The sequence below is a fragment of the Apodemus sylvaticus genome, chromosome 5 (assembly GCF_947179515.1).
Source record: "Apodemus sylvaticus chromosome 5, mApoSyl1.1, whole genome shotgun sequence".
Lineage (NCBI taxonomy): Eukaryota > Metazoa > Chordata > Mammalia > Rodentia > Muridae > Apodemus > Apodemus sylvaticus.
In genome coordinates this window covers 159,324,769-159,569,893 of record NC_067476.1, presented here as the reverse complement: position 1 = coordinate 159,569,893, position 245,125 = coordinate 159,324,769, and the positions used below count along the sequence as shown (strand labels likewise).

The window sequence follows — 245,125 nt, the reverse complement described above, 5'->3', positions numbered from 1 at the left end:
CACTCTTAACATCTGGAATTCCTGTTGGCATTTTTATTCATGATGTTTTTGAAACTGCGTTGTTTTCCCCATAGCAGCTTATAAAAGGAATCCAGACGTCGTTGCCAGAACCTGGAAAGAAAGGGTGGGATGGGCTGAGGTGCCCTCTGTTACTCAGGAAACTTCTATTTGACCATACTGACGTGACTGCACTCATATCTAGGTCTGGCATCACGAGTGTTAGCATAAGATGTTTGTTATTGGAACTTGATAGACAGAGAGTAGGTGAGCTACTGAGAAATAGAGGAAGAAGGAAAGGAAACTGGTCAAAAATAAAAAGTCCCTATTTTTCAAGCCGGTGTTAGTGTCTCTTAAGATAACACATTGTCATCACTGTCATTATTACTTATTGGACTAGGTCTTACTGTGTACCTCAGTTGTCCCAGAACCCATTTCATAACCTGGGTTAGCTTCAAATTCACGATCCACCTGCCTCAGCCTCATGAGGGCAGACCTCATGGTCTTAGGCCACTACCCTCAGGTGCATACACTTGCTCTGCCTGTCTTTCCTCTTGTTTATTTATTTTTATTTATTTAGGCACAGGCAGCTCTTGCACGCTAGTAAGTGTCATACAGCATACAGCCCAGGCGTCTGGATCCCACCCTGACCTCTCTCATAGCTCAGATTGCAGACAATTCTAGACCTTTCTGTGGGTAGCTTGCTGTCGCTTCGGCTGCCGGTAACCCCCTCAGATGCTTTTCATTTGTCTTTAGTGTGTCCACAGGCTCCGTTTTGCCCCTTTTTCTGTCTGCATGGCAACATGGGATTGTAACAGAACTCCTACTCTCCTCCCACTCCCCCAAGGCATGACAGCATGGTTTTAGTGCTGGCTTTCTAGGTACTCAGCAATAACAGCAATAACGGTGCCCAGGTCAGACTGGGGAAGGGAAGTTCATACAGAAGGTGAGCAACCTGCCACCATGGCTGCTTTGTAAATGGGCCCATTGAGCAGGCAGGCGCGCGAGGGGAGGATATTGTCCCAGATGCCTGCTTCATTATTGGAACCGCTGTTGTAGACAGCACCTTCTCATGGGAATGTCCCTAGGCCTGATGGCCAGACTTCTACATCTCTACTCTCTGCCCATAGTCACATGTCTGTGCTCCTGGCCGTGAGGCTGTGTCGTTGCTCATGCACCCGTGTTCCCATTCTGAGCACCAGGGCTCACGGCTATGCGCCTCTGCTCCTGCCAGGCGTCAGGCTGTACTGCTGATTTATGCTCCTGTATTCCTAACTGTGGTCTTGCCTGCGCACCTGTAGTCTTTCTTGACTATGCACCTAGTTTCCTTTCCATACACTGTGTTCCTGACCATGCGCCCCCTGGCCATGCACCTGTGCTCCTGACCATGCACCTGAGTTCCTGGCCATGAACTTGTCTTCCTGCCCATACACCTGTATCCCAGATTAGCTCTGCTCCTGTCTCTAAATCCATGCTGCTGGCTTTGAGCTCCTGATCACCTCTCAGCCACACCAGTAGGAAGCCACAGCCACTTCTACTCTTGCAATTCTGACAGATGATGATGTCCAATTGACCTGTTACTATGCAAGCCTGTTAAATCGTGGGTGTGATTTTCATCTAGGTTGAAAGGGTTGATTTCCTATGGGATCCCTGTTTCTCTGACTGTGATTTACACTGAAAGTACAAAAGCTGAAGCAAGCTCTTGGCTTCCCATAGTTGCCCTGTGGCCTCGGAATGGCTGTCCTTCCCCAGGTCCTCCAATCCTCACTGCTCCGTCCCTACAGTAGCTGCAGGGCTCTCCACATCTGTGGCAGATGACTATGTCACACAATCGGCAGTGACACCAGTGTTTCGTAGGAAACTGGCTCCGCACTCTCCTGTGTAGTGTTAAGATCTCCGCAGCACTCACTCCTACCACATCAATGGATATCAGTCAAGACAGGTAGACAGTAGATGTGTTTGGCCGGCTCTCGTTAGCTGTGTGGACCCCTGTTGGCGTCCAGCTCAGCCAGGCCCTGTTCCTATAGCCACACAGAAATCTGGAGGTATCAAAACGTGGACCTCCAGAAGATACTGCCATCCCAAGGTCAAGGAAGCCCATGAAAGAGACCCTAAATGAGGTTGAGACCGTAAGTGAGAGCTCAGAGGAACCTCATGGAGGTGGACAGAGTCCCAAGAAAGAAGTGTTGTCCGGCCAGGGCCATGCTCCTTGCTACGGGAATGCTTGGAGGCTGTAATGCACTACTCTTTCTAGGAAGATAAGAACTGACACCCCATTCATCCCCGATAGCACACAAAAGACAACCTAAAGAAATGACTCCATTCTCTTACTACAAGTTCATCCAGTTTAGAGGGTCTTCTCCCAGAAGCATAGATGAGGGGTTACTCACCAGGGACATGCATGACACAAGACTCCTGCAGCATGAGTAATAACTCAAGAAAGCTGTATCCCTGGAGCTACTTGTCCAAATTTTAGGCAGCCACGTTGAAGAGACTCCTCTCCCTCAGCAGGTGCTCGATGTTTGTATAACCTTAGGGCCTTGTGAATTTTATAACTTTCTAACCTTCCTGAGGGTTGTAAGTTTTATGGACATTCTGAACCTTGTATGTTTCCTAAATTTGACCCGGCTTCCTCCTCCTCCCCCTCCTCAGGTGGGGCTGCTTCAGTGTAGAGAGGGAAAGCCACACAATAGGTTATTTCTGGGATTATAAGAAACACCAGGAGACTGGGACATTATGCTGTTGGATAAAGGGCCATTGCTAAATTGACAGTGACAAACATGGGCAGCAAGTATTTCTCGTGCCCTCATTCCTCATTCCTCATGGCTGTGATGTCTTTCTTAAGTACCTGTCCTGGTGGAACATGTCAGGAGCCTTACCTGACAAGAAATGACACTTGCAAACCCACAGAGAGATACCAGTTCCCTGTCTTCCACCCACTTTCCTTTCTTTAAACATGATAAACATCTTTTTTAAAAAAAATTTGAGAGCATGTCTTGCTATATAACTTGGTTTGTGTTCTCCATTCCTCTGCCTCGGCCTCCTGAGTCCTGGAATTACAGGGGTGGAGCTGACACTGCAATTACCCTGTAGCTAAGCAGCAGAGAGCCTCACAGCCTCAGCAGCAGTTGTGTTCTTTCTCTCACACTGGCAGTAGCCTGATGGCGACTCTCATTTGTGGGCTCTATTGCTGCCTGCCATCCATCACGCTGAGCAGGAATGTGAGAGGCTGGTCTCCTCGTATCCATGGTGAGGAGCCAGGGCTGATTGCTGGTTCTCAGCTTGTGTGAGCGAAAGCTCCTGAATAGAAGCTGTGTCTGCAGAGACGCTAATTAGCATCTCGGAAACGGGAATGTTGCAGGTCCAAAGGCTACTTACCTTATCTCGGGCTAGCTGTAAGCCATTCCTGCTCTAACTCTGTGTCAGAAATAACATCCCGTGACTAACAGGTAAAGACTGGCTGGAATCTAGTAACTTAGCTGATTGCTAGTTTTCCCCAATCCAAGAATGTTTCAAGATGGCATCATGGGCCTATAGAAAAATCTTCCCTCATCTCACAGTGCCTGCCTCTCTGATGGACCCACCAATGCATTCTAACATTGTTCTGATCTATCCCTTTCTTTGTTCTGTAAAACTATAAAAACCACTGATGAAACCGATTCCACACTGGGAGATGGAATTTGCTGTAACCTACATCCATGTTCCTAGGCCACAGCCACTCAGAGGTTTGTTTCCTAGGTGACTCCAGAGCCTGTCAAGTTGATAATATTAAGCACTGTAGACAACAACTGCAAGTTTGGTGGTTGTTTTGTTATTGTTGTAGATTTTCAAATTTTTAGATGTGTATGTGTGTGTGTGTGTGTGTATGTCTCTCATGTGTGTGTATGTGTGTGTGTGCGCATGTCTCTCATGTGTGTATGTGTGTGTGTGTGTGTGTGTGTGTGTGTGTGTGTGTGTGTGTGTTTGTGCACTCGAGTGCAGGTATCCGCAGAGGTCAGAGGCATCAGATACCTTTGAGGCTGGAGTCTCAGGTGGTGGTGAGCCCCTTGACATGAGTGCTGGGAACTGAACTTGGGTTCTCTGCAGGAAATGCATGGGCTCTCAGCAGCTGGACTATCTCTCCAGCTCCTGGTGTTTGTCTAAAGACACTGACAGGCTTAAGAATTCTGTGTTTTGTTATTAGTCATCATCGGTCTTAGGCAGGTCTCCAGTGAAAAGGAAAAAGTGGGAGGAAAGGAAATACAAAAAGTACAGCTGAGAAAAAAATAAGAGCAAGAGGAAGTTTGATTCTGAAGCCAGAGCTTGTGTCGAAACACATAAGGGCAGGGGTGGGAGGGCCGGGGTGGAGGGTGCTGATCTGAGATGGAGGGAAGAGAGAGAGCCCTCCAGAGCCCACCCATCCATGTTCGGAAAAGACTTTGGATTTTTAAATTGTGTTGAGACTGTGGAAGACTATCAGGACTTTTGAAGTTGGACCAGGTACATTTTGCATTTACTGGTACATTTACTAGGAGCTTTTGGCGTCCAGGCAGTGGGATGCGGTAGTTTGAATGACGATGCCCCTCATAGACTCCGAGGGTTGAATACTTGGTCCATAGTTGGTAGAACTGTTTGGGGAGGATTAGGGAGCGTGGTCTTAGGAGGTGTGGTCTTATTAAAAGATGTGGCACTGGGGGCACAAGGTTTCAAAGGACTCAGACCATCCTCTCTCTCTCTCTCTCCCCGCCTCATGGTTCTGGATCAAGATATAAACTCTCAACTGTTCCTTCACTTCACCGTCATGGACTCTAACCCTCTGAAACTGTAAGCCAAACTAAACATTAAACAAATTAAGCCAAACTAGCAGAAATAAGTTTCCCCCTCCACCCCAACATGCTGTTTTATCACTGCAGTAGAAAAGTAACTCAGATGGTATTCACAGCAGACGTGGGTTCTTGCTCTGAGATTTCCGGCTTACGTTCATTATACCATTACCTCCCTAAGGCCACTGGGTTCTTGGGAGAGAAAGAATGATTCATGGTCCAGGGAAGGAATACCGGAGACAAACTTGAGATAACAGATGGGACCAGGGAGCAAGGCGGTCTTCAAAAGCTGAAACAGAGGGGACAAGGGCCAGCTGAAGCGAACCTAATGGCCAAAGTTCAGAGGATCTGAATAACAAAAGCACATGACATAGCAAAGAGCTTAGCAGGAGCTGCAAAAAGAGATAGCCTTTTGTGCGAGCTTTAAGCTAACCTGGGCTACATAGTAGACTTTGTGTCAGAAATTATATATTTGTATATATTGTTCATGTATATGTATATACATATGGAAATACCAGTCAATGCCAAGCCTGAGGGACTGAGTCTGACCCTTAACCCCTGACCTCTGACCCTGGGACCCACTCAATGGAAGGAAACAACTGAGTCGAGTAAGCTGTCTTCAACCTCTACCCCACCCACCTCCACCCTTGCCCATCCATCCATCCATCAATCGATCAATAAACAAATCATGATTCATAAACAAAACAAAAGTAAAAAACAAAATAAATAGACTTGTATCTGCAACTATACAAATAAATAAATGGCCAGACAGAGCCTGGTTTCTACACCTTGAGTTGTGACTTCATGTCGGGCTGTGTAGCTGAAAGTGGTCTTAGGAAACTGTCGGCAACAGTACAGGATTCCTGAATTCAGGATCAAATGCGACATGAATGCAAGGTGTTTGTGGCTGTGACAGCTCTGTTCTGACACAGGGCCTCAATGCAGCCTTGGCTCTGAGCTCGGGACAGCCACAGCTTGTTCAGCTCTTCACAAGCTAAGGCATTGCTCAAGGCTGCTAACATTCGCTGAGACACAGCGCCTCAGAGTTGAGACCATGAAATGCTACACGTTTCAGTGCTTTTACTGCATGCATACAAAAAAATTCCTGCTCTTGTAGAAGAAGAATGGCTTGATTAGGAAAAACAATACTTAATATATTCTAATGTCACTCCTCAGCCTGTAAGTGTCAAATTAGCATATATTTGGATTGTATCATGCTAGAATGTTTGATTTTAAAAATTGCTATCACACACATGCATATGTATGTATGGATGGGTGGAAGTATGTATGTATGTATGTATGGAAGTATGTATGTATATATGTATGGAAGTATGTATGTATGGAAGTATGTATGTATGTATGTATGTATGGAAGTATGTATGTATATATGTATGGAAGTATGTATATATGTATGGATGGATGGAAGTATGTATGGATGGATGGATGGAAGTATGTATGTATATATGTATGGAAGTATGTATGTATGTATGTATGTATGTATGGTTTTTTGAGACAGTCTTGTATAGCCCGGGCTAGCTTCAGACTGACTGTATAGCTGAGTCAGCCTTGAGTTTCTGAGAATGCCACTTCACCTCTGTCTCTGAAATGTTAGGATTACAGTCATGGACCACCAGACCCTACAAAACAAAGAAATAAATAACTATAACACTGTTTGACTTGCTGACTTGTGTGTTTTAAGAACATTTGGCCATCAAGATAGCTCAGTAGGCAAAAGCATTTGCAGACAGACCTAACTACCTGAGATCAATGCATGGAGCCCACCCCATAGAAGGGACAACTCACACATGTCATCCTCTGATCTCTGCATGCTACTGTGCACACCCATAAGCATATGCACACATGTGGGTATGTGTGCACGCTCATGCAAATGCTCGCACAGAATAAATGGATGCAAGGATGAAATTTAAAAACTGTTGTGTGGCGCAGCCCTTTAATCCTAGTGCTGAAGGGGCAGGGGCAGGCAGATCTCTGTGAGTTCAAGGCCAGCCTGGTCTACAGAGTGAGTTCCAGGACAGCCAGAGTGAGACTCTGTAAGCCAGGTGCAACTGCTCATGTCTCTAGTGCCAGCATGAGGGAAGAGGAAGCAGGAGGTTTGCCATGGCTGAAATCAAGAGTTCCAGACCAGTCTGGGCTCCAGAGTGAGATCTTGTCTCCAAACAAATGGAACCACAAACATTGCTAAGTGAATTCTGACTTGAGATTAAGACAGACTTTCCAGCGGCTCCTGAAACGACCTTAGACAATCTTCTACCGTCTGATACTCTGCAGTGATGTGAAGTGGTATTCTCAGAATTGACAATTATAACATCAAAATGTCAATCTACTCTGAGAAAAACAATCTGCAAATACTTGTCTACTCACTCATTCTTTAAAAAAAAAATGTAGTGTGTGTATGTGAGTGTGTGTGTGTGAATGTTGTGTGAGTGTGTGAGTGTTGTGTGAGTGTGTGTGAGTGTGTGTCTGTGAGTGTGTGTGTGTGTGTGTGTGTGTGCTCATGTCAAGGCGCATGTGTGGAGGTAAGAGGACAACGTTTAGGCGTTTTCTTCTTTCATCACATGTGTTCTGGGGAGGGAACTCCAGTCGTCAGGCTTGGAGACAAGCACATACATATACTGAGCTAACTTTCCAGCTCCACAATTTCAAGCGTTTTGGGGGGGATGGGGAGTTGATTTTCTGTGTAGCTTTGGCTGTCCTGGAACTTGCTCTGTAGACTTGGCTGGCCTCAAACTGGTAGAGATTGTCCTGCCTCTGTCTCTGGAGTACTGGGATTAAAGGTGTGCACTACCATCTCCCGGTTCCAATTTAATTCTTAATGTAAAAATAAATGAGCACTGTTATCTCAAAATCTAAGTTCGATTTCATCTTTAATAAATGGTAAAAAGCTGTATGTGTACCAAAGAGGTTTTTAAAATACATCTCTTTAAGGCTTACTTTCGGTAAAAGTTTGTGTTGGAACCCTCTTTCACACGCTTATACACCTAGAGTCATGACCCAAGGGACTATGAGAAGAGAATGACAGAGGTGCAGAAGAATTCCAAATGTGTCAGTCACAGGAGCTGGGTAGGACCTTCCTGTGGAGTCAGCAAGGGTTGAAACTAGCTACAAGGCTTTAGAGAGGCCTTGATCGAGGTCAGGATCCCAAATCCCCAAGCCCCGTTGGTGGACTGTGACCTTGATGACAGCATGTGACCAAGAGGGCATCTCTCCTCTCTAGTCACAACTCTGACATCACAAGACCAGAGTGGAGTGACACACTGCACTCCCAGCTACTCTGGAGACTAAGGTAGGACCATCACTTGAGTCTAGGAGTTCAAGGCCAGCTTGGCCACTCGGTGAAGCCTCTGCCTTGAAAGAAAAGAATTAAAATCAAAGCATAAGAGAAATCTCAGGAAGTTAAGCAATCAAATTTAAAAATAACGTCAAAAATGACAGGAAGTAACAATCACTATTCCTTAATATCTCTTAACATCAATGGGCTCAATGCCCCAATAAAAAGACACAGACTAACTGACTGGATACGTAAACAGGACCCTACATTTTGCTGCTTACAGGAAACACACCTCAGGGTCAAAGACAAACACTACCTTAGAGTAAAAGGCTGGAAGACAATTTTACAAGCAAATGGTCTCAGGAAACAAGCTGGAGTAGCCATTTTAATATCAGATAAAATTGACTTTCGACCCAAAGTCATCAAAACAGACTCTGAGGGACACTTCTTGCTGGTCAAAGGAAAAATACAACAAGAAGAACTCTCAATCCTGAACATCTATGCTCCAAATGCAAGGGCACCCTCTTTCGTAAAAGAAACTTTATTAAAACTCAAAGCACACATTGCACCTAACACAATAATTGTGGGTGACTTCAACACTGCACTTTCCTCAATGGACCGATCAGGAAAACAGAAACTAAACAGGGACACAATGAAACTAATTGAAGCTTTGGACCAATTAGATTTAACAGATATATATAGAACATTCTATCCTAAAACAAAAGAATATACCCTTTTCTCAGCACCTCATGGCACCTTCTCCAAAATCGACCATATAATTGGTCACAAGACAGACCTCAACAAATATAAGAAGATAGAACTAATCCCATGCCTCCTATCAGATCACTATGGAGTAAAAGTGGTCTTCAATAGCAACAAAAACAACAGAAAACCCACATACACCTGGAAACTGAACAATATTCTACTCAATGATACCTTGGTCAAGGAAGAAATAAAGAAAGAAATTAAAGACGTTTTAGAACACAATGAAAATGAAAACACAACATACCCAAATCTATGGGACACAATGAAAGCAGTGCTAAGAGGAAAACTCATAGCCCTGAGTGCCTCCAAAAAGATAATGGAGAGAGCATACATTACCAGCTTAATGACACACCTGAAAACCCTGGAACAAAAAGAAGCTATTTCACCCAGGAGGAATAGAAGGCAGGAAATCATCAAACTCAGGGCCGAAATCAATCAAGTAGAAACAAAGAGAACCATACAAAAAATCAACAAAACCAGGAGCTGGTTCTTTGAGAAAATCAACAAGATAGATAAACCCTTAGCCAGACTGACCAAAGGGCACAGAGAAAGTATCCAAATTAAGAAACTTAGAAATGAAAAGGGAGATATAACAACGGAAACTGAGGAAATCCAAAAAATCATCAGATCCTACTACAAGAGCCTGTACTCAACACAACTGGAGAATCTGGAGGAAATGGACAATTTCCTTGACAGATACCAAATACCAAAATTAAATCAGGACCAAATAGATCATCTAAACAGTCCCATAATGCCTAAAGAAAGAGAAGGAGTCATAGAAAGTCTTCCAACCAAAGAAAGCACAGGACCAGATGGTTTCAGTGCAGAATTCTATCAGACCTTCAAAGAAGAGTTAACACCAATACTCTTCAAACTATTCCACAAAATAGAAACAGAAGGAACACTACCCAATTCCTTCTATGAAGCCACAATTACGCTGATACCAAAGCCACACAAAGATCCAACAAAGAAAGAGAACTTCAGAACAATTTCCCTTATGAACATCGATGCAAAAATACTCAATAAAATTCTTGCCAACCAAATCCAAGAACACATCAAAACGATCATCCACCATGATCAAGTAGGCTTTATCCCGGGAATGCAGGGTTGGTTCAATATATGGAAATCCATCAATGCAATCCACTACATAAACAAACTCAAAGAACAAAACCACATGGTCATTTCATTGGATGCTGAAAAAGCATTTGACAAAATTCAGCATCCTTTCATGCTTAAAGTCTTGGAGAGAACAGGAATTCAAGGCCCATACCTAAACATAGTAAAAGCAATATACAGCAAACCGGTAGCCAGCATCAAACTAAATGGAGAGAAACTTGAAGCAATCCCACTGAAATCAGGGACCAGACAAGGCTGCCCCCTTTCTCCTTATCTTTTCAATATTGTACTTGAGGTACTAGCTCGGGCAATTCGACAACATAAGGAGGTCAAAGGGATACAAATTGGAAAGGAAGAACTCAAACTATCATTATTTGCAGACGACATGATAAACAACTTCAGCAAAGTGGCAGGTTATAAAATCAACACAAGCAAATCAGTGGCCTTCCTATACTCAAAGGATAAGCAGGCTGAGAAAGAAATTAGGGAAATGACCCCCTTCACAATAGCCACAAACAGTATAAAGTATCTTGGGGTGACTCTTACCAAACATGTGAAAGATCTGTATGACAAGAACTTCAAGACTCTGAAGAAGGAAATGGAAGAAGACCTCAAAAAATGGGAAAACCTCCCATGCTCATGGATCGGTAGAATCAATATAGTTAAAATGGCCATTTTGCCAACAGCAATATACAGATTCAATGCAATACCCATCAAAATCCCAACTCAATTCTTCACAGAGTTAGAAAGAGCAATTATCAAATTCATCTGGAACAACAAAAAACCCAGGATAGCTAAAACTATTCTCAGCAACAAAAGAAAATCTGGGGGAATCAGTATCCCTGACCTCAAGCAATACTACAGAGCAATAGTGTTAAAAACTTCATGGTATTTGTACAGTGACAGGCAGGAGGATCAATGGAACAGGATTGAAGATCCAGAAATGAACCCACACACCTATGGCCACTTGATCCTCGACAAAGAGGCTGAAAACATCCAATGGAAAAAAGATAGCCTTTTCAACAAATGGTGCTGGTTCAACTGGAGGTCAGCATGCAGAAGAATGCGAATTGATCCATCCTTGTCTTCTTGTACTAAGCTTAAATCCAAATGGATCAAGGACCTCCACATAAAGCCAGACACTCTGAAGTTAATAGAAAAGAAACTGGGGAAGACCCTTGAGGACATCGGTACAGGGAGAAAGTTTCTGAACAGAACACCAATAACGTATGCTCTAAGAGCAAGAATTGACAAATGGGACTTCATAAAATTACAAAGTTTCTGTAAGGCAAAGGACACCATCAAGAGGACAAATCGGCAACCAACAAATTGGGAAAAGATCTTCACCAATCCTACATCAGATAGAGGGCTAATATCCAATATATATAAAGAACTCAAGAAGTTAGACTCCAGAAAACCGAACAACCCTATTAAAAAATGGGGTACAGAGTTAAACAAAGAATTCTCACCTGAAGAACTTCGGATGGCGGAGAAGCATCTTAAAAAATGCTCAACTTCATTAGTCATTAGGGAAATGCAAATCAAAACAACCCTGAGATTTCACCTTACACCAGTCAGAATGGCTAAGATTAAAAATTCAGGAGACAGCAGGTGTTGGAGAGGGTGTGGAGAAAGAGGAACACTCCTCCACTGCTGGTGGGGTTGCAAATTGGTACAATCACTCTGGAAATCAGTCTGGCGGTTCCTCCGAAAACTGGGCACCTCACTTCCAGAAGATCCTGCTATACCACTCCTGGGCATATACCCAGGGGATTCCCCACCATGTAATAAGGATACATGCTCTACTATGTTCATAGCAGCCCTATTTATAATTGCCAGATGCTGGAAAGAACCGAAGTATCCCTCAACAGAAGAGTGGATGCAAAAAATGTGGTATATCTACACAATGGAGTACTATTCAGCCATTAGAAACAATGAATTCATGAAATTCTTAGGCAAATGGATGGAGCTAGAGAATATCATACTAAGTGAGGTAACCCAGACTCAAAAGGTGAATCATGGTATGCACTCACTAATAAGTGGTTATTAACCTAGAAAACTGGAATACCCAAAACATAATCCACACATCAAATGATGTACAAGAAGAAAGGAGGAGTGGCCCCTGGTTCTGGAAAGACTCAGTGAAGCAGTATTTGGCAAAACCAGAATGGGGAAGTGGGAAGGGGTGGGTGGGAGGACAGGGGAAGAGAAGGGGGCTTACGGGACTTTCGGGGAGTGGGGGGCTAGAAAAGGGGAAATCATTTGAAATGTAAATAAATTATATCGAATTAAAAAAAAAGAGAGAGAGAGAGAGAAATCTCTGGGAGTTTGTGGCCAGACTGGTCTACATAGTAAGTTCCAGGACAGCAAGACAGCAAGAGGTACACAGTGAGACCAGGCAGGGCTCCTGAGACGTCAAGGTCACCCAAGAGAAGTCGGAAAGGCTGACACAGCCCAGAGGAGCAGAAGGAGACATGACAACTTATGATTGTGTGAGAAAAGGACAACCGGGGACAGCCGAGGAAATCGGTGTAAAATGTGGAGTTCAGCGAACAATAACATATTACTCGTGTTAATAATGCCTCATTAATTGTGATAAATGAGGCGCTCTAATGGAAGGCTCCAACAATAGGGGAAATGGGGTGTTGGCTAACAGTCATTCTTTATTGTCTGTAACTTTTCTGTGACTCCAAACACTCTCAAATTATAAAGGTCTCATTTATTTTCTCACTTCAGGGACAGATGCGTGCCAGGCCAGGGCCCCACTGCTCAGTCTGACTACCCAACCCTGAGGGAGAAAAAGGCGTTTTGAGACAAAGTCTCATTATGTAGCCAGACTGGTCTGAAGCTTTCTTTTCTCCTCCCCCATCCCCCTTCTCCCTCCTCCTCCTCTTCCAGGCCCTGAGGTGGCATTGCAGCACCACCACATATGGCCCCCAAATTTCTTTTTAATTTATGGAAACTCACCAAGACCATGCTAGGCTCTGATCAGTGAGCTCCAGGAATTGGCCTCTCTCTGACCCTCTGGAGCTGAGACTGTAAGTACTCACTAGGACACTTAGCTTTAAAAAACCAAAAAACAACAAAATCCTTATTTTTCCACAATTTCATGTATATGTCACACACATGCACATACTGCTTACTCTGATCATAGTCCCTCCATGAAATTCTTAGCTCCCTCCCACTGAACTCATCTTCCTGAGTCCTCCTACTCTCAGGTCTTTTGTTTATCTATTTACTTGTTTACTTACTTACTTACTTACTTATTTATTTAACTACACTTACTTAGTTACTTACTTACTTACTGTAGCGCACTGCATCGAATTGTGGTTGCCACCCCCACCCAGCATGGGAAGCTTACCAGCGACTACAACACTAAGAAATATGACTCCCCTTCCGCAGCCAATGTGAGCTCGCGGGTGTAACCGGCACACCACGTCTGGAATACCACTCCTCCCATCTCTCAGCTCTTCCATTCTTTGTTTTGTTTCTCTTTTTTTTTTTTTTTTTTTGAGACAGGGTTTCTCTGTGTAGCCCTGGCTGTCCTGGAACTCACTCTGTAGACCAGGCATAGATTCCTCCAGTGGAGCAGGTCTCACATTGAATCGGGAAGTGACTAGTTACCCATAGACACTCACAATGCTGTTGCTTCCGTGGGCACATCTTACCTGGCAAGTTCACATTACAGCACACATGGCTCACAGGAATGGAAGACAACTGACTCCCTGTTTGGCCCCACAAGGGCACCTTCCTAGCTTCCTTGCCTCTACGGACAGTCCAAGATCTAAAAATTCAAAACTACGATCTTTGTGCTGGCTGGTTTCGTGTGTCAACTTGACACAGACTGAAGTTAATCACAGAGAAAGGAGCTTCAGTTGGGGAAGTGCCTCCATGAGATTCAGCTGTGGGGCATTTTCTCAATTAGTGATCAAGTGGGGAGGGCCCCTTGTGGGTGGTTCCACCTTTGGGCTGGTGCTCTTGGGTTCTATAAGAGAGCAAGCTTAGCAAGCCAGGGGAAGCAAGCCAGTAAGAAACATCCCTCCATGGCTTCTGCATCAGCTCCTGCTTCCTGACCTGCTTGAGTTCCAGTCCTGACTTCCTTTGGTGATGAACAGCAATGTGAAAGTGTAAGCGGAATAAACCCTTTCCTCCCCAACTTGCTTCTTGGTCATGTTTGTGCAGGAATAGAAACCCTGACTAAGATGATCCTCGTATGAAAGAGAACATGTAGCATCTGTCTTTCTGGGCCTGGGTGGCCTCACTCCGTATAACATTTTCCAGTTCTATCCACTTTTCTGTGAATTTAATTTCCCCTCACTTCTGAGGGAAGATCCACTGTGTGTGTACCACGTCTGGGCTGATTGCAGTAACTAGTTATCATGACTAGAGCAGCATGAACATGCTCTTCAGGGGCTTAGTGGTAGGACATGAATCCTTTAGGTAAATGGCCAGAAGTGGTGAATCTGGGCCATATGGCAGTACAAGTTCTCCTGCTTGTGAAACACACGTTAGCCAACTCCCTCTCTTCTATGTGGTACACCCTGCAGGCCAACTTGTGACCACTGCCCTGAGTCGACTGGAGCCTCTGATGCCCCAAAATGGCCTCAGCTGAGCCCTGTCAAGGAGACAGGTGGCTGTTCAGTTGTCATCCTTGTCTTCAGCCTGTCTCCCGCTTTGGGAAGCCCCTCGCCTCACTCACGGCCTCACACAGTCCGTGCCCCTTCAGCCATTCACTTGCTGCTCTAAGTTTTTCCTTAGTTTGTTTGCTTTGAGACCAGGCCTCACTCTGTACCCTAAGCTGACCCAGATAGACCTGTCTATAGATCAGACAGGCCTCACGGTTGGAGTGACCCTCCTACCCTCTGCCTTTGGCAGGCTGGAATCTGCAGGCGCATGATACTATGTTTGCTTGCCTTTATCTAGGTTTTAAGTAAGATTTTAAATAGTGTTGCATGTGCTGTGTGTATTTGAGGTGTGTGTGTGTGTGTGTGTGTGTGTGTCCACATGAGTGAGGGTCAGAGGATAACCGTGGCTGTTGTTCCTCATCCTCCATCTTGTTTGAGTGAACGAGGCTCTCCCTCTAGCTCACTGCCCCTTCCCTCAGGCTGTCTGTTCCATGAGCTTCCAGTGGTTCTCCTGCCCTTGTCTTTGCTCTCCCAGGGAAGGTACACAGTACATTGTTGCACCTGGCTTTGCATGGGTCTGAGGGACCTATACTGAAATCATCAGGCATGCCCGCCCTGCAAGCAGTTTGCCCACAGAGCCCTTAAATAGAATGTTCTCACCGCTGCTCCCGAGCCAGGCTTATTTATCTGCCTTGTTATGTATTGTTTGCATTGCTTCAGAATCTACTGTTTGAACATCCTGCAGTGCATACATTTATTGTGTTTATTTTATTCTATTTTTGCAGTCCTGGGAATTGAATCTAAGGTCTGGTGCCTGTAGACAAATGCTCTTCCGCTGAGCTACACCCCTGGCAACAGTAGATGTGTTTAGGTTGGGCTGCCAGCGAGAGCTCCCTTGAAGAAAAACACCAACGTGATTACAATCTGTGATGAATGGCAAAAGAGATGAAAAGAAAACTGAAAAGAATAAATCTGCTTCACCTTGGAGTCTTGGAAAACCACATGCTTGGAAGATATTTTAAAGGGGGGCTTTAAAAAAAATCGCAAGAAATGACTGGAAAGGTGGCTGGGGGGAAAGGGTTCTTGCTGTGCACACCTTGTGCATGCACACACACACACACACACACGCTGTATGGTGCAGAGAATGACCTTTGGTACCTGTGCTTCAAGTTTGAATGAGTGAGTTTATTAAGTGCACAGCAAACAGCAGTGCATAAACAAACAATGAGGAGCAGATAGAGAGGCAGCAAACACCATCACCTCAGGAGCTTACAACACACAGCATGGACAACTGGAGTGGCCAGATAGAGTGAACTAAAGGTAACCTCATCCAACCAGGACTTACGGCATCCAGCAGAAACAGCCTAGAGAAGCCTGTGGAGGCAGCAGCTGAGTTTTAGATTGAGAGTCTAGGAAGAGCAGAGTTCTCTTTCCATGATTTCCTCCTTCTCCTGCAGTATTTTTGTATTGTGGGGGTAAACAAGTACAATTTAAAAAAGAACTATTACTGGATAAGTTGGTCAAGGCGGCACAAGCTTTTAAATTCAGGACTTGGGAACAGAGCCAGAAGGAGCCCTGTGAGTCTACTGTGTAGATTGTGAGTTTACACAGAGAGTTCCAGGCTAGCATGGTCTACATGGAGAAGTCTAGGCTAGCCAGCTCTATGTAGTTAGACCCTGTCTCAGAAAAAAAAATTATAAGGAAGGTCTTGCTGGGCAGAAAAGACAGGGAGGGTCCTTCAAGCAGAGGAATGACCTGTGCAAAGACCCTGGGGTTTCGAGGCTTCCAGGGACCTGCTTAAGGAAAGTCAACAAGCAATGGCAGCTCTCACATTTAGTTAGCCCTACCACAGGTCAAGCTTTACAGCAGCATGTATATAGACTGACTTTAGGTGACTACCTAGACAGCCCAAACCATCCACGTGACTTGAGATCCCTGCTCATCTTACCGCTGTGGAGTCCTGATGGCCAAGACTGGGTTTGATGGGGTTACAGCCAAGGTGCTGTCGGCCTGGAGCCAGGTTGAGCCCTGAGGACACATTTGTGATCATCTCCCTTGGTTCACACCCACTTTTTCCATGAGAAAAGCCAGGCCCATGGTTACTCCGAGTCTTCTGTTGTCTGTATCAACCGCTATGCATTCTTCTCGCCGTGGCTTTTCTCTGTCCCCGTCCCACTGTGTGCGTGTGTGTGTGTGTGTGTGTGTGTGTGTGTGTGTGTGTGGGTGTGTGTGTGTGTGTGAGAATGAGAGAGAGAGAGAGAGAGAGAGAGTCTGGCTGTGTCTTGGAGGTCAGAGGTCAATACAGGGCATCTTCCTTTATCACTCTCCACATTGTTTTTTTTGAGACAGCGTCCTGCACTGAACCTAGAGCTCACCAACTCAGGTAGAAACAGGCTGGCCGGCAAGCTCTACAGACCCCTGACCCTGCCTCTCATGCTGAGTGACAGGCGTGTGGTGCAGGAGTATAAAGTTCAGGATGGGAATGATAGGCTGCAGAGCCAGCTACAGAACACCTGGTGCATGCACGTAACCTTGGCCATGTTGTGTTCCAACATTGCCTTCAGTGTGTCTCCTGCAGCCTAGCACGTGAGGAGCCTGACCAGCTCTGACACCATCATCTACTTTGAAAAATCAGTACCTACCTGTGTGTGTGTGTGTGTGTGAGTGTGTGTCATACATACATGCATGTTCACGTGTGCTCACAACACACACAAGTACAGGGTCTGTTTGTGTATGTGTGGGTAGGCTAAAGGACATCTTTGAGTACTGTCCCTCAGGTGCCCCATTTGTGGAGTCAGGCTCTGTCATTGTCCTGGAGATCGCTGAAGTAGACAAGGCTGGCGGCTCTGTGAACCCCAGGGAGATACGTGTTTTTATTCTCCTACTGTCCTTTGCATCCCCTGCCCCCTTTAATGTGTGTTTTAGATACCATCTTAGGGTTTCCATTGCTACGAAGAGACATCACGACCAAGGCAACTCTTATAAAGGACAACATTTAATTGGGGCTGGCTTACAGTTCAGAAATCCAGTCGACTATCATCATGGCGGGAAACAGCGGCATGCAGGCAGACATGTGCTGGAGAAGGAGTTGAGAGTCCAACATCTGGACAGGCAGGCAGTAGGAAGAGACAGTGACCCACTAAGCCTGGCTTAATCTTCTGACACCTCAAAGCCTGCCCTAGTGACACATCTACTCCGACAAGGCCATTCTTCCTAATAGTGCCACTCCTGACCCTTTACTGAGTCATCTCCCAGCCCTGCCGGCTCCCTTTAAGGACTCGCCTGTATGATTCTGGGCCATATACCTCAAGGTCCTGAATGACCATCTCCCACACAAGATGCTGCAGTCACCGGTCTGGGGGTCAGAGTGGACTTTTCTGAGGAGCAATTGTTCTTCCTGCCTCAGCTGTCAGCTCTGGGAACTCTCACAAGCATCATAGCCACGCACACTTCCATCTTACAGAGGTAGGAACTATGATAGGTAAAAGGGAGACACTTGGGCATCACCACAAGGCACCCCAGTAACCAAGTTGTGGGAACTAAGGCTGTGTGTCTGGAGTGTCCTCTGGGTAGAACAGCACATGAAAACCTTGTGTTCCAATTGCACCCTTGTTGTGTCACAGGTGAGGAGGCCAGGCTGCTGGGAAGCTCAGCCCAGTTGGGAATGAAGGCTCCTGTTACTCTGCAAGGTCCAGTGGGTTTTAGTCTCAGAGATTTAACCTCTCTTTGCCCCCTCCCCTTTTCCCTTTCCTGTCCTTTCCTCTCCCCTCTTTCTTGTTATGTGTGATGGCGATGATCAAACTCAAGTCCTCTTGCAGGGAGCCGATTTTGATCCCCAGAACCCATGTAGAAAACCCATGTGCATGCCAGGGAGGGGGGGGGGGGCTAGAGACAAGCAGATCCCTGAACAGACTAGCCTAATAAGTGAGCCCCAGGTACCAGGAAAATGCCCTGTCTAAAAATCAAGGTAGTTGGCACCGGAAGAATGACAATGACGACACTCAAGGTTGCTCTCTGGCCTTGATTTACATCCATGTATACCACGCACACGGATGCCCACATGTCTGCACACGATGTCATCTTCTAATCCTAACCTGCACCAACTGTGCTTAGCTTCCCAGGTGAGTTAAGAGTGGGCACCTGAAGGACGGTTGAACCACAGCATCATCCCTGGGCCTTCTAAGCTGCTCCACCTTGTCCTGAATGCACAGACAGCCCAGGCTCCCTCCACCTGCTTCTCAGTGTGTTTGTGGCTTTCTGTGTAGAGGGCCGAAGCTTCACGTGACCCCAGACATCTTTCTTTCTCTTCAGCTCCCTTCTCTTTCTGATCAGTTTCCTATCCTGGGTTCAGAAAGCCTTCCACGCTCCTGGCACGTTCCATGGCGTGAATGTGCACGTGGTTTTTCTTGGCGGGAATCTAGTTGTTAACTTGCAAGTTTACAGTCATGAGGGCGCTAGAGGTCAGGCAACGTTCGTTGCAGAAGCTTCCATTTTTTACCCTGTGCAACGGTTAAATTATCAGTGTGGTGGGACCTAGAATTACCAAGGAGACAACAAAACCTGTGGACAAGTTCATGGCAGGGTTTCTGATCAGGTTAGTTGAGAAGGGGAGACCGGGGGCTGGAGAGATGGCTCAGTGGTTAAGAGCACTGTCTGCTCTTCCAGAGATCCTGGTTTCAATTCCCAGTAACCACATGGTGGCTCACAACCATCTGTAATGGGATCCGATGCCCTTTTCTGGAGTGTCTGAAGAGAGCAATGGTGTATTCACATACATAAAATAAATAAATAAATCCTTAAGGGAGAGAGAGAGAGAGAGACAGAGACAGAGAGAAACAGAGAGACAGAGAGACAGAGAGACAGAGAGAGAGAGGGAGACCCATCCTAAATGTGGATAGCACAGTTCCCTGTGCTGGGGTCATGGAATAGAAATAAGAAAGGGAATAGAGCTCTTTCTGTTTCTGACATGGCTGCAGCAAGGCCAGGACTGCTGTGCACTGGCAGACTGTACCTCCAAACTGTGAGCCAAGATACACTGTCCTGCCTTCCTGGGATGCTTCTGCAGACTTTGTGTCACAGCAACAGGACACATAATTAATAAACCCCAGGAGTATGTGTGGACTGTTCCTTTGTGAATGGCACCCATGTCTTGACCTGTGCTGTGTCATGTCCAGAGGCCCAAAGGCCATGTCGGAGACCCCTCCTCTTTCCCTCTATGTCCGTCAACTGGAATAAGTTTTTGTTCTGCAGTTTTTTTAATATCTTCAGAAAATTTTCGAAGAAAGCCCAGTATCTGGGCATCCCTTTCCCACAGCGTCTCCTCACACTGTCCTCTCATGCCAGCCTGCTGCATCTGAAGCAACCAGGAAGCCAGCCCTGGCCTAGTATCATCAACCACTCTCCAGACTGTGGATAGCCATGCTTGGCCTACCGACTCTGCCGCTCTCCTCCAGGATCCGAGCACACACACGTACAAATGTCTCTCTTGAGAAGACACCCTGGGATGTGCCTGCTGGATAGGGTTGCCATGGCAACAGCAGATACCCACCACATCCAACAGGGGCTCTGGCTGCCTGAGAGCTTCGGTCCACTGTGTGTACCTCTCAGGAGGGCAGGGCAGTCACTCCCGTGTTTTCCTTGATGCACAGATCAGGATGCTGAGGCACAGGAGTTCCATAAGTTGGTCTATGGGAGTGAGAACCTGAAAGCAGAAGCTGGGGACTGGCTTTGATGGGCTGCAGGGCAGGAGGTATTATCTGTATGTCTGCCAGGAAATGGGTTCCTGAGAGGTCATCATCTTTGTTTGTTTAGTTATATAAGCCCAGGCTGCCTTGAACTCTTTATGTATCCAAGGCTGGACTTGAGCCCCTGATCCTCCTCTGTTCACCTGAGTGCATGGATTACAGTGTCTATTTCCATTCCTGGCTCTCCTTTCCTTTATTTTTTCCCCCAGCCCCATCTGCAGCATAGTGTGAGACCTGTACCCATCAGACACTCAGTGGGCAGAGGAATGAAGACACGAGGCTGGGGAGATGGCCTACCAACCAGTAAGAAAGCCTGGACCATCGACTTGAGGACTTGAGTTCAGATCCCAGCACCTACACGTAATGCTGGATATGGTCTATAGAGCACAGCCATCCACCCTTCTGGGGCTTGCTGGCAGATGACACAGCTCCAGGTTCAGTGAGAGACACTGTCTCAAAGAAATAAGGAGGAGGTGCTGAGAGACAGAGCAGGGCACCTGACATTGTCCTCTGACATCTGTAAGCATGTGTGAAGTGCATACATACCATACACACATGCGCACACACACATGCATACACACACACACACACTCATACCACACATACACACCATACCCATGCACATATTCACACCATACATACATGCACATGTACATAAACACACCATGCATATACTTCACACACTCATACACCCACACACCATACCCACACACAGTCAAACTATATACATGGGAGCACACACACATGCACACATACATATCATATACACACATACTCACAAACATACCATTCACATATGCTCACATACACATCATAAATACACACACTTATATGCACACATGCACTTACACACACACACACTCACACACACACACACACACACACACACACTGAAGAAATTAATGAGAGATAAAGATTTACAATCCCTGTGTCCATGCCCTTTCACCAACACATCCACACAGTGACAAATTATAAAGGTTCAACCACTCGTAGGGTTGAAGTGTCAAGACAAATCCATGCATAGTATTTGCTAGAACCTCAAAGACCCGGTAACCCAAGGACTAGCCTAGGTGGGTTTTGGGGTGATCACAGGCAATAGGCTTAATAGACTATTTAAAAGGGGGTACAGCCATATGAGCCTCTCCCCAGGAGAGAAGGCCCCATCTGGGAAGGGCCCCCTCTCAGCTGAAGGTCTTGATGGCCTAAGAGGGCTTGCACAAGTGTCCAGAAGTTTGGGGCTCTGTCTCTGGGAGAAAGCTCTTCCTGGATCCAGCTTTCTCGGACCCCCCTGCCGACTGAGAGAAAGTGGAGATGCATTTCTGTGCTCCATCTCTGTGCTTTGCACGTAAAAGGTGTTCAATAAATGTTTGATGAATGAACGAAATAATGTAATTAAGAATCAGAGAGGGCGGGGGTGGAGGGAGGGAGTCTTTCAATCCTTAGAATTTGTCCCCAAGCACCCAGAAGGCCACATTTGCATACAAATAATTGATATTCTAATTACAAATCATTCCTATTGATTTATTAAGCAGATCCCCAAAGAATCTCCAGATGATAATTAGATTCTCTCTCCTTAGGGGTGAGGGAGGTGTGTTTACGTCTGTGGGCGCCCCCACCCCTGGGCAGCCTGGCAGGGCTGCTTTCAATCCACTTTGAGCAAACAAGAGAGCAGGGGCGGCATCGCTGCTGAGAGAGGTCTCAGGGCCCCGCAGATTGCTATTGTGTTGGAGAGCAGGGGATGCGCCCACGTGTGCCTCTGAGTGGGGGAAAACCCTAGCGACCTTACTCACAGTGTTGATGCTTGAGGGGCTCCGTGTTCACACAGAATGGAGAGACAAAAGGCAGACAGACAGTGAGATAGACTGATTGGTCCCTCCCAGTGGATGGGAGCAGGACCTAGACCTATCCCTGATGTCTGTGTGCTCCTCCTCGTGACACGCTAAGGGCACGGCAGTAATGCATAATGGTTTAAAAAAAAGAAAAGAAAAGAAAAGAAAAAAAGATTACATATCCAGTGTGGGAGCACGCCTTGAGCAGAGCCCCCTCCACTCCCCCCCCCCACTTCTCCCTGCTCCCCAGCTACACACACAGATCAGGAAACAGAGGCACAAGGAGGTCCAGGAGTCCTGACTGCACTGACAGCTCTCACTCACAGCCCACCTACAGAATTTTTCCACCCTCATCTCTGTCCTGACTGGATGGTTACCACCATCATCCCTGAAAATGTCTGCAGTGCTCTCAGATCCTCAGCCCTTGAAGGGCAGCTGAAATCTTGGAACTGCAGACAGACAGACAGACAGACAGACAGACAGACATAGAGGCACAGGGCATGGACAGTGACCACGACAGACACGGGACAAGGCGCTTTAAAGTTTGCCCTCTCCATTCTCGTCTTCCTGCTCCTAGGAATGCCGAGTGGCTGACAGCACTTTGCTTTTCTGTGTAGGGGAAACCAGGAGCCTGAAGATGACAGGCCTCAAACCAGTGCCAGCCTGCAGCAGCAGGAGGCCTGTCACATGTCCCGGAAGAGGGGTGCTAGCTGCCTCAGCTCCCGTCTGTCCCTCTGGCTAACAGTGGTTACCCCACAGGATAGGTTGCTTAGGCATTAGGCAGTGCTCTGCAGACTGGGAGACCACTGGAATTCCTGCAGGTGTGTGGTTGGTGTGCAACTCTGGGCATTCCTTGGGGAGGTGGAGGCAGGAGAATAGTAGAAATGGGACGCGCTAATGAGAGGCAACTATGGAAAGGCTAGGGGTGTAGAACTTTGTTCAGGTGTAGACCCTGTGAGGATGTGTGGACCAGCACTTTGCAGAGACCACCAAGGGCAGGTAAGAGTGAGCCGGTGGTACATGCTGGCACTCAGTTTTAATGCCAGCACTTGGAGGTACATACAGATGGATGTCTGTGAGTTCAAGGCCAGCCTGGTTTACAGAGTGAGTTCAAGGCCAGCCAGGGTAGTCAGAGAACCCCTGTCTATAAAGCAACAGGAACGAGGGAATGCCTAGCACTACTGAGCGGTGTGGCCGCGTTGGCATTTAGACCAGGCTTTGTCTGGGCTCACGGGTGATCGCTGAGGGGTCTTGTGTGATGTGTATCCTGTGGGTCAGTGAACATCATGGCAGCTGTGGTCACCAGGGAGATGTTTGTCTCTTAATAATTTGGTCCTTAGTGCCACCAGTCACGGGGAGGGGAACACAGGAACCTCGTGTATGGGAGAGGCAGGGCCACTGGAGGAACAGAGCCCATGATGTTGACTGATACCATAGGCATGGTGTAGGCAGGATGTCTCACTACGGGGATTTCACTCAGCTACCCATATCTCCTGTCAGTCTGGGGGGGCAGGAGAGGCAGAGCTTCAAGGAGCAGACTAGAGTGGGGCTATGTTCCATGTTGTTGCATGGTGAGTGTATCAGTCATTTGACACTATATGAAGGACCTGAGTTCATCAATTCTGCTGGCAACCTTCTTGGGTTCCAAAGACACCATCAGCATCCAGGCACCAAGGCCTCAAAACTGGCTCGTCACCATTGCTCCTCAACTCCGAAGACATCCCCTCTCCTCAACCTTAAAACGCTGTTAAACAGAAGCAGATGACTCTTAACTTGTAGCAGCAGGAAGCACAGAGAGTGGTAAATATCTTGTGTGTTCTGTTTTATTTTTTCTAGGGGAAAGGGCCCACAAAAGAGCAGTCTCCCTTCTCTTTATTTCTCAGAAGCTTAATTCCCTACGGGGACTCTGATTTGTTTGTGCTCTGATAATGCATGGTGTCTGTCTGGACTCATGAAGCCCTGTCCTGATTTCTCGTTTATTTATCCCTCTGAGCCCGGGATGTAGGACTTTGCAGCGGCAGGGATGTTTTAACGTTTGACAAACCAAATAATAAACGATGATGGATCAGCACAGGAGCGATGGTACCAGGAAGGGGAGGGAGGCGACCTTCAGCTCCCGGTGGCAGTCAGCTGCTGTGCCATCTGCACTGTTTGCAGAGCTCCCCGCCTCTTCAGCTGTTCTGTCCCTTCCTGGCTCCTCTGCTCCCTGCTCTGGGGAGGGGGGGGCAGGTCTCCTGATGACAGCCCTCCCCTGATCCTGTTACTTTGTTACAAGAAATATTTTGTCTTTTTGTCATTTTTCTCTGCAATTTAAACATTTGTCTTTTCTTCATTTTGTGTTTGCGTGTATACACAGGCCTATGTGGGTGTATCTTAAAAAAAAAAAAGAGACAGCATTATGAAAAATGAGGAGATGCTTTCACATTGTTTAGGCTCATATAGAACCAATAAAGAAGTGCCCCATGGACCTGTGGTGGAAAAGGCAGGTGCCGCTGTACAGGGCCCTGTTATAAGCAATTGCAAGGCAGTCCTGAGAACAGAATGTATGTGTGTGTGTGTGTGTGTGTGTGTGTTTTGTGTATCTGTGCACATGGGTGCATGTGTGCACATTTGTGGTGCATGTGTGTGAGTATATGCATATTTGTGGACATGTGTATGCATGTTTATGTGTGTGCCCATGTATTTGTGTGCAAGCCTATAGTGTGTTTGTGTGTGTGTTTGTGCGCACATGCTGCTCAATGGATTGACAGATACTTGGTTTCTTGTCATAAAGTTTGCACCCTTCTCATTAAGCAAATAAATCCATCCACCAAAATCAGCTGTGGTGCCTCACACCTGTAACCCCTAGTGCTTGGGAGGCTATGGCAGAAGGACTGTCATAAGTTCAGAGCCAGCCTGGGTGATGCAGAGAGTTGCAGAATAGCCTGAGCTATGGTGTGAAGCCATGTCCCAAAGAAAATCCACACACTAGATAATAGACGAGGAACAAAGGTTGGTGGGGTACACACCCTAATTCCAACTCTTAGGAGGCAGAGGCAGAAACAACAGGACTTTGAGGCTATTATGAGCTCTACTTCAAAACCAGAAGTACCTGTGTGTATTAACTGCCCTCAAATGATGTGCGCGACTTAGGCGATTCCCAGCCTGGAAGCCAATGGGAAGGAAGGGCATTTGTACTCAGATGATCTCTGAGAGGAACCACTTGGGTCAATACCCCACAGAGGCTTTGTGGCCAGACACTTGAAGGGCATCACTTGGAATTGTGTTGAGTCCTTGGATACACTTGGTTTTTGAGACAGGGTTTCAGTATGGAGGCAATGCTGGCCTGTAGTCCACTCTGGAGCTCAGATGGCTGGCCTTTAACTCATGATAATCCTCCTGCCTCAACCTCTCAGTGCTGGGGTTACTGGCATACACCTCTGTTGCCCTGTTCACCAGGGCACAGGTCCCCTCTGTTGACTCTGGCTGGTTCTTCCTTGATGCCAGGTGTCTGTCTTTTGGGGGAGAAACAGATGGGCTTCATGTCATCCTCATAGGAGCATCAGAGGCCTCAAAACTTGCTGCCTTTTCCGCAGCCACCAGTTTATGGTGGGCCGTTTATAAACTCTGCCTCTCTGCCACCCTCATTTCCGTTGTCTGTTACTTTCAGAAGGAATTCAAGAACAGGGAAGAAAGCCCACTTGGATCCTAACTCCTGAACTTGGGGTTCATCTGCGTAGCAAGATGATGTTTGGAAATCCATTCAGGTGAACTGTTCCAGATGGGCTGTCTCATGCCTGGGCAGTGTGGGCACCAGGGGCCGCTTCCAGCGGCCACCCAGCCTGTAGATAACAGGTGGATGGTTGTCCTTGCCAGGCTGCCACGAGGGCTTCTGACAAATTAAAAATAATAAACCAAACAACTCTGAAGTCAAGGTGTATCCTCATTTATATGCAAACAAGCCCTGGCCTGACCCCCTTGTCTGGGCGTGGGCTCCAATGTGGATGCTAGTATATCCCCGATCCTCACTTAGCCGTCCCGGCAAGGGGCACTGACTCCAAATTAACATTCTCAACTCCTCAATTTTCTCCTTTAAAAACAATTTAAAAAAAAAGTCCTTTTCTAATGGAGTGGAGCTCTGGTAGCTTTCCTGTTCTCCTTCCCATAGATGTGATTTCACAGAGGCCTGAAGCTCTGTTCGACACTAAATATTAATAAAGAGAAAGGTGACCCCCTGCCCCCACATCCTACCCCATTAGCGGTAGTATCAGAGACTGCTGCACCTCTACGCACACTTTCGCAAAAGGTGGCCTCCTAGTTCCTACCTCGTTTCCAAGGAAACGATGAAAAGAAATCTAAAGTGACTGGAGGTCTGATGAGAATCATAATTAACCAAGTGATTCATCCCGACAAGGTGTTGGCTGGAGAGGTCCCCCCACACACATTTCTTACAGGCTCAACCAGCACTATAAAGAAAAGTGGTAACTTAATACCCTTGGAGAGTATATTCTGGCAGCCTGGAGAGGCCTAGATGACCGACCATGGCTATTTTCAGAGGGGAGTCATGACTTTGAACATTATTATTAAAAGAATACTACCCCCTCCAAACTTAAAAGATCTATGCTTTGCAATTTGTCATCTCAAAGGAAATAGATTTAAATTCTGATGTATTAAAGAAAGAAAGAAAGAAAGAAAGAAAGAACAAAAGAAAGAAAGAAGAAAAAGACCTGACCTATCTGCAACCAAGTCTGGGGCTGCTGAGAAACCTGGCCAGGTAACCCAGCTGCTGTGTGCTTGGGCCAGGCAGCCAGCTGTGGAGACCCGAGCCATTGTTTCGTGAATTTAAGACATCCGGCTTGTTTGGTGTGGTGGTAATCTGTTTCTTCCTTTTTTGCTTGGGCTCCTTCTGTTTCTCTTGGCATCTACACATGATGCTGGCTCCTGCTTAGTGCTGCTCTGATGGGCCAGACACTAATTTGTTCTCTTAGTATGCGTTTACACTTCCCTGCCCACTCGCTTCCTTGAGGATTTAAGATAACTTGGAAAGACCTCTGGCAAAGTAGGGAATGAAAACAAATGTGCCCTGTGAAAGTTTTACACTGCTGTTCCTAAACCAGCTCTAAGCTTTATAGTGGAACGAAACTCTTCAGTGTGTTGGAGCAGCTGCAGGCGTGCAGGTGTGCATGTGCGCGTGCGCGAGTCCAAGGATGACTGTGATTGTCCTTTGAGTCCTTTGGTTTGAGTCCCTTCAGTTTGAGATACAATTTTTCATTGGCCTAGGTTACAGGCTGGGCTGGCAGGGATCTGCCTGTCTCTGCCTCCCCAGCACTGGGAGTATGAGCATAAACCACACCTGAGTTTTTATAGGGGTTCTGGGGATCAAACTCAGGTCTTTGTCTAAGCTGTCTTCCTAGACCCCTGGTCTTGTCCGTCTTTTGAGGCAGAGTATTGCTGTGGAGGCCTGGTTATCCTTCTCTATGTAGACCAGGCTAACCTCAAACTTAGATTGCTGCCTCTACCTTCCAGGGGCTGGGATTAAAGGAGTGTGTCACCGTGACAAGTGGCCACGAGTGACCTAGAATTCCATGTCTTTCAGCTTCTACCTCCTGAGATTCCAGGCAAGTGGCACCATGTTTATTTTGTGCTGTGCTGTGTGTGAAGCCCAGGGCTTCATGCACACTAGGGGAAACCAGACCACCTCTCTCTCTCTCTCTCTCTCTCTCTCTCTCTCTCTCTCTGTGTGTGTGTGTGTGTCTCTCTCTGTCTCTCTCTCTCTCTGTGTGTGTGTGTGTGTGCATTGCGCGTGTTTATTGATTTTCATTGAAGTTCTGAAGGCAGGCGAGAGGTGCAGAAGGTTTTAAAAGTTTTATCTGTGGTTTTAGAGGCTGTGTAAGCCCTTTGAAGCTTGCAAGGTGCCGTGAGGATTTGGTCAGCTGGTGAAAGCATTTGCCCTTTAGACCAGAGCAGAAAGAAAACAGGTTTATTCGGTGCACTGGACAGAGAGCAGCGGGCACAGCAGTGACACACACAACAGCCCTGACGTCTTTAAAGTGTATTGTTCTGTGAAATGTGAATTCGGGCACATCTCTGGCACAGCATGCATGGGGAGGTTGGAGATCAACTTTCAGGGATCAGCTCTCTCCTTCCAGTGGCTGTGTTTTGAAAGTGAGGAAGATCATGCACACAGTAGACGCTTGCACAAGCATAGAATCATCTACTAAATAGGTGCCTGTCACCCAAGCTCTCTTTTCAGAAATAACTATTGCCGGCAGCGGGGTATGGACTTCTAGGCTGTAAGGAGGGAGTTTGAGCAGGAGGGATTCTCTGCTAGTGGCTTCTATGGAGGGGCCACTTTAGAAAAGTTCATCTAATAAAGAACAAATTAAGGAGCAAAAACTGTGTACAAATACCATGTGCCTCCTGGGAGCCAGGAACACTACTGCCAGGAAGTACCCAAGAGAATGCTATGTATACACTCATAGAATGCTCATTGCAGCTGTGTGGGGCTCACACCTCACACCCCAGCACACTGAGGTAGGTAGCTCTCCGTGCCAGCCAGAACTACAGTGTGAATTCCTTGCATACCCAAGACTAGAGTGAGATTCTCTTAAACCCAAAACGAAACAAGCACCAGTAGACCAACCAGGCAACCAGGAATGCTCATTGAGACATTCCCACAACAGCAGAAACCCTGGAAGCAACCCAGTGCCTGCAGATGCAGGATGGACACGCAGGAGCCTGTTTGCAGGTGGTCTTCTGTAGAGACGAGGGCAGGAGTGCTTCGAGCTACTCTGACTCAGGCCAGACCCAACAGCACGCCCACACGGCTGGTGTGCTCAGACGAGATGTCTCAAGGCACACATGCAAAATGTGAAAGGAGACGAAGGTTCTTTGGTGTCAGAAAAACAGAGCTGGAGATGTGCTCGGCCATGATGTGCTTGCTCTTCGGGCCTGAGGACCTGAGTTCGATCCCCGGTACCCACATAAAGGCTATGGGTGGCAGTATGTGCTTGTCATCTTAGGGTTGGGGAGATAGAAACAGGAGTAGTTTGCTGGCTGGCCACTTTCACCAACTGGGGAGCTCCAGGCTTTGTGAGAGACTTTGTCTCAAAAATTAAGGTGGAAACATTTGTAGGAGAACATTCAGTGCTGACCTCTGGCCTTCACATGTGCACGTACACACACAGACACACATACAACAGGGCAGAACTGTTTCTGGGACATACATACCACCATTTGGGCTGGACATAGATATGTGATGTTTTCTATACATGTTTATATATTTTGCAAATGACAAAGCAAGTCACCCAACCAGTATTAAAGTTACTTCCCTTGAGTCATACGGGTCTCTCAACACAATGACTTGTAAGGATAGATATATTTATTGTGTGTTTATTCCTGGCTAATAAACCAACCTTCCACTGGACACCACAAATACACCAACCTTCTACCAGACACCACAGATAACACCAACCTTCTACCACACACCATAGATAGACTAACTTTCCACCATATACCACAGATACACCAACCTTCCACCACACACCACCGTTACCTTTTTGAACTCTATGCCCCAAACCTGTCTCAAACTGTCTTTGGAATATGTGGTTAGGATGTAAAGGGTGATGGGTGTGGTATGCACAACCTGAAATCCCAATATGTAGGAGTGCTGATTTCATTAGGCTACCCAAGGGAAACCCATCTCAAACAAAATCAAACAAAGAGAATTGTAATGAATGCCGCAGAGAAATACTGCAGACTGAAACATGCCTCTGTAAACATAGCATTTTATTAACAAAATATTTACACCATTCTTAACACAAATCTTTTAGTGACAGAGCATGCCGCACTCTAAAAAAGCATATGGTTGAAGGCAAGCTGAAGAAACAGTGTTCTACAGCCTGCCAGACCTACTGTCTGCAAACAGAAGTACACAAGAGACAAACCTTACAATGAGAAGGCGAATGGCTGAGTTTTCTTTAATCGGCATTTACAAACAAGACAGACATCATACAGTTTACATAGACTTAGGTCCAGCCCAAGGTCAGACTGTAAAAATAGTCATCGAATACCCATACAGGCTTGGCAAATCCTCATTCCAGTATTATGTCACGGGTAAGCAGGCAGTATGTCATTTGGTGTGAAGCCACTGCGGCTATTTAGAATGCTACCAGGCTTGGGAAACCGGGGGCAACTGCATTTTCAAATAGATGTTATTGTAAAAGGCACAGGTCACTTACTCCTGGCATCGGGTCTTGACAAGGGACGGCACTCTTAGGAGAAAAAAAGGATTGCTGGTACAAGGGCTTGGATTGTCTCTTCTCTCTAGATGTCGGATTTGGACTTTTAAACTCCCAGACAGGTGCTTGCTCACAAACTGCATGTGTTCTGGTTCTGACCCTTCAGCCCATCCTCCTATCTATCACCAGTGACAGATGACATCCTCTCTGCGTAGCTGTGTCTGCCTCTGCAGCTCATGCTGCCCACCGCCCTTCTACAAGTCCCGGGGGCTCTTTCCGGGACAGAGAGAAGGACTCGACACAGGCGCAGGGAGCCCGAGGGAGAATTCTGTGTTGAGGTGGGGGTGGCTAGGGCAGGGAGCCCGAGGGAGAATTCCTCGCCAATCCTTGTGGAAGGCAGGCAGTAATTTCTGAAGGTCAGGGTGGTGATTGATGAGGGTGTGAGTGACTCACGGTGTAAAATGATGGAAAGACTGAGTGGGACGAGTTTAAAAAAAAAAAAAAAAGATCTTTCCCAGGGCAATAAAGCTCTGTCTACAACAGCCTAACAAATGGTTTAAAAACAGAGCTTCGATCAGCTGCCCTGACTACCCAACAAGCTGACTGGTCCGTCTGACATCACGGGCATGACCCAAGTTGAGAAAGTTTCATGCACCATGCAGTAAACTCCAAACGGGGATGGGAGGGAATGGAGTTCCATGGCCTTGCTTCCAAGCTTTTCCTAGGGGAAGGATGGACTGCTAAAGTATAAATGCCCAATGTTAATGATGACCAAACAATGCTAGGATTAGTCCTTGAGGCAAACATCCTTGTGGGCAGGCCTGGCAATGGCCGGGGGTGGGGGGGGCACGCGGGCAGACTGCAGCCACGGGGCAGCTGACTCAAACCCTGCTTCCCGGAGCGGTGGCTGAGGCATGCGGCTTGCCTTCTGATGTTCAGGGCCTCCTTGACTACGCTAGTTCTGGGTAAAGACTACAGGGCCTGTGTGCAGCTATTTTAAAGATGATTCCTTCCGATGGACTGCAGTAAACAACCTGCTTTAGAACACTGGAAAGTTCCTGAATTGAGAAGTGACACTCAGAAGCCGGCAGGCTGTTTCTACTGTGCGATTAAGGAGGACATTAAGACCCGTAGTTGAAAACTGTCAATTAAAGAAGGCTCTTTAAAAAAATCATTGCTGTCTTAGGACTCCCTATTAATTGGCAGATGGAGCTTGGCACTTAAGGCCTATCTGTGGAGAACTGCCTGGGCTTTTGCTTGTTGTAATTATGCCGCACTCTGATGAGACACTGGGCACCATAAAATGAACTCGCAGCAAATTAAAACATTTTTTCTTAAGTTTGTTAGACACTATGATTTTAATCTCACCATCTACTATTTATATATTCTAATCTTGCCATCTAAAATGTTCGACATAATAAAAAGGCACCGATGGAAGGCCTGAGACATTTTTTTTTTTATTATTAAACCTCTGAATCCTTTTGTTTTGAAGCCAAAATATTCTAGCACATCCATAATCGATTGCTCTCTGAGAGGAAAGAACACAGATATTAGTTATTTCTGGAAGTACAGACCATCAAATTAAACGTGATGTATGCTGGTGGAGGTGCCGGCTCCACGGCGTAAATCACTCCGCTCCACGCTCAGCGCCCTGCAGGATGAGCTGAGCCTGAGCTTCATCTGCCCTTCGCAGCACATCTGACCACCTTCATCACGGCAGCAGGCCCCTCACTCATCACCTTCCGAGATACAGAAGGGGGCTCCTGAGAAGTCGGGTGTCCTCCTAACATTTCTCAGGCTTTCATTTGCACATAAAACAGGACAAATGCCCTGGAATTCCATTAACATTTCTCGCAAATCAGATAATCAAATTGCCTGGTTTTCTATTACTGGAAGTCAAGACAAGCCTTTCTGCTGCCACGGGAAATTCACTGAGGTCATCCCTCCGAGTCTCGGGCTAAATTCTATCTGACCCTCCTTTTCTAGAGCTGCACAGTGCTGTTCATCCTCTACATAATAGGATGCTCTGAATATTCTAATGATGACATTTACTGATGTGTGTGTGTGTGTATCTGTATCAGAGGAGAACCTGTGGAGTTCTTCTCCTTCCATTATATAGGACTGTGTCATCAGCCTTTATAGCAAGTGCCAACCCCCAAAACAAAAACATATTCATGGTTATCTTCAGCGTCATCTTATACATGAATTTTTTTTTCCTTCTTGATAAGCCAAGAAGAGCAAGCAAGACATAGCTGGCAGCTTGAATCTTGAAGGTTCACCCCATTTATTCTGTGGAAACTTATGAACTGTTAAGAGGTGGGACATATCTTGGAATCAAATAACAGAGTACGTTGCTTGTCCCTCCAGAGCAAGTTTAAATGAGGACTTGTAGGTTCCTGGAGCCGGCTCCCACGGAGCTGGCCAGTGGGACAGTCTGCTAAGTTTAATGATAAAAGCCAGCCTGGTTTGGCAGCCATGTTCTGAAGCAGGACTGCAGGTTAGCTTAGGGGTCCCCAGGTGAGGACTCTTTTGTGACTCCCGCAGGGTCTTGCACGGATATCTGAGGACCCATGTGTCGTGTTCACAGTCTCTGGGCTCTGAAAGAATGTGTGTGAAGAAGTGTTGAGCTGGACCTCATCAGTGCCTTTTGTAGCAGGAAGCGATGTAAGGCCATGGACCGCTGCCTTCTGGGATGAGGAGGCGGATGTGCTGGCATGCAGTGTATACCAAACCCAAACCATCTACTCAAACATGGCGCCCTTGAAACACAGCAGCAGGCCCTCCGGTCTGGCAGCCTGGGGTGCCAGGAGACAGCTAGTTGTTACAAAATATCTTCAGCACCATGTCTCTTAGAGTTTTAGAAAGCCCCCCAGCCCATTTTCCTCCTGGAGACAAGGGGAGACATATTGAGACTTACAGAGAAGTCCTAAGATTAAATGTGAGTTGCTCACCGCCCCCCCCCCCCCACCACTTCATCTATTAAAAATTCCATAGGGCAGCTCATCTCAACAAGGACACTGGCCTCTTCAAGTAGCCCAGCCTCTTGTCAGAAGATCTCAAGCCTCTGACCTGGGTAGGCGTGGAAGGGAGGGGAGCACAAGGAGAGGAGGCGGACACTTCAGACATGCCATCTTAGATGGGGAACAAGGACCTGGGTTATTTTAAGAGGAATGAGTGTCTCGGCTGCCATGTCCAGCACTTGTCTTGGAGGCTGCTGACAGCCGAGTGACGGCGTTGCACTGGGAGGCAGAGGGCTTGCAGCAGGTATTTCTCCCCAATCACGTCTCAGAGTTTACACTGAAGGACACTTAATCAAGCCCTCACGCTATGTTCCTTTAATCACCAAATGATAGTTAATTAGTTATCGCAGAATCAGAAAAACACTTATATAGAAGGAGACATGGAGAGACAGTGGTTCCTCGGATAGGACACCTGCAAGGAGCTTATTCCTGTTCCTCTGAAAGAGATCAATACACACTGGCAGTTAATTAAAGATCTTCCCTTCTGTTCATTCTTCAAAGTTTTTAAAAATGGCCCTGCATCACAAGGGAACCAAAGAATTTTATGGAAGGGCTGTGTGTCTTAATGCCTTTGGAGTCTGGCTATTTGTCTTAAGAAACAGCCAGGAAAACAAAGAATGTATATTAGATTCCTGCTTAATCTAAAATGTGGTCCAGAAGTGCTATGACTACATTTTCATATGTGCTCTTAAGAAGAAAGTAACTGGAGATCTCCCTCTGCTCACTACCCAGGAAGGGTGGGACTGACGGAAATCTGCTGTCACTGAGTACAGCACAATACCATAAGCAGGACAGCCCCTGACAGCCCAGGACAGACTGGTGACAGTGAGGGCAAGGACGACATGAACAGAGACTATGCTTCTCACGCGTGGCCAGTCACTCGCTACATGTGACACAGGAGGGAAGGAAGCCAGAGAGGCCAGGAGCTGCAGAAGAGAGCAGGCGCTGGACGCACGAGCAGTGGGGCAGAGATGTTTTCCTGCACACTCATGTGCCATGGGATCCAGTTACTCAGTCCCTCAGGTCAAGGATCTATACCATCTTTTGGTGAAATGCCACAGAAAGGGTCTCACATGGGCAGCCTAGTCCACACGAGCCAAGCAACGCTGTTTTTGTTTATACAGAGGTGCTCAAAGTCTGACTTCAGTAAGGATAAGCAACTTGAGATGTTTACAAGGCCTCGTTCGGGTCTGGTGTGGCCTGGAATGCCATTCCATTAAACCCTCTCCATCGTAAGCATGTGGTGGAGGGGCATAAAGTAGTAACACTTGTTTTTAAAAGTTTTGACTGTTCAGTTAAGGACAGCTCTGAAAACACAATTTGGTTTGAAATTCAGGCTGTTTCATTTCCTATTTAATCTTGTAAATTTCCTTCCCTTACAATACCCGGGCTGGAAGGGCGCCAAATTAGGCCAGGAACAAATTCCCAGCAGCTTCACTTGGGTGCTTTATTTTTAGATTATATTAAAAACCTCATTAGGCTCCTGAGGGAAAGTGTGTGAAGCACTAACAGAGCGAGAGAAGATAAAGGAGAGAGAGGTGAGCCGGCTGGTAATAAGCAATGCACTCTCAAACAGTTGGTCCGAGCTCTGTAGAAGAGCTGAGAGCAGCTCACTCTCACCCTAGGTGAGTGACGGGTGCTGGGCTTACTCCCCGGGGCAGGAAGGACTGACTAGTCAGGCTTGTCAAGGAGGCATATGCCTTTATTACCATTTCCAGATGGGATGCAGAAGGGTAAGGGCAGAGGGAGGAAGCTTCGAGCTAAGCGCTCCATGCTTCTGCACAAGGTCAATGGGCTTCAGAGTTCCTGTGGTCAGGCTGAAAAACGGGTGGACACACAGGAGACTGGGCACAGAACTAAATTAGTACTGAAAGGAATCCAGAAGTTATTAATATATTTACATAATTTATAATTTTTAAGCAATGGTCTCATAAATATAGACTACAAATTTACATATGCTAGGCAGCACGCAGTTGTTTTCCCCACCAGAACAAGCTGGGCAAAAAACCCATAAACAGAAACCCATCCCAGCAGAAGACTCATCAGCTTTGCTCTCCCTTCTTTTTAAGCCCCTGCTCATCAGCTGAGACACATGCAGCTCCACTGCTCCAGGTAGTGTCTCCACCCCATCGCCTGGACCATGAGAGTTTATGTAGAAAGGTGACCATAACTAACGTGCGTGGGCTCTGACACATACAGACAGGGTCAGAAGCAAACCCAAGGTGAACCGGCAGCCGCCGTGATGGCGGCATTAATTTCCTGTGTGTGAAAGTGCTTTAGAGATGTGGAGGCTGTCCCAGGAACACCCATCCCTCTACTGGAGGTCACTTCCCACGTCTTAATGATACGACTCTGACACTCGAGATGAGGACCAAGGAGATGACCGTCTCCACGGCCTTTCCCTTATACCCATGAAAGTGCTCATATCCCTTTACAAATAATACATGAAATCCTGATTACAAAAGTACCAGCAATTCAGTCCTACCATCCATACATCAGATGCTCCTTTTAGCTAGGTAAACAGCCACAGATGTGCATGGTCCCTCTGCAGGCCAGAGTCTACTGACAGAAGTCTGCAGACAGAGATACCTGCTACAGTCTTCCAAGAGAACCAGACAGCTGGTTCTCGGAGTCCTTTTTGCATAAAGAGCATGAGGTGGTGGCCAGTGGCAGGGCACGGCTCTGCTGCAGCACCCAGGACCACCTGCTTCTTCATCAAGCTCAGGCCCTGAGTCGTCAGCAGCAGCTTCGCTTTGGCTCCGATGGCTGTCTTCGGAGTTTGAAGCCCTTGCCGCCAGACGCCGGGTTGGCATCAGTGGATGGAATTCTTCGACCTGCAGCAGAGTGAGAGAAAAGAGGGAACGAGTTCCTTCTCAGACACTATTTTGGCAACATAACACAACAGTTTTATCAAGGTCAGCTCGTCCAGGTAAGACTAGGAAGATGAGCAAGATGACAGGGCAGAGCCTCTTCACCTGACCCTGAGTCACCTAATGCTGAGCCCATGGGGCACCGACCACAACAATGAAAGCTTCGCCACCGCACCAGAAGTCACAAGTCTTTCAGTTGTTACCAGTTGTTAAACTAGCATCCTATATTTCTATTCCAGGATCCAAATAAGGATGCCAAACAGCAGTTAGCAAACTTTTAAAATACAAAACTAGACTATACCTGGCACTTTCTCCCCCCCCCTCCTCCCCCCATGGTCTCATAGCACACAGTGCACTGTTGTTACTGCTCTGAGCATCTGCACTGTCTCTGGGACTGAACATTCCTCTACTGATGGGTGTCGATCCCAAGCAACTGGGTGTGTGTTTGTTACACAACAGGAAGAGAGGAGCTAGGGCCCAGCTCTACTCCAGGGAATCTATCTGCATATGCACTGCATTCCCACTGACTACCCAGCACACATTACCCAGTGATGCTTGACAGGGGCTGCCAAGCTGCTTTCTAAAGAGCTGAGGCATTTTATCTCTTATGACATCACAGGAGAGGGCAGACTTTACTTTCTGGCTCTGTGAGGCTAACTCAACTTCGTGAAAACCAATCCTTCAATCACTCCACCTACCTAGATGATATGGCTCAAGGCAGCTTGTACAGAGGCTTTCCTGCCCTTCCCCTTCCGAGCTATCCCAATACCTCAAATACCAGCAGGACAACGGGGACCCTGGTCTTGTTTCTCATGTGACTGGCATCCTCCAACTGAACCCTGAGCCCTCAGTCTTGTTTTCCACTGTGACATTTCCAGGTCTAGTGGCACAACACTGGAGAAAGGTTTTCTGCTTGTTTAAACCAGGAAATAGACAGCCTTCAACAAGGCTGAGGGACAATCCCTGACAACTTTGTGGGTATGGTTGCCAAGTCTTGTAAGCTGTCACCCGTGTAGACAGGACACAGTATCGCTTCTACATGGGCAGAAAGTGTTCTCCAATTTTCCAAATGTGTTGCAAACACTGCTGTGAATAAATTACAAATACAGTTAACAGCCTTTGAAGGTTACTGTCATTATGGTTTTCTCAGTAAATGGAAATGGAAATAGAAATACAGCTGGTACCACAGAAGCAACTGAAATGTGACAAAAGATTTTTAAACAAGTGTTTTGGAAGAAAGCAAGAGACATCTTTATGGTCTGGGCACAGCCAAAGGTTTCTGATGCAAGAACTCTGCTGGCCATAAAGGAAAATAAGGACACACTGAATTCAGCTTAGGTTAAGCAGTCAGTTCATTGGAGGATTGATTCAGAAATCAAAGTCAAACCAAGGGGAAGATATTTCCAACATAATCAACCGGGGCTGATATCGAGAGTTAAGGCATGAGTCATTAGGAAGGCAGGTGCTGACTTGGTAGAAGGCAGGCAAGAGGGTAAGCATTCTGGAGAGAAGGGTGCAGCTATTGTCCAGGTAGAAACCTGTGGTGGACAGGGGCTCAGCTTCAAGGTAGACGTGGGAATGCAGGGCCTTCCTTTCCTACAGACTGACAGAAGGAATTTCATACACCACTTCTGTGGGCTATTGCTGGCACAACTACCACTCTGCAAACTGTTTGGCAGTAAAGTCACAACAAATGCAAATCTGAGGACCCAGCAATCTTTCTCTTAGGGATAGAGATACCAAGCAAAATGCATCCAGATGTTCCCCAGAGGACATAGGATACATCCAAATGTTCCCTAGAAGACACAGATGTCCAACAGTGCAGCCGGCAATTACCCTAAGTCCAGGGACGACTACACTGCAAATAGTCCCCATTTCTTCCTCTCCCAGCTCTGAGTTCTGACATTAACACATGCCAGCCATGAGACTGTATGTGCATTTGTAGCTGCATGGGATGCACAGACAATGTAAGCATGTAATACAGAATAAGAAGTCCGACACAGAAGGGTAAACAGGGCTGGCAATGTAGCGCACATCGAGCCCTGGGTTCAGTTCCTAGCATGGTCCAGAGCATGAGGCATGGTGGTACAAGTGTATTTTAGGAGTGTATTCAGGAGGGAGAGAGAGGAGGCTATGGAGGTCACCCTCACACAGAATGAGCGTGAGGCCACCCTGGGCTATAGAAAATGAAGGCAGTGCCTCGAGGAGATACAGCAGTAAAGTGCTGGCACAGCCTTTAATCCCAGCCCTTGGGAGGCAGAAGCAGGCAGATCTTTTTTAATTCAAGGCCAGCCTGATCTACAGAGTTCCAGGCTAGCCTGGGCTATATAGTGAGATTCTGACTCAAAAAACAAACAAACACCCCAAATAAAACATGGTAAACAAAAGCAACTATCAGGATGGGTTACCCTCTGGGCTGGAACAGCTGTGGTGCCACACACAGGCTGTGTTCTGAGATAATGCATTGTTGCCTTTATGTTTCTAAACAGCCCTTTCCCATGTGCACTGCCTGTATGCCAGGTGCAACTTATCTGACAATACTCACTGAGCAAAAACTAAAGATGGTTTTTTAGCTCTGTCTGGTTTCCATCTCCTAGCCATGTTCAGTTCTTCTCAGTATGGTGTGTACTGTGTGTCTGTCTCTTTCTCTTTGCAGTGCAGGCAACTGAACCCAAGGTCCTGAACACGACAGGAAAGTCACTACTACTGGGCTGCACCCTGCTTGTCAGATTTTGGTATAAGGATTTGTTGCTCATATAGTCCACATCTTATTTATTTATATTTAAAAATATAGTTTATTTTTAAAACTAGAAAAGGAATCCACAACAAAACCAGGAATGGATTCAACAGATGACACGCTATATGTAGACATCCAAAAAACTGTGAAGACTACTGACAAAACTTGGGCAGCCTTTCAAGAATGATCCAGGCTAACCTGCTAGTTATGAACACCATGCTTTAACCTTGAAATAAAGAGATGCCTCAGTGATCCAGTGGCAGGCCAGACTGGCTGGCTGATGTCTGCAAAGGATTCTAGAAAGGTTTAAATTAATGGCCAAAATGAAACAATGGAACACATACATAAAAATCTACATCTCTGAGCTATCCAAACTATCACAAATGTGTTCACTCATAAATTCTAGTAGTTGGGAAGCTGAGGCAGGGGGACTGCTTTGAGTTCAGGCCTGAGCTACCAAGTTAAGACTCTTGAGACCCTGTCTCAAAAGAGCAACACAAAATGAAAATCAGACAGGCCTGATCTGCAGCCCCCAGAGGCCTACCTGCTGCAATCCCAGCCAGGAGTGCTGCAGGCCTGCTCCCCTGGGCAGTCCCTGGACGGCCCTGGCTCTGGTGGTTCCTGAGATTCATGACTTACATCTTCCAGCTACTCTGGATTCGGCCTAAGGGCAGTCAATGGGTACAGATGCACTATTCTTGGTTGACTACTCTCTAGCTGGGAGCTGGCTCTGATCAGCTAAAGCAAATCATCCAGCTCTCCCAGGCCTGCACTGTCAGGCCTCAGCTCCCACCCCACTGCCTCAGTCCCCAACCGTCTTTCCTCATCAGGCCTCAGCTCCCAATTCTTCCCCCAGAGGGCCTTTCTGGGACCGTCTGCACACATTCTTACATCTACCACAATTGCTTTCTTCATATCTCTTATTATTATGTGAAATGACCCTATTTATCTGGAGTTCACTGCCTGACTCCCTCAACAGCACATGCACTCTTGGAGAGCAAGGGCTGTGTCTATCTTCTTTAGGCTGATCCCTTGAGTCTGGAACAGTTCCCAATAAACATTTTGATGAATTGGAATGAAATGAATAAACACAGATGTGATCTACAGAGAGTCCCAAGGCTCCAGCAGGCTCTTCTCTCCTGTGAACCTCTGTGTCACCTGTGAACACTCTGAGGGAAGAGGAGGGAAGGGGACTGACCCTTTCCTTGCTGAGGACTAGTTTTGGAGGTTTTCTTACAAACAGCTCATACACACATTTCGTTTCCCCTGGGGTATTCTGTTCTTTTCTTGTAGGAGCCTTCAGCACTCTTAACTCTGGGTGTCTGCATCCAGGTAGAGCACAAAGCACAGCCGCGAGCAGAGGCCAGCAGTGTCAGGTCCCCTGGAGCTGGAGTGTCAGGTCCCCTGGAGCTGGAGTTCCAGGTGGCTGTGAGCAGGATGTGGGTGCTGGGACCACACTCAGGTCCTCTGGCAGAACAGTATATGATCCTAACCACTGAGCCATCTTTCTAGACCTTATCTTGTCTGTTTCTGATGGTTCTGAATGAGTAACTGAGACACATTTACAAGAGGAGAGCACAGAATGGCTTCAACACTGAGAGGCATTCTTTCTGGACAAATTCGCACCCAACACCCACAAGACCAGGGACAGAGCCGCTGTTCTCAGTGCTCAACTCGCCTTTCATGGGCAGTCTCAGAGACCACTCCAGACAGGCTGAGGCTCTAGCCACAGCGAGAATTCTGGCTGCGTTTGCCCTGAGCAGAGGAAACCCACAGACACAGAGATACTTACTAATTTCTATAAAGAGTTCATTTATGTTTATTGCATTTTTTGCGCTGGTCTCTACAAAGATGGCATGAATGGAATCTGCGTAGTCCTTTGCATCTCTCTCCATGACTTCTCTGGAAGGCAACAATTGTTTGTCAGAGGCTCTGCCCCTTAAGACCTCCCCCCAGTCCCCATGTAAGCAGAAAGGTGTCTGCATCAGCTGTGGCATGAGCTCAGACAGTCTTTCTAGTTACACGATCTTCCTGATAAGGTTTTCTATAACCTCTATATTAAACTCCCCTCACCCCCTCCCGCCTCCCCTGGGGAAAACAAAGCCAAGGCCCTTGCTTTGGGAATCAGATGTGATACAGAGAGATTGTCAATAAAATGGACTTTTTGTACTCAGGTACTCTGTGTCACAGCAGCCTGGGGAGGCGATGATCTCAGATAATGTCATGTGTGATACCACTAATGTTGGAGTAAATTACACACCTGTCTACATGTAATATAATTAACTCCAAATGCCTTAAGTCTTCATTTGAGCTTGGAACTTCAGGGCCAGCCACGTAACACAAGAAATTTTTCAATGTCAGAGATAAAATAAAAGCTAGCCTCGTGCCCTGGATATGGCTCGTTAGAAAAGGAACACATAATCGGCACGGGAATCTCGTCTAATAACTCACCTGACATCAGTAAGATCACACTTGTTCCCGGCAATGGCAACAACAATGCTGGGGGGGCCGTGCTGGCGGAGCTCTCTCACCCAGTTCTTCAGTGTTGAAAACGTCTCCTGCAGAGAGAGAGGGGGCTAGGGCCTGAGCAGCACAAGACGGCCGCTAAGAAGAAATGAATAAAGTCTTACTTCTTTTGTGATGTCGTAAACGATGATGGCCGCTGCTGACCCTCGATAGTACATCGGTGCCAAAGCACGAAACTGTAGAGGGAGAAGAAGCAATGAAACCCGACGGCCAGGGAAAGATGTCCTTTTACCAGACTTTGAAGTCCATTATCTCTGCACAAAAGGTAATCTTTCTCTGAAGCCACAGAAGATGCCATAATGCTTTACAGCAAAAGAACCCATAATTACCAAAGGCAAAGACAGACTGCAGTGCAGGAACGTCTCTGAAGACAGTCTAGAAAACAGCTTTATAGGAATTGAATATGGGGCAATAAGCAATTGTTTCAGCTAAAAAAGCTTTTTAATTGAACTCAATGTAGTAATTCCCAAATTCATTTGTTCAATAGTCCTTTAAACTTTGGCTTCCCAAATTAAGGAGATAAAAACATGCCGTAAATGGTTCTCCCGAGCGGCTGCATTACTGGGTGTCAAAGAGATCACACTGTAATCTAGATGTTGATTGTGCTAGACATGAATGCACATTTAAATTCACTGCTTGAATGAGTTTGCAACTTGCGTTTCTGCCATCTCCATGCATAGGTCTCATCTCTCTCCCACAATGTCACAATGCAAGCACAGTTTCTGCCTCCATTCTCCATCACTAGAGAGGGATACACAAGGCAAAAGCAAGGGTAATTCAATGGGCCACGCCCTTGGATGAGTGTGGGATAGAAAATGTGAAGCTATTTCCTCACTCAAATCTGGTCTTGGGCAAATGTCCCCGTGTGGTGTTCCCCCGCTGAGGGTCATACTGTCATCTTACCCCTGACTCTGAAGCCCGGTCCCCAAGAGTGGTCCATGTAGTGCATCCCTTTGTGGTGGCTGGCTGGGAGGCTCTCCTCAGACAGCACTGGGTGCACGTACAGAACACACAGCACTCCTGTGTCTCTTTAAAGTCTCTGAGTTCACGGCCACCCTTCTGATAAAGTAGTGACATTTGGACTGCAACCCCAGGAGGGAAGATACATGAAGCCTGTCCCACGGCACTTTTGCCTCCTCTGCCCACTCAGTGGGGCGCTTGGTTCTTTCATCTAAGGATGCGTCTGCTATGTCAGACGTAAGCCTGGGGCTTTGCTGCAATTTGTTGAAGTTTTTAAAAATGCCCCTGTACCTTCCTCCCTTCTTCAGTACGTTTGGTGACCCAGCTGGTCTGCAATTCGTGATGTAGCTAAGGATGACCCTAAACTGCTACTCCACCCACCTCGATCTCCTGAATGAAGGGATTATGGGCATAAGCCCCTGTGCCTGGCTTACATGGAGCTGGGGATCAAACGCTAGGCTTAGTGTATCCAGCCCTAGCCCCCTTCTCTTAGCTTTTTAGGTATACTTTCCTGCATTACTTATTAGGGGGTTGTTCTCAGAACAACTTAACCTTCTCTAGTCCATTTCTATTTTGAATGCATGCTTCTTATAAACAGCAGAACCTTACATGAGTCTAACCTTGCCAATTAGAATCTTGTATGACTCTAACCTTGTCTAAGTTACCACTCTTTGGCTGCTGTTGCTAAATGCTTCGAATCATACTAATAGAAGACCTAATTAGCTGTGCAGAGGCCCCGTGTCAGCAGCAGTGCGCACCATCTGTCGGCAGGATTCCGTGGTCACATCCCAAGATGACATTGGTTTTGTATCTGGGAGATGGTTTTGGCAGATGGATTTGTTTGCACACTGACAGTGTGCTAGAAACTCTGCCCAGTGGCTTGCCTCCAATGCTTCTGAGAAGCCAAGCCCACTCACATTGTTCTCTGGTATATAATGTATCTCTGGCTGTTTGCTGAAACCCTTAGACTTGAGAGTTGATGTTTCACCAAACTGGAAGAATTCAGCCATCAACCACAGGAATCCTCTCTTTATCCCGCACCCCCACTGCTTCCTCAACCCTTGTGGGTGCGGTGCTGCTGAGACTGCCCAGACTTTCCTAGCCCTCTTTCCCTGCTCTTCCAGGGGATCTGCTCTGTTGTTCACCGTCCAGCTTTGCTTCTTGTCACTGTGGCTTTCAGTCTTAGCATTTCCACTCTGTTCTTTGTGAACTTCCTTTCTGCACGGCTTCCCATTTGCAGTTAGTATGCCATTCTGTGAACCTTTGGACAGATTTAAAGGCCTGCTTTCAACTCTGGTCTAGATTCTCATCACAGGGTCCTCCTCTGTTCCCGATTCCCCACACATGTAACAAATGACCGCACCCTGGCCCCTGCTACCCTGTCATTTTGAAGAGTGGTAACTCGAACGTCTTGAGACTGATTTTGAACACTGTTAGGATGGCTACACTACAACTGGATCTGAAGGCCCGGGCACTGTCTCTCTTCTGAATAAGATGCTTTGTCACAACGCTTAAGAACTTTATCAGTGCCCTCTAACGTGCAGACTGGATTTAAAGTCCAGCTCTGTTCTAAGAGGCAGCAGTGAGTCTCTCCTCAATCTTGTTTGCAATGTCCCCTCTGCACATTCACAAGGTTTGAGGAGGGTCTTCCTTTCTGGGCCATATCTTCCCAGGGCTTGCTGTTCTTCCCCAGTTACTCTAGCACTCTCAGACATCTCCCATTATCATAATCTTAAAAAGACATTTCCTGGTTGGGCCGTAGGGGCATACTCCTTTAATCCCAGCTCTCAGGAAGCAGAGGCATACAGATTGAGTTTGGGGCTAGCCTGGTCTACAGAATGAGTTCTAGGACAGCCAGGGCTACAAGGAGGAACTTTGTTTCAAAAAGCAAAAACCAAACAGAAAAGACTTTTCCTGCTTGACTCTTGCTACCCTGTGCCCTAGTCCTGAGAGCTGGCTGAGTCCTGAGAGTCCTGAGAGGTGGCCTGTGAGCCTGGCCCATGCCTGTGTATGCCGCTCGGCCTTCTCACTGGGTGTTTGGCTGTACTTTCAAACAGCTACTTTGTAAAGGGTTATCCAGTATTTATAAACCAGGATGGCCACTATGAGAGGCACACCCATGCTGACTTTGAAAGTCTCCCCTGTTGTTCTTAAGAAGAAAGAAAACTAGCACAGATAAAAAGATTCCAAAGATGTCATCCCCAAATCTGGCTCTGGATGAGGGGACAGCAAGCTTTCCCACTGTGGACCAGACAGGAAACAGCATCCACTCTGTGGCCCGCTCACTTCTGTCACAGGATTACTGTGGAGTAAGCATAGACAGTGAACACACAAAACTGGCTGTGTTCCAATAAAACTTTATTTACAAGAATGGGCCCCTGGTGCAACATGGCCCACAGTCTGCCAATCCCAGCTCTAGATGCTCCTAAGTTCTCCTTGTCCTAGTTTAAGCACTTACAACTGCTTCTGTGAGTACTGTGAAAACTGACGGTCTTCACGCCGTTCTGACCTCTGTGGAACAGTCAGCCAGAGGAAGCAGAGGAACAAGAGCTGTGGCTAGGCCTTTACAGATGTGCCACACTGGGGATGCTGCCCTGCACTTAGGACACACATTCATGGAAGTCATCAGTGTGTGCTGGGGTAGAGGAACAAGATGAGTGCACTCAGACTGTAAAAGCGGACAAAGCACTCATCAATGCTTAGTCTTAAGAAAATAAATACAACTGTGAAAACAAGGTTCATTTAACTGCAATTTGAGAAACCTTGGGCTTAATTTTACAGCCAGGAGCTGACTTTTAGAGTTGGTGAGGAGACGGATGGCCTGGTGAGCTGCTTCTGCTAGGAATGTGTAAACACAACACAGGACCTTTCATTTCACAGTGGACTCCCAGGCCTCACAGAAACAGTCACTTTGAAACACCATCTGAGGGCTCCAGTCTGTTTTCCTAGGTGCTTCTTAACCTTTTGATAGACAAGCCGTTGTCTTCTCGGCACTTCCTTCCTTTTCACGTAACAAGCTCCCCTCAGTCAAGGACTCACAGTCCATTCAGTTCTTACTTGCTTTCATCAACTTAGCGAAATCACTCTGCAATTAGTGGAACCTTGTCAGAAAAGCCATCTTTCAGAACTACATGTGGCAACAGATTTGAGGGTCAAATGGGGAGGACGTCTGTTCAGTTCATCAAAAGCCTTTTCGTTCTGCAGTGGTTTTGGGTCCCCACCAACAATCTCAACTCCACAGAGCTAAGCAATAAACATGTTCACATCAGAGACTTATCACTGGAGTCATGTGTGACTCCAAACAACTGACAAGAATACTAACACTGAAGCCAGGTACCAGTGGTTTTGAGCACCAGAAAGGCAGTCCCTGCCTCTCAGAGGCCAGTCAAATGCAAGACAGAAAAAAAAAAGTGACAATCTCATGGTAGAGGGCAAGCAAAGACTGTTCAGGACATAGAGTTAATCTGCTGCTACCCAACTAACTCCTGGGCATTAGCTTGCCCTCAGGCACTGGGACCACAGCAGCAAGTAAGACACTGTAGGCACAGCTCCTAATATTCACCTCTCATTGAGAGGCTTTGTCAATAAAAGTGGACAGCCAAGAAGACGTTATGGTTCATGAAGAGTGTCTTAGAAGTGAACACGGGCACTGACAGAGCATGAACCTGAGGCTCTTGGGTACAGGGAGGTACGGAAAACCCCGATACCAACAGCTGCCTCTGAGTGCTAGGAGGTATGTGCTAGTGAGAAGGACCAGCATATGCTCAGGCCCGACAGCAGGTATGTGTAAAGACCTGCAGGGAGGTCAGCAGGCAGGCAGAACAGTGTAGCAGGACATATGGGTGTCATGGGTCCCTTAGAACATAGCTAGAGATAAGGATCAGCAAGAGGAGAGTAGAGTCTGGTCGTTTCTCCCCACAATGTCTGGGTCCTTGTGACTAGTGACACGGGTCAGGACCGGCTGGGGAAAACAGGGACAGAAGTCAAAAGGTTACAGTACATTTGAGTGACAGTGAAGACAACTGAAGAAGCAAATGGCCAACAGCTGCCAGAAGAATGCAAGATAGCCTCCAGGTCTGAGTGCAGGAAGACAGATGACAGGACACAGAGCTGGATGCACACTGGAGAAGCACACAAGCTGACTGGCAGGAAGAGGCAGAGCGGAGTCCAGCCTTGAAGACCTAGCCTTGGATAAATGGCAATACTTGAACTAACCCTGAAATCCTAGGCATGTCCTTCTGCATGGTGACAACTGGCCATGGTATTCCTCTCCTGATTCTCTTCCAGCTTCAGGACGTCCTGGTCAAGGCCCCTGTCCCTGATCTGGTCTTTCAATATCTCCTGCCCAGCCTTGGGCTGCAGGATGGTACTTGAGGGAAGGAAGGCCAGATCGCACCACAGAGCAGCACTATCTACTAAAGAGCCAGTACGAAGTGGGCAGGTAGGAGGCGGTCAGTCATGGTCCTCAGGCTCCTGTGACCACCTGAGTCGAGTGGAGGGGCATGCCTGGGCATTCCTTCCACTTTCATGGCATAAAAAGTCACCCTGACAATGGAGCACGTGTGGCACAGCATGGGAGTGCCAAACATGTGAGAGGGAACTGAAACCCAGGACCCAGTGCAAGGACACATCTATCACTCCCAGGGAAAGTCCATGTATCTAGCTAACGACACAGTCCTAGGGCAGCGTGTAGAGACATCCAGTAGGACTCCGGGAAGCAATGCCTCTGCAGGATGGAGGAGAGACGGTGACTGCCGTCCTAACCTAACCTCCATTCCAGATGCACACAACCACCAACACAGAAGGAGACAGCTCTGATAAAGTGATACAGAGCTCAAACTGAAGGCAGCCAACAGCAAGGCTGAGGCACAAGCTCTGCTCAAGCGTGCAGTGAGACACCAGTGTGGCATCCTCCATTTGTCGGCTGACTTTGTCAGCTTCTCTGCCACACAGTATCCATGCTGTCTTAGATAAGAGTGTGATGACAAGCCATTTTTCTGATAATTTCTTGTGTACTTAGAGCTTAGGACAGTGCCTTGCACCTGCCAGGTGCTCTGTTTGGACTGAATCATCTGAAAACTAGAGCTTGGCTGAATGATGGGATGACTGCAGGCACCTGACGAGGGAAACTGATGGAATGAGGCAGGTGGTGGTGGGGTAGTGGTGGTGGTGGGGTGGTGGGGTAGTGGGGTAGTGGGGTAGTGGGGTAGTGGGGTGGTGGGGTGGTGGTGGTGGTGGGGTGGTGGTGGTGGGGGGGTGGTGGGGTAGTGGTGGTGGTGGGGTAGTGGGGTAGTGGGGTGGTGGGGTGGTGGTGGTGGTGGGGTGGTGGTGGTGGTGGGGTGGTGGTGGGGTGGTGGTGGTGGTGGGGTGGTGGTGGTGGTGGGGTGGTGGTAGTGGTGGGGTGGTGGTGGGGTGGTGGGGTAGTGGGGTGGCGGTGGGGTGGTGGGGTAGTGGGGTGGTGGTGAGGTGGTGGTAGTTGGGTGGTGGGGTGGTGGTAGTGGGGTGGTGGTGGTAGGGTGGTGGTGGGGTGGTTGGGTGGTGGTGGTGGGGTGGTTGGGTGGTGGTGGTGGGGTGGGGAGGGGCAGGGCGGTGGGCTTTTGTTTCTGCCCCCATTACAAGCCTACTCCTGCTCCCTACTTCCTCAGATCTCATCCCACTGTGCAGCCACAGCTCTCCACAGGCCTTACCCTGTAGCGAGGACAGCCAGGGCTATGGATAGGCTCCCTGTCAGGCATTTAAGTGTCTGTTGCAAGGCACTGCATTAGCTAATCCGTCCACTTAAACCTCAAAGTTTATATGCTGTAAAGTTCCTTCTTTTAGCTTTTAAAAGGCGGCTATAAATGAGCTGAGCCTAATTTTCCCTTTCTACCACTAATTCTCTTACATCTTTACTAGAGGACAGAGCTCCAAATCACACACTCTGCTCAAGGAACTTGATCAGGCCTGTTAGTGAGCATTCACTTTAAGACACTAAAAAGTATAAAAACGCCCTCAGTGCCCATTATCACTTTCCCCATCAGTGGACTGTGTGGCTCTAATTGAAAAGAAAAAGTCTGGCCCACGCAAATGGGAGCAAATGTGTCTCTGGTGCAAAGACGTGAGGAATGGCGGACAACAGGGACGATGGCAGTTTAGTTGGAGCTATAATTTGGTTTGGGCCTCAGAAAAACATAGTAAATTAAAGAGTGACTTACTCGTTCTTGTCCAGCTGTATCCCAGATTAGGAATTTATGTAGCTCATTTTGGTACTGGACAGTCTTGGTCATAAAAGATGCCCTATAAAGAGAGACCTAAATGATCAGAACAAAGTTATTTAACACCCGTGTCCATCCCCAGTCGGAATCATCACTTAAGACTTAGCACTCAGGCTCCCAGCTCCCCACCACATTGTTACCAGGTCCCTCTGGAGTGCTAAGGGGTAGCCAGAAGCTGGCTGCATCCTTTGCTAAAATAAAGCACTAGGCGTTCATCTGCCTGATGGAGGAGGGAGCCTACGAAGTGAGAGACAGGTCAGGAATGAGGAGGCTTGGTCTCCCTTGCAAAGTGCAAGGTGCTGTCAGAAACAGGTGGCTGTCAGAAGAAAGCTTTCTTTGAAATGACCTTATCTTCTTTGATTCTTGTGAGGCTGTTTGTGGTGCGTCTGTGTGCGCATGTTCGCGTGCTGTCCCTGTGCGTGCGCACTTACAAGGCAACCACTTCTACTTGCTGAATGATCACTGGCCCCATGAGAAAGCTGTCTAAAGACCACTGTACACTAAACACAACACCTCAGATATTTTGGATTTTTCCCCCAGTTCTCCAACCATGTGCCACAGAAATAGCTAGGTAAGAACCAGGGCAACACTAGAGCTCACAGAATTATGATGCTGACCAAAGGGACAGGTGGCTGCTGGGACAACTGAGCCAAGGTGGTGTGATCTTGGGACTAGATCACTGCGCTTCATGAACACGACAGGCTCTCATCAGAGGACACTTCTCATCAGAGGACACTTCCCAGCCATAGTCACATTCAAAGTTTCTGCTATTAGGGGACTCTATACATTTTTCAGGACCTTGAGTAAACTACCTGTGCATTTCTGAGGAACCCAAAGGCCACAGCACAGGCCTAACACTCTCAATCTTGAGATGTAGGCCTGGAGCTATCTTCTGGGGAGCTCTTTGTTTTCTGACTCTGGTTCAAAGAACCTAGAAATAAATGGCCTTCTATGGTAAGCAGCCAAAGGTAGGTGTGTGTGTGTGTGTGTGTGTGTGTGTGTGTGTGTGTGTGCGTGTGTGTGTGTGTTTCTTAAAGATGAGTTTCCCTTTGTAGCCTAGGCTAATCTTGAATTCACAATCCTGCTTCAGCTTCTGAGGGTTGAATTTTAGGTCTGAGCCAGCACACCAAGCCTGGGTTGTATTCTTGAACCACACCCTAATCATGCGTTCTCTAGACAATGAGTCAATGGCCACACATTCCCAGTAAGCCCAAGCCTTAACTGGAGGTAGTCCTCAGGAGAGCACATCAGAAGGACTGCTGGAGACTATGGAGCGCCTCAAGAGTCAGAATTCTTAGAAACACTTATGTGAATTCACGGCCCAGCAAGCGGCCTCCCAGGCCCCAGCTAAGGGTGGACAGTAAGTGGAGAAGCAAATCCAAGCAATACTACAGGTCTTGTCTGCCCCATGGAGCTCCTGTGGAAGTTTTGTGGTAGAGGTTCTCCATAAAGCTCAAGTATTAGGAACTTTTGGTGAGTTACTCTGACTAAATCAACAACTAAAACTGCAACAGGACTCCTTGCTTCAGAACATAGGCTTTGGAGCAGGTGAGGAGAGAAGGTGGTCTACACAGGCTCACTGCTCAGCAGGCGCTCAGCTCAAACTCTCTACCCAGTTCTAAAGCTCGCCACTCAGCTCTAACCAGCAATAGTGTGGTATGTGTGACAGCAGGGACCAAGAGCCACATGCGGAAGAGACGCATGGTGAGTGCTGGATGGCCAGGCCATTTCTGCTGGACTGAAAGCCGAGGAAGGACGCCGCAAGGGTCAAGAGCTGCTTCCCTAACCTCAGACCTCCTGCAAGTCTCTCACTTTCAACTGCTTCCTTTAATGAAAACAGACTTCCTTCAGTCAGAGGACACAGACCGAGCACTGAGGTCTTCAAGATCCAAGAAGAACGAGCCCCAGCCCCTCCACCCCGCCGCACGGCTCCCACTGCACCTCCTCCCAGGGTACCCACAGCTCTTCCTCTATAACGGGCACGGTCAGCAGCTGTCTATTTGTGTCCTGGAACTTGGTCAGCATTTACCGTGGTTGTCCACAGGCTACCTGGAAGTCCACTCTCCCACATTCCCAGCACATAGAACGAAATGTCACTCAAACATTAGGGAAAGAGTACAGGTCAGGGAAGGCTCTGCTCCAACTTGGCCAGAATAGAGCAGAAGGAAGAGCGGCGGTAGGGCAGGCAGGGCTACCTTGCTGAGGATTCTACCTGCCTCTGCTCAGCTAGCAACCTCAACCCTTGTGCTAGCCACAGGCTTCAAGCAGAACCTGGGACAGCAGCAGACACTCACTGTGCTCCTCCATCATGGTCAGAGGGCCTCTGCAAGTCACTGTGGAAGATGTCACAGGACCTGACCAGGAGATCTGGGGCTCGCTCATTCATGGGTTGAACCTCCAAGTCCCAGTCTGTCACTCTTCACCTCTCTTCCTCTGAGCACTTAGGATGTCTCTTTATAGCACCAAGCATCACTGGTGATTGTTAGAGAAATACTGACTTACCTCAAGTTACTTAATCCTTGACATATAGACTGGGTGTCTCTGTAGTAGTAACATCTAGACTAGTATCCGACTTGGGAATGATGGTCCTTGCTGGGTCCTGAGCTAGCTACCAGAACAGAGACTGCCTATTGGACTGAAACAAGAATACTTGCCAAAGATACAGTGCTGTCTACTGAGGACAGGACTTGCCATAACTGATCTAACTATACAGCGAGACACTTTACCACACAACATGATGTCAAACTCCACACTGGTCCCAACTTTTAGGCTGTCAGTCACAGACTTGAAGCCTGCCTTTCACACCCTGTGACCATGCCTGTCTTTTAACTTGCATCCAATTTTGTGATAAGACTTGTCTGGGTTTTCATTTTATATTTAGTCTACAGTCAAACCTTAGCCCCTGAAATAAATCCTTAAATCAAATGCTAATCTTTGGGTGACTTTACTCCAATTTCCAGCCATCATTGCTTCAATTCTAGGACCACTCCTCTAGCATTCAAGTGAAATGAAGCAGAGGGCATGAGAACTTCAGCGTCTTGCATTTTGAAAAACAGGTGCTGGCTCCTTGCCATTTAAAGGCTACACTCCTATTCCCAGCCTGCCATTTACTGTTTGAGAAGCTTCTTTTTTATTACTGAACTATCTCTGTGCAGTGTCCTCGCAGATCTTATTACCTCTGTAATCTAAAGTCCCTCCTACATTATTCTTAAAGCCACAACACCTTTCATATGCTTCTCCATTTTTCATGACATTCTAAAAATATGACTTCTATGCACATCAAGTAGTCACGATCTTCAGTCAGAGTACGTGTTCCCAATGAAAATACTTGCTACAAAGTGTTTTAAAATTTTCTTTTCTTTAACTGCAGCAATCTGTTTACCTCACCTCTGGAATACAGACTTGTAATGGCACCGCTGCAGACTCCCTCCTTTGAGATCTTTCTTGTGACTGGCACAGGAGGGGAAGTTACCTCCAAGGTGCATGATGAAGAACAACTACTCAGCACACCGTCAAATCAACACCCCAGATCTCAAGGGAACACATGCTGACAACACACTGCTAGACACACACCAAGATGAGCACGAAGAGATGCACAGATGACCCTTATGGTTGGTTCCTCTATGAGACAAAGGTCTTGGCAAGGAGCGTCTAGGGCTCAGGGGATTGCTGAGCAGAGGGAGCATCGATCTGGGGCAGTGTCTTCGAAGTCTAGATGTCTCCTGTGTATGGTGGTTGATGTTTATAATCTCAAAATCTGGGAGTCTAAAGTGGGAGAGAAGACCTTCAGTTCTAGCAGAAGTCTTAAGTGTACCCGCAAATGCTGTGACAAGCCTGCACCCTTCAGGGATAGCTTTCTTACCATTCTCTACGCACATTCTCTGAGTCTAGCTATGTGTGAGGGCTAGCAGGTCCACACTGCAGCTGCCGCCCACTCAGACCAGTAGGTGCATAATAGATTGTTCTCTAGGGTTGTGTTCATCCCCTACAAATTCTTTATTTTCTGTTCCTTGGTCACATGTTCAAAAAAATTTTTTTTGGAAAATACTGAAAACCTAGGAAGATATTTATTTAAACAAAAAAATATCTAAAGAATTTGGCCTCCCCTTTCCTATGCTTTTTACGAATAACTTATATTTTATATCATAAACAATAAACTCAACAATGACAACACATGTCACGCCCTCTTCCTGTTGGCTTGCTTGTGTGTGACCCTGGAGCAGGACTGTAAGCATCTGGACTGAGGCTCTTCCCCATCTCTGCTCAGGGTCAGAGCCATGGATAGACGGGGCTACCAGGGTCCCAGGACAGCCAACTGGACCCAGCTGGAGCACTGTGTTGCCTTCTTGCTCCAAACACTTGGCTTTCAAAGTCTGATAAGCAGGAGGAGTAAGACCTCTCCTCAGACACGGAGAAACTCAACTGAGAGGGCTGGTCAGGGACAGACACTCTAGAAGATCCCTACAAGGCTCTTCACAAAAGAGACCATAAACAGCCAGAGCCAGGCAGTGATTTTGTTTTGTTTCGTTTTTGGTTTTCTGAGACAGTTTTTCAGTGTAGCCCTGGCTGTCCTAGAATTAGCTCTGTAGACCAGGCTGGCCTCGAAGTCAAGAGCTAAAGGTGAACATCACTGTGCCGGCTTCAGGTGATCTGCAGGTGGGAGTGGTAAGTGCAGCAACAGCAACAGGCCTGGAGGATGGCAGAAGAGGCCACAGCCAAGGCAGTCAGGCACTAGAAACTGCAACGGGTTCCCCTGGGAACTGCTAGGAGGAACCAGCTTGGCTGACACCTTGAGTTTCAGTTGGTGAAGCTGGTTTTAGACTTCTGATCTCCAGAACTGTAGGAGGGAAGACCTGTGTTGTGTTCTCCATCAAGCTGCTGCTGTGCTGTGAGGAGATGAACACAGGTACGGACTTTCCAGACTGTAGACGTTAGGACAAGATAGTGCACGTGGGTATCAATGACGAGCAAGCACACAGAGCCAGCGCTGTGGAGAGCAGAGCAGGGCAGGGCAGGGCAGGACTGCTGACACATGGAGCAGCCTGGCCTGAGCCGGGTTCCACAGGGAGGAGATCGCTGGGGATGAGAGCATGCTGTGAGCTAGTGCTTTCCACAGAGGTGACCCTTCTGCCCTGGCCACTCGCTCTGTATTGCTGAACAGACACCCTAACAACAATCATTCCTTCTTTTTAAACCAACCCTTATCTAAAAGGCGATGTTGGTAAAATCAAAATACTTGTAGGTTTCATGAACTAACTTCATTTATTGCTTACTGGTGGTCCATCTGAACTCAACCATGTGCACTGCTTTAAAAATCAGAGCTAGGATCGGCCACATTGACAGAAGAACAAAGAGATGCTAGCTGATGTGCTTAGAAGGTGCACTCGCTCATTCTTAGGTCCTTGGTGGCCCATGGTGTATATGATGGACCTTGTAGGGCAGGAGACACAGGGCAGCAACTGGGGAAGATGAAGCACTCTGAGAGCATACACAGGGGCTGGGCATTCGTTAGAAGTGCTGGTTTCTCTTACAGGGGACCCAGGCTCAGCGCCCAAGCACCAATGTGGCAGCTCCCAAGCACCTTTCAGTCTAGTTCCAGGGGCATCTTCTGAACTCCAGCACAGGAAATACATACGTTCAGGTAAGCACAAACATATATGATTCTGGACAAAGATGGACAAGGCCTGACAGCTAGAGGTGGGAGGAAGGGGCAGGTGGCTGTGACTGGTGAAGGGAAGTGGTCTCAGCTGGTCCCTCTGAGGCAGTTCTGCAGGTGCTTAGGCACACGTGCAATGGCACATTTCAGCTGTTTCCACATTGTAATCGCGGTCCTCAGGCTTCTGAACAGGTAATAAACAACTGCCACTCTTCAGAGCCGCCCAGGTAGACGGGAGCACTGACCTTCTTCCTGCTCCTCCAGCCAGCCTTGTCCTTCTGGGAAACGACATCATCTGTTTCTTCAGAGGCACTACAAGTTTCTATGAGCACACTTGGACTCCAAGCCCGCCTTCCTTTGGGAACCCTGATGGTAATACTCCACACCACTGCTTTGTTCTACCCTACACTACCTCACCTGAAAGAGTATGGATATGCATTTTCAAGCTGCTTCATTGCACTTTATACAATAATTAACAGTTCATTATAAAAAGATAAAAGATGTGTTTATAAAAAGATAAAGAGGGAGGGGATATGTTCTATGGGGGTGTAGTCAGGGAAGGGGATGTCTCAGCAGGCCCTTGCCAAGGCATCCCTTCCCCAAGGGGCCAGCCACATGACAGACAGTATAGTATAGAATAGAGTTTATTCAGGGCATGGGGAGGGGAGTCAAGTGGGTAGTAGAGGCAGAGTGGGGGAGAGGGAGAGAGAGTGTGGGGGAGTAGAGGCTGGCCATGAGCATGAGAAGTGGGGGTAGGGAATGGGGATATGGGGGGGAGAGCAAGGGAGCAAGACCCCAAGAGAGCAAGAAAGAGCATGAGAGGGAGGAGGGGGCAAGCAGCCCCTTTAATAGTGGGTAACTGTGGGGGTGGAGTTCAGACAGAATGCTAACAGTCAAGGGTGCTTTCTGGAGGACAGAATTCTGGAAGTGAAGCAGCTGGCAAGACTGGAGGAGACAAGCACTGCACACTGGGTGAAAAGCAGACCTCCAAGGGAGTCTTCCAGGTTGCTTGATTAGTTCTGATGTCATGTGCCAGGAGATGAGTCAACTGACCTATCTTTACCTTAACCACCTTGTGAAAATGAGGAGTAACTTCACAGGTGTTTCCAAAGGTGCATGTATTTAAGGCTTTGGCACCCAGCATGACCTTACTGGGATGTGCAATGAACCTTTGACACGCCAAAAGGGACTGAGGACCCTGACTTCTCTTGATTTGCTTTTCAGCCCTGAGGTCCCAGAGCCTACTCTGCTGCACGCTCTCATGATGCCGTCTGTGTGCTTCAGCACAGGACAGAAGCAACACACACAATGGTCAACTGAGGAGCCAGTGCAGCCTCCGAAACTGTAAACCAAAGAACCACTCTTGCCTTTTGTAAATTATTTATCTCAACTATTTTGTTATAGAGACAGAAAAAAAAAATGTCATTTTTCTGTCACTATAAAGATGGGACTTTACAAAAACTGTAATCTACTGAAGTATAGTCTTGGTTATTCTTGGTTACAAACTTGACAAAGCCCAGAAAAGTCTAAGGGGTGTCTGTGAGAGTGGTCTTGAGTGATGTGAAGGTCGTCCATTACCCTTAGGCAGTTAGAGCTGGGCTGTGAGAACACTAGCAGAGGGGAGGGGCTGGAGACATTCAGCTGCTAACATTTCTTGTTTTTTCACAGTATCCCAGTTCCATTTCTAATCCCCCCAACAAGTGTAACCTTACCTCCAGGGGCTGGGACACCTTTTTCTGGCCTCCATAGGCACCCCACAGAAAGCTACAGGCACACGCACACCCACTCACTTGCACACACACAAAAAGTAAACAATCTTTAAAAAAGAAAGAAAGAAAGAAAACAAAACTGAAACTCTGAGCATGAGCCTGTGTCCAAGGCAGAGTGGGTGAGGCAGTCAGTAGTGCGTCCCTCCCCGGGGTTCCTGTCCTGCAGCGATGATTTGCCACCAGAAGTAGCTGAAACAAAAACCCTTTCTTCCTCAAGTGCTTTCAGTCATTGTGGTTTATCACAGCAGTAAATGAAATGAGAACAGGTGGAGCTGATGTACAATAAAATGTAGTATAATATTTTCAGGCCAATGAATTTTAAAACTTCATAGTCTCATGTAGCTATCACCCAAAATAATATAGTCACAACATTTTCCAGTCCTAGAAATCTTCCTAATGTACATTTCCAGTTCATTTTTGCCACTAAACAGATCATGAAATGAGTCTGATCATGAGGAACTGAGTTTGAATACACAGCACCTTGTAGAACACTATGTGTGGTAGGCCATGTCTTTAATCCTAGCACTGAGGAGAGGAATAAAGTAGATCCCTGGAGCTCACTGGCTAGCTAGTCTAACAAGACTGATGAGCTTCAGTCCCAAGGAAGACTTTGTTTCAAAAGATAAGGTGGAAAGAAATTGAAAAAAACTCGGATATTAACCCCTGGCTTTCACACAAAGAAGCACACATGTGCATGTTGGATGTTACCCCTGGCTTTCACACAAAGAAACACACATGTGGTGTTTCTGCTGCTGCTCTTACAGTCAGGCTCAGCAATGCTTGTGTGTGTGCTTATATACCGAGTAACGATATCCTTCCTTTTAGACCTCAATCAAGTGATAACCCTGCAGCCTCAAGCTTGGCCTCCCTTTGTCCCTATTAGAGCTGTTAGGCTGGGTTTTCACACCTAGAAAACGGGGTCTTTATCCCTGTTCAACAGGAAGATGCTTCAGGAAATGCAGGGTTAAGGGACTGCAGAGTGGGTGTGGTGGCTCACACCTATAATCCTAGTAGCTGGGAAGCTGGGGCAGGAGGATCACTGCATGTTTGAGGCTAGCCTGGGCTACATTGTGTGTTGCAAGCTAACCTGGGCTACAGAGTGTGACCATGTCTAAAAACAAGAACAACAAACCTTCAAAGAGATGATGATCTTAGTTTCAAAAGGAAAATTTGAGGCTGAGCAGAAAGATGGGGAGAAAGAAGGGGAATTGTTAAGGAGCCCCTCACATCATATGTAAGGAGGCCCTCACATGTAAGGAGTCCTCACATCACATGTAAAGAGGCCCTCACATGTAAGGAGCCCCTCACATCACATGTAAGGAGGCCCTCACATGTAAGGAGCCCTCATATCACATGTAAGGAGGCCCTCACATGTAAGGAGCCCCTCACATCACATGTAAGGAGGCCCTTACATGTAAGGAGCCCTCACATCACATGTAAGGAGGCCCCCACATGTAAGGAGCCCTCATATCACATATAAGGAGGCCCTCACATGTAAGGAGCCCCTCACATCACATGTAAAGAGGTCCTCACATCACATGTAAGGAGCCCCTCACATCACATGTAAAGAGGTCCTCACATCACATGTAAGGAGCCCCTCATATCTGTTGCTGGGAAGATCTCTTTAGCAAGATTATAAACTGTGTTTACAGTCAAAATAGGTTTTCTTGTGACCTAAGTATAACAAGGCTTCCTTTGACTATGTTTTTATCTTATGGCCTGGGAACCTGTACCATACGCTTGGTAAAAACCACTTTAAAGTTTTGCAGCCAATAAGAGGAATAAGTAAACATTTCTACCCAATCTTTTATATCTCTGAATAGTGTAAGTAGATGTGACTTCAAAAGCTACCAAATTCACACACAGAGCAACTAAGACACGGAGTTGTTGCTCTGCAGAAACTGACGGCTGCTCTGAGGTGTGCAGGACCACATCCTTTCACATGTCCAATATCACTCTTAATGCCGTGTCTACATCTATATTTAATAATGTACTTAATAATATTTAATAAACTCCAAGTCTGCTTCAAAAACAAAACAAAAATAATATATATTATATAAAATGTATGTTATATATTTTGTGTATCAAGATAAACTGGCCAAACAAGAGATAAATAGTGGGCTCCCAAAGCAGCTAGAGACTAAAGACAAACATTATGTACACAGAAGACATAGGCAGGGGTGAGCTGTTCACCAGAAACACAAATACCAGGGTTCCACCGAAAAGTGAATTTTGAAGTGCTAGAAGAAGCAAATAAGTGATTGCCCAAGCCATGGTCTACATCCTTCAAAGTGAGGTGAGAACCTCTGTAGACAGAGGTTCTGCAGGACAGAGTCCTCTGAGGACAGAGTCCACGGGAGCTAAGACAGTTCTTACAGGGAAGACGGTGTGGCTATCCTGGTACCTAGGCCAACTCTGAGTGGAGTGTAGAGCCTAAAGATGGAATGTGGACTCAGCAAAGCACCTGCAGGAGGTCTGTAAGAAAGAATAACCAGTGCTCTAGCCAGTTCTGCCACAGGATGGAGGGAACTGACACCAAGACAACGGGCGAGAGATCATCAGTGCTGGCAAAACTTACACAGCCATTAAGCACTGTGCTTGAGGAACTAATGGGCCCAAATAAAACATGGGGCTTCAAGGACAAACCTACAATTAATTTTAGTGGATCTAAAACTTGTGTTAAATCAACACCCTCCTACTCATATTAATGTCTTGATGAAATAACACAATGCAATTAAATGAAACAACTGCAGCTGGCAACATGAGCTGGCCATGGACGTATTGAATATCGCCTTAATATCCTTACGCACCACAATCTTTCTCTTGCTAAGGCACTACCATTTAAACACAAGTCTATAACCACAATGGCCCATGTCTGTGATCGAAAGGATGGGGCAGGAGGAATGTGAGTTTAAAGCCAGCCTGGGCTATATAAACAGTTTCAGATCAGTGTGTGCTACATGGCAGGACTCATTCTCATAACACAATATAAAAGCACCTCCAAACAACAACAAAACTTCATAAATCTGAAGTACCTAGAACAAGATATAGGGAAAGATGGCAAAAGGTGTTCTGTGAAGCCAGGCCCGCAGTTAGAAAACCAAACAGCTGCCTTCTTCAGCTGCTCAGGACCAGGGAGAACTGTCACACAGGGAGTTAATTCTGGTAGCACCACAGCATCACATTACTAGAGTGGCCAGCAGGACCCCTCAGAGTAAACTCAGAGTAAAGGTGACTGGCAGGTGAGCTTGCAATCTGAGTCCAGTCCCCAGGATGCAGGGAAAGGTGGACAGAAAGAAGCAGATCCTCAAATCTCTCTTCTAACATCCACAGGGGTGGGGTCTCAGAGTCCCTAACAACAGCTACAACATGGGTCAGGGCTGGGGCTGGTAAGATAGCTATTCCATCAGTAAAGTTCTTGCTATACAAGCACAAAAACTTGCTGTCTTAGGGCTTTACTGCTGTAAGCAGACACCATGACCAAGGCAACTCTTATAAGGACAACATTTAATTGGGGCTGGCTTACAGGGTCAGAGGTTCAGTCTGTTATTATCAAGGTGGGAACATGGCAGCATCCAGGCAGGCATTGTGCAGGAGGAGCTGAGAGTTCCACATCTTCATTTGAAGGCTGCTAGGTGAAAACTGGCTTCCAGATAGCTAGGATGAGGGTCTTAAAGCCCATGCTCACAGTGACACCTACTCCAACAAGGCCACACCTCCAAACATTACCACTTCCTGGGCCAAGAATATTCGAACCACCACACTTGCCTTGTTCAACCCCAGGCCCAGATAAAATGCCTGGTGTGGTAGAATATGCTTACAACCCCAGGGCTGGGGAGGTAGAGAAAGGGGGATTCTTTGGGATGCAAGGGAGTTGGCCTTGCCTAATCAGTGGGCCCCAAACCACAGTGAAGGACTCTGTCTCAAAAGTAAAACCAAAGATGCTAAGGGCTCTCTGACAGTTGTATTTACAATAAAATTGGAGGAAGGTGGTGAGTTTAGGTTAGAGAGAATTCCTGCATGCTACAGGGGATGGGTTAATAAATTTAAGTAAAGGTGGGGCTAGTGGCCCATGCCTGCAGTCACGGCACTTGACAATGGGGCTATGCAGAGGCTTACCATGAATTTGACACTAGTATGGACAACACACACACACACACACCACACACAGTTCTATGCTGGCCTTGGCTACAGCATGAGAAACTGCCTTAACAACTCTAGGACTGTGTGATAGTTTGGATGAAGATGAACCCCATCAGCTCATATGTTTGAATGCTTGGCCCAAAGTTAGTAGAATTGTTTGGAAAGGGCTAGGTGTCGTGGTCTAGGGTGAGGAAGTGTGTCACTAGGGTAGGCTGGAAGGTTTCAAAGGCCCACATCAGGCCAAGTGTCACTCTCTCTGCCCAATGCCTCTGGATAAAGATATAAAGCCCTTAGCTGCTGCTCAAGCACCATGTCTGCCCATCCCCCACCATAATGATAATAGAGTAAACCTCTGAAACTGTCAACAGAACCCCAATTAAATGATTTCTTTTATAAGAAATGTTGATCCTGTCTTTTCACAGCAACAGCCCAGTGATTAATACACCCTACTAGCGCAGGACTGCAAATAACCTTAGTTAGGAGAATCACAAACTAAAGCCAACCTGAGCTAGAGTAAGCTGAAGGCCAGCAAGGGCAACTTGTGAAACTGTCTCAGAATAAAACATGCCAGACTATGGGATAGAAGATATAGCCTAGTGTGTCACACCTGCCTAGAATAGGGTCTGATACCTAGCTTCAGAGCTAAGCTATAAATGAAGCATGCCCTGGGAGGACTGAAGGGAGGACTGAAGGGAGTGAGGAAGGGAGTGAGGATGTAATGCAGACTGTAGCAGAGCCACAGGGAAACCCGTGCACAACAGTCCTACATCATCCTAGCGGCTTTACACAATAAAGGTCAATGATCACAAGAAAAATTCATTTTACAAGAAGGAATTAAGTTATTTCTTTTCTTCTTGCTCTGAATAAAGTTTCCACGAGGTAAGCTAAGTAGGTAACTATTCACAGAGCAGTGACTGGAGTGGAGTGCTGGTCTGTGCTGAGCATGTGGGAACAGGATATAACCCAGTTGGCTTTTCCTATAGTGAAGAGTCAGTCTCTCACCAGGCAGAAAGATGTCCACCACTGCACCCCACCATGCATTCCCTCCCCTAAGACTTCCACCACTGCACCCCACCACACATTCTCCTAAGACCTCCACCACTGCACCCACCATGCATTCCTCATGACCTCCCTGGTGCTTCACCCACTTACTCCCACACCAAACAGCCGGCTGTCTTTTCATGATACGGGGGCATGGTGAGGGATCACTATATAGTCAAACAGCCATTTTAAACAACAAAACTATTTGGACCTACAGAAATAAATGTTAAGTTCAATTAAAATAAATTTATTTTCCAGTTAAGAACTTGTACATTCAAAGTACACTGCACCGTCACCCTGAATGCTAGTACAACTTCTACAAATGACAGTGTGTTTCCATGAGTGGGATGAGCGCACTCAACTGCCTAGATGGTCCACAATCCTGGCTTGTGAACAGAATCCCAGCTTGGGCCACGTGCTGCAGTGTACTGTTATGACACCTCTCTTCAAGGCTGGTCAACTTCTCAGCTTCTCAGTCTTTTAGCCTGTGAGATTACCAACAGCTGTCAAGTCAAATATTTCTCAATCTTTATTGATCTGATGTCATTGTGTGGGTTGTAACACAGGTGGCTATGGGCTATGTAATAAACTCAGTTTGTGGAGGTTCTAAGACACGCCACTGGAGATGGTCCTAAAGTGTGTGTAACTGTATCAATAGAAGCCACAGCAGACCCAGGAGGCCCAGAAGACACTACAGACCCCACTCTACCTCCTTCCCTTCCTCTGTTCCTCCCTCCTCCATGTTGTGAGGGCACTCTAGCAGCTCTGGGGATAGGCTCTCATGTCAGAGAACCAGAGGCCTACAGTCCCAGCCACGTAACTAAGCATTTTTTAGCACTGCCGATGTCACAGCACCAAACCGGCACTATGGTTGCCAGGCTACTTGGTGTTCTAATCCACAGAAACATGATGTACAAAATGCTTGTTGTTTGATACTACTAAGTATTGGGACAACTCTTACATACAACATATAAATATAGCCATCCACCACTGAAAGGAAAAAAATAACATCTCAGAAGATAAAGTATCAGAATAAAACTCAAGACGCATTCTTGACAAAAATGCTTGGTCAACTAGACATAGACTGGGTCTTCTTTGTAACTGGCGACTTTAGTGACCAACACACTACTAACAACATTCAACAGTAGACCAAAATATTCCCTTCAAGGCCGAAGAAAGCACTGTCTCAAGCTAAGTCTGTGAACAAGGCATGGGGAAACAAATGAAAACATCCAACTAAACCGCCACCCATCCAACCAAAGAGCAAAACAATCCTAACTTTGCGATGGCATGGCCATGCATCCAAAAGTCCACAGAACAACTTTGAGAATAAATGGAGTTCCTAGGAGTAAGCACTATCAAGGCCAATACATACAAATCAGTAATGTTCTACACAAAATAAATAAATAAATAAAAAACAAAAACACCAAAAAAACCAACCAAACAGAACCAAACCATTTCACTCAACTAAACAAACAACTAAAAAACCCCATCAAACATTTAGAAGATAATTTAAACTATTTCCAACATTTCTCACATTAAAAACAATCAAACAGGGCTGGAGCAGCAGCTCAGTGGTGAAGTGGCCATATTGTACTTGCAGAAAACCTAACACAAGTGTGTGTGACACACACTTCAATTTTAAAAACCAGAGCAAACAACCCTATGAAGCAGTGCAGAACAGCTGCAAACAGCATGGAGAGAGGAGCATGCTCAAGGCCCGAAGAACTCCATGTGAAAAACAGACTGGAGGGCTGCTGAGTGGGCAAGCAGGAGGAGGGCGACACAGTCATCAAAGATTTAACCCAGCTCTCTCCATCACAATGCCAACGAGGTGACAGAGAACAGGAAAGAGAAAGAAAAGCAAACCAAGCACCTAACTCCAGGGCTGGCCATGCCCACACCAACCTGGAGAGCAGAGCAGGGAAGGTGTGCAGACAAACTCAGGACCCTGCTGAGACCACAGCATGCAGGAAGACAGCAGCACATCACATTGGATCCAAAGAATGAATTATAGAAAATATGTCCTCATTTTATAACAATTTTGCCAGTAATACAAGAAAAAATTATCTAAGTTATTCCTGTGTCTGAGATTGAGAAGCACATATTTAAATGATATTTGGATCAAAGATAAAGCCAATAATAAATCAGAAAATACTTAGAACTGAATTGCAATAAGGTAACAAAATACACAAATGCTGAGTTGGAGAGATGACTGAGTGCTCTTGCAGAGGACCTGAGTTCATTTCCAAGTACTCACGGCATGCAACTCACAACCATGTGTAACTCCAGCTCCAGGGGACCTGACACCTCTAGTCTCTGGAGCACCTACAGTTATAGACATATACCCACACATACACAGAAATAAAAATAAAAATAAATGTTTATTTTAGTTAAAGTTTAACTTAAAAGAAACACACCTTTTTTTGTTGTTGTTGTTTTTTGTTTTTTTTTTCCGAGACAGGGTTTCTCTGTGTAGCCCTGGCTGTCCTGGAACTCACTCTGTAGGCCAGGCTGGCCTCGAACTCAGAAATCCACCTGCTTCTGCCTCCCAAGTGCTGGGATTAAAGGCATGTGCCACTACCACCCCAGCTTGATACACACCTTGTAAGTTGTGTCTTAGGGTTTCTACTGTTATTATGAAACACCATGACCAAATGCAAGTTGCAGAGGAGAAGGTTTACTTGGCTCAGCACATCACTGAAGAGAGACAGGGAAGAAACTCTAAAATAGGGCAGGAACCAGGAGGTAGGAGCTAATGCTGAAGTCATGGGGGGGGGGGGTGTCAAGGTGACATGAAATTAGCCAGTAATTTCTAAACAAAAGTCTAAATGCCAGTGACGAAAACACTGATATCAAGAGTAGGGGCTTTCATACACTGATCAAGACAAAGGCAAAAACATCAGCTATGCTACAGCTGACCAAAGGCAAAAACCATCCAAAATGAAAGCTGGTGTCAGTAGGAAGGCAGTAGTCCATGCTGATAAACAAGCAAGATGGAAGCTGTCCAAGGAAGAGTTAAAGCTGTTAAAGAATGCAATCTGTCAAAGCCAGAGCCTGAAGTAACAGACAATTTGCATATGAACAATCTTACACCTACAATGGACTTCACTCCTTAATTAACTCTATTACACAAGGAGTACTTGAAGCCCAGATGGAAACACTGACAAATTTTACTAATCATTTAAAGAATAAAAAGGAGTGTTTCATACAAGCAGTGTTACTGAATAAGCATAACTTTGATACAAATCTGACACATGTACAAAAAGGGAATGAAATGACATCACAGTTATATACATGTAAATCATAACAAGTAACTTTCAACTAAAGCCAACTGCAATGCTTAATACCATCGATGTGAAGGGATCTAGAATCACTGAGGAGACAAGACTCTGGGTGACATCTGGGAAGAGTTTCCAGACTAGATTAACTGAGGCTGAAGACCCACCCTAAATGTGGGTAGCACTGCCCATGGCAGAGTCCTGGACAAAGACAAAGTACACTCACTCCTGCCACTCTGCAGAGGCAATGGCTGCTGCCTCCCTTAGGTTGTTTCTTTTCAGGTATTTTGTAACAGCAATAAGTAAATCCATAAATAAGGTACTTAGAATTAGGGTTGTTGTTATGATACATTTGACCAGGTGATTTGCAAGCTCTGCAAATCCGCAGTAGGAATGTGGAGGAGTCTGCAGCTGTATACTACAGAGGCGGAAAGCAGAGCCTGCTGTGTGTCTAAAAGACCAGAATGCAGAGATATGTGAACAATGAAGACTAGCTCATGAAGTTTCAGAGGGAAACTAGGAACTGGGCTACAGGCCATTAAAATGATATTCTGGCTATTTTCTTCCTGGATCCTGAGAACCTCATTGAGGCTGAATGGAGTAACTTCAAGACAAGAGAACATTCAGGATGTGGCATGATAGTTCCTGCTGCTCTTATTCAGACCTTTTATTCTACTCATCTTTTTGAGATAGAGTAGAGACATGAAAAATGCAAAGTTCAGTGGGGAAAGACAGCCTAGGAGACAGACAGACACACACACCCCATATAACACACATAGACAGACACCACATAGATATAGATACACACACAAGCCCTGAGGAAAGATGTCTGAAGGGGTTTCCTACTTGGTACTGGCTGGTTTTGTGTGTCAACTTGACACAGGCTGGAGTTATCACAGAGAAAGAAGTTTCAGTTGGGGAAATGCCACCATGAGATCCAGCTGTGGGGCATTTTCTCAATTAGTGATCAAGGCGGGAGGGCCCCTTGTGGGTGGTGTCATCCCTGAGCTGGTGGTCTATAAGAGAGCAGGCTGAGCAAACCAGGGGAAGCAAGCTAGTAAGTAACACCCCTTCATGGCCTCTGTATCAGCTTCCTGCTTCCTGACCTGCTTGAGTTCCAGTCCTGACTTCCTTTGGTGATGAACCAAATGGAATGAACAGCAATGTGGAAAGTGTAAGCTGAATTACCCCCCCCCCCCAAAATTGCTTCTTGGTCATGATGTTTGTGCAGGAATAGAAACCCTGATTAAGACACTACTGGAAAACTGGGAAATGTCCCATAGGATCAGCACTCAAGAGACTGAAGCAACTGTAGCCCAAGGAAGCAAGGTTACACCTGAGGCTCATAGCAGAATCTGGCAGTGATGTCCATGTTTTATAGGTAGGAAAGACTAAGGGTGATCACAGAGTCCTAGATCAAGAGGTTCCAGAAGTCACTGAGGTCAGCTGTATGGCAGGGTCAGAAAGGAGGATCAAGTAGACACTTCATGAAGTTGTGAAGGTAAGGCTTAAGTTGCAATGGCTCCCAAGATATTAGTAATTCCAGGACCATGAACAAGGAAAGGTGCAGATTACAGTATGGAGCTGGCCAAATATGTGTGCTGCAGGCAGAAGGTCAAGAGGAGTGGCATTAACCAAGTGCTCTGGAGCCAAGATCATTCTATCATGGGTTTCAGAAGCCAGACACTGAGCTGCGGGATCTGGAGTTTGTAAAGCTGAATATGGTCTTGCTTTGACCTAGTCCTTCCTTGCTATGCTCCCATTTCCTGCCATTTTGAATTTTAACTATTTACTTTATGCCACTGGATACTGCAATTATGTATCATGGTTTTAGCTTTTAGGAGCTAACAATTAAGAGATTGCCTTGAATTAAAGAAGAGCCTCGGACTTTTAAGTGTTGGTGCTGTTGATTTCAATAATTTCAGAAATTGGACTGGATGTTGGACTGGATGCATTTTGTACTGTGAGATGGTTGTGGAAACAAGGGTGGAAGGTTAAAACTTGAAAGCAATATGCTTGGGTATCGAGCTGTTAAGTGGTGGACTTGTGATGGTTAATGTTCTCAATCTGACAGGATCTAGAACACCTAGCAGACAGCCCTGCATGTCTATGAGGAGTTTCTACACTGCGTTAACGGGGAGGATAGAATACCACTAAGAGTGCCCAGACTGAATAACAGGAGAGAATAGCAACTGCCCACCAGTTCTCTACTCCCTGACTGCAGATGCAATGTGGCTGCCTGCCCTCTTCTGTTGCCGTGTCCTCTGTCATCATGGATTGTGTTACCTTAAACTGCTAGCTGAAGTAATCTCTCCCACTTAAGATGCTTCCTGTCAGGAATTCTACTAGTTGTGCTTCTCAACCATCCTAACGCTGTGTCCTGTTAGTACAATTCCTCATGCTGTGGTGACCTCCAGCCATAATATGATTTCACTGCTACTTCATAACTAATTTTTGCTGTTATGAGTTGTAATGTAAATATTTTTGGAGACAGAAGTTTGCCAAGGGTTGTGACTGTGTTACAGCAACAAGGAATGTGACATATAACAACTACAGGTCACTATCTGCAGGGATGGATGCTACAAAAATCCAACAGTGATTTCCCATAGCATGTATTTAGCCCAGTACAGACAGAAAAACATGGTCACCAAATCAACACTATCAGCCAGGGAAAAGGACATCTTTGAACAATTTGGTATGGGATGCATGCAATAAATACACACACACACACACACACACACACACACACACATTCATCCCACCCCCCCACCCCCAGCGAGCACATCTCCAGGTGTCACAGTGAAAGCTTTCCCAGCATGACTATAGCAGTGTCAGAGCACCCAGGCCTCACTCCTTCTTATCAACACTGTTAAGGAAATCCTCTGAAGCCAAGAAAAATAGAGATGCAAAGTCAAAGGCATAACAAGCCCATCCCAGATGACAGAAAACTGCGCAGAGAAAACACAAAAACACTGACTGCACATATATAAGCGAATTCATAAGCAAATTTAGGAAGGCGATTGGAGAAAAGCTCAAAAAACCAAGTTGTAGCTCCATGTGGTGCCACATACCTTTCTCACAGAACTCTCAAGGCTAAGGTAAGATGTTTCCAAGTTCAAGGTTATACACCAAACCTGACTACAACAAGCAATCAACAACAACAGTAAACTCTGAACCACTTACCATTTTCATAGCAAACTAGTGCATTAAAAACATCAAGCCCCTTGAAATAACAGATGTGCAAATACGTTAGAGATGAGAAAACAAGGAGTTCAGACACTTGGGATGGAAGGAAAATCCACAATCGTAAACTAGGATTCAGGTTTACCACCTCATTCTCTAAATGGCTCTGTAAATTTAATGGAAGGCCAGTCAAAACCAGTCAGTCAGCGTGTTGGTGTGTGTGAAAGCAGACAATATGATTGCTAACATTTATATGGAAATCTAACCTAAAGCAGCCAAGACAGTCTTGAATAACAGAACACTCAAGCAATGCTGGACATTGCAACTTATTACAAAGATTTAAAAAAATGAGGGGTTTTAATATTGGCACAAGGATGGAAAACAGAAAAGACTAACGGTGCCTATAAAGGAGCACTCCTCCCAGCACTCTCCTCCCAGCTCCCTCCTCCCAGCTCCCTCCTTCCAGCAGCAGCCATGACAACAAAGCACAAGCCAGAGAAGGTGCTTATAGGCACCCGCAGAGCAGGCAGAGCATGCTGCTGTCTGAACACAACTGTGAATCAGAGACCGTAACCCTAGGCAACGACCACTTTCATCTTCATCATCATAAAGGAGGTAGTCAGAGAAGATGGCAGTGGAAATAAAATGGAATTGTGGGCATGGGAAAAGGCAGCAAGATGGCAGATTTACACCAAACCACACTGACAGCTACTACACAAAGAAAGGGTCTAAACCAGAGCCACCACATTCCTGATAAGGACTGAAATGTAGCCAGCAGGACTGAAGACCCTAATTTTACATGTGGCTAGTAGCAATTCTATTAGGTAGCATAGATCTAAACACTCCAAGTAAAAGGAGCTGTCCATGAAGCTGTAACGGCGAAGTTCAAATCGTTAGAGTACATGTAAAAGTAAAACTATTTGGATGCAATTTGTAAGAAACCTGCTTGAAATACATGGCTATTGACAGGTTAGGCTTAAGATATGCAAAGAGAATGCAAGGAACCTAACCCACACCACAGCAGACCCAGAGCTAGCCTAACCCACACCACAGCAGACCCAGAGCTAGCCTAACCCACACCACAGCAGACCCAGAGCAAGAGTGAGCATGCTTATGGGGTGTGGGGTGGGACCAAGAGAACATGCTACAGACACTGACACTCAGTATTCAGGCAAAAATAGAGATTAACAAGTTAGACCAACAGACAATGCTCATACAGAGTTGCTGAAATACTCCTTTCAGTGCAGGCAACAGAAAAAAAGGGTCATACAAATTCCCCTATTAAGCACAAGGTTTTGTTAACATTCATACATCAATCACCTCAGAGTAGTAAACACACAACTTTCAAGGACTGAGCATGTTCTAGGCCAAAAGGAGGATATACATAGGTATATCCTAACAAAATTAAATTCAATTTCTATTAACTCAGAGAAGAAAGGGCATCCTTAGCCAGACAGCAGGAGCAAACACTTAGTAACTGTAAAAAGGTCAGTTGAGCCCTTTTTGACAAAAAGTCAGGAATACAAAGGCGCTAGCTATCCACAGCGCAGCAGTGGCCCAACCTCACCTCACAAGTGTCTACCTGGTGTGATAAGGAAGCAGAGAAGTCACATGTACAAGCAGAAAGGAAGAAGCAAAGGGCCTTACCAGGACAGACTGGGCACCAGGGAACGCCTTTTGTTTGTTTGTTTGTTTGGTTTGTTTTGTTTTCAAGACAGGGTTTCTCTGTATAGCCTTGGCGGTCCGGGAACTCACTCTGTAGATGAGGTTGGCCTTGAACTCAGAAATCCACCAGCCTCTGCCTCCCAAATGCTGGGAGGTGCTAAAGGTGTTCTTAAGTGTTCTTAAGTGTTGCCTTAGCAAATCCAACTCAGCAAAATCCCATCTATGTGTGTCTAATTATTATTAGCATTCAACTAAAAGAAAGAAAGGCCATTTACAGTACCAGACTGAAGCTGGAGGAGTATGAGTTTTAGGACAGCCTGGGCTACACATTGAGACCCTATTCCCAAATAGCCTGCTCCAAAAAGAAAAGCCCCCAAACAACAAAGAACCTCAAAGCAAACAAAATGTCTTAGTCAGGGTTTCTATTCCTGCACAACATCATGACCGAGAAGCAAGTTGGGGAGGAAAGGGTTTATTCAGCTTACACTTCCACATTGCTGTTCATCACCAAAGGAAGTCAGGACTGGAACTCAAGCAGGTCAGGAAGCAGGAGCTGATGCAGAGGCCATGGAAGGATGTTTCTTACTGGCTTGCTTCCCCTGGCTTGCTCAGCCTGCTCTCTTATAGAACCCAAGGGCACCAGCCCAAAGGTGGAACCACCCACAAGGGGCCCTCCCCACTTGATCACTAATTGAGAAAATGCTTCACAGCTGGATCTCACGGAGGCACTTCCCCAACTGAAACTCCTTTCTCTGTGATAACTCCAGCCTGTGTCAAGTTGACACACAAAACCAGCCAGTACAATTGACCCCTTGTCAACTTGACACACAAACACATCACTATTAAGCCTCAACCCTTACTTTCTTATTCATCCCCAAGATCTAAATTACTTTAAAATTCCCACAGTCTTTACATATTAAAAGTCTCTTAACTGTGGGCTCCACTAAAATACTTTCTTCCTTCAAGAGGGAAACATATCAGGGCACAGTCACAACCAAAAGCAAAACTCAAACTCCAATGGATCAATGTCTGGGATCCAACTCACGATCTTCCAGGCTCCTCCAAGGGCTTGGGTCACTTTTCCAGCTCTGCCCTTTGTAGCACACAGCTTGTCTTCTAGGCTCCAGCTGCATGTACTCCACTGTTGCTGCTGTTCTTGGTAGTCATCGCATGGTACTGGCATTTCCAAAACTGCTATCTTCCACTGTAATTAGGTGAAGACCAATACCCTCTCATAGGCTCTCTTCATGGTGACAAGCCTCTGTTCCTATGCATGACCCCTTCAAGTCCTGGGCCATCAATTGCAACTGAGGCTGCACCTTCACCAATGGCCTTTCTTGGCCTCTCACTGTGCCAAGAGCCTCAGCTGCTCTTCATAACCCCTTCATGTCTTCAAAACCAGTACCATCTGGGTGACTCTTACACAGTACCAAGTCCAGCCACAGCACAAAATACAACTGTGGCTATCTCTGGAACACAGCCTCTGTGCTTTCAGAAAACACTTCCCAGAAGATTTCACCTCAGTGATGCTGGTTTCTTCTTAATCACCGCTCATTCCTTAGCTCCAGCTAACCAGCATCAATAGTCCCAGTAACACAAGGGTTCGATTCAGTGGTTCTGGTATCTTATTAATCACAGCTGATTCTTCAGCCCAACTAACCAAAGCCACAGAATCTTCACAATCAAAACATGGCCACTGTAAGAGTCTTTATTCTTCCCTCTGAAATTTCACAAGCCAGGCCTCCATTTTCTGCACTGTTCTTAACATTATCATCCAAGCTCCTACAGAACATTCCACAGAGCTCTTAATATCGAATGGATCATCTAGCCCAAAGTTCCAAAGTCCTTCCACAGTCCTCCCCAAAACATGGACAGGTTGTCACAGGAATACCCCACTACGCTGGTACTAATTTGTCTTAGGGTTTCTATTCCTGCACAACATCATGACCAAGAAGCAAGTTGGGGAGGAAAGGGGTTATTCAGCTTACACTTCTGCGTTGCTGTTCATCACAAAAGTGATGCTCAGCCTGCTCTCTTACAGAACCCAAGGGCACCAGCCCAAAGGTGGAACCACCCACAAGGGGCCCTCCCCACTTGATCACTAATTTGAGAAAATGCTTCACAGCTGGATCTCATGGAGGCACTTCCCCAACTGAAACTTCTTTCTCTGTGATAACTCCAACCTGTGTCAAGTTGACACACAAAACCAGCCAGTACACAAAACAAGACCAAAGAATGTAATATTTGGAGATAAAATATGTAAGGCCTGAACAGTGACAACTAAAGGCATCATCAGAAGAATCAAGTGAAATAGATGACAGGACAATGAGAAAGTCAAAATCAGCTTTGACTACATGGTGAATTTAAGGTGAGAGAGAGAGAGAGAGAGAGAGAGAGAGAGAGAAAGGGGGAGAGAGGGAGAGGGAGAGAGGGAGAGGGAGGGATGGAGGGAGGGAGGAAGGGAGGAAGGAAGGGAGGAAGGGAGGGCACACACTCTGAGACCTAAAGAACAGGAGTCTATCTTGTTCATGGATCAGAACACTGTTAGGTTATCAATTTTCCCCAAACTAGTCAAAAGATTCCCAGTCAGGTTTTAGTAGATGCTTGCAGAATTGGGCATTGTGTCCCTAAAAATTTAGACACAGATGCAAAGAGCCTACAAGCACAAAACAAATTTGAAAAGTATTACAATTAGATGACTGCCAGATTTCCAAAGTGAGCACTTCCCCACATAGCAGCCCATTCCTGACAGAGATCCGAAGGCCATTTACTAGAACAGCCCCTAAGTCCCTCACTGATGCCTAGAGTGACCACAGGAAAAGAATCACCTCACACAGCAGACACACTAGGAAAGTCAGTCCACAGGCCAATTTCAGAAAGAAGCTATGGGACTTCTATATCAAGAATCCCAGGACTTGGGAGGCAGAGGCAACAGATCTCTATGAATTCTAGGCCAGCCAGGGTACCCAGTGAGACTGTCTCAAAACATAGAAACAAAACTAAAACTAAAAAACAGAATCTAGAACACAGGGGAAAATCCTTCTCATCTGGAATATATGGGACACAAGTCATTGCTATGAACAAAATGGAAAAATTGTTCTTCAAAAGACACTGGTAAGGCTAAAAAGCTACTGATTGAATGACCAGCACTCCTAGAACTAGGCAAATACTTGGATAGGAGTATGTGTAGGAAAGGTGAGAACACACGTGGGTAGTGGGGAGGCACTGTGGCTGGCTTCAAAGAGGACTGACAGGGTTGGGAAGGACATGAAATCACCCCAACTTACACACTGTCCTGGACAGAACACAAAACACTATGAGTATTCTTCTGTTTTCTTTTGAGACAGGGCCTCGCTATTTAGCCCTGGCTGGCTATATATTCATAGATCTTCCTGCCTTCGACGTCCCAAGTGCTAGGATTAAATGTGTGTATCACCATGCCTAGCTGGTATGAATATTTTGGAAAACTGACAGCTTCACATAATCCAGAAATGGCACCTCTAGATAACTCTAGATATATACCTGAAAGTAAATTTCTATCCAAATAGATATGCTTTATTCATGACAGCAAAAAATTTTTATAAGCTAATGTCTATCAATTAGCCAATGAATATATTTTGCATGTAATGCAAATGGAATAGAACTCATGCAGTGAGTTCTCATGCAATGGAATACTACTCAGTAATATAAAGGTACACACAAGTAATGCATGTAGTAACATGAGTAGACCTCAATAAAAGGAAAAGACAGAGCTTTAAGACAAAACATATCAAAAGCACATAACCAGCACTGAATTTATCTGAAAATTAAAAACAGTCTGGAAGAAGATTCTCTAGCCACCTGGAGTAGGGAAGGGCGGAGCCGAAGAGATAAAGCAACAGGAGGTGGACAGATTCAAAGTGAGAACTTTGTTCCATAGACAGAATGGAAGACATAAGTGCAAGACACAGCCAAGTAATGTCTAATGGTGTGATGCACCCAAGGTAGTGAGAATGGCGGGTGAGCAGCCCAACATCTGAACGAAGCATGACACTGTACACTAGTTATGTGCTTTAACCCCACTGTCACAACCACCTCCATAAGAAATCAGAGCACTCATGAAATCCAAGTGTAGGAGATTAAATCACTTAGCCAAGCCACAGCAACTATTGCAATGAGAGCTAGGAAGGATGCAGCCAGCCTAGTATGAGGGTGTGCATCTTAACATTTGCCATGTTGAGGTTCAATGACAATCCTGTAATAGCAAAATGGAGGAAAGAGAAATGTACAGGAGGTGGGAGGACAGCGAGGCCCTACATTTTAAAGAGTCAATTAGTAGATAATGCCTAAAATTGGTGGTGGTAGTGGAAGGAGGGGACACAGTGTGTATATGCTTGTGAGGAGATCTGGAGGAAAGATCAGAAAATAGCTGCACACCATGGCAACAGTGGTTGCCTCTAAGAAATGGGTCAGAGTAGACACTGCTGTTAGATTAACTTAAAAGCCCTATGACACCATTCTTTCCCCGTAAACCCCCTCCCCCCTTCTCTTTAAAAGAGGATCTTGTTATGTAGTCCAGGCTGGCCTGCAACTTCTCATTCTCCTGCCATCAACTTTCCTAGGAAGGGACACCCAAGTATACTGGGAATAAAGCTCTTAGAAGCATACAGAAAAAGACTTAAAATAGCGAATCGGAATAATGCTATCATCTATTGGGCTCTGATAACTCCAGCCCTCTGCTAACTGCTTTATCTGCATTATCCCGGAACCCTCCAAACAATAAGGAGTGGTCCTGTTGTAACCCTTACTTGGATGAAGAAACAATTTTGGATTTAACTAGCAAGTGGCAGAGCTGCAGTTCAAAGGTACTCCAGTGTCTGTGTTTCACTTTGAAGGCCTCCATGTCAGGTGACAATTTGTGGTTTTGGATGAGAACTGCTGCCTTGGTACTTCCTGGGAGAAGAAGGCTGGACTTTAATATCTGAAGACATGCTAGTCCTGCTCCTCACCCAGGCAAAGAGGAACAGAGGTCCAAGTCTCTCAAGAGTTGTTCACAAGTATGGTCACAAGCATGTAGAGTTCCCAGGTACCTGTGGACCACCTGAGGGCACAGGCTACCTGGTGAGTAGAAGCTATTCCAGGTTAGCTCTTAGGAGAGAATTTCGTGTTAATGGTATGGGATTCATCCACATGCCCACAGTGACTGCAATCTCACTATTCCAACACACCCAAGGGACATTATGAGTTCCTAAGTATTACTATAGCTCATGACAATGGTGATTTTAATGAAGGCCTCCTCTTCCTCAACATGTGTTCCCTGAGGATGGAATCATAGCTTGTGGTTGTCTGGCCAGCTACTGTCGACCTTTATCATACAATTCATATGCTACATCAATGAATTCTCACTAAACCCCACAAAGTAGGTATGGACCAGAACCCTACTCAACAGAACCCTACTCAACTGACCTGGAAATTCTAGCCATTGCTCAGTGAGGTCCCAACTCAAGTCCACAGACAGGGAGGTTCTTTGCAGTGAGGGCTCCTTCCTACTCCATAACCACTTGGGCCACTGGAGAACACACATTTAGGAGTGAGGGACTGAGGAGCAGAGGAGAGAGATGCCTACTTCTCTAGAGAACTAGGCAAAATCATGGGCTGGAGATATGGGCCAGTGGCCAAGGAAAGGTCTGGAAAAGCTGATTTTGGGCTGCATGATCCAGGTGAAAGGGTGCTTTGGGAACAAAGGGGAGGACATGACTTGAAGAAGCCCAACATTTACTTCAGCAGTAAAAGAGGCCAAGAGCCACCAGTGAGAGCGCAGCCATGGGTGAGGGAAAGGGACCAAGACAGAGGGACCTTCCTCCATCATACCTGGCTTCACCTGTCAGGTTAGCTCCTTCCCCACCTTTAAGGATCCATGCCTGGTCCCTGTCTCACAGTCTCAGTGGCCATTCTTACAGTCTCACTCTGTCCTCTGTCCTTGCTGGTCTCCTGAGCCCTCCTCTGTCTGGTCCCTCAGTCTGCACAGCTGGCTGCCCAGGGTACTCTTTTCCACCTCTCACTGCTACCAACAGGCATACTTCTCTTCAGATACACACTTCCTTAACTTTCTTTCTGCCAGGTCTCCTCACTCTTCTTCAACAGTAAAATGTCAGTGTGTCTAAGTGTATCACATCTTCCGTGGGCCCTGAAAAAAATCAAGCATGGCCAGAGAGGTCAGGGCCTGCAGTGTGCTGATATCACAGAGAGATGCTGGACAGTCATTTTCTGCACGGCAGGTATAGAGCACGTCTGTCTCTCTTAACCTACAGGTTAGGTCCATGTACATCAGGCCTGCCTGTGCTATAGAAGACCACTCTGCACAAACAAACAAATAAAACTGACGGAGTGTGAGGCTTGGTGTGCTATAGGGCTCCTGCCTCTGTCAGGACAGCCTGGGAACAAGAGGCAGGTGTGACTGCTCCAGCAACATATTTACCTTTACCAAGAGAGAAGGCAGAGGACAAGGCTACCATTTGCTGACACCAGGTTTAAATCACCAGCACCCAGAATACCTGACACATGGTTCCCAATAAATGAATAAACGTTCTGAAAAATATTCACTGGGCTTACTGGGCGTGTGGTGGCTCCCAGGGCCAGAGAAGGTGGATTTAGTGACATGGTGGGTGGACCTGTGTTTTCATGGGCTACAGAGCATCATCTGAGAAAGGGGGTGGGTTCTCGTCCAGCAAAGGGAGCAGGCCTGGGCAGTGACGCTGCTGGAAGCCAGCGGGGTACACAAGCAGCAGACCTGTGGATCGCGGAGGAAAGCTGGGAACCCAACACTCCAGAGAGGTACAGGGGTCTCTGGGCTGTTACTCACAAGGGATGAAGCCTTTAGAGGCAGAAACAAGGAAGCAAAGATAGAGGAAGAGGGACTTTACAGTCTTTCCTATAAAATATGAGCCAAGTCTACAGTCTGCCACAGTGGGACAAGTCTGCCAACCTGAGCCAAGGCAAGGCAGGTTCTCTTAGTTTTTCTCCCTCCTCATCTGATAGTGAAAGAGGTGGTGTCTCAGCACGGTGGCTCTGAGGGCTCGGCTGCGACTCGGCTGAGGATGCCGCCTGTCAGTCACTGACTCACCAGCACTTCTCGTCTCTGACTCCACTTTGCAGTACAGGTATCAACAAGCCCTGAGGAGCAGGAGGTGATACTTTAAACACATGGACACACCCAATTCTTCTGGAAGGGGAGTGTCTTAACTGACATAGTGGTGATTTCATCTCCATACCTCCAAATGCGTAAGAGACCCAGAGATTTTAACAAGTTCTCAAGGAACAGTCTTGTAGAGTTTCCCCCACAGTTGTAAAGTAGTTCTCTTTACAAAGCCATATCACATCCTGATGATGAACCACATACAACTTTTCTATAAAGATAGAAACCAGTTGACTGGAAGGAAGTGTCTAGTCATTACTTAGTTGTACAAACGTAACATAGTAGTAGATCCTATGGAGCTCAGGTTCTCAAAAAGAAAAATTAGTGTTAATCCCATGGTCACCCCATGACAGTTAAATAGTCAGAAAGATTTCTGTTCAGTCTGTAAGAGGCAGGGGAGATGGCTCAGTAGTTGGACCCCAGCGTTCTTCTGGGGGACCCGAGTTTAGTTCCCAGCACCCATAGCAGGCAGTTCACAATCACTTCTAGGGGGGTCTAGTGCTTCTGGCCTTCAAGGGTGGGGCACTCACACGCATACTCACAGACTTACACTCTCACACACACATGCCTAATCAAAAGTAATGAACTCTTCAAGAACTCTCTAGTCAACATCAACAGTCTAAAAAATACCAGACACCTGAAACAACCAACGAACCCCCCCCCCAAACTTGAGCATTTCTAACTTAATTCATTAACTTAAAACTGTCGCCAGTGCCACAATGTTCAAAGGGTTTGAACCAATTCTACTTCTTTTCAAGGACCAAAACTAGGTGCGCCCCAAGGAGCTGGGTCAGAGTGTGCTTCCATTTGCTCTCTTCAGGGTGCAACTGGGTCGCAAACTCCTATGCCAACCGAGTCTCTTTTCTCTGCTGAAGTTCTTATTCCCAAAGTCTGAAGACAATTCTCCTACGATACAGCAAACCTCACTGTATTCTCTCAAATCATCATGCAAGACCCAGCAACTCAAAATTTCATCCAGCTTGAGACAACAGAAGTCACACCAGTAACACATTTCTGCTTGCGATAGCCTTCCATGCACTCTGGGATAGATGTATAGTAAATCAACTTGTTCTCTTACCCTATGGTTGGATTGATATTCGGGTCAAAACTGTCTTCCACAAACCGCCACACGATGCTCGATTTACCCACACCCGTATCCTGAAAGAGAGTAAGATGGGTGACTGAGGAAAAACTAACCTATTTTGTAGACACCCAAAACTACTCTGTGGCATAAAGCAGAGGATTTTAGAAAAAGCATCTCCATCTGTAGATGGAGAGACAGAAACTGGCTTTTGTAATAAGTCAGGGAAATAATTATATTTCAAAATGTATTATGGGAACCAGGCGCAAGAGTGTATACTTTTAATTCCAGTACTTGGGAAACAGAGGCAGGCAGATTTCTTGAAAGTATTGGGGAAGGATTTTGCAGTTCTTAATAGACATTAGGACCTCTTGCAAGACCTATGCTGGTCTGCCTAGTGGTACAAGATTGCAATCTTAGCAAATTTGGGAGGCAGAGGCAGGAGGGTTCCAGGTTCAAGGCCTGCTGAAGCTGAGATTTCAAGGCTATCCTGGGCAACTTCTGGAGATCCTGCTAAAAAAAAAAAAAATTGAAGGACTCAAGCTGGAGACACATGAGTCAGTGGTGGGGCCTGCCTAGGACGGACAAGGTTTTAGTGTCCATCTCTAGGACTGAACTCCTGCTCCCTCCCAAAGGAAAAAACCTCTTAAGTTTCTGTTCTGTGTGAAAAGTGACTGAACTCACTGGCCTTTCAACATATAGCATAATACTAAGTGCTCCCAAGTTAGGGAGTAATCCGGGACGAACCCTAGCCCCACCCTGTTGAGGTGCAAAAACCATGTAGTTATTGGAATTTTTTTTTCAGTCATTAAAACAGAAACTCAGGAAGGAGATCATCAGAAGGCTCTGAAAAGGCCAAACTTCTTTGAGAGGACCGGAAGCTGAACCTTCAAAGTCCTGGAGGTTTCCTGGTAATGAACTCCTCCCTGCTATAGAGAAGAGCGAACTTTAATAGAAAGTAACTCTTGCAGAAGTGTCAAAGACTTCCCAAAAGTTCCAAACCATCCCACATGGCTGAAAGGAGGCCCAGTGTGCTCATAAAACCTAAAGACCTACTGGGGGGATAACTTTCCGAAACTTGGCTAACTTTTAAAGGTGTCCCTCGCAAAGTTGGAAGGAAACTACCTGTGGGCTACTTCTCCGTGGGACAGAATGAGGACGTCGCTCCGGAGTGCCACCCCCGACACCCCGGGACCTTGGGTGGGGCACAGCCTGGGGGTCCCGCCGCCCTAAGGGTCTGTGGGGGGCTGCGTCCCGCGCAGAGCGTAAAGGGGTGCAAGGGGCCCTGGAGTGCCGGGGCCCGCCCCCCTGGCCTCCGCGACCCTCCGGACCCGGCCCGCCGCAACTTACCCCCAGCAGGCACACTTTAAGTTCCCTCAGCGCCATGGCCCGGGATCCAGGGGTGCGGGCCCGCCGCCGCCCTAAGTTGAGGAAAGAGAGGCCCGGCCCAGCACCAGCATCCCCCGGCGCCGCCGCCTCACCGCCAAGTGCCGGCAGAGCACTCCGGGCGTCCGGGCGTCCGCCGCGGCCCTTCGGTCCGGCCGACCGGTCACTTGTCCCGCGGAGTCACCTCAACAGCCCGGACACCGCCTTGGCCTCCCGGGCGCTACCGCGGCCGCCATCTTGGGACGCCAGCTGGGTCACCTGACCTCCCCGCCCACTTCGGCAGCCACCTTCTCCGCGAGGGCGGGGCGGCCGGCTCGTGGCTCACAGGCGGGTAGGCGGAGCGCCGGGGGGCGTGGCCTCAGCGTCGCCCCACCCTTTAGCTCCGCCTCAGCTCCATCTTCTCTAAGGAGTGGGAGGAACGGGGTGGGCCGCAATCTTGGAGTTACCACGCCTCTAGCTCCACCTTCCGCCCGCCCCAAGATGGCGGGTGAGTGCTGCCAGGCTGGTGGGCGGAGCGCGATGGATGGGCGTGACTTCTGGTTTCGCCCCGCCTTCAGCCCCGCCCTCTAGCACATCCCAAGATGGCGGGTGAGTGGGTCTAGGCTCCAGGGGCTCAGGCGACTCCCCTTTCCCTCCACGGAGCCCCCCCGCATCCCACCCCCGCGAGCCCTGGACTCGCCGCCCGTGCAGCCCCGTGTAGCTCCTTGGTTTTTCAGAGATCCCTCTGTACTTTGTGGACTTGCAGGATGACTTAGAGAACTGTAAGTAACAGTTGGGGCGCCACGCCCCTCCTTGGGTCCCTGTCAGAGGACTGTGGGGTGCACTTAGACGGGACGGGAGCCTCAGATCGAGCCTGTCTCGAGCCCGCTTCCTCAGGTGGCCTTCCTTCCCGGGCTAGGACTTCGGACTGTTGGAAACTTAGTCTTCCTGTCACTTTCTCCTCTAGCTGCTTTAGGAGCTGCGAGAGGGAAAGCAGGTCCCAACCTGGGAGGAACTTTCTTGGGTCCCTAGTTAGGGCATGGGAGTGCCGCTGGACTTGTGGGCCTGGCCAGGTCCATGTCTTCATGGAGCCCACAGCTTCCCTTATTTTGAGTGGGTCACTTCCACTTTACCCTCTCAGCCTCCCCCTTTTCTTTGGAATTATTTTAAGGGACAGTAGCCGAAAGAGAGATAGGTCACCTTTGAAGTGCAAGTTCCAAATTATGGTTAATGGACGAATGAGGCTTTGACTTTTCTACCCAACATATATTTTTTTCAGCGCCTACCTCTACCTGCTCAAGCCATTTGTTGGGTTTGTGAATTTTCAAAGATGAACTAGAAACAGCCACTATTCCCTAGACCTCCCTCACAGGCCAGAGGGGAGCAGAAAAAATACCAAACCCAGAGAGGTTTGCTGGTGGTTGAGGTCAAATCACCTCAAATGACACAAATCACCAAGGTCAACGGGGGTTTCCTGAGCCCCAGCCCTATGAGTTCCTTCTGTCCTTTTCCCTCCCCGACCTGAAAGTCCCTGATAGGAGTTGATGTTGACTGAGAACTGTTGGTAGACCATTGCAGTGTTGAGCACACTTTATCCTTGGGTATGTGTGTCAACTCTATTAATGTAGCATGACACTTGGAGAGACAATAAAAGTGAGTGGTGAAGAGGACTAGCTTTCTAGTCATCCCCTCAGGAGCAGTCCTGGGTCACTCCAGTTGCAGTGGATTTGTGGGCAGGTCTCCATACCACATAGAACCTCGTTGGTCGTTTCCTTTGCAGAACGAACATCATTGCAATCTACCTCATAAGTCTTTTATGGATTTCGAGGCCAGCCTGGTCTGCATAGTGAGTCCCAGGCTGGCCAGGGCTGCATAATGAGGGATTTTGTGAAGATTAAACCATCAAAGAAGGTGACATGAGCCCTTGCGCACAGTAAACACTCAGTAAATGTTGGCTGCTACTCTGGGAAGTGTGCGGGATTAGCTTGTCTTCCAGAGAAGGCTGAGAATCAGAGCAGTCAGTGTCTGATCTGGTGTGCCTTGGATGTGAAAGAAGACAAGTTGATTCCTTCTGACTTTGTTCTTTTTGTTTCACTGACCTTAGAAATGCTCTTCGCCCAGTAGCTGGGGGTGCCTGTCACTTTGGCTGATACCTTATCTATCTTCTCCTTGGGCAGTTTAAGCCATTCCTTCCTATTGCTGTGATTCCTTAGTACGGTTCCTTTTGTAGTGAAGACCTCCATCCATAAAATGATTTTCGTTACTACTTCATAGCTGTGTTTCTGCTGCTGTTATGAATGGTCATGTAAATGTCTGATGTGGAGGTTATCTGATAAGCGACCTTGGGAAAGGGTCGTTTGATCACAAAGGGATCATGACCCACAGGTTGAGAGCTGCTGCAAAGGACTGGATGCTTCTTGGTGTAGGTCAGGTTCCTGTGGGCAGGGTACAGGTCATCCTTTTCATAACAACAAGTCCTGAATGGCCTAGGTAAAAATTAATATTGTTACCATTACGTTAATGATATATTACGGATAGCAGTAATGGATTCTGAGGCTTGTCTGATTTACTTCATGATTCTTGCTTAAGTTTGGCTAACTTCAAGAAGAAGGCCTAATGAGGGGGGGTGCCTTGCTTCTAAATCACTCAGGGTCTCCAAGCCAAAGCAGCACAGAAAAGATGGGATTTTCTAGGACTGGCTTGTTGAAATGATCTGAATTCTCTCGAGAGTGTGCATAGGGGGAGGTCGTCTTCCTCTGGTTTTCAAGTGGGGTAGCTAGTGGGGGGGCAGGGCACTTCACAGTCTGCCTGAGGATTTTGAATGTTGGGGTTTGCTTATAGCATGGAGAGGCTGGCTGTTGATAAGATCTGTTCATGCAGTTAGCATTTAAATGTATTTAAATGTATACCCGGGATGGATGCATGGGAAACGAGAAGGCTCTGTGGCACATATAAAGAGACCTAAGAGACCAATCAAGAACACACGGTATGCGGTCACATCTGGATCCTCGGTTGAACAGAACCACTGTGAAAAGAAAGAGCACTGAAGTGAGATTGGGTATTAGGTAATATTAAGAATTGCTATTTATTTTTTCAGCAGTGATAATGGTATCATGTTTTTCTTCAAAGGAAGAGCTCTGACAGCAATAAGCATTCATGAGTGAAATGACTTGGTGTGTGAAATCAGCTTTCAAACTCCATAACAAATAGTAAACAAGATGTTGGGAGGAGGGGCCCAGCAGCACAATGGCAGAGCGCCCGAGCCTTGGGGAAGCTAATAGCTAGGGACTAGCCTTTCATTTTCCCATACTTGAAATTTCCCACAGTAAAAGGTTTTTAAAACTGAGATGAAAGTGTCACAAACGGTCAGACGTTTGTGGGAGGACTTGGAAAGCCGGGTTTCAATTCTGAATATGCTGTGAGTTATTGTAAGATGCATTTAGCTTCAAAAGACCCTGTGTAAAATATGTCAGTGTTCAAGAGAGCGCATTTCTTTTCAGATGTTTAGTTTTGAAGAGATATCAGTGAAGGATGTAGGGAGAGGGCATATTTCTATCTATGAGAAAAGCAAGGTGCCAATAAATGATGTCTAGATCTTCGGCAAAAATGGGATTAGCTTAACCCAAGGAATATAGATAGTCTTTGAATCCGAATGCTGGAGAGAGTGATTCAACCCTGAGGGAAAGAATTCTTCTAGAGCAAAGCACACTGCATTTCACCTACAAGCTGTGTCTGTGACAGTGTTTTTCTGCAAAGACTGCAACCACTCTGGACCGCCATTGCAGGCAGTATGCTGACTTGAGCCATATATACAGCCACTGAGGTTTTTCTTTGTACAATGTGAATTTGATCCAAACATGGGCACCTGTTTTTTGTTTTGTTTTGTTTTGTTTTTACTAAAATCTCCCTGTCAAGTAAAATAATTTAAGAGCTAGTTGAGGAGTCTAATACTTGAAGAATAGAGACAAACTCAAACAGTCAGCCAGTCTTGAAATTAGAAACTGACCAATATGTATTTACCCATGAAGAATCAGATAGTAAAAACGTTTGGCTTTTCAGGGTAGAAGGTATGTGACACAATTGTAGGCTCTGAAGTTGCATACTAGACCAACCATAACCTACACACACACACCCTATAAACTATACAGATACAAACACATGCATATATACATCCTGAAAGCAATCATGCTCCTTTCACAGCATATACCCTAGAAGAACTGTAAACCACAAAGACACATAATACACACACACCCCAATTATATACTATAAACCATGCAGCTGCAAACGACACGGACACACCCAAAAACCTCATATGTATACACGTACACACATCATAAACCACACATACCACCAATCACACAAAACATACCCATAAGCTTCACACACCCCATATGTATACACACACACACACACACACATGCAAACGTATATCATAGGTCACAAACATACCCATAAACTTCACATACACATATACACAGACCATAAACTGTTCATACCACCAGCCACACAAAGCACACCTATAAACTTCACATACCATATAGGTACACATATACACATCATAATTCATATAAACACACCCATGAACCACACCTACACCCCCGCACACACACACACCATAAACTACACACGTGCATATGTACATCTACGTGGGCCTGGATCTATGCTGGTGAAACTTCATCAACACATGACTGAACTTGGCTCAGGGCATGTGTTTTGTTGATGTCTCCAGGAAAGGGAACTGTCAGTGTTGGATTAGTGAAATCGTGGCTTGTGGCTAAGCTGGGCCCACCTGGTGGGTGTCTCTCCTGTTGGATTTAGTGAGCAGAATATTGTTTGAGGACCACTGCTTGGCTGAACAACCTTTGACAAGTGACTCACACTTGGCATCTGGTCTCCTGGGGCTGCTGGGGATGAAGATATCCACTCTTTCCTCTGGTGGATGAGTAGGGCAGCGAGTCCAGACTGGCTCCCTCACAGCCTGGTGCAGTCTCATTCTGCGTGGGCTCCTCAGAGGCAAATAGACGATGTCAGGAAGGCCCAGCCATTGTCTTTGCTGGGGGGGGGGGGGTGATGTCAGTTGCATTCTTCTTCACAAAATTAAAATCAACTCATTTCACAGAGAGAACTTAATAAAATTTTCAAACAGAATTTTTACAACGTAAACTAATTAAAAAGAAAGTTGTTGAGGGCTGTAAGGCTGGCTCAGCAGTTAGGAATACTTGTTTTTACAGAGGACCTAGGTTTGAGTCTCAGCAACTGCATGGTGGTTCACAGCAGTCTGGAATTCCAGTTCCCCACCCCCACCCCCACCCCCAGGAACCCAACATCCTCTTTTGAAGTCCACAGGCACCAGCCATGCACGTGGTACATGTATGTACATGCAGACAAAACACTCATAGATAAGGTAACATGATGGTGATGGTAATGACAACAGTGTTGCTTCTCCCCTGGTGCTAAGGATGGAGCCTAGGGACCCCTGCGTGCCATGTATGTGCTCTGCCACGGAGTCACACCCCACTGTCTTGTTTACTTTTGAGTTTTGTAACAGGGCTTCCCTGAGTTACCCAAGAAAGTCTTAAATGTGTTCTGTAGGCCTTGAACCTGCAATCTTCCTGCCTCCACCTTTGGAGTCACTGTGGTTATTAGGCCTGTACTGCCAGGCTTGGCTTACCAGGTGGTTTCGCCCTTCAAAATGCCTGGTGGTCTTAACCCTGATGGGGAAGATTTAGCAGGTGGGATGCAGCTGCCTTTGTCGTCTTGGATAGTCATTCTTGCTGGTAACAGATGTTTCACTGGCTCCTCAGTGTGCCTGCTCTAGGCCTTCAGAGGTGCTGGGGAGGGAAGTTGAAGAGACCCTTGCTCCCAAGATGTCCCTAGCCCAGTGGGTGGCAGACAGTGGGGACAGTGCAGACTCACCGGGTTCCAGCCCAGGTGACACAGTGATCCGAGAGCATCATGAATACGGGATTCATCCTGCTGCAGGGAAAGGGGGTGACATTGAAGTTGAGTCAGGAAGGCAGTAGGCATTCTAGGAAGTGTGTAGTAAGATTGTTTCCAGGTGGCCTCCTTTGTGTTTGATCTGATGACAATGTGGAAGAGCTGGAAACAGGGTGTGGAGAAGAATGGCGGGGTGACAGTGGGCAAGGTGGCTGGGGGCTGCAGGGGAAGACTCTGCATCCTTACCAGTCCAGTTTGGGTCTAGGGAGAAGTCAGTAGAAGGCTCTGGAGGCTTTGCTTGAACATCCTCATGGGAGGCTCAGGCAGGAGAGCTGCTCACCCAGGCAGTGTGCAGAACCACCAGTTATTTCTACTTATTTGTTTCTTTTTAATTGTATATCGGTGTTTGTACGTAGGTATGTGCATGTGAGGCCAGTGCTCCTGGAGGTCAGAGGCCTCCAACTCCCTTGAGCTGCGAGCTGCCCGCAGTAATTGCTGGGAACGAAACTCTGCTCCTCTGAAAGAACAGTATGTGCTCTCAAGTGCTAACTCTGCTGTCCAGCCCAGGCTGCCATTGCTTCAGGACTAATGATGTGAGGCTCTGTTGTGAGTGTTTCTAGCAGTTTAATTATTTACAGGGCTGGTAAGATGGCTTGGTAAAGGCTCCTGTTGCCAAGCCTGCTGACCTCAGCTTGGTGTCTAGGACTTCCCCACGGCAGAAGGAGAGAACATCGACAAATTATCCTCTGACCTCCATGCTTGCACCCTGGTACATACGAACGCCTTCACAAACACACAATAAATAAAAATAAATAAGATATGACTCCACTAGGCCTGGCAGAAATTTTGTTACATAAAACTATGTACAAGTACTGTAAGAAGTTAGCACTTTTTAGCCAATGTTGTTGTTGAGCAAAGCTGTCAAGGGATGAAGAGAGGTTGGAAAAGTTGTTCAAAATAGTTCACCCCATCTAACAGATGGTGCCAGGGAGCCCCCGTACAGAGTTTGTTTCAGCCACTGTTGTAACCATTGGAGGCATCATCCTCTCATCAGTCTCAGCCACTGCGGAGGCCAGCAGTGAACGGGTCCAGCGGCAGAGACCACAGTGCAGCACGTTAATATGAGCCACTGTCGTAGTGTCAGGTGCTGGGAGGTGCTGTGAGGTCAGACGGCTGTGGTCCAGAGTGCCAGGACAGCCAGGCGTGGAGGCTCGAATGTGCTCCTAGCACGTGTGAGGCGTGGAGGCTTGAATGTGCTCCTAGCACGTGTGAGGCGTGGAGGCTTGAATGTGCTCCTAGCACATGTGAGGCGTGGAGGCTTGAATGTGCTCCTAGCACGTGTGAGGCGTGGAGGCTTGAATGTGCTCCTAGCACGTGTGAGGCGTGGAGGCTTGAATGTGCTCCTAGCACGTGTGAGGCGTGGAGGCTTGAATGTGCTCCTAGCACGTGTGAGGTGTGGAGGCTTGAATGTGCTCCTAGCACGTGTGAGGTGTGGAGGCTTGAGTGTGCTCCTAGCACGTGTGAGGCGTGGAGGCTCGAATGTGTGCTCCTAGCACGTGTGAGGCGTGGAGGCTTGAGTGTGCTCCTAGCACGTGTGAGGTGTGGAGGAGAATCCCAAAGTCTAGTGCAGTTGAGACTTCAGAGTGACACTCTCACAGAGGGAAACAAAAAAGCCAAAACAAAAAGCCAGTGCCAGGCAGTAGCTGGAGCCCAGGGCTGGGTGGTGGGCGTGGGTGGAGAGTTGTGTCAAGTGGCCAGAGAAAACTTCTCAGGAGCTTTTTGAGGGTTGTTGAGTCAAGACTGTAGTGAAGGTGGAGATTTTCATGTGAAGAGCCCAAGAAATAACTCACACATGGCCCTTCAAAGCTAAAGTACAGCAGAATGTGTGTGTCTGGCACCCAGTGAGTGGTGACTGTAGTAGGTCAGGGGACCCTTTCCCCGGCCCTGCGAAGGGACGTGCTTGCTTTCTCCTTGGGAAGTGGCAGGGAGCCACTAGAGAGCTTGAACCAGGGTACTGACTAGAGCTGAGCTGTTCTGTCAGGAAAGGCGTGTGAGTAGACCTGCAAATCAGAGAAAAGGAAGGTTACCATGTAGTCTCAGGCTCCCTAGAAAGGACATGGGTGTGGCACGGGATGAGGCTCCTATGATTTCCAGTGGTCAGAGAAGAGTGACCCCAGATGTGGGTCTCCTGGGAAAGCCTGCTTGTTCTCTACCCAGATAGATGTAGATAGGGCCCATTCTCCTCCATCCCCAACCCTGTGCAGTATTTGAAATGCGCATGGCCAGGTGGCTCCTTTGCTTATCAGACCAAGTTGTGTTGGCCTTGGGCTGCCATGGCCAAGCACATCAGATGACACCGGCCAGCATTTAGAGAACTATGCCCTGGGCAGTGGGATAAATAAGTGGACACCACTTACTTCAGAGGGTTAGCTAAGACGGGAACTAGAAACAGGTTGGCAGTTAGTTGGGACACTTAGTGATTTCAGTGACTGAGGTCTTCACACAGCTCCCAAGGAAATGGGAGTGAGTTATGGAGTTGAGGCCCGCTGGTCAGTGGCCACCTGCTGAGTGCTTATCAGGCAGTAGCTGGGCATTGGGTATGTTGGGGACTGGTTACTGCTTTCAAGACTCATAGCCTAGTAGAAGAAAACACAACAATTCAAAGAGAAGATGAGTGAGAGGGCTTTCCTTTGTGAATAGAAAATTCCATCGGTACTCCTGGTATTTACTCTGAAAATTTCAAGACCATAAACAATGCTCCCTGCTCATCCACCAGAGGAAAGAGTGGATGTCTTCATCCCCAGCAGCCCCAGGAGACCAGATGCCAGGTGTGAGTCACTTGTCAAAGGTTGTTCAGCCAAGCAGTGGTCCTCAAACAATATTCTGCTCACTAAACCAAACAGGAGAGACACCCACCAGGTGGGCCCAACTTAGCCACAAGCCATGATTTCTCTAATCCAACACTGACAGTTCCCTTTCCTGGAGACATCAACAAAACACATGCCCTGAGCCAAGTTCAGTCATGTGTTGATGAAGCTTCACCAGCATAGATCCAGGCCCACGTAGATGTACATATGCACGCATGTAGTTTATGGTGTGTGTGTGCGGGGGTGTAGGTGTGGTTCATGGGTGTGTTTATATGAATTATGATGTGTATATGTGTACCTATATGGTATGTGAAGTTATAGGTGTGCTTTGTGTGGCTGGTGGATGAGTAGGGCAGTGAGTCTCAAAAAAACCAAACTGTCCAGGATGAAGAGATGTGCTTAAGTGTGGTCTGAGTGTCAGGAATTGGAAGGGGAAAGACAGAAAAGCAGGAGGAGCTAGGCTAGGATTGGGCTTGGTCTTTTTGTTTCTATTCTGTGAGAAGACATCATGACTAAGAGTAAACTTATAAAGATTTATTAAAGCTTACAGTTTCAGAGACTTAGAGTCCATGACCCTCATACAGGGAACGGGACTTCAGACACCTCAGCAATAGCCGAGAGCTCATATCTTGGACTTTCAGCTCAAGACAGAGCTAACTGGGCATGGCTTTGGCTTTTGAAACCTCTAAGCCCATCTCCAGTGACACACCTTCTTCAACAAGGCCATTTCTACCAACTGGGGAGCAAGCATTAAGATATATGAGCCTGTGGGGCCATCCTCATTCAATGCCCTCAGGCTTCTTGACCCCGAGGCTCCCGTCTGTCCGTACAAGAGTTAGTTCTTGTCTGGGAGAAATGCGACCCACTAGCAGATTGGCCAAGGAGAAGCAACTCTTGTTGGGTCAGAATGTCTTGGTACTTTGAAATAGTTTTAACAGAAAGAAGATAGAAACCTCCCCTCCCCAGAGGCTGGTGCCATCTTTTAGGTTCTTTCCATCTTTTTAAAGGTGTCTCAAGTCTGACTAGTGAATTCATTGCGTCTTTAAATAATTGTGCTCTATTCATCAGTATTGTGTCAATGATGAATTACCTTGTTCAGGTTTGCCCCTAGCCAGTGGGTCTTCAGACAAGCTGAGATGTGTCACACGCACCAAGGTGAGGCTCAGGAATTGCTTAGATGCAGCGATCTCACCAATCAGGTAACTTGAGTAAATGTTTTCCATTGACCATCAGTGTAAAAGTCACAGTCATAAATCACCAACAGGTTTTAGAAGCTGTGATTAAAGCCACAAATCACAGAAGAATCTCCATGTATGTATGGTGGAGAAACGATGGCTGCTCACAAGTCAAGTTGGGCTTTTGAGCCAGCCCTGTGCATGGTGCTAGGCACAACCATCGGTGGCCCTCAGAGATCTGCCATGCAGAGTGTTGTGTGTCCAATCCCTCTGCTCTCTGAGAGCTCATAAACCGGCCTGTGGGGTCCTGCTGGAGAGTGACGGTGACCCCGACAAGTTTTGTTCACACAACTGGCTTTTGACCTTGAGTTAAGTCAAGTGCCCAAACAAGCCAGTGACCCTAGTGAACCCCTCTCACGTGGAATGGTGGTTTCCCTAAGGTCCTCATTGTACCCTACTTTTTTTTTCCTTTTTTTTTTAAGTCCAAATTTTGTGACTAATGTTAGGAACCTTGGCCTTTGTCAACTAATTTTCTACTACTTTGAGAGGGACCTAGACATGGTGGACCACATCTGTCTGTCATGCTCTCCGTGCAGTGTCCCCTAGTGCAATGTCAGAGACAGGATATTGGATAGTGTGGATAATTGGTCAGGCCCAGGGTGTCATAGCTCACACAGAGTTATAGTGACAGGATGACATGTTGAATGGAGAGTCATAAATATCGGGACTGCCCCAGGAACGGATTCTTAATGAAAATGCTTGCTGGGATGAACGTGCTGGAACATTCTGCCTGCAGCCTCAGCCCTGCTCACGTCTGGACCAATAAAGGAACCTCATTGGCTATGTTTTATTGTGTTTATTTTTCCTCACCTTTCCACTTAAAACCAATTATACTGTGGCTACTCAGTCAGGGGCGGGTGGCTTCCTGCAAGAGCTCCTGCGCCCCTGGGCCAGGGAAGATGACTGTCCTGCCTCTGCTGTGCCCTTGCTGTATCTGCAGCATCCTTTTCTCCTCCTAGTGACAGAGCCTCACTCCACCTGGAGGGCCCAGTTGGGATCACTTAGTCCAGGGAAGCTGCCTCTGCTCCCCTCTCCTAGCGGGCGACCTACCTCCTGGTTGCCTGTGTCGTTTCCCTTGGCCCTTCCCCTACCAGACTGACGATTGGTCCCCAGGAGCCTTTGTACCTGGGGACTCCAGAGCTTCGCAAAGTCCTGGGTGACAGGATGGAGATGGCTTTCACAGTACACTTGTGTCTGCAGACCCGAGCTCATACTAATCCTTTCATTCTTCTCTTCTGTAAAATCATCTGATGAGTTTCTTTTCTTTTTCTTAGATTTGATCTGCTGTCCTTTCGCCCCATGGAGCACATTTCTCATTGTGCTGAGGCTTAGGCATCTGCTCCTGTGCAGCCTGCTATGAGATGTCTCCTGAGGGCACTGCCTTATGCACAGGCCCTAGCGCTAGATGCGTGGGCTCACTGGAGCCTCCTGCCCCATTTGTCCCACAGTTCACCTGCTGAGTGGTGAAGGTATTGACAATAGTTATTTGGTTTTCTTAAGACAAATGTTGGGCAACTAGTTTAGCATGTGAAGGACAGTTCCCTTTTTCTTAGTTATAGGTTCTTGGTGGGTTTTGTTTTTTAATTTAAATCATCAAATAGTTTTGCATTTTTTTTTGTTTTGTAATTGCCTGGTTTTATTTTATTTTATGCTCATTGGTATTTTGCCTGCATGTATGTCTGTATGAAGGTGTCATATCCCCTCTAATTGGATTGCAGACACTTGTGAGCTGCCCTGTGGGTGCTGGGAATTGAACCTGGGTCCTTTGAGAGAACAGCCACTGCTCCTAGCCACAGAGCTGTCTCTCCAGCACCCAATTGCCTGGTTTTGTGATCAGAGGAAAATAAATCTTGTTATTCTTTGCAAAATGGATACAACCTCACAGATAATACCTAGGTTTTGGTTGTGTGAGCTCAGAACTATGTTGGCATGGCTGGATGGTAGAAATGAGCTGTCTGTCTGAGCCACTGATGTGTAGGGCTGAGCTTGGAATTCTTTCCTGTAAGGCAAGTAACAGCCATAGCTGCTGACAGCAGGGACCTTGGGCACAGTCCAGTAGGTACAGGACATGTATGGATGTATGGATGTGTTTGTGTATGCATGTGTGTATATATGTGTGTATATCTATATGTATGTGTGAGTTTGTATATGTGTGTATATGTAAATGTGTGTGTGTTTATGTATGAGGGTGTGTATGTGTGAGTATGTATGTGTGTGTATGCATGTGTGAGTGTGTGTGTGTGTGTGTGTGTGTGTGTGTGTGTGTGTGGTGTACACATGTATCCAGTACCATGCAGTGGACAGACTGTGTACCAAGCACACGGGATTCTGGGAAGGAAGACCTTCTAGCAGACCATACTGGGCCAGCTGAGCTCTCACCAACCGCTCTGTCCTGTTCTGTGTATTCACCTTTTGTTGCAGAGCTGGTGCTGTTCTGCGTGAACCTGGCCTTGGCAGTCCGTTCTTGATGGCAAATGAACTACCACATGATCAGTATTGGTTTATTTTCTGTCTTAATTGGGCCAGTTGATGTGCAGTTACTGTTAGAAATGAGTGTCTCCAGGAAGGCTTGCTTCTCTGCCTTTTATTAAGCTTCATGAATGAAGCTGGTAACATTTATTCCCCAAATGCAAAACATGCAGTGAAAGCAATTGAACAAGGAATTATTCATATACTACCTCATATCTCATGCCTGACTTGAGTACTTAGGATTCTTGGTGTTTATGTTTATCCCGGGCTTGTTGGCTCCCCTAATAGTTGACCATCCCTGATACGGTCATGTAGACCTCACCCCTTGTTCCTGTCAACAGCTGCCAGACAGTGTGCCATCTTGGCAGTGGCCAGAAATGTAAATCCTAGAAAATCCTTTTAAGAGTCGACATCACTTCCCGTGCTGCCTCCATCGCCAGGGGACACAGGCAAGCAGCTCGGCAGGTCTTTACCATCCACTCGTTCGCTCTGCACCTTTTATTGAGTGTCTGTGTGTGCCAGGCACATCAATGAGCTCATCAAAGCCTCGTACTCTGGGGGTGAGAGGGAGGTGGAAGGGACACGGCTGACGGACAGCAAGCATGCATTTTCCCTCTGAAGGTGAGGAGTTTGCTGGAAAAATAGAAAAAGATGGGGCAGTGGAACGCAGACAGTTTGCTGTTGTTGTTTGTTGTAATAAGAAAGTTATCTGAGAGGACATCTAGGAAAGAGTGTTTGAGGCCAAGGAAACAGCCAGAGCCAAGCCACAGTGATGGGCACGTGCTTGGCTTAGGTGGTGACAGAAGGTAGAAGTGAGGACTTTCCCTCTGACCAGAAGCCTCCAGGTAGTCATGTTGAGAGCTCTAGCTGTTTGGGTGTGACTCAACCACAGGGGACTTTTGTCATGCTCTTCTCCACCCTAAAAGGGAAGGGATGCTCCTGGCGGGGTATGAAGCACAGGATGCTATTGATGCGGTAGGACCCACAGCAGAGAGCGAGCGGTCAGACCTCAGGAGTACTCATGTGGAGACAGCCTGCTCTGTTATTACGGGGCTCATCGGTTGTTGATTGATTTAGTTTGTCCTCAGAGACATAATGAACAGCAGCAGCAAAATGTCACGGGGAGGTGACTCACCTCAGCACCTGGCCAGCACACTGAAGCTGGTGCTGGCTTTCTCACCGTGAGAAAGGGCAGCCGCAATCTCATTTGCTTCCAATTAAAACAAGGCGCTGCACCATTGTCAAGGGATGGTGGGTTAGCTCAGCCCCAGGAGGGTCTTCTGAGCCTCAGAGGGCCCAGGAATTGACTGGTCTGCACAAGGCGAAATGCTTTAGAAAAGAAAATGAGGTTTTGGTACTTGAAATAAGAGGTGCAATTCTTTGGGGTATGAATGTGACATTATTAGTAAAATTATTTTCCTTGGATTTCATCAATTCAGAAATCAGTCACTATGTGCCATTTTGTTATTTTTACTTTATCAATGTATAATGTGTATTTTTCTTTATATCAAATACATTTGAAGCCATTTTGAAGCCATTTAAAAATATACAATATGAAGGAAATAAAATGACATCATTAAATCTTAGATAGACACTGCTGCCTGCAAGATTTTTTTCTTTTCTTTCTTTTTTTTTCTTTCTTTCTTTCTTTTTTTTTTCTTTGAGATGGAGTTTAGTCTGTAGCGCCCTGGCTGTCTTGGACACTGTGTAGAAGACCAGGTTGGCCTTGAACTCATAAGTGATCTGCTCAACTCTGCCCCCCAAGTCCTGGAATTAAAACCGGCACACCCATCTTGCCTGAAAGAAATTCTTCACAGAGACTTGCTTTGTATTAAAAGGAAGATCATCATTCCAGGAGTGGTGGCACTCACTCACCTGTAACTTAAGAACTCAGGAGGATCAGGAGTTCAAGGCCAGCCTCAGGTACATAAGGCCCTGTCTCAACAGAAAAGACAGATAAACTAGTCTCAGGGGAATGTTTGAGATGCATTATCACCAAAAGGGCACTTTCTCTTATTTCGTTAGGAAATTAAGATGGAAATAATGTTCCCTACGTGTGATTTAATAACATCAAAAGCGTTGTACACACGTGTGAGTGGGGAGGTGCTGTCCACACTGCGGTGCAAGTGCTGAGCTCACATGACGGGGGCGTGCCCCTGCTGCTTCTCTTTGCCTCCATTTGCCCATCAGCAGTGACCAGTGCAGAGATGCCCACTGGGATGTGGTTGTGAGCCTGGCTTTGCTGTGCATAAGGCTAAGGTTACAAATCCTGCTTGAAAAACTGATAAAACTCCCTATAATTCAGGGTTGCTACTGTTTTAGGTTCATTTCGTTAACTTTTAAAACTGGCTTCTGTCTTTCCCTTCTTTACATATCTAATATGAATTATCAAATTTCACTCTACTATGCCCATTGTCAGAGTGACTGACACTTGACAAGTTAATCCATATTGTATTGAATGTTAGCATTCATTCTACATAGCAGCTCTATGGTAGGTAGTTTTGACCTGTTTTCTGCCTGTTTGTCAAACAGAAGAGTGTTAATTAGAGTCCATGCTCCACACACACCCCCTTCCCAGCGAGCCCCGGGAGGTACGGGCTGCATGCCACACCTCACGTTGGTTTTCTGAAGGCGAGATTCTTGCCTGACTGAATACTGCCAATCAAAGCCTCTACAGAAATGAGTCGAAGTGTTCCAGGTACCATGATAGGTCGAGTGTCTAAAGGCCTCACTGTGGAGGTAGAATAGGCCTTGGCGGGGCTGCTGTTGTGTGTGGAGTGAGGTGCTAAGTCCACAGTGGAGAGAAACGCCCCTTAGAGCCTGTGTGTAGGGAGTGACCACTGCCCACACAGATGGGGGGCTCCTCTCCCTTCAGACCGGCATGTGCCCTCTCAGGTCATAATGAGAGCAGAGTGGCTGCCTCCCTCTGGAGCATGCGCTTGGAGAGTGGCTGCCTCTGAACATGCGCTTGGTTCCTTTGGAAGACAGGTTTCTAAGCAGGGGCACTCGGTGCAGCCTGCTCTTTCTTCCAGCATTTGTTGTCATCTCTGTGTTAAAAAGCACAGTGTCTCTGACTTTTTTTTTTTTTTTAGCCTGACAGTGTCTTCTTTATTTCATCTCATTCCTGAAGGCAGTACCACTGGCTGTCAAGCCCTGCACTGACAGACTTTCCTCTCAGGCCTCTGCTGCTGTAGCCTCAGCCTCACTGCCTTCGCATTGTGTGAGGGAAGGGCCATGATTGTCTTCGTTTTGGTGTCCAGTGGTGAGAAGCTCCTGGTTGCTCTCCCGGCGTTCACTTGAGGTAAGCCTAAGGTTTGTATGGCTCTAATGAGATTTGGAAACTTTTGGAATCTTCAGTGAATATTAGAATTTCAGATCTTATTTTCAATTCTAGAATTACTTTTTAGTGCCTTTTAAGTTGAAATAAGAAAATCTTGTGTATGTGTATGTGTGCTTGCACATGTGTTTGTGTGTGAGCATGCGTGAATACTGTGGCACATGTAGGGGTCAGAGGTGCCCTTCCGTGCCACTCTGTTTGAGGCAGAGTCTCTCTTGTTGTTTGAGGTTACACTGTGTGCTCCAGGCTAGCTGGCCTGCAGGCTTCTGGGGCAGGCTCCTGTCTTTGCTTCCCATCTTGTCACAGGAGTGAAGGGATTGCAGACAAGCCATCATGTCCAGCTACGTGACTTTGTGGTGACATGGGCCACCAGGCTTGAGGTGCTACATATCTTACCTGTGGAACCATTTTTTCCTTAGGAATATATTTTTGTTGAGATTCCGTTTCTTTTCACAAATTATTGCTACCTTTATGTTGTAAGTCTAAGAATTGCCTTAAAACTCTTTGTAATCCCAACTTGCAGGTCCTCTTAGTCTGCTTGGGAGTTTGCTCACGTTTTTACATTTTCTCCAGACATTTGAGGTGCTGTGTATCACAGAACTTGTAGACTCCAGAGTGGCTTCTGTTTGTCTGACTTAGCAGAAGCTTCAGTCAACTGGGCAGAGATATAAGACTGTCTTGCCTCTCTACATAGTTTTCAAGCCTTCCTATGCTGCTTGAGGTTTTCACACGGATTCATGACTCAGCCACCATGCCCAGGCATTGGGAGAACTTAATGCTATCTTCTCTCTGAATTTCTTGTGGAGATCCTCCCCAGCCCTTCCCCACACTTCTAATGCCGTGGTTAGCCTTGAACTCTGCTGGAGAAGCATGAACAGCGGGCAGCAGTATACTGTAGTTGATGATTTCATAATAATAACAACAGCTGATATTTTTCAAGGAAATTGTTGTGTCAGGAAGAACAAACCAAAGGCCCAGAAGGAACAATATTTACTGACCAGACAGAGAAAGGTTTAGTAAATAAAATAGCTACCACCTGTCCTTAATGGGCAGATTCTGGGAGAAAGAGACTCCTTGTGAGGGAAGGGGCTCTTTTCCTGCAGTCAAGGGAAGTTTTGTGGTTTTATCTGGATAGATCAGTGGTCTTTTCACAGCCTTGTTAAGTAATAAACTACCATTTGTCTTTCCGGAGATTGGCTGTTTGGGATGAGGGTCTTTAGTTCATCAAAAGCAAGGGCCAGAGAAGGGAGGGGGGAGCATCAGGAGACCTGTGTTCTGTGGCTGTGCAAAGCACATGCTGGGAACTCCACCCTGATAGAGCACCTAGCAAACCACTGACTTCTAGAGAGAGAGAGAGAGAGAGAGAGCGCACAAACCACACCACACAATTACTGTGGCACTCTGAAATGAGACGCCATCAGAACCCAGTGAATTTCTGTTTATAAACTCTCTTCCCCAGAGTCTGGCGGGAGAGGTTGCTCAGGACTTGGAACCAGACCCACACTTGCAAAGTACAGCTTCCATGCTCTGCAGAAAACAAATGGGGCAGATATGGTCGACCTTTCTGGAAATGCCAACCTGTGAAGCAGGAGTTTAAATCTCAGTGCTTCGACTTTGTAGCAATTCTAAATACACCCGTGCTGTGTCTGGATGCTGCCAGTGCTTTGGATGCTTTTAATAGAAGTAGGAATGTGAGGAGTGGGGTGCTGGGTCTGTCATGCAGAAAGTCCCAGCTAGCCGAACATGCCATGTGCAAGCATGTGTGTGTGTGTGTGTGTGTGTATGTACGTATGCAACATCCCTGTATACCAGTGACTGTCTTTGTCATGTAGTCCTCTCTCTGGTAGTCCCAGGAGTGGCAGTGCTCAGCCTGTTTCCTGCAGAGGAAAGGGCAGCTGGAAGCCAAGGTCACCCCTAATGAGGCTGTGAGAGTCCACGCCCTTCTTGTTGACTGGCTGTGATCCATCTTTGGGGGGGCGATCCTCGGCTGGACCTTCACTGCTCCTCCTCCTCTTTGCGCGTGGTGCTCCACGGTGCTGAATATGACTTCCTTATTAGTTATTCAGTTGTGTTTCCTCAGGTTGACTGTCCATCTTTTCTCCAACCGCTATCTCTTCCTTCCCTGCAATCTCCTTTAGGATTCTATTGGACTTATCCTCAAGGCCTCAGCTCCCCATCTTCAGTGTCTTAATTGTCCTCTGCTGCTGCCTTCATCCCTCCGTGGAGTGTTGTGGGTAATTTGTCAGATCAATCTTCCAGCTCACTAACTCTCTCTCGAGCTGTGTCTAAACTGCTACTTAAGCCGCTTACTGAAGTTTTAATTACAGTCCCCATTTTTCACACCTAAGGTTTTTTCCCTGCCCACCCTGCCTGCTCGCCGCACTTCTTCGCTGTACAGCAGATCCCTTTGAAGATGCTGCCCATCTTTGAAGATGCTACTGAGCTGAGGACACTCATTCATCTTCCGTACCAGCTCTTCCTGGCAGCGGCCTGTAGCTGTGTGTCCCCCGAGAGCTGACTCCTCTTCCTGGCCCCCAGGTTGACTGCTTCTTGCCCTACAGCTGTTTTCTGTTGCTGTCTTGATATCCTAGCTCCTGACCATGGACTTCATCTCTATGCTGTCTGGGTGTTTCTCTCTGTGTGTCTATCCTGCTCTCTAACAAAGTCTCACTCTGTAACTGACCTGGAACTCACTATGTAGCCCAGGTTGGCAATCCTCCTGTCTCAGCCTCTCAGTGGTTGGGATTACAGGTGTGAGCCGCCCTATCTCTGGGCGTCCAGATCTTCAATGCTGGTTTGGGCGTCAGTTTTGCTGGATGTGCTTTCTTCGATTTCTAGCTTCGTTCCTGGTCTTGGAGAGTTTTCTCCCTCCTGTCTTCCTGCTCCTGTGCCTTAGAGTATGAAATTGCTCCGGTGTGGGTGGGAAGGGAGGGGACTCCGTTCTCTTTAGCTCTGTTGTTATGTTGCTGGAGATCTTAGTAACTGGTTGAACTTTGTGCTCTAAAGCCGTGGGGGATGAATAAACATGACTGATGTAGACTAGAGATCAGAATGTCTGTTTATTTTGTCCCTGGGATGTTCAGTCTGGTGGCTTGGTAGCTTCCCCCTGGACAGAATGTGTGGACTACGCAGTGGTCTTTCCAGTACCACTGGGGCAGATAGGACTTTCTGACCTGCAACATAGTGGCTCAGCTTCCCCCATCTGCCTTCTTCCACATCTTCACAGTGGAATGAAGGGCTCTGGACGGTTGGCCGTCCATACCTGTGCTTTCCTTTCCCTGATTCCTCTGGGTCCCAGCTGGGTTTCGAAGGATGCTCGGGGTCCCAAAGTCACGTCATAAACACAGACTAGAGCACAGGGAATCTCATGTGCTGAGCTGAGTTGTTTTAGCTGGGCAGAGTGTCAAACATCTTGCCAATGTTATCACATGAGGGGAGGCAGGGCAGTCTCAAGTTCAAGTACAGCCTACATACCATACCATACCAAACATACCATACCATACCATACCATACCAAACATACCATACCAAACATACCATACCAACCATACCATACCAAACATACCATACCATACCATCCATACCAAACATACCATACCATACCAAACATACCATTCCATACCATACCATACCAAACATACCATTCCATACCATACCATACCAAACATACCATACCATACCAAACATACCATACCATACCATACCAAACATACCATACCATACCAAACATACCATACCATACCATCCATACCAAACATACCATACCATACCATACCAAACATACCATACCATTCCAAACATACCATACTATACCAAACATACCATACCAAGCATACCATACCAAGCATACCATACCAAGCATACCATACCAAGCATACCATACGAAACATACCATACCAAACATACCATACCAAGCATACCATACCAAACATACCATACCATACCAAATATACCATACCATATATACCATACCACACCATACCATACATACCATACCATACCAAACATACCATACCATACCCAGTTCAGGTATTATATAGCAATATCCGTCTCATAAGCAAGTTGTTTCCTACATGGCAGCTGGGCAGCACAGCCCAGGCAGAGCTTGGAGCCTCTAGGGCTTAGCCTGGAGGCAGCTGCAGATCAGGGCTGAGGTCTTCCCTGTAGTGCTTGCTCGTTGGTTGATCCTTCCTGCCTTTCTTTCTTTCTTTCTTTCTTTCTTTCTTTCTTTCTTTCTTTCTTTCTTTCTTTCTTTCTTTCTTTCTTTCTTTCTTTCTTTCGAGACAGGTTTCACTATATATAGCCCTTGCTCCTAGGAGGAGATCCACCTGCTTCTGCCTCCAATGTACTGATATTAAAAGCTCGTTTTAGTTTTTTGAAGTCCCTTTTGTTGCTGACATACAATTTACATTCAATGAGATTCCCTGCTGTTTAATTTGTTAATGTGAGACTGTTATGCTGGTTCTGCTTTCATCTTCATCACTTCTGGGTTGGGTGATGCTGAGAAGAGGATAAGATCTCCTTGTAGAGCCCAGGCTGGTCTGGAGCTTGTAGCCCAGGTTGTCCTGAGCCTCATGGCAGTCCGCCTGCCATAACCTCCTGAGTGCTGGGGTCACAGGCGTGGGACACCCACCTGGCTGCTGCTGCTTCCGAGAGAAGACTGGCAGGGCTGAAGTTGTCCTTTCGTTGTACCACCAGCTTTTTCTCCAGTGCTCTAAATATTTTGCTGTCTCTTGCTTTGAGTTTGTCTGGCCCACTGTGAGTTAATGACCTTGACAGTGTGTGAGGACCACATCTGCTTTCTCCACATTAATTTGTCTTGTTTTGTTTGCTGAGAAGACTGCTCTTTCCCATGGAGTTACCTTTGTGAGGACTGAACTGACTTCCAGGTTTGCAGAGCACTGTTTTGTCTAAGAATAAGCAGCACGCTTATTCCTAAGCCAGACTCGCAGGACCTCAGAGTGTTTTCCCTTTAACATTGCTTTGACTATTCGAGACACTTTGAATTGCTGTGTAAACTTAGCAGTGTATTGATTTCTACACAATCCATTGCTAGTTTTGCACTAGGTTTATTCTTAAATTTGGAAGAAGTGCTGTAACAGCGTTGGTCCTCCGGTCCCTGGAGGCCCTGAGCCCAGCCTTGTCCTTGAGCGCTCTGTCACTGCTCCATTGATTCCTGCAGTTGATCCCTGGGAGTTCTTCAGTTTTGCTACTATCCCAAGTGGTATTTTAAAACTTCGGCGTTGGCAATTGGAACTCATGTCCTGTGGCCTACATGGCCAGCCCTTTCTAGACTCTCATCTTACTTGTCTTCACAGTTGCTCCATGTGTATGGAGTTGTGTTCTGCACTGTTGAAGTACCTATGTGATTTAGCTACCTTGCTGTGATTTCATTGAGGCCTTTGGCAGAGCCAGGCTCTGTTTGTGAATGGGAGGTCTTGCTCTTCCCTTTCTAGTCTGTCAGTTTGTGCCACTTTTGTCTCGTCTGGGTCCCATGTGTCATTTGTACAGACGCCTGAGCCTCACAGTGTGCCATCGGTGGTTCTGCGTTAGACACAGTCAGGTTTTGCTGTTCCTATGTGTGAGTTGCTTACATGCATGTATGTGGTGGAGTTGTGTAGGGTCTATATGTGTGGGTCAGAGGACAGTTTTGGGTAGTCCATCCTCTTCTTCCACTGTGGGTTCCAGGGACCCCCCAGTCCTCAGGCTTTCATGGCAGGCGCCTTCACCCTTGGAGACTCCCGAAGGCCCCGCAGCTAGCTGGAGTTTAGAGACATTCTGTTGGATGAGAAACAGCAGCCCCCTTCCTCCACTTTCCTGTTTCATTCTTCTTCCTGGAGTGGTTTCCAAGCTCCATCACTGTCACGGTTTTCCTGAGTAAAGTCTTCCACTCGTCTGCTCCGTGCAGTCTGCTGGCAGTGCAGGGTTTTCAGTTGTTTGTCTTCAGGTCTGTGTAGTGTGCTGCTGGAGACGTGCGTCTGGTTAAGAGCACCCGCTGCTGTTCCAGAGGACCTGGTACCAGTTCCTAGCTCCTACACTGTGCTGCTCGCAGCCCCACACGGACTTAAAAAATCTAAAACTCTTTAGCTGTCAACACTGCTTTAAAGTGTGAAAGCTGTGAGTCCAGGCACAGCCTCTGTCTCAGCTCTGTAGCCACATCTTCCCAGTTTCCGTTTCTTTCTCTTTGGTGAGAGGTCTGCTCTTCTGTCCATGTCTGCAATTTAGTGTCTCCTCCTCCCCCAGCACGCCTCCAGTGCATACGAGGTTTTCCTATGACTGCAGTTGTTCCTTTTAAGAAGGGCACTTTGGTCACTGGACTTAGCCGCTGAATGTGGCATGCCCCTGCTGCCGCACTTTGTACAGAGCAGCTACTACAGGCTTGTAGCTCCCCTCAGATGTCGCTGCGGCCACTCCTTCCCTAGCCTGCCTGCAGGCCCCACCTCGGCTCCCCTTCCACACACGTTGCATCGCTGTGTATCTTATTTCTCACCATTTGACCTCTTTTTGCTTTATTTTGGACAGTTTCCTATATTAATTTTTAAATTTTATTTTTTCATGTGTGGATTTTTTTGTCTGCATATGTGCCTGTGAACCATGTGTCTGGTGAATGTGGAGGCCAGAAGGATCCCCTGGAACTGGAGTTACTGGCAGTTGTGAGCTTCCATGTGGGTGCCTGGAATCGAACTCCAGTCCTCTGGAAGGACAGCCAGTGCTCTAACCGCTGAGCGATCTCTGCATCCCCTTGCTGTACCTTTTGAGTCCGCCACTTTCCCAGTCATATGACTGTTAACTTATTTCCATTTATCTTTTGTTTTCTGTTATATATTTTTCACTCAGATATGCATTAGGATCTTATTTGTATTTCAGGTTTTCATGGATTATGTGTGTGTGTCTGTGTGTGTGTGTGTGTGTTAAACATTCTTTTAACTGATGCTTAAAGAGAATTTCCTATTAATTCCATCGCCTCTGGGCATCTTCTGCTTATTTCTTTTTCCTGGTTATTATCAGCTTGGCTGCTTTTCAAGCTTGATAATATTCTTTTGCATTCTGGACATTGAAGAATTTTGTGTAGTCTAAAGACCTTTTTAAAAAGCCATATAGAAACCTACTACTGCAGAAAGTTTCTAAAATATGTACATATATGAATAGAGTTAAAATGGAGTTAATTTATAACAGAGGAGCAGGAAATAAAACCTTCAGTACCAGGACGCAGTTCCCTATTTTTGAGTTGTTGGCAATGGGATTCCATAAACCCCTTCCCATACATTATTGGTGCTGCCGATGCTTTGATTACCTGCCTCAGACCCTGCTACTGAAGACACAAGATGTGGAGAGATTTAGCTGGAAGCTTCATCCAGGTGAAACTGGTGTTTATTTTCTGGAAGGTGCTGTGTGCAGTACTGGAAGAGGAAAATTGTCACCAGTCTCACCCAGCTGTTAGTCCCACAAATACAACAATGAATAACCTGCCTTCATGGTGTGCATGCTGATGGAAGCAGTTGGGGAATGGACCATGTTTTGGTGGGATTTAAGACATGCTCTATAAGATGGAGCCTGTACCCAACACTGTCATGAACCTGAGACTAGAAATGTCATGGGTCCCAGGAAAACCTACTGTGATCATTCTCTTAAAGGAACACAGCAATAAAGTGACTGTTACTGACATCATACCAAACCCAAAGATCAGTGCCTCACTCAACCCTCCTCAGAGAAGCTACTTCTTGCTGTAATGTACATGAAGACCCACAAGTGGTCAGAAGCAGGCATAAGACGCTTTGCAGTGCTCTGCCCAAAATGGGGCATCTCGGTCACAGTTCCTCTCCAGGCTCTGGGATCTGTATGGAGCTCGGAGTGGAAAGAGTGAAGGAGCCAGAGATGGAGGACAGCAGAGATGGGGGACAGCAGAGATGGGGGACAGCAGAGATGGGGGACAACAGAGATGGGGGACAGCAGAGATGAGGGACAACAGAGATGGGGGACAGAAGAGATGGAGGACAGCAGAGATGGGGGACAGCAGAGATGGGGGACAGCAGAGATGGAGGACAGCAGAGATGGGGGACAGCAGAGATGAGGGACAACAGAGATGGAGGACAGCAGAGATGGGGGACAGCAGAGATGAGGGACAGCAGAGATGGGGGACAGCAGAGATGGAGGACAGCAGAGATGGGGGACAGCAGAGATGGGGGACAGCAGAGATGAGGGACAACAGAGATGGAGGACAGCAGAGATGGGGGACAGCAGAGATGGGGGACAGCAGAGATGGGGGACAGCAGAGATGAGGGACAACAGAGATGGAGGACAGCAGAGATGGGGGACAGCAGAGATGAGGGACAGCAGAGATGGGGGACAGCAGAGATGGAGGACAGCAGAGATGGGGGACAGCAGAGATGGGGGACAGCAGAGATGAGGGACAACAGAGATGGAGGACAGCAGAGATGGGGGACAGCAGAGATGAGGGACAGCAGAGATGGGGGACAGCAGAGATGGGGGACAGCAGAGATGAGGGACAACAGAGATGGGGGACAGCAGAGATGGAGGACAGCAGAGATGGGGGACAGCAGAGATGGGGGACAGCAGAGATGGAGGACAGCAGAGATGGGGGACAGCAGAGATGGGGGACAGCAGAGATGGGGGACAGCAGAGATGAGGGACAACAGAGATGGGGGACAGCAGAGATGGGGGACAGCAGAGATGAGGGACAACAGAGATGGGGGACAGCAGAGATGGGGGACAGCAGAGATGGGGGACAGCAGAGATGAGGGACAGCAGAGATGAGGGACAGCAGAGATGGGGGACAGCAGAGATGGAGGACAGCAGAGATGGGGGACAGCAGAGATGGGGGACAGCAGAGATGGGGGACAGCAGAGATGGGGGACAGCAGAGATGGGGGACAGCAGAGATGGGGGACAGCAGAGATGGGGGACAGCAGAGATGGAGGACAGCAGAGATGAGGGACAGCAGAGATGGGGGACAGCAGAGATGGGGGACAGCAGAGATGGGGGACAGCAGAGATGGAGGACAGCAGAGATGGAGGACAGCAGAGATGGAGACAGAGATGGAGGACAGCAGAGATGGAGGACAGCAGAGATGGAGGACAGCAGAGATGGGGGACAACAGAGATGGAGGACAGCAGAGATGGAGGACAACAGAGATGGAGGACAGCAGAGATGGGGGACAGCAGAGATGGGGGACAGCAGAGATGGAGGACAGCAGAGATGGAGGACAGCAGAGATGGAGACAGAGATGGAGGACAGCAGAGATGGAGGACAGCAGAGATGGAGGACAGCAGAGATGGGGGACAACAGAGATGGAGGACAGCAGAGATGGAGGACAGCAGAGATGGGGGACAGCAGAGATGGAGGACAGCAGAGATGGGGGACAGCAGAGATGGAGGACAGCAGAGATGGGGGACAGCAGAGATGGAGGACAGCAGAGATGGAGGACAGCAGAGATGGAGGACAGCAGAGATGGAGGACAGCAGAGATGGAGGACAGCAGAGATGGAGGACAGCAGAGATGGAGGACAGCAGAGATGGGGGACAGCAGAGATGGGGGACAACAGAGATGGGGGACAGCAGAGATGGGGGACAGCAGAGATGGAGGACAGCAGAGATGGAGGACAGCAGAGATGGAGGACAACAGAGATGGAGGACAACAGAGATGGAGGACAGCAGAGATGGAGGACAGCAGAGATGGAGGACAGCAGAGATGGGGGACAGCAGAGATGGAGGACAGCAGAGATGGAGGACAGCAGAGATGGGGGACAGCAGAGATGGGGGACAGCAGAGATGGAGGACAGCAGAGATGGGGGACAGCAGAGATGGGGGACAGCAGAGATGGAGGACAGCAGAGATGGAGGACAGCAGAGATGGAGGACAGCAGAGATGGGGGACAGCAGAGATGGAGGACAGCAGAGATGGGGGACAGCAGAGATGGAGGACAGCAGAGATGGAGGACAGCAGAGATGGAGGACAGCAGAGATGGGGGACAGCAGAGATGGAGGACAGCAGAGATGGAGGACAGCAGAGATGGGGGACAGCAGAGATGGAGGACAGCAGAGATGGGGGACAGCAGAGATGGGGGACAGCAGAGATGGAGACAGAGATGGAGGACAGCAGAGATGGGGGACAGCAGAGATGGAGGACAGCAGAGATGGGGGACAGCAGAGATGGAGGACAGCAGAGATGGAGGACAGCAGAAATGGGGAACAGCAGAGATGGAGGACAGCAGAGATGGGGAACAGCAGAGATGGAGGACAGCAGAGATGGGGGACAGCAGAGATGGAGGACAGCAGAGATGGGGGACAGCAGAGATGGAGGACAGCAGAGATGGAGGACAGCAGAGATGGGGGACAGCAGAGATGGAGGACAGCAGAGATGGAGGACAGCAGAGATGGGGGACAGCAGAGATGGAGGACAGCAGAGATGGAGGACAGCAGAGATGGGGGACAGCAGAGATGGAGGACAGCAGAGATGGAGGACAGCAGAGATGGAGGACAGCAGAGATGGGGGACAGCAGAGATGGAGGACAGCAGAGATGGGGGGCAGCAGAGATGGGGGACAGCAGAGATGGAGGACAGCAGAGATGGAGGACAGCAGAGATGGAGGACAGCAGAGATGGAGGACAGCAGAGATGGGGGACAGCAGAGATGGAGGACAGCAGGGCAGTTGCATGTATGAATGCAACAGGACCTTTACAATCTCAAGCCTGAGAAAGCATCAGTGTGAAGGAGGAGGGAAGGTAAAGCTCCCCCATGGGGGGGTGGCATGAGAAGTCCCACCTCTAGTTGAGGAGCTGTCGACAGGGATTGTTTGTTGGAGAGGAAAAAGATTTTTTTTGGTGGTATTTGTACCACTTGGTATAGTGGTCCCACTCCCAGCAGGAGTCAGCTAACAGAAACCGCTCTTGATGAGTTCAAAGACAGATGGATACACAGACTCATAGACAGAGAAAACATGACGTGAATAAGGGGGGAACACCTGGAAGAGGGGGACAGATATGATGAGAATACATTATATGAAGTTTTAGAAAACATTAATGTGAACATTAGAACATTTTTAAACTGAACGACAGAAGAGTTTGTGTGGTTAGTCGCTGTATTGTCGGAGGTAAATTCCATACTCTCATCGGTCCCCTCTGCCGGGTGGGACGCATCTGCCTCCTCACACCTGCAGTGTGACCAGCACACACATCTAATTTTCAGTGCAAAGTCCAGCAGGGGCGGGGCATTGGCATGTCCAGAGCAGGTGCCATTGATCTTCCCAGAACCGCCTCCGGGAGGCCTCTGCAGCTCCTTTCTTCATCTTTGTTCTTTTTGGTCAGAATAGAAAGGTTCAGCAGGGGCTGGGGGCCAGAAGGGCTCTGCTGTGTCTTTTCCTCTTTGTTGTACACAAAGCCTGTCCGGCTCTCTTTGAAACAGTGAGAGTCCTCTTGATAATTGGGTTTCAAATCCAGGTCCTTCCAGCATATCTTACCCTTCCAGTAGACCCCTCTTCCCCAGCAGGAGTGAGGCAAGATGGCGGCATAGTAGAAAGAGTCAGCTAGAGCAAAGCCTTGAAAATGGTGTTACGTTTTACTTTTTAAAATTCTGTGTGTGTGTGTGTGTGTGTGTGTGTGTATGCATGATGGGGTTAGGTGTGCATGCATGTGAATGCAGATGCCTACAGAGGCAGAGGTATCTGATTGATTTGGAGCTAGATAACAGGTGGTTGGACCCACCCCATGTGGATGCTGGGAATCAAACTCTTGACCTCAGCAAGAGCAGAGCTTCCTTTTACCTGCTAAGTCATATTTCCAGCCCACTAGCAGATTTATTTATCTATATTTTAGTTTTATTTACATTGGTGTTCTGCCTCCATGTATGTCTATGTGAGGGGGTCACCCTGGAACTGGAGTTACAGACAGCTGTGAACTGCCATATGGGTGCTGGAATTCAAACCTAGGTCCTTTGGAAGAGTAGCCAATGCCCTTAACTGCTGAGCCATCTCTCCAGCCCCTAGCAGAATTTTTTTTTAACAGTGCCATGTTATACATAAAATGCATGTCTGTAGGCTGATGTCACAGTCTGTGCCAAGGCCTGGTCTAGGCACTGGGACTTCTTAGGCACTGCCCACCCAGGAGCCCTCACCTGCTTTTTCAGACTCAGTTCTCCTAAGGACCAAGATTTGTGCCTAAAGGCAAGGGTGCAGGGATGTGGGTCGGTTCCATAGCAAGAGCAGGTGCTGCACGGTCTAAAGATATGAGTTGAAAGGCAGAAGGAGAGGACCAGCCCTTGCTAGTTGTCCTTTGACCTCCAAACATACACCGTAGCATGCCTGGCCCCCTCACTAATAATAATAAACTGTTATAAAAATACCAAGCCATGGGTGTAAATCCTCATCTTGCTCGTTCTGTCCATACCTGACGTGGTCACCTGACTCTGGTCTTCACTGACCCTCTGAAGAGCACATGCTCTTGTTTAGGTGGATAGCTCTCTTTCGACAGTTGTGCATCAGTCTGCACAGGCTTGCGAGCACGGTGCACAGAGCTGACCATAGAACAACTGTGTGTGCTCCCACTTCTGACTGCGGCAAGCCAGGTACATGGCTGCTGGACAGGAGCACGGACTGCTCAGCGATGCATCCTCCGCAGAGGCTCAGGATGCTGAAGAGGAGAAGGCAGAAAGGATGCCCGGGCTGGTGGAGATCAGAGCTCTGGGAGTGCTGTCATCCGGGCACAGCATGGTTATAGCACTCACGGACCAACAGCAGCTCTGCTTACTTCCACAGGAGATGAAGCCAGCCAAAATCCCAGCGTGGGTGAGGTAGACGATGCCCAGCGCCCACCCCCTTTTGAGGAGTTATTGGCAATGAATAGTTCCTGGGGGAAAAGAATTCTTTTTGAACTGTCAGTGGTAGGTTTTCCATCCTCCAGTGGCTAGCCCTGAAAATGGGGAGGGAACTTTCAGTGGGTTATCCCAGTAAAAAGACAGGAAGTTAGACAGCTGGCATGTTGGGAGAAAAGGAGGAGAAAACAGATAGATGTTTTGTTTTTGTATACCTATACGAAATTCTCAAGAATAAGGAAAAACTTACAAAGAATAACAAGGGCTGAGGTGGCTTGATAGGACCAGCCACATGAGCGTGAGAACCTGGGTTTAGATCCCAGCACCCAGAAAGGCCACAGGCCTGGCCATATGTGCCTGTAGCCCTCGTGTGGAACACATAGGCAGCTCCCTGGAGCTCACAGCTCACAACTAGGGCCACTTGTAGTACTGGATGCTGTAACAGACCTTGTCTCAAAAGACAAAGCAAAAAGCTGAGTCACGCCTGCTGGGTACTGCCGTTCCTTTGAGTCCCACCTACTAAGTACTGCTGTACCCGCGAGTCCCACCTACTAAGTACTGCTGTACCCGCGAGTCCCACCTACTAAGTACTGCTGTACCCGCGAGTCCCACCTACTAGGTACTGCTGTACCCGCAAGTCACACCTGCTAGATACTGCTGTACCTGCAAGTCCCACCTGCTAGATACTGCTGTACCCCCGAGTCCCACCTACTAGGTTCTGCTGTACCCACAAGTCCCACCTACTCAGTACTGTTGTACCCGTGAGTCCCACCTACTTGGTACTGCTGTACCCCCAAGTCCCACCTGCTAGATACTGCTGTACCCGCAAGTCCCACCTACTCGGTACTACTGTACCCGCAAGTCCCACCTACTCAGTACTGCTATACCCGCAAGTCCCACCTACTCAGTACTGCTGTACCCGCGAGTCCCACCTGCTAGATACTGCTGTACCCGCAAGTCCCACCTGCTAGGTACGCCCATCCCTCTGACCCATCACAGGCACTTAAAACGTAACAGCAATTGGTTTGTATGTACTCCAAGCACATGAACACACATATGTACATGTGTGTGCACAAATATGTGAGCACATGCCTGTGGAGGCAAAAGATCTGCTGGGGATGTCTCCTTAGTAGGTGTGTCCACCTTGGCTTTTGAGCCATGACCCTCATTGGCCTCGTACTCTACCAGTAGCGTAGACTGGCAGCTGCTGAGCCCCAGGGCTTTGCCTGTCTTTGTCTCCTTAGCCTTGAGCCTTATTCTCCATCATGCCTGGCTTTGTGTGGGTCCTGGGGACTGAACTCAGGTTCTTACGCTTGGGCAGCAAGCACTTTACTGACTGAACCTTTTCCCTTCCCCTGTTACTTTAATTGTTATGACTACCTAACAACTTTTCTTACTATCACCAGTCCCATAATGTAGTCTCTTAGTGATAAGTCTTTAGTGTGTGTTTTATAGAAAGATTTTATGGAAAGATTATGTTAATTTGGTGGTTAAAAGTTTCCTTAGAGAGATGCATGGTTATAGAGTGAATTTTCTCATCATACTGCACACCAGGCATTGTGCTGGGCATAAAGAAGTCAGTAGTGAGTGCTTAGAGGCCTGCCCAAGGAAGCATGCATTGCTGAAGGTCTCGCTGCACTATGCAGAGAGCTGAACTGTAGGTTAGTCACATTGGTGCCACTGGAGCCTTTGACATGGGAGGTGCTGGGTACGGGAACTCTTACAGAGATGCTGCCTGCTAGCTACAACCTAAAGGCCCAGGACAGAGAAAAAGAGGAACATCATCTACAGAACATCCTGGAAATGAGAGAGCCAAACATGGTGCAAATCAAAGGTCACAGATCAAAAGATGGGGGGCAGAAACAGTAGAAATCAATGGTCAGGGTTAGCCAGGTTAGAAAACAGGCCTCACGGATCTTCATGTACAAGACCTCATATGTCTCACCATTCTGATGGTGCCAGGTAGGTTTACATCAGGGTGTGAAGTGCAGAGAGTGACAGTCTCTGGTCACACAGCTAATCAGAGGTCCTCGTGAGACTACTTTGGCTCCAGGGCCGAAGCCTCAGTTCAGCCACCCCAGTGCATCTCATCCTGGATGGACCAAGGGGACCATGGGAGGAGCCTTTTTGAGTGTTGCTAGGCTAGGATGTGGATGGGTGGGATTTGGTACCAGGAGTACATGAAGTCCTGTGCGCACCTAAGACAAACAGGATTTAGGGCGCACAAGGTGTTGGGTGTGTGCCGGCAGAGTGAAATATGGTTCTTACCTAACTTTCCAGCATATTAGAGGACAGGTACATATTCCTCACAGAGATGAGAGCTTGCCATAGATATTAATGGGACCATTTTCCTTTGTGATGCTGGACCCTGTTGCCCCTCTTTTGTGGTCCCATAGCTGTTGGCTCACTTGTGAATGGCTTCTAGAAGCTTGCACTGGACAGTCCAGCACAGGGCATGTCTTCTTCAGTGTGGCCCATCACTATTGATACACAGTTTTAGAGTGCTTCCTCTTCCTGTCTAGATGGGCTTGACGATTGTGGTGCTGACTGTGACTGTGGGAAGGTCATGGCCCCTTTTAACATCCCTGGCCACAGTAACCTGACTTGCACACTCACTTGGAAAAGCATGTGTTTGGTGAGAATGTCTTCAGCCAGTAAACAGCATCCTCGCACCGCTAGCCTCCTGTTGCTATGACAGGCTCCAGGGGACTAATGGGTAAGGAGAGCTGCAGTTGTCTCCAGGACACCTTGATCTGTCTACCGCGTCCTGTCCTCCTAGGCTTTCTTTCCCCCTTATTTTGGTTACTGTGGTGGAGCTTGGAATCACGTTTAAAGCCCTGTGTATGCCACACATGCTTTTTCTCACTGAGCTGCAGCCCACTCGCGCATGGTTATAGACTGCCAGCTGAGCCAAGGGAGACGCAGTGCCCAGGGCTTTCTGTCCTTGAGTACGGTAGGGGACAGCATGCTGGACTGTGGGCTTCTGGGGTCAGCTGAGGGCTGGATTGTCACCCTGGTCCTGCTTTGGTCCACTGTGGCTCTGTAGTAGGACTGACCCAGTCCAGTCTATCTTGCTTTTAGTGATAACCTTGATTTGGTTCTTGAAGAAATCAGGAACTGAGGCTGCCCAGACGCCCCTGAGCCTGCACACTGTCATCTCTGTCCCTCCTGTCTGTCCATTTACTCTGCCCGTGGCCCCTTTACTTCCCGTCCTCTGTCCCCACCAGCTCACGAGTGCCTTTGTCCCTGAATCTTCTTCTGGCACACTGGTCCTTTCTGTCTCTTATAAACCTTAGTAGTGAGAATTCTGCAATTTTGGTTTCTTTAAAACATAACAAAACAAAACAGAAATATTATAAGAATACTTTTTGGGTTTTTTCTTGTTTTTGTTTTTTGTTTTGTTTTGATTTTTGTCCCAGGTGTGGGGATATGGGGCTGTTTTGCAAAAGCAGCTGACTATGATTTGCCTCGTGCTCTAGTAGAGGTGTATTATTGGCAGCTGCAGCTGTAAAAATACTTTCTGTGATTGTATGATGTTTGGAATTCTGGGAACTTTCAGAGGTTATATAAATGCTAGGGCCTTGGGAGGTGAGGTTGGTCTTGGCATGTGTGGGGTTGTGGTATAATAGATTCAGGGATCTCTTTCTCCCTCTCCCCTGTATCCATCTTTCTTTCCTATCTCATGATGGGGTGAAACTGGGGGGATAAAGAATGGGAAAGGAACCCCCAGAGTGGCAAAGACCAGCAACAGACTTTAGCTCATTTCTTAGCTCAAACACTGTTGACTATGTCCACACAGTTTTCTTCTAAGGGTATGGTCAGTCTTAAGTTTACCCTCTGCCCTTGGTGAATACCTTTGACCTATACTGCTCTGTTAGCTGGGGAAGGGGAAGTGAGGAAGAAAAGGCAGACTGTGAGCAGAGGGAAAGGCAGCATGGTGCCCTGCCAAGAAACCCTGTCTACAAAAACAAAAACAAAAACAAAACCCAAACCTTCTCTAAAACACCTTCTGTTGTGGGCCTGGCTATACGGCTCATCTGTTAAGAATGCTGCCGCCGCCGGGGGATCTGAGTCCTCCACAGGCATCGAGCACACATGGTGCACACACATACCGGCAAGCACGGAAACATTTATCCACAGAAAATTAAAAACAAATCTCACAACTTGCTTGCACCATGAGATGCGATACATAGAAGGCGGGAAAACGCTCAGACGCCGAGGTGAAGCAGGTTTATGCGGTAGCCATGCCTCCACAGGTGCTCCCAGAGCTCCCCTCATTCTCCTCCACTGCTCCGCCCCACCAGGCCTGCACCGCTAAGCTGGGTGTTCATGTGGAATGCATCCTTAGCTTTCTGCTAAGTTTTAGCCCTAAACATCTACCTTACAATTTTTATTTTTTTCCTAAGTTTAAAATAGATGAAGTTGCACAGGAGAGGTTTAAGGTGTTGAGTTCTTTGATGGCTGTTGTCCTGGGGACACTCTGTCCTGGGACGAATAGTGAGCATGTGTCCTCCTAGAGCACATGCTGCCGGCTTTGCAGAGTGCTCACCTCACTGCATAGCCTGCCTGCGTGTGAGCACCACACACTTGTCCTGCAGTTAGTGGTTTCAGGTTTTCCACTGGAGCCAGTCTGCTGCTGTGGCTGTGCACCATGACTTCCTGTTTTCTGACAGCGTAGAGCCCCAGTCAGCTGGTACTTCTGGTCATTTCTGTCCTTTAGACTCCTATATAGATTTTAAATCCAGCACATCAAATCCCAACACAATAAAGCAAAACAGAGCATCAGTTAGTCAATTTGGAGAACCTTGTCGTCTGTATAATATTAAGAACCAATCTATAAATGTGCCCTGCCTTTCTATTTATTTAGGTTTTATGTCCCAATAAACTGTGTATGCTTCCTCCATAGAGAAGATTGTCATTGCTTCTTCCTTTGGTAACATCTGCATCTTTACATTGTACAATTTGTTGTTTGGTCAGTCAGCTTTTCTTTGTGACAGGGTCCTTACGGAGCACCAGTAGGAAGGTGAGGTGCATGTGTGCTTGTGGGGGTAGAGCTCTCTGTCCGTGTGCTGATGGACCCACTGCTTTTGGGTCTGGTGTAAGAGAGAAATGATGGAGGGGACAGGGGCAAGGCCACATACCTCACAGGGGTTGGACAGGAAAGACAGAGACCTGAAGGGACTGGTTTCTCACCATCTCATTCCAGGGCGTGTCCCTAAAGACTTCAACTCCCTTCCACCTGGCCTCTCCACCTAACAGCCCCACTCCTGATAGTTCCTCAAGCTAGTGAGCACACACACATCCACAGCATCTGGGGATAGTTCACATGCAAACCCCAATGCCTCCTGAGCAGTGACTGGGCTTCTCTTCAAGTTGATTTTATAGAGCCTTTGTGTAGTTTCCCCGCAAGTGAGCATGAGGCAAATTTGTAGTATGTTTTGTTTTGGCACGTGATGTCATGTGTCCCAGGCTAGACTTGAGCTCATTGTGCAGCGTGCCGAGCAAGCAGTCAGCCCGCCCATCGCCCGCAGGCCTCCTGATGCCCGTGCTGGGCCCTCCTCTGCTGGCCAGCAGGTGCTCACAAGTGCACGTGGCCATTGCCAACGACATAAACAGTTTTCAAATATCTTTCTGCTGTTCCTACTTTCATTCATTTTGTTTGTGGTCAAAGAACCAACGTATTGCAGTTCTTTATTTTTTATTTATTTTTTAAAATTTGCTTATTTATTTACGTACGTTTCAGTGTTCTATCTGGAATGAATGTTGTGTGCCAGTGTTTGGGGGAGAATGTCTTAATCACTGATATCAATTGGGTTAATCTGGTTGGAAGCATTGCGCAGGTCTTCCATGGTCATTTACTTCCTTATTGTATCAAGCTGATCTCGGTGTGCATTTGTGGATGGCGCTTGAATGCCAGGGTGCACTCACTGAGGCCAGAGGACAGCTTGAAGGACGGCTCTTTTCTTTCCCCTGCCGCCCCAGGGACTGGGCTTGGTTGCAAGCACCTTTGGCCTCTGAGCCGCCCACAGCCCTCCCTCTCACTCTCCTGTGCTCACGCGCTCGCCGCTCGCCGAGTGGCTCACACTTCTGTGCTCACACCCTCGCTCGAGCGGCTCACACTCCTGTGGGCCCAGCCGCGATCACTGTTGACCAGCCTCATGTACTTTTGTGGAGGTTTTGGCACTAGCTGTGCACCCTGTTAGCACTGTGTCTTCTTTTAACAAGCTGACTCTTTTACTTGTTGTCTAGCGTCTTCATCCTGCTTTCCGAAGCTCACATCGTCTGGTATTAATTCATGCAATCCGGCTTTCTTTTATTTCTGCGTGGCATTTATATGTATACACTTGAACCTATATGTTTCAAAATTCTAGCTATATTTACTATGGAAGGTGTCTGAATACAGCTTGCCTTTTGATACAGTTTCACTCATCACTACTTCTTAATTTGGTCGGGCAAGTCCAGCCAGCAGTCCTCAGGCCCCTGTGTCCCAGAATAGCTGTAACTGTGGCCTCCCATGTTCACAGACAACATTCTACCCCAGCATCAGAAAGCTGGGCACCCCTGATAGATCAGCGACATCGATGCCACTGTCATTGTGGCTTGTTAAATCAGTTGTCTTGCTGATTGCTTTCTACTTATCTAGTGCCCGTGGGTGCTGGGCACCTGCTGCTCTAGCTCACTGAGCGCTTGGGTTGATGGGCTGGCAGTTACAGTCTTTCCAGAAGGCATGGCCTTCCTCATCTTGTTAGCCTTGCTAGCTGAGGAGCTACTGAGAGGCCTGTGCTTTTGTCTCAGTTCATCCACAGTGCTCTCCCCGAGCATGCCAGTTTCTTCAAAGCATTGGCCCAGGACCAGTGGTCTGCCTGTCACCCTTCCTATCTGTATTCTGTGTAGGCTGGACTGCTCCAGGGTCTCTCTTCTCTCTTCTTCCCTTTCCGTAGAGGGCAGGTCCCTTGTGCCCACGTGAGGCTGAATGCAGATTTGCCCGTCGGCTGTGGCTGGAGCAGCAGATTGGGCATCTTGGTCGCTTGATTTCCCCAGGGAGGCCGGCATGAATGAGGTCCAGGGAAGGTAATCAGTCCCTTTCTCCATACTGTCTATTTCGGCTGTCTAAAGCTTCCTGGCTGCCAGATCTCAACCTTCTATCCCCAGGGTGGTATCCGTTTCTTTGGACAGCTTGTACTAACAGATTTCTTCCTGTGTTGTGCTGGGCCAAAGGACTTCACTTTGAATCCTCAATTTGTAGACGTTCTTTCTTCAAAATCAGAGTCCATGGCTCTCCTTTGGTTGGCTCTGCTTGTGCAAAAGGAGCCCCTCAGCAGAGGGCATCTGTTAGGTGAACATGCCTTTGTCTGGTTGCCTTTGTCTAAACCAGCTCCTTCTCTTGATTTGTGCACAGCATGCAAGTTGCTTGTCATGAGCATCCCATGTGACCTGTTCTACACCCATCCCTGCAGTAGCCTGACTTGTCCATCTCCCAACAAGTCCCCATGTCCCCATGTTTGACTGTCATGGTTCGACCCCCATTCCCTGACCCAGGTCCCCATGGCCTCTGACCCGCTTCCTGACATTTTTCTTATTTCATTTCCCTAGAAGTAGGGAAACAAATTAGGAATCTCCCTCTCTGTGTCAGTACTTTGGAACCTCTTCTGAACGCTGTATGCTTTGAGCATGTGTTCACCAGCGAAGGGGCCAGGTGTTTGCATGACAGTGCTTGTGTGTGCTCTTTGGAACTTCCGTGTCTTCATCTCGTTTGGCTGAACACCTAAAAGTGACGTGGCTGGGTTGAATGGTGAGGGCTTATCTCCCTTCCTGAGAGGCTTTTTCCTGAGCCACCGATACTGTCTGTGCCTCCTGTGCTCCAGTCTTCCCTGGTACTGGCCATTGTCACCCTGGTCTGCGTGCTGCCTGCTGTGGCTGCATTTTTTTTTTTTTTTTTTTTGCGTCATTATGCTTTGCCTTTTAGCTCTTGATTTTGAGATACTTTAGGATTATAGAAGAGTTGCTGATGTATTACAATGTAAGGATTAATTTTGACAGTCAGCTTGACAGAATCCAGGAGATGAACCTGTGGGCATATCTGTGAAGGACTCCTTAGACCTGGTTGACTACCTGAGGTAGAAAGACCCATTCTAAACATAGCAACGCTTTTCTGCAGGCTGAGGTCCCAGCCTGAGTAAACAGGAGACACTGAGCTGAGCTCTCCTCTCCCCTGACTGGATACGGTAGGACTTGCTGCCTTAGGTTTTAGTCCCTGCCACCAAGGTTTTATGGCCATGATGCCTCCTCTTCAAACCGTGGGCCACAATAAACCTTGCCTTCTCCAGTCGTATCCATCAGATGTTTATTACAGTAATGGAAAAGTAACTGGTGTATATAAAGATTTCTCTCACAGCTTGTGCCCAGCTCCTCCTAGTGCAGTGACCCTCAACCAGGATACCTCCGCTCCTACGCTGTCTCAGAGACAGTCTCTGGGTGCCACATCTTGGGGGTCAGGAAATACTCTGACACCTAGTGGAGATAAGCCAGGGCTGCTGCTAAGTGCTGGGGTGCACAGGACAGCCCCAAGGCAAAGAGCAGTCAGCTCCCAGATGGAGCTGTGCTGAGGACAGGACCTCTGCTCTGATACTATGTCAGAGCTGAAGTATGTACTTGTGTGTCCACAGTGGGTGGTTCTCTCTCTCTGTCTCTCTGTCTCTCTGTCTCTCTCTGTCTCTCTCTCTCTCTGTCTCTCTCTGTCTCTCTGCCTCTCTCTCTCTCCCTCCTCTCTCTCTCCCTCCTCTCTCTCTCTCTCTCTCTCTCTCTCTCTCTCTCTCTCACACACACACACACACACACACACACACACACATGCCGTGGCTATCCACTGGAAATCTTTTCCCTTGAGCCAGACTTCCTTCTCCCCAGGACGCCATGTCAGCAATTAGCTGCTGAGTTTCTTTGGTCTCCTCAAATCTTTGATAGTTTCTTGGTCTACACCTGTTCTATATAACTTTGATGATTTTGAGGAAGAGTGCTGACCGTCTCCCCAGGTAGCTTTGCCTGCTGCTTCCTCTTAATTAGTTGCGGTCCTGGAACTTTGGGAGTGTCATCCAGAATCATCGGTCTTCAGTTTGCCTTGTAGGTAGACTTCTGTGACATCAGCACACCTTCATTCACACGGTTTAGATGGCGTGTGTCAGGGTGCTCACAGTCTGTGTTTCTGAAGACTTGTGATGTGGAGACTTCCCTTGTGATTGAATCAAATAAATAAATATACAATATGTCATAACTGCAAATGTTAAAGTCTAATGCTCTTACTCAGACTTAGTTTACCTGTTGTGTGGTGCCATCAGTGGTCTACAGTAGCTGACTCCTGTCTCTGTGCATGGCCTGCTTTGTCTCACTCTGTGTGCATGGACTTAGGTCATGAGTGCCCAGGGTGTCTTCACTCCAGCATCACTTTTGAAAAGGCTGGTTTTTCCCTGACCTTTGTAAAAACTCATTGGTGATGTATGCATAGGCCTATCTCTAGACTTCCACCATGACGTTTATCTATTTCTCCTTGTAGTTTTATTGATTTTTACTCTGTAGCTTGAAGCTGTGTTATTTAGTACATAGACATTTAGGATTACTATATCTTCTTTATAAGTTCACCCCTTTATCACTGTGAAATGACTTTATCCTTGGTGATGTTCTCTGACTGAGTTTGAGGCAGCCACCCTAGCTTTCTGTGCCTCCTGTTAGTTTTCCATTTTAAATGTATGTGCATGTGTATATTAGAGTGTGTTTCTTTTTTTTTTATTCGATATAATTTATTTACATTTCAAATGATTTCTCCTTTTCTAGCCCCCCATTCTCTGAAAGTCCTGTAAGCCCCTTCTCTTCCCCTGTCCTCCCACCCACCCCTTCCCACTTCCCCGTTCTGGTTTTGTCGACTACTGCTTCACTGAGTCTTTCCAGAATCAGGGGCCACTCCTCCTTTCTTCTTGGATCTCATTTGATGTGTGGATTATGTTTTGGGTATTCCAGTTTTCTAGGTTAATATCCACTTATTAGTGAGTGCATACCATGATTCACCTTTTGAGTCTGGGTTACCTCACTTAGTATGATGTTCTCTAGCTCCATCCATTTGCCTAAGAATTTCATGAATTCATTGTTTCTAATGGCTGAATAGAGTGTGTTTCTTGTCAGCAGTATATTGTTGGGTCTTGGTGTCTTAACTGTACTGTTTGGAGCATTTGTGCTGTGTGGGCTCCCTGATGCAAAAGGGAGTTGTTATAACTCTTTTCTCTTTGGATCTTTATCGGCCTTTTCTTGGTTTAATTGAAATTTTTATGAATTCAGTTTGTCTTAATAGTTTATTAGCTATAATTTTTTGTTTTGCTATTTTAGTGGCATCTCAGGGTTTGACTTATTAGTGATATTTTTTCTACTTCACAGTGTAGTAAAATTATATTAGTATGCTTTCATTGTCTCCTGGTCTTTTTGCTGTTTTCTCTTCCTTTTTACATATACATATATGCACACACATACATTTATGTTCTAGAAAGCCACAATTCATTATCAGGTCTTTTCTCTCTCTTTCTTTCTTTCTTTCTTTCTTTCTTTCTTTCTTTTTTTTTTTTTTTTTTTTTTTTTTGGTTTTTCTCTGTATAGCCCAGGCTGGTCTCAAACTCAGAGATCCACCTGCCTCTGCCTCCCAAGTGCTGGGATTAAAGGCATGCGCCACCACTGCCCAGCTATAATAGTTGATTCTTAAAGAGACTTAAATATTGAGATTAATCTTTACGTGTGGGCATCATTCCTGTTGATTTTTATTCATTTACGTAAATTCGGATTTCTGTTTGTGTCATTTTCTTCCTGGTTGGAGAATTTCTTTAATTTCTTATAGTTCAAGTCCTTTAAAACAATGTTTAATAAGGCATTTGCTTATGACTCCTAGTGTTGAGTAGTTACATTGGCTTCTTGAGCTTGTAGTCCTGCTCCCTGGGAGGCTTGCCTACTCTAGGAGTCCCTGCTCTGGGCTCGCACTTGAGTAGAGGTGCTGGCTCCTTGCTGGCGGCTCAGGCACATTAGCTACAGAGACCTACAGCAGCAGTCTCTTCTCATCCTTACAGCCCGGTGTCTGCCCTGTGGCTTAGGACTGCCTGCTGTCTGTGGAGGGAGGGCCTTCTTGGTCAATGTGTTGCTCCTCAGCTGTAGGCTGTCTCCCTGCTCATCTACCTGTCCTAGGGACCAATGACAACGTTCCTTTCCTTAGATAATTGCTGCCACTGGCCTGCCCTTCATCGTTGCTGCCTTGACCAAGGCTTCCTATAGCTGTCTGTGCTTCCTCAAAACAGGTTTTGTGGGTCCATCCTGCTTAAGGTCAGTCATATTGAAGGTGGAAGAGTAATCGTAGGAGATTCAGGGAAGGACCTGATGTAAAGTAATTCCCTCAATGTTGTTCCTCATTCTCCAGACCTTGAGAGGACCAGCAGGTGCTCTCCGGGTCTCTCCACCCTACACCCACTCAGGGTTTCCTTCCAAGTCTGTGTGGGCCTAAAGAACCAGTGAGCACGGGGGGGGGGGGGGCGGGTAAGGGCCTTCCTGTGTCACGCTTGCTGTGGTCGTGAGGTAAGGTCCTGATTCCTAGAGGGCTTTGGTTGGTAAGAGAGCAGCTGTCTCTGGTGGCCCATGGCTGTGTCCTCTCGGATGGGCACGGCTGGCTTCCCCGAGCTCCATGCCCTCCTGCTTTCAGCACGGTGCCTACAGTATAGCATCCCATTGTCAGCACCTACCAGGGTCTCCACAGTCGTCTCCACAGTCGGAGCGCTGCCTGCCAGAGGACTGCTGGGTGTCCCGAGCCACTGATGGGGGCGTTCTGGCAGTCATGGAGGTGGCTGTCCGACTTTCAGAGGATGCAGGTTTGTTCAGTTCTTTTTTGACTTGTACATTTCTTAAAAATTATATACTACAAGTACTACCTGAAATCTAAATTCTTCATATTAGTCAGTGAGCTTTAGGCCGGGTGTGACTGTAGATGGATTTTGTCACTAAGAACAGACATCACTAAGAACAGACATCTTACTTCAGAATGACTCAATGTCCTTATTTTTGGAATATCAGAGTGACTAAGGTGACACAGGCCATTTGCCCTGGCAGTTAGGCCTTTTGTATTTCTCGAGTTTTGCCACAGAGCTGGTTGCTAAGACACACCCTGTCAGAAGCTGCCCTATGGGTTAGAACAATCCTAGTCATCCGTTCCTCTGACCTGTGGTCTTGGTGGACTGACCTTGACTTTTCTTGCTCTTTCTGCCTCTCTGTGATTGCTGTTCTGGAAGGAAGCACGCCGCAGCACAGCAGACATCCTGATGTCGCCTGGCTCCCCCACCCCGTGCCACACAGCACCGATGAGGAGGATGAGCGGTGGGCTTGCCGGCCTGGCAGCTGCCCTGCCTGCACCCCATTCTCTGCCCTCATGATGGATGACAAGATGCTTCAGAAAGTTCCAGAATTCTGAGGCCTTAGAATTTGATCATTTTAGCTGAAGGGAGAAAAAGAAGCCTTCCATATAGCTCCCGTATTAGCTTAAAATATTCATATGGATGTGACATGGTGCTTTTAAAAAGGCCCAAGTGGATGTTTTGCGGCTTTGAATGGATTCTCTTCGTAAATGAATCACCATTTACAGTGCTGCGGCAATTATATATTTGTGTTAAATTTAATGTGGTGTACTGGAGCTCGAACGCTCTTTTGTTTAATGCTTTGCCTTAGAAATAATTGGGATGCGTGGATTGTGGGGGAGTGCATTTGTGAAAGAATTATTTATAATGTATACATCCCGGCTGGAATTTAAATAAGCACAACCCATAGGTCTGGCAGAGAAGCCATTAGCTGTAATGGCTTTTGGACGCTGGCCCAGTGTGCAGACTTCTTGGTCCTTTCTCCATTTGTATATGGCTTGTTATAATAGAGCTGTCATCCTCTCTTCCTTTTATGTTTTATGTTGCTGTGTGGCTTACTAGCTTTTTAAGCCTGTCTGTAGCATAAATACTCTAAATGGGAAATGATTTTTAAACTGCATTTGTCTAATTTTCTTGATGAAGTATTTTAGTAAGAAAAGCTGGAAACCATTAGTATATACCATGTCAGATGCTTGGCTTATTCTTACTGGACCTCTCTGTCCTGTTGCCGTAGAGCCCTCTGCGTGGACTGAGCTGATAGATCCCTCCCGCGTTGCTTTCTTACAAGAAAGCAGGTTGGATTTCTCTGTGGCGGTCTCCCAGTGCGCCATGCCTGTTGTAGCAGCACCTTGAGGAACCAGATCACCAGGCTACCTTAAGATCTCATTAGCAGCTTTCGTCCTGTTGTCTGTGAGGTAAAAGCCTTCATGGAGTTAACTGCCCGAAGGAGGTCTTCGCATCCCATGGGAGAAGCAGGCTGTATTCCTTCCAGTGAAGAAAGTCCTCCCCACCTTTCTATTAGGGACATGGTGAGACACCCCAGTAGACAGAGTATAAAAGCCATGTTCATGGAACTGCAATAACACTTGCCCAGTCCTTGGCATGTCTGTTACCCAAATGAACTCCATCACAGACACCGCCCACCCCAACCATCAGTGCATTAGTGTGGCTCTCAAAGACTTGCAGAGCTGGGGATGCAGTTGAGGGGCAGAGCATTCTAGTAAGTGCAGTGCCCTGTCTTCAGTACTGTGCATGGCAAATAGAGCAGATGCGCCATTGCTGTGAGGCGCGCCCCGCTCACCCGGCCTGGCCACCCTGCCCCCACTGCTCAGCCTGTCCAGTATTTCACCAGTCGTATTTTGTTTGGGTCTCTGTTTCTGATTCAGGCCAGTGGGTGCTGATGCTGACCTCTGAGTCCTGCGGCCTCAGGATGCTGGGTTGTGGGCCTTCCCCATCACAGCTGGCAAGGAATTTGACCTTTCCAAAAGGTTGGCACATTGGATCTACATAAGTTTCCTAAGTCTCTGAAGCTGGTAAGAACTGTTCCTCTCTCCTATCTTAGCTGTGTATTGACAGACGAGCCCAGAATGTTTGTCCTATTGACCCTTCCATCCCAGGTGGGCGGCAGCATCTGTAGCCTCCCGATTCCCTTCATCCCAAATATTTTATATAAACCAGCACTGAGCGGGAATGGGACCTGTCCCTGTCCTGGTCAAGGTGGGACACGTAAGGAGCTCCAGGAGCTGCTTTCTCAGATGCTGAGCGTGGCCCCAGGGCCGGTGATGTCATCTGACCTCCCATGTGACAGCTTTCATCAGCGTGAGCAGCCATGGTAGTCCTCGTGGAGGCGTAATGCTTGGAAGTCTTCAGGAGAAGAGCTTTCCCTCCGCTCCTTGAAAACTCTCAAAATCAGACTGTATAGGAAGGTGGGATACATTCTTTGTTTTCCTTATTTACTGGTTTCTAGGATAATTAGCTGGCATCTCATGCCATCTCAGATGGCCCCCGATGCTCTCTCGTTGGTTGCTATCAGGATGTCTGAGAGCAGCAAGGCTGCAGCATGAACCTGGGCTCTAGTCAGCATGGGTATCGAGTCGTGTTGGCTCTGGCTTGTGGGAGCCGTTATTCTAGACTCTTCCTGACATTTCTAGTAGACTGATAGTTTACCTCCAGCCAGAACTCACTGCTGCTTTAAAGAATCCATGTTCTTTTACTGGGGAAATGATGAGAAACCAGAACATAGGTACCAAGGCAGTCCTGGCTGTAAACTCAATTATTGCATCCAGTGACAAGTTAAAGTCCTCTCAGGGATAAAGGGCACTTACTTTTGGTTCTCCTATTGGCATATATTGTTTTCACCTTGCACAATGTGAGTCTCGTGTGATAATTGACACGTATGTTAATGTTTAACCCCATATCACTGCATATACTTATGTGCATGTGTGTGTGCGTGCATGTGTGTGTGTGTGTGTGTGGTGTGTATGTATGTGGTTCTGTGTGTGTGTGGTGTGTGTTTGTGTGTGGTATGTGCATGCATGGTTGTGTGTATGTGTGCGTGTACATGTGTGTGTGTGTGTGGTGTGTGTATATGTGTGTATGTGTATGCTTTTGTGTGTGTGGTATATGTGTGTGTGTGTGTGTGTGTGTGTGGTGTGCGGTGTGTGCATGTGTGGTTGTGTGTACGTGTACATGTGCATGTGCGTGTGTGTGTGTGTACGTGTACATGTGCGTGTGCATGTGTGTGTGTATATGTGTGTGTGTATGTGTGTGTGTGTTTTGCTGGGTCCCATTCCTGCCTGCTAGACAAGTGCTCTGTAATGAATGAACCACATCCCCCGGCCTTGTCTTACTATGGGTCTGTCTAAGTTGTCTACCTTGGCTTTGAACTTTTGGCCTTCTTGCCTCAGCCTCTTGGCTAGTTGAAAACACAGGCGCACGCCACCAGGACTGACTGGTTCTCCCCTGCTTTGTTGTTGCTTATTTGAGATTGTGTTTTAATTATAACATTTCTCCCTTCCCTCCATCCCTCCAAGCCTTCTCACGTGCCTTTCTTTCTCCACTCTCCTTCAAATTCATGGCCTCTTTTTTCAATCATTTATATATTGCATATATATATATATATATATTCCCAGATATAATCCTTGAGTCCATACTCCTCTGTTTTTTTGAGACAAGGTCTCACCATGTTGCTCAGACTGGCTTTGAACTCTTGAGCTCCAGTGATCCTTCTGCCTCAGGATTCTGAGCAGCTCTGCTCTGCTGTGGCTGGACACAGGCTTATCTTCAAGAGTAGCTCTAACTTTTACATTTTGACTCCAACTCATTTTAAATGTTCACCCTATTCCCAAACTAAAACTTAGTGTATTTGAAGAAGTCTGATTTCTCTTCCTTTTTTCCTTCCTTCCTTCTTCCTTCTTTCCCTCCCTCCCTCTTTCCCTCCTTCCCTTCCTCTGGCTCCCTCTGATCTGGGAGTGCTTCCTCAAGCTTTGCCAGACCTGTTGCTTTCCAGACAGTGCCCTGTGTCTTGCACCTTGTCTTTCTCAGATTTCTGTGCCTCTCCTCCTGCTGCTCTGCCTGTTGTCCTATATGTCATATGTCCTATGCTTGGGACAGTGCTCCCATTCCTACAGTGTCGGCCTCTGGACATAGGGATAGCACACGTGCTCTTGGACACTGGGGAGCCTTCTGGTCTTTTGAATCTTGGACATTGCTGAAGGGATCAGAAGGACTGCTCAGAGGCTAAATGCGCTGATGATGTAGCCTGAAAACCCAAGCTCAGTACTGGGAACCCATATACAGGGCTTGATGCAAAGGAGTGCATCTGTAATTCCAGCATTCCTGCCACACAGTGGGAACTGAGACAGGAGAGTCCAGAGGAACGCAAGAGCTAACTTCCCTAAGTGCAGCCTGGTGGCAGAAACAAGGTTGGAAGAGAGAGCCAGCTCCTGAAATCTTTCACACACATGCCGTGGGATGCTTGCACCCACATACACACACACACACACACACACACACACACACACACACACACACAGAGTGAAGGAAGCCTCTATCCTTTCTGTTTGTATCGGTATATTTCAGAGATGACTTTCTGTGCAGGATGTGAGTGTTTTAATTTTTAATGACACACCATGTTTAGACTTTCAAGAAATTCTAAACATTTAGTTTGTGTTTTTTCTTGATCTGCTGTTCTTAAAAAGGACAGCAGCCATTTTTAACTGTTACCCAATGTGACAGTGTGCAATGGAGCTTTCGGAGAGGGAGAGAGCTGTGGGTTTTCTCTCACAGGAGTCTGATCATAACCTGGGGTGGTTCCTTCCATTCGTTCATTTGCTCTGACAGTTTCTGAGCGCCCATTAGGAGCCGGGCCTGCTGCGTTGTGCCTGGGGAGGAAGACATGAGCAGGACAGATTTCTGCCCTCGGCAAGCTGGTCTGAGGGACACAGCATCCTCCTGCTTCTTCATCATCTGCACCGGCTTTCATTTCTCTGGTGTCCGCGTGCGAGCACTCGCCTTCTCCTCTGTTGGCTGCTCACGCTCTCCTGGTGTGGTCCTAAAAGGAGGACCACAGGCGCAGGCAGAGACTTGACCTTCCCTCGACCTTGGTCACCTATCTTTGTCATAGGTTTTGACCCAAAAGGGTGAGGCACATGTGCTTTGCTCTCCAGTGGAATCTGCCGAGCCTGCTTAGGTGACAGGTCAGTGACTGGGGGGCCTCCCTACTGGCAGGTGTCCCCTCACCACCTGCCGCACCCCAGGTGTCCCACTGCAGCTGGCCCTTAGCCCTCACACCCTGCTCCCGCCTGGCCCTTGAACCCACAGCCACACCGTGTCTGTTCCTACACCTCTGTCCTGCTGCTGTGCTTTCCAACGCCGCCCTCTCAGATCCACTTCACCCTCCTGTCCCTTGGCAGGGCTTCTACCACCCTGGCTCTGCCTCCCTGGCTCTTGCCTGCTGAGCTGGGTCAGTGGGAGTGAGGCCTGTCACGTGCTGACTGACCGACCGACCAGCGATGGGAATTTATGGGCTCCGATCGCGGTTGGACGTGCAGCGCTGTGCGGCCGTCCTTTCCCCTTTGTCCTTTCCCTCATCAGCTGCTTCTCCCATTCTCCTTGCAGTCCCCTGGACCTTCACCCTTCTCATTAGGCCTCTCACCTCGTGTCTTTCGCCAAGCAAGTGACCTTGCCTTTTACATCACGGAGAAAATAGAGGCCTTCAATCTTCATCTCCTATTGCAATGAGCAGAACAGCATCTGATGTAGTCAATTCCCCTGGGCTACGGCCCGGGAACTCTGGAAACCCTTTCCTCTCCCCTCCACATCCAGTCAGTCCCACACCACATCTCCATTGTCTCCATTACAAATGCATAGCCCCACAGACACCCCCTCTCCTCTCCGCTTGCCTTTCCTCCTTCAAACCCAGAGCTATGAGAAAGTTAACTGTACGGAGTAGGTTCCGGGGGGCTGCATCCTCCACTTCACCCCACGCCACCGTTAACCCCACGAGGGCCTGCTCACTGGAGCCAGTCTCTCCCAGTGCCCTTCTCTCCTCTCCTGTCAGCTTCTGCCTCTCCTAACTGGTGCAGGCTTTTTGGAAGAGCATTGTACTGCTGACAGTGCCCAGAGGTCCTTGTTGGTCAGAGTATTAGTAGTGACATGGGTGGGTTTGCCGCAGGCTAGGGTAGGAACCTTGCTCTGCGAGACCCATCAGTCCGTTCATTGGTGGGAGGTCTTGCCAGTGACCTAGTCATACAGGTAAGGAGTGCTGTCTGCATCTCTGGGGTAGTACCTGAACCCGGAGGCGGCGCTCACACAGATGCTCCTTGGGCTGCCCTGGACAGCAGGTCCTGGGCTCCGGGTCTGCTGTGGGCGTTTTCTCTCCGTCCCGCCAGCCTGGTGAGTATGGCACCTGCCAGTCACTCTTGCCTTCTTGCTTCAGATGGCAGGAAACTGGGCCATGGGAAACCAGGCTGTGGCTGGATACCAGACCAGGTGCTCCATGCCTCACCGGTCGGTCAGTCTGTCTGTCTGTCCAGGCTACTCTAGAGTATCCATGAACTTCTTGCCTGTCATCCAATCCAAGTCCTTCGCTGTAGGAACCTTTATGACCTAGCCCAGGACCTGGTACCTGGTTTTCAGTCTCCTCAAGTTCTGTTGAGCTGAGCTGGGCAGCTGGGAAGTCTCCCCCAGCCCTTCTGCCCCGTCTGACCATCCTCTGATGCATTTTACTCCGGCTGCTCTCAGCTGGTGACCTTTCTGTGCCTCAGTTTCCCTCCTCTTTGCTTCCTGGCTTTGACCTCATCTCCTACAGCAGATCTCCTTGAAGGAGGATCTGAGATAGCCACATCCCTGCTCAGCTTGTGAGATGTGACTCCCTCTGCCTGGGCCTGGGCTCCGGGTAGCTGCTCGCCGTGGCGCTGTTAAACTCAGCTAATCGGCTCATTGGAAGATACAGTGCTCTTGTTTTAAAAACAATTTCAATTTTAAAATTATCTTGACAAATTTAATCACTTGAGAGAAGGACCATAAAATAAACACCAGTCTCCTTCTGGTTTATGTAACCAGTGTTTGTGGCTGTGTTTGGCAGTCCCTTGCTTCTGCTGCTGAGGTGACAGCAGTGGTGACAAGTGCCCTGTCCCCCTCCCGCCACAGAGCACCGCCGCCCTTTGCAGTTGACTGTACTGAGTAGATTGTCACAGTCATCCACTTGTGAAACGGGCTTAGTGGGGTGTTAACACCATGCACGGTGCATGGCTGTGCCTGCTGAACTGTGCTCGCTCTGCCTCTGTGTCACAGCCAGCACACCGCCTGTCCAGGTCTCGACTCTTGCATCTGTACCCCCGGCTCCCGCCTGAGCCGGTTCACCCGTCGGCAGCCTCTTTGAGATCTCTGCCTGATCTGTGTTCCAGGGGCCACTGTTGCTACTTCTGGTTTCTGAGATTGGAACTCAATGCCCGCCATTTACTGCTGCTCCATCAGATGATGTGGAGGGAAAATGACCAGATGTGTCCCTTGAGCCTCCCAGGGCCTCGGGCTGGATTATGTATATACCCCTTCTTGTCCTGTGGCCAGGTTGACTTTGGGGACAGCAGGAGCCAGCATCCACTTGGTCATCATGTGTCCTGACTGCTTTTCTCAGCTCTGCATGCTGAGAGGCCTTTTATGCTTTTCCCAGCCCTCCCTGGTAGCTTCCTTATAGTGGTCCCAGGGTGTATGCAAATGGCTATGCTGAAGTTCACTCTGGTTACTGTAGTTGGTCAATTACCTGAGTGATGCAGCACTTCCCTATTAGATTGGGTCATTTTGGGTGACCTCTTCCAGCTTACAACCGTAACCAGTCAGCACATTCAAGCTCTCCGGGCCACTGGTGGGTTAAACGCAGTAACTGCGTTGTTGTTTGCTTGCTTGAGTCATACGAGTCTCACTGTGTGGTCTGGGCTGGTGGAGCTCACAGTGGCCTTGGTGCTCCAGCATCCAAGGTCTTGGAATAATGGACATGACGCCCCTCCCCCTCCCACCTTAACATGCCTTTGACTTACAATGCTTCTACCTCGTGACTTTCCCCAGAGCCATCCCAACTACCGGGGACCTCTGCGTTAGTGTCCAGCCTCACAGGTGAAGAGACTGAAGGTCAGGTAGCAAACCATGGGGCTGGTGTCAAGAACCCTCCGTTGCCACCCTCTGCCCACTTCCTAACACTACCTGTGTCCTCCCGTCCCTCACTGCTGTCCCCTGGGCCTCAGGCAGCTGAGTGTTGGCACACTTCTTTAATTTGTGTTCTGCTTTAGGTGTTCCGAGATCTGCCGCATGGCCCCAGGGAGAGGACAAGTGGGAGGCAGCCTGACCTCCAGGGTGCTGCCACTGGGGCAGGGGGTGGCACAGAAGACAAAGGGACAGGAGAGACCAGAGCCCTGCAGACTGGCCCTGCCAGATGGCTTTCCGGTCTCCTCTGGTTTGGCTGTTGGTAGGATCCACCAGGCAGGATCAGTGGCCACCCTTGGCCACCGCGATCCTCCTAGACAGTGGCTCATCCTCAGTAGGGTCCCCACCTCCCATCCCCTTCTCTTTTCTGTCTGTAGGGCCAGGAGCTCCTCACCCAGGCTTACTCACCTCAGGCCGCCACTCTGATACCACACCGTGATCTTGTCATTTCTGTGTTCTTAACCCTTGGTGGCCCTCAGTGGTAGGTGTGCTGGTACCCAGAGGTCCTCGTGACCTCTGACCCTTCCCAGGCTTGCCTCAGCTCACCCTTAGGGCCTGTCGCATGCAGGTTCCCTTGCTTCTGTTGCTGGAGCTTAAAACGTCCTCAGAGTTCATTTTCATCCCTCTGAGCATGCTCTTCTATAAACTCAGACTCCTTTTCCCTTGTGCTGCTGTATTGGTGTCCTAGGGTCACTGTGACAAAGACCCCAGCAGCACACATCCCCGGGCCTTAGAGCTCGCAGTTCTGCAAGACAGAGGTCCCAGCCAAGTACTTCCGGGAGAACCCACTGTCCCTGACCAGCCTCTGGCAATTGTGCCACTGTGGCTACCACCTCCAAATTCCTTCATACATTCTCTTCTTGTCTTTCTCTTGTCCTAATGCCTCTGGTGACATTTGTGACTACCATGCTGGTCCTGGCTGACAGCAGGGTCCTTAATTACATCGTTAAGTATCCTTTCCTAAAGAAGCTTTTGTGGCCATTCATTCTCCATCACCAAGTCATGATACCATGTAACCCAGTTTCAAAGAGGAAAGGTATATTTGGGCTCTTAGATTCAGAGGTTTTGTGCCACGGCCAGTTGGCTCTGTTGCTTTGGGACCCGTGCAGAGTAGAACATTTTAGCAGGGAGTGTATGTGCAACAGAGCAGCCCAATCCATGAACAAGATCGAACTCTAACATTCATAGCCACATATTCTAGAGATTGACAAAGAGATACCTTTGGAGGGTACCAACTAACTACTGCATGTGGTTGCCTCTGTCTTTGGATATCTGTCTCTGTGTCCCCCGCGACTGTCCAGTCCCTGATGCCCATTCTGTGTCTTTGGTGTCCACCTGTGAGTATCCTGCCATGTCCCCACTGTTCTGTGTGCCTGTCACAGTTAACTGTGAGTGTTCTGACTCCCTCCTGGTGCACCCCATGTGCACCAGGCACTTGGTGTACCCCCTAGGGACTATCATCCATCCAGGCTGGCCCAGACTGTTTCTGTGTGTCAGGGCTTCCTCTTGTCTTTAGCTCCTGTCACATGGCAGCTCCTCAGTCAAGTTGACACCTGACCCATCATAGCAGGACCCAGTCTTGTCCCTGTGCTGGTTAATATTTCTAGGGCATCCACCACCTTCCATGACACAGCCAGCCAGCAGGGCCCTGTTTCCTGCACTCATCTCTCATTGGCCACAGTTCCCTGGGAGCACCAGGGCAGAGTGGTCTTTTGGAAGTACTGTTTTCCTGCGCTCAGGTCAGAAGCCCTAGTGTCCTGCAGCCTTTGTGGCCACAGCCTTGGGGCTTGCCGTCTTGGACCCCCCACGATGGACTGACCACCGTGACAATGTCTGTCACCTCTGGGCCCGTCACAATTCTGTTGTTTTCCTTTCCTGACAGTGAATTTTCTCTATAAAAATGGGAAATGTAGGTGCTTTCACTAAGAGAAGAAATGTTTCTGGCTGCCCCCGGTCCTTTGCTCCTGTGCTGACCCTCGCCACAGTGGCCGAGGCTGAGGCGCATCCTTCTCCTGTAGCATGTTCCCCCGTGTGAGGCTCTTCTAGTCAGCTGAGGTCTTGGGTCTGGTGGGCCAGGTGTTTACAGGAGCAGGAGCTGGTGCTGCCTTTCATTCAGACACCTGCTCCAATGGGCCATTCAGCAAGCCCCAAGAGAATAAAATGTCCTGTCACCTGCTTCCGGCGCTGAGGGTGTGCTGAGGACAACGGGCGACTCAGACATGGGACTGCCCTCCAGCGTCACCCTCTGGAAGTCAGCAGGAGGCTGGGGCTTCCCCAGGCAACGGGGCAGCAGGTAGACCCAGAGGAATATGGAGAGCTGCAGTGGGAGGCCTGTCTCCATCCTGGGAAGGCATCTACCCCGTCTCCTGCTTCACCTTCTACTATTTTCCCTCCAGGTCAGGAAATGCAGCAAGGAAGTGCTTCTGGCCCTTCTGGAGCAAGGCCTAGTTTTCCAGTGTGACATCGAAGGCAAAGTAGACCCCACCCTGCTGGAGTGGACAGAGGCCATGAGCAGAAGGCTTTTTGGGGAGTGGCTTGCACAGCTTGTGGCTAATACAGGACTTGAATTCTCATAAGAGTTGAAGTTGAGCCGGCACCATTCCCTGAGTAGGGTGGTCAGAGCATATTCAGGAATGTTTCATGGGTGACCTTGATCCGTCTTTAGACATGCTCATTCTTGGAGTACTGAGGCTGGAGTAGTCTCAGCCACGTGAGTGCCAGCCACCAGCCACTCAGTGTTCACACTGCTGCTGGTGGGGTTCCCGGTCTCACCGAGAGCTCAGCCTCGGGGTGTGGGCCTTGCGATGGCATAGGAGGCAGTGCTACACAGTACTTAGTCTACAAACCTTCGATGCATCTAATGTGTTTTATAAACACGGCAGACCAGGAGGGGTGTGAGCAGTAAGCGGTCCCTGGTGAGCAGGTGTGCTCGGGATCTGGCCTACCATGTTGGTTTTTCACGGAACATCCAGTGGTATCAGGCTGCATACCATTATTAAGAGACAGTGTAGACAGCCTGGGCTTCCTCCTTCCTCCCTCCATCTTCCTTCCTTTTTCCTTCCTTCCTCCTCCTCCCTCTTCTATCCTCCCTCCTCTCTCCTTCCTCCTTCCTCCCTCCTTCCTCCTCCCTCCATCCTCCCTCCTTCCTCCTTTCTCCCTCCTCCTTCCTCCTTCCTTCCTCCTTCCTCCTCCCTCCTCCCTTCTTCCTTCCTCCTTCCTTTTTCCTCCTCCCTCCACCATCTTCCCTCCTCCCTCCTCCCTCCTCCCTCCTTCCTCCTTGGTAGGTGGTGAGCAGTGCTGGCTCCTGCTATACTTATGCAGAGCCCCAGCCTGGCCTTGCTCCATCTGTTCAGGGACCATCATGCGCCATCTCCTTTCATTTAGTGGCTGCCCCTTCCCTGCCCTGTACAGATGAGGCTTGTGTGCTTGACCCTTCTGCGAATGAGAGTTCAGAGCAGCAGGCTTGGCCCAGCCCTTTAGGAAATAATTTTGCATAAATGGTTTTAACATCCCAAGGCTGGATGCTGAGCACCGGGTGAGCAGATCGCTGGCTTCTTGTTCAGAGAGGAGTGACGTGAGAGGAAGGAGCGATTTCCTCCCCCGAAGTGCAAAGCCGTAAATGCCCGCCATGTAGCTAAAAAATTATATTGCAGTGTCAAACATTGGGCAATTATTCTTCATTTATATGAAAGTTTTTTTTTCAGCTGTGCTTTAAAGGTCTGGATTTTTAAACTAATTTAATTTTTTGCATATTCCATATGTTTATAAGATGAATCAGTCTGAGGAATAATTGATTATTAAAATTCAAATTCTCCAGGGTTCTTTTATAAATTTCAAGTTTCTCTAAAAGAAATTTAATTTACTTTGCAGAATGAACCTGGATAATAGCATTTAGCCCGGGTGTTTGGCAGTTAAGCAGTGAACTTTGCCAAGTAGATGTCCATTTTCATTTAGAAGTCGGTCCTCGGGGTTCCAAGGTCACAGCTGGTGGTCAAGCTCCTTGTCCCTAAAGGCTGCCTACCCAGGAGACCAGTGCCGAAAGCATTCTGCAGGACTTTGATTTTATTTTGTCTCCAAATACCCCATTCTTGTCAGCAGTGTCTGTCCCACTCCCCAGCCATTTGGAATATAAAAAAAGCCTTCCATAATCAATCCCCTCAGGGCATTTGCAGATGAAATTGGGTTCTGGTTTGTGACTTGAAGCCCTATTGTGCACCCCTTCACTCTGTTCTGTCCTTTGTGTCTGGAGGGTTTGCTTGTCTTTCCCTGGGTCCCCACAGGAGAGAGAGGAAGGTATTGTGTTCTTTGGCCTAGCTGTGCTTTGGTCCAGTTCTTCTCCTGGAGCCTGTAACTTAGGGAACCTGACCACCAAGAGCTTAGGGGCCGTTGCATTTTCAGCTGGGAAGGGACAGTGTACACAGTGTGCAGGTGCTTTTGTTACTGTAGCCTGGGCCAGGAGGAAAGGCCCACATATGTGCTGTGGAGCCAGCTCCCCAGGGAGAATGTTGTCTGGTGATGCCCCAGACCTCTGTGGTAAATGCTCAGGAAGCCATTGGCTTAGAGATGATGGAAGCAGGCTGGGCTGGCTGGGCAGCGCCTTCTGCTCTCTGGGTTTTCTGTGTACCCCGTGTTTGAATATTGGCACATCTGTATATATGTAAGCACATGCCAACTCAGAAGGAGGCTGCTCTGCGGGAAAGGACCTGTCACATGGGTAACACACACATCTGTCTTTTCCTCAGCTTTTGTTCTCATTGGGAATCGTAATCAGTCAATTCTGAGACAGCAGTTTAGGTGCTTGCGTGATTGGGACCATTAGCTAGCCCGCTGTGCCAGTTAGACCACGCAGCCTTCCTGGGGCACGAGGGCTCAGTTCTTGGCTAATCACCTGTGCACACACAGTGCTGTGTTCACATCTTTCCTGACCCCTGATCACTATTGGAGACACCCTCCTCTCTGTGATCACAGGCTACAGCCTGCCCATCTCCCTTCACTTAGCAGCTGAGTTATGAAGTCCCATTTACCTGTCCCTTGAAGAGGCAAGCTCTGACCTGGGGTCACTGCGGCCTTGTGCCGTCAGCATCCAGCACAAGGCCAAGCCCAGAGTCAGTGCTGAATAAATGTTAGTTGTCGGATGAATGGATTGGTAAAAACTGCGAGAGCTGTATCTTGTAATTATATCTAGACAGGATAAACAGGCCACTGGAGACCAATTATAATTCCTCTTGCTTGCCGGGAGGCCATTAGCATTCTGCGATTATAACTAATTGTCAGAAGCCTGGTTTTCTCTCAACACGTTTTCACAGTAAGGCTTCCTCATTTTTTTTTTTTTTTTGTCGTCATCCCTATCTTGAGCTCATTTTTGTTTGTACATTTATTTAGGAAGAATGCTGTGGTTATAGGCTGTAAGGATAGTTGGCTCCGAGCAACTCACTGAACATCGTCATTCCACACGTGTGGTTCCCAGGGCTGCTGGGATGTCACGTCTCGTCACTGTGTGCTGCCGTCTAATGACTCTGGATTTGTCCTATATGGTGTAGTAATAAGGTCATGTGGGTGTGGTGGTCAGGATGACTGGAAGGAGATACAGGAGCTCTTTAGTTGCCCGTTGCCCTGGATACAGAGGTCTCACATCCTCATTTATTGTGGCTGTCGCTGAACAGCTCTGCTAAGCATTACATCAGAAGCATGTGTCCTTAGAGTCTGAAGACAGCCTTTTCCTTATTTGTGTTCTGGGCTTGGATTACCCTTCCCTCACCCCAGTTAGTTGTGTGTGTGTGTGTGTGGTGTGTGTGTGTGTGTGTGTGTGTCCCCATCCCGCTTCTCTTGTCTGTGTACAAATTCTCAACAGAAGATGGCTATATTACCCACCCAGAATTCTTTACTGTACTGTGACAGTGCTGTATCCCTGAGAAAGACAGAGCTTGGAGAGAAAAGGCTGCCCTCCCTCCCTCCCTCTCTCTCTTCCTTCCTCCCTTCATAACCTCTACTTTTTCTTGTTTACTTATTTTGGGGTATTCTTTCTAAAAATGCGGAGGTAGCTTCCCCTCCCCCCCCCACAGGGTTTCTCTGCATAACAGAATGCTGGCTGTCCTGGAACTTGCTTTGTAGAGCATGCTAGTCTTGAACTCGCAGAGATCTGCCTGCCTCTGCCCTCACAGTGATAGGACTAAGGGTGTGCATCACCAGACCCAGCAGGAGGTAGCTCATTTTTTATTTTTTATTTTTTATTTTTTGAACTTTAAGAGTTAGAAGAATGTGGACATGAGCTCCTGTCAGTGTGCTCTCCCTCCCCTTCTCTAGGAGTGTGTCACTTTGGTTTGTGTCATCCTTTCTTCTTTGTTCACACACACATGCATATGTATATAAAGCATGTATGTATACATATGTGTGTAAAGCATCTGTGTGTACATGTGCACATGTGTGTACATGTGTACATATGTGTGTGCATGTGTGTCTCTACACACACACACACATGAGCCATTTGAGACTGACTTGGAGACATGGTCATTTGGCATTGCCCAGTACCATGGTGCTGTCAGTCTCTCTGGGCTCCGAGTCCTCCTGTCTTTAGAGTTCTGATCGTAACTGGTTCCTGAGTCTTTGGATTTTGTCACTCAGGAGGTCTTGACACTGTCTAGGCCAGTTCCTTTGTAGAATGTCTTCCATCTTGGAACTGCTTGGTGTTTCCTCAGGCCTCATGTTAGCCTCTGTTTCTCTGACAGGACTGTTGTAGATATGACATGCATCTCAGCAGGAAGCTCAGGCCCAAACGCTGTGATGCCCATTGAGATGGAGTGAGAGATGGTGTCTCCCTTCTGGAGTCAGGAGAGTGCCTTCCTCCTCCAGCTCACCCCACTGCTCTGTTTTCCATCTAACTGGTATTTGTGAACTGGCCCTTCAGAGAGGCTTTGTGTAAGATTGTGTGGTCCTTTTGTCCTCTTAAATTCTTGTTAGTTCACCAGTTAGACCTGTGGCTCTGGAGTCTTCTTTGTGACATGACATGGTTTGGTAAGAAGATAAGGACTTAATTTTTTTTTTTGTTTGTTCTTCTGTACCATTAGGTAAGCTGGATATGTAAGAAAGCTGACTGACTTCATCTCCGGCGGGAGGTGTAGCCGTGTTTGCTCATCCCGTCACCATGGGACAGAGCTGTATGGAGCATTGCTGGTGGCTGATTTGTGCTGTGGTTCTCAGTTCAGCTTGAGAGTTTCTGCCTTGCTTTCTACCTTCTCCTTCATCCTGCTTCCTAGAGTTCAGCTTATGTGGATTGCTCTAACTTGGTAAAAAAAGGAAACATCGCTCTTTAACCCCGTCTTTTTCTGCTGTGTTTAAAGTAGCAGCTTCAGTGTTTATGTCCTTCTAATTTATTAACCTTTGTCATCAAGAAGAACTCATTGTGTTTAAAATTTTCTCCTTTCATGAGTCTGTAATTGAGTCTCTTCTCTCTAGACTCATGGTTTATGTCTGTTAATTGGCATACTTAATCTGGTTTGTTTAATATAGTTGTTGACATCTTTGGATTTACTTCCACCCTCTTGCTGTTTTTTGTATTTCTTAATCAGTTTTTGTTCTTCTGTTAAATTCTTTCTTTGTGTATAGGAGTAACTGAATGCATTTTAGGATTTTAATTTTAGGATTTAGACATATTCTTTTAAACCACATGATCATCTCATTAGATGCTGAAAGGCATTTGACAAAATACAGCACCCTTTCATGTTAAAAGTCTTGGAAAGATCAGGAATTCAAGGCTCATATCTAAACATAATAAAAAGCAATGTACAGCAAACCAACATCCAATATCAAGTTAAATGGAAAGAAACTTGAAGCAATCCCACTAAATTCAAGGACTAGACAAGGATACCCACTCTCTTCCTATCTATTCAATATAGTACTCGAAGTTCTACCCAAAGCAATTAGACAACAAAAGGAGGCCAAAGGGATGCAAATGGGAAAGGAAGAAGATATCACTGTTTGCAGATGATATGATAGTATACATGAGTGACCCCCAAAATTCCACCAGAAAACTCATGAAGCTGATCACTTCAGCAAAGTGACTGGATATAAAATTAACTCAAACAAATCAGTAGCCTTCCTCTGCTCAAAAGATAAATGGGCTGAGAAAGGAATTAGGGAAATGACACCCTTCACAACAGTCACAAGTAATATAAAGTATCTTGGTGTAATTCTAACCAAGCAAGTGAAAGATCTGTATGACAAGAACTTCAAGTTTCTGAAGAAAGAAATCAAAGAAGACCTCAGAAGATGGAAAGATCTCCTATGCTCATGGACTGGCAGGATTAACATAATACAAAAGGCCATCTTACTAAAATCAATCTGCAGATTCAATGCAATCCCCATTAAAATTCCAACTTAATTCTTCACAGAGATAGAAAGAACATTTCTTAAATAAATCTGAAATAACAACAACAACAACAAAAAACCAGGATAGTGAAAACAATTCTCAACAATAAGAGAACTGGGGGAATCACCATCCCTGACCTCAAGCTGTACTACAGAGCAATAGTAATTTGAAAAAAAAAAAAAAAAAAGCACAGCATTTGGTACAGAGACAGACAGGTTGATCACTGAAATAGAATTGAAGACTCAGAATTAAACCCATACCCCTATGGTTACCTGATCTTTGACAAAGAAGCCAAAACCATCCAGTGGAGAAAAGACATCATATTCAACAAATGGTGCTAGCTCAAGTGTCAGTCAGCTTGTAGAAGAATGCAAACTGACCCATTCTTATCTCCTTGTACAAAGCTCAAGTCCAAATGGATCAAGGACCACATCGGCACAGGGGAAAACTTCCTGGACAGATTTAGACTTTTATTTTATTATTTTATTATTTTATTTACTTATTTATTTATCTATTTGGTTTTTTTCAAGACGGAGTTTCTCTGTGTAGCCCTAGCTGTCCTGGAACTCACTCTGTAGACCAGGCTGGCCTCGAACACAGAAATCTGCCTGCCTCTGCCTCCCAAGTGCTGGGATTAAAGGCGTGCACTATCACTGCCTGGCAGATTTAGACATTTTAATATCTTTGTCAGCATAGTCTCCGTCACCTGCTCTCACCCTTTGTGCTGTTATTTTCATATATTACATTATTAACCAAAAAAGTATAGTTTTATAATCTTTTAAAACACTATATTCTGAAAAATTACTAAGAGAAAGATATAGATAGCATTTCATATGCTCAATTTACCATTTCTGATGACTCCCCTTTCTGTCATTTTTCTTTCCATATAAAGGACTTCCTTCGAGGCTTCCTGCAGTTCTGGTCTTAAAGAGTACTGTGCTTCAATTTTATGCTAGTTGTGCTGGGTATAGAATTGTGGGTATACAGGTTTGTTCCTTTTGCCTTGTAGACTGTTAAAACAATTTTATTGCTATTGGGTCTCCTGTTTTCTCTGAATTTGCTTTTTTTCAAGACAGAGTTTCTCTGTGTAAGCTTAGCTGTCCTGGAACTCACTCTGTAGACCAGGCTGGCCTCAAACACAGAAATCTGCCTGCCTCTGCCTCCCAAGTGCTGGGATTAAAGGTGTGCACCTCCACTGCCTGGCAGATTTAGACATTTTAATATCTTTGCTTCTTATGCTTTTATAGACAAAGTATCTTCCCCAGCCCCAAGCTTTCCTCCTCCCTTTCCTTCCTTTCCCCCTCCCTCTTCTCTTTCTCTTCCTCTTCTTCTTTTTCTTCTTCTCTTTTCTCTCTGGGTCCTAACAATGTTTATCCTACTCTGTATTCATTGAACACCTAGATTTTACTGGATTTGTGGAGTTAGGGGCTTCTGTTCCTCACACAGACCTTCCTTTGTCTTTCTTCTAGGAGTCAGGACTTTTAAGATCTACTTTAATCCTTGGTTTTAGCCTATAGGTCTCTGTCCCTTTGCTGTTCAGATCTGGCCATTGTTGTGTGTCCTAAGTTGGGAGACACTGCCTCAGGTGACTCTAGTTGTAGCCTTCCCTGCACTTCCAGCTCCTCAGTAGATTTTTTTTTACTTTGCTGGTTGTACTTTGAAGCGCTAAGGTTTTGGTGTTGATCTGCCATGCTGTCTGCAGTTTCGGGGCTTGGTGATACAGCGTGTCCCCAGATCCGAGTGTGATTGTGTCTATAGCAGCATGTGAGGCTTGCTGTCCTGGAGGCTCCAGTTGGCTTCCCTTGCTGTTCATCCCAGGTTGCCCCCTGCTCTCGGCCCCTTGCCCCTCGACACCTGTGTGCTGGGTTCGATAAGACATTGAAGGTTTTACATGATTTATTGGGAAAACTACACCAGGTTACAACGCTAACATAATTTTGTCCCAGCAGTTAGTTATCATGAGCTAACCCCCGACACAGAACAGTTTCCTTTGTGAGCCAGGGTTAAGACTGCTGCTCCATGAGTCCCATCTCTACTGACTCCTCTGCAATCTTGCACATGTAATCTCCACACATGTAACTTGTGGTTCACTGAGGATTTGAGCAGATCTTAGAGATGCCTGCCTTACTTGAGAACCTGCCCTTTGCAGTTCAGGCTTGTCCCTTGTTTGAGGTGACCTCACCCTGAAGGTCCTGCTGGCCTTGAACTCACTTGCTACCTCATAATCCCCCTGCTTCAGCCTCTTGAGTGCCAGAATCAAAGATCTTTATCTTTATTTTCTTTTTTCTTTTTTATTGAATATCATCTTCATTTACATTGCCAATGGTAAAACCTTTCCCCCCTCCCCAAAGACTCCCAACCCCTCCTCCCACCCCCTGCCTCCATGTGTATGCCCCTCCATCCAACCTACTCCCACCTCCCCCCCTCAATTTCCCTTTGTTGGGGCCTTAAAAACAGCTACATATCCAGTCTCTGCCTTCTGTTTGCCCTGCACTTCTTTCAAGTGACTGGCTGTAAAGTTTGTTAAACTTCTGCAGGCCAGTCATCCAGCGAAGCTAGTGGAGGGCTCCATGTCCCCTGCCCAGGCAGAGTGCACCAAGAGCAGCTCAGAAGGAAACATTGATTCGCTTCCTTATTTGTGCTTTTCCGGAGGTTGTCCTCTGCCATAGCAGGGAAGCTGAGGCAGAATGGCTGGCATCACGGAGGGCAGGAGACCAGGGCCAGCCCCAGCTCCAGGCTGCCCCACTTTCCATAATTCCACCACCCAGGAGTAGATTAAAGCACTTCCAGCCGGGGTGGGAGCTGCTGTCTAGAGACGCCTCATGTCCAGAGTTGTGCCACCTTCCCTGTTGTGCCATTCCTCAGTCCAGTTACCTCAAGGCCGCTGTTTCAGTGCTGGCTGCCTCACCTGGAAACTGAGCAAAGGAAAAACCCTCATGGAGGTAAAATGAGCCAAGTGTGGCCAGCTGTGGGCTCATAGCATTGGTCCGGCAGTTGCCAGTGGGGCTACAGGGGAACTCATATCTGGGTAAAGTTAGGGTAACTCTGTTGATTATCTAACTTGACAGAACTTAAAAGGTGCCGTGCATTTTCCTTCCTGAGTATTTGCGGACTAACTTGAATGCTCGATTTTTGAGGGTTGTCTTTCAGTCCATGTGACGGAGGTGCTTCTCTTGTTCCATACAGATAATCTGCAGCATGATGTCCGTGCTGACCGAGAGCACAGGGGAGCGCCTGCCTACTGCTGCCTTGATTCTGTGAACTGTGTTGTGACTGGAAACTCCCAAGTTCGGAAGGTTCAAATGTAAGACACTAAAACCTCTTTTTAAGCCTGCCCCTCTAGAGTTTCTGTCTACTCTTGGAGGGAATGTGGATGGCAGTAGACAGAAGTCTGCACACTCTCAGGGTCTTGATGGTTGGGATGATTTCCTCCAGAACCCTCTTCTCCTTGCTGCACCCCCACCTTCATCCTGGCCCCTCTTGTACCTACTCTTGTGAGTCTGGCTGTAGCAGCAATGATTGTAAGCAGAGATGCCTCAGCCTCTGCCTCGCTCTTCAGGCCTTGTAGCATGTGGTCAGGACTTGGGTCGCATTTACCATGCAGAGAAGCAAACGGGCTCTGCCTCATCGCTAACCAAATGCATTATGTATCCAGATCAATTAGGAGCCAGGAAACCGTAGAAGTGGGTGGGCGCCCTCTTGGAAATCCCCTGATTTCCATGCAGCAGACACCTAGGATGGTGCTGTGTGGGCGATGGGCCTAGTCCAGGCGTGTTAGCTGTCTGACTAGAGGGATAATTGCTCTCAGGGATCCTGCTTGTTAGGTTGTACAATGTGTTAGGATAAAAAGAAGGACAAAGAAATGGTGGTGTGCCTCTGCCTCTCACAGGTGTGTGCCACACAATTTGGCAATGTTTGTCATCCTGTCTGTTGGGCCAGAATCCACTGGGAAATTTTTGGTATATGAAATTTTGCCAGTTGGTTGCTATGGCACTTCCTGGTATACTGCCTCCCACCACTGCATCTGAGCTCTTCTTTGCCCTAAAACCTGCGCACACTAGGCGTATTTTTCTTGCTTTAGGGGTTAAAGTCCAGAAGCTCACCGTCATTTAAGTCCCCTCACAAATGTCTTTTCTGCCATGCCTACAGTTACCCCGCATCTGCTCTGGTCTGTGCTGGTCTGGGGGGCCCAGCTCTGGCTGTGCAGCTCAGCTGGGAGGCCTATAGTTTTCAAAGTTCCCATGACTGATGTTGCAGGCTGGACTTGCGCTCCTCTGAGGGAGTGGCTCCTCTCAACTACATCCTACCTGCGTGGCAGGGCCCTCACACTCCGTCAGACTGGAGCACTCTGCCCTTCTTGCCTGGCCCAGACTCACCTGCCCGCCCACAGTAGAATATCTCTTTTATCTTTGATCACCCCATGTAGCCTTTTGTGTAAAAGACCTGGGGAAGGTTTCACAGATGGGTTCTTCAAGGGCAGGACCCCACTGTGCTCATGTCTGCCTGGGCACCTTCTGGCCTCACAGACTGCACCTCCCTATAATGCTCTAGCTGTGTGGTTGGAATTTTACCTCAAAGAGGACCATCTCTAAACTGGATTTTAAATTTCAGTTCATAAGCACATTTTTTTTCTTTTATTTAAGGTGTCAGCCATGTCAACAGCTCCGCTGTAGCCCAGGCCTGGCTCACCATGGGCTTCCACTCTGAGCCACTGGGCACACCACCAGCCTGTGTCCCTACTGAGGGCATCCGTGGCCCTGTGGGTGGCTCGTCTCACTGTGGGTCACACTCCCCTTGGTAAAACATTTTATGCCAAGTGTTTTATGTTAAGGTAATAAAATCAACGTCCTTTAAAGGATAACATGTAAAAGATATACTCGCCATCTTCATGTAGATATAAATGAGCATATGTCAAAATTATAGTGAACTCATTTGCTCATAGAGCAACCAGAAAACTCTAAGAGCCAAGCATGCCCGACAGCTGCACAGCGCAGGCCCAGCGTGGAGCCCGAGTGGCTTACGGAGGACCACACAGGTGCGCCTTCCTCTGGATCCGCTCTGCCCTGGTGTCTGCGGGCAGGGCTCACTCCCATTCTGCTCTGGGCAGCAGAGGCTTGCAGTCCTCCCCTCTCAGCCTCCTGGTGGGAGTTGGCTGTGAGTGCCACGCCTACCCTGCCTTGTTAGCTCACTCTCCACCAAGCTGCTCGAAGGAGGGAGGGTCACTCACGGCTAGGTGATGTGCTGTTCAGACTCTTGACTTGTGAGGAAAGGAGCTTTGGCCTTTCTCTGGAGCGTTATCTCCACTATCTTCTTAACTTTAACCAAATCACTTATCAGAGTTGGGTGGTGAGTGACCCATGCTTTCGTTCCCTCTGTGACTCCTCAGAAGGCCCTGTGCTGCTGTTATGTTGTTGCCACTTGTGTAAGTCCTCTTCCCCCTTCCATGGCTCCGCATTCATCCGCTGTTGGGACTGGGACACTCCATAGGGCGCTTTGAACTTAGTAGGTCCACTTTGTTTGCTCGTTTGTTTATTGTTATTGTTGTTGCTATTTTTTATAGATAACGTGGGCACGTGGAAAGTGTGTGCAGAGTGCTTCAGGCCATGTCCCCACCACCCCACCCTACCCCGGCGCTGCAGGGTCCAGCTCCCGCCTCTCCTCATCAGACTCATCAGTGACCCCTCGCAGGTGAGTGCTCACGCAGCTAACAGCTGCACTGGCCTCCACAGGGTCACGTGCTCCATCCAGCTCACCGGCTTCCCAGTGTCCATCCTGACTTCTGGCTTGTTCCTTTCCCTCCCTCCGCCATCGGTGTGCATAGTAAGCTCTAGACACCACCGTGAGATCACAACCCGGGCAACCAAAGTCTCAGGAGCTTTGAGGCAGAGGCTAAGAAAGAAGGAGGTACACATCCTGGAGGGCAGAGCTGAGGAGAAGGCTGAGCACTGGCTGCGCCTGCTTTCCTGTACTGCCACAGACATGCCGAGGACTGCCTGTAAGGTCTCCTGGGGACCTACTTCATGAAGACTAGTGTCACATGGAACTCACACTCTAGAAACACGGAGACTCTCGTGTGGGGTCTGTGCCTCTGTTGATAATGTGGCTATTGGGAATGTCCAGGAAGTAGCAAACCTGAGTAGATGCCATGGGCCGGCGGGCGGGTGGGGTCACACCCATTCCCTACTGCAGGTCAATGGTGCATGCCCTGCCCAGATGTGCCTGCCAGGCGGCCTTCCAGTCACTCTGCCCCTTTAGCCACCTTGGCAAACCCTTGTCGTGCCAGGCTGCTCTGCCCATTCTGGAGGACGGCACCCTGAACATCAGGCCACCCAGCCAAGAAGTGGAGTCTAACTTGGCCTCTGGCTCACCCAGGCCCAGCCAGGACGCTTGGCACTGCCAGCCCGCACCCCCACCCCCACCCCCACCCCCGAGCATCCGCCTCGAATCCCAGCAGCTATCTCATCTCCAGCTTTAGTGATAGTGACCTTCTGGGCAAGATGGAATATTAGAGCTTTAATTATGTAAAGAAGCAAAAAGTAATTGCAATAACGATTTCGAAACATGACTGCCGGGTTATAAATAATGAAGCTACCATGTCTCCTCAGTTTAGATAAAATATTCATTGAGGGTGGTGATTAAATAACCTGTAAAGAAAATTGTCTCTTTCTCCTTGATTAATGAAGTTCTTCAGAGAATTTACACAGGAAAAAAGGTGAAGTCGCCCAGATGTACGTTTGTGACACAGGACACTGTGTGTATGCAAAGGCCTGTCTCTGTGTGCCGCGGTGACCCTCAGGTCCTTTCTAGTGTGGTGTTTGATCTTGTATCTGTCATGCCTGCCCTCTGCCTCAGTGCTGCACAGGAGGGGGCACTGTGTGGGCAGTTGACACATGTGAGTACAGATCTTCCTCATCCTCTTCAGAGCTCACAGGCTTGTGCAGGTGACAGTCCTGGAGGCCAGCACACAGTCAGCTCTTCCTCAGTCTTGGGCTTTTGTTCCAGAATCTGCTCCCTGCTGGGGTAATGATGAATATGCAGGGAGGCCTCTGAGCCATGGGTGCAACACCCGGCTGAAGCTGTATGTTTGCAGTCTGTGACACGCTGGTGCTCTTCCAGGAAAGAGTCGGCTGAGGAACTGCTCTCACTCCTTCCCGCGTGCGCCCCGTGGTGGGGGCTTGCTTCCCCCCTTTACCCTAGCTCTAGAGGACCTGTGCACACAGAGCCAGGCGTACTTCTGGAAGGAACTTGAGCTGAGACCACCAGCTCACCCCACAGACGCAACAGAGAACCATCTAGGGGGCTGTCCTAAACCATGGGAGTCTCTCCAAGCGCCAGGCCCTTCCCAGAGCTCCGATGTCAGCGGCTGCCACCACAACAGTTACCCTGAAACAGGTCCAGAGACTTCTGAGGGCATTTTGGTACTTTCCTGTATTGGTAGCCTCCTCTGCCTGAGATTAGCAAAGATGTGGACGTGCTTTAGAGTGAGCCTGGGCCACGCTGGGCCACGCTGAGGTGGCATGTGACAGTTATGTGGCCAGGAGCGAGATGCAGAATGTCCTTCAGAATTGGCAGGGGCATCTGCTGCATGGCCCAGATGTTGAGGGTAAAGGCAGGATGTCTGTGTGTTGTGCATGATGTCTGTGTGTCCTGCATGGCACAGGCCTGCTTCCTTGCGCATGTGCTCCTGTGTGTCCATGTGGTCAGTTACATGTATGAACCGGGGTATGTTTAGCACAGTTTGGCATCTCTAGGCAGCGCCTATTTGATGCCTGGCTTCCTTGTTCCAGACGGCATGTGCGCAGCCTGGAGGGACCACCAACAGAGCAGGGGACAGAGCCTGGGAACATCTGTGCTGATGGAGAGCTTGTTAGCTCCAGAGACAGTGACATCATTTCCCAAGTTATGTGTCCTTTCTGGCCACGAGCATCTCAGGCGGCCTTCCTGTCAGAATCCATAAGCTTAGGTCTTCGCTAAGTCTTAAGGTTTCTTTCCTAAGCAGACAGGAAAAGCACGACCTCTTTGAGGTGTTTTTCATTCCTGATTAACACTCCCACCAAGTGTGGGTGGGTTCTGGGAGCGAGTCTCCTAATCCCATTGTTGGGTACCCCAGTTAGTTAGCCCTCAGCAGCTCTCTGAGCTGTGCTTGGGTTTCTGTCACGTGAGAGAAATTAGAAAAATCACCCTGGCTGCTGTTGCTGGGTGAAGGCCTGTGATGCTCTGAGGAAAGGAGATGTGAGGACCCCATTCGCCCCATGATTAGTCTTTGTCTGCCAATCTCTGAGTAAAGGAACCCGTGACTGCCGAAGGGATGCACAAGTGGTCCACGACTACAGACGGCGGGCAGAGGGCTTGGGTGGGATGCCGCTGCCACAGCTGCTCGGTTCCCGTGTAAGAGCTGGTCAAGGCTGGCCGGCAGTGACCCTCGGAGTGTGGTAGAAGGGCGCGTGTAGGCAACTCTACCCAGGATGTGCTGAGGACTGAGCAGGGTGTCCAGAAGAGGCACTGGGCAGGGAGCTGCTCATTTCTGGCTGTAGAGAAAATATCAGGGGACCCTCAGCCTGCAGGTCTAGGGCTGGACTGCAGAGGTTCAGTCCTGTGCCTGGGAAGCCATTGTTTGCACTATTCTGCACATATTTACATAGCTAATTTCTCACTAAGAAAGGACTGTTAGCTTTTCTCAGATCTCAAAGGGGTCACTAACCCCTAGAGATTCAGAAACAAATGACACATTTCACATTCTGGCTGTTGCAGAGGGCCTGGTGTGCTGTACTTGGGTGGTAAGACTTATCCCAGCACAGTGGGGAGCCAGCTCAAGCTCTGAGCATTGGAGAGAATATTTGTATTGTAGGAACACATGCAGGGGTGGGGGTAGGGCATATGTCATATACCCTGGAGATGGAAATGTACAGTTTTAATTTGTGTAGTAAAATAGGTGAAGTAGATCCTTTGAGCCCCACACTAGTGTGTAAATAAACTTATGTGTATGCGCATGCATTTGTGTGAATAGGAGGGGCAGCAGCAGTCCTGCTTTATAAATGGGCATACAGCACCCCTTGCCAAGGAGGGTGGCCTCCCAGACTCTTCTGCTCTATAACCTCACTTGTCCTTTTGTAAGAGACGGTGGCATTGAACTGATTTTTCCTGGTTGATGTATTTTGAATCCAGATGTGCTGCTCTGTGTGACTGATGATCAGGTGGAATGGTCACATCAGTGGCCAGCATCAGGGGGCTCATGCTAAGACTCCAGAGTCTGGTACTAGATACTCTTGAGGTATGGAGGAGGTGTAGTGCCTCCAGAAAGAGCCCCACTCCCAGACCAAAACTTGGTGCATAGCCCTCTGAAATAAACCCAGGATCTACATTGAGTTATTAAAATCTTTAAAAAAAATTTTTGAGACATGCTCTTACATACACCAAGCTAGTCTGAACCTTGCTTTGTAATAGAGGGTGACTTCAAACTTCTGATCTTTTTGTTGCCACCTTCCAAGTGCTGAGAAACCCAGCCTAAGGAGTGCAGGGGACAGAAAACAGGGTTTTGTGGCTATCAGGCAGGCAGGCAGGCCGTCTGCTGACTGAGCGGCATGCCCAGCCCCGTGCTGTCATTAGAACTCCTTCTGCTTCTCCTCCTGCAGCTCAGTCTCAGGTATTGCCTGCCTGCCTGCCTGCCTGCTGGCTGCATTGAGAGCTGCACGACGCTGCTCTGCTGGTGAGAGCAAGCAGCGCGCGCTCTCGCTCACTCGGCTTGCTCGGCTTGCTCGCGGTCTGAAGGAAGAGCCTGTGTCAGATCCCAGCCCTGTCTCTGGCAATCACATCCTCTCGTCAGCTCCACCATCTCAGAATGAGCTCTCGGCGGCCAGGATATTACAGAGCACAGTAAGTACTTGCCCTGTCCCTCAGCCACCGAGGATGTGACAGAAATCACAAAGCTGTACTTGCTTTTATTAATACATCCCTGCAGAGAAGATAAATGGCAAATTTCATTTCATTCTTAAGGTCATGTTTTGGATAACTAGACATCCAATCAATCAGGTGATTGATCACCCTGAATCCCTTCCATGGGGACAGGGTGGGCACCAGAAACAATGCCCCTCCAGGGGGCGGGTGTGTGTGTGTGTGTGTGTGTGTGTGACAGGCAGTGCTCTTGGGGGATTAACGGTGTGAATGTCCTGGTCATTGCTGGCAGTCACTTACATCTCTAATAACAGAAGAGGGCAAATTGCAAGTTGGTGAAGGCCATAGAGAGTGATGAGTATGGCTGGCCTCTGGGTTCACGGGCATCCTTTAATACCCAGCTGCTCAGTGACAGTCCTCCTCCGTCCCTCCCTCCCTCCCTTCCTTCCATCCTCCCTCCCTCCCTTCCTTCCTTCCCTCCTTCCTTCCTCCCTCCCTTCCTCCTTCCCTTCCTTCCTTCCCTCCTCCCTCCCTCCCTCCCTCCCTTCCTTCCCTCCTCCCTTCCTCCCTCCCTTCCTTTCCTCCTCCCTCCCTCCCTTCCTTCCCTCCTCCTTCCCTTCCTTCCTCCCTCCCTCCCTTCCTCCCTCCCTTCCTTCCTTCCTTCCTCCCTCCCTTCCTCCCTCCCTTCCTTCCTTCCCTCTTTCCTTCCTGCCTCCCTTCCTCCCTCCCTCCCTTCCTCCCTCCCTTCCTTTCCTCCTCCCTCCCTCCCTTCCTTCCCTCCTCCCTCCCTTCCTTCCTCCCTCCCTCCCTTCCTCCCTCCCTTCCTTCCTTCCTTCCTCCCTTCCTCCCTCCCTTCCTTCCCTCCCTTCCTTCCTTCCTTCCTCCCTTCCTCCCTCCCTTCCTTCCTTCCCTCCTTCCTTCCTGCCTCCCTTCCTCCCTCCCTTCCTTCCTCCCTCCCTTCCTTCCTTCCCTCCTTCCTGCCTCCCTTCCTCCCTCCCTTCCTTCCTTCCCTCCCTTCCTTCCTTCCCTCCTCCCTCCCTCCCTCCCTCCTTCCCTTCCTCCCTCCCTTCCTTCCTTCCCTCCTCCCTCCCTCCCTTCCTTCCTTCCCTCCTCCCTCCCTCCCTTCCTTCCTTCCCTCCTCCCTCCCTTCCTTCCTTCCTCCCTCCCTTCCTTCCTTCCCTCCTCCCTTCCTCCCTTCCTTCCTTCCTCCTCCCTTCCTTCCTTCCCTCCTTCCTCCCTCCCTTCCTTCCTTCCCTCCTTCCTCCCTCCCTTCCTTCCTTCTTCCCTCCCTTCCTTCCTTCCTCCCTCCCTTCCTTCCTCCCTTCCTTCCTTCCTCCCTCCCTCCTCCTTCCTCCCCTCCCTTCCTTCCTTCCCTCCTTCCTTCCTGCCTCCCTTCCTCCCTCCCTCCCTTCCTCCCTCCCTTCCTTCCCTCCTTCCTTCCTGCCTCCCTTCCTCCCTCCCTCCCTTCCTCCCTCCCTTCCTTCCTTCCTCCCTTCCTCCCTCCCTTCCTCCCTCCCTCCCTTCCTTCCTTCCCTCCTCCCTTCCTCCCTCCCTCCCTTCCTCCCTCCCTTCCTTCCTTCCTCCCTCCCTTCCTTCCTTCCTTCCTCCCTCCCTCCCTTCCTCCCTTCCTTCCTCCCTTTCTTCCTCCCTCCCTTCCTCCCCTTCTTCCTTCCCTCCTTCCTCCCTCCCTTCCTTCCCTCCTTCCTCCCTCCCTTCCTTCCTCCCCTTCTTCCTTCCCTCCTTCCTTCCTCCCTTCTTCCCTTTCTTCCTCCCCTCCTCCCTCCCTTCCCTCCTTCCTTCCTCCCTCCCTTCCTCCCTCCCTCCCTTCCTTCCTTCCCTACTTCCTTCCCATAGGGGCGCCTTGGGCAGGCCAGTGTCACCTGCTTTGTGTCCTGCAGTCTGGAGCCTGCCTCTGGATTGCATTCTTGCCTGAGTCTCTGGAAGCTTCTTTGGCCTCGTGGCATTGGCCATGGTTGCGCCTTCCCAGTTCCCGCCCAGCTCGCACTTACACCCCGAGGTGGTGCCTGCCCTTTGACTCCTCTCTCTGCCTCAGGATGAGCAGGCCTGGCAAGTCCATGGTCATCAGGACCCAAGTGCACATTCCTCCGCCGACATGGTAGGTAATTTGGTTGTAATGATAATTTATCACTCCCATCCCAAGGCTGTCCAAATGAAGCAACAGTGCATAATCTGAATCTAAACTGTTTGAAAATTCTTAAAGGTGATGTTAGATTAGTAAGAAATAATAAGATGTCTTGTGTTGCTATAGTTTCTAGAAAATTCCAAGAAAACTAGCCTGTTATCTTTGTTCCCTGCCTGTAGAAACCCTAGGTTCAGAGGAAAAAGGTCCAGTCCAGGCCCTGGCGGGCTGTAGTTGCCTTGTGGCTTCTTTATCAGAAGCAGAAATAGACAGAAAGGAGCAGGCATATCAGCCAGATCTGAGGTGCATGTGACAAGCTAAGCTGGCAGGTCTGCAGTTTAACTCTGGGGCTCAGATGAGGTCTACAAGGGGCCTCAGTCCCAAGTCAAGAGAAGAAAAAAGAGGCAGAAAGCATGGAGGGGCAAGTGCCCCTCTCTAGAGCAGTGCTCAGGGGTAGCACTGCACTGTGCTGCCGTGTCAGCATAGGGTACTCATGAGGAGGGCCTGTGAAGGAAACCCTACCCCAGAAGCGCCCTCACTTTGCTTTCCTATGTGTGTTCCTACCTGACCACAGCCATCGTATGTGGGTGCAGATGGCAGAGTGGTGAGAAATGCGAATCATGAGGAGCTAGGGTTCTTTAGACAGGCTCACACCAGTGAGCTGTGGCTGCCAAGCACCGCCCGGCTTGCCACCCTGCTTGAGTGTTAATGGAGAAGTGAGCTCACAGTATTGGTGGTATCAAGTCAGGCTAGATTGCATACAGCCTGACATAGCTCTGAGGTCAGAGGTGTGCAGTGAGTAACTGCACTGGAGACTAGGGCAGATTTTGTTTCTAATTCGAGGAATTGGATTCCAGCTGAGATGTGTTAGAGTTGTGGAGCCATGTGTAGAATTGGAGGCATTGTGCCCCAGAGAAACCTGCGTGTCCTACCAAAATGCTACTGGTGTCATGTTTGCTGTTTAGATAGACGGCGTGCTTCTCTGTAAACACTGGGTACTAAGGTCCGCAGAGCATGCTCAGAGCAAACAAAGCATCTATTGGGTATTAATTGACTCCTGGATCATAGATTGAGCTGATTTGTCAGAATCCATTAAAACAATAGACAGTATGACATTTCAAGCACAGGTTGGAAGTCCGTGTGTTGGTTGAAGCGGAAGGTCAGGGCCATCCCAGCTAATGTTAATCAATGACCAGAGGCTGGCATGTCACCCTTGAGCGGTCTCACCCATTTTAATTGTTAACCTAACATAAAGGTTCATTAGTGCACATTAGGAGCATCTGCAGATGTGAGAACTTGGAACAGGTTACTGAGTAAATACTTCCCTGCCTGCCTCCTCCTCCTCTCCAGGTCGCTGCTCCCTCAGCGCCACGCCTTATACGTGCACCGAGGCCTGATTCCCAACAGAGGCCGAAGGTTTTGTCTTTTCTGAAAACTCACCTCTGCCCCTTCCTCTGAAGCCACGTAGGAGGCTGCTAAGTGGGCCATACAAAGAGACCCTGGCCTTAAAGAGCAGAAGTGGCAGGCGCACCCGTGGGCACCCCAGCTTTTCTGTGTAAGTGTGGCCTTCTGTAAGGCCGTCTGGCACTGGGATGTGAGGCGCAGGCTCCTTAATGGCGGGATGGATATTCTGCTCTCCCTCCTCTGGTGTCAGTTTGTAACGCATCCCATCAACTCTGCAGGATCCAACTGAGTCACAAATTTGAACCAGTGACCGTCTGAAACAGAGCAGAGGCAAGAGCAGGCTGTTCCTGAAGAGTGTGAGCCTCAAGTTCAGGTTTGTCCCTTGAAGCAAAAGCAAAGGACATAGCCTCTCTAGCGCCGCCCTTCAGCTCAAGGCGGCCGCGGTAGTCGAGGGGGCGTCTCCCGCCAGCCGTAACTGTATAGCTAGGTAACTGTGCTGATAACATTTTCCTCTCTGAAAATCATTATGAAGTAGTGTTCCCAGTCAGGAAAGCTCAGCCGCCATGGGGCCCAGCGGCCTCGCTCCGACGCTTAACAACAGTTGGGTTTGCTTTCTTTCGGTATAAAAATTTTGTAAGCTTCTTTTGTTGGGCTACGTTTACATTCCTCTGCCTGTGCCATACAGGGCCCCTTAAGTACCTTAAGTCATTATCACGCATTGGTCTGCCTCAGCCAGGTACACACAGGTAATGTGTTTATACTGAAGGGCGCCTCAAGATCTCCTGGTAATCCCAAGGGCAGGCTTGGGCCCAGCTCTGTGGGCCGCTGCAGACGATGGTCTCCACGCTGGGCCGCTGGGCTGTGCACGCTGCTCCCAGACTCTCCTCTCTGGCAAGGCCTCGTTGGCTTTGGGGCAGCTGACTGCAGGTACTAATGTCCCTCTGGCTGCCCTCCCCCCAGCTCCGCTTTCCACATACCTGCCCTCCTGGCTTCAACCCTCCTCGTCAGCAGGATGATCTCCTTCCTCCTGTTTGCCAGGATATAATCCCCCAGCCTCTGCTCCATCAGTTCGTTTCCATGACGAACCCAGCTAGAGCACAGGCTGGGGACACTGACATGGCCAAGGGCTGTGCGTACAGCCTCCCTGGGGTGGTCCTCGGCCGCAGAACCAGCACTGCCTGAGGACACATGTGAGAGGTTGGCTTCAGATGTTCAGGTAAGAGAAGCTCGCACAGAGGCACAGGGCAGGGAGCGTTGAGTAGGAGGCCCTGGGGGCTACAGGGAAGCTTGTTGACCTGCCTTTCATGTAGCTGGGAGCTGGCTTGCTTACTGGTCTCTGGAGAAATGCTAGGAACATTGAATTAAGTTTGCTTGTGGTGACTCGTGTGTCTTCTGTCACCCCTAGTGGAAGGTCTGCGCACCCTTGCCTTCTCCAAGAATGAAGTGGCAGTGATTCTCGGGGATCAGCCGACAGCAGCCAGCTTGGTGCCTATCGTCAATGGCTTCTTGAAGGATCTGGACAAGTGTGTGTAGGAGTCCTTAAACACCTGTACGCCTTCCTAAAGGTAGCCAAGGGTTGCAGACACTCGGACCTTCCTGCAGGCCACTGAGGTGCAGAGCTGGGCTGGGCTCTGGGGCCGTGGATAGCAGCTGTGCTCCTCTCATCCTGAGGGAAAATTGACCAGAATCTAAAAATGGACACTTCTGCCTCTGCTGCTGCCTAGATCCTGCAGGGCTCTGCTTCTTAGGAAGGGTCCCAAGAGTGACCTGGCTTACCCAAGAAGTCACTTGCTAAAAGGCAGCTCTGCACATAGAAAGGCCTTCTGATCCTGCCTTTCCCCCTCCCCTTAAAGAAACAATGAGTCTAAAAACAAGGCCTTAGAAGTTACTTATGTGTTGAGTGGCTGTGACCCAGGGTGGCCTCTAGGGACTTTGATGGTCAGTGACCCCATTCAGACCCTGCCTTCCATTACAGATGCAGGGTCTCAGCCAGAGGGGCAGCAGAGCCATTATCCACTGAGCATAAAGACACGCCTCCTTGGGTGGGAAAGCACAAAGGTATCAGGCACAAGGAGGAAAGAGGGGTATGTGGGGTGGGGTGGGGTGGGGTGGGGTGGAGTGGGTTGGGGTCATGTGTTCCCCACCAGAGCAAAGGCAGGAGTTGTTCAAGATGTGTTTGCACTTGGTCTTCCCTAGCAACCTATTTGGTGTACAGCCACACGGAGTCACCCATGCCTGGGCTTGTAAGTAGCAAGGAATGAGGGGGACGGGCTCCCTTGCAGAAAAATAAAGGGGGTAAGTAGCAAGGAATGAGGGGGACGGGCTCCCTTGCAGAAAAATAAAGGGGGTGCCGGGGTCACCTTGAGCCTGACGTGTCACTTATGGAATGTATTCTCAACACTTGCTCATCAGGACAAAGGAGAGCGCACCCCTGGCAGCTGCAGAGGCAGTGGGCTGACCGCAGAGGCAGTGGGCTGACCGCAGAGGCAGTGGGCTGACCGCGGAGGCGGTGGGCCGACCGCAGAGGCAGTGGACTGACCGTGGCCAGAACTGGAGGTTTCCATGTAACTAGCAGAGTGAGTAAACACCTGTCTGTGGCCATGAGGGGCAAGGCAGGAAGAGAGCTTCCTCTTTTTATAATTGACCAGAACTAGCAGCATAGTGCTCTTTTGGATAGAGAGATTATGTTTTTATTAAGGTATAAACACAATTCCAAAGCTCTGAGTTATATATGCTCCCTCTACCCCATCTCTGGGGAGACGTCTGTTTTCACATGAAGACAAGGCTTGAGTTGCTCTGGCGTCGAGAGCTCTGCTGTTCTATAAGGCAGTTTATTTGGACCAAATAAAAGATGAATCACTCTCTTCAGCATTTCCCTCTGAACTGGAGTGGGTTTGCAAAGCTTTCTTGAACTTTCTGTGTGCTGCCTTCTTTGTAGGACACATGGCACTACCTCATGCACTTGAACATCCAAAGAATATTGGGCAGTGTTGAGGTCTGAAAAGATCTCTCCCGGATGAGACAGCTCTTAAATAAAAATGCCCCCCCCCCCCCCCCGCAGTTTTCTTGTGTGCACCACATCTGTGTAAAGTGCTCTTCCCCTCCTATCTGGGGTCAGCCCAAGGAATGTTCTAGGCTTTGCCAGTAATGAAAGAGCATGATTCAGTGACCCTTTTATTGGTGGAGAATGTTCTTTAGGGGTGGGGGGGATATATGTGTGTGGGGTGCTTGTTTGGGCTTTTGTTGAGGTCCATTTCTGTATCTTTAATTTCCCTTTTCTTTTTTCCCCTTAGGTACATCTAGTCATCTCTCAAATAATCATCTTCCTGAAGAAATCCAGCAGGCTTTTGCAGCTATGTAGGATATGATTTGGCCAGTGCCGGGGGCAGACTGGAAGATTTTCTCTTTGCTGTGAGCTTTAATCATTATCCTTATTTTGGGAGATTGAGGTTTAGTCATTATGTCATGTTCTCAGCACACTCCTGCAAAAAGAACTGGGAAAAAGAAGCCCGGGCCGGCGGGACCGCCCTGCGCCCCCTGGAGGCGTGTGCTGGCCGGGGGCGGGGGGCGGGGGGTCGGCCGCATGGCCCTGACCCTATCTCACATAGCCCAGCTTATTGCAAAATCGATATTGGCCCCATCCCCCCCCCCAACTCGCCCCCCAGACAGTGGGAGCGATATGAAGCCGCTCGCCGCGGCCCGCTTCCTCTCCTCCCTTTTTCATTTCCTCTGTCCGCGTGCAAATCACACCACTCTCTGTCACCCGAGCTGTGCAGGGGCCGCAGCAGAAAGAGTGAGGGAAAAACACCCAGAGAAAACCCGAGGGGAAAAAAAAGAGCGAGGGAAAAGACCTAGCGAGGAAAAAGGGAGGAGGAAAGACCTGCCGAGGAAGACTAAGGGAAACCCCAGCAAGCAGGAGCAAGGGGGAAAATAAAATCCTAGCCGCGGGAGCCAGGGAAAGACCTAACCTGCCCAGAAAGCTTTAAAAAAAAAAAAAAAAAAAAAAAAAATCCTAGCCGCGGGAGTCAGGGAAAGACCTGCCCTGCCCAGAAAGCTTAAAAAAAAATCCTAGCCGCGGGAGCCAGGGAAACACACCTAACCTGCCCAGAAAGCTTAAAAAAAAAAAAAAAATCCTAGCCGCGGGAGCCAGGGAAAGACCTAACCTGCCCAGAAAGCTTAAAAAAAAAAAAAATCCTAGCCGCGGGAGCCAGGGAAAGACCTAACCTGCCCAGAAAGCTTAAAAAAAAAAAAAAATCCTAGCCGCGGGAGCCAGGGAAAGACCTAACCTGCCCAGAAAGCTTAAAAAAAAAAAAAAAAAAATCCTAGCCGCGGGAGCCAGGGAAAGACCTAACCTGCCCCGAAAGCTTAAAAAAAAAAAAAAATCCTAGCCGCGGGAGCCAGGGAAAGACCTAACCTGCCCCGAAAGCTTAAAAAAAAAAAAAAAAATCCTAGCCGCGGGAGCCAGGGAAAGACCTAACCTGCCCAGAAAGCTTAAAAAAAAAAAAATCCTAGCCGCGGTAGCCAGGGAAAGACCTAACCTGCCCAGAAAGCTTAAAAAAAAAAAAAAAAAAAATCCTAGCCGCGGTAGCCAGGGAAAGACCTAACCTGCCCAGAAAGCTTAAAAAAAAAAAAAAATCCTAGCCGCGGGAGCCAGGGAAAGACCTAACCTGCCCAGAAAGCTTAAAAAAAAAAAATCCTAGCCGCGGTAGCCAGGGAAAGACCTAACCTGCCCAGAAAGCGCTTAAAAAAAAAAAATCCTAGCCGCGGTAGCCAGGGAAAGACCTAACCTGCCCAGAAAGCTTAAAAAAAAAAAAAAATCCTAGCCGCGGTAGCCAGGGAAAGACCTAACCTGCCCAGAAAGCTTAAAAAAAAAAAAAATCCTAGCCGCGGTAGCCAGGGAAAGACCTAACCTGCCCAGAAAGCTTAAAAAAAAAAAAAAAATCCTAGCCGCGGGAGCCAGGGAAAAAGACCCGACCAGCCGAGAAAGAGAAAGACCGAGGGGGAAAAATCCTAGCAAGTGGGAGCCAGGAAGAAAGACTGACGTAAAAAAAAAAAAAAAAACAAAAACAAAAACAAACAAACAACAACAACAACAACAACAAAAAAAAACCAAAAAGAAAAAACCTGCCCGAGAAGGAGCAAAGGCGGGCGAGCCAGCCGGCTAAGTGGGGAAAGCGCGCAAGGAAGTGGTCGGACAAAAGGAAACAGATTGAGAAAGACCGGGCGGAAAAGCTAGGGGTAGGCGGTCTAGAAAGGAGAACAACGGGATAAGAGCGATGCTGAAAATGAAGGAAAAGAGCGAGCAGAAAAACGAAGGAGAAAGAACAAGGCGAGGAAAAGAGCGCGGGCGCCGCCATCCGCCGCTCGGCTCCACGTTCCGGCTCGCCTAGGCGGCTGGGGAACTGCTGCAGCCCGGGGCTGGCTGCTTTTACGTGGTCTGCTGTAGGGCAGACTTTTGTGTATTTAAACAGACCCTAACCGGACGCTGGAACCACAAACCCACGCCCTGAACGCCCGAACCCCTATTTTACAAAGCGCTCGGTGCACCGGGCACGGCGGCTTTGCCGCTCCCGCCGCTCCCGCCGCTCGGGCTCCGTTCCTGCTGCGCCCGCGCGCGGCCAACAAAGGAAAGGAGCGAAAATGCTTGGCAACTAATGTGGTAGGGGTCCCTCTGCTTGTGCTTACAGGCAACAGCAGATGCTGATCTTGGATCTGTAGACCCCAGCGGTGTTTACAGTTAGATGAGACACGTTGCCTTGAAGTTGTGCACAGACCAAGTTTCTCAAGCGCGTTGCATTTCATTCAAGGTAGTAAAGAGCCGGCCTTGCCGGTAGCACATTCTCGTAAACAGCACTCTCTGTTTCCATATTAACTCCATTATTTTTTTTTCTTCTGGGCTCTATTTGTCATTTTCTCTAAGTCCAGCTTTTAATTTTTGCAGTTAGAAGCTATATTGTTTCATCAATTTTCAGGAGAGCCCTGTTATTAATTTTATAATAATAATGGAAAACCGTGCAGAAATCATTTTGTATATGAAACTCTTTAAATACTAGCATAGGTTTTTTTGTTTGTTTGTTTGTGCATGTGTGTTGTTGAATTCTCCACAGCTTTGTAGAACAATTCATGATGAGCAAAGTCTCGGGCAGAAGAGGGGATTCTGGTTCTTACGAAGTCTCCCAGCCCTAGAGAAGACAGTCTTACTTGAAAATAGTGATTTTTAAATTTCTTGATGGTAATGAGATTTTTTAAAAAATACCATGCCCTCAACGGTAACAATGTACTCATTTTGAAGGGTGATGTTTTTAAAACTGGATCCCCTGTGCTGGATGTATTGGTCTGATGTTACTGCCGGTGCTTCTCCATTTCCCTTGGAGACTGGTATGCACATGTTTATATTCTTAAGACCTATTTAAAATCCTCTCTGCATGTGCTGGTGAGAAGTGAAGGAGATGCTTCCTCTTGCTTGTAAATTGATTGTGAGGGTGGGCATGGACATGAGGGGGCCCTGTGCTGTGGAGAGCGATGCTTGTAATTGCCGGTGCCGACGGCAACCGGCAGGCAGCCGGCAGGCAGGGCCTCACAGCTGCCTCTCTCTCTCTCTCCAGTTGCTCGCAGGTGGTGGCAATGCTATGGAAGTTCTGCTCCCCTGGTGCCTGTGCTCTGGGGCTCATTTTCATCCAGGAGCCCTTGTCAAGATTTTGGCACTGCCCTGAGTGGGCTGGAAGGCAGGATTCTGCCTGCATCTGCCGGGTTAGCACAGGCACGGGAGAATCTGCCTGTGGATTCATTTCCCTGGCAGAAGCTGGGGAAAGGTTACCGAGCCTCCTCTCCTATCTTGTTCACAGTCACCCTGGGCACTTGTTCACACGCCAGGCATGGTTGGTACCTACTGTGTGCTGTGTACTGTGTACCCTGAAGATGTAATCAGAGCAGCCAGCCCTCCCATCAGACCCAGCCCACCCTTCTTACACTTCCTGCAGGGCATCCCCAAGTGCGAGGGCAGAGTGGAGAGCCAGCTTCATGACCCAGCTCTCAAGCTTCTATCACTTTGTCTCCTCAATAACCCCTTCTGACTAGCACCTTGGAAATGCTTGTGCATGTGTGTGTCACAGGGCGGTGGCTTGAATGTCAGCCATCTTGGCACATCTGATTCTCTAGTACTGACTCCCGAGTATGAAGCACAGTGGAGCATGGCGGCACCCTGTTTCTCCTTGAGGATGATTGTTTTAGGTGAAGCATTAACCCCAAAGAGGCCAAGGGACCTGTTCAGGATCCCACCAGGCATGGAAAGCCGTGGGTTTGGTTTTAAGGGTTTTGTTCCCACAAGTATTATTTTAATCATTTTGGTGTTTCATCATGCTGTCTTCTGGCACCACAAAGGCAAAGGGGGTAGTACGCCATCTCCAGGAGCTGTGCTGACAGCCAGCTTTGATGAAGCTAGTCCTAACCCCACGTCTTCAATTGGCTTGTCGGTCTGGTAAACAACTGCAGTGAGAGGACTCACTATCGCCCCCTGTTGGGCTAGAATGACATAGCCGGTATTTTTCCACAGCACAGCCATCTTTGAAGGAAAACATCAATATTCACATCGTTGTACAGCAATGCCTTTTTAAAAATCTTTTTCTTTTTTCTTTTTCTTTCTTTTTTTGCTTTTATGATTTTAACTACTTATCTGGAATTTTGGAATTTAGAAAAATCTGAGAAACAAGAAATGATACCAATTCATTTTGTTTAAGAAAAACCAACAAGATCTTTTTTGAGAAAAAAAAATTATTAAAGATGTAGAAAATCTAGCAGAACACAATGCAAGGGACTGATGCTCCTGAGATAGTGTACCTCAGAGATGTGTCAATCTCTGTCTGAACACAGCTCTTAGAAGAAGATACTAGGGTGTCAAGGCAGATCTAGAGTGAGACCCTGTTTCTGAGCTCCCTGCTAGTGGCCTGGTTAAAGCAATGTCTCTATGAGGCAGAGTGTGCCCTGTGCTGCTCTACGCCATGTCCCTCTGACCTGACGAGGTCAGCTGTGAGGACAAGCATGGAACGGGAGCCTGTTGATGACCCTGAGACACTGTTGCTGTGGTGCTAACTCACCCTGATACCAACCTCCCTCAGAGGGAACGCCCACAGCAGCCAGAGTCCATGCGTCTGGCTTAAGTCTCCACTCACTTGTCGGTCCTAAGACTTTCAGTGCCACTACCACTCAGGTATAGAATTTTCTCACCCATAAAACAAAGCTAGTGTTGCTCTCCAAAGTTAGTTGTGAGAGGAAAGGGAGGAGTATCCTCTAGACCCTCTGTTAGCTCGGGGGCAGTGCACAGCCTCCACCGCTGAGCTCAAGAGGGCATGGCTACCTCTGAGAAACCTGAGCTGGGCCAGAGTCTGGGTTAGCCTGGCAGCCAGGCCCTGTCTTAAAGGCGGGGTTCTGAACAAATTCTTACTGCCCAGGTGTGTACAGTGTGGTGGCCATGTGCAGGGTGATTGGTACAAAGGATCAGCTGCTGCGCCACTGAAGAAACCAGGATCAGAAAAGGGAAACAGCTTGCCTGAGGCCACCAAGCAGCCGGTTTAAGCTTCAGATCTGTCCCTGCCCGGCTCTGGAGCTCCTCCTCCAGACCCTGCAGTCCTTGCCAGACATTCCTTATTAGTGAGCTACAAAACCCATAAAGTCTTATAACTAAATTTACTTCTTGAAATGTAAAAGTCCCCTGTCTCTCATCTCAAACCTATAGACTCTGAAGCATTGTCTTTACAATTACAGAAGTATATGTGCTTTGAGATCTGGAGAAAGGGACTGCCAGGCTCTCATTTCCTCAACCTGTGGTGAGTGAAGAGTCTGTTCCTGTGGAACACCTGCTTCCCAGCCTCCTGAGCCTGGTGTCAGATCCTGTGCCAAATGCGAAGGCTCTGCTGGCCAGGCCACTGCGGCAAACACTGTTGGAGAAGGGTGTATGGCCTCACTGGCTTCACTGTTAACCCTGACTGTGACAGGTGGCAGCTAGGTCACCAAAGAATTATAGCAGGCTGGGTGGTAGTACACTGAGATACACAAAGATGCCCCAGACACAAACTATTACACTCTTTTCTAGATAGTGATGGCATTTATTAGTTCCAGTTATGATGGGAAAGCAAGCCAAAGTCTGTCTCAAAGCTCTCGCAGTGTGATGCCACCGGGCTGGGCTGTTTAAGCCTGAGTGATGCAAGCTGTGTGTCCATACAGGCCTGTGTTTCCCCACCAGGGTGTGGGCCCGTTTGTTCATTTCCAGCCTTCTCCCTGTCCTGCTCCCTACACGTCGGTTCTCATGACTACAGAGCAAGATGCATATGAAGGTTTAGTTACTTTAACTTTTAAAGCTGGTGTCACTACTAGCAGTCCACCATTAGAATCTCAGAAGTACTTTTGGAATAAGATATTTTACCGTCTGAAAGGACTCGGACACAAGGCTATTTTTGGAAAATTTATCCAGGGTCTTGACCTGGCATCAAAGATAACAAAATAGGATATATTATACAGCACAGTTCATGGCACATGGAACTCCAGCCTTTCTTTCCTTAGTATAATTTAGAAATGCTAAGGACCATCATCTTAAAGTTGTTGAAGAGAGTTTCTTGGCTCTAAAGTCTGACAAGGACCAAGATGTTTCATTTTTTGCTTCCTTAGAACCAAAGATACAAAATGCTACAGAAACCACTCTGCTGGAAAACTAGACCAGTGCCCTGTGGTGGGTGCATGGAGATGCCTCTGCTACACGTGGTACTTATACTTGAAAAGAATCCAGTTAGTTATATAAGAGCTTCTAGATGAGGCTTCTTTCCAGTGGTGGCAGCCTAGAGCTTCCAGCCTCTACAGACCTGATGAGTGGCAGTTTATAGAGGGGGTGTGAGTTCAGGTACCAATGACTCTCAGGCCTCCTCACCATGAGCTGTGGCCAGCCGTTTGTTTTTTAGGAAAGATTAGTTTTTAAAACCTCCCCTCAGAGTCTGGTACAGTTGCTCACATCTATAATTCTAGCACCTGGAAGGCTGGAGCAGGGAGATCAAAAGTTCATACCCAATATAGAGAATTCTAGGCATGTCTGAGCTACATAACAAAACCCCATTCAAGGACAACCAAACATAATACATAAATGCAGCTCCCTTCGCCAATAAAGTAATTTAGTAGAAGCTTGTAAGTATCTTCTGGGCTGGCTGCCCTAATCCTCTCTCAGAAAATGGAGTTTATGGCACTGCATTTTATCTCCAGCTGAAATACTGTGCATGTGTAAATAACTTGACAGGAGGAAGACCTATGGATGTAACATTAGCTTCTGCAGTGAATAAACATGTCAGTTGAGATCCTGTTCTGCTTTGGGAGTGCTGTGATGCAGCTCTGTGTGCTCTTGAAGTGTCCGTATAAAAGCAGCCTGGTAAATAACTGCTACCCCCATTACCTGGCTCCTCTCAGGTATTGTACTTTATAAACTGCCATATTTGGACTATCTTCTCCAGCCCTCATTCACCCTTTCCCTAATTTAGAAACTGAAAATGTGTGCTGGTCTTTGACAGTAGCTAGAGACATAAGTTGTTTTAATGTGGACATGTCCAGGTGGGTGGTGTGGGGACTGAAGGCTGAGGTACACAGTACTGGTTACACCTTAGAGAAAGAAAGAAAGAAAGAAAGAAAGAAAGAAAGAAAGAAAGAAAGAAAGAAAGAAAGAAAGAAAGAAAGAAAGAAAGAAAGAAAGAAAGAAAGAAAGAAAGAAAGAAAGAAAGAAAGAAAGAAAGAAAGAAAAGAAAAGAAAAGAAAAGAAAAGAAAAGAAAAGAAAAGAAAAGAAAAGAAAAGAAAGAAAGAAAGAAAAGAAAAGAAAGAAAGAAAGAGAGAAAGGAAGAAAGGAAGGAAGAAAGAAAAGAAAGGAAGAAAGGAAGGAAGGAAGGAAGAAAGAAAGAAAGAAAGAAAGAAAGAAAGAAAGAAAGAAAGGAAGGAAGAAAGGAAGGAAGGAAGAAAGGAAGAAAGACAGAAAGAAAGGAAGAAAGAAAGAAAGGAAGGAAGGAAGGAAGGAAGGAAGGAAGGAAGACAGAAAGAAAGAAAAAGAAAGAAAGAAAGAAAGGAAGGAAGAAAGACAGAAAGAAAGAAAGAAAGAAAGAAAGAAAGAAAGAAAAGAAAGAAAGGAAAGAAAGAAAGAAAAAGAAAGGAAGGAAGACAGAAAGAAAAAGAGAAAGAAAGAAAGAAAGAAAGAAAAAGAAAGGAAGGAAGAAAGAAAGAAAGGAATGAAGGAAGAAAGACAGAAAGAAAGAAAGAAAGAAAGAAAGAAAGAAAGAAAGAAAGAAAGAAAGAAAGAAAGAAAGAAAGAAAGGAAGAAAGAAAGGAAGGAAGACAGAAAAGAAAGAAAGAAAGAAAGAGAAAGAAAGGAAGAAAAACAGAAAGAAAGAAAGAAAAAGAAAGAAAGAAAAAGAAAGAGAGAGGGGAGGGAGGGAGGGAAGGAAGGAAGGAAAGAGAAAGAAAGAAAAAGAAGGAAGGAAAGAAAAGGAAAGAAAACAAAAGAGAGGGAGGGAGGAAGGAAGAAAAGAAAGGAGAGGAGGAAAGAAAGAAAAGAGAAGAAACAAAGAAGGAAGGAAAGAAGAAAAGAAAGGAGAAAGAAGAGAGAAGAAGGGAAAAGGAAAGAGGAAAAGGAAAGAAAGAAAGGAAGAGAAGAAACAAAGAAAAGAAAGAAAAAAAGAAAGGAAGGAAAGAAAACCATACTTTTATCCAGCACTTTCTACAAATACCATTGATTTGGGGAGTTGTGTACTCTCTACATTGGCTTAACTACACAGAACTTAGATCCTACTTTTGAATTTCAGATAAACAAAAATATACTGTATAGTTTAAACATTTTTTATTAATTAATCTGTGCTCTGTAAACATTTGATTATGGTTCTGTCCCCATGGCTGCCCTGCTTTGTGTTTCTGGTTTTAACAAGCAAAGCAGTGGGAAGCCATGGGACGTGGTGCTGCTTTCTAAAAATAAACTGTGAAGTCATATATTGACTTCCCTGTTATACAGGATACCCCTGCAGGCCCCCAAATACTACTGATCTTGTTATCAAAGGAAGGAGTCTATTCTGTGCCAAAAAGACTAGGAAATATGTAAAGAACTCAGATACCAAGCACAGACAGCATATGGGCTACTTTAGCACAGTTAATTCATTAAAGTTAGAGATGAATGATTAAAAACAAGAAACAGCCCACTTCATGTTCACTGTGTGTGTGGTAAGTCCACGGCTTCTGCAGCCAACAAGCTTTTACTGCTTAAGTAATGGGACCGGTATTAAAATCTGTTGGTCTCAAAGTAAGGAAAATTATTCAGCTAGAATCTTGGATTCTTTACAGAGCATTTTCTAGAAAGAAGAGCAAAAAAGCCGGGCAGTGGTGATACACGCCTGTAATCAGCGCTTGGGAAGCAGAGGCAGGCAGATTTCTGATTTTTGAGGTCAACCTGATCTACAGAGCAAGTTCCAGGGCAGCCAGAGCTACACAGAGAACCCCTGTCTGAAAAAACAAACAAACAAATAATAAAAACAAATATTTAGTGTTCTGAGGTAGAATCTAGGTACTGAAATTAAATTGGCCACTTATGACAAGACCAGCCTCCTATCAAGACTGTAGCCACGGATAGCTAGGGAACTTTTCCTTTCCTGAGTGGAGCCTTGGGGAACAACACTCAGGATTGCGGGGGTGGGGAGGGGAAGACTGTGAGACCCCTGGTAAAAGCCCCAGCTGTTCACTGCATACATTATAATTATCCATCATTTAGAACGAGCCTCTCTGATCCAAAAGGATTAAACCACCCTTCCTTTATATCACCTTGAACTGCATGTGCCTCCACCCCCCAAGCGAGTGGATGGCCTGGACCACCATGCCTTAGACCAAATTTTTGTTAACTAACTGCTATGCAAAATTTATTTTTCAAGCTTCTATTTTGTTCTTGGTAACAACAGAACTTCTGAAGGGCGCTCTGGCTCCCTGCCCCTTGCATGGTGTTTCCTCCAGCCCCTAAAGACCTTGCTTTGGGTCTGGCGTTTGAAGGTTTCCACCCTCCCAGCCCCGAGATTTGAGCTCTCCCTGAAAAGGTTCAAACCCAGCCTTCCCATCAAGTGTGTTCCATACTTTTCTCCCTTCGAGGATGTCACAACATCAGGGCACATGGGTTTGATGCCATTTCCAGCAAGCCTCTGCCTGTTCCAGCCTGGCCTGGGTCAGCTTGGATAGCTGTTTTCCTAAGAGCATATGGCGCAGACAGTCTACCACCTTACAAACTGTGGGCCCAGCGTTTCTCCTTAGTCACGCAGACTGCCAGGAACAGACAGGTTCCCCACAGGGCTGGGAGGCTGGCGTGGGCAGCGGAGGAGGGTGGGAGGGAGCAGTCTCCGGAAGCGCGGGCGCCCCTCTTCTGTCCCGGGGGCCCCATGCGGGGGCGGCGATGACGCGCGGGATGACGCGCGGGCCATGCGGAGGGCGGCAGACTTGGCGGGGGCGGGCGCGCGTCCGCCGAAGCGGCAGGGGGGCGACCCCAAGGCGGGCGCGCGCCCCGCTCAACCCTCCAGCCGGGCCCGCGCACGGGTTAGGGGGCACACAGGGGACCCCCTCGCCTCCACCGCGTCTCCAGACTTGGCCCCTGACGTCTATGTCCTGCGGGTGAGGCTGGAGGAGACTGGGGAGCTGTTCCGCGTGGCCAACTGCCGCAACGACATGACAGTGCGGGAGCTCAAAGAAGAGCTGGACCTGATGGTTGGCATCCCCTTCAACCTGCAGCGGCTGCATTTCCTGGACCAAGGTGGCCCTTGCCCGACCCCTTCCCGCACCCCCCCCCCCCGTGAGCTCCTCCTACGCAAAGGCCCCCAGCCCACACCTGCCCTGGGTCCCCAAGACACTCATAACTACCAGAGAATCCAAGGTGACCAAGTCAACCCCAACCACCTCAGGCCCCATCTAGAAAGGCCCCTTGAAGCACTGGCCACTCAAGGGCTCCGAACTCCAAACACATGGGTGGGTGTCTTATTAACCCCAAATATAAAGGTGAACCTGGTTCACAAGCATCGTGTCTGTCTCAGGCTGTGGTCTGCCAACCTTGAGCAAGTCCAGGCTACTCAGAACCTCAAATCTCAAAACCACAAGACCTTCTGGGCAGCCTTTTGTCTTCATTAGAGAACCCCAAGCCCTCTAGACAACCATGTCTACCTAAGATGACACAATTAAAACAAAACTAGGCCTCAGTAGACCCCACCACCTGCACCAAATCAAGGACAGGCCTTTCCCCCATGAGAACCAAAACAAACCCTATGTGGTGAACACCAAGTTCTCTAGCCAGCCTGTCATGCAAGCATTTCAGAAGCTGGGACAAACCTTGCTGGCCTCAGGTCCCCAAAGGTAGAGGACATCTACCTAAGATTGAACCCCAAATCCCCAAGCTGAAAAACTAGCTCAGAAACCTAACCCTAAAACTCAATCAACTGTGTCCATACACGACTGCACAAACACAGAAGCCATCTAGACCTGGGACCCTCAAGACCCAGGACAAAGTTGGCCAAGACTGAACTCAGTCTCTAGGCTAATTACCACTGCCTCAGGAGCCCACGTCCTCTGTCCTCACTGGCCACTAAGAGCCCTACCCACCTTAGGAAACCCCAAATCCAGACCAAGCCCATATCTTCAGGAAACCATGACCATTTTAGGTGACCCGAAGCTGCCATCAACTGTGTCTACACAGTGATGCTAAAACACAGATCAAACCTTCCCCTTCTGGAACGCCAAAACCCAGAACAGAGCTGAATCCCCCCACACTAACCACTACCACAGACTGCCCCCCCCCAACTCATACCAACTATATATTCTTTCAAGGGTGTTAAAATTCAAAATAAAACCTGCCAGTCCTACAACCCCAAGCCCTGTCCCAAATCTCTCAGGCTAACCACTACTGCAGCTCCCCAAACGCTCACTAACTATGCATTCAGAGATACTAAAATTCAAAGTAAACCTTGCTTATCTTGGAACCCCGAGCCCAGAACAAACCTGAACCCAGGTTTGAACCTCAAGTATCTAGGCTAGCCAGCCATCGCTCTCTGAGGACTCCAAGGACTCCACCAACTTACTCATAAGGATATCAAAAGTAAAACAAATACTTCCCAATTTGGTACCCCTAAATCTAGAATATACCTACCCAAGACTGAACCCCCAAATCTCCAGACTAGCTATCACTGCTTCAGAATTCCAAATTCTACAGCAGCTGCATTTACATGAGGACACTAAAAACTCCAACCCTTACCCACCTTAGGACCCCAAATAAAAACAAACCGGACAAAATCTGAGCCCCAAGGTCCCCCAGACTAACCATATGGCCATCAGGACTGGCCATCCTCCACAGCTGTTCCCACACAAGGACACGGAAGCTAAGACAAACCCTGCCCACCTCAGGGTCCCACGGTCTGTCCACATAATGCTGTTTGACCCTCACATCCTCTAGCTGCCCCTGGCCATAACAGCACCCTAAATCCCAGAGCAGACTCCACCCACATCACAAGCATCAACACAGAGCCTATGTACCCAACTCTGAGACACCCCTCCCCTCAGCTATCACCACTCATCCATCCGAACAGCCAAACCCCAGTCCACATAAGGATGCTAGATCCTCAAATAGACCTCGCCCACAGCTGGACCCCCACATCCAAACCCAACTCTGTCGACCTCTGGAAATCAGCCCTCAAGTTCCCCATGAGCACAGCAAGATCCTAGACCTAGCCGAGTATCCTTATAATGGTTCCAAATGAGTCAAGACCACAGGAAGACCCCCAAAAAGTGGAGTCAAGCTTGCCTCTCTTTGAATTCCCACCCTCAAGAAAACCATGTGTTCATGAGTACCTCAAAGCTGATGCCAGCTGTGTCCCTGTGAGGAAATGAAGGATCAAGCCAACACTGACTCATGAGGACCCCCAAACTCAGTACAGATCAATTAGCCAAACCTATCATATCAGAACCCCAAATTTAGAGCAGACTCCATCACTAGCAAGATCCTAAATCTCAAAGGAGAGCTGTCCGATTCCTCCCAGTTGCTTACCAGCTAGAGCTGCCTAAACAAGTCCATCCAACGACCCCCAAATCCTGCTATAGATTCCTCCAAAGCCAGAACGCCCCCCAGCCAGATAGCAATACTTGCCCCCATGGGAAACCCAAATACAGAGTAAGTCCTGCTGTCATCAGGACCCCGGAACTCAAAGCAAACCTTACCCATGATTATTAGCCCTCCCCAATCTTGGCACTAAACTAGTCTGTCTCTGAACCCCAAGTTGTAAGCTGTGTCCTTCCCCCACACTGTGGGGGGCTCCTAGGGAGCCCTGCAGGATTAGAGCTGGTCCTTTCAGTTCTCTTGAATCTGGACCCCCATGAATCCCATATCTAGACAAATTCCATGGGGAGACACCCAGTGGAAGCCAGAAGCTCTTCAGCCTGTCTACCCTTCCCTCAACCTGAAGACACAGCTGCCCCCTGTCCCCATGCCCTACAATGTTTAGGATATGAGAACAGGATCAAAGCCCCTTGGGCTCCATCATCTCCCTACCCGATGGAAATCAACACAAAACACTTCAAGAAAATGAAGATTGAAAAAAAAAAACACAATAAAAACAATAAAACAAAACCCCTCTCTGGGCTGCCGGGGAATGTATGCAGCCGGTCTCCCGGAGACACTGCAGAGTACTGCAGGGCCCGGGAGCAGTGGAGACAGCTCTCACAGCAGCCTGTCCCACGCTCAGCTTTCTCAGGCACTGGCTGTCCTGGGCTCAGTCTCCTAATCCGGAGAGCAGAGCCCCATTAGCTCTAGAATTCTCTGTGCTGTTCCCCAGTGGACAGGAATGACTCTGCAAACTGTGCAGGCAAGGCCAAAACACTCTTCCTCAGGACTTTTAAAAATAGGTTAAATGTTTTCCACAGCATGTGTATTTTCTCACAGATGTTCAAAGATGCATATCTATATCTATATCTATATATCTATATCTATATGAATATAAGACATATATATGTATATGTATTTCCTTTAAGGCTTATATCTAGCAAACAGCTGTATTTGAGCCTGTCTATAGCTAGCAAGATAGGAAGGTCATGAGGCATAACGGGACTGTGCAGTTGTTCCCCAGCAAGGAATTGGAAAATTATGTGTCTCCCTAACTCCGGACCCCCCTTTGTTCTTTTTATTCTCACCAGTAAGCAATAAATTCAAGCAAGACAGAGAGAGAATAAGAGGTGGATGACTTCACAGTGATGTCACAGTGCTAAGACTCAACAGTCACTTAGCAACGGCTGGAGGCCTGACCCCTGAGCCGCCGCGCCGCACTGACTGTGGCTGGTACATCTGCCCACCTCCAAGGTTGCAGAGGGAAGGGCGAGTGAGCTCATGGCGGCCCTGTCTAAATTCGCCAAGCAAATTCATGAGCGAGAACTGGCCCCGGTGATCATATATCTGTGGATAATTAGTAGCATTTGTCTGAGCCCAAGGTAGCGGCCGCCCATCCGCTAAAGGGAATGTGCCAGGGTTTGCACGGAAACTGTGAGGCAAGACACACTCTCCTAGGTGTTTACCAAATGGTCAGAGAATCAAGTTGTCTCAGAGCCGTGACAGACCGGCTCCCACAGCCAAGCCACAAACACAACCTTAATTAACGGATCCACTGACCAGCATTCTATCCACATCCTCCCGACAGAGTGACCATCAGCGGTGCCCACAAGTCTGGCAGGAGCCAGACCTTGTCACATCCTAGCCAGGCCTAGCCTCTGTTTGCTCCCAGTTGGAGGAAGAGCCACATAGGCTAGAGAGGGCAGGCACGAAGGTTCAAGAATGTACCGCTCTGTTCAGGCATAGAGACCCCAAATAATTATCAAGAACCCAGAAGGCGTGTGGATTCTGATCACCCGGAAAGGGTACTAGGGCAGCCTGGGCAGATGGATGGATATTGCTTATAAGCAATCCAAGCCGTCCGTGGTTCCTGAGATAGTAGGTGGTGAAGACAGGTGTGTTTTGAGAAACTAGATAGTGCTACCTTTTTAAAAATCCTCCCTGCATAGTTCTCCTTAAACTGTCTTTCCCAGGGTGTGGGTTTTGTTGTTGTTGTAATGGGATCTCATGTATCCTGAGACTAGTTCTGAACTCATGACGTTCCTGTCTCCAGCTCCCAAATTCTGGGGTGACAGCTGTGTGCCACCAAGCCTTGCTGAGCCTTGGTTTCTGTATGTGGGTCTAGGTCCACTGTTGTCCCCAAGAATAAGACACCATGCTGGGTCTGGCAAGAGCTCTGACACTCCAGTCCAAATACATGGAGTGTTGATATTTGCCTCTGAGGTTACCACAGGCTCATAGGGGGACAGTCTTGTCCCCACTAGGGACAATATCTGGGGGAATCCTTGACTGCAGGAGCCAGCTATAGGTGCATCTGATGTGTTGTGGGCACAGGCCGCAGAAACTGCAGTGCGTGGGATAGAGAAGGGGACCTGGTTGAAAATGTCAGTTAAGCACCTACATGGGAAAGCCTTGACGTGGGCTGTCTGTCACTTACTGCATCCTTCAGTCACTGTCATCTCTTTAGCCAGCTAATGGCTACATTCCCCGGAGTCGGTGTTCAGTTGAAGGTATATAACTTGCTAAGTACACTGTCGGGCCTGTGATGTATAGCTCAAATTTAAGTAGTTCTATTTGTAGAGTTTGCCTCATAAAACGATTTCACTGACTCATGGATTTTTTTCCCCAACAGGACAAGCTGTAATTACAAAATTTTATAAATCATCGCCATTGTGTGTGTGTGTAGGTTTTTTCTCTCCTTTTTTTCCTTTTTCCTCTTTTTTTCTTTTTGGGCTCAGCTTCCATCTAGGCTGAGCCAAATTAATTTTCTAAAAAGCCTTAGTGGCACTGAACAGACTCCTGTGCGACCATCAAGAGAGAGAGAGAGAGAGAGAGAGAGAGAGAGAGAGAGACTCCCCCCTCCACCCCTGCTTCGTCCCTTTTGCTCAAGATTTTAAAAGTATCTTTGCGTGATTCAGGGCCAGACAAGGTCTAAACTGATGCAGTGATTTCTCTAAGTCCTAATTTCATTAAAAGGAAAAAAATTGTTTCCCATAGGAACTTTGATGGATGACGCCACGCTGAAGTTCTACGACGTCATCCCCGGAGCAGTTATCTCCTTGTGTATCTGGCATTACGATGGTTGGACGGAACTGGTTTTGGCCGCAGTGGAAGGGGACCCCAGTAAGGTGGTTTCGTGCTTTTTTTTCAGTATTAGGGGGCGAGGGGCCCCAGTCTTTAGCATGAGAATTTGAATAAAGGCTTGAGAGTAGGGAAGAAAGATGAGCTCTCTGCATGGAGTGCGTGCAGACAGCCTGGGCTTGCGAGTCCCCTGGGCTCGCTTATTAACAGTTCCTAAACCCACTTAGTCCACCCGCAGCAGTGCCCAGGTGGTACACTTTCTATCCATGCGTTGGCCAAGTCAAAAATCGGATTTAGTCCCTAGTGGAGAACACAGGGCGCTAGCCCAGTGCTCAGAGGATTGCCTGCCACGTGCAAGGAGCCAAAATACCCAGAAGGTTCTGCCTATCTTGGGAGTGGGGGTAGAGGTCTGGCACCGTCGGACAGCACCCTTCACCTGCTGTTTGTCAGGCCTCCCACAGGGCTATCCATTGGTCCTGGGGGAGAATGAGGAGGAGCGAGAGGACAGGGGTGTTTGCCCACCTGCGAGGGCGAGTGGTCGCACCAGGGCAAGCCTGTGTTCCTCCTTTGGTAGACGTTGAGGGTAGAGCTCTGAGATTCCCCAGGGGGAGGAGGCAGTTTTTCCGGTAGGACAGGGTTCAAGGGAAGGTTGGGGTACAGGGAGACAGGGAGAGGTGATGGGATGCACCCAGGGAAGGGTGGGTGACCTCTATATCCCAGACACCAGGCCTGAAGAACGAGAGCAAAGTCTCTCCCGCCCCGAGCTGGAGCTGTAGCACATCTGCTACCTCTCTGCGTCCCCGGTGTCCCTTCTCCCTCCTGGAAGTTTAGTCAGTGCTCTGAGATGACCACAACCCTCCACTCCATGGTCAGTTGGCCCCACTGCCCCCTCCCCACTGACTGGGACATCCGGAGCACAGAGTCCTCTCTGTGGTACCCATGGCCCCCCACCATCTCGGAAGGCTTGTGTCTCCGCAAGGTGGTTCTGTGATGGGCATCTCTCTGCCAAGAGACTTCAGAAAGTTCCAGAAGGCAACAGAGGCAACTGACACAAAAATGGACCAGAAAGATGACTCCACCACTCCCCCATTTCCTCCTAGGGGGCCATATTGTGTTAGCATGCAGTTTTTTACCCAAGGGCCACAAACATCTTCCTCTGGACACATTGGCAGTGTTATTTTCTCCTTCACAACATTGACAGAAAGGCCTTCCTGTGTCCCCTGCCTGACCGGAGTTGGGGTGCAGGGTAGCTGCTCTTCCTGGGGGTGTGCATTATCACCCCAGCACCCCTACACTACCAGTGTGCACCTCATTTAGGATTAAGTCAACCTCCACCCATGGGTGGCGGGGTGCAGGTCATGTTCTAGAGACAACCTTGATCTATTCCTTTTACCTAGATGTCATGTCTTGGCATCAGCGAGGATAGCTTCTACCGAACAGCCAACTCCCAGCATTTTAAGGGGGAACAGTGGAGACAGTGGACGGCCCAAAGGGCGTTTGTGGCCTTGTACATCTCTGCCCACAGAGGCCACGTGGATGCTGTGCAGTATCTTCTAGAACTCGGTAATTCTGCAGAAAGCCTGACCTGGTCTGGTTGGGAGGACAGAATGACTGTCTTACTTGTTACTGCAGCAATGGCTGGCTCCCCTGATTCCCGTCTGCTCACCCACCAAACGTGTCTCCGGCTGGGCTCCTGGGTCCTAAGCACCGTGTGGCACGCCCAGCAGGGACTTGTACTTCTCTAGGCCAGGTCTGTAGAGCATTCTGTTGTGGTGGAACCAAAATTGTAGGACAGTGAGTCATGGGGGCTTGGGGGCCAGTGGGGTCGGAGTGTCCTGGGGACCTCCTAGCCTGGCCTTGCCAAGCAGCTCAGAGTCTGACTGAAGTAGATTCTGCAGTGGTCCAACACGACCTCACCCTGGCTATCCCACGGAATGGTCAGCAGGCTGACTGGAGGTCCTTTTAAACAGATGCTCACCCGCAGTCTCTCTCTCTCCATCATGTCTCCACTTAAGGGTGACCATCCATCTGTCTGTCTCTCTGTCCAAAGCCTTGGTCAGCACCGTGTCTGGGCAGATGTCTAGAAGGAATCTTTTGTCCTCCCAGGTTGGGGAAACAACTCCCCCTGACTGAGCCTAGCTTCGGAGAGCCCACCCCACGGCTTTCTTGGGAAAAGGGGGAGGGCCTAGCAAGTGTCTTCGGCTTTCCAAGCCGCCACCCCCATGCAAGGCCTCTCTTCATCTGCTGTCTTGCTCAGCCCCAGTGATTGCCCCGCTTCTACCAGACATGGTGGGAGACAACTCAACTGTCCCCGGTAGGGTACTGGCATGTCATATCTCTGCTGCGGAGCTCAAGATGGCTGGGTGACAGCACCGTGTTTCCTGCCATCCCACACTGCCTTTCTGTGCTTCTCTTATGCAGTGAAAGATGGGCTTTCACAGCCCAGCAACCCTATAAGCTCATAAAACGTCATCTCCGCTCTGATGGAACCCTGATGTATTTGAAGGCACTCGTTAAAAAATGACGGCGGCTTTGCAAAGTCTTCCGTCCTCTGCAGCCATTGTTGGGGGGGTTGGCGGGGGAGGCACAGGGTCATGCCTGAGTTCTGGAAGCCTACTTAAGCTCTGCCTCACTGACCAGCCATAGTTCAGATGGACTCTGCGGCGGCCGCCGCCATGCCAGAAGAATTGAATCGAATAGCCTTGGATTGTGTGTGTGTGTGTGTGTGTGTGTGTGTGTGTGGTGATTTTGTTACACAGAATTCGATTCAGTTCCACGAGTCCATGCTGGACCCCTGTCAGGCTGTCATTTCCTGCCACCTCCCCAGCACCTGGAGTTCCGTTCCAAGGATAAATGCAGCAGTGCCCAGACCTGAGTGCTTCCATCTTCATGGACCGTAGGAGGGAAAGTCAGCCAATGATTACGAACGATTAATCCCATAGCCTGTCACATACGGGGTGCATTCAACGCGGTGCCTACTGAGCTTGCATGGGGAGAGGTAGGGGCTGTAGGAAGAATGAAGTTACTGAAATTCTAAAAGGGGAGAAATGCAAAAGCATGGTGTATGACAGGAAGAGCATGTGCAAAGGGCCTGGGGCACGCGGTGTAGAATGATGTAAGGTCAGGAGATACTTGGAGCTGGTGCTTTGGAAGCAAAGGTTAGTAGAAAGCTCAGGGGAGGGATGGAAGGAGTATTGCAATGATCAGACCTGGTGAGGTGGGCAGACAAATCCATCAAAGAGTGCTCCGCAGGCAGCAAGATGCAGGGATATGCTTGGAACAGGAGACTGGAGTGAGCTTTCTACTGGGTGCCCCCTGGGACCAGGCTAGGTGGGAGGGGTGATGAGCTAAGGGAGGCCATCTTGTCACTGGGAGCAGCATCAACCCTCCGTTGTATTCCTGCCATAGCCCTGGTCCCTTTCTTATTATACCTTAGTGTCACACGGTGGGACTCCTGGCTAGGAGAACAGACCACTCCAGCCGGTCTTTTTAACCTCACAGGAGCAAACTGCCTGGCCAAATCACCCCTGGGCAGGACGCCCCTGCACGTGGTCGCAGCCATGGGCAGGACAGACTGCATCCAGCCCTTACTGGAACGTGGTGCCTCCATCCACGACAGAGACTTGAAGAGCGATACACCCGTCACCATCGCGCGGCGCCTGAAGCGAGGAAGCTTTGAGCGCAAGATGTTCCTTCTCTACTGGATGATCAAGTCTGGGACCAGGGACCCTGACTTGGTAGGGAGGAATGCTTCAGAGAAATCCAGCCCCGGGGTCGCGACACAGAAGAGCTCAAAACTGATCTTCTAAATACATTTGCCCGTCACGCAACTCTGGAGTGACCTTACAGCCCCCACTGTGGCCCCCACGGCACTCATTAGGGAACAAAATAAGGGACCGATCTAAATCAGACACCAAATTGGTTGTCCTCTTAGTAGTGTCTCCGGGAGGGTGTAATGGAGCTGGTGAGCTGTCTCTTTTGTGATCCATTCTGTCCCCCACCGTGCAGACAATGCCAGCCTTTAATTTTAAGCTCTTTGTACATTGGTGCCCAACCACACCAGTTGGGGTGATCGTAGCCAATTATCCCTCCCTTCTGAGGCCCTCTAATGCACCAGCATAATGGGAGTAATAACAGGAACCATAATAGCGCTCCTGTTACCTCGCAGAGCAAGCACGGCCTACGTCAGGAGGTCATGAGCAGCGTAGGTTGTGGATTTGTTTATCAAACCCATACAGCTAACCATTTCCGTGGCCAGGGATGGGACCCCCTGTGTAGGCCGAGCTAGCTCTTAGGGGTCTGCCGCTTGAGTATGGGGGAGAGAGAGAAGCCAGGAGGGGGGTCTTGTGGGCCTCCAAACATAGTCTCTCAAGGGGTTAATTTCTAATCCTGTGGGAAGGAGGCATGTGGCCTTCAGTGGGAAGAAACAGCACAGGGGACAGACAGAGAGGCTGGCAACATCTTCCTAAGGTCCCAACCCAGTGTCTCCACAGCCTTCATGTTCCCTTCTCACTGTCCCCAGACTTCTCTGCCTGGGAGTCAGTCATTGGCCCCAAGCACTATGCCTGGCAGGAGGACCCATACATTCGGGGACAAGCCCTCCATTTCTCCCAATTCAATTAGACACTTGGCTAGACATCCAGTATCATCAAGCCTTCTGTGGCGACATTTTCTTCAGTCTGGAGCAAGATCACTTGGACACACTCCTGGGCTTTGGGCTCTGAGCACACTTCACTAGAGACAAGCTCAATACCTTGTGTTGGGCCTTAGTCTACACTGGTAGACCCTGTCATGGGGGTCGGTGAACCAAGATCAGGTAGCAAGCAGGGAAACGGAGGTTAAGGCCCAATGCCTGGAAAAGAGCACAGGGACCCAGCACCAACATAAAGGCAGGCCGGAGCTTTCTAGATTGTTCTAGAGTGTTACAGAGCAGAAACCCGTCTTTCACGATAGTTTCACTCTTGGTTTTCAAAGATTGCCTTGAAATTCTGATGAAGTAGGAAGGTATGCAGGCACACCTGGGGGTTGGAGGGCAGCGTGGGATGGGGGTGGAGGTGGGGAAAACAACCGCTCGACTGCTTGTTTGACTGGGAAAGTGCCCGAAGGAACCTGAGTCCCATTAGGATGACTCCTAGTTCTAGGACTGCGGTGCAGGGATGGCCACAGGCCTTGTGGTGGTACAACATCTGCCTTGTCACTCCTGTTGAGCCATGTGCCTCCCTGAATCCCTGAACCTGACACAAGTCCTGGAACCCATGTACGTGTCAAAGGTCTCCTGGCCGTTTGTCACGTTGCCTAGGGTGGGGCCGGGTGAGCGGCACTGCACCCTGGCTGCCCTTCCTTCCAATTTCCCAACAACAAGACCTTGCTTTAAAATTAATGGCCTGCGTTTCCTGGTGTCATAGCAAGTAAGACCTTTGTTGACAATGGTCTTACAGCAGCCTACGTGGCTGTGCCCAGGCTCAGCTTCTGTTTGACAAATAAGAGTCAGGAAAGCACAGCTCAGCCCCCGGGGATGTCAAACTGAGATCTTATTTTTTTGGCAGGCATGCTCCAAAGTCAATACGCAGATATTACAACAACCCCAATCCATTGGGCCGGGTCACTTAGCTAATGAGGTGTGTGGAGGTGGGGTGACTTACGGGTACCCTTTTAGCTTAACAAGTGGAGTCCCTCCAAGTCCTATGTTTGCCAGGAGCTAGCTAAGCAGTCTTTGTTATTGGAAGGGCCAACGGCCTGGCATGAGGACCAACACATTTAGGGACAAGCACTCCATTTCCCCCAATTCAATTAGACACTTGGCTAGATATCTAGCAGCGTCAAGCCTTCCGTGGTGACATTTTCTCCAGGCCAGGACAGGATCACTTGGACACGCTCCTGGGCTCTGAGGATACTCCATTAGAGGCAAGCTTAATTCCTTTCGTTGGGCCTCAGGGTACAGCGTGGGAGCAGAGGGCTTTTCTAGGATGAAGAAGGCCCTGGATCCAGTTCCCAGCACTGTGAGCATACAGTGTGCACCCCCTCCTGCAACGCGCACCACACTGCCGCTGGCCTCTGTGTCGGGAGCCAGTGCAGGGGAGAATTTAAGACAGGCAACACCCAAGCTGTAGGTTAGAGATCTCAGCCTGTGCAGCTCACTTAGGACTGAGATGGTGGGGGCCACGCTCCTGGCTCTTCAGCCTCTGGTGCGCACCCCTCCTCCCCCCCGCCCCCCCCCACGCGCCCTGTCTCTCGTGTCCCCAGCATCAAGTAGGGCTGTCCCCGCCCTCCTGAGTCTTTTACTCACCCTGTATCACACGCTTGGCTGTCCCCCCTCTATGGCTGTTCTCAACCAAGTGAGCAGGTTGCTACCGTGCAGCCTCTTGGAATCCTGCAGTGTAGACCCAGAGAGCCTTGCCCTGGAAGCCCTCGAAGCCTGGCCAACCTCCACTTGAGACCCAAGCAGAGCCAACAACCATGTTCTGATAACATTGCCTTCCCTTCTGCATGCCACGCGCTAGAATTGTGTCCCCTCCTCTCTCTCTCTCTCTCTCTCTCTCTCTCTCTCTGTGTGTGTGTGTGTGTGTGTGTACAGGTCTTTTGGGCCCTACACCTGTAGGTATGGAGAAATACAGCATTTCTCCATACAGCTCCATACACAGAGCTCACGCCCTATATGTGTTCCTTACATACCATCCACCATTTGCTTTTTGAGGTAAAGTCTCTAACTGACCTGGAACTCACCAAGTAGGGCCAGGCCCCCCAGCAAGCCCCAGCAAGCCCCTTGACTCTACCTCCTTAGCAATGCGATTGCAAGTGCTTTGTCTACCACCACGATGGATTTTTTTAAAATCTATATGGGTGTTTTGCCTTCACTTATGTCTGTGCGGCACTCATGTGTCTGATGCCTACAGAGGGGAGACAAGTGTGCTGGATCCCCTGGAACTGGTGTTACAGATGGTTGTGAGCCACCTTACGGATGCCGGGAACTGAACTTGGGTCCTCTGCAAAAGCAACCAGTGCTCTTAGCCGCTGAGCGGTGTCTCCAGGCGCCATGCTGGATCTCTCCATGTGGGTTCTAGGGCTCAGACTCAGATCCCCAGGCTCGCACAGCGTGCGTTACGGATGGAGCCATCTCCCCGACCCTCCTCCCCACCAGCTGTGCAACCTCAGGACCAATGGCCATCTTCTAAGACCCTCGGCTTCTCCTACCCACCTCATCCGCAGGTTTTGTCCTTCTGCACAACCAATCCTGCTGGCAGAAGGAACGGTCTGTGGGAATTGCCTGCCACATGGATCCCTTGGTGAGCAGGAGGGCTGTTCTGTGGTCTGCTACAGATAGATGCTTTAGAGACTTCCTCTGCCCCTAGATGTGTGGCATTAGACCAACCAGGGGCTGCTCTTGGGGTCTCAGTTGCCTCCCATAGTGTGTTTGGGGCTGATAAAACCTGCCCCTGTTGCCACCAGAGAGACGAAATGCCTGGCACGAAGCAGACACTTGAGAAATGGCCGGCATTATTCGTATTATTATACCACCAACACTTAATTTACTTAAAATGTTTACTCTCTGAGAATCGATCCCCTCCCGGATTCCAGAGAGGCTCATAAATTTTCAGCAAACCTTATACAATAAGAGTCTCCATCCAGAACTAATAATTCCCAAAGTGGGAGATTAATAATTTCCCATAAACTTGCTGGCCTGGACATTAAGTGGTGCAAGGCTTTCTCAGCAACTCGTAGAGCGCCCCCAGGCCAGAGCCACTGCAGAGGAACAGCAGGCTCTAGGCAGAGGAAAATTCCAGTCTCCCTGCCTCTGCACTGCGCATTGAATACAGAGGCAGCCAGCAGAGGGCACAGAAATCCATTACCATTTAGCAAAACACTGGGGTTTGTGTTCTGCAGAAATGCCAGGAAGCTGCTGTCTGCGTTTCTCGACAATTCGAGAGTGGGGCTCACTTTGGGGGGCTCAAGGGTGGCGTTTCTGCCTGAACCCTGGAAGTGTCTGCAGAGTGGACATGGGGGTATGTGCATTGGCCAGGGGGACACGTGTATAGCCCCCATGACATCTAGAAAGGGGTCTGTCCTCCATCTCTCTAGGAGTACAGATCTGGCCACAGAACAAGAAGGCCCAGTGTCCCCTCTGCCCCAGGAAAGTATGCCCTGTATTCCCACAGTATCATCCTTGACTTGTTTGGTTGCTATACATTCTAAATTTAAAACAGAAAAAAATTAAAAATTCCAGTAACATCTGGGGCTTCAGTGTGTGTGTGCAAAATATCACAGGAATGTTTAGAGAATTCCATATCCTTGCAAGGTTATAATTCACCATTTCCTGTCAAGACACTCAAATTAGATCCAGCCCCATAGATTATTAGTGTTCTCAGGGTATAAGACATGCGTATATATGTTGAAACCACTGGCCAGGATGGCAAGGCCTTGGAAGGATCCCCAGTGCCCAGCAGGGGGGATGTTGGGGGCACATTTTGCAGCTGTTGAAAAAGAGCCGGGCGATAGTGGCACACGCCTTTAACCCCAGCACTGGGGAGGCAGAGGCAGGTGGATTTCTGAGTTTGAGGCCAGGCTGGTCTACAGAGTGAGTTCCAGGACAGCCAGGGCTACACAGAGAAACCTTGTCTCAAAAAAAGAAGAAAGAAAGAAAGAAAGAAAGAGAAAGAAAGAAAGAAATAAAGAAAGAAAGAAAGAAAGAAAGAAAGAAAGAAAGAAAGAAAGAAAGAAAGAAAGAAAGAAAGAAAGAAAGAAAAAAAAAAAAAGAAAAAGCTCATACAGGGTTGGAAGGAAGAGATAAAGGGAGTTTGCAGCCAGAATTCATTTTCCAGCTCAAACCACCTGTAACTTCAGTTCCAGATGCCCTCTGCTGGACACTGTGGTCACTGCATGCATATTCCATGGGCTTACATAAGCAGTACATCAACACCCACACACACCCACCCACCCACCCACACACACACACACACACACACACACCAAAACAAAAAAACCGCAGGCATCCATGCATGTACGCACGCACACATTCAGGGACACACACACTCGCACTTGATTTTATTAAAAAATCATTAGCAGGGCTTGGGATGTAGCTTAGCTGATTGCGTAGCACATGTGAAGCCCTAGGTTCAATCCCCAGCCTTCTAAAAACTGCGTGTGCATGTCAGTTGGGATTTGAAGCTCAAGGACATCTTAGCTACATGGTGAGCTCTAGGCCATCTTAGGCTTGATGAGACCCTGGTGGGGTTTTTTTGTTGTTGTTGTTTTCTTGTTTGTTTGTTTGTTTGTTTGTTTTAAAGACTCGATCTTATCTTGTATACTGTAAGTACAGACCAAGGGATTGCCCAGGACGTGGCCCTAAGCGTTGGAAATACGTATTTGATACCCAAGTCACAACTGTCGAAAGATACCCAGTGTATGTCTGTACATGTTGATTTAGGCATAAAGCATGATGCTAAGGAGGCTGAGGGCTGAGGACCTGGGTCCATCCATATTGCATTGGGGATAAAATTTGATTCCCAGAAACCAAGTAAGAAGCCAGATTGGTGGAGACTGGATCCCTCAGGGTCTGTCGGCCAGCCATTCCAGACTACTTGAGAGTCCCAGTCCAGTGAGCACTCCTTCTTCAAATAGCAAGAAGGATTCAGCCTGAGGAGAAGCCCTGCTGTGGACATGCACCCTCCACAGATGTACACGTGTGCACACAGAAGCACACATATGCACACACACATACACGTGCATGTGTACAAACATGAGCACACACTTACACATGCACACTTCTACTTGCACACACATGCATATATACTTACACGTGCACACACATGCATATACACTTACACATGCACAGGAACGCACACAAGCACAAATGCATACACACAATCCATATGGACACATACCCGGACGCACACATGCACACGCACATGAGCACACACAAACTCCTATGTACATATACACATGAAACAGTCACACCACACAATACACTCACACAATGCATGTACACACACACACATGCTTGCACACATATGTACCACACACACACACAAAGAGGAAGAAAGGAAAAAGACCCCTCCCACCATAGCCCTTCAAAGCTGGGGAATTTTGACAATGAGCCCTTCCAAGGCATTTTGGACGCCACGTCCTGTGAATGCGCTCAAAGCATTGAGTTAGGGGGCATAGGCCACGTAAGCATTAATGCTCTGCAGGTCAGTCAGGTTACCCTGGGCATGCCTGTGGGGCTGAGCGCCATTATACAGTGTGGACTGAAGGATGAACAAACACGCGCTCAGACTCCCCAGACTTCTCCCCTCAGATGCTTAAGACAGGTGCAGTGAAGGGGACCAGCCCCCAAGCTAAAGCCCCATTGATTCCCGGATTCTGAAAGGAGCCTCTCCCAGACCTAGCTCAGAGCTAGCTTCTGCTAGGTGGTGCTATTGAGTCCTGCGACTGCAGGCTGCAGATGGACCTACCACCAGGTGTCGCCTGGAGACCACAAATGGATTCCCAGGCAGCCAAAACCCCCTTCCTCCCTGCATTAGACCCTCGTGCCTCGGGTTTTCCTGGCCCCATTCTTACCTACTGTTTTCATCTCTGCGTAGCTGAAAAATAGTTCTTAAAATGTGTAATTTGTACTTTTCTAAGATAGTGTTTCATGTAGCCCAGGCTACTTGACTCTTTCTGGACTGGGGTCTTCCAATTTAATGGCCTTGCAGGGGCTTAGGAATCATGGTTTCGGGGTTAAGGGTCAGAGATAGCTAGCTTTAAAAGAAAAAAAATTAAAGGGTCTCATTACTATGTTGCTCTGGCTGCCCCGGAATTCAATATGTAGCCAAGACTGACTTCAAACTCACAGAGCTACACCTGCTTCTTCCTCCTGAGTGCTGGGATCAAAAGTGTTGCACGGCCATGCGTGGCTTGCAAATCCACATTTTGACCTCCAAACAGGGGGATGCCTAAGACCTTTCAACTGTAACGATCATTTTAACGCAGCAAGAGAGGAAAGGTACCTCAGCAGAATGTAAACCATGTGTGAGCAGGGAAGGGCTGCAGTCTAAGACACGCATGCATCAGAACCGTGTCTGATGTAGGAAGAGCGTCCGGATTGGCACAGTTCCAGCTGGGGTTCTGAAATAGGAACAAAGAGCGCGTTCCCGCCCGCAGATGGAGTCCTTCCTCAAAAGGAAAGGAATTCTACCTGGAGACAAAGCGTCTGAGCTGGGGGGGGGGGGGCACGGGGGTACCTAACTCACTGCTTGCTCTCCAACAGACGAGAGGTACTCAGCACCTGGGGGCCCACCTGGCGCTCCATCACCACCTTCCTTCCCTCAGAGCTGTCTCTTCCATGGACAAAGCCAACCACATGGCTTCTTTAAATTGTCTCGGCCCTCGCCAGACCCCCGCTTTACCGCTCACGTAGCCCTCTCCGTGTTGGCTTTCCCGACTCGTCCTTTGTGTGTTCTCATGTTTGAGTGTGTATGTGCAGGTGTGCGTGGAGCCCAAGTTGGACGTGAGCTACCCTTTTCTCACCTTTGGGCTGGTGAGAGGGCTCAGCAGATAAAGGAGCTCGCTGCCAAGCCTGATGACCTGAGTTTGATCCCTGGGACGCACCTGATGTATAGAGAAAATTGACTTCCTCAAGTTGTCCTCTGACCAACTCCATATGTGCACCCCACCGCCACCACCCGTAAGGTAACACAAAATTTTTAAGAGAATCTCTTGGCAAAGGAAGCCTAAGTGTACTGATTCAGTGACACTGACTGACCAGCAAGGCCTCCTCCTGTCTCCATCTCTCCAGTGCAGGGTTTACAGGCATGTGCTACCACATACAGCTTACATGGGCACTGTGGGTTCGAACTCAGAGTACAGCAGAGATAGGAAGCCACCATTGCTCAATCCCATCCCCAGTAGGCTGGGGAGGATGTATGTGAACCAGCGAGAGGCAGGGCAAGGCAAGGCACCGAAGTGTGGTATCCAGGAGGGGTCAGGTCAAAGGACAGAGGGCAGCAAGTACTGGCAGGCAGGTGGGGAAGTCTGGCCAAGCTCTGCTGGAATGGCCATGAGACTCTTGGAAAAGAGGATGGGGCATCTTTCAATGTCAGACACAGAGACCCTGTGAGACCCCTCAAGCCCACTCCATGGAACATACCAGAGAGAACTTGAGCTGTAATTCCACACAGAAAAGCACGTACAGCCATGTTTGTAGCACCTTGGCTTACATAATCAGAAAAATCTACCCACTCAATTTGAGGTGTTCATACAGGGGAATAGTACTTACCTACAAAAAAGCAAAAAAATGTTAATTAAACCCAAGTGAATGAGCCAAACCCTGTTACCAGCTACAAGTAAACCCCACAGCAACTGGAACTTAACACTGGTGGCCCGTGGGGAGGGCCTGCCAGGGAATGCAGGGTGGGAAGTGAGTCTGAGCAGCCTGTGGGGAGGGTGCAGGTGTAGGGGCATCTGATGGAAGTGATTAGCTGTTGTACAACAGACTAGAAACTTGTAGATCGTGCACTTTAAATGAGCAACTGCTTAAATGAGCACACGGATTCTGTCGATGGACCCGGCGTTCTGTTTAGCTTACATGTATTCCTGTGTGCTCGTTCTCAGGTGTGTACATGCATGTAGAAGGCAGTGGCTGACATCCAACACCCAAGCTGGCTTGACTTATGTGGACACAGGGCAGATGGACAAGGACAGTGGAGGAAATCCAGTGTCTGACTCTAGCTGGTTTGTGCCCAGGGCTGGAGTCTTAGGTCGTCTGTCTCCGGGAGGTAGGGCCTCGGCATGCAGGGCTGTCACATGGCCAGTGGATACGGATGCCCACCTTGGGATCCCGAGACCACTCCAGTAACCGAGTTTCCCTTCAGGGCAAGGTGTAGCCTGGTCTCCTCTTCCCAGGTTGGCTCCAGGACACACTGGCTGCTGCTTCTGCCTTTCCCACCAGTCTACACCCCACCACCCTGCTGTGTTCATCAGACTTGTCCCAAAGGCATTAAGTGCTGAAGATGCTCCCAGACTTCTTTTCCAGATGTTTCCAAGCCCACGAGGGGAGGAAGTGAGGAACACAGAGACGCCAGATAATTTAATATCTTCCTAACCCCTTCCGTCATAGTCAGGGTGATTTATCCTGAGAAAGGTTCTGGATGGTGTACGGGGCGGGGGCGCCAATGCCCCCCCCCCAGGAAGTGTAGAATTAGAGCTGGAGAGGACGACTGTGAACAGCTGCCAGAGTCAGGTCCAGAGGGAAGTCTTTGACCTCCTGGGTCGCTTCGGACCCTGTGACCATCCCTTTGAGGGGAAAAATATCTTGCCTGGCATCGTTTGCTGTATACATTATACATCGACGTATATATTTAGCAAAGAATTTCAAGTTCTTTGGGAACAAGAATCCCAGCATCCTGTTTCCACATGTCCAGAACAGAGATAAGGATCAAATTTAGCCAGTGGCGCTGATGTTATAGGACATGCATGCAGGGCCGCAGCTCGTGAATGTCCCCTTTTCCCAGAGCCGGTGGCCGGATGGACGTGCGAGCTTCAGGGTTTGCAGAACTCCCCTTCCTCTTGGACTCTCAGAGGTCAAGGCTATCCCGTGGCAGATGGGAATGCAGTTAGGGACCCTGGGATGTTTGGAGAGAGGCTCTGTGGCCTAGTTCTGCAGAGAAGCGGAGCCATGGATTTTGGGGGGACCTACAGGGCAACATTGAATCTCCAAGCCACCTAGCTGGCTGTTTGTCCATCAAAGCTGAGTGCACTGAGGCCTGGTAGTCAGTCAACCAGGAAGATGAATTAGTTAGGACTTAAAGCCAGGCTGGGGTACACAGGTTCTAGAAAACACTTAAATGGAGGGGTTTGTTGGAATGAAAGCTTTAGAAGGCATGTGGAGGCTGGAGTCTTTGTCCCAGCCACCATCACCCTATGGGGCTGGTGTCTGGAGAGTGCCTGGCTTGTGAAGCCCGAATCTAGCTGCACTGGGAGCCACTGACCATTCAGGCCTGGATCACATGAGTCTTAGTCAGGGTTTCACTGCTGTGAGAAGACAACATGGCTAAGGACATTTAATTAGGTCTGGCTTTACAAGTTTAGAGGTTCAGTCCATTATCAAGGTGGGAGCAAGGCAGTATCCAGGGATTTGTGGAGCTAGAGGAGCTGAGAGTTCTACACTTTGTTCCAAAGGCAGACAGGAGAAGACTGGCACCCACATGGCTAGAAGGAGGGTCTCAAAACCCATACCCACAGTGACACACTTCCTGCAACAGGCCACACCTCCTAATAGTGCCACCCCCTGGACCAAGCATATTCAAACCACCACATTCTACTCCGTGACGCTGATAGGCTTGTTCAAACGCATGAGTCTGTGGGGGCCATACCTAACCATAGCATAATGAAAAATACATTTAGTCCAACTTCCAAAGTCCTCATAGTCTATCACAGTCTCAAGGACGTTTAAAAGTCCAAAGTTCAAAGTCTCTTATGAGATACATCCAATCTCTAAACTGTAATCCCCTATAAATCAAGTTGTTGTTGTTTTTTTTTTAAAGCAGACCACATACCTCAAACATCACAGGCTATACATTACCATTCCAAAAAGATGTAGTGAGGAAATCCTGGACAAAAGCAAGACTGAAAGCCAGCTGGGCAGTCTCCAAACTCTGCATCTCCACGTCTGATGTCAAAGCTGTCTTCAGATGTTCACTCCTTTCTCATCTTTGTTGACTGCATCAAAGTTCTTTCTCCTGGACTGGCTGCACTCCTGGTTAGCAGCTTTCCTCAGCAGGTAGCCCACGGCTCTGACATCTCGAACATCTTGGGGTTTGCAAGGCAACTTCAATGTTATAGCTTCTTGCTCCAATGTCTGGGATCCACTCATGATCTTCTGGGCTCCTCCAAAGGGCTTGGGTCACTTCTCCATCTCTGCCTTCTGTAACACTCTAAGCTCAGGTTGATCCTCACCACTGCTGCGGCTGTTCTTGATGATCATCCCATAGTACTGGCATCGCTAATACACTGGATTAATACTTCTGCTGCTACTAGGTTTCACCAATAACCTCTCATCAGCTCTCTTCAAGGTACCAATCCTTAACTCCTCTGCATGACCCCTTCAGTCCTGGGCCATCAACTGGAATTGAAGCTGCACCTTCACCAGTGGCCTTCCATGGCTTCTCACAGTGCCAAGCCTCAACTGCTCTCCACGACCTCTTCATGCCTTCAAAACCAGTACCACTGGGTGGCTCTTACACATTACCAAGTACAGCTGCAGCACAAGGTACAACCTTGGCTATCTCTGGAACACAGCTTCTTTGTGCTTTAAGAAAACACTTCCCAGGTTTCTGCTCAGTGATTCTGGTCTCTTCTTAACCACTGCTAATTGCTCAGCTCCATCTAACAAGCATCAATTGTTCTAGTAGTCCCTTCTGTTCTTGACTCTAAAGCCAGAGCCAAGTGGGCTGTAGCTGCTGAGTTCTGCTGCTTGCTGGGGCTGGAGCATGGCCCCCTTGCTCTATTACATCATCACCAGCTTTCTGTTTTCCAGCTCCTTCACTGCCTAAGCTTGGCTGTCATGGAATTTGCTCTGTAGACTGACTTTGAACTCGAAGATCTGCAGGCCTGTCTCATGGGATTAAAGGTGTATAACACCACGCCTAGACTTAAACTTTTCTTTACCTAGAACTTGCTCAGTCCCAGGCTGGTCTTGAACTCAGAGATCTGCTTCCCTCTGTCTCCTGGGATTAAAGGCGTGTACTACCATGCCTGGACCTAGTCTTTTCATGATGATTATGCTTCAAGATCTAGATCAAAAGCTTGTGTCATCTTATGTCAAGGTAACACACAATCACACCTCCTTATGTCCAAACAAAAGCAATAACCAGGTCATAATAATATAACTATCCATCGTTCAACTGCAAACACAACAACAAACTTAGCTGGGTGGGATCTTGCCCTGAGATCACCCACTCCTTTAATCCATTTATGGACTTGACCACAGGATTCAACTCCACTTCACTTCCTGCTGCCCCTTTAGTATTACTTGGCCATACATTTTGTACTTTTTCTTTTTAACCTTGCTATGATTGATCAATACGCTCTTCATAAGACTGAATGGGTGTGACCGAAGAACACCGTCTATGCTAGGCTTTTTTGAGACTTTCTTTGTTAATGCAATTAATTTTACTCCCTTCACCTTAGCCTCAGGCAGATTCTCCAGAAAAGAGCAAGAGCCAGTCATGTCCTTCACCAAAATACCACAAGAACAGTCTCTAGGCCACATACTAACATTCTTCTCCTTTAAAAGAAAAAACAAACCTTGAGCCAGGTCCGCACCGTTCAAATCACCCTCAGCACCAATGTCTTCCATATTCTTGCTAGTATGGCATGTTAAGCATCGCTTAGAACATTTTACCACTTTCCAAATCCAAAGTCCCCAAATCCACATTCTTCCAAACAAAAACATGGTCCAGTCTATCACAGCACCGCCCCAGTCCCTGGTACCAACTTCTATAGTAGTTAGGGTTTTCATATGAAGAGACACCATGACCAAGGCAACTCTTATAAAGGACAACATTTAACTGGGGCTGGCTTACAGGTTCAGAGGTTCAGTCCATTATCATCAAGGCGGGAGCATGGCAGCATCCAGGTAGAGGTGGGGCTGGAGGAGCAAACATCTTGATCGACAGGCAGACAGGTAAAGACTGGCACCCATGTGGCTAGGAGGAGGGTCTCAAAGCCCACGCCCACAGTGACACACTTCTTCCAACAAGACCACACCTTCTGATAGTGCTACTGCCTGGGCCAAGCGTATTCAAACCACCACAACATAGCACAGTGACCAGCCAGAGCCCAGCCCTGGAACCCCAGGCTGCTGTACCGCCTACCAGCCCCATCTCAGAGTGGTGCCCCTTCTTAACTTCCTCCCCTTCTCTGTCTCAGTTGTCTCCAAGGGCTGGGGTGAGCCTCCCCACTTCTTCTGCTCCGTGCCCCTCAGCACGGTTGTTAGCAGTTCTCACCCTCAGAATGGTTGCTCTGTAAAAATGTGAGGCCATAAAAAAATAAAAATTAAAAAAAAAGTAAGGCCAGGTCTATCTTCTGCTGTGAACCTTCCATGACTCCCTACTGCCCTTTGGATTAAAACAAACAACCAACCAAACAAACAAACAAAAAACCAAAATAAACCAGACTCAAGATGGCTGCTTTTCCTGCTCTCTCCTCTGTGAGCCTTTTGCGGGTCTCACTCTGGGTCACACCGTTCCTCGGGGTCTCAGGAATGTGCGTGCTCTCTGGCTCTCCCTGTGTTACAGCCTGCACAGGTAGCTCTGACCAGCTAGGACCCCCCCCCCCCCGCCTCTCTTTGTCTAGCTGGTCCCAATGCCACCATCTCCGGTCCCTTCTCAGCCTGCTCAGCTCAGATGTGATGGCTGGAGACAATGCAGCCTCCTTGCAGTCTTTAGGACAAAGAATTTCCCAGAGATTCAACGCAGCTCTTATTTTAAGAAACTGCGAACCAGCAACAGCAGTTGTTACCCATTTCCTGCCCCCCAATGTCACCTTAGTGGGTTTGTCTGCTATTTCTAGCTTAATCCAAACAGACACAGTCTTCTTTCTATATATTCCCTCCAAACAAATATCTATGGATCTACAGAGAGGAGATCTGTGCATTACTGCACTCCGGATTTTACAGTGGACGTTGCTCTGTCTCGTCAAGGACCTCCTCCTGAGGGAGGTCTGAGCTAGGGACACAGCTCCTTAAGCGGAGGAGAGGCTGCTGTCAGCTTCTTCTGAACCCCAATTCACACGACTTACCGTTGACTTGGCAGGCTCCCCGAGCACAGTGCCTATTCTCCAGCCTCTGGACTTAGGGCGTGGCCACGCTTCATGCTGTGGTTCCAGCTCAGAGCAGAAAAGAGAATGAACCCCGGGACCCTCCTTCCCTCTCCTACTTCTCCAAGTGTTGTTACCATTGCTGTGAGGACACACTACTACCTGGGAGGTGGGCAAGAGATATGGGAACAGGGGCCTTCAAACCCCACTACAGCAAGTAGAATCTTCTGTGACCTACGGATGCGTCATACACACACACACACACACACACACACACACACACACAGATGGACACGATCTCTAGCAGCACAGACATAAAGTCACACACAGTTTGCCACATCCACACCAGAGCTCCCAGGACGTGCTAGCCTCAGAATCCATGGTCCTTCCTCTGCCCTCAGCTCTCCCGTGCTGAACTCTGGGTCCGAACCTAGTGGGGAGGGCAAGCAGGGTCTTCATAGTTCAGAGGGAGGGTGCTGTCCCCACGTGAGGTCTGATACCAGGCTAGTGCTGTATATAGTTCTTCCGGATGGAGACAAATCTTCCCAGGGGTCTTTGCTGCTGTTCCTACAGAGTATACTCATGGGGGAGGAGTCCCCACTCCCATGCCAAAGCCTCGCTGGGTCCTCCTACCTCTCCTCTCCTGGAAACAGGAATGAGTAGTGCTGCCAATAGCACCTGTGCCACTCGCTCTGCCACTTGCTGTACCCCTTGCTGCTTACCAGCCAGTGGGCACGAGTGAGGCCATGCTCGCAGCCCAAGTGCCACAGAATCCTGCTCTGCTTACTGGTCCTCCTGGGGCCTCAGAAAATCCCGTAGACCTTTTCCATGGCAGACAGTTCTAGGGCCCTAGGGCTGTCACACACAGGCCTCTGAGAGGGTGGGTATGTTGGCCGCCATTGCCCTCTGCTGGTGACACTAGGTTCTGCCATGGGCCTAGGTCATTGGTCCCATAGTAAAGGGAAAGACAGGATCTCCATTGAGTCTGCATAGCTCAGAGGGAGATGCTGTCCCAGTGTAAGAGCCTTCTCCTCCTCCTCCTCCTCCTCCTCCTCCTCCTCCTCCTCCTCCTCCTCCTCCTCCTCCTCCTGAGCAAGTGAGGGACTGTAGGAGATGGGGCAGGGCTGGGAGGGTGTCTGACAAGAAGCTGTTAAGCGGCAGAGCTGTTCTGATGTCCCCACAGGGCTTGGGGTAGTTGCTGTGGCAGGCAGGACCCAGACACTTCTCCAGGCTGTCATGGCTGTCATGGCTGCTGCCATCAATGCCCCGCCCCCCCCCCCCCCCCCCGCAGGCTGATTTCCGTCTGTGGGCTTTTTACATGTGACTGAAACTAGTGCAGACCCCGAGAGGATGAATAAGAACTCCCCACGGTCTCCTTCACTGGGAGAGAATGGGCAAGGTGAGATGTAAGGCTGAGGAGACTCCTGTGTGTTCTCCGGAGACTAGCATGACAGGCCAGCTGTCCACCTAGGAGAGGAAATGACAAGTGACTCTCCCTAGGGACACATCACCCACTGAGCCCCCGGCATACCTGATGGCTACGTCTTTACTCAGCTCCTCTCTCTGTGGATCCAGGACCAGTTTTCTCATCAGAGTGAATGAATGAATGAATGAATGAATGAATGAATGAATGAACCGATGAGGGGAGAACTCCCCTGTATCACTTGGGACATTTTAGGGTATAGTTAGCAGAAAAAATAATCATTGTAAGCTTGCTTAAATCCAAAGAGGCTGCTGTTGCCTCAGGGAACCTTGTCACCCTCAGGGCTGCCCCTGGCTCTCAGGGAGCTGAGGAGTGAATGATACTGCCAGGTGTCCCTGTGTCCTCCTTCCTGGTCACAGGACGCTTCTTCATGCTCTTTTCCTGCAGACGAATGCTCGCCCATGTCAATGAGCGGGAAGCTCCTCAGAGCTCAAGGCCTAGAGTGAGTAACTTTCTCTCCCCATCAAACGTCACAGAAGTCCCCACTGAGCTACCTGGCCACATGCTCACCCCAGACTCAGTCCCAGGCAGACATGGCAGCAATCACAGCAACGGGGAGACTGAGATAGAAGGGCAGGGAGTTCTGGGTCAGCCTGGGCTACATAAAAGGAACCAGACTCAAAACAAAGAACAATTCTTGTGCCCCAGCCAGATGGAATACTCTGATTGGCCATTGGCTAACGGCCCCACCCCAGTACAGAGCATGGGTTGGGGGTGGAGCATCCTGATTGACACCTGACCACAGACTGGAGGGAAGAAGCATACCCCGTTCATTATATCACTTTATGACTTAAAATCTCGTGTTGGGTCGCCCAGCTTCATCCATTCAGGGACCAAACTTATGCAACTTTTGAGAACCTGCACAGTTCTTTTGATGTTAAGGCCTTAGAGCAAATAAAATAAAGCCAAAAAGGGCGGAATTAGACAGTAATTTCCTAGGAGTGCATCTAGCTTCTAGCTGCCCACACACAGAATGTATGGTATTAAGTCTGACCATCACCCCGCAAAGGCTTTTTCAGCCATTAGAGAGGGAGATTTAGGGACACAACTCCAATAACACCAGGCAGGACATGACAAGACTGCCCTCCCACAGCCTGGGATGAGCCATTAGTGATTGCATTGACCACCATTTCTCCTTGTTACCACAGCAGAGAACTTTAAGAGTCAACTTACGTACTCCACTGGGGTAGGTAGGTGGGTGCAGGGGACAGGGTGATCTATCACACTTGAGCCTGTGGCAGTGTGAGGGCCCTGGCTGCAGATGGGGTCCTTTGCAGTGGAACTGTCTTTTTGGCCTTCTGTCGGCCTCCGTGATGTCCCAGGATTCCCTTGATGTCCTTGTCATCCACTGGAATCTTGGAATCCTGAAAACATTCAAGCGTGTTTGCTGTTAATTCAGCAGGCGAGTCTTGGGTTGACCGTGAGCGCTCTGTGCTCTGGTTTTACTCCCCATATCCCAAGGTCTGTGCCTCTACATCCAGCCCAGGCAATGGATCCATACCAATTCGCCAGTAACTAACACTCTATGTGGTTGGAAACTCCAAACTGAAAAAGAGTCTATTGCTTACCTAAAATGATCTAAAAACAAAGAGAGATACACGAGAGAGCCAAGGCCCACTTACAACACCTACCTAACCTCGCATCTACACACCTAAGAGTGCGTGTGCCCTGTATGGCACCCAGTGTGAGGGGCGAGTCTGGAAGCCCATGTCAGCTCTCCCACAGCCGCAGGACAACGTCAGGGCGATCTCTAACCACCCATGCCCAGCATCACAGCGGCCTTCAGCTCCTCTCTGCAGGATCATGGTGGCCTCCAGCCCCACCCCACCCCCAGCATCAAGGCAGTCTGCAGCCCTCCATCCCCATAGCATCATGGAGGTCTGAGAAATGGCAGCTTGGGTACCTGCACTCCCAGGAGAGTTTTGGGGGGCAAATCTCCCATGAGGATGTTTACTCCTGGGAGGTTTGTTCCCCATTTGTCCTTAGATATGAGCCGGTGATCGTCACCGGGCAACGAGCTCCTTACGGCATTTTAAAGAGGTTTTAATAGGCTCATTATATCAGCTAGTGGGCTAAAGCCATGCCATCTGTCTTCTGACTTCTTAGGTCAGAAGTGCAGACACAGCTCATCTGGCTGGGGTTGCTCAGAGTCAGTGTCAGAAAGGCAGTGCCCTCCTCTGAGGCGGGAGGTCCGCACCTCACCTGCTTTGGTGGTGGTCACTTGCTTCCATCTAGCAGGGGATGCAGGCACGGAGGTGTGTGGTGGGGAGCAGGGGGGAGACAGAGAGACAGAGAAAGACAGAGACAGAGAGAGACACAGAGAGAGAGACAGATAAAGACAGAGATACAGAGAGACACAAAGAGGAACAGAGAAAGATAAAGATAGAGACGCACAGAGAGACAGAGACAGAGAGAGAGAGACAGAGACACACAGAGAGACAGAGACAGACAAAGACAGAGAGACAGAGAAAGAGACAGAGAAAGGCAGAGACACACAGAGAGAGACAGAGACAGAGAGACAGATAAACACAGATAGAGACACACAAAGAGAGACAGAGACAGAGAGAGACACAGAGAGAGACTGGAGAAGAGACAGGGGAGGAGAGGACACAGAATTTCAGCAAGCAGCAGGCCTTGGGAGAGAAACTTTGTCACTGGGAAAGTGTCCTTGGAGGGTGTGTGGAGAGCCCTCTCTCTGCTTTGTCAAGGGCTTTGACCATGTCACACCACCATCTGTCCCCAGTTACCAGAGGACAGGCTAATGGGGCGTGGACTTCAAACCTGGCAAACCATCAGCCCAATAGACTTTTCCTCTGCATCGTCTAGCTGCCTGAGGTATTTCTCTACAGGACAGATAAATGACTAAGTCACAGTGTTTCCAATGCTCTCATTTTGTAAATTTATTGAGGAATGGAATTAGCCACATAGATTTTTCTTTATTGACCAACTGTGTTTTCCATGGGGTTCAGAGACACCATTTTCTTGTTTGCTTAAATACTTAAAAATGGATATATTCTTCACTTATTCAGTATCAACTTTGCATAGGTCACTCTAATCAATATTCTTTAAAAAGTCAATAGTTTTTTGTTTTCAGGAAGAACTTCTGGAACGTTCTGAGTTTGTACCTTCCAATGTTTGTCTAGTCTCTGCCTGAGGTCAATCATGCCTCCCTCTGGATTCTAGTATCTGGGCACCTGGAATACCCAGAGATCTCTGCAGCCACCTACAGCATCATCTCCCCGTCACAGGCCACCTGCTAATCTTGCCTCCCTCCCCTGTGAGTGGTTGGGTCCAGTCCCATGACCTCTGCATTTTGAGGGCTTTTACACACCTGGCTACCAGGAGCACAGTTATGTGGTAGCACCTGTCAGGACAGAGAACCCTCCCACTCCCTGGTGCTCCCAGAGAAGCTGTGATCCTCTCCTGCTCACTCTAATAAGAAGAGTGCTCCCCGGAGCCACTGTGAGAACTTTGGGAGGGGAGAGGTTATAGTAGGCCCGGCAGGACAGCATTCTTTCTGAGTACCAGTTTCTCTACCAAGGGAGAGGACTGGAGAACCCTGAAGACTTTCCCCCTGGCCTTTGGGGGTTTATTTGTGATTGCTTTGGACCTAGAAAGGTGTTTTGGCTCTAAGGACCCAACAGGTCACTAGACACGTTTATGCGTGACAGCTCTGATCTCATTAGCCTCCCGCCTGGTTTGCTGAGTGGTGGCGCTGTCAGGGTCTGAGTCTTGGGTGAAGCTCAGTCAGATAAGCACGGCAGGAGGAGGTCTGTCTCAAGAGGTTTAGTTGGCTCAGGTAAGGTCTGTCTGGACAGATGTGAAGCCCATGGAGCTGACTCTGAGCGCAGGCTGGCCCTCTTGGAGTGGCTGCAGCAGTACCCGTGGGTGGCAGGTCTGTATCCTCAGGGAGCTCCAGGCTGTATGTGAGGCCTCTCACCTAGTTGGGCCTGACCCATGCAGGATGTCCAGGAAAATCTCCCTAAGGTCAGCTGTTGGTGGGCTCAAATCACAGCTCATCGCTGACACCTCTAAGTTGTCACCTCTGGCTGACTGACCGGGACTGTGGCCTTGCTGATTTGACATTGAAAGAACCCCTTGCTATCTTCCTTTGGAAATGTACTCCAAGACCCAATGTGGTGCTGGGAAAGAACACGGATACAATTACATATGTCTATATAGACACTGGTCTATAGGGTTCAGCGTATAGGCCCATGTGTAATTGATAGGTGAGCTAGACGTATTTCTGCGTGTAATTCACACGCGCGTAAACCCCCCACCCCCATCCTGGGGCCAGATGGGTGGCTGACTCTTTCTTTTGGAAACCAGCTCCGCACAAATGATTTAGGCATAATTTATATGCTTCCCCAGTGACAAGTCTTGGCCCATATAATTAGCTGTAATGATAAATACAAATAAAATATGGGATACTATGTGGCCAATTACCCGTGCCAAAGCTATAATTCCATCTGTGGGGATGATAAACTGCCGGGAGCAGCAGCCCTGTGGGCTTGGCTCCCGACACAAGAAATCGCCTGACAGCTGACCGTATGATGTGAGGTGCGGTAGTGTGGTGGCATCTGAGGCTGCACGGAGCTGGGCAGATCGAGCTCTTGGAGAGGACGGCTGGAGCCGAGTCTCTACCGTGAACCTCAGGGGCAGGCCCACTGAGCCTTACACAGCATCACCTTGGCCTTCCAGTGAGCACAGCAGGGACACAGGCCAAGCAGCGGGAGCCTGAGGCCTGCTCGGGAGTCACCGAGCTCCAGGCCCCAAGCAGTGATGCTACTGGGGATGACATTAGGGGAAGCGGGACTCCCTAAGTTCTGAGGACCTTGTGGGACAGGACCGGAGTTCCTAGGATAAATGCGGAAACAGGCTCAGGATCACTCGTAGCTGCCATTCAGGCTTGGTAAGGATGAGGGGCAGGTGTGAAACTGGGTTGCTCTTAGCTCTCCGGGACTCTCAACACTTGGTTAAGTGGTTCTCTCTCTCCATCTAGAGAGCAGGTAGTGTGTCACAGGGGCTGCGGAAGGCAGGAAAATGGCCCCAAAGATCTCATGTCCCAATCCCATTACTTGGGAAAAGTTGGAAGTGGGTGAATCAAGGACCCAGAGAGAGGGTGAGTGTCCTGGGTGGGGTGGGGTGGCTAATACCATTGCAAGGATTCTTGGAAGAGGGAGGAGAGGGAGATCTTAGAGTGACAACCCCAGGAGACAGGCATGGAAGCCGGGTATCCAGCAAGCCACACTCAGCACTACAGAAGTTGGCATGGCAGACTCTACCCAGAGAGGGGCAGAGCCTGGTGATGCCTGCTGTGTGGTTTGAGCAGGTTTGTCCGCCATAGATTCATGCGTTTCAGCACTTGGCACCATCAGGAGTGCGGTCTTATCGGAGTAGATGCGGCCTTGTTGGAGGAAGTGTGTCTGTCACTGTGTAGGGGGGCTTTGAGGCCTGCTGTGCTCAAGCCCAGTCAAAGATGGAAGAAAGCTTCCTCCTGGCCTCCTGTGGAAGACAGTCCCCGTCTGCTGCCTTCAGATCAAGATGCAGGACTCTCAGCTCCTCCAGCACCAAGTCTGTCTGCACACTGCCATGCTTCCCACCATGATGATAATGGACTGAATCTCTGACACTATAAACCAGTCCTGAAGAAATGACTGACTTTATAAGAGTTACCTGGGTCATGGTGTCTCTTCATAGAAGGAAACCCTAAGACACCCGTTTCAAGTTTCTGCTCCCACGTTATGAGAGTCAAGTTTTGCTGTCTTAAGCCTCCAATTTGTATGGCTTGTCACACAATTGTGAAGCACCCACCCCAGTCAGGCAGCTGCTTGGAGCCACCTTGGGAGCCGTTACATTCCTTACTGCCACCAGAAGTCACTGTATTGGGTCTCTATGATGTTGTAACTGTGCAGTTGGCTCAGAAACTTAGATAGGATACATGACCTCATAGCTTTAGAGGAGGCCACCATCAGAATTGGGTCTTGGCAACCCTGTGTTCTTTTCAAGAAGCTCTAAAGGATGTCCTCTGTTGTACACGACTCCTCTGATCCAAACAACGGCCATCTTGGAGTTTGCTGGGTCAGCTGGGCTTGCTGGAGGACTGCCTCTGCCTATGCCATCCTCCCACGGTGGGGCAGGAGGATTGCAAGACTACCAGATCGCTTGACCCACACCACCTCCAGCATCCAACTCTGTCCGAACTGCATGAGGCATTGGGGAGGGCATAGAGCATACAGGCCGGGTAGAATAGGAGAAGGACTCCATGTGCGTGGCTATGGGACAATTGTCGTCCCTGCTGTGTAAAGATTTTCTAGTGCAGCCTTGTATTGGGGGATCATCTGTAGGTAACTCTTCATTCTATGATCTGAGGAAGTCCAACAAACTCATTGGTTCCCCGGAGTGAGTTTTAGTGCAATGGTGTCTCCACTGATCACTGGAGCCTTAGGACGGAGGGGCTGCTTATGTGTCCCCCTGGGAAGACATTTAGCAACGGTCCATCCTATGGCTGTTCCATTTTCTAGAGGCCGCTGAGGGTGGGGAAGGGGGCTCTGTCTTCTGGCCAGGAGCATGAGGAGTTTAGATGCCTGAGTCTGTGGAAGTCCACACAGTAGTGGGGAGAGGAGGGGAGAGACAGGCCAGGGCAGAGTCAAAGCTAGGACAAAGAAGGAGGCCTTGGGCTCAAAATATAAAGACATGCTGAACTAAAATAAATGAAATAACTAACAACCCAAACCACACCTGTAATCAAGATAAATGACATTTTAATGTAATTTTTAAAAATCAAAATTAATGCCCACCTCCAAAAAAATCTATGCAAACCAAATACCAGGGCTTTAAATAAAGACAGATGAATTAGAGTGTTATGCCCAGCAATATTTGAGCTGGAGGCAACAGAAAAAAAGAAATTCAGTGAAAGGATCCTTTATTTACTGAAAACTTCAATATTTTATACAACACGGAGATATTTGTATTGACTCTAGATTTTTAAAAAATTATTTGTGGAGTACTGATTTTTAGTACATCTGCTTTAATTTTCTACCCATTTTTATCCCGTGTTTGGTGGTAGATGGCAGATCAGGAGGTACCATGAAGGATGTTACCAGCATTCCAGGGTCGGGGGCCCTCCTGGGAGTGAACAGCAGCTCAGTCGGGGTTGGAGGAGGGCTCTCCTCAGCTGGACTCTGGCTCATGCAGTGTCGCAAGTGCCCAGTAGGGGGCAGTATGGCACCTCAAGTCCCGCCTGGGCCAGGGGCATTCTGTTCCTACAAAGGTACCCAGATAATAGAGGGAGGCAGAAGGCTGGTGGAAACCCCTGCTCCGGGGGTGGGGCTGGGGGCTGGGGACCTGGGTGCTCCAAGTTCTAGTCCTGGTGAACTGTGTGGTTTTACTGCATTTGAATAAACACTGCGCAAGATTGAATGTTAATGCAGCACCTGGCTCACCACAGCCGCCCTGGTCTGGACGGACTCTTCCTTGTGAATACAGGTTGTGGTGGGCTGGTCTCTGCCACACCCTGCGAGGTGGCATTCTGCCATGCATTCATCTTGTCTGTCAGTGGGCATGAGCAGTCCCGGAAGGTCTGGGGCATGAATACCATATTCTGGCCAAGCCCTCGACACAGCGCTCTCACCTCGTAGCGAGCAGGTGGCAGGTGACGCCACCCCTGGATGCCCCCTGCAAGCCAGTGGGGGCACAGGGCTGCTGGGCTGGGAGCCCATGGTGAGCGACAGGGGAGCAGAGGAGTGAGCGTAAGACAAGACTGAGTTCCTCTCAGGTGATCGCTTAAGATAGCCCGGTTACTGCATGTGGAGTTCTTGCGGAGCCAGGACATCTTGTCCTGAAAGAGATCTCTCCCTCAGACTTCCCAACTCCGGGGAGGGACTTGATTTTTATTCTTTATGTTGTGCTGTTCACATTTTAACTCATTTTCTGCAGAAGGCAAGAACACATCCTTTGATAATTTGAAGGGAAAATCATGAAAAGCAAGATGATCAGGCAAAAACCCATTTAGACATAAATGAACCCCAAATCAATGAGTTCTCAGCAGGAGGCTGCAGGAAGCTTCTGTGGTGACCTACAGTTGACTGAGCTTGGCGTCTGGGGTCTGCCCCTTCCCCACCGAAGGGACTCAGTGAGCCAGAAGCATTTGTTGCTGTGACCGACCACAAACCAGGAGTCCTGCTTACTCTACTAGATCCTTGAGGTCACCCCGACAGAGAGGGACATCGCACCGTTTTTTGTGTTTTCTCAGATAGGAAAATTGAGACCTGGAAATAAATCATCCAAGATCACCGAGCACAAAAGACTCTAGACTCAGAATTTGTCCACCCTTCAGGACGCTGTCCCCTAGAGTTCCCTGTTACTGCCCCCATAGCTGGGGACAGTCACAACTGACAAGCTAGGACCTTTGTCCTTCAAGGGATGAGGAATGAGACCCAGGCTCCTAGATTTGTCTCTCCTTCCTCTGCCATCTCTGATTGGGAGACTGAGGCTCAGAGAGGCCAAGTCACTGTATCTCTCCTACAGTTAGAGTGATTGGCTCCTGGCCCTGTTCTACATCGGTAGGTGGGCCCGACCCAGACTTTGAGGTGCTGGCATGCTGTGGGACCCATGGGGAACCGTGGGTGCCTTGGTGGCCACACTACCCTAGCTCTTCTCTTCTGAGGGATCCTCTACCCTTCAGTCTCCCCGGTTCCTCTCTGCTCATCCTTGTCTCTGTCCCCTGATACACTCTCAGCTCAATAGTGGCCTCAGCAGGGGTCCCGAGAGGCTCTTTGCCAGAGCAGGGCCCCTTCTCCTCTTGCAGCTTCTGCCTTGGGCAGTGGCGCAGCTCGGTCTGTGGCTGCTGGAGTTTCGTCTTCACAGGGCCAGCAGATTTGTGGCCAGGCTTCATCTTGCTCTGGGACAGTGGGAAGAGTACCCGGAGGAGTGACTGGCTAGGTGGACACAGGCCTGGCTGTCAGCCTCCCTTATGCAGGTGTCCCTCCTAGCTGGGATAGCCTGAGCTCTCATTGGTAGACTGAGGATCTTTCAATCAGCTGAAGGGTGACACTTGGACAGGGCCCCACCTCTCATAGCACAGGGAGACACATTGGGGGTCTTTGAGCTGACTGTCCCATTTGTATCTGGGACCTTCCCCTTCCTGGCAGATTGGCGGGCTAGTCCTCCTCCTCCATATGCAGGTGGAGATGGCCCTGCCTAGGCGCCAGCCCCAGGTCCCATCACAGCAGAGGCCAGCGCTTAGCCAAGAGGGTGAGCTTGTGAGCCTGGCTCTGAGTTCTCCCTTGCAGGCCGAGGGTGAGTGAGGGACATTAGAGTGGAACCTGGGAGAGACGGGGTTTGCTGTGCTCTCCTCAAGAGCCTCCCTCCACAGGACGTGGGAACAGTGTGTGGCAGTCGGGCTTTGGCTCCAGGTTTAGGGCGGACCTGAGTCTCACAGCTTTGAGGTAAGCCTGTGTATGTGAGGCAGGCCCTGCATGTGTGATGGGACTGCCTCCTGCTTGGTGAACAGGAGTCAGGAGTGGGCTTCTTATCTGTTCCCTTTCTCCAGTGGCGCAGTTCTCTAAGGCAGACAGAGTGAGGAAAGACACAATGCAGAGGGCATGGGGGTGGCGGGGAAGGTGACAGTGACGGCTGGCTGGCTTTTCTGTGGGTGTCTGGCTGGTGACCTTTTGGAGGAGTGGATTCAGAAGTGACTGCTATTTGTGAGGCGCAGTTCAGAGACATCAGATGGAGTTGCTACCTCTGTGGAAAATGTCAGGCCCCTGCTGTCCCTGGTTGTGGAAAGTGAATGCAACGGGAACCAAGCTGAGATCTGACAGGCTCCCAAGGAAGTATGTCCTCAGAAAGCGCTTGCATGTCTACTTATTTGATGAGATGGTGACCAGTGACCTGTTTGTGTGTGTGTGTGTGTGTGTGTGTGTGTGTGTGTGGTGTGAGTGTGCATGTGTGCCTGTGGTGACCAGTGACCTGTTAGTGTATATGTGTGTGTGTGTGGTGTGAGTGTGCATGTGTGTGTGCATGTATGTGCATGTATGTGCATGTGTGCCTGTGGTGACCAGTGACCTGTTAGTGTGTGTGTGTAAGTGTGTGTGTGTTCATGTGTGCCTGTGGTGACCAGCAACCTGTTAGTGTATATGTGTGTGTGTGGTGTGAGTGTGCATGTGTGTGCATGTATGTGCGTGTATGTGCATGTGTGCCTGTGGTGACCAGAAACCTGTGTGTGTGTGTGTGTGTGTGTATAAGTATGTGTGTGCGTGTGTGCCTATGGTAACCAGCAACCTGTTAGTGTGTGTGTGTATGTGTGTGTGTGCACAAGTGTGACTGTGGTAACCAGTGACATGTTAGTATGTGTGTGAGTGTGCATGTGTACATGTGTGTGTGTGTGTGCATGTGCTCCTGTGGTGGCGAGCAACCTATTAGTGTGAGTGTGCCTGTGGTGAACAGCAACCTGTTAGCGTATGAATGTGTGCACGTGCGTCTGCATGTGTGCCTGCATGTGTGTGCATGTACCAGTGTGCTTGTGCATACACATGTGTGAACAAATACATGTGTGTGTCCCTGTGCATGTGCACACTGCCTTTCTCCCTCGCTGGACTCCTTCATCAGGGTTTTGTGGAATGGACAGAGTAGAAAACAAGGGTTCAGCTCTTTTCTTCCAAGAAGCATTTGGGGACACTATGACTGAGGCAGTAAGAGAAACAGGTACCAGGTTGGGGTAGGGTCCGAGGAGTCGGTGGCTCTGATGCCTGACCTTGCTTCTTCTCCAGAGCAGCATAACCTTTTGCTTCAGAGTCCCTCTGTGCCATTCAGAGTGTGGAACAAAGAGAATTTCTGAGCAGCAGCTAATACCCAGTAAGCGTGTGTGGTACACAATGATACCCAGCAAGTGTGCAGTCAGCACTGACCTTGCCGTCTGTGTCTGGTAGGTGACTGACCAGGGTGGTGCACTCTCAGATTCCTGGAAGCTTGGCCTTGTGGAAATCCTGAGACTTTGGGGAGGAGCCAGGTACAAGTGCTGTCTCCCCAGCCGTGATGAGGAAACAGAACTCTGGACCCTGAGGCAGTGTGGAGAGGGCAGCCGTAGTAGAACATCGGAGGCCTGTGGCGAGACCATGCTGTGTGCCATGTTGCAGGAAGATTGCTGGGATGGCTCTGTGGTCTCCAAGGGGGACAGGGGGACTCTTGTCACCGAATGAGAGCCCACCCTGCCAGCCATCTCAGAAGTTATTCCTAGTGCCTTCTGCAGTGAGTCACAGAACCTCATCTTTAATGAAACTGAAGTGGCCGGGCAGTGGTGGCGCACGCCTTTAATCCCAGCACTTGGGAGGCAGAGGCAGGTGGATTTCTGAATTTGAGGCCGGCCTGGTCTACAGAGTGAGTTCCAGGACAGCCAGGGCTACACAGAGAAACCCTGTATCAAAAAAAACCCAAAAAACCAAAAAAAAAAACAAAAACAGACAAACCAAACCAAACCAAAATAAAGAAACTGAAGTCCAGAGCCAGCAGCAGGGGCTGCAGCCTTTAGGACTGGTGGTCAAGGATGGTGCAAGGACCTGCACCTGTCTCTCAGATGCCCTTTGAGGGAAACTGAGTCTCCAAGAGCACTGGCCCAAGGTTTCTGGTAACAGAAGTAGCTCTATGAGACCCTAGTGCCTAGTCCCAGTGCCTAGCCTCCTCTGAGTAAGCGGAGGAGGATACATGAGCCCAGGCTAGCCCCTGATGGTGCCCACCTCCGTTCTCATACATCCCTCTGTCCAGGAATGGAATCAATCACCAAGTGGGGTAGTTTTGGATGGACGCTAAATACAGCAGAGACGCCAGTGGGCGGAGAGGCTGGGATCCCTTTGGCAGATGCTGTTGATGGAAGGAGGAGGGTCGTGGTGCCACTGTCTTTGCTGGGTGTGGTACTCTACAGGGGAACAGAGAGGACCTGTGGCCACCATGGCTGCTCCCCACACAGTCTGACTCTCTGGCCTGCTCCCCTGCATGTGGCTCAGGCCTTCTCATATGCATTCTCTGGGCTGGAGGCCCAGCCGGGATACCAACAAGAGTCTGTCGGTCTGTCCTCTTCCCTCCAGCCTCTTTGTACCCCGCTGGTCCTCGCATCCCCTCCCGCGTTGGCTCCTCATCTCCTCCCGTCGGCTCCTCACACCCCTTGGATCCTTCCCTCCTCTTCCCGCATCGCTCATGTCCAGCACTCGTGGCTTTTAGAGCATCTCCACCCCTGTCTCCTCTCTCTCCTCACCCCCCATCCCTGGTCTTCCATCCCCTACCCTGGAGGGCGGAGGTAGGGCTGTGCTGTTAGCAGGTGACACTCCCCACCCCCACACTCCAGCGCATGTGGGACTGGCTGCGCTCGCTCAGGGAGGATCAGGTCCCCAAGTCCCCGGAAGAGCTGATGCAGAGGGAAGGATGGCGGGTGGTGGGGACAGTAGCTTCTCCAAGGACTCAGGAGCACCCTGGGAATTCTTCCCAGAACCCTGAAAAGTCAGTTCTCTTCAAGTGTGTTGCTGTTTGAGGGGCTACACAGTCCTTCTCTGGGCTGGTGGCAGCCATATCCCTATGAAGGAAACCCCCCAGCGCTGGTTAGCTTGTGTGGCACAAGCTAGGTTCATCTGAGATCAAGGAGCCTTAACTGAGAAAATGCCTCCATAAGATTTGCCTGGACGCAGCCCTGTGGGCATTTTCTCCATTGATTAATTAATGGTTGATGTGGGAGGGCCCAGTTCCCTGTGGGCAGTGTCTTCCCTGGGTCTGCGATCCTAGGATGTAGAAGAAAGCAGGAAGGCCTGAGGACCAATCACCCCTCCATGGCCTCCGCTTCAAGTGTCTGCCCACAGGTCCCTGCCCGGGTTCTCTCTCGCTCTCCCTGATGGACTGTAAGCCCTTTCCTCCCAAGTTGCTTTTGGTCACAGTGTTTTATCACAGCAATAGAAAGCAAGCTAATACACCCAGGGAGGTGTGTGTGTGTGTGTGTGTGTGTGTGTGTATGTGTGTATGTGTGTGTGTGTATGTGTGTGTGTGTGTGTGTGTGTGCGCGCTTGTGGATCCTCAGAAGGTTCACTTCAAGCCTAGTGTGGAGAAATATCCTGTGCAGTGGAGGTTTGGACCACAACCTCACCTTGTGGCCATCTTACAACCTGAGGCTGGGCCTGAGCTCCCAATTCAAAAGTCTGTCAGGAAATCAACCATAGCCAGCAGACTCACACATTTGATATTTCTCTGAAAAGCACCCCCAACCCGAGAGAACAGCACAGCCCACTGTCCCAAATGTGCAGCCTGGCGAATTTTTACAAGCGGCACACAGCTGGGTCCCCAGGGTCTTGATTAAGAATAGACTGTGACCTGAAGCGCCCTTTCTCTGCACCCCTCCCGGCTGCCACCCTGCAGAGACCCCAGCCTGACTCCGGCAGGCAGGTCGATGCTGTCTCCACACTTGATATAAATGGAAGCAGACAGTTCGTTCTTTTCCGTGTCTGGCGTCTTTGGCCCCATGTTCTGCGGATTTATTTTTATCTTCAGTCCCACCATAGCAGGTTTCCTAAGGCTGGGAAGGTTCCCACAGACAGAGCCTTTGGGTGCTAATGGCTGGCTGACAGGAAATGACCAGCTGACCATGGCTTCAAGGGGTGACCAGATGTGGGTTGCGGGTGCTGGGGAGGGAGCTGAGGCAGGGGACATGCAAACAGGAGGACCTGGGTTTGGGACTCAGCACACATAGGAAAAGCTGAGCCTGGTGCTTCTGATCCCAGTGCTGGGCAGGAGACGAGGCTAGCCCTGAAACTGGCAGGTTAACTTACTTGGTGAGTTCTAAGTCATTGGTAGCCCTTGTGTCAAAAACCCAGATGAACCGCCCCGAGGGACTCCTGAGACTGGTCAAGGGGGGAGGGCCCCTGGTGGGTGGTGCCATCCCTAGGCTGGTGGTCCTGGGTTCTATAAGAGAGCAGGCTGAGCAAGCCAGGGGAAGCAAGCCAGTAAGGAACATCGCTCCATGGCCTCTGCATCAGCTCCTGCTTCCTGACCTGCTTGAGTTCCAGTCCCGAATTCCTTTAGTGATGAACAGCAACATGGAAGTGTAAGCTGAATAAACCCTTTCCTCTCCAACTTGCTTCTTGGTCATGATGTTTGCACAGCAATAGAAGCCCTGACTAAGACACTTAGAAACACAGACATATGTACAAAGCACACACGAGAATAAGCACATACAAGAACAAGTGTTCTTATGTGAAAATATACACACATATACACATACACACATGCACATGCAGACACACACAGCCTGCAGGATTCATCAGGGGTTCTTGGACCTACCATAGCCTCAATTACACTTAAGTGGCACATGATATGAGACCAAGATGCCATCAAAAGGCCTCTCGGGGTGTGCTGAATCCATTTCCAGTCCACAACACCTGGAGATGGGATGTTGGCAGAAGGTTACATGGAGGCCTGGATATAAGTGATATGTGTCTCAGAACTTGGAGACTATCTAGCGGGGGAAATTGCTTGCATATACCACAGAACCATTTACAAACTCCGGCCATTTTTAGAAGAAGTTCACCAGCACAGAGTGGCCACTCGACAGAGTGGGACTTGGCGTTCCATGCTCACAACATCGTTGCACTGTCTACTTTCAAACCCGTTGGTCACTCTGAAGTCCCTGTGCCCTGGCAGCCTGGACGCCTTCCCCCACCTCAGTGTTTCTGTCCCTGTGCATTCACTTATGCTGCGCATTGCGTCACTGAGACCTAGGACAGGAGGCCATTGTGTTTCTGGCATCGTGTCCCAGGCGCTCACCACCTGGTCACGTGTGTCACTTTTTCTTCTTCTTTTGGCTTCTGGTCATTTCAAGGCATTTTATTTTATTTTATTTTATTTTATTTTAAAGATTAATTAGCCGGGCGGTGGTTGTGCACGCCTGTAATCCCAGCATTCTGGGAGGCAGAGGCAGGTGGATTTCTGAGTTCGAGGCAGCCTGGTCTCAGAGTGAATTCCAGGACAGCCAAGGCTACACAGAGAAAGCCTGTCTCAAAAAAAAAATCCAATAAAGATTTATTTTTTTATTTTATGCGTATGAGTACACCACCATTGCTCTCTTCAGACACCCCAGAAGAGGGCACTGGACCCCCTTACAGATGGTTATGAGCCACCATGTGGTTGCTGGGAATTGAACTCAGGATCTCTGGAAGAGCAGTCAGTGCTCTTAACCGCTGAGCCATCTCTCCAGCCCCTACATTTTATTTGTAAAGAAGTGAGCCTTGCTGATGGGCGTGAAGAACCCTCATCTCCACCCCTGTTTTCATCTCAGCCCCGCCCCATCCTAAGGGGAAACTATCAGAATTCATCTTCCACCGTATTTTACTTTTGAGTTGGGAATTGTTTGACAATTGCAGTTCCAGGTGACTCGCTCTGCGGCTTGAGGGGAGGGCAGAGTGACATGTGTCAGGGCAAACCGTCTTCAGGCAAGTCCGCATCTCTACTGCAGCTCACCCACCCACCCAGGGCCGCAGTCTGTCACCTGGTTTAGGTGCCAGGCGTTTCCTACTATCATCGTCCTGTCCTTGCCGGCCTGTCCTTGCTGTTATCACTGCAGGATGGGTTCTACAGCACAAAAACGCGTTTAACTCACTCAGAAAGGGAAGTTCAAGGTTGCTGCCTCCCCCCTCTCCCCTTCCCTGGCCTCCATCTGTGTCTGTGCAGCCTTTGGGGAGGGGACCCTTGTAAGCGGCAACCATGCAGCGGTCAGAGGTGTCAGTGCAGTGACCAGAAGAACACAGGAAACAAGATCCAGGTCGGAGGCGTCCAGGGGTCAGGCCCACTTTTCTCCCCACTACCACTATCAGGGTTCCCTGGAAACCACATGGACTGCTGCCCGGGACTGCGCCTCCAAAACCCGCCTCCTTCCCCTAGGCCCCGCCCCTCACAGTGACCTTCTGATGTCACTGCCCTGGAGACCAAGCTGCCAACACAAGACCTCTGGATGGGGCGGGGTGGGGCGGGGCGAGGCGGGGTGGGGTGGGTGGGGTGGGTGGGGTGGGTGGGGTGGGTGGGGTGGTGCTGAATCCTTTTTCCAGTCCACAACACCGGAGGGAGATGGTGGTGTTGGCAGAAGGTGACATGGCAGCCTGGATGGACAGCTTCCTTGGAGGACTGTTGGGGTGAGGTAGGGGAAGCCAAGCCTTTCTTGTGAGGACACTGAGGAGGGACAAAGGGATACTGTGTGGGAGGTGAGATGCATGCTGGAGTAAAGTGAATTTTTTTTTAATATTTTTATTTTCTATATTCTTTGTTTACATTCCAAATGATTTCCCCTTTCTCGGATCCCCCCTCCCCATAAACCTTCTCTCCATCCCTTCTCCAATCACCTCCCTCCTTTTTCTCTGTCCTTATATTCCCTTCCCATGCTAGATCAATCCTTTCCAGGATCAGGACCCTCTCCATACTTCTACATGGGAGTCATTTGTTATGCAATTTGTGCCTTGGGTATTCAGGGCTCCTGGGCTAATTAATATCCACCTATCAGAGATTGCATTCCATGTGTATTCTTTTGTGATTGGGTTACCTCACTTAGGATGATATTTTCCAGATCAAACCATTTGCCTAAAGATTTTGTGAATTCATTGTTTCTAATTGCTGAGTAGTATTCCATTGTGTAAATATACCACATTTTCTGTATCCATTCCTCCTTTGAGGGGCATCTGGGTTCTTTCCAGCTTCTGGCTATTATAAATAAGGCTGCTATGAACATAATGGAGCATGTGTCTTTATTGCATGCCGGGGAATCCTTTGGGTATATGCCCAGGAGAGGTATAGCAGGGTCCTCTGGAAGTCTCATGTCCAGTTTTCTGAGGAACATCCAAACTGATTTCCACAGTGGTTGTACCATCTTACAGCCCCACCAGCAGTGGAGGAGTGTTCCTCTTTCTCCACATCCTCACCAACATCTGCTGTCTCCTGAGTTTTTGACCTTAGCCATTCTGACTGGTGTAAGGTGAAATCTCAGGGTTGTTTTGATCTGCATTTCCCTAATGACTAATGATGTTGAGCACTTCTTAAGGTGTCTCTTGGCCATCCGAATTTCTTCAGGTGAAAATTCTTTGTTAAGATCTTTACCCCATTTTTAATAGAGTTATTTGGTTCCCTGGGGTCTAACTTCTTGAGTTCTTTGTATATATTGGATATTAGCCCTCTATCAGATGTGGGGTTGGTGAATATCCTTTCCCAATTTGATGATTGCCGTTTTGTCCTTTTAACGGCCCCTTTGCCTTACAGAAACTTTGTAATTTTATGAGGTCCCATTTGTCAATTCTTGATCTTAAAGCATAAGCTATTGGTGATCTGTTCAGGAACTTTTCCCCTGTGCCCATGTCCTCAAGGGTCTTCCCCAGTTTCTTTTCTATTAGTTTCAGTGTGTCTGGTTTTACATGGAGGTCCTTGATCCACTTGGAGTGAAGTTTAGTACAAGGAGATAAGAATGGATCAATTCGCATTCTTCTGCATGCTGACCTCCAATTGATCCAGCACCATTTGTTGAAAAGGCTATCTTTTTTCCACTGGATGTTTTTGGCTCCTTTGTCGAAGATCAAGTGACCATAGGTGTGTGGATTCATTTCTGGATCTTCAGTTCTATTCCATTGGTCCACTTGTCTGTCACTGTGCCAATACCATGCAGTTTTTAACACTATTGCTCTGTAGTATTGCTTGAAGTCAGGGATACTGATTCCCCCACAATTTCTTTTGTTGTTGAGAATAGTTTTAGCTATCCTGGGTTTCTTATTATTCCAGATGAATTTGAGAATTGCTTTTTCTAACTCTGTGAAGAACTGAGTTGGGATTTTGATGGGGATTGCATTGAATCTGTAGATCGCTTTTGGCAAGATGGCCATTTTAACTATATTAATCCTGCCAATCCACGAGCATGGCAGATTTTTCCATTTTCTGAGGTCTTCTTCGATTTCCTTCTTCAGAGACCTGAAGTTCTTGTCATATAGATCTTTCACTTGTTTGGTTAGAGTCACACCAAGATACTTTATACTGTTTGTGGCTATTGTGAAGGGTGTCGTTTCCATAACTTCTTTCTCAGCCTGCTTATCCTTTGAGTATAGGAAGGCTACTGATTTGCTTGAGTTGATTTTATAACCAGCCACTTTGCTGAAGTTGTTTATCAGCTGTAGGAGTTCTCTGGTGGAGGTTTTCGGGTCACTTAAGTAGACTATCATGTCATCTGCAAATAGTGATAATTTGACTTCTTCCTTTCCAATTTGTATCCCCTTGACCTCCTATGTTGTCTAATTGCTCTAGCTAGAACTTCAAGTACTATATTGAAAAGATATGGAGAGAGAGGACAGCCTTGTCTAGTCCCTGATTTTAGTGGGATTGCTTCAAGTTTCTCTCCATTTAGTTTGATGTTGGCTACTGGTTTGCTGTATATTGCTTTAACGATGTTTAGGTATGGGCCTTGAATTCCTGTTCTTTCCAATACTTTTAGCATGAAAGGATGCTGGATTTTGTCAAATGCTTTTTCTGCATCTAATGAGATGATCATATGGTTTTTTTCTTTGAGTTTGTTTATGTAGTGGATAGCATTGATGGATTTCCTTATATTGAACCATCCTTGCATCCCTGGGATGAAGCCTACTTGATCATGGTGGATGATCGTTTTGATGTGTTCTTGGATTCGGTTGGCAAGAATTTTATTAAGTATTTTTGCATCAATATTCATAAGAGAAATTGGCCTGAAGTTCTCTTTCTTTGTTGGATCTTTGTGTGGTTTTGGTATCAGCGTAATTGTGGCTTCATAGAACCAGTTGGGTAGAGTTCCTTCTGTTTCTATTTTGTGGAATAGTTTTAAGAGAATTGGTGTTAGGTCTTCTATGAAGGTCTGATAGAACTCTGCACTAAAGCCATCTGGTCCCGTGCTCTTTTTGGCTGGGAGACTTTCTATGACCCTTTTTATTTCTTCAGGTATTATGGGACTGTTTAGTTGATCTATTTGATCCTGATTTAGTTTTGGTGTCTGATATCTGTCTAGGAAACTGTCCATTTCCTCCAGATTCTCCAGTTCTGTTGAGTATAGGCTTTTGTAGTAGGATCTAATGATTTTTTTTTGAATTTCCTCAATTTCTGTTGTTATATCTCCCTTTTCATTTCTAAGTTTGTTAATCTGGATACTGTCTCTGTGCCCTTTGGTCAGTCTGGCTAAGGGTTTATCTATCTTGTTGATTTTCTCAAAGAACCAGCTCCTGGTTTTGTTGATTCTTTGTATGGTTCTCTTTGTTTCTACTTGATTGATTTCGGCCCCGAATTTGATGATTTCCTGCCTTCTGCTCCTCCTGGGTGAAATAGCTTCTTTATGTTCCAGGGCTTTTAGGTGTGTCATTAAGCTGGTAGTGTATGCTTTCTCCATTTTCTTTTTGGAGGCACTCAGGGCTATGAGTTCCCTCTTAGCACTGCTTTCATTGTGTCCCATAGATTTGGGTATGTTGTGTCTTCATTTTCTTTGTGTTCTAAAAAGTCTTTAATTTCTTTCTTTATTTCTTCCTTGACCAAGGTATCATTGAGTAGAATATTGTTCAGTTTCCACGTGTATGTGGGTTTTCTATTGTTTTTGTTGCTATTGAAGACCACTTTTACTCCATAGTGATCTGATAGGAGGCATGGGATTAGTTCAATCTTCTTATATTTGTTGAGGTCTGTCTTGTGACCAATTATATGGTCGATTTTGGAGAAGGTACCATGAGGTGCTGAGAAAAAGGTATATTCTTTTGCTTTAGGATAGAATGTTCTATATATATCTGCTAAATCTAATTGGTCCAAAGCTTCAATTAGTTTCATTGTGTCCCTGTTTAGTTTCTGTTTTCCTGATCGGTCCATTGAGGAAAGTGCAGTGTTGAAGTCACCCACAATTATTGTGTTAGGTGCAATGTGTGCTTTGAGTTTTAATAAAGTTTCTTTTACGAAAGAGGGTGCCCTTGCATTTGGAGCAGGATTGAGAGTTCTTCTTGTTGTATTTTTCCTTTGACCAACAAGAAGTGCCCCTCACAGTCTCTTTTGATGACTTTGGTTTGAAAGTCAATTTTATCTGATATTAAAATGGCTACTCCAGCTTGTTTCCTGAGACCATTTGCTTGTAAAATTGTCTTCCAGCCTTTTACTCTAAGGTAGTGTTTGTCTTTGACCCTGAGGTGTGTTTCCTGTAAGCAGCAAAATGTAGGGTCCTGTTTACGTATCCAGTCAGTTAGTCTGTGTCTTTTTATTGGGGCATTGAGTCCATTGATGTTAAGAGATATTAAGGAATAGTGATTGTTACTTCCTGTCATTTTTGACATTATTTTTTAAATTTGATTGGTTAACTTCTTTTGGGTTTGATGAAAGGTTACTATCTTGCTTTTTACAGGGTGAAGTTTCCCTTCTTGTATTGGTGTTTTCCTCCTATTATCCTTTGTAGGGCTGGGTTTGTGGATAAATATTGGGTAAACTTGGTTTGTCATGGAATATCTTAGTTTCTCCATCTATGGTGATTGAGAGTTTTGCTGGATATAGTAGTTTTGACTGGCATTTATGTTCTCTTAGATTCTGCATGAGATCTGCCCAGGATCTTCTAGCCTTCATAGTCTCAGGTGAAAAGTATGCTGTGATTCTGATAGGTCTTCCTTTATATGTTACTTGGCCTTTTTCTCTTACTGCCTTTAATATTCTTTCTTTGTTTATTACATTTGGTGTTTTGATTATTATGTGACAGGAAGTATTTCTGTTCTGGTTCAGTCTGTTTGGAGTTCTGTAGGCTTCTTGTATATTCATGGGCATCTCTCTCTTTAGGTTAGGGAAGTTTTCATCCATAATTTTATTGAAAATATTTGCTGGTCTTTTAAGTTGTAAATCTTCACTCTCATCTATGCCTATAATCCTTAGGTTTGGTCTTCTCATTTTGTCCTGGATTTCCTGGATATTTTGGGTTACAAGCTTTTTGCATTTTGCATTTTCTTTAACTGTTGAGTCCATGGTTTCTATGGAATCTTCAGCATCTGAGATTCTTTCTTCTATCTCTTGTATTCTGTTGTTGATATTTGCATTTATGTCCCCTGATTTCTTCCCAAGGCTTTCTATCTCCAAAGTTGTCTCCCTTTGCGTTTTCTTAGTTGTTTCTACTTCTGATTTTAGATCCTGGATGGTTTTGCTTAGCTCCTTCACTTGCTTGTTTGTGCTTTCCTGTAATTCTTTAAGAGATTTTTGTGTTTCCTCTTTCATGACCTCAGCCTGTTGACCAAAGTTCTCCTGTATTTCTTTATTTTTTTTTATTCGATATAATTTATTTACATTTCAAATGATTTCCCCTTTTCTAGCCCCCCACTCCCCGAAAGTCCCGTAAGTCCCCTTCTCTTCCCCTGTCCTCCCACCCACCCCTTCCCACTTCCCCGTTCTGGTTTTGCCAAATACTGTTTCACTGAGTCTATCCAGAACCAGGGGCCACTCCTCCTTTCTTCTTGTACCTCATTTGATGTGTGGATTATGTTTTGGGTATTCCAGTTTTCTAGGTTAATAACCACTTATTAGTGAGTGCATACCATGATTCACCTTTTGAGTCTGGGTTACCTCACTTAGTATGATGTTCTCTAGCTCCATCCATTTGCCTACGAATTTCATGAATTCATTGTTTCTAATGGCTGAATAGTACTCCATTGTGTAGATATACCACATTTTTTGCATCCACTCTTCTGTTGAGGGATACCTGGGTTCTTTCCAGCATCTGGCAATTATAAATAGGGCTGCTATGAACATAGTAGAGCATGTATCCTTATTACATGGTGGGGCATCCTCTGGGTATATGCCCAGGAGTGGTATAGCAGGATCTTCTGGAAGTGAGGTGCGCAGTTTTTGGAGGAACCGCCAGACTGATTTCCAGAGTGGTTGTACCAATTTGCAACCCCACCAGCAGTGGAGGAGTATTCCTCTTTCTCCACACCCTCTCCAACACCTGCTGTCTCCTGAATTTTTAATCTTAGCCATTCTGACTGGTGTAAGATGAAATCTTAGGGTTGTTTTGATTTGCATTTCCCTAATGATTAATGAAGTTGAGCATTTTTTAAGATGCTTCTCCGCCATCCGAATTTCTTCAGGTGAGAATTCCTTGTTTAACTCTAGGGTTGTTCGGTTTTCTGGAGTCTAACTTTTTGAGTTCTTTATATATATTGGATATTAGCCCTCTATCTGATGTAGGATTTGTGAAGATCTTTTCCCAATTTGTTGGTTGCCGATTTGTCCTCTTGATGGTGTCTTTTGCCTTACAGAAACTTTGTAATTTTATGAGGTCCCATTTGTCGATTCTTGCTCTTAGAGCATACGCTATTGGTGTTCTGTTCAGAAACTTTCTCCCTGTACCGATGTCCTCAAGGGTCTTCCCCAGTTTCTTTTTTATGAGCTTCAGAGTGTCTGGCTTTATGTGGAGGTCCTTGATACATTTGGATTTGAGCTTAGTACAAGGAGACAAGGATGGATCAATTCGCATTCTTCTGCATGCTGACCTCCAGTTGAACCAGCACCACTTGTTGAAAAGGCTATCTCTTTTCCATTGGATGTTTTCAGCCTCTTTGAGGATCAAGTGGCCATAGGTGTGTGGGTTCATTTCTGGATCTTCAATCCTGTTCCATTGATCCTCCTGCCTGTCACTGTACCAATACCACGCAGTTTTTAACACTATTGCTCTGTAGTATTGCTTGAGGTCAGGGATACTGATTCCCCCAGATTTTCTTTTGTTGCTGAGAATAGTTTTAGCTATCCTGGGTTTTTTGTTGTTCCAGATGAATTTGATAATTGCTATTTCTAACTCTGCGAAGAATTGAGTTGGGATTTTGATGGCTATTGCATTGAATCTGTAGATTGCTTTTGGCAAAATGGCCATTTTAACTATATTGATTCTACTGATCCATGAGCATGTGAGGTTTTCCCATTTTTTGAGGTCTTCTTCCATTTCCTTCTTCAGAGTCTTGAAGTTCTTGTCATACAGATCTTTCACATGTTTGGTAAGAGTCACCCCAAGATACTTTATACTGTTTGTGGCTATTGTGAAGGGGGTCATTTCCCTAATTTCTTTCTCAGCCTGCTTATCCTTTGAGTATAGGAAGGCCACTGATTTGCTTGAGTTGATTTTATAACCTGCCACTTTGCTGAAGTTGTTTATCAGCTGTAGGAGCTCTCTAGTGGAGTTTTTTGGGTCACTTAGGTAGACTATCATGTCATCTGCAAATAATGATAGTTTGACTTCTTCCTTTCCAATTTGTATCCCTTTGACCTCCTTATGTTGTCAAATTGCCCGAGCTAGTACCTCAAGTACAATATTGAAAAGATAAGGAGAAAGGGGGCAGCCTTGTCTGGTCCCTGATTTCAGTGGGATTGCTTCAAGTTTCTCTCCATTTAGTTTGATGCTGGCTACCGGTTTGCTGTATATTGCTTTTACTATGTTTAGGTATGGGCCTTGAATTCCTGTTCTCTCCAAGACTTTAAGCATGAAAGGATGCTGAATTTTGTCAAATGCTTTTTCAGCATCCAATGAAATGACCATGTGGTTTTGTTCTTTGAGTTTGTTTATGTAGTGGATTGTATTGATGGATTTCCTATATTGAACCAACCCTGCATTCCCGGGATAAAGCCTACTTGATCATGGTAGATGATCGTTTTGATGTGTTCTTGGATTCGGTTGGCAAGAATTTTATTGAGTATTTTTGCATCGATGTTCATGAGGGAAATTGGTCTGAAGTTCTCTTTCTTTGTTGGATCTTTGTGTGGCTTTGGTATCAGCGTAATTGTGGCTTCGTAGAAGGAATTGGGTAGTGTTCCTTCTGTTTCTATTTTGTGGAATAGTTTGAAGAGTATTGGTGTTAACTCTTCTTTGAAGGTCTGATAGAATTCTGCACTGAAACCATCTGGTCCTGTGCTTTTTTTGGTTGGAAGACTTTCTATGACTCCTTCTATTTCTTTAGGCATTATGGGACTGTTTAGATGGTCTAGTTGGTCCTGATTTAATTTTTGTATTTGGTATCTCTCAAGGAAATTGTCCATTTCCTCCAGATTCTCCAGTTGTGTTGAGTACAGGCTCTTGTAGTAGGATCTGATGATTTTTTGGATTTCCTCAGTTTCCGTTGTTATATCTCCCTTTTCATTTCTAAGTTTGTTAATTTGGATACTTTCTCTGTGCCCTTTGGTCAGTCTGGCTAAGGGTTTATCTATCTTGTTGATTTTCTCAAAGAACCAGCTCCTGGTTTTGTTGATTTTTTGTATGGTTCTCTTTGTTTCTACTTGATTGATTTTGGCCCTGAGTTTGATGATTTCCTGCCTTCTACTCCTCCTGGGTGAAATAGCTTCTTTTTGTTCCATGGCTTTCAGGTGTGTCATTAAGCTGGTAATGTAAGCTCTCTCCATTTTCTTTTTGGAGGCACTCAGGGCTATGAGTTTTCCTCTTAGCACTGCTTTCATTGTGTCCCATAGATTTGGGTATGTTGTGTTTTCATTTTCATTGTGTTCTAAAAAGTCTTTAATTTCTTTCTTTATTTCTTCCTTGACCAAGGTATCATTGAGTAGAGTATTGTTCAGTTTCCACGTGTATGTGGGTTTTCTGTTTTTTCTGTTGCTATTGAAGACCACTTTTACTCCGTAATGATCAGATAGGATGCATGGAATTAGTTCGATCTTCTTATATTTGTTGAGGTCTGTCTTGTGGAGAAGGTACCATGAGGTGCTGAGAAAAAGGTATATTCTTTTGTTTTAGGATAGAATGTTCTATATATATCTGCTAAATCTAATTGGTCCAAAGCTTCAATTAGTTTCATTGTGTCCCTGTTTAGTTTCTGTTTTCCTGATCGGTCCATTGAGGAAAGTGCAGTGTTGAAGTCACCCACAATTATTGTGTTAGGTGCAATGTGTGCTTTGAGTTTTAATAAAGTTTCTTTTACGAAAGAGGGTGCCCTTGCATTTGGGGCATAGATGTTCAGGATTGAGAGTTCTTCTTGTTGTATTTTTCCTTTGACCAGCAAGAAGTGTCCCTCAGAGTCTCTTTTGATGACTTTGGGTTGAAAGTCAATTTTATCTGATATTAAAATGGCTACTCCAGCTTGTTTCCTGAGACCATTTGCTTGTAAAATTGTCTTCCAGCCTTTTACTCTAAGGTAGTGTTTGTCTTTGATCCTGAGGTGTGTTTCCTGTAAGTAGCAAAATGTAGGGTCCTGTTTACGTATCCAGTCAGTTAGTCTGTGTCTTTTTATTGGGGCATTGAGTCCATTGATGTTAAGAGATATTAAGGAATAGTGATTGTTACTTCCTATCATTTTTGACATTATTTTTTAAATTTGATTGGTTAACTTCTTTTGGGTTTGATGAAAGGTTACTATCTTGCTTTTTACAGGGTGAAGTTTCCCTCCTTGTATTGGTGTTTTCCTCCTATTATCCTTTGTAGTGCTGGGTTTGTGGATAGATATTGGGTAAACTTGGTTTTGTCATGAAATATCTTAGTTTCTCCATCTATGGTGATTGAGAGTTTTGCTGGATATAGTAGTTTTGGCTGGCATTTGTGTTTTCTTAGAGTCTGCATGAGATCTGCCCAGGACCTTCTAGCCTTCATAGTCTCAGGTAAGAAGTCTGCTGTGATTCTGATTGGTCTTCCTTTATATGTTACTTGGCCTTTTTCTCTTACTGCCTTTAATATTCTTTCTTTGTTTAGAACATTTGGTGTTTTGATTATTATGTGACGGGAAGTATTTCTGTTCTGGTCCAGTCTGTTTGGAGTTCTGTAGGCTTCTTGTATATTCATGGGCATCTCTCTCTTTAGGTTAGGGAAGTTTTCTTCTATAATTTTATTGAAGATATTTGCTGGCCCTTTAAGTTGCAAATCTTCACTCTCATCTATGCCTATAATCCTTAGGTTTGGTCTTCTTATTGTGTCCTGTATTTCCTGGATATTTTGGGTTACAAGCTTTTTGCATTTTGCATTTTCTTTAACTGTTGAGTCCATGGTTTCTATGGAATCTTCAGCATCTGAGATTCTTTCTTCTATCTCTTGTATTCTGTTGTTGATATTTGCATCTCTGTCCCCTGATTTCTTCCCAAGGCTTTCTATCTCCAAAGTTGTCTCCCTTTGAGTTTTCTTAGTTGTTTCTACTTCTGATTTTAGATCCTGGATGGTTTTGCTTAGCTCCTTCTCTTGCTTGTTTGTGCTTTCCTGTAATTCTTTAAGAGATTTTTGTGTTTCCTCTTTCATGACCTCAGCCTGTTGACCAAAGTTCTCCTGTATTTCTTTAATTTTTTTTTGTGTTTCCTCATTGTTGGCTTTTGTATTCTCCTGGATTTCTTTCATTGATTTTTGTGTTTCCCTTGCAAGGACTTCTAACTTTTGATCCATTTTCTCCTGAATTTCTTTAAGTATGTCCTTCATGTGATCCTGTACCAGCATCATGACCAGTGATTTTACATCCAAATCTTGTTTTACTGGTGTGTTGTGGTATCCAGGACATGCTGGTAGAGGAGAATTGGGTTCAGATGTTGCCATATTGCCTTGATTTCTGTTAGAGACGTTCCTGCGTTTGCCTTTTGCCATCTAGTTCTCACTGGTGTTACTTGTTCTTGTCAGTGCTGGACTCACCAGTGCAAGCTGCCCCTTCCCAGTTGGCCTCTGGTGCACAGCTTACCCCCTGCACTGCCTGTAGACAGGGTGCTGCTGCCCAGGCTGTTCAGATCCCGAAGCAGGCACCCGAAGGCTCCCGCTGGGGCCCGCTGGATTCACTGGAGCACACTGACTTCTCCCAGCTGGCCGCCAGGACCTGGCAATGTGGTGCTGCCGCCCAGGCTGATCTGGATCCGGCAGCGGAGAGAATTGAGCTGAAGGCTCCTGCCTGAGGCCTTGCCCCAGATTGTGTCTGTGGGCCAGATGGAGCCCGTGTGCACCCCCAGGGAGCGCCAACGGTGTATGCTGCCGGGACCTCCCCTGTGTTCAGATCACTCCGCTGGGCAGCCGATCCGCCAACCGGGCTGGCGCACACAAGGTTAGCCTGGCTGCCCAGGCCCTACGTCCAGGCAAAAGCCTGGGAGGCCAAGGTCCGAGCCAAGTTCCCCTAGGGCTATGACTGTTAATTGGGTCCGCCAGGTGACCAGGATGGCGGGCGTGTGCACCCGCGCTCCCCGAAAGCGCCGGGAGAGTCTGCTGTGCTAACAACCTCCTGGGCGGGTTGATTCACAGATGACCCACCAAGCCGCCCAGATCTTGGGGTCAGTCCTGTGCCTTTTGGGGCCTAGACCCCCGCTTTGTTAGCCTCAGGCTATGCCCGTTACGGCTCTGCCCGCCAGAGCTCTCTGTTATCCTGCGGGCAAAATGGCAGTGCGTGCGCAGGCCCGGGCAAAAAACCTCCTGGCTGGGTTGGCGCCCCGATGCCCCCCCCCCCAACAGCCAAGGGCCTGGGTGCAGGCCAACGACCGTCGGGCTCAGACCCCCGCGGTGGTGTTGGCCTCGGATTATGTTTGTGTACCTCAGACTGTCCGATGTCACTGGATTCCGAAATCAAGATGGAGAGGCCGAGTTCTGAAGTGTCTTCCGTGCAGCGAAAGGAGCCGCAAAACCGCAGCTGTTTGCAGCCCGGCTGGTCAGTGAAGGTCAGTGGTCGTGGGCGCAGGGCCTAACTGGACCCTGTGTCGCCTTGGTTCCACTGCTGATGGCACTTCAGCTGGACCAGCCACTGCTGTACTGCTGCCGCCACCGCTGCCGCCACCGCTGCCGCCGCCGCTGCCGCCGCCGCTGCCCTCTCCTGTATTTCTTTAAGTGTTTCTTGCGTTTCCTCCTTATTGGCTTTTGTATTCTTCTGGATTTCTTTCAATGATTTTTGTGTTTCACTTGCAAGGGCTTCTAACTTTTGATCCATTTTCTCCTCAATTTCTTTAAGTATGTCCTTCATGTGTTCCTGTACCAGCATCATGACCAGTGATTTTAAATCAAAATCTTGTTTTGCTGGTGTGATGGGGTATCCAGGACATGCTGGTAAAGGAGAATTGGGTTCAGATGTTGCCATATTGTCTTGATTTCTGTTAGTGACGTTCCTGCGTTTGCCTTTTGCCATCTACTTCTCACTGGTGTTAGTTGGTCTTGTCAATGCTGGACTCACCAGTGCAAGCTACCCCTTTCCAGGTGGCCTCTGGTGCACTGCTTACCTCCTGCACTGCCTGGAGACAAGGTGCTGTTGCCCAGGCTGTTCAGATCCCAAAGCAGACACCTGGAGGCTCCTGCAGGAGCCCGCTGGATTCACCAGAGCACACTGACTTCACCCTGCTGGCCGCCCAGAAGCCCCTCTTGCCTCTTGCAGGACCTGGAGATGTGGAGTTGCTGCCCAGGCTGATCTGGATCCGGAAGCAAAGAGATCTGAGGGCTCCTGCCAGAGGCCTCAGGACTGGAACCTAAGCTCTGTGCCACTGGAGCAAGCTGGGCGCTCTCCCAGATTGCCTCTGGGTGCACACCAGGTCTCCCGCACTTCCTGGAGACTGAGTGCTGTGGCCCAGGCCATTCAGATTCCAAAGCAGACTCCTAGAGGCTCCTGCAGGGGCCTGCTGGATTCACCAGAGCACACTGACTTCTCCCCGCTGGCTGCCCGGAAGCCCCTCTTGCCTTTTGTAGGACCTGGAGATGTGGTGTTGCCGCCCAGGCTGACCTGAATCCGGAAGCAATGAGATCTGAGGGCTGCTGCCAGAGGCCTCAGGACTAGAACCTAAGCTCCGTGCCACCGGAGCAAGCACGTAAAGTGAATTTTTGATGTTTTTGGTTTAAGATGCCTCAAAAGGAGACCTCAGAAAAAACGCTTGGAAATGTATTTATTCAAGAAAGTATGATCTGTTCTTTCTGGCGTATTTAATTCACACCCCACTTAATAACTGAAACAACATCTAACAATGGAGAGGTTTTCTATTAAAAAAAAAAAAACAAGTTGTTTGGCTTCGTTTGGTTAAAAAAAAAAAAAGGAGCATTTGGCCTCGAATTCTCTCTGGAACCTGGGCATGCACGGACCTTCCTGTTCCCGCGGCCTCCCAGGCACTGAGGATTTTAAGTGTGCACCAGCAGGCCTGCCCCGTTTTGTTGTCTCTTGACTTGAGACATCTTAGTTCATTTTCTGTTGCTGAGACACAGTAGTAGGTTCGGTGTGTTACAGACAGAAGCCGTTTACTGAGTTCGCCATTCTGGGGTCACAAGGTGGAAGAGCTGTGTCTGGTGACAGCCTTCTTGATGACAGTGTCCTAGGGTGTGTCAGACTGCCACATGGGAGACAGTGTGCACAGTGGTGTCCATCTAGACTCTCCCCGCACCCCACAGAGCCCCCAAAGTCAATCATGGGGCTGGCAACTATGCCTGATTGTCACCATTTCCAGATGCATGGTGGGACTGTTTCTGCCCTCTGAATACCTCACGGTGAGGACTAAGCTCCAGCATTAGTGTGCCAGGGGGCAGGCTGTGCCCACAGCACAGGGTGATTCCTGCTGTGCCAGCCTGAAGGGTGTTAGGCCTCAGCACCATCTTGCTGTCTTGCCAGATTTGTTGGTTCAAGTTTTGAATCTGCTAAGTTTGTGTGTGTGTGTGTGTGTGTGTGTGTGTGTGAAACATGAATAGCACAGCAGGCATGTGGCGATCAGACATCAAATTGGGGGAGCTGGTTCTTTCCTTCTCTACAAGTCCTCTGTGCTGACCTCAGCGTCAGCCTTGGGGGCAAGCTCCTTTACTTGCTGAGCCAGCTTGCCAGGCCTCGGACTCCTAGCCAGGCCTCGGGCTCCCGTCCCTCCTGCTAATTATCTTATAAAACTAGGACGAGACTGTTGTGATTAGCCTACACCTCAGACTTGACACAGCCTGGGGTTATCTGACAGGGTAAATGGCAGCTAAAGGACTGCCCAAGTCAGACTGGCATGTTTGTGGAGACTGTAATCGGGGCAGGAGGACTCAGCCCACATCCCCTGGGCGGGTGGGCCTGAGCTGAATACATTCAGAGCAAGCCAGCCGGCTGCATTTCCCAGCAGCCTCTGCTTCAGCCCTGTCTGAAGTTCCTGCCCTGAGTTCCTGCCCTGGCTTTCAGCAGTGGAGTACGACGGAAAGTATGTAGAATTAGCCTCTTTCTGCTCTGAGTGACATTGGACAGGATGCTTTATATAGCAACAGAAAAGCAACCAGGAGACAGAAGAAGTTGGTATCAGAGAGCGGCGTGTTGCCGGGTTGGAGCCGAGCACACAGCTTTTTATGTCTTTAGAACATTTTATTCAAGGATTATAAAGCTTTGGGACAGGAGAGTCATCTGGTGCTCGGAGCTTAATGGGCCATCACTGTGGGAGCTTGGAAGACAGCACTGGTCAGAGATGCATGAGGCTAGGTGAGGACTTGATTACGAGATTTGTGACCGGGCTATTTCTGTGATAACTTGACGACGACGACGACTAATCTGTGTGTGCTGGTCATGACAGGGCTGGAGAATCAGCTGTGATTAACGAGAGCCCAGAACCACCGAGGTGAAATCTTCTGGGGATTGTCTCTTTGGGGTCAGTACACAGAAACTGTGGTCCAGGGACCACAAGGGAGTATGAGGGAGAAGGGGGGGGGGGCAGAACAGTCCAGTGAGCTGCTGTTGTAGAATTAGAGAGGTGAGGACACCGAGCCCTTGGTGACAGACTGGAAGTGAGCCCAAGACACCACACACTCAGCGGCAGGACCTGGATTTGTGCTGCTCTGGCATTGTGATGGTTCCTGTGCCCTGGTTCGTCCCTTTTGGAATAAGAAAGTTTGTTGGCTTGCATTTTATTTTATTTGAAATTTTTGTTTTATTTATTGAAAAGCTAAAACAATGAGATATACTTTTTTCTTTCTTCTGAAGAGATGTGATGCTTTTAGATTTAATTATATATCTTTCTTTTTTATTAGTTATTTTATTCTTTTACATTTCAAATGATATCCCCCTTCCTGGTTACCCCTCCCCCACCTACCTCGTCTCCTTCCTCCCCTTTACCTCTATGAGGTGCTCCTCCACCCACTCACCCACTCCTGCCTCACCCCTCTAGCATCCCTCATGCTGGGGCATCAAGCCTCCCTCCCCTCCCACTGATGCCAGCAAGGCCATCCTCTGCTACATATGCAGCGGGAGCCATGGGTCCCTCCATGTGTACTCTTTGGTTGGTGGTTTAGTCTGTGAGAGCTCTGGGGGGGGGGTCCCACTAGTTGATTTTGTTTTTCTTATGGTGTCGCAATCCCCTTCAGCCCCTTCAGCCCCTCCCCTAGATCCACCATTGCAGTCCCAGGGCTCAGCCCAATGGTTGGCCACGAGTATCTGCAACATCTTATTTTATAGGAACACGCAATAGAGATATTCACTTTCTGAAGAGATGCTGAGCTTTTGAAGTCTTGGAATTTTTAAAATACTATGTGACTTTAAAAGTTGTACTCTTTTATGGTATGATATTATCATGAGATCTTGGCGACAAACAAGATAAGGTTTTGGTTTAATGGATGTGTTCATGTGTCGGGTTGACAATTGGTCCTGTGCTCTGGTTGGCCTCGTCATCCTGATGTAGCCTAGAGTCATGTGAGAGAGAAGTCTTAGCTGAGGGATCATCCAGGCTAGCTTCGCCTCTGGACACGTTTCTAGGGGACGGAGCTATTGATTAGTGCAGGGGAGCCCCGCCCACTGTGTAGAGCCATCTTCTACGCAGCTGGTCTCTAACTGCATAAGAAAGCTAGCTACCCGTGAGCCTGTGAGCTAGCCGGGAGAAAGCCAGCAAAAACATCTCTCCATGGGTTCTGATTCAAGTTCCTGCCTGGAGTTTCTGTGCCAAGTTCCCTCGATGATGGACTATAAACCACAAGTGTAAGCCAAACCCTGGGTTGGTCAGCTTTTCGTCAACTTGACACAAACTAGGGCCATGTCTGAAGAGGACAACTCAACTGAGGGAGGGATTTGCCACCGTGAGACTGGCCCTTGGGCATATCCATGGGCTAGGCTATTGGTTAATGATTGGTGTGGCAGGGCTCAACCTTCCCCCACTGCTGGAGTAGGTGATCCCAGGTTAGACCGGCAAGCGGCTCTCCCCCACAGCTCCTGCTTTTGCCTTGAGTTCTTGCTCTGGCTTCCCTGGGTGATGGACTAGGATTTGGAAATTCAAGACAAACAGTTTCCTCTTAAAATGGATAGAGAATGGACTATGACACCGACACAGAAAATTGCTGTCAGCTGGGCGTGTGGTCAGAAGTCCATCTGCGGGGATCCTTGACCCACCATACACAATAACACTGGGGAGACTGTAGTCTCCCAGAATACAGAAGGGGGCAATGAGGGGGGACTCCAGAGCGTTTGGGGCTCAATTACGCCATTGTCTATGTGGCCCCAGAAGGACATGCTTGCTCTCTTCGTGGGGGTGTGGCTATGCAGTGAGAAGCCCCTTCACAGGACTGCCGGCAGCACCTGGCTCTCAGCATGCAGCTGGACCAAGGCCACAGTTCTGTATGGGGGAGACGCCCTTGCGCATGCGCACGCAGTGGCAAATGGTTTCATTGAGAGGATAAGGTGGTGAGTGAGAGCGCCGGAAGGGGAAGGGAGAAAGTTGGGAGATGGAAGTCAGGCTTCCTAACCTAGGAACACAACACCCAGTCCCCCAGGCCATGCTTAGCCTCTGAAACCAGGAGAGGCATGGCTTCCCACCACACCCCAAGGGAGAGCTTTGAGCACAGAGGGGTGATCGCTGGGGCATTTGGAGACTGCCTGCGTCAGGTCTCACACTGGGTGGTACTGGATGGAGGTCATTTCAGGAGGACTTTGTTTTGTGAGTCGCTTTATCATCAATCAGCCTCTTCCCTACTTTGGGTACCAGATCCAGATTCCGTCTGGGAAAACATCTTCCTTTGTCTGATCCCCAGTCCCGTCTACTGTGTTAAGGGTCGAGCCAGGTGAACATCTTGGGCTCCATTCTGACCGGCTCAGGAACAGACATGCTGCCAAATCAGAGTTGATGGGACACAATGAGTCAGTGGTTGGGAATCTTGGGAAATAGTTCGAAAATAAGGAAAGGCAGGAGCAGGTACAGCCCTCTTGTGACCATGAGGGAGTGAGCTTGTCTGAGGGTGACCGAGTGAGTATTATGCACCTATTGTTTCCCTGCTGCTCTCCTACTAGTAGTTCCAATGCATCTTAGAAAGGGATTATTGGCCCAAAGGAGCTAATGCAGCGGTTGAGTTCATAACTCCCTGCCTTTGAGGGGAGCACAAAACAACCTCCTCTTCTAGTAACAGTTCGATACTCTGATTGCCCCCAGCCTTCTAGGGAAACTCAGAAACTTCCTTAGAGTTTAACTACTGAGAGAGGTGTCTCCTGTAGCTAGAGAGACGCAGCTAGGGCTGAAGTAAGTTAGGCAGAAAGATCCCGCCTTCTAGAGCCAGGCAGCCTTTGAAAGCTTGGCCAAACCACACCTGAGGTCTGATGTCTCCGCGGGCTTCCTAGCTGTGAGATAATGCACTCCTCCGTAGTTTGGCTAGTTTGGGGTGCGTTACTTCAGTTCTCAACCAACAGAATCCCTGAATATTTTCACGAAGGCAGTCAGGGGTGAAGTGAAGGCCTCATTCCCACATTGTCTGCTCTGACAGAAAACATTTTATTTCTGAAACCTTTCATCATTTCCAAACTCTAAACTGCCCCAAAGCCCAGGAGTGCTCATTTGGTCTGACACAAACGATCATTTGGGGGAGAAAATTCCACCAAACTGACATTTGGATCCTTAGAGCCTTTGCTTTAGTGTTTAAGTTTCAATAAAAATGACAGGGGCCGGAGAGATGGCTCATCGCGTAAGAACACCTCAGCTCATCCACTTGACTTCGGCCTGCCTTCCAGAGTCGCCGCGGCATCTCACAACTGTGTGAAACTCCAGTCCCAAGGGATCTGATGCTCATTTTCTTGGTCTCTGAAGGCACTGTGTGCATGTTTTACACAGACATACACACACAGTCATAATACCTGCACACATTTTTTTTTAAGTTTTAAAATATAAATGAATCGAATTTTGTGGGGCTGTGCAGATCCTGTCATTGGGGTGGGGTTATATGATACACAGTATATAATGTGTAATCTCTGAAACATGATCACTTCAATATCGCAAGCAATCTATTCTGGGGCTTTGGGTGCCTGAAATGCTGTGTCTCTGGGGACAGCTGTCCTTGCTACAGTACTTATGAGTTGGTCACCCCCCCCACCCCCCGGCTTCCAGCTTGGGTTCAATTGTACTTTCTTATAAATCAAACCCGGGCGTTTCTGATTGGTGTTAGGCTGACATGCTCACATCGGGTCTGTTCTGAGTCCCCTATCCAGTTCTGTTTGGCAGCATTTTGGAGCCTGTTCATTTGGACTGACTTCAGTTGGAGGTTCATTATTGAAATGATGTCGATGTCAGACACATGGGTTCACTAGCTCGTCACGACCTTGGAAATGCTATGGTATTTTACAGGGTGCGGTGACATTTATAGGCCTGATTGGACACCCACAACAACGTGGCTTTCCATAGATCAAATGTCAAGTTTGCAATGGTCCAAGGTAATTGAATCCTGGAGCACTGTCCACTTCAATTCTCTCCTGGGCCGTTGACTTGGGGCCTGAGTCTCATTAGGTGTTAGTAAGCACAGGACGGCTTGTCCTGTGCCAGAGGTCAGTCTGGAGCCCAGGAGAAGCAGGTGGGGAAGAGGGTGGTGGTGGGAGCGTGGAGCATCGAAACAAGACACCCAGAGGGACAGCTCGTGTTCACTTCTTTAAATCCAAGCACATATGTGGCTAGTTGATGGATAAGCTATTGTAGACAGACAGTCTGCTGGCTAGTTTCATGTCATCTTGACATAAGTTACAGTCATCCGAGAAAAGAAAACCGCAAATCAGAAAATGCCTCTGTAAAATCCAAGGGCCAGCAAGCCTGTAGAAGATTCTTAGTGATGTGGGAAGGCCCAGCGCACTGTGCGCTGGTGGTCCTGGGAGATATATGAAAACAGGCTGAGCAAGCATCGGGTAAGCCCAGTGATGGTCACCACAGAGCCCCTAAAGTTTCCTGAAGGTCTCACCATGCTGTGATCATTTATCTCTGCCACCACCATCTAGTGACCAGGCTATTGGCTGGTGGGTGCTATCTTCAAGAGCAGAAATGGATACGCTGGTCTCCTGTTAGCTGGAAGTTTAGACAAATCCAAGAGCCCTCCCCTTTTAAGATGGGGTTCCATGTAGCTCAGGCTGACCTCAAACTTGCTATGTAGCCAAGGATGACCTTATACACCCATTCCTCTTGTCCCGCCCCCTCCAAGTGCTGGGATTGCAGGTGTGCAGCAGCACACCTGGTCTATGCAGTGCTAGTGGTCTACACAGTCTGCACAGTGGTCTATGCAGCTGTGGGGCTTTGTGCTTACTGGGACAGTGCTCTGAGCATGGGGCTCCAGCCTCAGCTGCAATCCCACCTAACTTTGAGGGGCTTTCAGTCGCTCAATGGTTGTGGGGCACACAGACAACAAGAAGGCACACTCTCAGATGCAGCTTTTGATTAAGAATGAGAAGAAATACCACCATCCCCACTAAGGTGTGTACTGCCTCATGTATGGAAGTCCTCGGAAACATGATCCTCCATCTGCTGAAGGGGAGATGGGACAAACTGGTGCTCTGCTGGCCTCTCGCCTTCACTGTGGGGGTGATCACAGGAAGGGCTGTGTGCTTCCTCAGGAGCAGATGCCTTGTCTGCAGAACTGGCTGAAGCACCAACACTGGACGGAGCAGGGCCAGGCTTGGCCAGGCACGTGATTGTTCGTCTACATCAGGGTGAGTGTCTGGTGGCTGTGGACATCTCCAGAGCCAAATGGACCACATGACTGCTTCCCCCAGAGATAACTGGGACAGGAGACAGAAGACTGTGGACTAGGAGGGTAGAAGAGGGAAGTCATGTTCCAGCAGCCTTCCTGTCCCAGGGGGCTACGCCATAGAGGCACAAGATGGCAGCCTGCATTTAGAATTGTATCACAGGAGGGTAAGGATCTGGAGTCAAGGTTGAAGCGGCATGTTCCCTTGGAAGCTGGAGAGGGTGGCAGCTTTCTACTGGTGAGTTCTAGCCATCCTTGGCTTAGAGATGTTCTCCTCCAATTTCTGAGGTCACCTGGCTGTAATCCAAAGTGTGTATGTGTGTGTGTGGTGTATGTGTGTGTGGTGTGAGTGTATGTGTGGTGTGTATGTGTGTGAGTATGTGTGTTTGTGAGTATTTGAGTGTGTATGTGAGTATAGTGTATGTGGTGTGTGTGTATGTGTGTGTTTAAGTGTATGGTGTGTATGTGTTTGAGTATATGCAAGTGTGAGTGTTTGAGTGTGTATAAGTGTGTGTGTATGTAGTGTGTGTGGTATGTGTGTGTTTGAGTATGTGTGGTATGTGTGGTGTCTATGTGTGTGTGTATAAGTATGTGAGTGTATGTATGGTGTGTACGGTGTGTGTGGGTGTGTGTGGGTGTGTGTGAGTGTGTGTGTGTGTTTTCTCTTTGGGAGGCTCAAAAGCCCAGGATGAGCTCATCTTAGTTTACCTAACTGCATTTGCAATGGCTTTATTTCTAGTTAAATGCATGTTTGAAGGAACAGAAGACTTGGACAAATCTTTTCTGAGTCTGGGGCGTAGTTCAACCTCCTAGCTATCTCAGGCCTAAGAAGCCATGACGTGCCGGGCGGTGGGGCGCACACCTGTAATCCCAGCACTTGGGAGGCAGAGGCAGGCAGATTTCTGAGTTTGAGGCCAGCCTGGTCTACAGAATGAGTTCCAGGACAGCCAGGGCTACACAGAGAAACCCTGTCTCAAAAAAACCAAAAAAAAAAAAAAAAAAGAAAAAGAAAAAAGAAAGAAGCCATGCCGTTTCCAGCCTCATCTCTGGCCTACATGCTGAATGATGCCCATGGCTGCCACACTCAGAGGGAGGTTCGCCACCCCAAAGGGCCGTGCTCTTGGGAAACCTGGCCTCCGGGCTGGGAAGCTCATGAAACTCCACACAATGAGGGAAGAGTATGTGGGGAGATAGAGCAACCCCCCCAGGAACCCGCTGTGGTTTCTGTCAGAGGCTTGGCCCTGGCTCCCAGAGGCTGACTCTGGAGGCTCCGCACCTTGGAGGTTAGGGAGCTGCTGGTTCCAATCTCTGTCTGGAGGCTCTCAGAGAGAAGAGAGCCCTGCATGGCAGACGCTTGTCTGCCAGGCTGCTGGGGTCGGGAGGCTGCCAGCCACGAGTATGTGGGAATGCTCCAGACACTGAGGGAATTCTGTCCCTTGGTGTCTGGTGCCCTGCAGCCATGGAATCATTTTTGGAGAGGGGTGGAGGGGTGGGGCCCTCCACACTTGAGGACTGGGAGAAGTCCTTGAATCTCCCTAAGAGGAGGGACGTCAGCAATGTCTCCACCGAATGAAACCTCTCCCGGCCCCTCAGGCAGTCATGGAAGCCTCCTTCCTGCCCACAGTGTAGATAGGAGGAAGACAACGCATCTCACGGTGGGACAGAAGATGGACCATCAGAACAGGACGCCAGGTTTGGGGCTGTGGCTGAGTACTTGCCCTGGGCTTTACTGCATAAACTTGGTTTGGCATTTTATGTCTGTTATCCCTGCACTTGGGAGGTAGAGGCAGGAGAATCAGAAATTCAGGGTCACCCTCGGCCATCTACTGGTTCCATGCCAGACCAAACTCCACAAAACCCTACCTGGGGAGACCAGAAGCAGCTCCCACAGTGCCCCTAAGCTCTGCCTGGCATGGTTCTGAGGGTGCGGCTCATGACCTTGTCACCTGATGGTTTTCCTCTGTATTAGTTTGGGTTCTCTAGAGTCATAGAACATATGGATAGTCTCTATATAGTTAGGGAATTTGTCGATGACTTACAGTCTATAGTCCAACTCCCCAACAATGATCAGCAGCAGCTGTGGATGGAAGTCCAAGGATCTAGCAGTTTCTCAGTCCCACGAGGCAAGCAGGCAAGGAAGAGTGAGAGAGAATCTTCCTTCTTCCAATGTCCTTATATATCTCCAGCAGAGGGTGTAGCCCAGATTAAAGGCTGTAGGTCTCCAACAGAGGGTGTGGCCCAGATTATTGGCGTGTGGGTCTTCAGCAGAGGGTGTGGCCCAGATTAAAGGCATGTGCCTCCATGCCTTTAATCCCAAATGATCTTGAACTCGGAGATCTCCTTGTCTTAGCCACTATGCTTCAAGGTCTCCATGCCAAGATCCAGGTCAGAAACTTATATCTCTGAGCCTCCAAATTAGGATCATAGGTGAGCCTTCCAATTCTAGACTGTAGTTCATTCCAGATATAGTCAAGTTGACAACCAGGAATAACCACTACAATCCACCCCTTGTCAACTTGACACAAATAATATCTCATGTCCACATGAAACAATAACAAGATTGTGAATACACCTAACATGATATAACTATTCCTCATACAATCACAAACGCATTTGTAAATTTACAATGGGGAACTGTCCCTTGGGAACATTCTTTTAGTGTTTCAATACCAAATGATGTTAAAGGGATTGGAAGAAAGACAAATGTATCTTCAACAAAATAAGATAGAAGCATTCATGTTACTTATAATCCTCGTTTCTGCAACTGGTTACCTGGCCTTAGCTGGTATTTATAACTACCTTCCTCTGCTACCCATTCTGTATTTCTTTCACCTTCGGCAAGCACCTCAGCAGGTCTTGGCTCTTTTCCTGGAGTATTGACCCATACCTTCATTCCTGATGGGTCTGTGTCCTTTGTCATCCTGCTTGGATTAGGCTGTTGTAGTTTCCCATTGACTTTACTCACAGGACATGGTAGTACTAAGAGACACCCTAGGGAATCTCCTGCACTCCAGACATAATCCTGCTTACCTCCATTGTGGAGAGGCAATCCAATTTCCCCATGGTAATCTGGATCTATCACTCCTCCTAACACTGTTACTCCTTTCTTAGCCTGTTGGTTTAAGGGCATTAGAAGCCCAAAATGGCCAGGGAGAAGTCTGAGCTTCCAGTTCAATGGAATGTTTCTTGTGGCTCCTGGTAGGAGCACTCCCCCCTCTGGAACCAAAACTTCTAGGCCAGCAGCACCTAAATTTGTAGGGACAGGAAGCAAAAATTTTCCTAGAGGGTCACTAGGAGTGATAGTGAGTGGAACTATTCCCTTTTCCACCCCTTGATTCCTGGACCCATGGATCCTGGCTATGGGAGAAACTGTACCATATATTGAACGCTGATTCAAAGCATATACTGCCTTCTGAAGAACTCTGCCCCAGCCCTCCATGCTGTTGCCACCTAATTGGCACCGTAACTGTGTCTTCAAAAGGCCATTCCATCTTTCTATCAGACCAGCTGCTTCAGGATGATGGGGAACATGGTAAGACCAGTGAATTCCATAATCATGGGCCCACTGTCGCACTTCTCTGGCTGTGAAATGAGTTCCTTGGTCAGAAGCAATAGTGTGTGGAATACCATGATGATAGATAAGGCATTCTGTGAGTTCACGGATGGTGGTTTTGGCAGAAGCATTATGTGCAGGAAAGGCAAATCCATAACCAGAATAAGTATCTACTCCAGTAAGAACAAAACGCTGTCCTTTCCACGGGGGAAGTGGTCCAATATAGTCAACTTGCCACCAGGTTGCTGGCTGGTCACCTTGAGGAATGGTGCCATATCTGGGGCTCAGTGTTGGTTTCTGCTGTTGGCAGATCTGGCATTCAGCAGCAGCTGTAGCCAGGTCAGCCTTGGTGAGTGGAAGTCTGTGTTGCTGAGCCCAAGCATAACCTCCGTCTCGGCCACCATGGCCACTTTGTTCATGTGCCCACTGGGCAATAACTGGGATGGCTGGGGAAAGAGGCTGACTGTCCACAGAATGGGTCATCTTATCCACTTGATTATTGAACTCCTCCTCAGCTGAGGTCACCTTTTGGTGAGCATTTACATGGGACACAAATATCTTCACATCCTTTGCCTATTTGGAGAGATCTATCCACATACTTCTTCCCCAGATGTCTTTCTCACCAATTTTCCAATTGTGATCTTTCCATGTCCCTGACCATCCAGCCAATCCATTGGCTACAGCCCATGAGTCAGTGAACAATCGTACATCTGGCCATTTCTTCTTCCAAACAAGCTGTAATACCATGTGTACTGCCCGAAGTTCTGCCCACTGTGAAGATTTTTTTCACCTGTATCTTTCAGGCTTGTCCCAGAAAGGGGTTGTAATGCTGCAGCTGTCCACTTCTGGGTGGTGCCTGCATAACGTGCAGAGCCATCAGTAAACCAGGTCCTAGTCTTCTCTTCTTCAGTCAACTGGTCATAGGGAACACCCCATGAGGCTATAGGCGGATGCTTGACAGCAGATGGCATTGTAACAGGAGTAGAGACCATAGGCATCTGAGCAACTTCTTCATGTAACTTGCTTGTGCCTTCAGGACCTGCTCTGGCCCTATCACGTATATACCATTTCCATTTGATAATAGACTGCTGTTGTGCATGCCCTACTTTATGACTTGGAGGGTCTGATAACACCCAGCTCATGATGGGCAGTTCAGGTCGCATAGTAACTTGGTGTCCTATTGTCAAACGTTCAGTTTCCACTAAGGCCCAATAGCAGGCCAAGAGCTGTTTTTCAAAGGGAGAGTAGTTGTCTGCAGATGACGGTAGAGCTTTGCTCCAAAATCCCAAAGGTCTCTTCTGTGATTCACCTAATTCATCAAGATAATCAAAGGCATTATCTTCTTTAAGCTTGAGATATAGTTTCATCCACGGGTCTTCAATATTCTCCGAGCTCCCAGGAGGGAGAGAATCTGGAGAAGTTTCAGTAGTTGAAGGTGCTATTGGATCAACCAACCAACTCCAAAATTTTGAAACATTCATCCTTATACTTCTGCTCCTCTAGAACCACTCCTGGTACCAACTTCTGTATTAGTTAGGGTTCTCTAGAGTCACAGAATGTATGGGTAGTCTCTATATAGTTAGGGAATTTGTCAATGACTTACAGTCTATAGTCCAACTCCCCAACAATGATCAGCAGCAGCTGTGGATGGAAGTCCAAGGATCTAGCAGTTTCTCATTCCCACGAAGCAAGCAGGCAAGGAAGAGTGAGAGAGAATCTTCCTTCTTCCAATGTCCTTATATATCTCCAGCAGAGGGTGTAGCCCAGATTAAAGGCTGTAGGTCTCCAACAGAGGGTGTGACCCAGATTATTGGCGTGTGGGTCTCCAGCAGAGAGTGTGGCCCAGATTAAAGGCATGTGCATCCATGCCTTTAATCCCAAATGATCTTGAACTCGGAGATCTCCTTGTCTTAGCCACTATGCTTCATGGTCTCCATGCCAAGATCCAGGTCAGAAACTTATATCTCTGAGCCTCCAAATTAGGATCATAGGTGAGCCTTCCAATTCTACACTGTAGTTCATTCCAGATATAGTCAAGTTGACAACCAGGAATAGCCACTACATCCTCTTTGGCCACCAGGGAACCCTTCCCCCACCAGACCAGGTACAAAGTTGCAGAATTGAGTAGGGGCGGGGGTGGGGGGGAGACACTGCCAGCCGAGGGGCAGGTGTCCACAGGGTGGGAATGGCCAGGACATTGGACGGGACAGCTGTGCTCAAGAAACTCAGGAAGGGACTTTTGGAAATCCACTTGGTGGCCCTGGCCTGTTTTGTGCCCTTGAAGCTGTGGACTTGAAGCTCTTGAAGCATCTAGGCTAGGAGCCTCAAACTATCTTGTTCCTCCTTAAGCAGCAGCTGGGTGTCTGGACACAGCAATCTCACTGTCAAGAGGGCATGAGAGAGGTTTTCACGGAGTTTCCTGGGGACTGAGCATTATAAATATACTTTTTGAGAGCCGGCTTTACTGGGTTTCCCAGGTTTCTCAGCTCACTTTACACCCCAGGTAGTCTTTGAATCTGTGATCCTGTCACCTCGGGGCTCTCAGCAGCTGCGATGACAGGCCTGTGCCACCGTACCTGATGCTGGACGGGTGCTTTCAAGTACTTCCCTTTTTGAGACACCATGGCCTGTAATTCAGGCTAGCTTCAAACCTGATATCCCCAGGATACCCTTGCATGAGTGTCTTCTACCCCTGTGTGATGCTGTGATGACAGATCTTTAGTGATCCCAGTCTCTGAGGTGACTGTTAATGCAAGCCATCTACCAACTGAGCTGCAACCCCAGCCACAGGCAAGTGTGCCTAGAGTTAGGTCACTATTGCTTTTCGGAGCCATGGTTAGCAGTTCCCACAGAATTAGCAAACACACAAACAAGCAAATAAACCAGGGCATCTGTTTTATCTTACTTTAGCCAAAAAAAAAAAAAAATGCCAGGAGCACCAACAAACGACAGTGCCCTCTGCAAACTGTTGTTCTTCAAAACTTCAGGGATGTTCACCAGGCGCAGCACACGCCCTGCCCAAGGCGGACGCTGGGGGTGCTCAGTGCACGCCCTGCCTAGGCCAGCACAGCTCCCGCGCATAAGTCCCTTTGCAGCTGCGGACCTCTGTGTACCGCTCCAAGCAGTACAGGGCTGGCATGCCAGATCGCCATCCGATGAAGCCCTGGGTGGTCTTGGGGACTGGGGGTGATGGGAGAATCTGAAGGAGAAATACAAGCAGTTAGTCAAAGGGAAGACTCCTTCCTGCCCACATGCCAAGAATCTCACTGTAGGGCAAAGGACACCCCCCACCCCGTGCCATAGGAGTGTGTACAGGGTTCCTGGGGTGTCGATGAAGTTTAGCATGGAGAAGACAGAAAAGCCAGTATTTAAGCAGTGTGTGATGAGATAACCACTTTCCTACCAGCCTGAGTTTGAGGTTCATGTGTGTATTGTGCATATGTGTGTGTATTGGTGTGCATGTATGTATGTGTGCATGCATGTGTGTCTATGTGTGTATACATGTGTGTCTATGTATGTATGTATGAGTGTGTGCATGTGTATGACTATGTGTGCATGCATGCATGCATATAAGTGTGCATGCACATGTGTGTATATGTGTATGTGTATATGTTTGTGTGTATGAGTGTATGCATATATGTGGGTATGTGTGTGCATGTGTGCATGCATGTATGTGCACATGTGTGTATATACATGTGTTGTCTATGTGTGTGCATGAGCACATATGTGTGTACATATATGTATGTCTGCATGCACATGAGTGCATGTGTGCATGTGAGTGTGTGTCTGTGTGTGTGTGTAGGCTAGAGTTTGGCTTTTGGATGTTCACTAAGTTTCTTTTCTGTTCTGTGGTAACACTCTGACACTGGGGAAGAAAGGATCCATTTGACTTATACGTCCAAGTAACAAATGGTCACAGGAGCAAGTCAGGGCAGGATGCTGAGGTAGAGGCAGTGGAGGGATTGCTTGTCGGCTCATCCCTAGCTCACTCATGTTTAGACGGCTGTGTTGTAAAGCCCAGGAGGGCTAGGGATGGGGCCGCGCACAGTGGGCCGGAGCCTCTGACATCATCAATTGATAATCCACCCCGCCCCTTCCCCCCCCCCCCACGTGCATGTCCGCAGGCTAGCTAATGGGATCTAGGCGGTTCCTTAGTTGAGACTTCTCTCAGATGGCTGTAGGCTGTGTAGCTGTGTGGCAAAGCTAACCGAAAGGACAAATGCCTTAGTTGGGGTTTCTATTCCTGTAATAAAACATCATGGCCAGAAACAAGTTGGGAAGAAAAGGGTGCATTTCATCTTATGGATTGTAGCCCATAGTCCAGGGAAGCCAGAGCAGGGACCTGGAGGCAGGAGCTGAGGCAGGGGCCACGGGAGGGGCGCTGCTTACCGGCCTGCTGCTCAGGGCTTGCTCGGCCTGCCTTCTTACACAGGCCAGGACCACCTGCCTCTAGGCAGCACCGCCACCACAATGGGCGGGGCCCTCCTATATCAATCCAGAGTTTAGAAAATACGCCCAGGCTTGCCCACCGACAGATCTCATGGGAGAATGTTCCCGGCCGAGAGTCCTTCTTCTCAACTGACCCTAGCTTGTGTCAAGTTGATGGAAACTAGTCAGCACAGCATGCGTCTTCCTCCATGACTCCCTGCCTTGTCTCACTGAATCTGCAGCTCACTGGTCGGGACAGACCGGCTGGCCACCCATGGAGGGGCCTGCCCATGGCTCTTGTCACCCTTTGGGGCACGGCCTCACTTTTCTGCTGACTGAGGATCCTCTTCTTACTAACCTCTGATCGTTACCCCAGCACCCACTAATGGCCTCCCAAAGAGAAGAGAGTTATTTTTCAGGAATCTTAAGAAGGCTGGTTCCTACCCCCAGTCCTTCAAGCACAGAACCCCAGGCTCCAAGGCAGGTGCTTTGGTAACCCTGAGATGCGATGACCAGAGAGGAAGTGGAGACACAGAGAGTCCAGGCCACTCATCCACCACAACGCGGGAGCTTAACGGTACTCAGAACTCGGGTTCAGGTCTCACTGTAAATCTGAGACTCACCTGCTTACCTGGTCCGGTAATGTGTGTATGTGTGTGTACATACGTGTATGCATATTTGTGTGAACATGTGTGTGCCTGTGTGTGTTTATATGTGCACATGCATAGTTGTGTGTGCATGTTTATACATTCATGTGTTTGCATGCATGCATGTTTGTGCTTATATGAGCACGTATGTGTGTGTGTGTGTGTGCATGCGCGCATGCACATGACCCTTATGTGCTTATAGGTGCCCTACCAGTGAGGTTCTCAGACTGCTTCTGGGTCCCTCGTGCCTTCCCAGCACAGTCATGTCCTCACCTTTGGCTGCTGGACTGACCACAGTTCACAGAGGGACTTACTTTTCTCTTACAAAGCGGTGTAAAAAAGCTTCTGCAAACCTTGATGTATTTGTCCATGGGGCTCACTGGACGGACACGGAAGTGGCTGGGCAGCTCAATCTTGGGCTTGGGGGTTTGTGGCTCTTCTTCACCCTCGAGCAGCTGAAACAGAAGCCCAGAGACCAGACCCTCAGGCCAAGGCTAGGACATGGGCTGTTCATTCACCCCAGAGGCCGCATGTGACAGGTGGAACCAGTGGGTCTCCAAGCACAGGTGCTGCTCGTCCCAGGACAAGCAGGTGGTGGTGGGGGCGGGACCTGAGCTGCTGAGTCAGGCCCAAGTGGCCCTTGGTGAGGGCTCTGACTAGACTTGCAGCCCAGGAATCAATATTCCTACCATGGGAACAGAGAAGACTTCCCTGGTCAAGAATTCATACTAAAAAAAATGTCCGTGCCAGTTCCAAGACCGGGCTTTCCAACCAGAAAGGAACGCCCTGCACTCTGGGATAATTTAAAGCCATTTAAAACTCCCTGGAAACCCAATTTAATTACACACGAAGAATATTAATATCAGATCACTTGCGAACAGTACATTATTAAGGCCCTTACTTTATGCATCGAATTTCAAACTGTATAACTGTCTAAGAATTTTTAAAAAACCTCATTACAAATGGCATAATTTCAAAGTCGTGCCTTGGGTGAGCTGCGGGCGGGGCTCCCACTGCTGTGATCTATAATATTTTGAACTACACAGTTCTGGTCATGGTTTCCCTGCATGTGGTTTCTGGCTAGAGGTACTTATGTCCTGAACAGGCCACCCCTGGAAGCCCTGTAGGTATTATGAGTGTCTAGATAGTGTTCTTTATAAATAGGACCTGCTCACTCTAGACGTGGGTTCTGTGGGAACACTGGACAATTAGACAATTAGAAAGCGTCCCCCATGTCTCTCTGCCCATGTCCCCACCATTCCCTATTCGTGACACTTGCCCCTTCTGATTCTGTCATCTGTCTAGCCCCTTGTAGATGTCTGAACATGTGACCCGTGCTTTAGGGAGCCCCTGGGAGGGAGGACACTGTCTCAGTTACTCCTTCAGGTCCCTTTGCCTCTGGGCCTGCAGAGGGTCCCCTGTACCTTTATTCCGCCTCTGCCCTCAGTCAGTTAGGTGAGAGCTACCAGCTCACGTCACAGAAGGAAGGCGGTCAGGCTGCCTCAAAGTGAGACTGAGGTCAGCTGGTTCCTCACCTTGGCATCCCCTTTGCCATGTGTGCACGTGTGTGTACTGCGTTTGTGCACTGTGCATGTGTGCATGTGTGTCCATGTGTGTACTGTGCATGTGTGCATGCATGTCCAGGTGTGCATGTGCTTATGTGTGCATGTATATGTATGTGATGTTTGTGCATGTGTATGTGCTGTTTGTGCACTGGAGTATGTGTGCATGTCCAGGTGTGCATGTGCTTATGTGTGCATGTATGTGTATGTGTGTGTGCTGTTTGTGCACTGGAGTATGTGTGCATGTCCAGGTGTGCATGTGCTTATGTGTGCATGTATGTGTATGTGTGTGTGCTGTTTGTGCTAGAGTATGTGTGCATGTGTGTATACTATGTTTGTGCACTGTGCGTGTGTGCATGTGTGTGCACTGTGCATGTGTGCATGTGTACCCGTGTGTGCACTATGCACAAGTGTGCATGTGTGTATACTGTGTGTGTGTACTGGGTATGTGTATGTGAGTGTCCATGTATGCATGTGTTCATAAGTGCATGTGTTTATGTATGCATGTATGTACGTGTGCCTGCACATGCAGATACCAGAAGAGGGCATCAGGAGTCCCGTTGCATGGTTTTCACCCACAGTCATCTCCTCAGCGTCTCTTAGTTCATTCTTGCTGAGTGTCACATGGTGGCCATTTATTTCCTGACGTGACTGGTTACAGCCTGGAGACGGGGGAGGGGAGGGAGGCTCCCAGTGAACTTAATTACCTCTTTCATGGAAGTTGTTAAATATCCCCACTTTGCTGGCCAGTTTTGCCGGGCCTCAGATTCAGCCCTCAGACGGTATTTCCTGAGGCAGAGAGACAGTTAGTAGGAGAAGGCTCCCCCAGACAGGCCCCTGGTGAGCTCCCAAGCATGCTTGCCCTGGTGTTCTGCACACTGACCAGCTAGAGGATCTGCAGGTGGTGTGGGTGGAGCTGGAGCAAGAAAGATGTCCACGCTCTTCACTGAGCCTCTCTTAGCTTATGAGGAAACCCTGGCCAAAGCAAGAGAGGCGGCGGTGGGAAGAGCTGGCACAGAGGGCAGGCGTGCTGCGGGGATCAGGAGGGACTGGGGCTAGATGCTAGACGGGCGTCGTCTGAATGTGAACTCTCCTGTTCTGTATCCAGAGACAAAGGGCATCATGAGGTAGAGAAGTGCCCATGGGATGGGGCAGAGAATTTAAGCAGACCCTTGGCCCTGGGTTCCTGCAAGCGTGAACTCGGCAAGCGTGAACTCGGCAAGTGTGAGCTTCTTTAAATGGTGCCCGGGATGCTCTACCTGCCCAGTCCAACCCACTCGTGAGCTGAGCTGAGGGGCAGCTGGCGTGTTCATGTGTTGGGTTCTGTAAGCATGAAGTTCAACTTGATCCTTCAAGCTCCGATTTGGGAATCAGAATCTGCACCCCTCCCCCATCTCTGCAGATTTGGGGGCCTGGATCAGGCTATATATCCTGGACTCTGAGTTCGGAAAACAAAGTCCATTCCTTTCTCTCTCTCTCTCTCTCTCTCTCTCTCTCTCTCTCTCTCTCTCTCTCTCTTTCTGTGTGTGTGTGTGTTCGTTCCCATGTGTGGGTCTGTGTGAAGGTCAAAGGTCAACCTTGTGTGCTGTCTTAGATGTTGTCTATTGCTACGATGATACACCATAGCCAAAAATCGAGTTGGGGAGGAAAGGGTGTATTTGGCTTACACTTCCACATCACTGTTCATCATGGGAGGAAGTCAGGACTGGAACTCACACAGGGCAGGAACCTGGAGCAGGAGCTGATGCAGAGGCCATGGAGGGATGCTTCTTACTGGCTTGCTCTCCCTGGCTTGCTCAGCCTGCTCTCTTATAGAACCCAGGACCACCAGCCCAGGGCACCACTCACAATGGGCGGGGCCCTCTGCTGTCAGTCACTAACTGGCGGTATGCTCTATAGGTTGGCCTGCAGCCTAATCTTACTGAGGCATTTCCTCAACTGAAGCTCCCTCCTCTCGGGCGGCGACTCAAGCTTGCATCAGGTTGACACAAAACCAGTCAGCACGACTGTCGTTCTTCAGAGTTCCTCCACTTTGTCCTGCAGATAGGATCTGTCAGGAGGGCCTAGGCTCACCGATCAGGCTGCACTGGCTGAACAGAAAGTTCCAGGGACCTGCCTGTGTCCTCCCACGCCCCGTGATATAAGTGTTCCCGGCACACCGGATCCTACATGGGCTCTGCAGTCAGACTCAGGTCTTCATCCTTGTGTGCATACACTTTCCAGGCCGAGCCGCTCCCAGCCCTAGAGTGTGCCCGTGTCTGTTCTGTGTCTGAGTGTGTACACGCGTGTGTGGGCCAGACGACTAGACAGCTCAGCTTTCTCAGGGCTCCAGGGTTCAATCTCAGGCCATCCGCTCTCACCGCGAACACACACCTCCGCCTGCTGAGACGCTGCTCCAGAGTTTGATTCTCATAGAGACGTGGCCAGCAGGAGCTCAAACAGGAGCCACAAAAGTGACCATAAAATTCCCCCTAGCCATACCAAAATGGACATAAAAATAGCCACCTGGCATTAATTCTCATGATGCTTTTTTTTTTTTTTGGTGTGAATCTTTGATGTTTGTCAAATTTCCATCACAAGCTTAGCCAAGGTTTGACTGCGTTCACTTCCAATGCTCAGTAACCATGTTGGGTGCTGGAAATCAGAGCCTGTAGGCTCAAAAGGACCTGTTCAGGGGGGGGGGGGGGCTTTTTGACTTGGGTCTTGAAGGATATGTAGGAGTTTGTCTGGTGGAGTGGGGAAGAAAAGATACTGTTTCCTCCTGGGGAAGGGTGTTTATGGGTCGTAACGAACACTTAAAACACAGATTGTGCAGTTTGTGGGAAATGACACTTTTCCATGTATGAGCATTAAACAGTGTCCTATAAAACAAGCCTAATGTGGAAGTTCCAATACATAGCCCTCTCTTCATCCAGCTCCATCCTCGGCCACCCACACAGGTGTCGAAAAAGACGATAAAGTCACAGAGACGGAGTCTAGGGAGCTTAAGTAAGGAGGTGAACCAGAGGAGCCTGTCAGCCTAGGTATCAGGCAGCTGCAGCAGGAGGGTGGTGAGTTCAAGGGCAGCCTGAGCTGCCGGGGAGTGAGTTTAGGCCTGCCTGGGTGACTCGGGGTTAAAAGCAAGATAAAGAAAGCTGTGGTGAAGTTTAGTGTCAGAGAACATGCCCAGCATTCTTGAGGCTCTAGATTCACACCCAGTGCTGACAGAGGGAGGGAGAGGGGGAGGGAGGGAGAGGGGGAGGGAGAGGAGGGGGAGGGAGAGGAGGGAGAGAGGGAGGGAGAGGAGCAGAAAGAGGGACAGATGTTTCTTGCATCTAAGGTTTAAATTAGACTTCCTATAGTGGTTAAAATGACAAATAATGGAATACTATTTAGCACTCAAAAATATCCATTACAGAAGCCGGATGGAGACAAGTCTTTCAGAAAATGGATTTGTCGTCATTGCTGTTGCTGTTTGAGACAGGTCTTACTGTGTAGACTACTCTGGCCTTGAACTCACAGCGATCCACCTGCCTCTGCAGCTCGACGGTGCTAAGCAGTTTCTGCGCCATGGCTTCCCAGGTCTTCTCAAAACCAAACCCGAGTACTGCTGCCCTAGGCTACCCTAGGCTGGCCTCACCACACGCAGCCCTGGATCTTTTAAAATTAAACTTTCTTCTCATTTAAAAGCATCAGGGAGGGCCGGACAGCACTTGGGAGGCAGAGGCAGGCAGATTTCTGAGTTTGAGGTCAGCCTGGTCTACAGAGTGAGTTCCAGGACAGCCAGGGCTACACAGAGAAACCCTGTCTCAGAAAAACAAAACAAAACAAAACAAAACAAAACAAAACAAAAGAATGAATAAATGAATGAATGAATGAATCAGGGGAAACCAAGAATGGGTAACCGTCTCTCTGCTGTGGGCAGGACGGAAGGGTGGCAAGACTGAGATATCCCTGTGTACCTAACGTTGACCCTGACTATCCTTAGAGCACTCCTGTTACTCTCAGCGGTCTTCTGGTCTTGGTGGGGAAACTGAGGCCAGCATGGCGTGTCCGCGGCAGGTGAGAAGGGCCCAGCCCAGCGGGCCTTACCAGATCTCGTCCTGGGCCACAAGGTTCATGCGCTCTGCGGCCGTGGTGCTGAGCGGTTTCTGCGCCATGGCTCCTGCGGTCTCCGCAAACCCAAACCCAAACCCAAACCCGTGTGCTCCTGCCTCAGACTCCGCGTCCTTAGTTGTAGTCCCGTTGCTGGGAGACCGGTCACCGGGTCACACGTGACCAGGAAGCGGAAGCGGAAGCGAGGCAGGGGCCGCGGGTCCCTGATGCTTGCCCTGGCCTCCGCCCTCTGAACACCCAGTGGCTCCTCCGAGACCTCGCACCGAGGTCCCCGCCCCTCTCTCGCTGCTCGCAGGGCTGGACGCGCTCCACCTCTGACCTTGTTTTGTTTTGTTTTATTGTTTTTCAAACTTGTTTAATTTTGACACAGGGTCTCCCTAAGCTGCTCAGTCTGGCCCTGGCTCACTCTAACCCAGGCCGACCTATGGTTCCAGTCGCTCCTGTTGCAGCCCCCTGAGCAGCAGGCCGGCTGGTACCATCAGCCCTGGTCCCTGGCCCGGTTCAAAACGTAGACGTCCAGGCGCCGGACCCACAGAGCTTGGTGATGTCTATTAGACAGAACACACCCTCCTGTCCAGACCCTGGGCACCACCAAGAAGCACTGCCAGCTACCTCCAGTGGTTGCAGGAAGCACTGCCCTCAGCCCCGCCTCCACCTCCTTGCAGAGCTTGGCTAGCCCCCCTCCCACCAGATCTTGTACAGGCCGGCTCCTCTAGCCAGGCGGTTTCCCCTGCTGAAGCTTGTTGTTTAGAGCTCTCACCTGTGCTTTGACACTGCTGCATAGTATTCCACTCCTACTCAAGGACAGAGCAGGTCTGTCAATGACCTGGCCTGCATTCATGATAAGTTGATAACAGGCCACCACCCGGGGTCCTTGCTCCTGGGTGGGCAAGTCCTCAGATCGGCTGGGATCATCTTCCTGTCTGCCTTTCCTAGGTCCTGTGCCTGTGGAAGCCTTTGTGTAAGGTGGCTAAGAAGAAAGAACCAGAACCGCTGTGCACTTCAGGCAAACTCTGCTCCTGCTTCGGTAAGTGTCTAGGTATCTCTGCGGAATGAATAAGCTAAGCTTCTGGCTGCTGTGCCTGATGCCCCTCCCGTCCTGCATGCATTTGCCAAGAGCCACGCCCCTCCTGCAAGCTTTGTTAAGAGCCCTGCCCCTCCTACAAGCTTTGTTAAGAGCCCCGCCCCTCCTGCAAGCTTTGTTAAGAGCCCCGCCCCCTGCAAGCTTTGTTTAGAGCCCCGCCCCCGCAAGCTTTGTTAAGAGCCCCGCCCCCTACAAGCTTTGTTAAGAGCCCCGCCCCCTGCAAGCTTTGTTAAGAGCCCCGCCCCCTGCAAGCTTTGTTAAAAGCCATGCTCCTCCTGCAAGCTTTGTTAGGAGCCACGCCCCCTGCAAACTTTGTTAGGAGCCCCGCCCCCTGCAAGCTTTGTTAAGAGCCACGCCCCCTGCAAGCATTTGCAAAGGGCCCCACTGTGCTTGATCCTGGTTGGGTCCTGAGGGTGCAGAAGGGAGACACACATCATACAGGACAGACAGGCAAGGATATAGGAGACCCCCCACTCCGAGGTCACGGGGACAATCTGAGTTCAATTCCCAGAGCCACGTAAAATGCTGTGCACGGAGGGGGGAGGGGCGGCATACTCCTGCAAGCCCCGCGTTGAGAAGGTGGAGGGGAGACATGTCTAGATTTCCCGGATAACTAAATTAGCTCCAGGTCACTCGGAGATGTGTGTCATAACACAAGGTGGACAGTGCCTGAAGAACGACCTCTGAGGTTGACCTCTGCACCCACGTGCACCCACATAAACAGGAACCTGCACATCCATCCCCACCTAAGCCTACCCCCCTCCCCCATGGGGGCTGCTCAGGGCAGATCTCGCTCTGAGGAGAGGGTCTTTGGGGACCTCTGCTGAGGGAGGAACCCATGCACGAGGATCAAAGCGTGCAGGCGCCCTGAGGAGCACCCAGGAAAGAACTCCAGAGAACTGTGGTCACGTGGGCAGGCTTGGGTGGTCACGTGGGTTGGGTGGTCACATGGGCAGGCTTGGGTGGTCACATGGGCTGGGTGGTCACATGGACAGGCTTGGGTGGTCTCGTGGGCAGGCTTGGGTGGTCACGTGGACAGGGTTGGGTGGGCACATGGGCAAGCTTGGGTGAGCACGTGGGCAGGCTTGGGTGGTCACGTGGGCAGGCTTGTGGGTCTTAAGTGGGCTCAGCTCTCGGCCCCACGGTTCATCTCAAAGGGAGAAGGCAGGTTAACTGTCTCCTACCCTCTGTGACCCACACCTAACTGAAGAACGCTTGCTTTACATCCCAACAATCAGGAAGCCGGGAAGACAGATGCTGTGTCTCCGTCTATGCAGCCAGAGCTGTGGGGTGATTGAGGCTGAGCCTTCTCACCTCCGGCCACCCCGGGCATCTGAGCCTGCAGTGCTGGGTGCCCTTCGGTGCTGCCTTGATTGCCCTGGATGGAATCACCTCGGGAACTTGCGGTGGGATTGGGTACTGTGACCCCCACTGGGGAGCCGCCCTCTTGGACCGCAGTCACTCTGTCTTGGTTAGGTTTAATGTTCAGAGCCACCTGACAGGAAAGCCCGGGGAGGAATGGCCTGGATCCGGCTGTCGGGCGGACCCGACTGGGGCCGGGGAGGGGTGGTCTTGATTGCCCACTGTGAGCAGCACCATTCCCTAACATGCAGGCGGTCCCGGACCGCTGAGAGCAAGCCGAGCAGGCGCCTGGGCGAGCCAGCGAGCGCCCCTGCCGGATTTCCTTGACTGTGAAGGGAGCTCCTTGCCAGGCACGGATACCGCGGGCCTTGGGTTCCTGCTCTGACTCCCCTGTGTGACAGAGCAGCGTCGTGATCTCAGGTGTGAGCTGAAACAAACCCTCTCCTCTCCTGTGTAGCTTTTGGTCACGGTCTTTGTCGCAGCAACAGAAAGGAACCTAGGGACCCACGACACCCTCCCACCAGCAAGATGGCAAGACTGAACTTAATCAAAACACGGGGCACAGGGTGCACGCGATGTCCCTGGATGCACGCCGTGTCCCCAGGACCCGTGCCTGTGCATTATGGCTCCTAAGAAACCTGTTTGCACGCAAATCACATGTCACTGGAGTGTTTCCGAAATGCCCGTTTAGGGGGCATGCCTGGTGGGTTGATGTGCACCCCCACGAACCGTATTCCACTGTCCTTGTGGGCCGAGGTCTCCTTTCTCCGTTTCTTATCCCCCCTCACCCCCACCCCGGTTCCAAGGCTTGAATCTCTTCCCCTCTGATGTTTGAAACAAAAAATTCCCAAGCCTCTGGCAGACAGTTTCCTTATCTAAAAAGACTTTTTTTGGTTGTTATTTTGTTTTGTTTTGTTTTGTTTTGTTTTGTTTTGTTTTGTTTTGTTTCTTGGCAAACTTGTTCTTCTGAGTAGATTTCAAACAGTGAGAGAGAGGAGAGAGGGGACAGGATCACCACGCTTGCCGGCCACACATGGGAAACCTGGGAAATATTTACGGCCTTTAGGCTGGCCATGTCCACGTGCGTTAATATTTCTCAGTTCTCTGGGACAGTTCATCTTTAATTTTTATTTCTTTTTCCTTTTCTCTGTTGCTTCATAAAACATTCTGACAACAGAGGCCAACTGCTTCTTCTTTTTTTTTTTTTTAGGTTTTAAGCCTAAGCAGTTTTCTTTTTTTATTGGATGAGAGGTTTTCCCCCCCTTTATTTCTTTAACCAAAGAGCGCTTGGTGGAGGAGCAGGCTCTACTCATGGTGCCCCTTCGCCAGCACGGCTTTCCCCACAGCGATCATCACTCATGGACACCACAGGCCCAAGGGCTTGGGTTGAAAGCACGGTTTGCTCCATGCATCTAATGGCTCGAGTGACCTGCGGGCGAAGGGGCAGAGAGCGGGTCTTGGCTGGGTTCAGAGATCCACTCCCCACACCTACAGCAACACAGAACATGGTTCTAGGGCCGTATGGAGGAAGGAAAGACCGCCTGCCTCTATGACTCCCTAGAAACTTCCTGCAGTGGTTATTCCAGTTGTCGACCTGACTGTATCTGGAATGAACTCTGACCCGGATCTTGGTTTGGAGATCTTGAAGCACAGTGGCTGTGAATCCCAGAAGATGAAGATGGGGAGATCTCTGAGTTCAAGGTCATCTGGGACAAAGCAAGTCCCAGATCCAGGAAGTAAAGGGGAGGACGGGAGGCTGGGCTTTGAAGCCTCAAGGTCCTCCAGTGACATACTTTTTCCAGCAAAGCTCTGTGTCCTACAGGTTCCAGAACCTTCCCTAACAGTGTCACCATTGTGGTGACCATTGTTAACACGTGAGCCATGGGGGACATTTCTAGTACTTAATGCACAGCTAGCCAGAGCTGCAGGGCGCCATGCCGTACAAATGAACCATCCATTGTGGGGAAGCTCCAGGAATTCAGGAAGCAACATCTCAGAAGTCTCAGGAAGTCACTGAATTTTACAAGATTTACAAGACTCCCTGGGCTTCTTCCTCCCCACGGTTACAGGAGCAGCAATGACTGCTGGGGATTGGGGAGACTCCCCTCCTGTTTAGTAACTCTATCCGGGAGCTCCAGAGGTGCAGCCCCTGTGTGTTCTCCCTCTTGCTTGGCTTTGCTGGGGATGTGTCTGCCTTGGAGGTTGCTATGGTCATGTAATTAATCAATGGCTGTGCCCCTCTGAGCATCCTCCCGATTCTGTCCGTCCCTGGATTTCATCCTTACCCACATTCCTATAAGTAGCCCCAGTACCCTCGTAGCTTTGCCAAGCTGGACTTGGCTGGAGTCGTTTCTTTCCTCTCTCCTTGATGTTGTATCCTGAGTGAGGACACGCTCATTCCGTCTCCCCAGGAGAAGTCCCACAATCGAAGCTTAAATGCTTTAGGAAAAAATGGAAGCTGTGTGTGGAGAAAGACTGAGCAGGAGACAGAGGAGGAGAGTGCCTTGATGGGTCTTGGGATGTCTGCGGCCTCCTGGCCCCGGGGAACTTTTGTTTGGGGAACTTTTGTTTTGCAGGTGGCAAGCATCCATCGGAGTCTCTGACCATTTCCCAAGTGAACCTCATCCTCTGCTATGGAAGGCCCTGGGTGTGACTGGGCATCTTAAGATCCACTTCGTCCATGGGCCATCAGTTTGCCCAGTCCTGGTTCCCAGTGGCTCTGTCTGCTTAGACCCCCACACACCCATCTTTCTTGCAGGTATTTGCTGCAGACATTTGCTGCATTGGTGCTTCTTGCCAAGGCTTGGTTTGGTTTCACGATGAAGGTATATCCCCTAGCTCATGCCCTGGAAGGAGAGACAGAAACTTGACTCTTGGGGGACTCTTGGGGTCTCTCATGGCCACCTCCTCTCCAGGGAGCACCTGGCACCCCGATATGCTTTTCCTTTTAAGGGCTTCATCCTCATACTCCTCATGTAAGGAGGCCTCCCTCTCTGGTGCCTCTTTCCCGGGAGCTTCTCCCTAGCTTGTTTGAATCGTCAGTTCTACCCGACATGGAAAGCATTAGAGTCCTGGCCAAGATTGCTCTTGGTTCGTATTTAATACATAATTGATAAATGGGTTAAGGCAGCAGCGAGGGTGTGAAGGGTTAGGAAGTGTTACGATGCTGTTTCTGCTCACATACAAGCGCCAACATGCTCCAGAGAACCAGCCGGTGACCTGGTGTCCTGAGGGTGCCAAAGCAAAACCCGGAGGATTGGGCTGTAGCTCGGTGAGTAGGGTGCTTGCATAGCCCCGACACCGTGTGCACTGGGCATGGTGGTGCAGCCTGGAAACCCCGCAGCTGACTACAGTAGGAGGCCACCGCCACGGCCAACACCACCACCACTACCGCCACTGCCACCACCGCCACTGCCACCACCACCGCCAACGCCAACACCGCCACCCCACCGCCACCACCACAAAACAAGCATCTCAAAAGTCCAGCCAAAGGCAGCGAAAGGAAGGCTCGGCCATGTTGTCTGTCTTCTGCCCTCTTTGGGGAGACCCTCATGGGTCATCATGACTCAAACCCCCAACTCTGAAGCAGACCTGCTCCTGTGGTCCCAAGTTAAACCCTCAGTGCTTCCCCCAGGCCGTTCTCTCCAGAGGTGGGCTGTACACAGAGCATGCTTCAGACGAGGCAGCGAGGCCCCCCTCCCGCTCTGCCTGTGAAAGGCAGGGAGTCTTAAGACGTTTTAATGCCTTTCAGATTCCTCGCTCCAAATATATTATTTCAGTACAATAGTTTCTTTGCGGGAGAATTGCTTAAATGATTCAAAATGGATTTAAAAATATATTTCAAGTTTTAATTTTATGCACAGAACATTAATGAGCAGAGCGCCTTAGAGACTGCCTGCCAGTTTAACGGATCTGCAGAAATCTCAACGCAGATGTTATCCCATCTAAATCCTTTTAGAGGGAAGAAACCGGTAATTATTTTTTTCTTAGGGGATGTCAGAAAATATATTATTTTGAAATTATATTTTGATCCCAGAGTTCTACGCAAATATTGTGAGGGCCTGGGTATGTCAAGCCACTTGGACACTAAACGGTTTTTAAAGCCCCAAGCGGAAAAGCAGCCGGAGTCCTTCATTTGTTTCATGTTGCCTCACCCCCAACCCTTCCCCAGAGACCTCTTCTGCTACCAGGAGCAGGAAACACAGCTGAATACCTCTACCATGCATGACCAAAACTACAGAGCCCCAGACCGCGGCAGAGCGCTGCATCCGAAGACCATCATGAGCATACAATGATTAGAAAGCTGACTCTCGTGTCCCCTTTGTGTGCTGGCGATGCTCC

The 245,125-nt window shown here is 48.4% G+C and overlaps 3 protein-coding genes and 1 long non-coding RNA gene across 25 annotated transcripts; 2 read left to right on the top strand and 2 right to left on the bottom strand.

Annotated features, from left to right (window-relative positions):
- Positions 1–29,906: 29,906 nt before the first annotated feature.
- Rab22a (RAB22A, member RAS oncogene family) lies at positions 29,907–79,412 on the bottom strand. Its single transcript, XM_052184450.1, has 7 exons — positions 79,097–79,412; positions 77,744–77,823; positions 48,694–48,775; positions 41,644–41,715; positions 41,465–41,571; positions 40,806–40,915; positions 29,907–36,240 (listed from the first exon to the last, which is right to left on the bottom strand). Exons 1-7 carry the CDS (start codon positions 79,130–79,132, stop codon positions 36,143–36,145), a joined length of 585 nt encoding a protein of 194 aa, XP_052040410.1. The 5' UTR covers positions 79,133–79,412; the 3' UTR covers positions 29,907–36,142.
- A 291-nt stretch (positions 79,413–79,703) lies between these two features.
- LOC127686332 (uncharacterized) lies at positions 79,704–160,038 on the top strand. Of its 22 annotated transcripts, XR_007978083.1 has the most exons (17): positions 79,704–79,893; positions 94,750–94,920; positions 120,939–121,119; positions 121,591–121,737; positions 139,458–139,575; positions 140,915–141,102; positions 141,214–141,306; positions 141,832–141,959; positions 145,904–146,144; positions 148,017–148,278; positions 149,653–149,857; positions 149,985–150,922; positions 151,112–151,271; positions 151,682–151,764; positions 151,903–152,282; positions 153,000–153,117; positions 155,394–160,038. It is a non-coding gene; the product is annotated as an uncharacterized LOC127686332 (long non-coding RNA). The 22 variants fall into 22 exon arrangements; XR_007978091.1 differs by lacking the exons at positions 140,915–141,102; positions 141,214–141,306 and having other exon boundaries at positions 149,985–150,079; positions 150,508–150,922; XR_007978082.1 differs by lacking the exons at positions 140,915–141,102; positions 141,214–141,306 and having other exon boundaries at positions 149,985–150,079; positions 150,473–150,922.
- A 3,315-nt stretch (positions 160,039–163,353) lies between these two features.
- Ankrd60 (ankyrin repeat domain 60) lies at positions 163,354–172,717 on the top strand. Its single transcript, XM_052181738.1, has 4 exons — positions 163,354–163,499; positions 168,825–168,955; positions 170,306–170,471; positions 172,410–172,717. The coding sequence occupies exons 1-4, from the start codon at positions 163,415–163,417 to the stop codon at positions 172,715–172,717; spliced, it is 690 nt and encodes a 229-aa protein (XP_052037698.1). The 5' UTR covers positions 163,354–163,414.
- Positions 172,718–230,646: 57,929 nt separating this feature from the next.
- C5H20orf85 (chromosome 5 C20orf85 homolog) lies at positions 230,647–238,382 on the bottom strand. The gene is made up of 4 exons (XM_052181592.1): positions 238,315–238,382; positions 234,951–235,032; positions 233,035–233,136; positions 230,647–230,805 (listed from the first exon to the last, which is right to left on the bottom strand). Exons 1-4 carry the CDS (start codon positions 238,380–238,382, stop codon positions 230,647–230,649), a joined length of 411 nt encoding a protein of 136 aa, XP_052037552.1.
- Between the last annotated feature and the right edge of the window lie 6,743 nt (positions 238,383–245,125).

Excerpts from the sequence above, each read along its gene's own strand:
- Rab22a (XM_052184450.1), bottom strand. The coding sequence starts at position 79,132 with ATGGCGCTGAGGGAACTTAAAGTGTGCCTGCTGGGG. Across the intron at positions 41,716-48,693 it reads ATACAGCTGGACAAGAACGA|TTTCGTGCTTTGGCACCGAT; the intron begins GTAAGTCACTCT and ends CTCCCTCTACAG. Across the intron at positions 40,916-41,464 it reads TGTGATCTTACTGATGTCAG|AGAAGTCATGGAGAGAGATG; the intron begins GTGAGTTATTAG and ends GTTGCCTTCCAG.
- Ankrd60 (XM_052181738.1), top strand. The coding sequence starts at position 163,415 with ATGACAGTGCGGGAGCTCAAAGAAGAGCTGGACCTGATGGTTGGCATC. Across the intron at positions 163,500-168,824 it reads GCTGCATTTCCTGGACCAAG|GAACTTTGATGGATGACGCC; the intron begins GTGGCCCTTGCC and ends TGTTTCCCATAG. Across the intron at positions 170,472-172,409 it reads GCAGTATCTTCTAGAACTCG|GAGCAAACTGCCTGGCCAAA; the intron begins GTAATTCTGCAG and ends TTAACCTCACAG.
- C5H20orf85 (XM_052181592.1), bottom strand. The coding sequence starts at position 238,382 with ATGGCGCAGAAACCGCTCAGCACCACGGCCGCAGAGCGCATGAACCTT. Across the intron at positions 235,033-238,314 it reads GTGGCCCAGGACGAGATCTG|GAAATACCGTCTGAGGGCTG; the intron begins GTAAGGCCCGCT and ends TCTCTGCCTCAG. Across the intron at positions 230,806-233,034 it reads CCATGGACAAATACATCAAG|ATTCTCCCATCACCCCCAGT; the intron begins GTTTGCAGAAGC and ends TTTCTCCTTCAG.